We start from the raw sequence: 288358 nt of genomic DNA on the forward strand, positions 1-288358 counted from the left end.
TTAATTCAGGGATTTAAAGTAATTAAGGGTAATTAATAATCATCATTACGTATAAATTAGGTGGGGTGAATGCAGTTGTGAGGTCAGACTCTGGTTGATCCAATTTCTGTATGTAACAGAGGAGGTCTGAAGAAGTCCTCCAGCTTCCTTCCAAAGATCTCCTGTAACGTTCCTTGCTTAGCTACCAATGCCAAAACCCCTCGCATCCCTAATACAGGCTGTCAGTCCGGCATCTTTCCCAACAGCTAATCTCTTACTGGGGAGGTGGGGGGTTGGGTTTTGGGGTTTTTTTTCCTTCTTCAGACCTGCAATATACTTGATAGAACGGATGGAAGCACATGCACTGGCAAGCCTTCTGCGCTAATCCTCATGGGATGCCCAACTGCCTCGTTTGCTGAGTACACGGTGTTCATCAGCGTAGGTTGACTGTGATGTAACTCCAGCCAACACCCTGAGTGTTTCATAGTCTTGACATAACTTGATTCCAGGAATGACTAGAGCCAAATCTACTTTAACTTTTCGCCTTCCTCATTTGCACTTATTCACCTCAATTTTGTGCCCGCAATCCAAGTTTGCAAAGTCAAACCACAGCCCAAGAGAGGAAGGTGTGGCTTCCTCCTTTGTTCCTCCAGATAGACCTGAAATAGGAACAGGGAGAAGGCAAAATTTCTCTTACTTTAAAGAAGATACATCAATTCAAAGCAGTAGGTACTCAGTAATGTTTGTCAGCCTGTTCAAGCAAAGCTCCTACTGACTTTGAGTTCAGGTTCAGAACCTTGTTCATGGGCACTGATGGAGATTTCCAAGAGGGGGGAATCCTAATACCACATTTTTAAGCCTTCAGATAAGGCACTTAAATAAGTGGCCCTCCTTTCAAGGTAACAACACTCAGCTCCTTTCACTCAGGTTTCAATACAGACTTTTGAAACGGTTGGGAGTTGCTGTAGGTTCAGCATTGTTTCCACAAAAAAACAAAACCCAAGAACCACCAAAACAGCCCTTTTCTGAAACCCCGTTTTGCATTGGCAAGGCACAAAATGCTGATTTCTACTCACCTCCAAGCAAAGGGTAATAGCGGTTGTTACGTTACTCTAATCTCATTGATGACTATTTTTACAAAACAGACTACAGTACATTTAAAAGTACATGATGAAGGGGCATAAATAATTTAAACAACAGTTGTCAAAATAAATGAGCAAAGTGCATTTTGTGATAAATTACACTTGCTTTTTTGATGTGTTTCTCACTTAGTTGCAAAATTCAGTAATTTGCAGTGGATCTCCAATCATTAAAGTGAATTAGCAAGCCTCTACTCTCTTAGCCATAATTTTAATCTTAACTAGAAAGGAATTATTTAGTGTTATTTTAGCAAGGGTTCCTCCTTAATATTCTTTTACAGCCCCAGTCTTACCGTGTAATGTAAGTTATGTACGTATCCTGGTGACTTGGATTTTAGAGCTGAAAGCTGATTATGAACAGTAAAGAATTTCAGCTAGCATAAAGATATAATTGTTTTAAATAGAGTTTAACAACAATTTATATCACTGGTTGCTTCAGTCCTTCCACTGGCATGCAGGTGCCAACCAAATTTATAGTTGCTTAAGGAGTGCATAATGGGAAGTTATTTTTTAGAGATATAATACCAACATTAAGGTATACACAGAGCATACATCTGCTTAATTTGTCTGCTTGCTTGTATTTAGGTTATAACTTACACAATAGAACTCCGTTGTTGTCCGTCTTTTTTTTAATATATATACATCTATGCTTTTTCTCCTTAATAGTTACCCAGGATTGGTTTTCTCACTTCCTTTCTCCTGAAGCTAAAGGAGGCTGCCACAGCTGAGCATCTCTGCAAATCAGAAGTGAAGTCATTTTTCCTTACCACTCTGTGGGTGCCTATGATGGTTTTTTGTTTTGTTTTGAGCTGGGATTATTTAAAGAGAAAAAATGTGGCAGAAAACCCACAAAAATTGGCAGCAGTTTTCAGGTGCACTAGTAACAACTGAAGTATTTTTTTAAAGCATTTGGCTTTGCATGGACTAGTTATGGAGATGACAGTATGTTTTTAAATAAATCGTCCCTGATTAAGAATCGCTCTGCATCCATTTTGGTCTTACCTTGAAATCAAAGAGCAAATTTCCTGTAACTGTTACTCAGAATAAGGAAAAATGAAACAGAAACACCGAAATGCAGACACTTAGGGGTAAGTAAGTCTGACATGCATCATGACACACAAAGGATGAACTGGAATAGTGAAAAATATTTTTGTTTGGAGTTGCTGACAATGTGGGTGGATGCAGTAATCAGTGCGAACACAGAAAGACAAGACAAAATTCTGAGATCCAGATAGATAGACGTCAATAAGGGGTGGGTTTTTGCTTCAACTCCACGGGGCAGGTTTGACTCTCTGTACGAGTGACAGTGTTCATTCCATAGGTCCAGATGACATCTTCAGAAGGGCAGAGATATTTTTGTCTTGATTCTGGCCCTTTCATTTTGGCCATCAGTGACTCAAATTGGAGCAAATCATCAGCATTAAGAAGGACTTTGTTTTGGGCAATAAACCTCAAAAACAAGCCTTTCATTTAAAGGTACAAATGGGATCTTCCCCAATCTAAATATCCTACCTTGAAATTTAATTTGATATTTCTGCTGGATTGCGAGACTTGTTATTTGTATAATTTGATCTCACATTCAATATTAAAAGGCTGAAAGTTTGCAGACTGTTCCAAAAACGTAACAAAAGGAAAGGGTTTCTGACGACACTGGAAACCAGCTACTGGCTAACTCCTGATGCAGCAGGGTTATGAGTGATGCTTTCAGGTCCCCAAGAGGTGGAGAAGAAGATGCTAATTCCTCATTCATAGTGTATGTATATGCACACACACACATTTCTGTGCCTAAGTGTTGGCCCTTTCTTACACTAAACAACTGCTATGGGGTGTGGAGGAAACACCATAAAGTCCCAAAGACTAAAAGGATTGGGAGTTACTATCCATTTAGGATGGATGTTGCTTCTGGGTGATGAGAGCTCCATTAGTGCCAGTCAGAATTGACTAAGGTGGTTTGCTGTGCAGTCCCAGAAGGATCTTTAACAAGTGGCAGACAGCTGGTATCAAACCTTCACAGATTTTTATTTAGGGAAAGGAGAAGTCCAAGAATCACAGCACCTGTATGGAATTAACAGGGAAACTGGTCAACAGGGGACAGCTTTGATTCCAGTCTTCCAAATCCTTTGTCTGGTCCTTAAAATCTCAAAGTTTTTAACACAGTTTAGAGCCATCACTAGAATTAACAGTGATTTGTCATAACTTGGTATTAAGCAAAGAGTCTTGGTTGTTTCTGGCAAAGTTAATAATTCTGCTGCCATGCAGAGAAGTGAACACCACCCAAGCTACTATCAGTAACCTCCATAGAAATGACCCAGGGAGACTGTTGTTCACCTTGCTAGTGGTTGCCATGGTCTTCAAAAGGCAAATTTTCCAAATTAATTCTGTCTCTCACAATCAAATCCTATAAAACGTTTTTAGAGTGTGTTATTACTCATCAGTATGTAAAAATGGCACCACCTTACTCAAAAAATCTGTTCCCTGTGTGTATTCAGATCCATGCGTGCAGCCTTGGTTAACTGAAATAGTTTTGTTGCTTTTTTTCCCCCTTAGCTCTGTAGATGCAGCACAGCTCACAGTTCATTTTCTCACTTCTTTCCTGAGGTTAACAGCTGGACAGGTCAGGCAGTTGCACTAGATGGTTGTTGTAGGTCCCTTACAACTGAACTATTCTATCAATTAAAACCTTGCTCTTCTGCACTACTAAATCAAATTTTGAGGTCCCGTCTACCCGCAGGTACCTCCCAGGTTTCTCTGTGTTCCCACTGGAGCCAGTAGTAAGGATCTCCCAAGAGTGATCAGGTTTGGGGCTGGAGACAGGAGGCAGGTGACGGCGTAGGCAGCCTGCAGATGTAATATAGGTAACAGCAGTAGGCATCTAAAAATAGTTGGATGAATCTGGGCCACATTTTCATTTGCAAGACTTTTGCTGGTACAGCAGCCCAAAAATACCAAGCGTGGTAGGTAGACTTTGGATTGAATGTGTTGTATCACGTAAGTAGCTAACGCTGTGTGATGGGGCACAGATATTTTAAACAATTAGCTGTCACCTTCAGTGGTACTTCTGTCCTGGTCTTTGATAGATGACAGTGTGGTTTCAGAATGGATCCAGATCCTTATCACAGATTGTAAAGACCATTTAGAGAAATCCAATGAAGTTGTGGCTGTCAGGAGTGCAGAAGCCTGTGACTTAGCCTTGGCTTTCATGGAGAGGTTATCAAGCTTTCCAAAAATCTCTTAGAGGCTGCTACAAAGGTTTTGGAAGCAGAATCTCAAACACAGGGCAAAAACATCGTCTCAGAACTGTTTTCATGTTAGATCAGGTGAACTGGAGTTGTGTAAAGATATTAGCCACTCAATCATGAGCTCGTATCCTAGACACTTGTCCTGCAGGCAGTCTGCTCTCTGGGAATAGGGATCATTTTCTTTAAAGGTCATTGCAAATGATATCTCAGCATGGTGGTATGGATGAGTTGCTGGATCTGCAGAATATAGGTATTTAGTTATAATCACTTGTTATTATTTTATATATAGTCACGATAGATTTTGTGATATACATATGTATGTATGTTTCTCTTGACATTTTAGCTAGAGTTATCATAGACACATACCCTGTCTACATTCTAGACTGAGACCCTCTCTATATTTTGCATTTGTTGTGCAAAAAGTGTTTTAAAAGTGTTGCGCATGCTTATGAGCACCTCATGTTGTCACACCAGAGGTGATGGCTGTGATAGACACAGTGAACTCCTTTATTCATGGGCAAATGAGTATGCAATTGTGCAGTTGGTTTGTAAAGCACGCTTGGGTGAACAGCACTCGATAAAAGCAAGATAATCACCATTGATTAAAATTTGTTTTAAAAGATCATGTACATATATAGACTTTCATTTCTTTATCTTCTACTTTAACTCCAAATCAGTATCATTAATGAAACTGAGTAATTTGCTGTTAGCTGACAATGTGTTTATTGAGTATATAAATTTAAATATCAGGACTATAACTGCAGTGCATATTTTTCCCATGTAGTTTCTTTGCAAATGGCCTATGCCCCATTTGTCTAATCCCTACTTCTGTGATTACAAAATAGCCAGGTTACATAAAAACAACTAAATTATATATTTGCATACAATACTGCTGTGTCTCTGCAGAAGCCATTTTGGGCTGTTCAATGCTTGTAGTTTCTTTCATTGAAATGGTTTGTTATTTCACCAGCAGTACTGCAGAGTTGTTCCAGTCTTTTGCTTGGAAACATTTTTTTCATTATTCTACTCCAATTGCTGCAAAGGAAGTAAATAATATTTAGTAAAATAAGTAATAAAAGATAATAAAAGAAAGTACTGCTAAGGTAGTTCTTTCTGCCATTTAAACCTATGGGATTTTTGTAAGTTGGATTTCAAAGTCTTTGGGCAGAAACCAGCCTTTAGTTAAGTGTTTGAATAGCACAGTGGGACCCTGATTCATGGCTGGGCACTGACAAAGTAATGCTACTAAAAATAGTTTGCAGAGTTGGGCCCTCCAGTAGCAAAAGAAAAGTCAGAGAATGCATAATTTGAAGAAACGCTCTGGCCATTGCCAGTGGGTCTGCTGTCCCTATTGTTATTTAAAACCAGAATTAGCCGTGCCTGTTATCTACAGCACAGTCTATCCATTCGCAGGCTGCTGGCTTCATTCTTTATTACCTTTCTAAATCAAGTTAAACATCAATGTTCTTTGGGAGGCCATAGTCAGCATTTGGGGAGACACAAGATATGACTCCACGTTTTGAATACTTCAATTGCGGAGCTGGCGGAAGAGGCTTCTGCCGCTGCCTGCGGTCATTCCCCCCCACTCCCTGCCAGGACTGCTCTAGCTGTGATGGAGATCTAAAGCGGATCTGGGAAATGAATTTGTTTAAGGCTTTGATCTAGCTTTTCTCATGGGCTTATTTCACAGGCTCATTGTACTGTGCATCAGGGTTGGCCCAGCAGCAGGGCAGTGGAGGAAGGGAAGGAAAGATTGGAGGACCACCGCTGTCTCCACCATTGCGTGATTCATCACATGGAATCATTCTCCAAGTATTGTGTGCATGCTGAAAGGAGGGCCATGGTCTTCAGCTCATGGGCAGAATGGGAATCTCTTAGCATTGCATGAAGGTGCAAAGAGAAAGCCGGCTTAGCAGTGAACAGAATGAGTCCCATTAGGCATCCTGAAGGGACACAGTATGTGCATACTCCAATAGCAGGTACATATTCCCAAAATGCCATGTGGAGTTTGCATAGATAAGGATATTCCCAATCCCAGAGTTGCATAAACCATATACTTTAGCATAAGAAACTAGAACATAAAGAAAATCTTGCTTTCCAGGAGAGAAGGGCAAAATTGGATCACCTTTTTTATATACCAGATTCAGAAGTCTTACCTTTTTACCAGAGATATAACAGGTTATTTACTGGTTAAATTCTTGACACTTTGAATCAGAAGCAAAAGGGTTTTTTTAAAAGTTTGGGGGTTTTTTTGCTTTCTATATAAAGCCAGTAGTATCTGCAAGATGAACATCCAGAATGGATGGATTTCCTAACTTCTGACTGATGGTTGGGGTGGATTTATGGCAGTGGGTTTAGAAGTGCTTACTGGAGTGGCCTGGTCTGTGTAATAGCAATGAACAAGATCCATGTGCAATGAAGAAACACCTTTCAACTATATCAGAAGACGTAATTTCCTGAAACATTAAAATGAATTTCTGATCTGGAATCTGGGCCAAGAGGTTGGAGACGAAAGTTCTTGTTGGCAGGCTGTGCTCCGGTGATCACAGAGATGTCTCCAGGATGCTCCATTAGGGCCACAGATACCGTAATGTCATGGGAGCCTCTAACCAGAGAAAGCTGGAAAAAACGGGGAGGCCTGAGCTGTAGCAGCATGTTGTAGTTACGCCCTAGTAAGGTGAGATCATTTTTCTTTGTAATCTCAGAATTGAAAGTAGAAGCTGAATGACAGTGTCATTAAGAAGCTGATATTTAACATGTTTACAGCTCTCTTGGTTCCCACACCCTTTGGGACCAAACTCCAGAATCCTGGAATCTGGGACTCTTCCAGGGAAAACCTCTTTGTTAGTGGGGCGAACTAAGTGGCAGTTCCGGAACGTCTCACACTGCTTTTCTGACAAGGCTGCTGTTTAGTTTTGCTCTCTGCAATGTCATAGCTTTGCTTTTTTCCATTTAGACATTTTCTCAGTACAGTGTTTAAATACAGCCTCTCCAGGAACCCAGAGGTTCATCTTGACAAAATACCAGGGTACGGATCCTCCTAGCTGACCAGTGCCAGCATCCATTTCTTCATGATGCACCCAGCCTGGTGCAGCCTAAGCGGGGCTGAGCACTGAATACAAAATCCTTGAAGGGTGGGTTGGAGGTGGCAGTGAACAGGCTAAAAAATGGCTTAGCAAAAGACATTCTGCCTGTGCTTATTCCTGGCCAGTCTGTGATAGTGGCTGGGCTTGTAAAACAAAGCTGACAGCATGGCTACCCGAGCAAGTTACAGTGAGGCAACTGGAAGATCGGGTATAAATGGTGAGCATGTGTTGCATGCTCTTCTTCAATGACCATGCGCAGAGCTGCCTTGCGTTTACCACGGGGTAAGGGCATACGCATGGACAGTTACAGTAGAGCATCTGTAGAGCATCTGCAGTAAATCCAGACGTCGGTGACCTCGCAGTAATGTGTTCATGGAGGCATACCCTTAATTATCCTAAATAGACAAATGTATGATGCAGACTGAAGATTTCAGACATATGGACATGCCAGAAGTTTCGAATCTCTTATGGGTGAGGCTTTAGAAATGTCTTGAGGGGTTACCAGAATTTGTTGCAGCCCCGGATCTGCTTTTGAATGATGTGTCAGCACTTGTTTAGGATAAATATTAAAAGACTTGTAGGAATCATCAGAGAAAATTTTCTCAAGTAGCTTGGAAATCAAAGTCTTGTTGACTGCTAATGAGACTTTGGTGTGCAAATCACTCGGAGTTTTTTGAAAATCTTGTCCATCTTCTTTCTAGCCAAAATCTGTTTCATGCTCCAGTGGCAGAAATTCTTCCTTCCTTCCTTCCTTGAAGCAAAAATTTAATTGAGATCCGTACTTTTCTGGCACTGGAAGAGAAATACCACATCCCGTTAGATATTTCCCCCTGATTTTTGAAGCACAGAAGTTTGCGCATGAATTGCAATAAATTATTTGGCCTGAGATAAAATGGGAGAACTTCTCGAGCTGCAAATTCATACCAACCTAATTGCCTACCATAGCTAAAATATAAAAGGTGTTTAATAATAAACAAAGCATTATTTTTGTTTACTCTAATTTTACTTACCCATGTGAATTCCTTGACTGTGATGTCGATTTATTCATATATTACAAGTGGGAATGAAAAGCAAGTCAGTGGCAAATCGAAACAATTTGGCAACATGGACACAGTAAATCATCCAGCTGCAAAATAATACCAATAGTGCTGAGTAAATATTTCCTCTAAAAAACTTTAGTACTTTGTGGATTGTTTGCAGGAAGCATCTCATTATCTCAGTTGTGTGTATGAATTTCTAAGAAGATTATTTAGTATGTAATTTCCTTATCAAATTCCAATATCCAAGGCCTCAAAGGAATTTAGGGCTCTTATCCCGTACTGGAATCTGTATCATTCTTGATTTCAGTAGAAATGTTAAGCATTAAACATGCTAATCCTGAACATTGTGGTACCTACATTTCACATGCTAATTGGAATTTGTAACAATCAAATTAAGCACTAAGTTGCAATTCCTGTCACCTCTTGTTTGCCATTTAATTGCTGGATACCTACTCTGAGCTCAACGTTCAGCTTTCTTGATAGTCAGTGAAGAGAGGAACTGCCAAAGAATCGTTTATCCAATATGACAAGTAAGTAGGTGGGTCACTCTTCCAAGGGCGCTGTCTTTCTCCCCTGCTTGTTAAAGAAGCCTAGATAACTAGCTTGCCTGTCTAGGATGGGTGAGATGAGTTTGTCTGTGCAACCACCATGCAAACTTCAGAGCCAAGTGAGCTGGTGGTCTGCAGAGGGAGTTACTTCTCACAGCTCAGCACGAGGGGAGGTATTCTCCTATCCCACTTCTACCTGTGATTTGCATTTATCTGCAGTTGCAGTCTGCATTTATGTGTGGAAATGCCCAGATCAAGCCACCTGTAGTTCACTTGAATCATCTCAGAAGTCCATGCAAGCTTATTTACATCTCTAAAGACAAGCTTCCAGGTGGGAAGGAGATAGGCTATCTATCTTTTTTTGATGCTGTTCCACTTTGTGCAGGACAATTACGTATTTATTTAACTAGACAGCAAAGGGAAGTCTATAGGTGTATGATATGGCAGATAAGGCCTTCACTTTAACCACTGAGTCACTGCTCTGCTGCACATTTCACTATCTTGCATCCATCAGTCCATACCGGTATGTTCTGCAAGCAAAGAACGCGAATGATGAATGGAAGTCTTTTTCCCAATATGACATTTAGCCCAAAACCCCTCAGTTTAAAGTGTGGCAATGCCCTTCTGTCTGACTTTTAAAGGTCAATTTCTACCTGGTATTGAATTATTTTCTGCCACTAAGTACATTGGTCCTGTCCTTGATTTACACTGGGTTTGCCTCCAGTGCAGCACCTGAGAGCACGTCCCAGCCCCGAGCCCGGGATGCCCAGCCTGGCCGGTGATGACTGCGTGTGAGGGTGAGGACGGGGAGTGTGCGGTCTTCCCAGGCATGGGCTTCCCTTGGAAGGAAATCTGGGCTTGCAGGCAGCCAGGGCGATGTGGTCCAGCAGGTCCTGTAATCTGCCCCACAGGGCCCACCTGCAACACATTGCAGATGTGGTTCATATGACTTAGTTTGGGCAAAGGGGGACGTTACACAACATTATGCTTGGGATGGCAGCAACCAAATAACAGCGTCATCTCCACAGCATACTGAACAGCCACTGTGTTCTGAAACCATTTATATACGTTTCTGTGCAATTGTATTTTCAGGAACACGTGCGTGATGCAAAAGGAGACAGAAAAATATGCAGGTGCTTTGGATAGCCTCCAAACTAAAATAATAGGAAAGGGGCAAATCAGAGCAAAGCAGATTTTGCAAGTGATCAGAGATTTCCTGTGCAGAGCTAATTATTACTCCCTAAAAACTTGAATGACTGAACATCTAATGCTTCCTGAACACTGGCTAGATACTCATACCTGTTGTATTTTCATGAATGACTTTTTTGCTTGGCTCTGTGGTCAATATAGCTGACGTAATTTCAGGCCTTGAACTTCATGCCTGACTTAAGAACCTCTTTGATACAATCAGCCCATCCTTCATTTACCAAGCAGAGGCAGCATTACTGGATATCTAGGGTCTCTGGTGGGTGTACATCAAGATACAGTCTTAATAATCACCTAGGGAACTCTTTAAAGGTGGTAACTCATTTTGATCTCTGTAGTTCATTTTCCAGCTGCCCAGACAGAGACATAAAGCTCGACTTGCAGAGCAGCGAGCACTCTCAGCTGCCTGCTCTGTCACAGCACCAGTCCTAGGGTGGAAGGGGACCTCAGCCTCAGGCAGGACCTTCCCTCTCCCTGCGCTTGGTCCTGCAGCTGGGAGAATTAGACCAGGGGCCTTTGATTTGATCTGACTTTTAAAACAGTAGTGGTGTATGCACCGTGCTAATTTTTCTGTAGGCCTTTTTCAGGATGCCTAGGGAGAGTTCCTCGATATGGTCACAACCAGATTGATGAGGATAAAATGGTGACTGTGTTTTTCCTAGACAACCCAGTGGCCCTGGAGGGCCATGCTGGATTGTAACATCGGCGGTCCAGCGATTTCCCCTTCAGGTGGCAATCAGTAAGGGTCAGTTTCCAGATAAAATCAGACTTCGGGGCAGATTAGGATAAGGCATCATGTAAAAGCATATTGAGAAGTCTGCATAGATGGTCAATCCCAGACTTTGCCATCGTTAGGGTCCTGTTTGTACCTCTCCTTGAAGCTGCAGCTTCCAGACCCAGCCTACATATTACAGGAGCCTCCTCAAACCCCCTCTCCTCTGTAGGGTTTTCACCTAACTCAGGAGCTCCGCAGAGCTCTGATGGCCTGAAGCTGTTGGTGCTGGAGCCAGGAGCTGGACAGACAGCACCAGCGCAGCCTTGTAACTCTCTTTGTGCCTAACTAGGAACTGTAAAATAAGGCGATGTCTTCTCACTGACGTATTTTGAAATTGAAGCATTTTGTTTGTGAAATGGTTGGACACTGTCTCCGTGTCTTTTCTGGTTCGGGGTTGGAAGTTGTGCATTAAATGAGGTGGTGGGCCACACGCTGAACTGCAAGGATAAAGCAAAGTACCAAATGGTACTGAAACGCACTTTCTCTGTGTTTGGCGCTTGCACGGATTCTGGGAGAAACAGTGCTAATGGGATGAGATAATACAGGTAAAGGGTATATCATAATTCATTCTTCCAAAGGCCTATATAAAGTTGCCTGTTCAACTAATTGGGGGGTGGGGGGTGGGGCTGATCTTCTAGGCTTCATGATGTGTTTGCTTCATGTGTTTTGTTTTGTGGTAAATGTGTGTGTGCAGATGTGCAGTCTTTTAGGTGCTTTTAGTAGGTATAATTTCCCTTTTCACTTAGTTAATCACTTCACAGAACAGAAACTTTCATTTCAGGGAACCTCACAGTGAGTATCTCCCTAAAGGTGGATCGTTTGTTCCACCTATTAAAGCTGCATAAGCTCTGCATAAGCAGAGGGAGTTGTAGCTCCAGAAAGTTTCCAAACCCTTTTGCTATACTACTTTGATTTTTCTAGTGAAGTCTTTGGTTTCGTCTGATTATGTTTCTTAACTTAATGCATATTTCACCGAAGACCCCAAAGCAAGGAATAGAATGGTATAATGGACAGAACTAATTCCCAAATGCTGCTGCATGCTTCTGAACAGGATAGGCTTGAAAGTGTCCTGCAGAAGCTGCAGAAGAAATGCAAGGACTAGTTCTGGGTGATGATCAGAGCAGCCACCAAACCGCTGCAGGCCACCGGGGATTCTGTGGTTAAGCACCTTATGTGCATGCTGAAGATACCACTTAAGGCCATGTCTTTTTTAAGTTCACTCAATTTGCACAGTTCCTGGTGTTTCATATTAAAACCCAGCCTCTCGAGATGAAAGCAATAGATCTGCACAGGCTCACGATGTAGTGCAAGGGGCTATTTAGAGCCACAGAGTGTGGAAGACTGTTCATCTGTGATAATCTTTTTCACTTCCTGCAGAGCACCCCACAAGGACTTGTGAGATCAAGAACTGATTACATGCAGGCAGTGAGAGATATGCATGATAAGACATAAAGTCAGCAATCTCATACGCATTTTCAGTTTCAGACAGCACCAGCTGAGACTATCAGACTCCTTAGCATCACATTCCTTTAAATCTTTCTGTTGCTATAATTTGAGTCTCTGGAGAAGGATGCTGATGGACAGCCAGTTCACTGTTCACAGCGACGGGTGAGTGTGCAGCAGATCAAGAGAATTCTTTGAAAGAAGCTGTAAACACTAAGGAAGTGGTTGCATGCACTTTTTCAAAATATTTTAACTGCTTGTTAGTTCAAGGAAATCATTGTGATCTGTTGAATGCAAAAGCGCGTTTCTTTTTTCTTTGTATATTTGCAGCAGCGGGTAGGTGGTGGGATGTATGAAGCATCTTGAGCAGGCATGAATGAAGCACTTTGAAAGAAGAAAGGGTCTCTCCCAGGATTTTGCCTGGTTTTTGAACCAAACTTTTAAACTCGGGAAATTTTCACATGCTAGTTAGGCTCAAGCATAAAAAGGACATAATTTCTTGGGACAGATTTTTGTTCTGGGGTTTCCAGATTAGCACCATAAAATCAAGCTCAGAAGATGCTAAACGGCTTTTAAGATCATTTTCAGAACAAGGCTGGAGTGTGAGCTCAAGCCCTTTTGAGGGCTGTCCACCATGAATTCTAATTTTTGAAGGACGGGTCAAGGAACTGAAATTCCTGCATATATCACCTGTACACAGAATCGACGTGTGTCCTCGTTTTGTTTAACCTAGTAAAGTTGCTGAGAGATTTGCTTTGGTAGGGAAGCTGGAGTTCTGCGTGACTCATGAAGAGACTCTTGGCTAATCTGACTATTTGAGGGCATTGAATAGCTTAGTGAAACACATTTTGGACAACTACATTTTCAACCCGTTCTGTGTGAACCAACTGTGTTCCACAGAGCAGCTGCGATAACCTCTGACTAATTGGCTTTTCAGAAGGTTACCTGCTGAGAGCATCTGCCATGACATCCATTCTCCCAGAAATGTTTCATCTCAGAATTGCCTGATGCAGGCCATAGAGCCCAGCATCACAGGCAAGAAGTAAGTTTTCTCTTGAGTCAGAATATAGGGGAAAGGATTTGCCCGACCTTGTTGAATGTTCATCATCTGTCTTAAAGCACTGTCTAAACTGCCTTTTGAAGGCCACCCTGAAGCCTTCCTTGAGACGAGACTTGCCGTTGATCCAGACAGCGAATCTGCAAGCGAGCCAGGATCCCGCATACCCGCATACTTGCGATGACTTATTAGGGCTTTCACACAGCGTCAGGCAGCGTCACGCACAGTGCCGTGCCTGAGCAGGCTGTGCACAAGCTGTATGCCAGCTGCCGCCTCAAAGCCCTTGTGTGGACCTGGGACCGCTCGGAGTGAGCAGTGTAGCAATACATAAATAACGCCAAGGAGTTTATTGCATGTAAAGTCATTCTCTTCCATAGATCTCATACAGGAATATTTATTCAGTAGTGTATTTATGGTGATGATATCAACAGATACTAAAACTATATCTGGGAGGATTAAGAGTACCTGGTTATGGGAGCAAGTTTTCCAGAAGAAGAAGTGTCTTCAAAAAAAGAAGCCCTGAATTCATCCTTGCAGAAATAGCAATTCATGTGTTGGCTGCTGGTTTTTTTAAAGACTCTGCTCCTGGAGCCTTGTGATGATACATCAATGTCCCTGATCATTTGAACAAAAAATGTCTTGTTTCATGGTTGGGTTTCATAGTTTATGACAAATATGTTCTAACTGTGTCCCCAAAAAAGTAGGGGTGAAGGGAAAGTAACATTTATTTGTAATTCCATGTATTTTCAGCTTTTATAATGATTTGGCATGGCCTCATGAATGAATATTGAACACTTGGGTTTAGGATTACTGTGTTTGACGCTCTGGATGTTGCACTCATAGATCCACTTTTTCTGTCAAGCTACTCCAAAACTAAAATCTTGGTTTCCTGTTCGGCAAGCAAATTCAAAAATCAAAAGCAAGGAGAGACTTCCTTCCTTTCCCCCTTGGTATTTTTCTACCATATGGACACTGCATTTGACAAACAACATTAAATAACCTTCAAGACTGTATCAGCTACCAGGTCTTAGTAATGAGGGGAAAATCAGGCAAGCCGGCAAAACAAAATTGGCAGTCTTATCAAAAACCATCCACATCTCTGTTTTTCTCTCTCGGCTGCTGGGTGTTGCATTCAGTCCATTGATTAATGTGTCACTGCTTAACACAGGCTGCTGGGCTGTGACACCTGCAGCGAGGCAGCTTGCTGTCTTTGTGCAGCCCAGAGACTTGACTTGCTGCCTGTATGAGCTGGGGCTGCTCCGAGGAGAGGAGGCAGCTGGGAGGTGGATGGAGCAGGCTGGCGAGCGTTGCTCTGCCTCCTCCTCCGTGCTGTCTCCAGCTAGCTACGAGCGTGCAAACGTTTGAGGTAACCTCGGATCTCTGGCATTGTTGACTCTGCTTATCAGCGACCTTTTCGGTAATAAGGATGTGCAGCAATAGCTGCATTTACCTAGAGGTAAAAGAACTGGTGCTGTTCTCCACCCAGAACAGTAATGGGATGGTTTTGTGGTAGAGTGAAACCAAACTGTGGTACAACTTCGGTCTCCTCTGATCTGGGGCAAATGGTTCCCATCCCTGCCAAGGCTGCCCCGCAGCAGCATTTCTCAGCCCCTGCTAATCCTCCTTCCTCCTTCCACCATGGCGACTGACCGGGATCCGCAGCTCCCCAAGCAGATATGTTGTTTTTACACTAACTTCCATGAGCCTTGAAGAGACATTTCATGCTGTCATGCCTCAGTGGTAATAATTCAATGCACAATAAAGAAAAGGGTAAATCTAAGAATGGGCTGACGTTTCCTTTTTGCAGTGTACAAAATTCTTCAAAGGTAGCGATATCTCTAATCAGTAAGTAGCAAAATGCAACCAGTCTGCAATAACGTACAGCATATTATAATGTGACATGAGAAGAATGAAGTGAGATACCTGTGGCCTTTCTGACACAGGAAAAATACTAGAAAATGTAGCTGAATACAGTTTTTCACCAGACTCTAAGGAATAGTTGGTAGATGGATGTTGGAAATGGGCATTTTTCATAATAATCCTATGTTTGAAACATCCTGACCGTAGAAATATAGTATAAAATTAGTTCCAGGAGAATAAACCTAGCAAAGGTAACAGATGCTTGTTTCCTTTATCAGGATCCCTCAATTTTAAAAACTTGACCGCTAGGTTGAGCTGAATTAACATGTGTTTAAAATGAATGAAAAATATGTCCCTTTCCCAGTTAGAAAAAAATCACACAGTACAGGTATTCAAAAATGAAATGCATCTATGGCTTTGAAATGATTGTTTTCTTTCTACAACAGCTTCTTGAAAATGTCATGTGAGATTAGATCTGTATGCTGTTGTGTTGGTAAGCATACGAACCCCCTGCAAAGGGCGCTCTTCGTTCCGAGAGCTTACAGTCTCAGGCAAGGTTTTCAAAGACAGCTGCTCATTTGTGATACCATTAAAAAAGTTCTTACTTTCAGAAAGCATTGGGTACGTACTGTTAGAAAACCAGGGTCCTTAGAGGAGTCTCCAGCTGGGCATCAAAAATTATACAGGTAACGAGGAAGAGTAAGTGCTTCTAAAACCCTGTCTTCAAAAGACAAAGTGAGAAGAGAAGAAGAAGAAGAAATGGGCTAGATCACCACTAAATCCTCAGTTTGCTTGCTCTAAATGCAGAGCTTAAGAGAATTACAACTTTTCCCTTGGTCAGTGTCACCAGTTGTGTCCAGACTGGCTCTGCTAGGTGTCCTGCATGGCTCGAAGTGGTTGTGCTCACTCTGCGGTGTGGATGGAGCTCAGATTGGGACCAGTCCCTGTTTCTCCTCATTCACGGGTTTCTGTCTGAAGGGCCAGCTGGCTCATTTCAAACTTAAGCACGAGTACAAGCCAACAGCTTAGACAATGTGAATGATTGGGGAATTTCAGCACGAGTGCAATCCTGAGGCCTGACCTGATATAATTAGCCAGTTTACCCATTTTATTTTAGTCCTTCAACTCTGCCGCTAGGCAAGGTATTTTCCATTGCTTGGGAGAGCTTTTCAAATTTTTCCGTCTTTGCAGCAGACAAGCTATTTAACCTCAAAAAAAGTCCTTTTTCTCCTTTGTGAGACAGGCCCATCTGTTGATGCTACACAGATGGGAGATATCCTCCAGTTCACCTGGAGTCAAACACTTTTGAGGTGAGGTACCAGTTTGCTTCTCTCCAAGTTTAAAACCTCCCCCAGATTTGCCCTTTATCTTCATACCTGCTTAATGTCACCATTGCTCTCTTTTCTGTCCTGGGGGATGCAGTCAGTTATCTGTCTAGACCAGATGAAGGCTCAGAACCTTCCTGTCCATTCTTTCATGGAATAAAACTGTTGCTGGGTCCCAAATGTGCATCTTTCTCAGGCCACTACTGACGTGGGTATCTATCTCATGTAGTAGATGACGGTAAGTGGTGGTGGGATCATGGCACTAGAGAACCTTGAGAATAAAAGCAAGGCAGCTGTAAAAACAGGAATCAAAAGTAGCATCGTAATCAGGCGAATATGCCCACATAAGGAAGGAGATAGCTAAGGAGACTGTTTTTTATTGTTCCTCTATTACACAGACCATGTTTAGACTGAGGGATAAAGTGCTCATGGCAGTCTGTGGGGGTTTTTTTAAAATCTCATTCAGCATTCTTCCAGCACCTGCTGGTTTAACATCCCATCCTTTCCCTACTTGATCAGACCTTCACGTCTATTTCTGCAAGGGTTTGGGGTTGGGAGAGGCAAATACGGGCAAACCCACAGCTTGGCAGAGCCTGTCAGCCCTCACCCCGCAGAGATGAGCCCGGCGGGCATGATTTTGAAGGGGTGAGAAGCAGAAATCCGCTGCCAGCCCGAGTTTCAGCTGATGTGAATGATGCCTTGGCAGCATCAGTATCCCATTAGCTTCACAATTTGGAATCTGGCCCAAAAAACCCAATGATGTAGCTCTTCCCACACATACAGACACATACATTCATGCAAGAAGCAGGACATCAGCTGGAAAGGGTGCAAAGCCCACCCCGATGAGTCCCGTCTCAGCACTGCCCTGGTCAGAGATCTGGTCAGTAAAACTGGTGATGGGTGAGGGTTCCGTCAGAAACAAACCTGTGTCCAAACACACTGAAATAACATGGTGAACTTGCCTCTGTGTGGCTTCTTGGCGCCAGAGGCCAGCGTAAGCCTGTGACGGGTTTACATGCATTTTTGTGGCTACATACTGAATAAACGACTGAATGCGCTTCAGGGTGAGCAGTCCTGCACGGGCACTCATCTTCTGTTCAGAAAGGCAGAACAGGGAACACAGATCCCCATCAGGAAATGTATAATCATAACGTAACTTAGATTGGGAGGAACCTCTGGAGATGATTCCACTCAACCATGCTCAAAGCAGGGCCAAGTTAGGTTGTTGGGGCCTTGTCTGGTTGAGTTGAGGGTATCTCCATAGGTGGAGATCACACAAATGGGTCAGGTAACTTGTTCCAAAATTTGACCACCCTCACTAGGAAGAATTTTTTTCCTTGTATCTAACTGGAATGTCTCTTGTTGCATCTTGTGTCCATTACCTCTTGTCCTTTTGCTGTGCATCTCAAAGAAGAGTTTGGGTGGAGGGGAGGAGAAGTCACAAGTAACCTCCACACATTCCTCCTTTATAGTGTGATCCCCTTACAGCTTTGCAAGGGCTTTCAGGCAAGGAATAGCAGCCACCAAAATTGAGTGTGCTTTACTGCTTTTAGCAGGGAAAGAGAAACTCTCTGCAACCTCCTAATTATCTTACAGGGTCTGAAGCGGGGAAGGAAGTGGGTGAGCTGTTTTCACATCTCCTATGCAGCAATGGCCAACTCTTGCCATCTTGGCCAGCAGAAATGGTGAGGGAACATCAGCCCCTACTTCGGCATTTGGCAGAGCCTTTCCAGCGTTTGGCTATCAAGCCTTTAGGAATTAATGCAAGCCCAACCAAACCGAAAAGCCTGCTCTCTGGGACTCAGACTAGAGGAAGAGTAAGCAGTGCTTTCACATGAGGCAATAAAATTCAAGTAGGATTTGTTAAATCATACAAATGATTGCTGGTCTGCGCTTTATATTTATCTAAGGGATTGATTAAGCACTGAACTTTTTGGTTGATGAATAAAGCTGATTAAAAAAGTACCAGGATCATAATGGATATTCTAGGAGTAGTTTGTCTTTACAGCAGAAGTACATTTACCCAGCTCAAACATGACTTTTTTGATTTTAGTTGAAATACATGGTAATTCCATTGCTCTGTTCTGTACTCACTGTCCGGTTTTGGTTTTCTGTTTTGTTTCTTGCAGCCCCAGCAGAGAGCTCTCCATAAACATTTCCAGCCTCTAAAGCTGCTGTCCTGCCACTTGATATGAAAGTGAAATTTCCTTCATGAAAAAAAACCATAACAAATGGCACTGCCAGAAGGTGACCATGGAGGATTGAAGACAAACTTGAAGTAGTATCATCCCACTGAAGAGGATGCATTCTGGGAAGACCTGGTTTGCTGTGGAGTAAAAATGTGGTGCATAATACCCAGTGCTAATTTGTTGAAAATGGTCATTGACAGACCTTTAGCTGGAAAATTTCTTCCAGTTTTCATCACTGTGCATAACTTTTGGGTTCCCTTTAGGGGACTGTCTATGCCCTTCACTAGAAGTCCTGTTTTAGCATGGCAACTACTGGATTCTTTTATTATGTATGCAGATGGCATGATGTTTTAGGAAAAACTTACAGCAATTCTCTAATCTCAGTGGATATGTTCACAATATTACACCCCGATAGGAATGTAAACGTCTTGTATATGTTAGTTTTGCAGTCTAATGGTATTCTGTTAAACAATATCAGCACTTCATACGTGCTTTCCGCACAGAACTAGCACAGTCCATATATATAATGGTCTTTTTTAAAAACACTGAGGATACGTTTCAGTATTTGTGCTGAGACTGCATCCAAACTGAAGTCCACTACTAGCATACCTTCACCAATTCACAGTAGATTGTGTAGATAGATTTGCACGTGGCAGAGGTGTGACTTCTTTTATTGAGACTTAGAGAACAGCTGTCACAGAGGTAGCCAAGAACAGGGTAGTAGGTTGAATGAGCTGTAGGACACTGGGTCTGCTCTCCCTCTCATCCGCCAGATAGCAAAGGTTCTCATTTCTAGTGTGCCGATGTGTTTTCTTACTCAGCGAGGGAGAGGCAAGGGAGAGAGCCTTTCTCAGAAATGTGTGTGACCCTGGGTTTGATCTACGATAAAACCAGAATAAACTGGAAGAATTCAGGTTCTTTATGCTGCCCACCATTTATGTTTTGGGCAGGACTGGGGAATCGTAGTCCAAACCAAACTCTCTGAATAAGGTAAAGTATAAAACTATACTTCTAAGGAGCAAGACTCTCCCTTTGGAGAGGGCAGACTTCTTCATTAACTTTTTCCACTTTCTATCCAAAACAGTATTTTGGTAGGAACTGGGAATAAGCAAATGGTTCCAATAAGCCTTTCAATATACTGTAGCAGGCTCAAGACTGTTGCATTCAATCCGAACATTGTTTTTTGTTCAGTCTCTGAATGGCTGGCCTCATCACTGGTTGTATCACAGCTGGCTGTGGTACTGTTTTCTTCCATGGGGACTCAGTGGGATTAGTGTCTGTCCCTCACATCAGGACCTTCTTGACACACTCTTTATAATGAACTGATGCCATCAACATACTGAGAGAACTTATGTATTTGTTCCTTCTTTCTTTAAAATCAAAGGTAGCTTTTTTGTGTATTTAAAGACCTTCACTCTCTCCAGCCTGATAGACAGGTACTACTGAGTTGCTGTTAGCGTATACGCCAAACTGTGGGTGAGACACCATACTGGTGTGACGATGCAGCGATGGAGAGAACGTGCAACTACATCAAGTCAAAGGGACCATTTTAGAGGAATCTCCTGTGTTATAATTCTTAAAAACCGTTGTACAGTTCATTGCTAGAGAATGGAAGGTCAACCACTGAGGGTGCCCGTACAAACAGATAAATATCTTTAGGGCTTAATTTTTTTTCAGATGGGTATGGGCTTAGGTTTCAGCTCTCCACCCATCTCAAATTCAGCATATTGGATATTTCGATAGTACTCAGCCCAAAAGCAAATTATTTTTACTGATGACCAAGATTTTCAGAAGTCGCTAGTGATTTCTCATGATTTGGGTCTTTCCATGGGTTCTCAGATGGAGCTCCCAAGAATTACAAAGCAGTAAGCTTCTACATTCTCTTTCTGAAAATCCCGGTCCCTAATTTTAAATTAATTGGTGTAAAAATTCTCCTTAAGACATAAGAATCTTTGCCAATGGCAACATTTGCACTTTTTAGAGCTTTTCATAGGGTTGCAGGTTGGAATCTGATACCAAGAGACCCAGCCATGTGCATGGCACAGGTCCACTGTAAGCTTCAGCAAATTTTACAGCTCTTTCTGCTACGGGTTTTAAAAATGCGCTCTGGCAACTGACATCAATTTCATGTTGGTACAGCAATTATAAAACCCCATTTTGATATAAGTTATTTTAAAAAGAAGAAGAATGCTATACTTTACAGTAGGAATTCTCTTTTTTTACTACCCAGTGAAAAAATCCGGAATAATTTGAATGATAACAGAAGAGTTTATCAGAGAGTGTTATCTTAAAAGGGTGTACGAGAAGAAGTTGAGTTAGGCAGAGAGCCACTAGAAGCATTTTTTGTATCAATGTTAGTTTTGAACATCTTCCAGTACATGGGCATGAATTTAGATGTGTGCACTTCTCCTGTTAAAACAGTTTGTTTTAAAAGCTTCCCAGGATTTTAGCTATGGTGACCTAGAAAAGCAGTGTTATAGGCCCTGAGAAATGTGAAAATCAAGTCCAGACTCTTGCGTAGCCAGACTCGGTGAGAAGTCTGCTGTAGGTGCCTATCGGACAAATCTCCTTTGAAGCTGGTGTAGGTCTCCATCCTACAGCCAGCCTGTGCATGTGGGTAACTGCAAGCATAGTTCCCCCGAGCCCTGTGACACTTCTCACGTGCGTAACTGTCTGCCAGAGCCATAAGGAAATAACTGTACTTTTCGGCTTGTATTTAACTATTCATCATGTTTGGATTTTTTAATCACTGTTATTCTCCCAAAGTAGGCCATGCTTCCTCAGGGATATTTATGAAATTGTTCTACATCTCCTGAACAACTATCTGGATCCCAGCGTATTCTTCTGAAAACTTTTTAATATAAATAAACATGTGGGAGAGATTTTTGTTATTATGAATGGGGGCAGGTACTGTGTTCCCGGAAAGGCTATTGAGTGCAGACAATCAAGTCTATTGCATTTTTTATGCCGAACACCTTATTAATAGCAGACACATCCGCTTTTGCCTGGGTCGCAGGAACAGTTCAGGGGAAAGAATGCTTTATCTCTAGTCAATAAATCATTTATGTCGAGAGTGCCAAAGACCAAGTCAACATGAAAGGGAGCGAATAAGTTATTCCGGCAAAGGAAGTGAATTTAAATATGCTCAGAGCCATTAGTTCAGTGCAAAAGAGTGGGAGACTAATGCTATTTTCATAAAACAGCAATTATCAGCCCTGTGGAGATAGATAAATTTGCAAAGGCCAGTGCTGCCATTACATTGATCACTAGTTATTATCTCTGAAACAAAACGGTATTGCCATCAGGACACTGTTCCCCGTGTGCAGACCTGCAGCCTTCCTCCCATGCCTGGTGCCTCTCCCTGCTGCCGCGCTCGCCGCGTTTCTTTGTGTCAAGAAAGGTTGCAGCATCGGACCCCGCTAAGAAACACTGACAGAGACTCAGCCATCTCAAGCGCTTCAAACTGAGAAGTCCTGCACCAGAGACCTGAAGGAATTGCTCGGCCCAGAAAACACACTGCAGCTGAAAGCATCCTTTGCGCTGTTTTGTTCCTTGGTTTTTTCGCCTGCATGGCTTTCTGTGCCTGAACACCCACCATTTATTCTGTTAAGGGAAATAGAGCCTTCCAGGAGGGGAGTTAGAAAAAGCCCCATGAGCTCTTTGGTTTTGCCCGCCCAGCTGCATGGCCATGCTCTGCCGGTGGGTTCATCCCTCCTGTCTGTTCTTTAGGGTAAGTGTTGTCACTCGACAGCAGCTGCAGCGTCACTGAGGAAATCAAACCATTAAAAATTACAAAATCCTGGTTTTGTTTTGCCCTGAATTTTCAGAAAACCCCAGGCCAGACACCCGACAGACTGACATTGGCACTACTCCATCAAAGCCTCTGGAGATGTGTTGATTAGTGCCAGCCACGGAGCCAGGCCTGGGGTTGTTTTTTGTCATCACTAAAACTAACCTCCCTCCACCCGCCACAAAGCCACAAGATCTCAGTTATTCAAAATCATCTCAGGCAAGCAAAGTAAACTCCTGCATCTTTCACATCAGTCCCCTTTTAACAACTAACATCTCTGCCATCAGTCTCCTTGAATGGCCCCGTTGCAGGACTGTGCTGCAATTGACCCTGGTATATATAGACTGTGGTCAATAAGATTTTAATTTAAAAAGAAAAGGTCCTCTGGTATAATTAAAATTGATGGGTCGGGGGAAAGTACTACCAGCATTACCTGCAACCTCCTATAGTAAAATTCAGGAGAGTTATCTGGAGTGCAAAAAAACCCACCAACTCAACGTGTATGGGTGATTAGGCAGGCTCATGAGGATAAATCAGCAAGTAAGAAAAGTAGACGTTTCATGAGGGAAGCCAAAAAATGCATGGGAAGTCAGTAGCCAATAGGTTAGGGCTGGTTAGACCAAAGGCTTTATATATATATATCTTAATAAATACTGTCTTAGCAAAGCTAAGTGATGTTACACAGGCACAGCACAGTGATTACTCACAGTACATGCAAAAACCAACAAATATTCTTGTTTTGTACTTGAAAGCAGTAGAAGGAGGGAGTCAGATTGCACGTTAAAATGTAATTCCTCCTACTCCATCAGTAATTACGGGTAATATTAAGCAGCAACTATCCAAACATATTTTTAAATTTGGAGAACCATTAACTGAATCCAAAAGTGAAGGGAAACTTGCCGAGGACTCCTCAGAACCGAAAAGCATAAAAGCAGCTTCAAATGACACCAAAAACCCAGTAATTCAAAAGAATGAGTGATTTGACCCAGAAAACTGTACGTTCATTAGCTTCCTATCAGTCTTAGGCAAAATCATGGAAAGGTTGATATGGCACAATCGTTAAAGCAATTAAAAATTGATACAACCCTCCAAATGATTTTTATAGAAATGTATCATGCCAAATAAACTTGCTATCATTTTTTGTGATATCAAAGGCTTGTTGATAAAAACCTCTGCTGGCATACTATACTTAGCCTCCTATAGATCATTTGATTCTGATAACAAAATAGCACAATGCAAAATCAATATCACACATATTAAGTGGATTAAAACTGATTACAGGCTATATCACAAAAAATAGCTGTAAATATGAAATTATCAACAGCAAGTCTATTTCTAATAAGCTGCTCCCAAGGTATGCCCGATTTTCAATATTCCTCCCAGGGAAAGAGAAGACTACTGTTGGCAACAGCCAGAGATGACAAAAACAGGGGCACAGTAAATAATGATAATATGGAGCAGGTCAGTGGTAGAGAGTAACCTGGAGGATGGCAAAGTCGGAAATCCAGGAGAGATGACAGCAAGTCCAACTTAGAGGCATGGGGAGTATGTCTGGAATAATATAGTGGCTGTGAAGGTGTGATAAATAATCCCTTCAACGTCAGCCCCAGAGGTGCTCTTGCCAGCTGGGATGTAGCACCTGGCAATAGCGATGCCGTTCCAGTGTGTTTGGTTACTGCCTGTCTTTCAAAAAGGGTATTGACAACTTGGAAAGATTATTTTCAATAGCTCCCAGTGTCATTCAAGGGCAGGAAAACAGGTCTTATTACAGTGTCAGACTAATGAAGCTCAAGCTATTAATTTATCAGAGGCAATTTGAAGAGGTGACTTGATCTCCATCTGCAATCACAATCTTCTACCTGGGCAGGGAGTGCTGTCTGAAGGCAGGTAGCTCTTTTATTTAGAAGAAAAGGGAATGATGTGCTCTACTGGTTGGAAACTGATTTCAGGCTAGAAATTATGTGCAAATGCTCAACAGGGAGGATAATTACCCGTGGAGACAACTTACTTAGTTACCTGGCATGTTCTTCATCACATAAAGTCTTTAAATGTATGCAGAGTATTTTTCTAAGTCAATAAGCTCTACCTCAAACTGAAATCCAGGCTCGGTGCAGCAATTACTGGATGAGGTTATTAGGCGTGTGTTATGCAAGGATTAGACTAGAACATCAGATGTAAACTTCTAAATTAAAAATATCTTAAAGTTTCCAATATTACAGGAAGGCAGGGCAACCTATATCCATTTTTTCACACAAAATGGTCTTAATTTAAACAGCTTATATGAACAGAGCTGTGCTTGCCAGCATTTGGTCTGAACATCGGTAGGTCTGCTTGCAGTTGCAAGGTCCTTCTGCACATAATTAAAGGAAGAAAACCGAACAAGAAAGGACAACACTAACCCTTGGACACATAGAGAAAGTCTGTTGTCTTTCATTAATAACAGCCTGAGACAAAATGATGCACTCAAATGATGGGGCCAAGTGGAAGTGTAGTCTGAGCAAGGAATAACAACTGTGGGCTTGCCTCTTAATTAAGGAGGTAGCATCTTGCTGGCAAGAAACAGATTTTCCTGCCTTCAACAACTGTAGAGAAGCTGCAGTGCTGATTGAGAATTATATTGTATCGCTGTACAGCTGAACGCGGTACACAAGTTCCTTGCTTCAAAGACAGCAAACTGTTCCTGCTATCATGACGAGCCCCATCGGAGCCGGTTAATAAAGCCCTAGAAGTGAAATGGCTTCAGTGGGACTACCCAGAGTAATGAGAGCTGCTCCCAGCAGGGGGTTGGGCCCTATTACTGTTGGCTGGTTTGAATGTTGTACCTTAGAAATAAGCAAAGGAGCGCTTGGCGTCTGATTCAGGTTTCACAAAACTGCTGTCGATAGGTGCGAGGCAAGTACCAACCGTTAAACCCACCTTCTATCGGGCTTCATCAGGCGGTGGGGAACAGCGCAAAGTAGGATGTACATTTTAAAGAGTAAACAGTTCATGCAGGCGAGAGAAACTATAAAAGCAATACTTACGGCAAATTGGTATTGAATCTACATCAAGAAGCTGAAACAAGAAGGGAGCTAGCTACAGCCATAGCTAAGAAGATAAAGATCTTTGGGGATTCTTCTCTAATCCAGTGTGAAATCCTAAGAAAATGAGTTTGGTCTAGATTTATTGTTTAAAGAACATTGGTACATGCCGACCGTCTGTCAAATAAATTCTGCAGAGTCACTGGCTTCGGTGCGTGTTGGCTTACGAGTGTCCTCGTGCTGCTGAGACACCTTGCAGCTCTGGAGGAGAGCAGTCCTTAACAGGCACCTCTGGGGTCAGGCTGGACAGAGAAGAAGCTGAACTTGCAGATGACTCTGTAACGTCTGCCTCTGCCATAAAAGTAGGATTGCCAGCATCATTATAACACAGCCAGGCCGAGTCTGAGAATGTGACAAAAAGCTCCTTTCTGATTTTAATTCCAAATATATCTAAATACTTTTTCAGAAGAAAAAAAAAAATCCTCTGTAGCTGTTGTTACATCTCTAATCACATTACTTCTATTAAGCACTTGCCTTGAAGTCATCTATTTAATATCATAAGTCACCAAATTAAATAGCGATACACAGGGTTTTTTTAAAGCAGGGAGATCAATATTGCAGCAAAACTGCATGTAAGCAATAAGAAGCTGTGCAGAGGAAAAAAAAACCAAACGACAATCTGCCCCATCAGATGCACAGGTGACTTGGTTGGTTGGTTTTGTTTGTTGAGAGCATGGTTTTACATCTAGACAGAGGTTTTCACTACTGAGCCAGGCTTTGGTCTCAAGACTAGTCCAGATAAAGAAATGTTTGGAGTCCTCTTACCACTTTATCAGCATCCCTTATATGCAAGAGGCTCCTTCTCTGCTTTTCCTCTGAGAATAGCACAGAGGGACATGAGCTTCCAGCCTACGCAAAGCACCTCAGCATGAGACCCAGATCTCAGCCTTCTCCCCCTGAGTCCAACGCCACTGACGGAGGGGAGGAATGGGGCCGTGCTGGGCTAACCCGCGAGCGAAGCCCGGAGTCCTGTGCCGTGCTGAGCGCTCTCTTGAAGCCATTGCAGGAGACACATTACCTTGCAGAATCGGACCCTGCGTTTCAGGGCGCAGCTGGTGTTGCTGCTGTCTGCTGGGCTTCCCCCAAAATAGAGATGAACTGCACGGGGCAATGTCTGGCAATGGGAATGACCAGCATTTCCCCAAAGAGGCTGCGTGCTCTGAGGAGAAAACTCCTTTGCTTTGCACTAAGCTGCTGGGATACTTGGTGAGCGTAAGAGGCATATTTTTAACTTTCTTACAGTTATTGCAGAATCTGAAAGTGGCAGCGACATGCTTTGGGATGTGCTGGCTTTGTTTTCAGTTTCTTGTAGGGACTGTAGCTGTATGGACTTGCCTCACAAAATTATTTCTTTTTGACAAGTGGGGATAAGATGGGAGTAACGCCTGCCTGACTGCACAGCGTAAACCACCAAAGGGGGCTCTAAATTCGGGCTCCTCTATTTTGAGGAGCTAAATTTAAGGTTGATTGAACCTGACTTTGGGGAGAGCAGATAACTGACAGCTGGAATGATAGCCACACCTGAGATGTCTCCAAAGGTTGCCCCCAAATCAGTGGCCCATGTACAGAATCGGTTGTCAGGCTGCACTTGCGCATCAGTGCTGGCAGCTGATGATGGACATGAGCTGCAGGGAGTGAGAGGGAGGCTGGGATCAAGGTCCTGGGAATCTGGTGGCCTGATGCAGGAGAGCTGGATGCAGAAAGGCTGAGTGCAAGCCCATGGCCATGCTGTATGGTCAATACAGTTTCTTGTAGCCGGCAAGTTGTGTCTGGTCCAGCTGCCTTTGGTGTCGGTTCTGGTTTACATTCACTAAGGAAATATTCTAAGACAGTGATCTCCTTTTAATGTTAACTTGGTGGAAAATCTGGGAAAATGCCAGCACTCTAATGGTTAAAAAGCGACACACTGTTATGCCCAGTCCATCTATGGCTGAACTTTTTAAAGATGGAGCCAAATGAAGTGGCAGAAGACAAAAGTGTGCCTTTTTGTTTGATGTACACTGCATTTCCCCAGGCATAAAAGGTGTTCATCTGTACAGCAGTGCTTTTTTCCCAAAACAAAAATTATCATGCAATCTAATTTTTAGTATGCGAAGTGGCCATCACTGTTAATTCCACCCTACGGTTTTTATATTTACTCTTTAATTCCTTCTGTTTTCAAAAATGAACAAAAAATAAAACCTGTGTGGGAGGGAGGAATTCTTTTAAACGATGAAATTAAAATCAATTATCAAATTTTTGGTATCTTTGGGCATGATCTCTGGAAGCTTTGGATATCTGCTTTATCATTTTGTATATTTGACAATTTTGTACTCTGCATTGTTTGACTTCATTTGTGCATGGCGATGTATTAAAACATGGAATTTTTATTATACAGTAAAGTATTTTGTTTTATTTAAACAAGGTCAGGGCATGATCCATTGCATGAACAGAAGAAAAAAAAAAAAACCCAGAGGTTTTTGCCAGCAACCGCTCTCACTTGACACTCTGACTGGTCTCATACAGGGGGTTTCCAGCACCTGAAGGTGGGCAGAGCTTTTCACCCGCCCGCACGTCTCCTTCCCCAGCTGCGGTACTTCGGGTCTGTGCAGTGGTTTGCTGTACGGCGGTACAGCTGCGATGTAAATGCAATGTATTCGTAGATATAACAGAAGGTGCTAACCAAGCAAAGGGCTCTGTTCTGCTCAGCAAAGTTTGGGTGTAAATCCAGACCGACTGCGCTGACTCGGCTCGATCTACCCAGGATTTAGTACGGTGCGACTGCAAGCAGACACTGCACACTACGAGGAAGTATTCTGCTTTCATTGCCTTTATTTCTCAAGACTTGCAGGATGCCCTTGTAAGCAGTGAAGCATCCTCTAAGGGGACCGAAACACAAAAAGAGCAGGTACTAGACTGTTTATGGTGCATGGCATTTCACTCCCATCCCACCCCCCATTTATTCTCAGCATTTATGGCATGAGAGTAATTTAAAAGTCAGTGGGTAAGGTAGTTTTCAGATAAACTAATGCTGCAATTCCAGCATGATCTTATGTTCTCCCATACATGTTTTTTTTTCTTTTCACCCATAGTTCTGAATGTTCTCGCATTTGTAAGGTAGAGACTGATGACATGTTTTGGTCAAACACAAAATACTGGGCTTAATACAAAATAATAAAATGAAATTATATGGTGCGCAGTATAACTGACAAAGTCAAGATAAATTGTCATCTAAGAAAATCATAAATCATATTTTTTTATTGTAACATCTCGTGATTGGGCTGCAATTTACTAAATTCTGTTTTTATCTTTAAAAAGCTTTCTATTCCATAAACTTTGTCAGTGAGAAGAATATCTTAGCAGGGAAAGCTCCATTTTTGTACAAATCTGTGCATGTTTCGTGTCGGGCTGAAGGAAATTAGAGCAATCATAAAAACAGTTTCTATGTCACATGTCCTTTTCACCGTCGGGGTCTCCGTAGGGGTTGCAGTGGCACCATATTAATACTATTCTGGGTGCTGCACACTAAGATTATTTCCATTATAAACAATATGCCACCTAAAACAGATCTGCTTTATAATGAAACAGCAGCTACCATGATAATGAAATACTCCTCTCTGAAGACAGAGAAAATAGCTAGTGATGCTGTGGAAGAAGGATTTTCCATGTGTGCTCGTATGGGGTTTGCGTTATAAATCTCACCAGTGGTGTTGCAATTTCTTCATTCACAGTTTGTGACTCAGAAGTCATCGGTGGAGCAACTGGTTGTGCACTGTCATTTTTCAGTTGTTTTCCTTCCAGTGACAATTAGTCCTTGATAAAACTTGCATGATCTTACGTTACATCCATGTATGTCCCTTGGGTCCGTCAGAGCTTGCCTTACCCTGAGCAGCTATCGCAGGTTACAGGCCCAGGTCGTGCTGCTTGAAGCCTTGGGCTCCAATGCCATGTCCAAAAATTGGATTCCTGAACGGAGACCTTATTAGCTGAGCAGATCTGTGCTCTTTTGAGCAAAGCCTTGTGATGTGACCAAATGTCCTTAGTCCATAATGAAGTTTCATGAATGAAGTACAACCCCAGAACAACCCAAGTTGATGACCTGCTGTATGTGAAAGAACAAGTTCCCTCACATCATCTCTTCGTGTCCCACCTCCTTAACTGTAAAACGAGAACTGCATTTACCTGTCACTGTTAGACCTTGAAACTCAGCGGACAAATTGTAAGTCATCCAAGAAGATCGTTTTGCAGGTGGGATTGAGTGTAACAGACCAGGCATCTTGGTACACAAGAAACACACTTTATTTGGGAGACAAGAAGTTGCCATCTGCAGCTCATGCTTATCTGACATTCCGCTCTCACTGCACCCGAGCGCTGATCTGGCAGAGTCTCAGCCCATGGTGTGACACTTTCACGGGTGAGGTGTCGTATCAGCCTGGACTCTATTTGGCTGAGGTTTATTCCTCTTTTTTGCACTCCTTCATCTCATTCATGTCACTCCCTTGTCATTGCTTTCTCCTTACTTTTCTACACCTGATGCAATTTCTTCCCTTCTACTGTTACTAACATCAAGTGGGAAATACACAGAATTACTGCACATGAGAAACACACTGTCAAATGAAGCAGTTTTGCTTTAACTAAATGGCACCGAGGCACTGGCCTTAGGAGGAGATAAAGTGGAGGACAAATTGCTACAGGTTTGTTCTAGGGCAACACGGGGATTAACCGCTTCTTCATGTCCGTGTTGGAGCAACAGGCTGAAATGGCAGCAAGAAGGATTAACGCTGGACACTAGGAACAGCTTTCTAGGAACAGGGATGTTGAAGCAGTAGTGACTGCTTAAAAAGACGGAGAACAGCTTCAACAAGCAATCCTGACCCTGTGGCAGAGCAGGAGGATGGACCAAGTTGTCTACCAAAATCTCTTTCAGTCCAATTTTACTTCAGGTAAGACTTGAAGAGGAAGCCAAGAGTTAACTTTTTTAATTATCACTTTATGTTTCAACTGGACCTGAATTTAGCTCTTCTTTTTCTACCTCTTGGAGGTAAAAACCTACTACTATGTAGCTATGACTAATTCCAGACTCATTTAGGTCAATTTGTCAGGCTGTCAGCTGAGAAACTGGGACACATCCACTGCCGCGGCTAGTCCAGGGGTCACAGCAGGGACCGGGCCCACCTTCTCACCCAAAATCACTATGCTTATCGAGAGTCCAATGCCTGTGCTATACAGCGACAAATAGCAGCAATTAGTGAGACTAAGAACACAAAAAGGGTGGCACCCTTGAGGGTCACGGTGAGGATCAGGCTCCAACATCCAGGCTTTCATCTGCTCTTTAGTGGGCACGATCAGGGGATTAGGGCTAGGTGGGGGAGAGGCTTGGGATGAGGGGGTTAAAAAAAAAAAAAAGAAAAAAAATATTTTGAGCCCACTTATAAGCTGAAGAGAGGCAACATTTTATAGCCAGATGACCAAAGCCTTGAGAGCTTCAGCCATCCATTGCAGAGGGCAGGCTGAGAGGGTGTGCGTGGTCACCTCTGGCCTCCACCAAAAGCTGTAGGCTGATTAGGAAAAATGCTTTCCCTTCACTGGGGAGTTTTACTGCAGAGAAATGAAGCACTCTAGGGCACATCATAAGTCTCAGCTTGAACACTCTGCTCTGGCACTTTCCAGGGCGAGACAGGAGAGCGTGGTCCGTGCTGAGCGCCGGATGCTCAGCCCGAAGGGCGCTTTGGCTCTCCTTCGTGCTGCGAAATGGGATGGAGATGCAGACTACGTGGGAGGCAAGTTATGGAAAATATTGGGAACCATTGTACTAAGCTGATTAACTCATTTTAACAATTTTATTTAGCTGCAAAAGTTGCCACGCATGGAAATTGCAGCTGCAAGCGTTTGCGCAATGAAAATGCTCACACATGCAGGAAAGCCAGATAAGCCTCTGCCTGTCACATCAAGAAATTTTAGTACTTTGGGGAAAATGCATGGTTATTTCTGCCTTTGTTTAAGCTTTAACTTGGAGCATGAAGGATAGTGTTATGCTAACTGGTTTTGTACACGTCCCTTGTGTCCCAGACTCAGCCTGGTTTTGCAATTCTTGGGAGGTAAAACTTTGCCAGGAACATGAGGAATTGTGGGAGCCTGGGGCTCCCACTGCCTAATTCCACCTGGAGACAACAGCTGCTCGTTTTACCCCCGGGAAGTAGCTCTTCTACCCCCCCCACTTCCCTGAGTTGTACATTATAAGGTAAGGAAATTAGGCTTTCTTTATGCTTTCCCTCTTTCTCTGCATTATTAGTCCCATAACAGGCTGTCTCTTAATCCCAAAATATGGACCTTTTGGACAGCGTTCTGCTAATCCCATAAGGGACGTGGCAAACAACAGGAAACCCATGATTGTCTGGAATATTATCCAAACGCGTTGGACCGAGGACCACCCTCAGCCTTCAGCGTTTCTCTTGGGTCACCAGTCACACACCCCTCCCTGTTAAACTTAAATTAAAACCACTCTAAAAGCAGTGTGGTTCCAAGCACTAGCAGCAGGGCATTTATATGGGATTTTCAGACTGATACTTCTCCACGGGCCAGTTTGGGACCCCCTGAGTGTAGGATATTGTCTCAAAATATTCCCTGAAAGCCATCAAGAGGCATTGGTATCCAAGCACAAAAATAACAGCTCTACCATCTCTGAAAGCATTAGCTGTAAACCAGTTTTACCCTCTCTGGTTGTTTCGGAGCTCATGGCTGAAACTTTTGCTCCAATGTCCTTTGCTTCCCATTATAGACTTGGAGAAGCCACAGACCTTCATCAGAAACAGGAGTTGGGGTGGCTGCATGTTCACGTGCTCCCAGCCAAGGCGCAGAGCTGCCTGGGTTACGACTTGGTGAAGCACAAAATGTGGGCATGCATCTCCGCGGAAATATGTACTTGGGAAGCATCTGAGCGATTCTGGGGGTTACGTCCTGCCATTCGTTTCATTTTGAATGGTAGCACTGTGAAAAATCAATATGGCACATTTTAAATGGATTACGAGGCAGTTAAATGGCAGGTCTCCGAAGAGGAGTTGCAAATGAAAAGTGATCCCATGGGAGTTTTTATAGAGGGAATATTCAGGAAGCTGTTCTTGGCTGTTTACTTTAGAGGTCACGATGGTTAAACAATTGAATACGAGTTCCCCATGTGATGCTCTTGCTAAAGGGGCTAATATGACCCTAGGATGTATAAATGGGGATATTGAGTGGTAGGAGAAACGTATTAGCTCTACACCTGACATTAATGAGACAAAAGTAGTCCAGTTCAGCTGTCAACACTTAAAAATAGTGTTGAAAAACTGAGAAAGGTTGGGAGAAACGCTGTAAGACTGTTTGAAAGCGTATCTTACAATGACCCAAAGGAGCACAATCCATTTATATTACCAAAGAGGAGTACAAGAGATGAATTGATCAAGATCTGTAAGTATCTATACATGGAGGAGGAATGTAGTATCAGAGGATTACTTAATCTAGCAGGCAAAGGCATATAAGCCAGGAAGGCTGGAGCGAAAAAAAAAAGATCAAGTTGAAAATGAGGAACATTTTTCTCCTTAATGGCCTTGTAATTAACCACTGGAGGAACTGACATGGGATATGGTAGGTTCTCCATCACCCAAAAAGATCTTTAAATTAAGCATGGATGTCTTTCAACATGATGTAGCTCATGTATCGGTGTGAGAATTGCTGGGCGAAGCTCCACAGTCTGCATTATGCAGGAGGGCAGAGGAAACCACCATGGTGCTGCCTTCTGGCTGTGAAATCTATGAAACTATCAAGGCGATGGGGTCTGTATATCACATCCCAGCAGCATCTAGCATGTTTATGCAGCACATGTTATGAAAAGACTGTTTTAGGGATATTTAGAGAGCTTTAAATATTTTATTAGAATTTTTTTGATAGACTCTGCCTGTAAAACCAGGTAGATGAAATAAACCTTAAAAAAAAAAAGAAGATCTCCTGAAATAGATTTCCTATACCCCCAAATCCCAGTATTAAAGGCCAATTTCTCAGGATACTCAGGGCTTTCTATGTGATGCTCCAAGGACTCAGCCCTTCATCGTGGTTTAAAGCTCCTATTTCACAGATTTATAGATGCTAAACTCAGAAGGGACCACTGTGATCATCTAATCTGACCTTGTGCATAACGGAGGCCACAGGGCATTCCGCAATTATTTCCAGGCTACGCTGAAGCCTTCCAGACTCTTCCTTCATACCATAGCTGAGGCACAGCCTTTCCCCTCCGTTCATACAGCTAAACTTCACATTGTCTCATGTCTCACCACAACATCCTTCCTTCCACCCTGATGAATGAAATCTTTCCTGGCACATGTCCATTCAAATCACTGCTGCAAAGATCATTTGCCATTCCTATGTCTCCTTGCCTGCCTCGCTGGCTCTCCCTTCTGCCTTTCCATCAACACATCTCCTGCCCCTCACAGCCTGGTCCCTACCTCTGCCTCTTGGTTGCATTTGGTACCAGTTCACTCCTGCTTCTCACGGTCCACTTTCCTCATTTTTTTTTTTTAATCAACTTCTTTTTTTCTGAACAAGCCTCATGTGATGTAGCACTGGTCCCTGGGGAGGGCCCCTAAGACACATCTGTGCTGGTAAATGAAAAGATGCTGGGAGCATCTGAACTCATCAGACTAGGTTCAGCCACATGTGCTTCTAAGCTGTGACCGTTTCATGTCACTGGCTCTATGGCTTAAGGTTTACGGCAGGAAAAATGTGGCCAGAAAATCCACCTTTTGGGAGGAGAGAGAGGAATTGGGAGGGGAGACTGTAGCACATCATATCTTCCTAGAAGCTTGGTTTGGTCTTCAAGACTGTCGCAGGATTTATGAGTCCAAAGGTAAATCCTAGGGAGATGGAGCATTAAAAAGTCATAGAGCCATAGACATGTGAGACATTTATTTGTGCTTCTCCAATTTACTGCAGGGACATCACCTCCAGCCTTCAGCTGTTTGAGACCAATCCTTGACTGGTGCGTCAAAATGAAGGGAATGATGCCAAGATGTATGTGATGGGTTGACCCTGGCTGGATGCCAGGTGCCCACCAAAGCCGCTCTGTCACTCCCTTCCTCAACTGGACAGGGGAGAGAAAATATAACGAAAGGCTCGTGGGTCGAGATAAGGACAGGGAGATCACTCACCATTACTGTCACGGGCAAAACAGACTCGACTTGGGGAAAATTAATTTCATTTATTACCAATCAAAATCGGAGTAGGGTAATGAGAAATAAAACCAAATCCTAAAATACCTTCCCCCCACCACTCCCTTTTTCCCTGGCTCAACTTCACTCCTGATTTTCTGTACGTCTTCCCCCTCAGTGGCGCAGGGGGACGGGGAATGGGGGTTGCGGTCAGTTCATCACATGTCGTTTCTGCTGCTCCTTCCTTCTCAGGGAGAGGACTCCTCACACTCTTCCCCTGCTCCAGCGTGGGGTCCCTCCCATGGGAGACAGTCATCCATGAACTTCTCCAACATGAGTCCTTTCCATGGGCTGCATTTCTTCACGAAATGCTCCAGCGTTGGTCTCTTCCACGGGGTGCAGTCCTTCAGGAACAGACTGCTCCAGCGTGGGTCCACTGCGGGGTCACAAGTCCTGACAGCAAACCTGTTTCAGTGTGGACTTCCCACGGGGTCACAGCCTCCTTTAGACGCATTCACCTGCCCCTCCACAGGCTGCAGGTGGATATCTGCTCCACCGTGGACCTCCATGGGCTGCAGGGGCACAGCCTGCCTCACCATGGTCTTCACCAGGGGCTGCAGGGGAATCTCTGCTCCGGCACCTGGAGCACCTCCTCCCCTCCTTCTGCACTGACCTTGGTGTCTGCAGAGTTGGTTCTCTCACATGTTCTCACGCCTCTCTCCAGCTGCAATTGTGCAGGTTTTTTTCCCCCTTCTTAACTCTGTTATCCCAGAGGCACTACCACCAGAGCTGATGGGCTCGGCCTTGGCCAGCGGCGGGTCAGTCTTGGAGCCGGCTGGCATTGGCTCTGTCGGACACAGGGGAAACTTCTAGCAGCTTTTCACAGAAGCCACCGCTGTAGCCCCCCCACTACCAAAACTTTGCCACACAAACCCAATACAGTGTATCAATGACAGACCTAGATTCTGGTGCAGGGAGAAATCATTCATGTGAATTATTAAATGCCTGTATGTCATTCCACGACATACAACAGCACGGTACAGTTTGCATCTAGACAAAGCCTGTATTTTAAGGCTCTTCATCTTTCTAAAAGAACCCAACTTGATAAGCTTGAGTGCAGGAGACTGGTACCACAGGTCTCTCTTTGTAAATAAGGGTAAACTGAGGCAAGGAACAGGAGATCCCATACGGGGGAGTGGGCCATGCAGGAGGAAAAGTCAGAGCATCGAAAAGTCCATCCCAGACTTTGCTTTCTAGAGAAGAGCCCCTTGCCTTCTGTGTGCGAGCAGGGCTCTGTCTGGGGTAACAGGGCAGTGAGGAGAAAGGATGCACAGAAGCAATCTACTGTGACACTGTCTCCCACAGTATTCTCCTGGAGAAGCTGGCGACTCGTGGCTTAGACAGGTGCACTCTTCGCTGGGTAAAAAACTGGCTGGATGGCCGAGCCCAGAGAGTTGTGGTGAATGGAGAGAAATCCAGCTGGCGGCCGGTCACAAGCGGAGTCCCCCAGGGCTCAGTTTTGGGGCCGGTCTTGTTTAATATATTAATCGATGACCTGGATGAGGGGATCGAGTGCTCCCTCAGCAAGTTTGCAGATGACACCAAGTTGGGCGGGAGTGTTGATCTGCTTGAGGGTCGGAAGGCTCTGCAGAGGGATCTGGACTGGCTGGATCGATGGGCTGAGGCCAACCGGATGAAGTTCAATAAGGCCAAGTGCCGGGTTCTACACTTTGGCCACAACAACCCCATGCAACGCTACAGGCTTGGGGAAGAGCGGCTGGAGAGCTGCCTGTCGGAAAAGGCCCTGTGGGTGCTGATTGACAGCCACAAATATATGAAGATGAGCCAGCAGTGTGCCCAGGTGGCCAAGAAGGCCAATGGCATCCTGGCCTGTATCAGAAATAGTGTGGCCAGCAGGAGTAGGGAGGTGATCGTGCCCCTGTACTCAGCGCTGGCGAGGCCGCACCTCGAATCCTGTGTTCAGTTTTGGGCCCTTCACTACAAGAAGGACATTGAGGTGCTGGAGCACGTCCAGAGAAGGGCGACGAAGGTGGTGAGGGGTCTGGAGCACAAGGCTTATGAGGAGTGTCTGAGGGAACTGGGGTTGTTTAGTCTGGAGAAGAGGAGGCTGAGGGGAGACCTTATCGCTCTCTACAACTACCTGAAAGGGGGTTGTGGTGAGGTGGGTGTTGGTCTCTTCTCCCAAGTGATGAGCAACAGGACAAAAGGAAATGGCCTCAAGTTGTGCCAGGGGAGGTCCAGGCTGGATATCAGGAAAAAACGTCTTTACTGGGAGAGTGGTGAAACACTGGAACAGGCTGCCCAGGGAGGTGGTGGAGTCACCCTCACTGGAGGTGTTCAAGGAACATGTGAACGAGGCATTGTGGGACATGGTTTAATGGGCATGGTGGTGTTGGTTGATGGTGGGACTTGATGATCTTACAGGTCTTTTCCAAACATAGTGATTCTGTGATTCTGTGATACAGCCTTCACTGCTTCTGCTCTACAAAAAATGACAAATATCCTCTTTTACAAATCCTCGGTGCTCAGAATTTTTTAACCTAATACTGCTATACACAACTGCGCAACGGGTCTCCATCTGAATTCACAACAGTTACTGTACTTTGTCTTATGAGCAGAGCTTAATCCTTCTGGAGCCAAACTGCATAGAATTGCCAAAAGCTGACACACATCTCTGCTCAGTGTTGCCTATTGACAAGTAGGCACCCCTGGCCAAACCAAGAGGAAAACATCTGTCAGTAGGTATTAATGAGACCATAGCATGTGGCAGGCAAGACCCAACCAGCTCAGCAAGATCAGACAAAATTCATGTTCTCATCGGGTGATCACAGCTATCTATGGTTGCACTCAGCCGTCAGGGGATCACTCGCACACATCCTTCCTTACACAGGTATTTTATGAATTTTAGAGTTAGCAGGATGCAAATCCGCCCTTTCAAGTTCATCTGCCAAAGCAGAGCTTTGGCCGGCACCTTGCAAGGGCTTGTGCAGGAAAACAAAGTGGTATTAAAGAATGTCGCGAGTGTCCTTCTCTCTGAGCCAGCAGAGATGAAGCATGGGGCCAGAAGTAGTTTTTTTAGCAGTGATGTAAAATTAAATGCCACATTGCTTGTAACTAGTCCTGGTACCATGTTGTTTTTGCAGGAAGTCATGGGCAGCTTCAATCTTCATATCTGTCAACAGTCCTAAATGAAATGCTGCTGCTGCAATAGGTGTGTGGCATGATTTCACGTTGTCAGGTGACAGGATCATGCCTTTGAACAGTGGTGAATTAAAGCAGAAGGAAGGGAAGGGAAAGGGGAGAGAGAGGAGGCAGTAATTCACAGCAAAAATTTTCATTTAATTAACTGATTATTTACATTTCACTGTACAAATTGGAGCTAAGTATATTCATCCAAGCCAATGTATATGATTCACAGTTTGTCAAATAGATATTCTGGAAGTGAGAAGTTATAGAAATAAAAGTCATGAATCATCAGTTGTTCTTTTATGCTCATGGACAGCATCTTTTATTACACATAAATTCAATTTATAACCATCACAAACAGAAAAAATAGCTAAAGTCAAGTTTGCACGCGTAGAAAAGTGACACAGCTTTGAGAACAAGAAATTGTGAGTCTAAGGATGGATTCTGCCCTGTTGTTTTAGTGGGATCCACCTGACCAGCAGTAAAAATCTGCAATGTCTGTTTATGGGCTCTACTTGGGGATTCTCCATTCGAGTCTGCAGCTACATTCCAATCGGCAGCTAGAATGACAAAGCACACCCTAAAAGCTGCCGTTTCCCTCTGTTGACCATCAGAGGAAGCTCAGATAAAGACTGTGGCTTACTAAAGTTAGGTGAGATGAACCCTACTTGCTAATGCTCCTTGAAGCCAAATTCATAGACAAGTCCCTAATAATTTTGAGAAATTCAGATGAGTTACCTGGTTGGATGCATGAGCCCTTCTTTGCAGTATGCTGAGCTCCTGCGGTGCTACCTACGGAGATAAAAGCTGCAAATGCCTCTCCACACACAGTATTTAAAAAAAGTCATGTTGCAGAATCTGAGCTGAACAGCCAAAAAGAAATGGCTCTTTTTTAATGAGGTCTTTCCTGCACACATTTCACAGGACAGGCACCCACTACCATGTAAGGTTCACTGTGGGCATAACTCAGCCCTGTCCTCTTCTTGAGATTCGTCACGTGCTTTTGCCATGGCTTGCTGGGAGGACACACGTGGTTCAGTCTGAAGGGGTAGTAAGCACATTTCTTGGTGTCTCTTTGACATGTCAAGAAATGTCAAGGGTTTGCACAGTGGGAAGAAGAGCCCCATCCCATGCCCCGCCAAGGCAGCTCCTGTCCTGTGTCCCTCTCTTCTAAAGATGCTCCAAACAGGAGGACTACACTGTGTATTTTTGTTTCTCTGGAGCACATCTGTAGAGGCAACAAAGAGGTGGATATAAAGTTAGCTGTTTAATTGACTTCACTGTTTAGAAATTTAACAAACAAATTTAAATACCACTAGGTATCTGGAAACTAGTGTTTCTTTTCTGTCTGAGACAGCAAAATGAGCAGAGAGCAATATCCAAGCACTGAAAGTTAGCAGACTAGGGACAAAAATATACTAGTTGCTAGGAGATGGCATTTAATCTAGAATTTTAGGCAATAAATAAAAATGAAGTTATAAGAAGAAATATTGTTTAGGGCAGAAATCAACCCAAAGTAAGCCGTTGTTTATGGGACGGAACAAAGCTGTCGTGGCCGCTTCTGTGGATGCTAACCAACATCATGCCGCAGGGACAGAGGTGAACAAGAAGGTTATCGACTTGACCGTGGAAACAAAACCCCCGCCAGTAAAAGACATCGCGGACAAAACTCTTTCCTAGTTGAAGCTGCTGGGAAATGTGCCACTAAGGTAAATAAGGACTGTACTTCAACCTGCAAATATCACCTTTGTCTGTGATGGACGCCCAACCAGAACCTAAAATGTTGTGAAACTCAGCTTGCTCCCTCGGGTCATGAAAATTACAGAAAAGCACAGCAAAAGTGAACTGCTTGTGAAGTCAAATCCTGAATCCACCAGAATCTGCTGGTTTCTTTCCCCACTGAAAGCTCTACTTTCTTTAGAGAATTAAAATTGATGAATGCTGTTTTTTAAGACTCAAATGTCTTGTGAAACCAAACAGGCTTCAACAGCAAGGCCAGCAGGGAGTGGGCTTGGCTGCTCCTTATAGCATCCCAACCCTCGGTGGGATTTGCCTGAGTGGGACTTTAGTCCTGTTGAAATCAAGGGCAAAATTGCAATATATCTCCAAAGGTCATTTTCTCCCACACATACACAGGTAATGGTTTGTGTGTAATCTCATCCAGCACATGGTAATCACCTACATCTTCTGAGGACACAACCCTCTTCTGGTTCATATATAAAGTAACTATATGCAGGTCTTTGAAACAGTGTTTGCTTCACCATCGCCCCTGGCTAATTTCCATCTCAGACATCCCCTTGACTGAGGCTGGTAAGCACTTCTATAATATTTGTAGATTACATTCATTAGTAGGACTGAACCATAGGGGTCCCAAGGACAAGATGGAAATTCAGACCTTTCATAGCTTTGATATTACCTGAAATCCTGAACACTGGAGTACTGCTTGTTTAGACTTGCTTAGGATAGTGCTTGTCGGAGTGATTAATAATTTTCTCTGGGCAGCAGCCAAAGATCAGAGTCCATGCTGATGCCTGCAATGTGACAGAAGGCTTTGATATTGTCAACAGGGGTATGGTCAAGCCTAAATAACCACTGGTTGAGGGGATACGTACTCCTCGCTTAGAAGATCCAGAGGACTGTCCTCTCTGCTGGCCCAGCTTGTCTTCCGAAGGGTAACTGCTGATTGCAGACATTGCAGGCTTCTGCAATGGCCTCTGCAGAACTATAGATGCTGGCAGAAAGGCAGTAACGTACATGCTGTTACATTAATGCTGCTGGTGGCACTGGCATCTCCTCTTCATGCAATCTGGACAGCACAGATGGTACCATCACATCTGGATCTGCACACTTGCCAGGGTCCTCCACAGTGAGGAAGGGCTGGACAAGGACTGGTTGGCTGTCCTTTGATCCTTCTGACTGATCCCACTGGCTGGGTGGAAGAGTATCAGCCAGGGAGAGTTGGCTGGATTTTTGTCATTACATGGGGTTAAAAGCCCAACCACCAAAGGCACAGGCTGCATCTCTCTTATTTTATCATCTCTAGGTGACCCTGCCTGAGCAGGAGGGTTGGACCAGATGCCCTCCAGAGGTCCCTTCCCACCTCAAACATTCTCTGATTCTCTAATTTTTATGCCAGCAATGATTCCTGAATTTATGGAGCTGAATGTAAAGCCCAGTCTATGAGAGACCTCATCTTTGGCAACCTGCTCCTTCTACCTCTGTGAGAGGTCCAGACCACGCTGTAAGGCTTTCCAGTTGCACAGGCATCCTCCAGGAGGGATCTGGAGGATCCTCTGAGGAAGGATGATAACAGTGATGTACACCTAGTGCAGGAAACCATGGGCCCTTGCAGCAGAGTGGTGATGCACTCGGGTCACAACACCACCACACAATGCTACAGGCTTGGGGACGAGTGGCTGGAAAGCTCCCCCGCAGAAAAGGACCTGGGGGTGTTGATTGACAGCCGGCTGAATATGAGCCAGCAGTGTGCCCAGGTGGCCAAGAAGGCCAATGGCATCCTGGCCTGTATCAGAAATAGTGTGGCCAGCAGGAGCAGGGAGGTGATCGTGCCCCTGTACTCGGCGCTGGTGAGGCCACACCTCGAATCCTGTGTTCAGTTTTGGGCCCCTCACTACAAGAAAGACATTGAGGTGCTGGAGCACATCCAAAGAAGGGCTGGTGAAGGGTCTGGAGCACAAGTCTTGTGAGGATCGGCTGAGGGAACTGAGGTTGTTTAGTCTGGAGAAAAGGAGATTGAGGGAGACCTTATCATTCTCTACAATTACCTGAAAGGAGGTTGTAGGGAGGTGGGTGTCGGTCTCTTCTCCCAAGCGACAAGTGATAGGACGAAAGGAAATGGCCTCAAGTTGCACCAGGGGAGGTTTAGATTGGGTATTAGGAAAAAATTTCTTCACCAAAAGGGTTATCAAGCATTGGACCAGGCTGCCCAGGGAAGTGGTTGAGTCACCATCCCTGGAGGTATTTAAAAGACATGTAGATGTGGCACTTAGGGACATGGTTTAGTGGTGGACTTGGCAGTGCTAGGTTAATGGATGGACTTGATGAGCTTAAAGGTCTTTTCCAACCTAAATGATTCTATGATTCTATGATGGCATGGCCACTCTGGGCTGCAGCGGGCTTTTCTCCCAGCATGACTGGAACTACCTTTGCTTCTGCTGGCAGTGAGCACAGATTTATCAGCAGGCAACGGAGGCAGTGACCTCCATCTCTGCCATGGCAGGCGGGAAGGGTCAGCTGCCCACACTGTCCATCTGTCCACATGATGGCTGAGCCTGGGGCTCCCTTCAGCCCAACGTGGGGTTTGAATGAAGATCAGAAAGAAAGAGAAATGTAAAAGAGGCTTGTGGGAACTGTAAGATTTTTTTCAGTTTATTTTTAAAAGAGTGTGTTCCTGGGATTCCAAGGGCCAGCAAGAGGGTTATGTTCATATGAAGATGATCATAAATCAGGAGAGAGGAGCCCCGAGTATCCTTACTGTTCAGTTTGTAATAATGTGCAATGACAACAAGCTACCAAAGTGTGCCAAAGCCAATCGTATGCTGGGCTGCAGAAGAAGAAGCGTGGCCAGCAGCTGATGCAGAAGGTGATGCTCCCCCTCTACTCTGCTTTCATAAGACCCCACCTGGAGTACTGTGTCCAGCTCTGGGGCCTCCAGTACAGCAAAGACACGGATCTGTTGGAGTGGGTCCAGAGGAGGGTGACAAAAATGATCACAGGGCTGGAACACCTCTCCTATGAGGAAAGGCTGAGACATTTGGGGTTGTTCAGCCTGCAGAAGAGAAGGCTCTGGGGAGACCTTATTGCAGCCTTTCAATACTTAGAAGAAAGACATATGAGAAAGATTTTTTCACGATGAGGGTGGTGAAACACTGGAACAGGTTGCCCAGAGAAGTTGTGGATGCCCCATCATTGGAAGTGTTCAAGGTCAGGCTGGACGGGGCTTTGAGCTTTTGAGCAACCTGATCTAGTGCGAGATGTCCCTGCCCATGGCAGGGGGGTTGGACTAGATGATCTTTGAAGGTCCCTTCCAACCCAAACCATGCTGTGGTTCTATGATTTGACTTTTAAGCTCTATGTTCTGATTTGGGGGCACTCTGCAAACCTTTAAGAGGTCTGGGAAGAAACTTCTGCTTTTTTTCTGGTATCTAGGGCTGAAAATAAAGAATCGTTTGGTGAGATAAGTACCCTCCAAATCCAGGGACTGGTATATAGACCAGTCAGCCAAAACAGCAGCCACAGGGCTTCTCTGATGGAGCTCATGGCTGAGCAGCAGCTTTCAAACATTAACAGCGATGTTTATCTGCCTTCAGAGAAGCTTGCTTCCCGCTTGCATGGACTGTGTGTGAGTCAGGCCTGCTTATCTCTTGATACAATCAATATGCAAGGCCTTCTACAGTTTGGTGCCTTATGCAAGCTTAATAAAGCCAGAGTAAGTGCTGCTATTTCAGTATCAGCTGAAGAAGGAAGTAAAACCACAGGGCACTGCCGGGGGTCCAATGCCAACACTGTGTGAGTTGTAAGAAATATGAAAGGGGAATAGAGTCTGTTAACATTTTCTCTCAAGTTTCCTATTTCTCTTCTTTTAAGATTCAAGGTAGATGAAATACGTCCTGCTGTAACCTCAACTGTAACTCAACATGCGGGTCTGGGGGAGCGAAGGGAGAGGGGAAGAAGCTGGTCTGCTTTTCATGTGTGGAAAAGGAGGCAGGGAAGCCAGAGCAAAATACGTCTGAGGTCCACTCATGGCTCGATGGGGATCCCAAACACCATCTTTCTCAGTGGTTTAAAGACACAGAAGCTAGACGTGCACACCCTGAAGGGACCAAGGTCATGCCAATGAATAGAAGTGACTGCTAAAGGCTCCCTCTCCACAGTAGCATGGCTCACAAAATCTGGAGAGTCTGGAGAGCCGAGCCCAGCCCAGTCCAGGGATTCTCCACTTCCCTGACTGAGCTTAAAGATTCTTCTTATTTCCTCAGCAGTTGCTTTGGGTTTACACTCATCACCTACCTATGGAAACGGGAATGGGGACTCACACCCACTTACTCCATGCAGCAGAGCAGGCTGCATGGAGAAGATGGATTACTTTCATCTCTGTGATTGCATTTTACCTTTCGATGCCCTGGATGTTTATTCCTTTATCATGTATTAATTATTGGCATTCTCTAGGCTTCCTTCTGTCTTAATCTGATTTAAAACAGACATTTGCATTTGAAAAGTAGCTAGCATGTATAGTAAATCCTTTCCCTTGGTTTGCTGTTAATGCAGCCAGCTTTGATGTATTATATTAATGCTGTTTGCCAGGAGTGAAATTAGCACACCACCTATGGAGAGGCACTTCCTTGGTGAACCTACTGCTTTTACCCACAGGCAAAGCATCTACCTCCCCTGATGCAAAACCTGGATCCCGACTGCAGCAGCATGGTCACACAACTGCTCCTCTCCCCGCTGCCTTTGAGCTGTTTTTGGGAGCTCCAGAGGTTCTGCATCCTGCCCATGGCACAGAGCACTGCATGCAAACCCCAACCTGCTGACCGGTGAATTTATAGGAGAAGGATTAGACATCTGTCACAATGGATGAAGCAAGAGCTAAACACGCTACAATGCACCAAACCAGCAGTTGAGGGTTGTGCAGGGAATGAGGCAGGTGAATGCAGAGGAACGTGTGGTCAGAAGAGGACTGGGCGAGATCAGGATTTGCCTGATGGTCTTCATGAGGGTGTAAGCACAGAGGCTGAAACGCATCTGTGCTTCAAAATTATCCAGCCTTTCTGTTGCAGTATCTTGGCCAGTTGGGGAATAGAATAAATCAATCCTCTGGTGAATTCAGTACCAGTATTTCCTTTTTTTCCTTTTTTTTTTTTTTGATTGCACTGTATTGTTTACATAATTTAGGTCTTTTGGGAAGTTGCCCTGAGCCTGATCGATCTGTTTAAAGTGGTGCAAAGGGCGTATAGAGCCACTACTGTAACTCACTCAGGTTGGTTTAACTGCAACGATGAGTGGTGGGCACGGGACCGGCTGATCAAAGGTGCAGTGTCAGGCTTGCTGATGGGATGGTAGCTGAGCTGGCTCAAGTCACCAGCCTCAACCCACCGCAGCTGCTCGTGCAGGCTTTCCCTCCACTCTGCTGACGTCTGGCAGTCAAACTGCATGGAGCAGCCTCTCCTCGCCCCGCTCCAGCACAATATTCCAGATCAGCTGCGACTCCTTGAATGGGAGGGTTCGCTCACCTGGCTCCTGCTGTTGGGACTGGGTGAGGAGCAGTGTTTCTGTGTGGCAGAGCCGGGGAGGGGATGGCCTTTGGCAAGAAGTGCTGCCAAGCAGCAGGGGCTGGAAACCATGCTCTCTCAGAACAGCGTGTCTGATCATGGCACTAGTTGATGAGGAACAGGTCGAAGTGAACTTGTTTCTTCCTAAATGCCCACATAGAGTTTGCACCAGGTTGAGTTGGTTTTAAAAGCATTTAAGTTAAATTATTACAACTTCTGCCCATGGACAAGACTTAAAGCAGCTTCCAGAGCTCATTTACAAAACGGGTTGGAAAAGTTATTTCAAGTTAACAGCCTACATTACAGTAGTAGTTATTTGAACAGGTGGGGACCGGGGGAAGTAGGGACATTAGCCAAATCGTGAATCATAAGCTAATCAGATTGCCACCCATGTTTGCACCAAGAGAAAAAAAAGCAGTGCACGAAAATACCACACACTGCCAGCGACAGAACTGAATCAGCAAGGACCCAAACTTTTGTTGGGGTTTGCCGGGGTGAGTGGCTACACTTCCATTTGGTATGGGCAGGGCCTCTCTCTGGAAGCCACTGGAGAGGCTGGCTCTCCTCCGACTCCACCACCTCTGAAGGCCTGGGGTGTCTTTCTACTCTTTGCTCCCCACCACATTTCTGCTCCATCCAAGCGGGGATGAGTTTGGGGCCTTGCACTCTTTACATTCACCCTTCACTGGGACTGTTCTGCCAAAGTGATCAGCCCTCAGATTTGAGGCTCTTCCCACAGGTGAGCTGGCAAAGCAAAGAGCCCAATTTCGGATGTCCCAGGCGGGCACCCCAGGACACCTGCAGCCTCCGCCTCCTCCAGGATGCTGCAAGCTCCTCTCTCTGCTGCAGGAGGATGCGTTTGGCTGCCCGTGAAGAAGTGCGTCACAGAGCTGTTCCTTGACCCTTCCAAAACCCAGGCAAAGGGCTATGCAGAACCCTGCCATGGCCCAGCTATGCTGGGCAGCAAGGGCTGCAGTGGGTCTGCGCTGCCCATGCACCGCGGTGGGGGTTTGCCTCCTCCTGGAGCGCAGTCACTGGGGAGTCTGGGGTAAAAAAGATATGGAGATTTAACCGGATTAAAAATAAAATAAAATAAAAACTACACTGGTGAAACTCTGTTGATGTTAGCGGAATTCCTCGTGTCTTACACCAGCGAGCAGCAAATCAGATCTAAAGTGCTGAGGCTGCTGGCAGATGCTTGCCTGTTTGTGTGTGCAGTGGAGAAAAGTGCTTGTTTGGTGCTGATTGCAGACTATGGAATAAGAGCAATTTCTCATCACACCTCCACAGAAGCTATTTAAATAGTTCTACACCCACTTTGAAAGATGCTCAGTTAGAAAGGGAGTAAATCTGGAAGTTATTACTCCTCGAAGGAAGAAGCACCAATAAATAGGCTCTGCTAAGACTGCCGGCACTCTTGGGGAGAGCACCCGCCTAAGAGCTACGGCTCCCTCCGCCAGCCTGCCTTTGCTGTGAAACAGTTTTTATTAGGCAGCCTGCAGAGAAAGCACACGCTGCAGGAAAGAGCCCTGCAGCTCGTGTCTGAGGAGCCCTTCGAGCCGACTCTTTGTCCCAGTGAAGCTACGGGCCAAAGCCCAGCTGGCTACGTGCAGATGCCTCGCAGACTGCACAAGCCACCACGCGCTCCCCATCCGGCACCAGAGGGGAAGGAATGGCCAGCAAAACCCAAGGACATGCAAGGCAAAGCAATAGGCAGAGCTCTAATTAAAAAAGCCCTTATGAAATATTGGGGATAGGGTTGTGCCGCACGCAGTCGTTAAATGCCTCCCTTTTGCCTCCTTGGGGATTCCTGGCCACGAACTCACTCGCAAAGTGAGCAGCATTTGCCAGCTCTTTCCCAAAACTTGCAGTGGAGATTTAACCCATGGCACAGCACCTCTGCAGGACTTCTGATGGGATGCTGCCTGCCACCTGGCCGCTCTCTTGGCCGCCCGTGCCCCATGTCACGCTCCCTTTTTGCTAACCCTCCTGCTCAGTGTGCTGGTGCACACCAGTGAACGCCCTCCCCCAGAGCGGCCACTGGCCAAGTCTCTTCCTGGGGGTATCGAGGGAAAAGTTAAACCCAGGTGGGGAACCGGGCCACCAGCTCTGTGCATGGGGAGCCAGGTGTGAGCCAGGGACCTCGCCACTGGTGGCTCCCAAGCTCTCTGCAATGCTGGTCACGCCTGAGAGCAGACGTTCAGGCAGCCAGGGAGCTTTCCCAGTCCCACCACATTAGATGTTTGTGGATTTAAGGCGTTTCCAAATGAAGCTGCACCCAAAGAGAGACTTTTATGAATTTATGCACTAAAAATAGCTGCAGAGTGCCTAAGTCCTCTAATGAATCTCATACAATGCTACTGTCAGAGCCAGCTGCTTGTATTTATACCCTCTCAGCACAGTCATCCTGCTCCGTAACACAGCACACCGGGGCCCGACCCTACAGTGAGTTTCAGGCAAAGACACATTTGTCTCTGGCTTTCCCCCAGCAGAGCTCTACTGTGAGATTAAGATCTTAATATTTATAAGCCTCTGGTTTTACTATCTGTTTAACGTCATGGCAACTTAGGTGCCTACACTGCTATCCCTCCATCCCACCTGAAACCCTCACCTTCTTAGCAAAGGGTGGTTATGTTTTTCCTTACGTTTTTCCTTAAAAATAAACTAATTATAAAACCGCAGTGATTTTCTCACATTTAAATAGCCTCCGCAACAACCAATTATTTCCGAGGACATGAGAAACAGCTGTTGCAATGCCGAGGCTCAAACAGTTACATCTCAGCTATTTGAATGGATAAGAGTTGATATTTTTATTCCCATGTGGTATTACCAAGACGTGATAAACAACCATAGCGTTAGTATTAATTTGTGGAGTGAAGATCACTTTAATTTGCTGCAAGCTGAGGAATAATTTTAACAGAGTATTGCCATTCCACAAACAACTATTTGAAAGTCTGTTCTGTCTTTCCCTCCATTTTCCCTCTTCCTTTTGTTTTTGATAAAGCAACGCAATCCTGGGCAAGGGCTATTTGAAGGCAGAGCCAGTTTGTAAGCCAGCCTTAAATCTTTCCAGATTGGGGAGTGGACTTAAAAAAAAAAAGTTTTCCAAAGTTTAATCTGTTGACCACTGAATAAAAGGAGAGCACTGACACCCCAGAAGGTGGGCAAACATCACACAGGAGTCGGTTCCTCTCCTGTGGCCTTCAGGCGAGGACTTCTGCTAAAAACTTCGCTCTTCAATCTGCGTATAAGCACCCAAATCAAAGTGGGATCTGCCGGTACTTGGCAACTGCGGAAACCGGGCTCCCTTCATTTAGCCTTGTAAATATAGAGCCTTGCAGGTTCAGGCTTGAACCCTGTAGGCAAAGTAGATGGAGGAACATCTAATACCCAGTGGGTCAGTCAAGGACGTTATTCAACAGTATCAAAACTAAGGTGCATCCAAATGTGCAAAGCAGTAGGAAATTTTTCACATAAAAAAAGTGGAAGGTACCGTGGATGTCATGCTCCTCCAGAGTTAGGTGGCAGCTGAGCACGGAATGCTGAGGAATTAAATTTTGGAGGCATCTAAAACTACAGTTGGACACCAAGAGAAAGACCCAAAATGAGGAGTCCACAGTAATCCACCTCTTTAAGAATCTGGCCCCAAGTGACTGGCCACAGATTGGGCAGGTGTTAAGTTGCAAAGCCAGAAATAGAAAACCGATTCCCTCTCCCGGCCTTTCATTTGAAGGCTTGGACAGATTCCCAGACAACTGCCAGCCATATGAAGACATAAATTATTTGGAAGAGTGCAAAGGGTAATGGACCAGGGTCAAAAGCCACCTGCAAGCTTGCAGACCCTTAGCAGGCTCCAGTGGCCAGAGCAAACCTGGGGGTTGTGACTCGTGTATTTGCCACGTGGATATGTTGAAATACCCTTTCACGACCAATTCTTCCTCTTCTCCAGGCAGGATTTCTATTATACGCTGGTTTGTGCTCCACCATCCACCTGCCTGGTAGCAGATGCAGGCAGATTTATTACCGCAGAGAAAGGTAGGCTTCCATTTCTGGAGCGCTCTGCCTCCAGCACCTGCCTGGGCTGCAGATAACTTGCCGGCCGAAGAGCCGAAGGCAGGCTGCGTGATTCCTGTCGGCTGCTGCCTTGCCCGAGCGGCAGCGATGAAATGAGCTGGAGACAGGCTGGTTTCATTCTGCTACATAGGAAAATTGCAAACAGTGGGTGATAGCTGGTTTAGAAAGGCAGTCTTCAAAAAGGCAGCCGACCACCATAGCCCCTCTCCCCCCAGTTAGGGACACGCACACATCTCCCTAAGTAAGTCTTGCCCGGCACAACAGGATCCAGATCTGTCTGGAGCAACCATACCGCAACTCAGGAATCCTATGGATAAAGCCTAGTAGCAGTGACCTGCAGAGGTTTGTTCCTCTGTGCTCTAAAATGACACCGCAACTGCCTTTGTCCAGATCCAAATATTTTAAAGCTGAAGTATTTACTGCTGCTGTGAAGCGGGCAACAGCGTGGGTAGCTCAAGCGCAGGGCAGTTCAGCTGGAAACCCAACAGCTTTCACTTCCCTCCCACACTTCTCTATTGTGGCGAGCAGCACTTTTGTGCCACGGGCTCACCAGCACCCCATCCTCAAAATCTACTCGCAACAGCTACCATCCTTGGCACAGGCAGCAAAGCTCACAGGCTTCCTTTTCTGTTTGAAACCGGTCCCCAGAGGCTTAATTTGCAGACGGTAATGGGATTCCACCTTCCTGCGCCTGACAGAAGGTGCCTCTGTGAGCAGCCTTGGTTCACCTTTCAAGAAGCTGACCTCTTTTTTCTTGAGCAGCATCCCAGTTTTGGTATGTGGGCTGTGACAAATGCTTCAGGGAAGGATTACAGGGTTAATTAACACATAAATATTTAATCCCACTTCCCTATCGGGTCATTGGCCAAAATTTCTGCCCCCCAGACCCTAATCTACACTGGCCATAAATATGACTTTCTTCTCAGAATCTGACTTATTATTATTATTATTCTTCCCAACTCCTTTCTTCTGCCTCAAGCCCTGGCCTCCTTCATTCAACAGTCCTCCCTACAATCAAATTATTTTGGAACGGATTTGTCTTCTGGCTCTGGCTACAAGATCGAACCTCATTTACTGTCAATAACGTGCCCTTCCATGATAGGCTCTCACCTCTTTTGCTGAGGAGGCACGCTGTCTTCACACACGTTATCCTTACATTTCTCCTCCTCAACTCTGCAGAAGTGGAAGGAGAAGAGGAAAGGACGTGACAGGAGCCTCGGCTCACGCGTAGGATGGGCATGGAAAAGCACAGGGATGGGGAAGTTTTTGGCCAAGGCAGGGTGTCTGTCCCTCAGCTGGTGTGAGACACCTCTGGATCTGGCAACAGGAGGGTGGGAGGTGGGATCGCAGCCTGGGGAAGGCAAATCCATTGCAGCTTTAACACTGGATATGAGCGGCAGGGAAAGCACGTCGGCACAGGCTTTACCACAGGATACTTTCTTGACATCCAGGGTCTTGTGCAACCAGCTTGAAGCCCGCCCCATTCAATTTCCCCGCTAGTATTTGCTGAGCTAGCAGGACTGAAACACGTACACCCGTCCACGGTGCAATCACCCCTTCCAGTGCCACGTGTGCCGGAGCAAGCCAGGACTCCCAGCTGCGCTCCCGCCACCCCCTCCAGCCAGGCCCTGCCCCGGGGTTTGCCATACAGCCCAGCCTGCGCGAGAGAGGAGGCCTCTCCCCACTAACCCAGGCTGCCGGTGACGGAACTGAACGCCAAGGAGCAGATGAGATTAAGCACAAACGTGTAGCTGCAGGGAATTTTAGGTGCTCAGGCAGCTCCCTACAGCCTAGTCATTTAATCAGCATTTTTCTGGCGTCTGCCAGCCCAGAGTATCGACCTCCACGGCGCGCAGGGCCTGCTCCCAAGGGATGCCAACCACAGTGCACCCTGAGCGGAGCCGACGATGGTGGGGAGCGCGGGGTGCCCCTGGATTTAACAGCAGCCCCAGGGCTGGCAGCTGACCCCGTGCAGGCAGCACAGCCGTGCCCCCTCCTCTCTTCGCCTTCCGCACCGGCGAGACGGGAGGGCCGCAGGGGCAGCCACGGCCACAGCTCCCGGCCCTGCCCGCACCACGAAGGACGCTTGTTCCCAGGCTCCTCGTAACGGGGTTTTTCGGATCCCAGCCCCATTTTTGGGTAGCTGGGTCCGTTCCCCCGGGCGGCTCCAGCACGGCGGCGCCGCGCTCAGCAGGGGGCAGCAGCAGCGGCGGCGGCGCCCGCACCGCCGGCGGAAAGCCGGGCCGGGCCGAACCGGGCTGTCCCCGGCCGGGGGCTGCAGGCCGAACCGGGCGGGGGGCGGCGGGGCGGCGGACCCCAGGCGCTGGGCCGGGCCTCGCTGGATCTCAGCCCAGCGGGGAGGTGGGGGCGCGTTGGTGCCGGTGCCGCCGCTGCCCGACGGGACCCCCGCTGCCACCACCCCCCACCTCCCCGCCTGTCCCGGCGGCGACAGCAGCGGCGCCCCCCCCCGCCCCCGTCGGGTTATGAATGGGTGCAGCGGAAGCCCCGCCCCCCCGGACGTGACGCCCCGCCAATGGGGGCGCGTGGCTGCGTGGCTGGATGAGGTCAGCGCGGCGGTGCCGGGGAGGGGGCGGTGCGTGGGGGGCCGGGTGAGGCGGGGGTCGCAGCCCGCGGGCGGGCAGGGCAGGGCAGGGCGGGCAGTGCGCGGGGCTCTGCGGGTCGCCGCCCGCTGCTGCCGCGGCCCGGGGGAGGCGGGGAAGGGGGGAGGGGCGAGGAGGAGGAGGAGAAGAAGAAGAAGAAGAAGAAGAAGAGGGAGGAGGGTCCTCGCCGCCGCCGCTCCGTCCCGGGGGCCATTCAGCGGGAGTGCGGCGAGGAGCGAGCGGCGCCGGGGCCGGGCGGGGGGCGCCGGGCGATGCAGGGCTTCGTCAGGCTGCGGCGCGGCGGCCGCGGGCTGTGAGCCGGCGGGGCCGGGCTGGGCTGGGCTGGGCCGGGCCGGGCTGGGCTGGGCTGGGCTGGCGGCGCGGGGAGGGGAGGGGCGGGCGGGAGCGTGGCGGAGGAGAGGGCAGGCAGCGGCGGGAAGGCGGGAGCGGGGCTGCCCCGGTGCCCGCCCCGCGCGGGGGGCCGGCCCCTGAGTGCATGCGGGGCGCCCCGCCGGGCCGCCGCCGGCCCGCCGCCGCCCGCCGCCCCTGAGAGACCGGCGGGGAGAAAGTTGCGGCGGTCGCCCACATGCGCGGCCCCGGCCGGCGGCTTGGGGAACGGCGCCGAGCGGAGGTGGGCGAAGAGAGTTTGAAGCGCTCGCCGGCGGGAAGATGGCGGAGCGGAGCTGAGAGCGGCGCCCGGCGAGCTCGGGCCGCCCCCGCCTTCCTCCGCAGCCCCCCGGACCCCCGCCGGACACATGCAGGCCAAAAAACGCTACCTGACGCTGCTCTCCGCCGGCACCTGTCTCGCCCTGCTGCTCTACCTGGGAGGCGTGCGGCTGCGGGCGGCCCGGCACCCGCCGCCCGGTAGCCGGCATGGCCCGCCCCCGCGCCCCGGCGCCGAGCGGCCCTGGCCCCGCTTCCCCGACGCCCTGCGGCCCTTCGCGCCCGCCGAGCGGCCGGGCCCCGAGGGCGGCGGCGGGCGCGTCTCCCCCCGGCAGCGGCGGGACGCCAGCGCCGGCCTCTACCGCGGGCGCCGCTGCCGCATGGAGTCCTGCTTCGACTTCGCCCAGTGCCGGAGAAACGGCTTCAAGGTCTACGTCTACCCGCAGCAGAAGGGGGAGAAGATCGCCGAGAGCTACCAGAACGTCCTGGCCGCCATCGAGGGCTCCCGCTTCTACACCTCCGACCCCGGGCAGGCCTGCCTCTTCGTCCTCAGCCTGGACACGCTGGACCGGGACCAGCTCTCCCCCCAGTACGTGCACAACCTCCGCTCCAAGGTGCAGAGCCTCCACCTGTGGAACAACGGCAGAAACCACCTGATTTTTAATTTATACTCTGGCACCTGGCCCGACTACACCGAGGATGTGGGGTTCGACATCGGCCAGGCCATGCTGGCCAAAGCCAGCATCAGTACTGAAAACTTCAGACCCAACTTTGACGTTTCTATCCCGCTCTTTTCTAAGGATCATCCTAGGACAGGAGGGGAGAAGGGATTTTTGAGGTTTAACACCATCCCTCCTCTCAGGAAGTACATGTTGGTATTCAAGGGGAAAAGGTACCTGACGGGGATAGGGTCAGACACCAGGAATGCCTTATATCACGTCCATAATGGGGAGGATGTTGTCCTCTTGACCACCTGCAAGCATGGCAAAGACTGGCAAAAGCACAAGGATTCGCGCTGCGATCGAGACAACGCCGAATATGAAAAGTAAGTGAGCGGTGCCCCTTCCCTGCACACATCCCCAGAGGCGTGCCGGCATGCCCGACTGCAGGCGGCCCTGGTCCCCGGGCAGATGTGTGCCAAGGCGCTGGCAGTGGCCAGAGGAAAGTCACGATCTCTCCCTCGGGCGCGTCGGTCGCTCCTCCGGTCCCCCACGAGGCTGCCGGCTGGCTCGGTGCTGTCTTGGCTGGGGAAGCCGGCAGGCAAGCGTTGAAGGGCAGTGCAGCGTCCTGCAGCCGTGGCATTGCTCGCCCGGGGACTGATGACCTGCATCTGCAGCCCGTTGGCTTCGCAAACATGGCCAGCGGCGAAGGTGCTGCTGGAGGATGCTCTGGCATTTGGCACTGCCCTTCGTCCCCCCGGTGCCTCCTAGGGCAGATGCCCTGTGCCTTCCCTGGCCCGAGACAAAGTTTGTGAGAGTCCTCAGCCCTCTTCAGTACGTGCGTGAGCCGGGCTCCCACGGTGGGTTAGTTGCTGAGGGTGATTGCTGGGATATTCTCTCCAAAAAGCACTGCCTGGCGTCTGGCACCGGCCAGACTGTCTGTGTATCTCCACAGACGAGGCAGTAACTTCCCTTGCCGTCTTCTTCCTCTCTGTTCAAACCGGCACAGCATCAGTAAAGAAAGGAGGAAAAAGAAACGCTGGGTGTGTTCATGTCCTGTGTCTGAGTTTCTGATTTTTACATGTGAGAGGAGGATACATCAGCAGTGTGAGCACAGTGTGTGTTTTCTGTGAATGCTTGGTTTCTTGGCTTTCCCCAATTTTTATTTTTATTTGTTGGTAATGTCACTATGTAGCTAAATTTTGTGTCGCTGTGGTGCTACCCTTGTCTTCCAGTCTGCTTTTCAGGTTTGTATATATAGCTGCCGGGAAAATCGCTTCCTGGGAATTACCTCCAGGACTTCGATGCTGACTAAGCCGTTTGCAACTGATTAGTTCATTTAAATGCCAACCAACGCTATGTTTGCTACAGAGTAGGTGTCTATATATGAAGTTTTTTGCATGAGAATGTTTCCCGTGTAGTAGGAGTTAGACGCTGAATTAAAACAGACCAGCCATATAGCACTGGGTTAGTAGCGTGTGGTGGAGCTGCACTGAGAGCTGCCGACGGCTGGAGGGATTTGCGATGCATAGAGGAACGTGGGTGGAAAAATACTCCTGGAGAGCAGTCGGGAAGAAACTACGGTGGCATTAACGCTGATCAAAATTTCCAGATGGGTGCCTGTTTCTCCACCGAAACTAGCCACAGGGGGTTGGGAGAGACTGGGAAGGTCAGCGCTGCAACGCCGGGAAGCCTGCGTGTGCCTAGGCGAACTCTGCTCACCCTCCGGTTACTGTAAATCTGCCGCAGAGGGGGAGGAAACAGCAGTGCAAATACTTCATGGACTTTTAATCCCATTCACTTTCAGAAAACTGATGGGCGAGTGGTGAAATGATGCACGCGTGGAAACGATACGGCGGTGGTACCGAGGGATCAGTCAAAAGAGATACTCAGCTAAGCTCATGTTATTCGTGACTTGCGAGTCCCTTTGGCTTGTGATCTCCTTTAGAGAATGTTTTTTTGGGGAAAGAAGGGAGGCCTGACAACTGTAGCCTTGCAGGCTGTTCTGGTTTTTGGCTTAGATCTCAGCAACTGGAGCTAATTTACAGATAGGAAAAGTCTTCGTTGTTTGCTGCTTTCTACAGCATGTGTGCTGTTGAGTGGTCATAAAAGCAAGCATACCTGCCTGTGGTTTGATGTGAGTAGGGCCATATTCAAATTTTTTACAGCTATGCCATTTGGTCTAGTAAAAGATATACCTCTCCCCATAAGTTCTGCCCCTCCTACAGTGTGTTTGACACTTATTTTGTAGGGAGGGGTGTACATAACAACCCTTGGGGATACGGAAGCATGAACCCAACTGGTACGCTTTGCTATTCATACAAAAGCTATACTTGCTCCTAAGATGTGGCTATATCTGGGGTGGTGTATGGGGACTTCAACATTCGTCACAATGCTGCTGTTAAAGACAGGAAATAAAAAAAGATGATTCCAAGAAAATAAGATTGCTCCAAGAATTGAGGCAGGCTGAATCTGTGGTTGGGCCACTGAGATGAACGGGCTCGCTCTGGCGAACAACTGCAAATGCTGAGGCTCTTGAACCCGTCATCTTATCTGAGCGAGCGCACCTGCCAGAGCGTGCTGCTGCCCCTTTGCGCTCCTGCTTGGGTGCCGATTCACAGCAAAGGATGCCATCTGCTGATCTCCCAGCACGGCGTCCTGCGGTGGCCTGCGTTCTCTGTCTCTCCCCTGCAAATACAGACCATGCCTGGTGCTCCGCTCCCTTTATAAAATCCGACAAGGTCACATCCCCGGGGTAGCGTAACGGCAGTCAGCTGGTTGAAATGCTTCTGTGCGGATGTGTAACCCAGGTATGAAAGCTGTAGGAGGGACTCCGCAATTCACCCCACCTAAAGCAGCACCCGATCATGACCGAGGCTGTAGTGCTTGGGAAAGAAATGTCTCTAAATACATCTGAGCCTTGAAAACTGAAAGCAGAGCAGTCGGGCTTGGATTTAACAATGCATCCCCAAGGTTTTAATCAAAAAGAAGAAAAATGCGTTCTCCTAGATACGTATATTTGTGTATCCGTGTAGAGTTGGGGAAGTCACATATCGCACTCCTCTGTGCTGGTTTTCCTGTCCTCTGCTGTGACGCTTACACTATTTCACTTCACACAAAGGACAGGACCATGGGTGCCCTGGCTGTGGAGAGCTGGCCCAGAGATACTGGTCCTTGCCAGGGTGAAATGTGAATGATTGGCTCCAGGTAGAGGCCTTGCCAAGCCGGGTAAATTAGGTGACCAGATTTTAAAACATGGTAATCTCATGCCAACAGGGTGGTAGGATTATTTGTGTTATGCTTGGTGCCAGCGCACATTGGAAGTTACTTGTGATGGGGTTTCATCTACGGTGCGACATTCGGTGTTGGGTTCGAATGAGGTCTGCCTGTCTGCAGGATGCGTTATTTCCTCTGTAGGAGATTGAAAAAGCCAAGAAAGGGTGACTACTTGACCTGTAAAAAATGCATAGAGTGTCTTATTTCATTTGGAGGAAGGACGGACAGGCATGTGCATATTTGACTCTGTCTTCCTGAATTGTATTGAAAGATCCATCTGTATGTTACAGCTAATTAATTTGCATCCCAGTTATGCATCTCAGCAGATAAAGCTGATGCAGACTAAAAAGAATTGCATTATCATGATTAGACTACTAGCAAACAGGGTATAAAAAGGAAAACAAAGAAAAACTCTGGTTTCTTTACAGTGCCCTTGACTCTGTCAAAGTTGGCTGTTGTCACCCAGTGCTAGGACAGCTGGGCTGTCTGAATTCCTCCGCGATAGGATTTCAGCATCAAGCTTTCCGTTTCACAAAGGGTTAAGCGAATAAACAGTGCTGCTGCTGAAGTTTGAAGACAGCCTCTTAAATATTTAATGGCAGTCTAAATATATACATATGTACAATGTGTTTTAAACAAAGGCAGGATTCATATACAGGCTTAACTGGTTCGAAATAATTACTTTTTTGGAAGGTAATAATAAATGACTATGGATACCGAAAGAAATGGAGGAATGTGATGTTCCCGTAAGGCCAGATGCATAGAAGAGATTTGCACCAAAATGGGGATCTTTCTAGGAAAGTAAATAATGTTGTCTCGGAAGATTGAGTGAGTAGCAATAATGGTATCCAAAAACATCAGGTCTCATCAAAAGCTCATTTGAGGAGGCTTTTTCCTCATGTCTGTGCAGGATAGCTGAAGTTAATGATGGTACTGAAACAAAAGGGAAAAAACAAATAATGAACAGGGCTGAAGAGAGTAGGATGGAGAAGAGGAAGTGAGCAAAAAATGTGTTTTTGGAGAAATGTGAACTTATGGTGGAGGACAACTAGTGTAGTGAGGTGTTCTTTATAGACTTAATAAGTTTTTCGACTAGTCGGTGCTCAAAACGCCTGCATGATCAAGACTGAACTGGGAAAGGCAGGCAAAACATGCAGGACCCCATGAAGTGGGACTAGTTCTGCGAGAGGAGGTTGGAGGCATGTGGTTGAGGAGGAGCCTACGGAAGGACCTACCTGGGACTGCTGGGCGCTGGCAGAAGAGGGAGAGAGCAACAGCACACCACGTGCTTATGCCTGTGAGACATCTCTTCAGGGTGCACGACAGCATTGAACAGGGTTGTGTATGTACTTTTACAGGTGAAAATAACCAGCCGAACATTTTCATTCATCTCTGGTTGCCGGTAGGTTTACCTGGTGTGCACTCTACTGGTGGAACCTTTGTCAATCACAGCTGAACCTCCTACCCATGAAAATGCTGTCCTGAGCAAAGGTTACAGTCGTGCAATAAGCACAGAATGGGAGGAAAAGCAACTTTTTGTTTCGCTTCCCACCAGGAATAAAATACACATATGAAAAAAGAAGTGGTAGAATTAGACACGAGGGATGACTTTGCCACTCACAAGACTGGCCTGAATACGTGAAGTAAGGCTTAAGCAAGCCCCTCCAACATGTGATGATAATGTAGATGCTGCATATGCGTGTATATACATGTTTTGAACAAAGGCAAAATTCTTGTATTTTCAACATACTGAGCTTCAGTGCATTGTATTAAAATACAAATGCCACCCTTAACCACTTAGTGATTTATTTTTAGAATTATTTAAAAGCCTTCACAAGTCAGCTCCTTTGCAGCTATTTAGGACAGGACTGAGAAATCACCCAGGTTCAGGGTCGTTGTTGTCTGGGACATGTGAACTGAGATGGGAATCAGTCTGTGCATCTTGTATATCACCAGGCTGCTCTGGGAGCTTGGATGAAACTCAAGAACTACTGAGAGAGCTTGGGCATTTTCCCAGAGTATCTTGGCTCCTGCAGAGACTTATCCCCACCAGACTGCTTTTTTATTTTAATATCAATTTTCAAGAAACTGGAAATTTGCCTGTTTTACAGTGCATTTATTCCAAAAAGCAGTAAGCAGGTAAATAACAAAGCTTTAACGTACATGTGAGAAATACGGGATTTCCTCTATCGTGTTCCTCCTCCTGCTCTCTGTATGTATTGCAAAGTGTCCTTGCGTTCCTGTTGATGCTGATTTAATGGAAGTAGTGCCTTGAGGGGGTAGGAGCTTCCACCTGGGAGACTCCGGGCTGATGCCCTAGCAGGAGCTGGAAGCAGGGGCGACAGGAGCATCCCTGAGCTCATGGCTAGCGGTGCAATCCTCAGCCTGGCTGTTTGCATCAGGCTCTTCCTTCTTGGAAAAGGGGTGAAGGAGGGTGGATGCATGTGCATGAGCGTGTTTCCCAGTGTGAGCGGTGCCAAGCGCCGCAGCGTGTGTGGCCGGGTGTGTAGGGTCAGGCACCGGCAGAGGAGCCCACCCTGCCCGCGGGCCTTAAACCAGGCGCCCTCCTAACCTCAAGTAATTAAGTTTTCTTGTGGGGCGAGTTATTATTATAATTGCTTGCCCCAGGCTTTTCGGCGTCTTTCTGTGAAGCATCTCATGCGAGGCTCTGCGGTGACAAAGCATTACAGTAGATAGCTGATCTGGTCCGGAGCAGGCGGTTTCTGTATGCAGAAATGTAGGTGAACACTCCTTTCATGGCCAGAGGGGCTCTACTTTTATTTTTCCTGCCTAGGAAAATTTTTCTAGGATAATTTATTGATAAATAATTATCACTGAAGAGATGCTTGGCAATAGAACAGAGCTGAAACCAAAAAATTACCTGAGTCATCATTTTAATTTTAAGCAGAATTAATCCTGAAATGGGTAGTTTGAAGGGTTTGTTGAACCCAGATCAGAACTGAGCTAAAAGTAATGTTTCTAGCTACCTGTTTGGGCAAGATGAAGCCATGCCGTGCCCCCAGCGAGGTGCCTTCAGCAAGAAGGTGCTGCAGAGCATCCCGCGGTGCCCTCGCCTTCTCGCCCTCCCTGGCCAGGCATTTCACAGGGCAAACCCCAACTTGTGCAGGACTTTTTGTTCCTGCCTAAGGTGAGCTTCACTGAAACTGCTCCTGAGGGAGAAGGATTGCTGAATTTGGGGTTCTCCTGGAGGCTTGTGTGCTGCTGTGCTTGCTGCTCCTCGCTGCACTGAGGGTGTTCCCAGCCGTGGAACTCTTTGCATCCCTGCAGCTCTGAAGTGGTGCATCTCCCTGGGAGGATGGGATTGAACGAGAGGAGTTTCAGCGCAAGACAAATCTGAGCGAAAAAGGCTACTGGTTTGACTCTGCTGGAAATGATCCTTTTGCCCCACATACACACCTGGAACAGCCCACTGGAAAGTAAACCGGCAGCCGCTTGCGGGAGAGGGAGGTAGATGAAACTGGTCGGCATGAAGCATTTATTTACTCAACAGATGTGAGTCAAGAGAATGTGCTGTAATCTGATGATTTCTGGAGTATTATCTGTGATTGTTTTCCCTTTCTCTCTGCAGGGTTTCTTTCAGAAAATCCACAGAGTTTTGTGGTCTTGGGTAAACAAACCATTTTGCTAACCAGAGAAAAATAATCGTTAGGTACGTAGATAACTGTCTGGCCTGTGAAGGGAGTTAAATGCAGTGTTCCGTGTTGCTGAGGTGACTGACTTCTCAAGGACTTGGCTATATCTAGAAGATGATGCAACATATATACTCCTGTCCTATGTTGTACGGAAATTAGTTCAGCATGTGGGAATGTGTGAGTGTAACTTCAGGTTGTATTTAAGGTTCTGCAGCTTTCCACATTGCCAAGTATTTTGGGATGTATAGGTTTCAAAACCTTCTCATGGTTTACACTGAGCAGTAGATTTGTTCCTCCTCTTCTGTTCATCCAGCTATGCTGTGCTTTCACATAAGGTTTTGCCTTGCTCTTTTTTAATCCAAATTTCAGGAGGAAACAGGACATATATCATCATTGCCTTGCCCTTAATTTAAGACCCTCCTCAGTTAAGTAGAGGGAGCATCAATGCTACGTAATGCTGATACAACTCATCCCCACATCTCTGGAGCAGGCAGGGAGGGAGCTGGTGCAGGAGGGGCCTGTGGCACTGGGCATGCACAGGGGCGATTAAAGATCCAGGCCAGAGGATGGTGACAGTTATGATGTCTTCCAGTTACAGACCAAATTGCAACAGTTGACACCCATGCATTGGAAGAAACTGAAGAGCGTGCTTAGAGCAGTCCCTGTCCCGGTGTTGCAGCGCGGGCGCCTGGGAGGTGGTTTGGAAGCAGAGAGATGGGAGCTCAGCACGCTGCGGTGGTCCAGGAGAAACTAGTTTAAGGAATGAATTCCAAATGAGAACAAAAGAGAGGAGATTCGTTTCACATGAGAAGAGGGAAGTAATGCTTTAAGGAATAAAGGCCCTATCTCAGCAAAATGTTGCGCCTAACTGCTTTGCTGGGAAAGAACTGGTGTGAGTGCTGCCAGGCTGATGGCTTTCCAAATGCAATCTGACTTCCTAAAATGTTATCGTTTCTTAGAATAAGAAAACGTAACTTCAAGCCAGTCAGGAGGGTTAGGCCTCCTCAGTAACAAGAGAAAGAAGATGCCATTTTCTTTAGGTATCTTATGTTTTCCCTGCTCGTTTTTCCCACTGCCTCTCGCTGAGATTTAACCTCAGTTTTTCAGGTGGTGTAGTGCTGTCTCCTCAGCAAGGATGCAGATAGGGTGCTAAGCAGGTGTTCCCTGAAAGGTGGTAGAGTTGGGGGTCTTTATGTTGGCTAAATCAGGCTCCCGTTTCATATTCCTAAGACAGACTTCTCTGCGCTCCTGCAGTCCCTGGGTGAAGTGTGGCGGTGGCAGGGCTGTCGCAGGAGCTCCTGCCTTCCTCTGCCAGTAGCACACATCATCTCAGGAGTGCAGTCCGACGGCCAGGATTGCCACTGGCCACTGTGGTTACGTTTCCATATACCTTTAAAATGGGGAAGAACGCTTTGCTTTCCCTAAGCATTTTTGGGGGTTGCTTTAGTGCTTTATAATATTTTAGAGAAGTGCTATGTAAGACTGAAATATTATTCATTAATATTTTTTGTATCCCCTTCTCGGGAAACATCAGTGAGTGTAGGTCTAAATTGTGACTTTCCAATAAAAGGTCATAGTCATCAGAAGCAGCATAAAGCAGCTCTTCTCTGTGTGTATGGGGGGGAAATCCCCACAAAAGCTTTTTTGGGGTTTGACACTTGTCCTAGATTAGGATACGTGGTCACATTTGGTATATGAGCCTTTGAACTCTCCTTGCTTCACTCAGATGCCACCAAAGGCCACCATTTTTCCAGGTGCTGAAGCACTGCTGTTTCTGGTCACTCCTCCAAGGCTGTCACGGTGCAGTTAGCAAATTTGGTAAAGCCCTTCTGCCTTAAGTTGACTTTTTTCCCCATGATGGTTTCTAGTCCTGAAATACATGAAAACGAAATAATTCCTGCGTTCCTAAGTGAATTTCCCATTCATTCACTTTTTTCTCTCTAATATACTCTTTGTGTTTGTGAATGAAACAGAATTAGGGCTAATTTAGTTGATTGGCTGCAAAACAAAAGTATTCAATGCTAAGAATGGGAAGTGGGAAGGCCTTTCTGAAATGTTACTTCTTTGCATAATTGTAATAGATTATAATTATACAGTTGGGTGTTTAGCAGTGGATTTGCTGTAAACACGGTCATGGGAAATGTCTCGTCGCTTACTTGTGTCGGTTCGAGTCCCAGTGCGGTCTCATCGATGGCAGTACTGGCATCTCTAACAACATTTTCTCTTCGGGCAGGATGGCATGTTACAGAAAATGCCATCTCCAGTTCCCCTACCAGCTCCTCCCACAAAATTACCACTATTGATATGGCCATGTCAGGCTGTTGAGACAAATCAATAAGATCAATCATTCTTCAGCTCCTAAAAAAAATTGGGAGCGCGATGCTGACGGGCTGCGCGTAGCAATACTGGCAACGATTCCTAAATGGAAAGTGCATGCTGTAACATTTGCAAAGTGTATGTGGGGGACCCTGTCCCGTTACTAATTAGTTCTCCAAGGCTGTAAAAAGGAGCATGATATAAATTGTTTCCTGTAACTGCAGTATGCGTTATGACCCCTACAGCGTCAACTGCCCAACAGTGATGCCGGAGAAGGGCGAGCATGGCAGAGTTTGTTTAGGAATCCTGATTTTCTTTATTGTCCTAGAAGATCTTGACTCCTGATACGGTTTTTTGCCCCTTGAATAACTGCAGACATTTTATCGCAATACTGGAGTTCCTGGCGCAGTCAGGTAGTTCAGTGTGTAACTGCTAGAAAGCCCGTCAAAATTGTAGTTGCTGTAGCCTGCAAGAATAAAATCAGAGGCTGCTTCTAAAAATCAGAACCTTTATCTGAAGGGAAGGGCAAATCTTTGTTTATGATGTCTGAATTTATATCTCTGAAGGCTTGTTTGGGTGTGTCTGCTTATAGACTCAATCAGCTGCTTCAGGAATATAAACACATAAATGTTTCATCTCCTCGATTTGCCACCAACCATTGTGCTGGGTGCTAGCAGATTTTTCTTTTAATTAAATATAATTTATCTAATCCTAATGGGAAACATAATTACAGGATTTATTTTTTAATATTGTGATTTCGGAATTACTTTATAAATAAGAGTAACATTTCCCCCTTAAGGGCTGTTTAAAATAGAGCAAAGAAAATAAAGAAACAAAGTATACTTTGCTAAAAGTAATAAATCTCAGACAAGAAGCAAAAAAAAAAAAGCATCTGATATGTTGGAGCTGCAATAAAGCTGAAAATTAATGATCAGTAAGTTGGTGCTGCAAGAGACTGAATGCGTTATGGATTTGAGGAGATGCCTATAGCTTATTAAATATCAACAAATTTTAGCACAAGCAGTAGAAAACCCTGATCAGAAAATGTAAAACAGTGCAACCTGCAGTTGGAAGACCCAGTGCCACAAAGGATGTGGGAGCCATGTGTATGGTTGAAATGTAAGAAAGTGCTTTGCAAGATCAGGGTCTGAAATTGCATGCTAAACTCCTTTGGTTTCTCCTCAGAGGGATTTAAATGTTTCAGTAAGGCATGACTGTAGTCTCAGGGAGGGTTTTATTGTACTGTAAAACCTTTGCACGGGAAGGTATGTATGACTATTTAAAATAATTTAAAACAAATAACATCCCTTCACCCTCCCACTCTCTCACACTTTTTTTCCTAAAGCCAAAAAGTAAGGCTACTACTTGAGTTGTAATGGAATAATATATCAAGTGGGTGATCACATCAGGCATGGACACTTACCAAATCACAGCGAGATAACTGTGAATAACTCTCTAGTTTCAACAATTTGCATGGCCATTAACAATTGATGGGTTTCCCTTAGAACCGCATTATCTATGGCAGCGGGATCTATTCCCGCACACCGCTCCTGCATACTAAGTGCCAGAGAAATTCTCAAAAGTGAAGGGTACTAAAAAATCTTTTAGCAGCAAGGTGAATGAAGCAGGTAGGAATTTCAAGGTGACATTTTTTGAAGGTGGGGAAATATTTCAGGCGATCGTGCATTTTTCATATCTGCTCTCACCCCGTTCCCTGCCTATTTCTTTTAACTACAGTTCTGCAAGTTTTAATTCAAGCTGGTGTTAGGTTTCCCTTCACTGCTTGGCGTCGTCTCAGGCTTGATGGTGGCCTCTGGCATATGGATCAGTTTAAGCAAGATTTTAAAATACGTTTTGCTTTAGTTTTGGATTGGACACATGTCTTATGGAGCTTTTATGCATATTTGACAAAAGATAAAACTGTGCTAAATTTAGCAGTCCTAGATTGCTGGGTGGCTCTTCTACGGGAGTGATTTCGAGGAGATGTCAAAGGTGTGCTTTCTGTATGAGAATCATGCCACCATTTTAATAAACACGTGACACATCCTTATTTCTAGTGCTTTCATCTCTGGCTGATGGCACGTCAGAGCTTTCCAGATTCCTCCTTCAAGTTGACTTTTCTGGCCCCAAATCTCTTCTCTCTCTCTCTTTTTATTTCTCTTTTCTCTCTCTTTCTTTCTATTTCTCTTTTCTCTCTCTCTCTTTTTATTTATTTCTCTTTCTCTCCCTCTTCCCTCTCCCCCTTTCTTTTCACGTTGCTGTTGTTGTGGCGAGATTAAAGCAACTGAGTGAAGCGGTGGCGGGGAAGGCACGGATAATCAAAGTGAGCGAGCGGCTGGAGCTGTGTGAAGGCAGGTGGGTGACACATCAAAGCTGGTGGGTACGGGCGCTCGCTGCTCTCGCCTCTCCTCGTAAATGACCCTCCTGCTGTAAACAGAGTTCCTGTGGTTAATTTGTGAGCTCACACGTACACAAATGCGATTGTTTTTCTATGCCCTTCCGAAAATTTAATTGCAGAGAAGGGTAATAAAGTCTTAGCTTTGTTCCTTGGATGACAGCTTCTGTAGACGTGGCGTGTTAGGAAATAAGTGCCAAGTTGATAGCGGGAGGTGGTCGTTCACCTTCAGCTAAGAACAACCCAGCACCTTATTGTCCCGTCTGCCTGTAAATGCCATTTCTGGGTTGCTGTAGGTAGGGTGTGGAGAATTGGAAGATCTGAACAGCGCCTGGTTGCCCCTGGCTGGGCCTCGCATGGGCAGAGACCCAGTGTGACCGACCTGTCTTGGCTAGAGCACCCATGGCCTGGGCAGGCAGCCACCCATCGCCTGGCCACACAGGCGCTGCTCCCCGAGCTCTGCATCCAGTGCAAGGGCTTCAGGTGCGCGCAGCTCAGGGGAAGCTCCGAATCGCCACTCATCTCTAAACTCTCTGTGCACGTCTTTTGATGTGGAGCTAACCATGGGGCTGGCTGTTTCTCAGCTGCCCCCTCTGCCTGTGTTGCCCTCTCCCCAAACCCTGCTTTGTCTTTGCTGTGGAGCTTGGAGGTGCTCAACGCACCCAACGGTCTGGACAGACTCTTGCTCTATGTTTGTGCAAGGGGATCCTGGTCCTCCTTGTCTTAACCGTTTGCTCTGAAGGTGTCAAAAAATCTTTGCACTTTGCACCTGCCATCTTTCACAGGACTCTTCTTCGCTGCCCCCAGCCTGCTGGTGTTCGTTTTCGTTACTGCTGCCGACATCCAGAATGGTGGAGCCATTAGGACACTTGTCCCTTGGCTTTGTGCATCGAAACGCCACTGTTAGCTATTTCTGTCGGCCTGTAATAATAGTCCTTTCTAGCAAAACGTTTTTTTACTCTTTCATTTTTAATGAAAAATCCTTCTGACACAGGTCATAGTAAAATAATTAACGGTGAGATTGTGTTGTTTGGGTATAAAACTGGAGATCTAAGGATTTAGAGATACCGGTGTGATCCCAGGTTGCCCTGTTGGTGTGGTTACCACTTATAGCAATAGTTCTTACTTACTGTAACTTTAGTCTCATGTTTCACAATAATCAATGCCCTGATTACTATAATTGCATTTTGTGGTACCGTGGTCTTATAATTAACTGGCTGGGCTAATAAAGCATGGAATCTAATGAATATTTGTAAACAAACTTCATTAGGAAGTAGGTTGAGAATATGCTCTGGTGGAGCATAATAGAGGAGACCTGTCCTCAATTTTGGTAATTACAACAGATGGAAACCTGGAAATGAACAGCAAAGCATGGAAACATTCCCACTGCTACTTACCTTGCGTTAACTACTGCACCATGTCTTTCAAATCTCTGTTTTAAAAAAATCTTTCTAGAAGGCGGCTCCCCACTGCAATGAGATCCTGCGTACACAATTTCAGTCTCTTTTGCAGAATATTAAAGCATTATCAGGCATGATGTTGAAAACCGGATTTACAATGTAGGGCTGGTATCAGCCTTGAGTAAGAAGTGTCTATTGTCACCCCGTGATTGGATCTTAATGCAATTAAAATGAAAAAGAAAGCCACCATTGAAAATAGGAAATAGATTTCTTAGTGTGCCTCTGGAGGGGTGGATGGCTGACATCTGGCTGTTGCTGGAAAGTTGGCTGTGTTTTACTGTCCTTGAGGAACTGTGTTCCATTTTTGCTGTTGTACTGGGTGCGCTTTGCGTGTCTCCCTCCAGTTGTGTCCCCATGTTTCAGATGTGTGTTCCTTGTTGCGGGATGGGGTCTAGTCCTGCACACTCTGTCAGGCCATTTGGGAGCATGTTGTATGAGTCTGGCAAGTTAACAGTTGGAGGATCCGGCCCAATGCTTTATCTTAAGGTCGCCAGAAATCCCTTTGCACCTCCTTGCCTTCTCTCCCCTCTTCCCCCATCTTTAAGCTACTTGACTCATAATTACAGGTTTTCCTGGCTGACTTTGTGTGTGTCTTTAACAGAAGTAGCATTAAATCCTGCTGCCTCCCCCCCTTTTTTTAAGCTTTTGGTTATCTGTAAATTTTGGTATTAATTTTTCAGGGAAATGCATATGTAAGGAGCCTTGCTCAGAGAGCGCCAGCCCTGAGCAATAGGCTCATGAGTGGCTGCTCTTGCAGCAGGAGCTTGGAGGGGAGAGAGTCTTTCAGCAGCTACAGTTCATGCATTTGCTTCCTACCTGCTGGTTTCAAACAGTATTAATTTTTATGCATTTATTGTGTTTAATTAAAAGCAGGGCTGCTTACAGCAGTGCTCGCAGAGATTCCTCCTTCTCCCCGCCCCCCCACCCCAAACGCAACAAATAGGCATCTGGTATTTGTTTTGTATAACACAATCCTCATAAAATGGAGAGTAATAAAACATAATTATCTGTAAAGGCTTGTTTTATAAGCCTAAGAATGAGCTCGTTTCTGCCTTGTTTTGGTTTATTTGTAAGATAAAGGATGCCTTTGTATGGTTTTAGCCCCTCTCCAAATTAGCAGAGAATCGGTTATTACAGTGTTTTAAACCCTGGTGTGTCAGGGTGTAAGGTAGTGTAAGTGCATGCACAGGACAGCACTGGTGGATCTCCAGGAGTGAGGAAGAGGCTTTTTCTGTTCCTTCTGGAAAATTTTCCCTTCCAAACAATGGGTTTTATTTGAAAGCTTTGGTAAAGTAAGAGGGAGGAAATTCTGCGGGCTACAGGAACACGGTCAGCGTTCTGAGCTGTGGGCCTTAAAGTTGGGTTTGAGCCCTTCCTGCACGCCGCTTATCCTTGGCAGCGTGAAGGACGGTGACGTACCTCCATGTTCGTGCTTGGATGTGTGTGAGGGCTCTTTGATTTGGCCCATGTTGCTTTTTTGACAGACCTTAACTGCTACTGTATCTTCATCTATTTGGCGCATTGCTTGCTTGGTCCACCTCCAGTCCGGTCATCAGGACGCCCAGCGCAGGATTCGGCAGTTTTGCAGAACTAATTATACTCATTTCACCTTAGATTTGCCGTTTACTATTTGTTTGTAGGGCAGTATGCCTTTTTGCTTCCCTTTGGCTTGTTGTAACCCTGAAAAAGCCCTTCCCGTCACCACATGCTAGTGGGGTTTTTTTCTGGGAAAAAGTGAAACTAGATCATTTAAACCAATTAGATATTAAAGTGAGACGTGCGAGTGGCTTATGGCTGTTCTAAAGGTAAAGTGTGAAAACCGAATCCTTTTAGAAAACTCAGAGTCTAAGCCTATTGTTTGTTTATTTTTCTTTAAAATAGTAATAAGCAAAAATCCACTTTTTCATAATGAAAACAAAAAGCTGTGGGGCTGCAAGGCAGCTTCAACTCCAGTGTGCTCTGGAATACGTTTGCTTCAATGCTGTTCTTCTTTGCACAATTAATTAAGGTGATAGAAGAGGAAATACAACTTCGCTCAGCTTTTATGTGAATTGTAGCCTTCTCAAAAGCAGATATGACTTAGGTATTACTTTCTCTCTGCAAGGCGAGCCTTGTAATTTTGAATCTTGATTAGCAGCTGCTTTTGTTCTTCCGCAAGTCTTGGAAACAATGGGGTTGGGAGCACGTAACAAATTGCTAAATGATACCCTCACAGAGAGAGAAATCTCTCCCTCTTGAAGTGCCTCACTCCCTGCATCTTTCGTTCTGCAAAACGATGCAGCCCTGGGCGAAGCAACCCACTGCTGGGGCTGGGAGATGCTCCCCCAGCAAGCCCTGCCTCCCGGGCAGCAGTGGTGCCCAGGCGTGGCCACATGCTGAGCTGCCGCTGCCCTGTGTTGGAGTAATTTCCTCGAAATACGTTTTCCTTGAAATATGCTTTTCTTGTCATCTTATCTGGGGGTATTAGTGTAATATGCAGGTTGCTGGCTTTAGCTGTTTAACAACACTGTCGTGGCTGCTCTGGGTCTTTAGGCAGCGGATGGCTGGCAGCAGCAGGTAAGGTGTTATGAGCATGCAGCTGCCTTACGTGAGCTTACATTATTTTCCATGGCCAAAAGTCTTTGATCTAGTCAAATAGAAGCCTGCCCTCCTCCAGAGAAGCAGAGGATGGGTGCCAGACTGCAGGCTGATGTGTGTGTCCTTTTGCAGCAAAGTCTCGTGTCACATGTGAACTCAATGTGCCATGCATGTCAGAGGCTGCAGAGTCCAGCTACAAGTCAAATGGTCTGAGATGTTTGACACCCCCACGCACTATATAATACTCCACTTAGTTTTTCATGCAAGGTCTGGAATGCATCTTTTTTGTTCTTTTTTTTCTGGGGCATTGCTTCTTTCATGTGTAGAGTTGGGAGATACCTCCCTGGAAAGTCTACTGGTCCTTAATTAAGTAATGTCTGCAGAATGTTCCAAGACCAGTGATGCTTTGCATTCACAACAACAGAATTGTTTTTAAAAGTTTGGGCAGCTTTTGATTCAGCCCCTCATGTCTCCAGAGTAAATGGGTTTCCCTTTACCAGTGTAAATGGCGGCAGGGGGAACACCTTCCCACCCCCCCCGCCCCCAAGCTATTAGCTTCAGTCATGCTATCAGTATGACATGGACTCGTTATTTGTTCTCTTTCCCATTGTGTGCAGAGTGGTAGCATTGGGTGCATTTTCTTTTAAATGTGACATAAAGTGAAATCCTGTTATTTGCACACATTCTGTGGCGCTTGTCTTCAAAGTATCTAGGCAACCTTTATGTAGATGACACTTTTAACTCAAACTCTTCCATCATTGTGAGTGTGGTCCTGTGAAGAGAAGTAGAGTGAAAAAGGGAGGGAAGAAAGAGCTGGCTTGAACTCATGTTGGGCAGCGTGAGTCACTTGTGAGACTCTTTGTAGGAAGTACAATACACTGAAGATCTCTGCTCCCATACACTTAAACCCTCTACTTCAAACTAGTCTATGTTTTTCCTTTGAGTTTGGGCAGGTGGGGGGATCTCCTGGCTCTGCTGGAGCTGATGGTAGAGCTGCCAGGAACGGGGGATTTCGGGGCTTCTACAATCCGGCGCAAAGTGACGGGCTTCCTTGTGTGGTTCTCCACTCCAGGCTCAGGAGGATAAGTGCTCCAAAACGTCTGCAGCTGCAGCCCTGGGAGGTATGTGTGTTTAGAAAGCTTTTGAATTCAGCTGTGCGTCCCAGAAAACAAGAGCTGAATGGGAGGCTCGAAAGACCTGAAGAGGAAGCCACCATTGCTCTGTTAGTTTGCTTTCAACCCCCACAAGGAAGAAGTAAAGATTACTCAGAGGAGATTTTTTTGAATAAATGTGTGTCCGTGGGGTTAGGTGTGACCATGACCCATCAACAGTTCAGATGGAGCCGGCATCGCTACTGCAGTGGTGTGATCTGCAGTTGGGAGTTTGTCTCTGAAGCCAAAGCCACTCAGATATGCTGCACAGGGAGCAATGTGGCCCCAGACTTCGTGGCAAGCTGGGTGTCATCTCTTAGAGCAGTTCTGGCTTCATTAGACCAAGCAGGCATCCTCCAGGCAGTAGGCAATGCCAGTGTAAACGCCACACCACATGCTATGGCTGGTTTGGCAGAAATGTGATTTGTGTCCTTCTGCTTAATACTAATCGAATTGGGGCTGCTGGGTGATCAGCAGTGTGCACGTTTGGTATTAAGGAGCATGTTGGTGGTGTAGGTCAGTGTAGCTGGTCTGTGGTTTGATCAGAAGACTCATACTTTTTTTGCATAACCCTGTTGAGCAGTGGGGCTTGGTTATCTCATTATCATCCCTTGAGGATGGGGCAAGCCTCACGTCCCTGGCCCGTGGTGCGGGGTGCACGGTTACCGCCCCTCTTGCATTGGCACTGACATTACGCTGATCCCACTGCTGGGATCTTGTGCCAGCTCCACAAGCTCAGCTGGCTCCCTGGCATGGGGTACTGTGTCTGGATGAACACCAATGAGTGCAAGGAAGAAGGTGGGAATGCTTGGATGGGGCAGTTGTGGAAGACAGGGGGTATTACCTGGGTATCCCCAACAGAGACCAGTTAAGGCTGTTGTAGGTCTGTCATCCAGGTGTAGCAGAGCTGAACCTTGGTCTCCAGCAGTAGAGGGGAAAGTTTTAGGATAAGTCCTTAGTGTTGATGAGCAGGTGTAGCCAGGATCAACTGCCTGCATACCTTATGATCAATTAATTGCAATTAATTTAGCTTCACTTATAGCTTTTTACTGTAAATCTTTGGGCCAAACCCATTGTAAGGGAATGAAAAGCTTTTTTTTTTCTTTTTTTTTTTTTTTTGCTATCGCTTTTAGATGGAGAAGCCTCTGCCTATTACTGGAGTCCTCTTTTAATGGCAGAGTTCAACATATGACCAGACATTCCCTGCTGCCTCGCAACACCCCACCTTGGTTGTGTGATCTGCATGGACCATGATTGATACTTGTGTAACACAGAACATCAAGCCCTGCATTTTCTTTAATTAGCCCATGGCTTTCTTATGAAAAGGCAATAAAACAACCACCCCAGCCCCTCAACACGCAGCATACACAAATCTTGCTTGGGCCCCCTTGTCCTGGCCTGGTGCTTTTCACTACATGATGTGTTCCCCATCCAACTCTAAAAGGACAGGGCATTCAGAGGACCGATGCCAGAAGGCTGGGACTGTGGTTTGAGGAGATAAAATGTTGGTGTCGGTGATTCACGTTTGCTGGGAGGCGATTCCCTTGGGCCCTTATTGCATTCACGACATCAGCCCAAATATCTGTGACTGCAACAGCATCTTCCCATACGTAATTAGGCTGGCCCAAATGAGGAGGCCGAGCTGGTGGTGGGAGGGACGGGAGGCACCATGTGCCATTGTCACCCCGAGCACTGGGTTTTGGGAAGTGGCGGCCCCGGGTTTCTCAGACTCCCGTTGCCGGATCCCCTTCCCCATTCTTGTGTCGTCCCTCTGGTCTTTCTCAATAGCTGAGCCTGAGTGTCCAGCGATAGCAGGACAGTGAGTGTAGCTGTTCCTTAGGGAATGCTGAAAGGGAAAAGTTGGGAATGGCCTAGACAAATATTTAAAGTGTGGGGAGGAAGAAACCGGATTTCTGTGTTTTTGAGTGCTTTGGGCAGTAAACAAAAGCTTCCTGTCGCAGGGCAAGACAACTATGTTTGTAGCCAGAGGTTGGCTTGGTGTTTTTTTTCTGCTGTGCCGAACAGTGTGCTTCCTTGTGAGGCTCATAGAGACAGTGGGGAGGAATCGCCTGCACTAAACTGAAAATCATACTGTAATTGGATACAGTGCATGGTGTTGCTAGTAATGTATACATAAATAGAGACTCCAGCACTCAGCTCTTCGGTAGAAGACAGGTCTTCTATATTTATCAGGTTTTGCTATTTTTGTAACGTGCCATGTTACACTGTTGTTAAAAAAAAAAATCCATATTGGTTCCTAAGTATTATTGTTGCCTCATTCTGAGATCAATTGTACCAGACCTTTCTCATTGACCTCACCGCTTTTAAATAGCTGGAAATTACAAGTGTTTCTTGTCTGCAGCATAGAAACAGTGACATCTGAGTTTCTGTTGATGGTCTCCTTTTCTATAGGATTGTTTTCCTCTGCTTGGAGGAGGTTCTCCACTTCCTACTGAAGCCACCGGGAGGGAGCAGCTTCCACTATGGATTCCCTATAGGACCAGGACAAGAGTCTGCAAGGCGGACTTGCTAGCAGAGGCAGTGGGCTGCTTCTCGGCTCACCGTGCAGCTTGACTGATTGCGGTGAAGCTGGCAGGGTCAATTAGCAGAATAGTAAGCCTTCAGAGCCTAAAGAAATAGAATGTATACTTTCAAAAATGCACAAAAATAGTACCTACCTTGTAAAAGGGTGAAAATATTTTTACTGTCTTAGACATAGCACCAAAGTAAAAAAAGAAAAACCAGTCTGCTATGCCATGCAGTGTAGTAAGCAGAGCTGAGGGTTTTGTTTTCTCCAACTCCGTTTCAGTTGAGCAATTTTGCTGTACATTAGCTTCTTTGTCTGTAAGATGGGATTACTGAATTTTTAGAAGTGCTTTGTGATCCTCAGATTAAAGGTATCACATAAAGCTACTTCTGTTCCTAAATGGGGGGTTTGGGTTAGCTTTTGGTAATATTTTACGTGTATATAAAGCTGTGCTTCTGTGTGCGGAAAAAATAGCATGGGATATTTCCGATTTCTTTTTTCAAATGAGACTTTGTCTTTCTGAGGCCGTCTCTAGAGCCATTCACAAGTAGCCTTCATGGCTACTTAGGAAATGGTGAAAGTCTAGATTTTTTTATGGGCTTTACACTTCCAGGCACACTGGTTATTTAAAGTTAAGGGACTTAGTTAACAGTAGGACAGGGTTGGTGAGACAGGAAGGGAGTGCTTGGTAAGTCTTGTTATTGGCAGTCCAGCTGTATATATAATCTTGACTTCATTCCTCTACTACAAAAAGCTAAAACCACCATCTTGGACCTCATGATTAATGACAGATTTGCTTGTAATGAGGATGCTGCTGGTAAGTATCCATGTGTAGTGATATTTCTTTATTTGACCTCATGTCCATGGGTTGGTCATGAAAGCTGAGATGGATATTGACTGCTCTAACCTTGAATATATGTTTAATTACAGGGCAGTAAGAGTCAAGCGGATAGCATTTCAGGTAGTTGGTGTGGAGAATAAAGTGACATGGTAAACTGAGCCCCGGTAGTTCACTTGGGACAGTGTGGTGGGTTGTTATTACATTATGATGGGAGAAGCTGCCAAGCGAATACTACTGTACAATTAAGTGGGGCTGTTAACGGCATGACTGAGCCAATTCATTAATGACAATGGTGTATTCTTGTATCTGCTTTCCCTTACAACTGCTGGGTGAACATACTCAGGGGAAACAAGACCAGTGGGAAGAAGGGAGGAGGAAAGGAGACTCTGAAGATCTGGTGCAGATGCAGTGACTTTCTTTAAGCCTTTGTTCCCTGAGTCATCTAAAACACAGCCGTTTCCCAGACAGGTTTTGTGGAAACCTGGCAGTTCACTGTCAGAGCAATGTACTCCTGACGAAACATCTTCATGTAGATGCTGTTTCTGTGCATCTGCTTGTGTGGTGGTTTGGAAAGAAGTGGAGGAAAGGATAGAGTTACTTCTGTCAGGTGGAGGCTTCTGTGCAAAGGGACTGAATCAAGGCAACGGGTGTCCTTTGGCATAGGATATTCTCAGTTACTGGTGTTTTCACAGGCAAATAGCAGTAAAGCGCAGGGGCGTTTGAGATAGAAAAATGCATAGACAAAGGTGCCATCTTTGCGGTTTCAAAGGAAGGCCAAAGTGAAGAGCTGGAGGCTGCAGGCACTGCAATATTTCCTTAAGTATAGACAAAGCTGTTGTCTGACCCATTTCTGTTTATGGTTATCAGTGTCTTTGTTAGGAATTAGTCTGTTGCTGGACCTTGTAATTTTTGGAGTTAGGGGAAGATAATAAAGAAGGACCCTAAAGCAACCTGCTGTTAGAAATTAGTAGCAGGAGTGGCTTAGACAAAAAACAACACACATTTTGTTTTAAACAGTAAAATACACCCCTATGGTAGGGGGTATATTCACGACCAAGGGCATGAAGGTCTATGCTTCCTACTGTAAAGAAAAAAAACAAGGGTCTCTGGTTGAGCTGTGCCAGGGTGTGTGAGATGGCCTCTGCCCTGCCAGCGTGGCTCAGCTCCAGGGCTGGATGCGTAGTGGGTGGGATGTCTCCTGGGCATCAAGAGAAGTAGGGTGAGCGTCAAGGAGCTATCAAGGAGATAAATATGTGTGAAAGCCCAAGGATGGAAGGAGGGGAAGAATTAAGGATTTGCAAAGCAGCACTACATCTTTCAGTGCAACAGCTTTTTCTTCCCTCTCAGCTCTGTTTCTTCCCCTATTTGCTAGAAGTAGGGTTACACTGTTTTGGTGTGGGTTGCGAGAAGGTGAGAAGGTTACTCTCAATTTTTAATGTGAGATATAAACTGTAAACCACATGGGCAACCACATAGTTGAAACAAACACACCTGCAGCAGAGATGCTCACCACGGCTTGAAACACATCCATGTTGACCTGGAGGGCTTCTGGTGTGAGGGCATTTGTGTCTGGCACCTTGATTCAAAACCAAACCAAATCTGAGAGCTGCCAGTGCAGGATGGTGCACCACAGGCACGTGATTTCAAAGCACAAACCTGGTGTGAACTTACTCCACTGGTCCAAATTTCCTTAGAAACCAAAACACCAAAGTGTGATGATTTGAGGTAGATCTGGCAGGGTTTGTGCTGAGCCAGCTATCCACTGGGGCATCCCAACCGAGATCAGGTGCCGTCTCACCTGGAACTAGCATGAAACCAGGATGGAGGCAGGGGGGACGCAGCCGGCGGGGAGATGCCTTCCTCACCACAGGCTCCTCGGGCACTGCAGCTGGGCCTCGGGAAAAGCCCAGGGCTGACGGGGCTCTGAACTTTAGCAAATGACTCTGGTTTAAAGAGCATGATTTTCTTTTAAACGTGGTAAAAGTGGTGTGCGAGATGTGTTTTTAAATAAAGTATGTTTGCCTTGTGTCCCTTTGGCAGACGATTTATGTCTGTGTAATCACTTCAGTTAAATTGTCTTATTTTCTGTCTCCCTCCCATTATGCAAATTTTATATTATGTTCTTGTGTTTTAGAGGGTTTTTTATACAAAGAATCAGGCATGACTGCATTGGGAAGCATGTGTTGCGGTGGTATTTGAGACACTTTGCTGCTACACGGGATGGGAGGTGCAGGCAGGGGAGTGGAGGCAGAGCTGGTGCAGGCAGGGAAGAAGTGCCCAGGATGGGCATTGCTGCCGCTGGTGGCTTTTGTAGCCCGTCTGGAGGAGGTCCTCAGTGTGCTGCTCAGTGCTGCTCCACCAAGAGTTTAACAGTGGTTGAAGCTTTGCCATAAATGATATCTTGGAGGGAAGATGTAAAAGATGAGGCATTGCCTGCTTTTGGTCCCTGTGCCAATGGTTCAAGTCAGGCAGCAGGCCGAGCCTCAGCTTCTGGAGGCTGAAACATCCAAAGGATGTCATCTTCTGTGGTATTAAAATGCGATGCTTGAAAGTGTCTCACAACACCAAGGTTTGTTAAACGCCGCAGTTGAAGGATGCTGCAAAGTGCTGAGGTGACTCTGTGTGCGTGTTTGGGTAACGGAGCACAAACAGGATGCTTTGTAAATGATCCCCACCCCCCCACCCCCCCTTTCCTTTATGAGGCCAGTGTGTGTGTGTGTGTGTGTAAGTACTTGCTATTGAAATAAACTCTGAAGCATGTTTGGATGCCATGTCTAACAAACAGTAACTTTTTTCTTCCTAATCACAAATGCTGTCTGCATTTTTATTCCTCTTTTTTTGTAATATCACAAAGGCTGATCCTACATGCAGTGCACGTTTTCCCTGTTAAATTATGCCCTGGAAGTTTTGACCTCTAGCATTTCATAGTAGTTTGTAAATTATGTATGGAAATGTTCTGTATTGTTACCATATGAACTCCAAGGAGATGGGGTGTCTGAGTTGCTTGATTTGGTACCGAGCTTGGGAATGTTTCCCTGTTCCTCCCAAAACTCGCAGCATCACGCTATTTTACGCTCACTTACTGTATTGAAGATAACTTTTGTCTGTGCATGCAGAAAACCTGGAGTTGCTCTTAGCCAGATTAAAATAATGGATCACTTGAAAGAATATTGCCTAGTATTTATTGCTGCTCACCAGAGGATAATTTCAATAAGAATTTATCATATTTATTCAGCAGCAGACTAATAAATTCAGATTTGTTTAAACAAAGACTTGAGGAAGAACCTGCTAAATACTTACGGTTATGTTCACTGCAGGCATATGCTGCTCCATTTCACTCAAGGTACTTGTACCTGCTTATGTCACCAATTAACATGGCTCTTAATATCTTATTTTCAGCGCTTTACTTTCTTTCCTCTGGGTACTGCAAGTCATGTTCATCCCTGATGTAAGTCTGTTTAGGATAATGGCATCTCTGATGCTCTCTAGCTTTGGATGGGTTTGATTTGCTGTTGTGCCAAACTCTAGATAAGGAAAAACACTGTTGCAGGAAAGAGTGATCTAATATGCTGAACTCGAATCTGGGAAGGTCTTGAATATGAATTCTCCTGTGCTGTGTTTGTGGCTTTGAATAGTCCATCCAGTCTGTCTTTTTTCCTTTATTTAAAACCAGACTCAATGCTTACAATGTGAAAGGTTCTGCTACTTAGTACCTATTTAGTAAGGAAAGCGTGTGCAAGTCCATTAGTAGTTTGAGTTTTTTGCTGGGAGATGTTCTAAAAGCGAAGAAACCAGAAGGGAAATTGGTGGCCAAATGGTGACCAGGAGCACACGTGGAATGGGTGAGGGGTACGTATTACGAACGGAAAGCTATGTGATCTTCTGGTATGCCTTGCTCTACTTGTGTTTGGCATCATTTCAGAAAGCCAAATGGATGCTCTTAGAAATAAATGTTCTTAAAAATAAAAGCTTTCACCCAAACTGAAATTTCTTGCACCGAAATTAAATTTGCAAAGCTTTGTCCTCTGCAGGAATGGGGATTCTCTGAGGTTGTCAAATATGTTATGCCTGGTGGTGTCCAAATTTTTCATCTTGGGGGCATGATTTGTGTGTCTCTGTGCATGTTCAGAACTAATGTATAGACCATGTTTTTCATGTATGCGCACGCACACATTTTTAATGGAATTGAACACACTGTGACTTTCTCTGTTTTACTGATTGGCATCCCACCAACTCACCCTCCTTTCTCTGCATTTAATCATCTTTACAATTAGGCCACTGCAAACTCTCTGAAATAACATGCACCTCGTATCTTAGCTGTGAAAACCAACCAAACACACACAAGATGGAAGAGTTGGTCTTACGGAGCACAGGTGCCACAAACAGAAAATTCATCACATGAAACACTTTGGATTTTGCAGGTTTCAATCATGACCGTTTCATAAATCCATTTGTCAGACCTAACCATAGCAGTGAGAAGATCAGCACAATGGAACGCAAGAGCCCTGCTTCCTTTTTTGTGCTGGGTAGGGTTTAACCGGTGCTTGTGCTCACAGGAGAGTTCAGGGTTCACAAAAGACCGCGACGACTTGGAAAGCTCTGCCATGGTGAAAGTCTGGTGTTTGGACCTGCAAAATATGGGGAGTTAATAATGTTCAGGAGGGAAATGCGATGGTGATGGTGAGGCGTTTTCTATGTAAAATAAAGCTGAGGAATGCCATGGGTATTAACCTCAAAAGGCCCACTAGAAGTTGTTGGCTTTCTAGGAAATGTTTGCATGTGTTAGTTGTTTCTTTTCCATCACAAATGGATTTTTCTGTGTCCTGGGAGTGAATCACAATGGGTTTTTTTGCACTCTGTGTTTTAATTAAAAAGCAGAAGTGAGAAGACCTTTTTATACAAGTGGTTGGGAAGGTGAGCAAGCCATAGGAGATAAATAAACGTGGACAAAGCAATGGAAGTGACAGATTCCTGTGCCTTCAAATCCTTGACAAATTTATTAATATTACTAATATGTTGGTTTCTTAATATGATCAACGCTTGCATTGCAAATGATTTTACGTGGGCGCTACGCTTTCCAAAATCCAGAGTAAAACAAAGCAACTGGTGCCTTGATCTTTGCCATTAGAAGTGGCATTAGAAATGCAGTGCTGATGCAGCAGGAGGTGCATATGGATTCAGATTATTGGCCAACAGGGAGCAAGAGAGATCTGGGCAATTTTTTATACCTTGAAGTCTTTCTATATACATTTAAAACAGCTGGGCAAGCCTGTCTGTGTGATCTTTGGGCTACAAGTGGTTATGTGTCTGGTGACCTTCTGCAGGCGGCACTTACCTGGCAGCCTCAAAGTTGCTGTTGTGGTTAGTATTCATCACATAGATGTTACAGATTTTTAATTGCTTTTGTGTCTGGATTGCTGGCAGGGCTCTGTGATTTATCATGCTTATTATTTGCATGGCATTAATGCTGGAAGACTGGTGTCAGAACTGAAACGCTGTTGTGCTGAGGCTTGTAGATGTATAGATGGTACAAGATGGGGCTCCTAACTGAAAGCTGCTATTGTTGGCTGCATCCTTGGGTCTGCTTGAAACAAAGAGAGGCAAGAGTCAACATGCGGTGTTCAAAACTGGTGCTTTTTATTCTGGCTGATGTGATCCTGCAGGACTTTAGGCAGTGTTCTCTGTTAAAATAGCTGCCATGGTCTTAAATGTTGCTCTCCTGCATTGTCAACACGGAGCGAACCATGACACCAAGATCAGTCATCTGGAAATACCCACTCCCTCCATCTGAGCTGCAGGTGGAGAGATGTGTGCCTGGTGGGAGAAGCTGGAGCTTGGCTTGGCACTGCTGCAACTCCTGCTCCGCCATGGAAACCCAGATGTTCCTCTGCATGGCCTGGGGTGGGGTGGGATGGGAAGTTGAACTTCTTTGTTGTTCAGAATAAAATAGTGATGGGAACTGCAAAAATCAGAGAGTTTGAGTCTATTGATTTGGGGTAACTGATTTATTCTGAGCAAGGAATAGAACTGAGCACTTTGGCAAAGTATGATTTTGCTTATCTGGCTTTGGAGCATCAGATATTTTGCTCTCTCTCCTAAAAGCACAGGGGTATCGAGGTCTGCATGTGGCTTTGTTATAAAATTGAGATGGCAGAGATGAGCAGGCTGCATGGTGTTTCTGTAGACATGTTTTTTTGTTCACATCTGACCCTCACTGCAGGGTGGAGATTACTGGAGTATGTGGATTTTGGCCATGAGTGGCACTGAGTGTGCACCACTGTCCTTGGGTCTGGCAGCCTCCTTTCTGCCAACAACCAAATCTGGTGTCAGGATCATAAGGGAAGGTTTTAATGGCTGTGCAGCTGACTGGCCAGCTACCACGAATAGTGTTAATGAGTGTTTATGACCCTTCCTGGTGCCTTCAGTGGTTTTGGTGCAATAAATGGACACCTTTTTAGTGCTGGTTTGAAAAGGGACAAACTATTTTTGTTTGATGGCTCCCAATTTGCTCGCAAGTGTGCCATGACCTCTGCCGGTCTTCGTGCATTAACAAACTTCTTAAAGGTTTTATGGACACTTTCCATTAGCCACGCCGTAGCTGTTGCTATGAATATTTAATGTCAAGAGCAGTACTTATTATTATTCTTTTTTCAGTTGCTCTGCTTCGACACAAGTGGATATTAACCCTCAGACCAGGCAGCGGCCGGCGTGCCCTGCATACCCCACTTGCACCTTCCTTTTCGTCCCCTCCCCTTTTCAGCTGTAGCTGTGAGAAAGTTTACCCTAATGCTGTTGTGGTCTTGATTTTTTTTTTTTCTTTTATTATTTTCCCCCCTCTTTATTTCTGCAGTCTGGCAAGGGTCTAAACTGCTCCTCCTCCTCCTTGCCTTCCTCTGTAGCTGCTGGGGAGTGGTGCTGTTTCCAATGGGATTTGTGGTTGAACTTCACTTGAGCACAATGGCTGTCCCATGGCCTTGCTTGGGTGCTGGGGGATGAATTCCCCATGCTTCATGGGTCGCTGGCTGCTCTTTATCTGCAGCAGAAACGGAGGAATGCCTGCAAGGCAGAGCCACTTCTGAAGGGCACATGGGTATCTTACCATGTCTGGGGCACCCCCCGAGCATTTCATTTCTTTGCTGAAGAAAATGCATTTTTCCGATTTGTAGCCCAAGTCCTCTTCGTTGGGAATTTATTTGATTAATATTTTTTTCCTTTGTCATCTTTTGGTGTCTGTGTTGCCTCCTGTCTTCTACTTGTTGTGTGTATCCACAGTCTGTGTTCCACCTTTTGCTCTTGAGGAACGCTCTTACTTCTTCCAGGAGGAAGAGGAAGGCATGCCCAAGATACCCAGCTGCACCAGGCAAAGGTGGGGGTGTTTTGGCATTAGAATAAGTTTTGCTAAAAGGCATGTCGTGTCTTCTTGGGTACATTTGAACATTTCCTACTCACTAATGCAGAACAGCTCTGCCGTTGCTGTAGGGTAAGGATTTACTTTCCCAGCTGGCCCGGTGGAGTTGCAGGATGGATGATGGAATTTGTCCAAACTATGCAGCATCTCCATGTCACAGCCGAGGGCAGGTTGCGGGGCTCTTCGGCCACCATCCGACATGGGTGCTTTTGCCAGGCGTTGCTTGTGCTCTGAATGAGGCTTGTGGCCAGTGGCAGGATGAGCTACGGACCAGGGATTTCTGCTGGTGGTACCCAGTCATGCCAAAAAGTCATCAACTGGTTTTGGGAGTTTTCCACACTTCTGTGCTGAGTGCTTCAGAAAGTCACTGCTGTGTCCTCCTCTGGAGGGAGGAGCAGTAGCAGTCTGTACATGTCGGAGGAGACCTACTTGTTTCTATTTGATGACATTCCTACCTGAAGAACAAAACCATACCAAAACAAACATAAGCCCAATTAAAGTCAATGCCTGTTGTACCCAAAACTATGAATGTTTCCTTTGCAGTGGCAGGATCATTGATCGTCTGTTCCCCTTTTTAGTTTTCCCTGAATGGATCCACTTTCAGGTTTTTAGTTGCTCCCAGTACCACTCATGGAGTTTTTCCTGGTTTTAAGTTGCCATCAGCCAACAGGAAGAGTGTGCCCCCAGAGTTAAAATTATTTTAGGAGGGCTTTTTAGGTGGTACCTCTAAAAATAGTAAAGTGGAAGCATCAACACATTATCTGTGGTGAACACACCTCTCAGTTGTATCTCGTAATGTTTGAGCTTGTTGTGATTTGTACGCCGAGGTACACCCCCCCTAAATCAGTCGGCCTCATTGTTTAGCATCTCTGCTGTCTTGAACGTGAGAAGCCTGTAACAGAAAGCCCTGGAAACACATTAAAGCCGTGAACTGCTATGTACGAAGGGCAAAACTGCTACCATTGGTTTTTGGCTCCTGGTGCATATCTCCTTTAATGCAAGTTTGGGGGTGAAGCCCTTGAGTTCATTTTACTTGAACCGTGGTCACTGATTAATTGGTTTCCATGTGTTCATGTGCTGGTGCTGGTTAATGTGTAGGTGGCCAAATCCGTCTGAAAGCCCCAGGGAGCCCTTTTTGCAGAAGGAGGTTCCCACCGCCGCTGTGCTATGTTGGTGCGCTTTAGGAGCCTGTGTCACGCGTTTGCATTTCTGAGGTTTGAGAGAAACCGAACTGCATGCTGTAACCGATGAGTACGTAGTTATCTCAACTGTGGTCCAACCTGGTGAGAACGCAGGTAGAATGCTGCACACGTCTGTTTGGAGCAGTCTCATGCAGGTTGAAGGCATCTTCCTGCTGGGGATTGTATCAGTAGGTATCTTTCTAATTGTTAATCTAGGTGTAACTTGGCCTCCTGTCAGCCAAGTTATAACCAGACATCACAGATTGGTTTGTACGTCAGCTCTTGGTGTTAGGGTGGGATCGAGTGACTGAAGAATATTTGTCTGATGGTAGGAGGAGGGCTTGGAGGCAAGAGGCTTTTCCTTCGCCGTCACCCCTGTGACTGGAGCAGCCGCAATGCTTTGTTCTCCAAAGGCTCCTGCAAATCCTCTTCCCTTGGTCCCTGTACTTCTGAAGCTGAGCTCAACCTGATCCATGGAGAGTTTGAAAACTCTTGCTTTGCAAATTGGTTCCTGAAGCTTGCGATCGCAGTCATGACATTACAGGTATTGTAACTGCGGGGGCCCCATCTGCCCAACGTCTCTCCCGGGCCACTTTTCTGGGATGTGAAAATTGAAATGTTCAGTTCTGGATGCAGGTGCCAAGCGGGGGTTGGGGATGGAGGGCTGGGGCTTGAGCGGCCAAAGATCTTCTCACCGCAGCCTCCCAGCCTGGGGTGATGTTGGATCGTGATGGGGGTGAGACTGGGCTCTGCAAAACCTACTTAAAATTTCACAGTTTGCTCCACAGGTAAGTAATAGCTACGAGGCAGCAAATGCATTTGCTCTAACTCCCTGGGATCCAAATTAGCTCCTGTCCATGCAGACCTACCAGGCCAGCAGCTGCTTATCACAGCAGTTGCAGATGTGCATGCATACGGGTGAGGGAATGGGGCTGCTGGTGTGCCTCTCTGCCCGGCCCCATGCGCCTTTTGCTGGGGAGGGAGGGAGAGACATGTCCGCAAGACCCTTTAGGGAGGGCAGGGAAATGCCGCTGGTGTCCTGCAGGCATGGAGAAGTACACAGAAGGCAGGAGGAGTGTAAGCTGTATTGTTGGTGAATATTTAACCATGGCTTCAGGTTTTTCTTTCTAAGAATAAAGAAGAAAATGTTTCTTGGGTGGAGAATGTTTTAAGAAGTGTAAAGCATTACTGGAAAGCAAGTGGTGGTTGTATCGCAGAGCTAAAGCTTGCTTTCTTTCCCATGCAAAAAGCCTTTGTCTCCTCACAGGTACCCCCCATCACCCATAGTATGCTTCTGTGCCAGATTAAACTGATGTAAGTCATCTTATTTCCCTTGGATTTAGGGAGTGGGAACCTGTGATTGATCTCTTTGTGTCCCTCTCTGTTCTGAAGAATGGAGTGGAGCTGGGGTGCGGTTTTCCTGGAGGTGAGCCAGGCTGCCGCCTTGCTGGCATAGGGCTGTTAACCTGCAGGCTCTGAATTGGATGTGCATAACAAAAATGCACTAACAACGTCCTCTCTTTTTAGTTACCTTGATACCATGTGCATTGGAAATATCGAGGCTTCCCCACTCTTCCCTGTCCTGTCCCTGGAGGAAAAACATCTCTGACTGCTTAAACTTGATTTTCCCTAAATGAGAGTTTACAGGCAATTGGGACACTTCTGTCATTGCTCTAGCCTTTTATTCAAGATAATATTAAGAGACATCATAACATCACAGTGTCAGAGCAAACAAAGAGCTATGTAATTTTATCCCATATTAATGCAGAGTGTCGCAGATGGTGCTATCATTAGACAGCAATCTATAAAAATGGCCCATGAGACAAAGCCCTGGCACAATTATTTATTCTTCAATTATTTATTCAGCCCTTTAGGATGTGTAATACTGACAGACAGCACAGAATGTACTGCCTACCAATTTGCAGATCTTGACTGACTGAGGCCTCCATCATCGATGGAATAAAACATGTATGGGGGGGAGGGTGATGTAGCATGGCTTCGGATTTTATTTTTTGCCTGTTCTCCTGGTTACTGCGTGGCTTTAAGGCTGCCTTTTTTAAGCAACCTTCTCCACCCTGATGTTCATCTTTTTATTTCAGTTAATTGCAAGGAAGACCTAGTGATCCCAGCCCGAGGTTTTTAATCCCTTGTGTGTTTGGAACCAGGGGTTGCTTTCCCCATGGGGCTAACATCAGCTGGCCAGCCTTGCAGGGCAGACTAATTGGGCGGGCGCCTGCTCTCCTGCCAGCCCCGTCAATCCGGGGAGCTCTGCTCTCCTTGCCAATCGATGGTGCTGCGGATTCTGCACAGACCCCGTGGGAAGCAGGATGGGACCCGCTGGTTTCCAGTTGGATTAATGGGCAAAGATGCAGGCTTGTTCGGTTAAGACATTCCAACCCACGACATTGCCTGCCCCTGACAGCTATTACTGTTGCAGCAGCATTTTCAGAGAGGAATTTATCACCTGCCAAATTTTTACTGTTGCCTTGCTGTCAAAATGATGTCACTGCCATCAAAAGGAGCACATCTGCCTCTTGACTGTACCTTTGACTCCCCTGTAATAAGACAAATGTTTCTGTGGTTGCCCAGTGAACCAGAACTGGGAACTGATCAGGTTTAAAGCTAAGGACTGGCTTAGGTTTAGGCTTTGAGTGACTACGAAACTGCTTAAGTGTTATTGTCCAAAATGGCTCACATTCATCTGGAAAAATCCTCCTAAGTAGCTATATTATATTAACAGTAACTTTAATTCTGTAGGCTTTTAGAGTCCCAATAAAATGCAAATATATCTGTCACCAGTGTATGTTGATTAGTTTCATCCCTTTGGCATCCATATTGTCAAAGCTCCTGCCCCTATACTGAAGCACACCTGGAACTGCTGCCCCAAAGGTATCCTTCTGTATTGTTGGGTTGTTTTTTTTATAAAATAAATGTGTAACGTTCCTTTGGAAAGCCTCCCTTGCCTTCCCCATAGCACTTCTCTTCATACCCATGATAAAAATGAGCATTGTCCCTTTCACTCTGAAACACAATTTCAGTTATTTATAGATTATATTAACTACATGTCTTTAAAACTGTAAAATCCAGCCCTGCCCTTTTATTTGATGTAGAGTCATTCTGGCAAATCCTTTGTATAAAGCTGGTAAATTGTGGGCCAGTGTAAGTAACCAACTGTTTTTTAATTTACTGGTAAATCTATAACAAGTGGCTTGCAACTGACAAGATAAACTCTCTAATTAGATTAGTTTGTAATTTCTGAAGTGCCTGTTTAGAGAGCCAAGTTAGCTAGTTTTGTTCCTGATGAGATAGGATCTTTTGGTCATTCCCTGTCACTTAAGTAATTTCTTAAATTTGCAAGCAGCCTTGGTCTGGATTTTAAAAGTAGATGGAGAAAATGTGGGTGTGGGCTGTACCATACTCCTGCGATCTCAGCCCTAAGGGCAGCTACAGTAGCTGCCGTTGCTTGACGGGACATTTAAATCATGTGGAAAGGAGCAGGTTTTGGTTCAGAGTTGAGGGCTGCTGTGCTGTGTCACCTGTTTAACCCAGGCAGCCTCCTCCAGCTCCCTGCTGCTCCATCCACCCGGGTCCTCTTTTCCTTTTCCAGCTGGCGTGACCGAGACTTCGCCAGCTTCAGCATTCTCGAGACAGCAGGTCCTGATCCAAACCGTGCATATGTGGTGCTGGTGTCCCTTGCGTGGGAGGTTTTGTGTGTGCTGGACCCCGGGGACCACAGGGGCTGTAATCGCCAGCGCCGGGCACACGCTGTCTGCGGTGGGAGACACAGCGAAGCCAGCGAGGGGAAGAGTCCAGCGCCCTCCCCTCACCCCAGCAGCCTGTGCCCAGGCAAGCCATCCTGCAGCAGTGGCTGCGTTGGTTTCACAATTTAACCCAATTTAAGCTGTGCCCAGATTGTGTAGGCGCTAGCCACACAAACAGAAATGGGTGAAAATTGCACCTCCTTATTGCTCAGGTTTTTTTTCCTCCTGCCCTGCGGTAGTTTTTGGTTAGAGAAGCCCCTTGACAGGGCTGGAACAGCAGCTGTTAGCTATGCCCACCCGCAGCCAGCCCAGGCCCACTGCTGCCATCTGGATGGAGATTTTCCCCTTTCTGGGAAGTCACTTTCCAATAAATTCCCCCAAAGCTTCCTATCCTCACCCTCCTGTTCAAAGAGCAACTAAATTAATTCAGTGGGGGTGGGTGAAAGAGCCAAGACTCAGTTCACCCTGGCTCCATTTCTGGCATCTCTCACCCCAAGGAGAGCTATGCCATGGCTAATCCCCAGGGTTCTCCTCCCACCCACCTTCCTGGGTTCAGAGGTGGGGGGGAAGCCAAAGCCGGATCCTTGGGATGTGACACGGCTCTGAAATACCGATTGCTACGGTTACCCAGGTCTGTTTGTCAGTGCCATTCAGTGCTGCCTAATCCCCCTTTGTGTCCACTTTGGAATGACGGCTGGGATTTTGCAAGTTGGTTCATGCCTCGCTCACAGCCCTTGGGGAGAACGACGGTGAAACCACACATGGAAAGGCATGGTGGGGTGTGTGCATATGTGTTTCATCTTCATAAGGTGTTCATATAATGTGAAGAAGAATATATCCAAGTGATGCTAGCAGCTTGACTTAAGCAAAGAAATTCATGGCGAAACCTAAAAAATCTCTGCTGACATGCAGGCTTTAACCCAAGCAGTTGTGCCAAAAGATCCAGAAAAGGCTTAATGGCAGGAGATAATGCTGCTGTGTCAGCACACATTTTCAGCCCTAGCTGTGAATTTCCTGGCTTTTGTGTACTTGAGTTAAACCCTGATGTTAGTAGCCCATCACCCCCTCCAAATAAGTACCCTCACACAAAGAGAGAATCAAATCCCAGCAGTTTGCTACTTAGTGGGGGAGACTGGTGGGTAATAATGTGTTTGGAGGCATGAACCTCATGAACATGGAGAGCGAGGTTACAGTCTGCGAGTGACCTATTAAACCTGCAGTAGTTTGGGTCAGTGTGGACATTCCTGGCCAGACATTCCCGGCCCAGAAAAATATATTTAGTTTGTGGATCAATAGCTATAGCTAACAAGTCCTTGGGACTCAGAGGTGCAATCACTGGTAATCTTTGCGCTATTGCCGATAGCAAAACATATGTGCGTGCTAAAAAAAATCTTTCCTAAACAATTGTTCAGTTGTATTTCTTTTAATGAATGCAGGCTGCAACCAAACACTTTCATATTCATGACGACTGTATAATCTAATTACTGTAGCCATTTACGTATTGATTTTTTATATTTTGCTGTTTAGTCCTTGCACCCTGCAAGTTCCCAGGCAGGAGCGTGTGCTGCAATAATCCCTGTTATGTTCTAGGCGCTGGAAATGCCATATGAGCTCCTGGAGTATGGTAACAGTGGCACCTGGGGCATTCGCATGCTAAGGAAACACGATCATTCTGACAGCACCAAGACAGAGATTGGAAAGGGTAACAAAGATACCTAGCAACATTTCAGCAACAGCAGGATTTGGTTTTGAGACTCTGATTCTGTGCTGGAATCCATTAGGTCTGATCCCCAGGTGTCCCACTCCCTCAATCTCCTCTAACAAGAAACATTCAAGAGAAAGGAAAGGGAAATCTCTTTCTTGAACTTGAAGCTGTAACTGGTGTGTGAGTGAATCTATCTAATCCAGCAAAGCGGGGGCAGAGGGAAGGGTTTAGCTTCTGCCCCAACCAAGCCCGTCTCAGTGTCTACAGTGAGGAAATGTGCAGAAGTGTAATGTTCTTGGTAATCCATCCCATGTGCGTGCCTTGAGGTAGCCCTGGGACAGCTGTGCGTTGAGTGTGGTGTATTCACACCGTTTGCAGCCTGTCTGAGCTCAGCCATCCTGCCGGCCCCTTCCCTGAACAGCGGGAGAGGGGCACAGGACTGACGTGTCTGAGGGACTAACGCCAAACAGGGGATGATGCCAGTATCTACCAGTCATACCCCAGGCCGATACTTACTGTGAACAGCGACAAGGCTTAGCGTGGTCAGAAGTACGGGCTTGAATATCAGTTCTGCAGACTAAGTAAGCTGGACACATGAAATGAAATGCAGACATGTTTTGTGCAGGGTGGGTTGTCTGGATTTGTGTGATAGTTGCTGGAGAGAAATGCCCACTCCAGGGTGCAATTCTTCTCCTGCTGACATGGCACTAAAAAATAGGTCAGATGGCTCAGGCCCTGAAGTTTGACCATGAACTCTGCAGAGAGACTAGATGACTAGCTCAGACTGTAGTTACTTGATGAGGATGTGACTTGTACCTGGATTAGATGCATATGGGCTTGGGCTTGTGCTTAAAACCAGTCGAAGCAGAGGTGGTGCTTTCATGGAAGAAAAAATATTTCTACTTCCACTACCTGTGGAAAAGCTGAGTTTGTCTGGAAAATGAACAGCTTTCCCTGTTGCTTGTTTTGGATGTTGTACTGGGGCAAAGTTCAGAGGTATCATTCTACGTTCTTTTGGCATCAGAAATTTCCACCAGTGTTTTTGCCTTTGTCCGACCCTCGCAGGCAGGCAAGCACACCCGTGGGCACGTAGGACCCCCTGTTTGCCCTCTCCCTTGGAATTGTCATGGTGCCCTTGCTACTAAATGGTTTTGTGGCAAATGGTCTGTAGGAGTTAGAGTGGGGCCATCAACCTCTTGTAAGTCACAGGTTCTGTGAGCGTGTTGATTTGTAGAGATATCTCTAAGAATTCCTGATCACCGTGGTTGCATACTGCTTACCATTACAAGTGATGCTTGTGGTCCACAGTGAGGAATACAGTACAGGACCTGTGAAACTACAGCTTATGAAATGAATCTGCCTTTTTTTAGTAAGGTTTGAATGGCGTGTGGAAGATCTGTGCTATGGTGATTGGAGGTATGAGGAGGAAGTATTTTCAAAAGCCAGTTCTTCTTTTAAATCGTCTTTGCCCCCTGTATCCAGATTGCTGAGCGGAGCCTTTGGTCCCGCTTCCCTCCTTCATCTTCCCAAGAAGAGGAAAGAATTTCCTTCCACTGTTGTACATGGGTTCAGGTAACACCAAAGCATGCACCAGAGCTAATTAGGATAACTATAAAGTGACTGCCCCTGCTTTAATACTGAAAGTGCTTGTTAAAAGCCCCTTTTCCATGCAAGGCAGCGCCTGTGTGCTTTTGCATACATAGCTGGCTTTGGAAGCTGGTATTTTACAGGTGTCCATGCGCTCCTCATTCAGACGCGCAATTTTTAGAGGGACTGATGGGGCTGACCCAGCTGTTCAGAGGCTGCTGCAGCTGCGTGCACAGTTTTGGTCTGGAAAACTTCATCTGTGTTTCACCCGAGGAGTTCAAAAGTCCATAAACTACCAGCACTGTCAAGAGGGAAGAAGAAAGTGAAGCATCTTCCTTCCCCCCATTTTTTGTGAAACTGATGCAAACCCAAACCTCCTCTTTCACCTTTCAGACGGAAATGAGTTAAAATATAAACAAATAGTGCTGTTACTGAGTCAAACAATCACCATCTACTTATTTTTCTCCAGTAGGCCTCCACTTCTGAACTATATGGACAGTATAGATATTGCACGTAGCTGCCATGTAAACATACAGATCGTGTTTTCAGTAAAACCAGAATACACTAAATTCAAAAGTGAAGTTTATTCCACGTTACTCTGCTTATGCCAGTTTACTCTGAAAGCAGAATTTAGCCCATTCTTTCTTTGACTTTTTAAAGAAGTGGAATATCTATTACCCTTTTACTAGTACTTCAAATATTACAAATAGATATAATAGCTAAAATAAGGGGGAAGTTTTGTCAGTGATTGGTTGGCGTACAAGATTTATTTTTTACAGAAAAAGAATAGCAGACAAATTGGGTGAAAGTCTTGTCTTCAACGATTTTGCTACAGAGTTGTGATTTTCACTGTTGGCTTCTGTAGTGTATGGCTCATTCTTCTTCTCGAGGTGGTGGTGGACACAGGCTTTGCTGATTGCTCTGGGCCACGGCTGGTAGCCTGCCTTGGAGCCAGCTCCAAGTTACGCAGAGCAGGAAATGCATCATCTAAATATGTAACTAAATAAAAATAATTTAGAAAAAAGCAGGACAGCAAAATGAAATGAAATCTTAAAGAGGGCATGGGAGGAGGCAGGAATGAGGATGGTCTTTTCTCAGTTCTCCTTCTCTGCAAGGTTCCTTTGGATCGTGAAACCTGATGAAGAGGATGAATATGGGAACCTTGTAGTGGTCCCCAGTGCAGCTCTTCTGTATTGGGCTACAGGTTTTAGAAAGTATCTTGCTGACAGACCTGGAGAAAATAGTAGCTTCTCGTGACTGCATAGGCTGATTGGAAAGAAGTGCCGTTTAATGGATATAATATTACAGAGCCTTAAGGATGAACCACGGTTCATCAATAGCTGAGTTTTGTCAGACAGGTACAAGTCTTCATTTTGGAGAGCAATGCTTCCGGGGCATGCAGAGAAACATCCAATTAAGATTTTAATCTGTGGGAAGCTGTATTTCCCCCATGTTGCGTGAGACCTAGATGTCACTTAAATCCCATGTATCTGCCAAAATACTTCATAGGTGGATCGAAGTAGCATCTTGGCTTCGTGGTGACGCCCTGTGCTGGGGAGGATTTCCTCCCTGAGGACATCACAAGGAAAACCTGAGGGAGCAGAAGTGTTGAGTGTCTTCATTTCACTTGGTCAGTCACTTGCCTTTCAGTAGCATCTTTTTTTCCAGGCCTTTATGCTAAATCAGGAAAAAAAAAATCCATCTTCAGCTGGTGTCTCATGGGCTGGCCCATGCAGAGCCTGTGTGCTGTAGGAATCAGAGAATCATAGAATAGAATACCAGATTGGAAGGGACCTCAAGGATCATCTGGTCTGACCTTTCTTGGCAAAAGCATGGTCTAGATAAGGTGACCCAGCACCCTGTCCAGATGAATCTTAAAAGTGTCCAATGTTGGGGAATCCACCACTTCCCTGGAGAGATTATTCCAACCGCTGATTGTTCTCATTGTGAAAAATTTTCCTCTTGTGGCCAATTGGAATCCCCCCAGGAGTAACTTGTACCCGTTACCCTTCGTCTTTTCCATATGACAGGAGTTGAACCCTCTGGGGCAGGACCGTCTCAAGCAGGGTTGTCAGCGAAGTGACGCGGGGTTTGAGCAGTTAGGTATTGAACCAGGGTTTGCTCAGCAAATGTGGCTTGGAGCCTGCAGCATGCTGCATGCGCAGACCGCTGCCGGGGACGGGACGGCTTTCCTGGTCTTGGTGGCGTAGCTGGCGTGTGGGCATGTCGCAGCAACCCCAGGCACGTGTCTCCTCTTGCCTCCGTGTTGGGAAAAAGGTTCAAGTTGCCCATCCACTTGAAAGGGGTTTGCACAAATGGTCTGAAACCAGCCGCGAGAGTTTCATTTTGGGGAAGGTTGCGATATTGGAGAAGAGATGGCTGTGAACAGGGGGAATGGGGTGGGAGAGGGGGGCAGGCCAGCGTGTCTGTGTAGCTCCAGTTTGGGATTCAGTGGGCTAGAGTGATGTGATGATTGTGGGAAGATTAGAGCAGTAAGGGCTTCAGTATCTCCGAAACTAGGAAAGAAAGAGTCTGGTGTATTGTGTTCACATTCCTGAATGAAACTATTTTACAGTGGTTCTGCTAAAAGGTTTTAGCACCAGAGAGAAAATGGGAATGTTTCAACTTTCTTTACAAGGATACTCTATTTGCATTAATTCTTTTGTGTTACATTGAAGGGAATGTCCTGGCAAAATGTCATTTGAAAGGATTATTTCAGAGTTTAAATGTGTTTTGCCAATCCCTTCTTTCCTTTCTTCACCTCCAAGAAGAGCAGGGAAATGTATGCTAAAACAAATTCTGGCTTCCTAGCTATTTAGGGACATATGGGTAAAAATTAATTCCAAAGAACTTAAGGCTTGCAGAATGGAAAACATTCGCTCTTGCAGTTCATTGGAGCTGAAGAAATTTGTTATATTTACATCTTCACTTTTCAGTTTTGGTTTGAGGTGCTAGGACACAGGTTTACAGCCTGAAAAAGGTAGACACTTGGCTTGGATGGTCATGTTTATTATACAGTCTTGTCCAGGTCTTGCTTCTCTCCTTGTCTACAACCCTTGTGAAGCTGTTTTTATTGAGATTTCGATGTATGTAAATTCTGCAAAGCAGTGATGAATTGAAAGTGAATAATAATTTAGCACTTGATTTTGAGTAGTACTCTTGACACAGTGAAATTAGACTTCTATTGCATTCTATTTTAAATATATTTTAAAAAGAAAGGAAGATAATTGACTCTTTCTCACTGAATTTTATAAATGGGTTTATAACTGTTAGTGGTTCCAAAAGGAAATAATCTTGAGTGAGGCATAACAGGATCAGCTCTATGACTTCTGGCAGAAGATAAGCAGTACTGTAAGATGTACTTTCACAGATGCTGCAGTCTGAACAAAACTTTGTCATAGGCCATTCCTAATTTCTCATCTGCTTGTGACCATATTGTGTTCTTGTTGTAATTGCTTATGAAGAGATGGAACAGTCAAGAATATTAGTAATTTCTACTGTGACTTAGCACGTAAGCTTGGTGGGGATGGAATACCAACTAACCTGTTGGCTCTGTAAACCTAAAGCTATAGTTTGGGAGCTATATATTCACAGTCAACTGGGTTTCCATTTTCTCCTTGTACCCCTGCTGATCTTGCAAAGTTGGTTGTTGGTTTTGCCACTGGCCTCTTTTGCTGTATTCTATAATCAAGGATTGAGGGCATGCTTGTGTAGCACATTTGGTTCTTAAAAAATATTTTAAGCTTGTTTCTTTATTGATGTTCCCTTCTGATAACCTTTGACCTTACAGTGGAGATGCAGCAGGGCCCAACAGCAATTCTGCTGAGAGAAGCGATAGCAGAGAACCCTTGCACTAATAAGGTCACACTGATAAGGTCCTTCAAACAGAGGTGAAGCTCCTGTCCTACCAAAAACGGTCCCCTGGTGGGTAAGCGTGCTGTTCTCACCCAAACAGAACATACACTCTACTCTGTGTGTCCGTGTTCATAAGAGGTTTTCCTTGTGGGAAGCTGCCTGAGAATTTACATCTGGTCCTGTCATTCAGGTAGGGTGTCTCATGCAGCATGGCCAGGACTCTACATTGCCAAAATAGATTACTTTGGGACTTAAAGCCAGTTGACAGAACAGTTATTTTGGATATTTTCTTTAAAAAAAAAAAAGTGTTTTCTTCTGATGCAATATATCATAATTTCCTCCCGAAAATAAGGACATCAGCACAAATACAAAGATGCAGTCTTTACTGACACAGACATGGGACTATTGGGTAATGTCCAGGAGATAGCATGCTGTCCATTTTGCATGCGATGTTTAGGAAATATTTCCTCAGCACGAGGAAAGAGAGTGAAAATGTAGCTTGGAAAGCCTGAAAACCACCCCGACAGGCTGCCGGTCCAGCAGCCACCCTGCCTAAGCACAAGGCCAAGATTTCTCGGCTCCTGGGTCAGGTCTGTGCAGAGTGGTGCTGGGATCCATAAATCAAGGTTATTCAGTAACATGGTGGCTGTTAAACTGCGTTTGCCTTTCATTCTGTGTTTATCAGAAAGAGCCATATAGAACTGAATAAACAAAAAAAATTCCTTAATTTTAGGAGCAATTATTCTCAAAAAAAAAAAAAAGGCAAACCAAAGGAAACTGCAAAATACATTTTTGTTTCCAAGGGAAACAGTAATGAGAAAGAGTTAGGTCATTGTGGGGAAAAAAAAAAATCACATAGAAAACCTTTTTTAGCAAGGACGTGGAAACAGAGCTTATCTTTTTGGGCAGCTTTGCCTAATAGATAAGGCCCTGGAGTGAAAGCGGGTTCAAATCCCAGCTCTGCTGGAGATTTTTGTAAACTTAGACCTACCAGTTTGTGCCCTTGTAATTTCTTTTTGCAAAGATAATACAGTTTGTCCTCTTGAGAAGTGTTTAGAGTAAAGATGAGGTGTTTGTGTGGCCCCCTGGTATGGTACAGTGCTAGTACCCACCTATGGAGGTACAGGATTTGAGGGTTGCAGTTGTGCTTGACAGGTTGTCCTGCTCGCTTTTATGTCCTGACTGAGATATCAATTTATTTTTCACCCTCCCTTAAGGAGACTGTTGTTACCAATCAATGGCAGTGCTCTCAGAGACCCTGTATGGTGTAAAATGCCTCCCCTCCTTACCCCCAACTTCAGAGAAACAAAGTGGCTGTATTGGTCACTTCAGTACCTTTGAGCCAAGGCCTAGACGCTAATTTATTAAGCCTTGTAGCAGGTTTTTGGAGCGTCTAAGCATTATCCCAGCTTTTCAGGTAGTGAATGAAGCATGGGGAGGTTGACTGGCATGCTCAGGATTATACAGCCATGTGCACAGCTGACTGCAACCCCAAACCCAGTCTCTTTGGTATTCCTTCCTCTGTCTGATGACAAGATTTAACGTAGTTCATGCTACTGAACCCAGCCTATAAGGGCTGGGTCAGCATTAGAATAAGGATTATCAAGAGCTGGAGAATTGGAAGAGATACTGAGGCATTACTCTCTGAATCAGGTGTCTTCAAGACCACAGAAAATGAAATCCTGTGTGCTTGGTGTTAAAAAACCTAGACTCGCTAACCCAGTGCTGAGCCAAACCCAAAGTGATGACTAGCAACGCTTGCTTGTTTTTCAGTTTTCAATATAATGCTGCAGTCTTTGTTTCCTCTTTTTCTGTTATGCAGTGTTTTCTGTAAGCTGCAGAACAGCTATAGTGTTATGGCACTGCGATGGCAGAAATCTGCATGCTGACAGTGTCACGGGTACAAGTCCTTGAAGTCCATGGCAATGTTGGGAGATACAGTGGAGAACATCTGTTAGAAAAAGGCCAGGCACATGCTGGTGGACCTAACTTGTTACCACAACTGTAAACCATGGGAGGGTAAAAACAATTGAATGAGAATGTCTAAGCTTTTGTAAAGCCCATTTAAATTCAGCATCTAATGAATTTTCACAGGAGCGAGCCCAAAGAAATGCAACACCTCAAAGCCTTCAGTTAAAACGAAAGTGTCTTTAAGACTTATATTTCAATATCCCACTGGGGTAAACCAGATTTCTTGTATCTTAGAGCGCTAAGGTAAAAATTAACTGAGAAACCCAATGCTGCTCCCCTATCCCCAAAATCTTCTAGGCCTACTTTAAATCTCCTAAAAGAGCAGAGAAGTATAGGCAATCTATTGGAAAAAAAACCCAAACAGTTGCTAGAAAAATAAACTTCATTTCCAGGTATCTTTAAGGTGGTCATTGGGTCCACCAGTATTTGTAGTATCAGAAGCACCTGCCACAGGGTTATCACGGACCCTGCAGCCCCACATTCACTTCATGCATATCTGCTTAACAAGCTGGAAACCTTTAAAGGGTGCCCAGGTTTCTCCTGGAGTTTTAACTGTGGTAAATCAAAGCCAAGCAGAGGCTTTTTGAGCCTTCTGTTTCAGCATCTTTTAATTTTCAAATGGTGGTGCTAGATTGTTGATAGTTATTTTTTGCTGATAGAATATTTTTTTAAGTGTAATCATTGATAATTAGTTTCTAAGTGAGAGAAGTAGTTGAAATCTGCCTGTTCTGAAGAGAAGAGGGAAAGTATTGTGGGTTCATCTATCAGTGAAAACCATCGAAAATGGATGTAATTCCATTTAAGAGCCTGTTAACTCCTTGGTTAACCATCACAGTCCCAAACAAAACGTGACCACAACATGTGTGTTTATATTGGTCACAGCTTTTGATATCATCAGAGTATGGAAAAAATATTTCATATTGACCCTTGTGCAAAAGCCAGTGGTTAAGTTGCAGGCAACTTCAAAATGCAGTTACTCCCTACATAAAAAATGTACAGTGGAAAATAGCAGCTCAACCATGTGGAGAAATAAAGCCAGAAGAGACTATATTTTCAGTAGCAATTTAGTGCATGATTGATCTTACTGATAGCAGTGGTATAGTGTTCATAGCTGAGTAAGCCCACCAGCAACAACTTGCTTGTAGTGTGTGTGTTGGAAAAATGCAAAGAAAATAAATTAAGTTTTAAGTAAAATTTACATTTGTATTAGAAAATCAACACGTTAGAGTTTAGCATGCTTAACATTTTATGAAAGCTAACTCCCTTTCCAAAATTGCTCTGTTTATGTGTTTGCTTTGCTGTTTCCTTTGACTCTCTTCTGTGTCTGTTTGTCTTGATATCTCTTGTATATTGTTTTTTTAAGATTACCACCTGAAAGGCAAAACCAACGATTTCAGATGCAGTTAACTTTGCCCTTGTGTGTTTATTTTCTTACTAAATTCCTTATAATGCTTTCTCCCTTCCCACCAACCTCTCTGATAAGACAGCTGATAAACTCATGCATCATTTTTACCTGGGGGTGTCCCAAAGCAGTTGTCGCCTGCCTGGGTTATGCGGACAAGAAACCATTTACAGGAGCAAAGGCAGAGCATGAAGTGGTGTGAAAGACTGGTCACACCTACGAAAACATAGTGCCTCTGTGGTGGGGACAGCTCTGAAGGGGCATGGTTTTGCTCTAGTCATGCTTTGTGGTTGAGTTCTGACTTTGGTGTTTGAGAGCACAAGCTCGTTCTCCCTGATGATGTCTTTTACCCTGTGGAAATTAGAATACGAAAGCTGTCAAAACCACGTGGCAGTGGGTGAGAGAGATTTCCCTTCTCGCCCTGACCTCTCTTTTACAATAACTGCACTTTCACATATGCTTCTGGACAGCCACGGTAGTTGTAAGGATGGTATTCAGAAAAGGTCTGGCAGAGGTGGGCAGCCTCAATGGACGCCTTCACTTTTCCAGCTCTCCCTTGAGTGCTTCCCTTTGTAATGAGGGGGGCTCAGAGTAACAGGCATCCTTGAGCACTGTAAAATCAGCATCTTTGTATCGGTTTGCCCTTTTTCCAGTGCACAGCATTTTTGCCATCCAAAACAGAGCAGTGGCTCTTACCTTCCTTCCCATCCCCTGCAAAGAGGAGATTTGAGAACAGTTCTGGTAATAGCACTGAGCCCTGCACTGAGGTAGCAATGATCCACTGTCATGGCCAGCAGCGACCCTTTCCCTCAAGCTCCTCACACTGCTCTGGTGCTTCTGTGCTCCTTGTCTACAGACCTTCAGAAATGAGGCCACTGAGCTAAATTTCACGTCCTAGCTGTTGGCACCTGTTTGCAAACCTTAACATGGTCTGGCAGGTTGATGTCTGCAAAATCTGGCTTCTCTTTTGGTTTATCAGGGGTTCTGTTTGGCTGAAGGCATGCTGGCATCTCTTCCTCCCTGTTTGGGCTTTTGTGTGCCACTGAGACTTGGTACATGTTGCTGCAGCCTTTTAAGATGCTACTGCTGTCAGCTGTTTATAGCTCTGCTGGAAGATTGGCATGTAGCAGAGTTGGTGAACCCATTGTGTGCACCAGTATGTCAGCTGGGCTTCTGGGTTATTGTCCTAAATATTAGTGTAACCTGCTAGTAAAAATAAGTTTGGCCCCAAATCCAGACAGTAGGATGGAGAGGCTAAGGCGCAGCATGCCTTCCCTTCTGCTGGGAGTGTGTGCATGTTCAGGTGTGGAGTTTGGCTCAGCTCTGAAGCTCCTAGAAAAAGAGGTCCTGCTGCCTTGTAGGTCTTCATGGGATCTGGCAGAGGTGCGACTGAGCAAGCTGCAGCCTTCATGAGCAACTCAGATGGACTGAGCTCTTCCTAAGCAATGTGACTGGTACGACCCTGATCTGCAGCTGGGGTATGGCAGGCAACGAGGACAGAAAGTGTTCAGGTCGCTGGGTGGAGGATATACTTGAGCCTGATCCTTATTTGTAAGTACAACACAAATTCAAAGGCTGAAATAATAATGACAATATCTTGGAGCACAGAATGGACCCAGTGTTATTTAGATCCAGACAGCCTTAACGTTGAAACAACCTTCTGTATTTTCCCCATTTGGTTATATCCAGATACTGTTTATCTTACTAAACTTTAGTTTTGATGTGTTTTATGCCAGGGCTAGGGGTTTTTTTGAGTGTCTACAGTAGTTGTGCAGGGATCTCTAGATTAATAACACTGCTTCAGTATTTGCATAAGGGCCTTATATATTTCAGTTCCACTTGGGAGGACGTAGATATCTAGCTTTTGAGCATGTATTAAAATATCATTGTGGGTTATAAATTGATGTTATAGGCTGTTCACGTAGTGCCTTAAGAAGATTTGCATGCCCTAGACTGATAAATAAAATGAGTGATCATGTTTTGAGTAATTTCAGGCTCTCTATCTTACTGTTGTTCCTTTGCGGAAGGGCAGACCTGATGTTGCATGTTGGATTTTGCTTGCATGGTGTGTGCAGCTAATCTTGTTTCATAATAACTTACTTTAGAGCCATTTTATTATGAGGTGTTATCTTGTGGCCTGGAAACAGCAGGTTGTTGCAGCTTAGTTAGCTCAGTGGCAGTAGTTCTTCAAGACAGCGCTCTCAGGTTGAAAGTCCATGGTTTGCACAATGGGCTTTAGGTTGTGTTCAGTTCTTTTTGTGTTATTTCCTCTCCCTTTTACTCATTCATGACTGCCATATCATTTTTGCTCTGTGAAGAAGAAAGTGAGTTATTTCCTTTGGGAGGTATCCTCCTGTGCATAAAGAAGTGGCTTTGAGTATTTTTGTTTCCTGCTGCTACACTTCCATCACTAGATCACCTCCTGTTCTGATTATACAGTCTCTGTTTTCAAATGTGCCAAACAGGGCAGTGGTGAGTGGTACAGGATATTATAGGACATGCTCATATATGCCTGTTCTGGTGTATAAAGTAGACTTAAAGCTGCTGCATCTGGCTGACAGACCTGGGTGAGTGGTGGTTGTGTTCCACTGGCATGTCACAAAAGTAGGGTGCCCTGGTGTGTGCTACTTCCATCAGAAATTTCTTCCAGTATCCGTATACAAGATGTGCCAAGATCAGTACATGAAAGTCTGTAACATCTCTGTCTGAGATGTACGAAGCACCTGCTATTAAAGAGTAGTTTGTATTGCTCTGAATTAGTCTTCTGAAATGTGAACACCTCATCCAGGATGGATAACCAAGCTCCTCTTCTAGGCAGTGAAAAGAGAGAGCAGCTCCAGAGGGTGGTCGTGTGCTCCTCAGGTTGATATCCATATGGTTTACACCCATGTTGCTGTGGCCACGGATAGATGGAATAAACTGGGTTTTCGGGAAGCACATCCCTTTCTCACAGAATCACAGAATCACAGAGGTTGGAAAAGACCTGTAAAATCACCAAGTCCAACCATCAACTAACAGCACCATGCCCATTAAGCCATGTCCCACAATGCCTCATCCACACGTTCCTTGAATACCTCCAGGGAGGGTGACTCCACCACCTCCCTGGGCAGCTTATTCCAGTGTCTCACCACTCTCTCAGTAAAGAAATTTTTCCTAATATCCAGTCTAAACCTCCCCTGGTGCAACTTGAGGCCATTTCCTCTCGTTCTATCACTCGTAACTTGGGAGAAGAGACCAACACCCACCTCTCTGCAACCCCCTTTCAGGTAGTTGTAGGGAGCGATAAGGTCTCCCCTCAGCCTCCTCTTCTCCAGACTGAACAACCCCAGCTCCCTCAGCCGCTCCTCATAAGACTTGTGCTCCAGACCCCTCACCAGCTTCATCGCCCTTCTCTGGACACGCTCCAGCACCTCAATGTCTTTCTTGGAGTGAGGGGCCCAAAACTGAACACAGTATTCGAGGTGCGGCCTCACCAGAGCCGAGTACAGGGGCACAATCACCTCCCTACTCCTGCTGGCCACACCATTTCTGATACAGGCCAGGATGCCGTTGGCCTTCTTGGCCACCTGGGCACACTGCTGGCTCATCTTCAGCTGGCTGTCAGTCAAACCCAGGACCTCACACATTCTCGTGACTCTGAGAGCCTGTATAGCTGACTTATAGTGCCTGGCTTTCAGATGGCTGAAGTTTGGTGTCAGGAGACCCATCCTAAATGTCTCAGTCCAGCAGTGGATCCCTAATGAAGTTCCAGAACTTTACTTAACAGCTTTGTCTCTCATCATACTATTTTCAAGTATAAGCTGTGGATATTGTGGTTGTAATTGTGTTTTATTTTGAGCCAATTTTAAGTACTGTTCCTTTTGCCCAGCCTAGTTGCATTTGCCCTGTTCAGCGGAGCTTTTCTTAGAGAAGCACATCTAGAATGTGTGGAGCTTCTCAGCAAACGAACAGAAGGAGATTCCTGAAACGTCTGTTGTGACGGGAAAGAGGAGCATTTTCTGTGAAGAATGTAGCAAAAATTAACAGACCTAAAGCAAATTACCATCTGAAATATGCTGCTTTTGGGAGGTTTCAAAAGACCAAAAGAGATCATGGAAAACAAATCATTCTGCTAATGTAGGACACAGCTTAGTCCATGAAAGTTATTAGTTTTTGGAAACTTTTTGTAATCATGTCAAACTCCTTACTAAACCATCTGGACCTTTTTTCCTTTCTTGGCTTGGTTAGTATGTGTAGCCTCTTTTATTTGGCGTGAATAGCATGGGGGGCGAAAGAAAAGACTTACTCCAGAGAAGGCAAAGGAGACCTTTTCCAAAGATAAATTTCATGAAGAGATCATGGGAGACAGAGTTTTGCCCTACTTTGGGAAATTGCAGAATCTCAAGGAGCTGATGTGGCAAGTAGCAAAGGAGCAAGAAACAGTCACGCTAAATCTGATGCAGGTGCAAGGAGAAAGCTGAACTTTGCCCAGAGAGTCATTCCTATGAGTCATATGTATGTGCCTCCTAGCAGCCTGAACGAAAGAACTTTTAAAATTCTATTATCTAATTAAGATAACAAGGCATTTGAGGAAGGATATTTCCCATCTGGATGATTTTATTGGATCGGCTAAATTGTATGACTTTGTTAGCTCTAGTCTGCTTCGATGGAAAGCTACAGCTGGTGGAAGAAGATGGAAGAGGTGGCCTGGAATGAGCTCCAAATTGCAAAATTCAAATCCAGATCTCTTGCACCTCTGAAATTACAGGAGTCTGGGCACAAGTCTGATCAAGGTGTTTTGCTTATTTGAAAGTGTGTCTTTCTTTTTCCTCCAGTGTTGTTGACTTGTTTGAGATTCATCTCGCTTTGAAGTGGCCGGGCTCTCTTCTGCAGTTGTCGAATTTCAGGGTAAGAATAATGGAGGGGAAGTTACTGTGTCTTGAGCATATATGGATCAAAGACATATGTATGTGAGTGTATGTGTTCTTCATTTTTCCCTGAGGAGAAGTCAGATTTCATGTCACATGGCATGGGAGTGGGGAAGAGGTACTGCTCGGGGATGAGAGGCAGTGTGTATGTATCAATATGCCCATATATATAGTGACAAATGCATTCAATGTGCCTGTCAGAATAGACTCTTCTCCCTGAGATTAGAGGGCAGCTGCCTGCTGCTGACTTGAGAGGTGTTTATGAGCAAATAAATCTTTGTCGTCTTTCCATCTGCTAATGTGGATGTGCTAAATCAGTGGGAAGAAGTAGGAGGATGGAGCAGGAGCCTACCTGCCAATGACAGTGTTTCGCCCAGATCCTTTTCTCTTCAAAAAGCTACCATCACAACTGTTTTTCTTACCACTTCTAAAATGTTGTTAAAGTACCCGGAAAGGGAAGAGTTGTATTTTTAGATCCTGAGTCAAAGTATGATCTATGTAGAATATTTTAAAGTAATAAAAGTAGCATGGTCCTACACACCAATGGAAAGGCAAACACACTTGCCAAGGAGGCTTTTCCCTTATTTGTCCTGTGGTTTGTGGTCTGCTAACTAGGTCAGTTGGTTTATTTGAACTCTACACAGATTTGTTAAAGTGTATACTTACAAAAGAAGAAAGCATGGCCATCTCCCTGCAACAAGATGGCAGTTCTGAGTCAGATGTTGTTCTTTCCTGATTCCTGATTGTATTTTTACAAGGCGACGTGATGCATGGTGGTTCCCTTTATAGAAACGTGTGTTACTTTTGATAAATGCCAGAAATCAGGTGTAGAAGACTGGACATTAAAATTTTCACAAGTTTGCAACTGTTTGTGGATGGAATGCGTGTCGTTGCTTTCAGTCAGAGAGACAATGGATATTTAATTTATAAGACATTATTCCAATTAAAATGCTTCTTGTTTTGCTTTTCCTTTTATATTGGAAAATGCAAAGCCTGTTCTGTAAAAGTTCCCCACGGCTACTTCAGCACAAATACATCTATAGGTTTTCCTTCTTCATAGCTCCTCACCACTAATTATAAATCCCTGGATCACCAGTGTTTGACGCTAGCTGCAGTTAAGAGTTTATCTGCATTATTCTGAAACTTCTTTTTTTTCCCCAAGGTCTAAACTGGCCATGTCTTCATCAGTTTAGGTGCAAAAAGAAAACTTATAGTCACTAGCTAGGTCTCTTTTTAAGCTGAGGACCAGGGGCTGTGGTCTGACTACATTCTCTCACTCCTTTTTTACCACTACATCTAAACCAAAAATTGGTGCATTCTTGCCGACAGGCAAATTTAATTCCTTGGCGTTCCACAACGTTCCTTCCTCCCACTGCCGGCTGTTCAGAAAGTATCCTGCTATTCAGGATGTTCATGCTATAATGTTCGTGTTATATGGTCCTTAGCTGTGTTACTAATTTCCCACAATCTCTTAAGGACCAATATTGTCTGATTTGGGATGCATTGCTTTAAACATTAAGTAACCATTCACTCCAGGGCTGCACAAGAGGGAAAGTGCCATGCCCAGTGGTTAGGGTTTATAGGATTGATACTTTTCTGTCAGTGCAAAGGTTTGAAAGTTCCTTTTGTGCATTTATTGTGCTTCATATTTTACTATTTGAATCCCTCTGTTATTCTTAAAAACACATGAACAATTTCTCTTATGCTAATTAAAAACATATTACATGGTTTTAGACCAAGCCAACTGATGCAAGCTTTTTTAAATTGAATATTTTAAAAATTATTTTCAGCTGTTTGCAGGAAAGAAAATGGGTAAAAAGGAACTATTCTTGTTGCTTGTTTTCCCTCTCATAACTTTGACTACAGATTTTTAAGTTGGTTTTTTTTTAAGGAAAAAAATCTAGTTTTGTCTTGTTACAAAAGATTAGTCTGTTGTAATTACTAGCCAGAAGTTTGTACAGCAAAGATGTTAACCCATGAGATAATCTGTTTGGAGATGCTGGAAAGGAATTTGTCTTGTTCTACATCTTCTAGAAAGTAAAGACAGTAGTGAGCATTGTTTGGTGCCTCTTAATTTTTTTTCATGGTCATTAATTTAACCTTAATTCTTTTATCTTCTGTTGGTACCTTTAAGATGGATTTTAATGTACCATTTTGATACATTTTTTAAAAAAACACCAAATTTTGTAGTGTTGGTGGTAAATTGCAGATAGGCTGTTAAATAGAAACGCATAATCATTTTTTTGCTCTGTGGCTGGTTTGGTTTTCTGATTACGGTAGTGCCAAATGCCGAAGTTGATGGAAGTTTAAAGTTCTTGTCACCCCTCAGCCCTTGAGGAATGTGAATTTATACTCAAACTGTGCCATATATCCTTGTTTCAAATGAATTTCTGGAGTGCAAATTTTTCTAGGCTTGAGTCTCTTCTGGCTTTCTGAGGGTTCAGCCCTGAGTGAAGTGACGGTGACAAAATCCATCCTCTGGGGTTGGGGGTGGGAAGGAGCGTGGACTCCTTGTGCAATGAAAAGGAATTCAGTGAGAGGTTCCGATTTCTCTCCAAAGAGTTTGTTACATTTCCTAGCAAAGGCCAGATACTTGTTCCTAAAAACTGTTAATTGGATTGAATATGCTTGCAAACCGTCATGGGGATAGTAACAAAGAACTGGTGGAGCGGATGGACAATGCCTTGTTCTAAGCTTCAGGATAGATGACAGTCCCATGCTCATTATGAACTGATGGGGTGTTTCTCCACAGTTAAGGTTGCAACTAGTTTCCCATTGTATTTTGTTTTGTCAGGTTATTGGATTCGAAGATGTCTTTTGTCAGCTAACTTCATTTTTAACAAAGCTTTTCTTGTGTGTTTTCAGTGCTAATTGAGGTCCATCAGTGGCTATATGATTTAATGGTATTAATAGGAATCTATGAGCACAAACAAAACAGAATGCTATAAATCACAGCATGTGCAGAGAAATGTAATTCTCTTTCTGTGGAGAGGAGAAGAGGAAAATTACTGAGCTGTATTATATTGCATACCCTGCAGGTCATCCAAAGAACTGGGATTTCAGATTTATCCACTTTTGTAGAATAATGTCACATAAACAGAGTAAAGTATAAATATCAGCGACTTCTTTGTTTCCTTTGTGTGGCCATAACCAGTGCTGTTGTTGTCAGGGAGTTACAACTGCTTACCATGCTTCCGCATGCTCACACACAGGTATACTGACAGTAATTTAGTTGAGCACATTTGATGGCAAGTATTGTTGTAAAATAATTGAAGATAAGTTGTTTTTCAACTGTCCACCTGCCTGTGATTCTGGTAACCAAGGTAACTTGTCCATGATATTATATGGAGATGCCTTACTTTTATTGGGACAACCTACTTTTTATTTCATTGTCAAGTAGGTGGCAACTGTGCAGAAATTTTTACATGAAGATGGTGAGAAATGCTGTGCAATTACTGGTCTTGCTGGGGCTTATGGAATATTGTTCTGTAATCTGTTTTTCAACATGCTATATTTTAGTGTATGGACTATAAAATTGATCTTTTTCTTCTTTTGCTAGCAAGACAAGTTTTAAATTTAAAAAAGAAATGCAGCAAACATATTCACAGCCATATGCCAGTAATGATTGCAGTTGAATAGCTGTTATTTCCCATCTTTTCTCTTTTGACCTTGTTAGCTAGAAAATCTAGGATGTCATCTCAGACTAATTGTACTGCTGGAGTGTATGCATTTTACCTGGCTGAGGGATGTCTTTTGATCTACATAGAGATTTAATTATCAATATATCTCTTGACAGCATTTCAAGAATGGTAGAGAACAGAACAAGTGTGCTATTTTTCAAGCTGTCGTTGACATCTTCAAAGTCCATAGGATGTTGACAATGCATAATATTATATAAAATTCCATGGTGTGATATTGAGAGCTACTATCAAGACTCAGAATAAGAAAAAAAAAAATTTGCAGAAGGAAGGAAAGAAGCTGTGGTTGGCAGGTTATTTCTTCTTGGAATAATGTGTCAAGAAATGTGTATTTTATTGCTGCTCTTTGCATCCTCCTGTTACCTTGTATGCAGAACTACCTACTGTGTCATGTGTGTTACCCCTTCCCGAAGGGGTAAAACATGCCTTGTGCAAAGATCAGTTGCTGAGACTGGTAAGCCGCTAACCCATGTTAGTCCACGTGCTGTTTCGTGCTCTATGCTCGGGATTTATGGAAAAGGAAGGCAATTAGTTGCTCTAATGGGAAGCATGCAGAGAGTAGCCAGTGTGGGGTGGATGCAACCAAATGTCTACAGAACAGAGCAGTTCTGGCTGCTGACTGGGATCAGCTCCGAAGAGCATAGAGGAGGTGAGCAGGGCTTTCTTTTTCAAAAAAAAAACAACCAAAAACCAAAAACAAACAAAGAACACTTTACCTTCAAGTAGATTGCAAGTTGTTTCCTTGGGTAGGTATTTGTAGTAGGAAGAAGTGAAATTTCATATTAATGACATTATAAATTAAAATTTGGAATACTTGGGATGGGGGGGTGGGGAAGAAACAAGTTAAAAAAACACCAACAAAATAAACTAGGGCATTTCTAGTTACAAATGCAAAACCAGAACCTAACATTTGAAAACAAAAGAATCACAATTGCACTCGCTTAAGTGCTCTTATCCTTTGGTATGTTGTAATGCCACATGTACAGTCCTTTAAACAAAATACAATAAACCTTCTGCCTTGTTTCTTTTGTTCCAATAATGTTGTAAACTATTTAGGATTAACATTTCTAATCTGGTACTACTTCCTGGACTGAAGTGTAAAGTGTACATGTGTGTTTACTGTCATTCCTTGTTACTTAAATGCAAGCGGCAGTCGTGAGTTGTTGGCATGCAGCTCTGCCTTGCTCATGCTGCCTTGGTGCGGACAGGAACGTCCTCTGCTTCAGTTGCAAATATTTCAGTTTTACACCACAAAAGCATAACCCATTTTTTTCACTAAAATGCTTTGATATGGTAATGATCAAAATATGGTGTGATTTCAAATGAGGTATACAAACTTTCTTGTTCTTGGCATGAAAATATTACTCTCTGGAAACACCTTCTGTGTCAAATGATGGATATGTTCCTGTGATTTATGTAAGTGATTGTCAGGAGGTTTTGTGGCTCATCCAATTTTAGCAGTCAAGTACTCTTTCCTTGTCACTTATGGCATACTTGATGAATTTTCATGATTAGCTAACGTGCTTTGTAATTGTCAAAACTTTGCAATAGTATTCCTTAGAAATACTGAGAAGGGGGAAGTCAGCTCTACCTCCCAGTTTTTCTGTACAGCCACTCATTTTTTTCAGCTCTCTTTTATTTACCCTGCCTGGTAGCCTTTTGCAAACCTCTCAGTTTGCTTTGGTTAACTCTCTCTCAGATTCATGCTTTGTTTGTCTGTTCTCTAGTGAACAACTCTGCTACTCTTGACGCGGGTGCAGTAATACCTTAGTGCAGGAATACTCCAATTGTATTTAACGGGACTGTTTTGGTAGTAAGACACTGTGCTGCTGAGAATATGACACTGGTATTTTCCATCCCTTGTTTTATCACTTGGGTTTTCTAGAGAAATGCTGATAAAAGTATTTTTTCCCCCTACACACAACCTTTCCAGATGCCCTTGGCCTCCATTTTGAGTTGGCATGCACCTTGTTGCCTTGCTGTCCCCGTCATTAGTGCGGACGCTCCAGAGACCTGTCGAGTACGTCCTTCCTCTCACGAGAGAGATGGAGTTGTTTATGGTGCTTTTTATAAATCTTTAAATCTGCGATTCAGTAATTTCTGGCTTCGTGACTGGTGAGGCCCGTAATGGCCAACCTCTGCCCCGCGTGGCACGGTGCTGGGGAAGGACCCCACCATTACAGGCGGCGAGGCCAGCACCTCCTTGCTGCTCTCTTGCCCCCCCGTCACTTATCTGTCTGCCATGTCTGGCGGTAATTACAGTGCGGGAAACCAGGCAGGAAGGGAAAATCCGAAGGACCCTCCAGCGCTCTGGGGAAAGGCACAGAGGGCACAGCACGGTTCCTCTGGCTGGCTTCAGGGCCAGCACTGGCCCGGGGGCGGGCGGCCATGGCGGTGCATGATGTGCGCCTGTTGTTCCATGTCTCTGGGGAGAGGAGGGCCCCAGCTCATGCCAGCGGTGCGAGGGGTGCTCCTCCCTCTGAGGTGAAGAAACCTCTGTGCCTACTCCTTAAGCAAAGCCCCCTCCGAGAGTGCAGGATTACCCCTAGAAGGCAGAGTGATCCAGTTTATCTGTTGTGTCCCCCGGGCTGGCCAGGCGTGCCTGCCGCGTACCCTGGGCGTCCCTCCCCAGCACTGGGTGAGCGGGGGCCATCATCCCTCTGCCTGGCTCTGACGACTGCCGTGCGTTAACCAGGCTGTCACTCAGAGCGCCTGCAGGCAGATATTTAGAGATCCCTGTTTGATACATGACTCGCGTTTGAGGCGAGAATACATAAACGGCACTCTGTAAGGCTCTTGGGGTGTATTTTAGCAGTCGTTTTCCCTCCTACCTTCCATTTCAAACCTTTCTGTGAACTCGAATCCTCCCGTTAATTTGCCTGAAGGAAATGCGAGTCCACTATTCTTGTATCTCATTATTGACTCCTTGTTGCAGCAGGAGCGGTTTATCTTCTGGAGGCAGCGGCTCCGGGTGCCTGGGGGAGGATGTGGACGTGAGACCAAGCAGTGAACGCTGCCGTCATAAGGTGTTTGACGTGGGCCCTTGTATGTGGCAGGGACACCAAGAAGTTATCGACGGTAGCAATTGGTGCAGCGTTGCTTGTTGCTAAAATAAGTGTTACGGGGTTTTCATCTCTTTTGCTTTTTCTTTTTCTGGGTAAAGTTTTGGAATTGAAGCCTTTGTCCTTGAAAAGTCCCCACAAAAATAAAATCTCTCTGAGATGAGAAACCGGTGGATGTGCTTTCTGAATTGCTTACATAAATAACTAGAAAACTCATTTTCTTGTCTCCTCAAAGTATCATAGCTCAGTATATCAGATGTGGTGCAGTGTTCCAGGCTTTCCCCCGGGGCCGTGCAAAGGCCGGTGTGTAATTACGCCAGTCCGTGTGCAGGAAAGTTGTGATGGTGAGACCTATTAAAACTTTTTGTGAGTGAGAGAGAATATTTCTTCTACTGGGTTCTCCACTACTTCTCCCTCTCTGCAAAGTTTAGTCTGCTTCTCTGCAACTTCTTCCCCAAAAAACACTGGATGTCTTCACTGGGAAGCTGGCACCTTTGAAATCTAGAGCCACCAAAGCCCATGAATCTCATGGTGAAGTCGCTTGCTCTCTGGCAAAGGGGCCCTAAAATGTTTTTAAAACTTTGAAAATGAATATTCAGAATGAAATTTGAAAATGAATGTTCATAGTGGAAGTTTCTCAGCACTGCTATTACTAGATGACTGCTGATTAAATGCTTTGACATTTTTACTGGTGGTTTAAGCAGGGATGAATTTGTGCCAGAGCTGGCTCCTTCTGAAAATCCGACCCAGCTGTAGATATGACATTATAGGAGACATAATGTAAAAGTGAAGAGGCATGGGGAGTATTTTAAAGAATGCAAAGCAAATACTAGTGAACAAATTGTAAAAGCTTTCTAAAATCCCATAAACTGAACCTTGCTTTTGATGCACCTTACTGCAGATGTCATTTTAAAAGCTGTCATCTTAGCAAAGGAAGGAGCAAAGCCTCCTCCCTGTAGGTGAGTTCAGCATCTGAAGTGGTTTGAGAAGAACTTGAAATTAAAAAAATAAAAATTAAAGAGGATTTATCATTTTTCTATTTAAAGGCTTGGCTGCATTAATAAAGTGCTCTGACAGCTCTGTAGCACATAGTAGACACCCACTGACATGTGTACCCATGCACTGCATCAAAGCCTTTGTTTTTCCCTGCCCGTGAGCCCCTCCAAGGCTAGGAGGCGAGGACGGGCTCCCTGATGCAGGCATCCGTCACCTTGGCATTTAGGCAGGTCACTCGGTGTGGTGAGACTTCAGAGGGAGCTTTCTGGTTGCCTCTGCATTCCTGGATAATTCCTAAAAGGACCACTACCCCGAGCAATTGATCACAGAGCTGCCATCGAGCAAATTCCTGGATGACACCCGGTGTTGGGTTCCCCTCTGCGTTTCCTCTTTCTGCCCCAGCACGAAGGTGTCCGGGACTGCACCTGCGCGAGCAAGCTGAGCTCCGTCTGCAGCCGGTCCCTCCAGGCCAGGGGGCACGGGTGACCCGTGGCTGTCATGTGGCTCATTGCTATAACACAGAGCTGACAGTAATATTGACGAGCGGCGGTTGCGTCGAGCTGGAATAGCTGAGATGGGTAATATTTATGGCTGCGTTAAACCCCACAGCCTGAAGCAGCCTGGCCACTCTGCTCTCCGTGCTGCATTTCCACCTGCTTCGGGTGTGTTTCCAGCAGTGCATTTCCGATGCATTAGTGTGTGTGTGTACATGTGTGTGTGTGCACATATTAATCTCCAAAGTGGTCATTTCCAGTGGAGTCTTAATCTCCAGTTTCCTTTGTAAGGATCTGTCTGTCTGGAGAGTAAATTCGAGCCTTTCTTCTGGCGGGTCACATGCAGGGCAGCCAGCCAGTGTGGATTTTCCTAGTCCTGCTATGCAGGTGACCTAAATCTTTTTACCTGACTGGGTTTTCCTTCTCAGCAGTGACACATCTGTGATCCTTCCCTCCTCAAGCCTAGATTTCTCTCTTGAACAGACGTTACCAAATTTGTCTGTGTAGTAGCTTTTGCATTTTTATGCAGGACGTGTTCCGTGGCCCGGACCTTATAGCTCCTCAAGGACTGAGCTGAGATCAGCAGTTCTATGTTTATTTGTTGTCCTCCCTCCAGCTAAGCACTGCAAATGGTGTTTAATCTACAGCTGTTACTCCACTTGGCTGTCTCTGTTCTCATCCCATTCCTTACTGAGTTTGATCTTGTATTATATGAATTGCAGTGTATATTAAAATATCTTAAGTGCTTTACGCTGGCAAACACTGCATTATGGGCCGTGACCATACGGGAACTCGGAAGTTTCCCTGAATGTCCGTAATGGTGAAATTGGCCCTGGAGTATGGATTTGCCTGTCATGGCCACCACAGCAGCTGGTAAAACTCTTGTGTAAAATTTCTTGAAGATGATAGCATTGTGAAGGGTAGGGCTGTTACAAAATACTCTTTTTCTCAATTACATGATACAAAGTGAGATTAAAGCTAAGTGAAATTTCTGGCCAGTAAAAGAAAAATGTCGATCACGAAAAAATCAGTGAACAGCTTTTAAAAGCAAGGTTCATTGCTGGAAAATCTGGATAATCAAAGTCAGTTAGTGCTTATGAAAGAAATAAATTAGATTTTTGTAATGAAGATGAAATTAATTTGATTTTTCTAATGCTTACAAAGTCAGCTTCCTAAATGATACTAATCGACATTGCATAGGAAAATCACTCAGTTTTCCCAGTAACTAGAGCAGCTGTGACCTAGGCCATGGCACCAAGGTCTTGCAGTTAGGGGACCTGGTAAGAGATGGGATACAAAGAAAGATGAGGACAGTGCTGTGCTCTTCTAGATGAGATCTTAAGTGCTTTGTTGGGAGACGAGCTTGAAGGAGTGAGATACCTTCTTCTGAGAATACTTGTAAATAGTATCCGGGGTTTAACGATAATTATAGTTCCTCCCCTTCCCTCACTTTCTGTTATCTCTGAGTTATTTACCTGTGTGCAGGTGTAGAGGGCTGATGTAAAAGCTGTGATGCACACAACTCAGTGTCCATATTTTGAACAACTGTTGGGTTCAAAAAGTAGCATTTTTGTTTCCTGTTTATTGATTCAGCTGGCTTGAAGGAATCTTCTGGATTTCTTTTTCACTAAAGCATTTTTTTTTCTCCTGGATATGTTGATAAGGTCTGTTAAAGTGACATTGTCTTGTCTTCAGAAGAAGTTTTGAATTCTGTCCTTCCATGTGCTTTTCAACATCTGTCTTTTGATCCTCACTTACAAACTCCTCCTGGCTAACAGGATGGTGTCACCTGGATTCGGCCTGGGGATCCTTGCATATGAAAGGTTCCTTGATGGGTCCCTTGCTGGGCAGAGTCAATGTACCTTAGGACTTCTCCAGGTGGAGCAGCCAGGAAAGCTGGAGGCAAATCAGCATCCCTCAGTGAAGTCAAAGCACATGCATTAAAATGTGAATGGTTTCATCCAGGTGTGAAATGGCCTTAAGAAGTACTGGCAGAGAAGGAAGTGTTGGGAATTTGGTTTCACATTTTGGAGTGTTGTCAGCTTGTGACTTTTAGAAATCTCCCTTAGATCTTGTTTTACATGAAGACAGTCAAAATCTTGACAGGCAATCCTTAACATCTGTAATGATCTGGAAGAGGGGATCGAGTGCTCCCTCAGCAAGTTTGCAGACAACACCAAGTTGGACGGGTGTGTTGATCTGCTTGAGGGTAGGAAGGCTCTGCAGAAGGATCTGGACAGGCTGGCTGGATGGGCTGAGACCAGTTGTATGAAATTCGACAAGGCCAAATGCTGGGTCCTGCACTTGGGTCACAGCAACCCCATGAAACACTACAGTCTTGGGGACAAGTGGCTGGAAAACTGCCTGTCAGAAAAGGACCTGGGGGTGTTGATTGACAGCCGGCTGAATATGAGCCAGCAGTGTGCCCAGGTGGCCAAGAAGGCCAACGCCATCCTGGCCTGTATCAGAAATAGTGTGGCCAGCAGGAGTAGGGAGGTGATCGTGCCTCTGTACTCAGTGCTGGTGAGGCCGCACCTCGAATCCTGTGTTCAGTTTTGGGCCCCTCACTACAAGAAGGACATTGAGGTGCTGGAACGTGTCCAGAGAAGGGCGACGAAGCTGGTGAGGGGTCTGGAACACAAGTCTGATGAGGAGCGGCTGAGGGAACTGGGGTTGTTCAGTCTGGAGAAGAGGAGGCTGAGGGGAGACCTCATCGCTCTCTACAATTACCTGTAAGGGGGTTTGTGGTGAGGTGGGTGTTGGTCTCTTCTCCCAAGTGACGAGTGATAGAACGAGAGGAAATGGCCTCAAGTTGCACCAGGGGAGGTTTAGATTGGATATTAGGAAAAATTTCTTCACTGAAAGGGTTGTCGGACATTGGACCATGCTGCCCAGGGATGTGGTGGAGTCACCATCCCTGGAGGTATTTAAAAGTCATGTAGATGTGGCACTTAGGGACATGGTTTAGTGGTGGACTTGGCAGTGCTAGGTTAACGGTTGGACTTGATGATCTTAAAGGTCTTTTCCAACCTAAGTGATTCTATGATTCTAGAAGCTTAATAAATACCTATTTACATCCCCAAGCTAAACATATGAGCTGAAGAACATGCACTAGAGAAAGATCTGAGTAATAGCAAAAGAGATCTTGGGTCTCTCTGCTAATGTTTATTCAGTGGTTCAGCTTGGAGCCACTTAATCAGATGCGGAAATGTTGAATTTCAGGCTTGGAGCTACAGTGATGGGCTGGCTGCCCTGGGTGGTGAAGGTGGTCTCTGCTGCTGAATAGGCTACAGAAAGCTTTAGCTGGCTGTGGGGTCTCTGGCCCATCAGTGGGATCGCCGAGGCGGTACAGCAGAGCCAGATGATTTGGGCAGTCGGAGTGCCCATCCTGCCGCAAGTTAATGACCATCTGCTTCAAGAAGGGCTCAAGAGGTGGTATCCAGAGTGACAGTTTACATTCAGGAAGTTCTCACCAATTAAGGGCTTTCTTTTTAATGAAAGTTTGCTTTTGCAGTGAATGATTTATGGCAGGGTTTAAAATGTATTGCTTTGACTATGCCTACGCACTTTGAACACTCTAAATAAAATCAGAAACCTTTGAAACAAACTCATAAATATTGTCTGAGCATTCAGAATATATTGCCTTCTGGAGGATGTGTAATGTAGTTTATCACCAAGCAGTTACAGGAAGATATTTAAACTATGTAGACATTGTTGCTTAAACCCCTAGTAATATAATTATTCCGTTAGTTGCCGAATCCTGAAATAACCTCAAGCCCCTGAGACCTGAAGTAGTTAATGCCAGGGGGCATATATTGTATTTTAAACTAAGCAAGCTATTTTAAACAAGGATTAGTTACTTGTCTTTTGTCTAATGCTTTGCAGTTGTGTATTTGAAAAAAAGATTCACGTTTTCTGTCTGCTCAGATAATACAGTGAAATTTTCTTACTGGATTTTGGAACCGTAATATTTCCTAATGAAACACAGAAGAGGAGAAGCTTCCCCCCCCCCCAAGTCCTTTGAAGTCCTCAGCCCTTTTGTCACAGAGAGATATCTCACCCTAAAACAAATCTGGCACTCAGTAGAGCCATCGGCCAGTACTCTGGGGTAGAAAATCAGCACTGATTACCTAATTGCTGGACCAGTAGATAGCAAATGATCAGGAGCGTCCATACAAACAAACCAGATTTACGTATGTAATGGATTACTGGGTTGGAGGATATGTGCCTTGCAAAGCTGGGTTCTCAGGTTGTAAAGGTAATTTTATTTTTTTTTAAACAGATGGAGAAAGTCCAGTAAGGTTATCAGTATAGGAGGAGCGGGTGAATATTCTGTCGCTGTAACTGCTAGTGGGTGTCTATTCTGAGCTGTCACAAATGTTTCCTGTCTGTGTTGTACAGTATGGAACAGAGGTCCATAGCTGGGGAGCCTGTGCAGGTGTTTCTGTTCGTAGCATCAGTATTGCAGCACTACTAGCGAGTGTGACATCCAGGGACATCCACGTGAGTCCCCTGTGTGGTTTTGATAATTAAGCATTTAGGTACTTAAATCCTTGCTGTGTCCCCAGGAGAGTTTGGGCACGCAGCAGCCGTCTGGCTGGAACGCGTCGGACCAGCTGGTGGTCGCCGACCTGCTCTGGCCCCAGGGTGGTTGCGTGACCCCTGAATGATTCTTGATCCTCTTCGACTGTGTCTGTACATGCTGCAGAACTGGGGCCTCTGGACTTGGCTTCCTCTCTTTTGACTATGCAGGGGCATGCGATTGGGCCAGAAAACAGCCTGGAAATAGCAACTGGGTAATTTCCTTAGTTCCCCTTTGATTTGATCCCTCCATTTCCATGCTGGTCCTTTTTGAAATTTTTTAAGCCATGTAACAGCAGTGAGGGTATAAATATCCTAGAGGACTTGATCAAAAGCTTGGGGCGGAACTATTTTCAGGCTTGTATTTAATAGATACTCTTTATACTGGATAATGATGAAACAGTATCCCACATGAGAGTCCTTACATTGTTTTGTCCTCTAGCCCAAATTAATTATCAATGTGAAAGAAGGGGCAAGAGTAAGAAAGGGCTTATTTCATACAAGTTATCATCTTCTTAAATATTCTTGTTGTAGACTGTAATTTTCTTTACTTTGAGCACTGTCTAAGTAGCTTTATATCAAGCATTGATACTATTTTGTTGAAACATTTGCATGGTCCATTGCTTTTGATTTGTTAAATAGCATATTTGAAGTCCTGTGAAGCACACCCATTCAGGAAAGCTGTGCCAGCCAGCCATAATTTTACTTGATATTAAATTGTACACGTTGGCGTTGAAAAAAGCAGCTTGTAGGACTGTGTTCTATGTGCTTCTTTTGAGTCTCTTCCAGAACTACAGTTTAAGGGTATTTCTGGTTCTACCTGAAATTTTAACTCCATGACATTTGTGTTCAAAAGTCTTTTGGTGAGGAGAAGGGTCCATGTGCTACCGAACATCCTGAAACTAAAGAGTTAATAGTACAGCTCTGTTGCCCTTTAAACTTGTGTATCTTTGGGTATTTGGATACATTTTTTCTTAATCAGTTCTGACAAGAGATTGAAAACTTCCCAGTAGCCTAGGAGTTAGCTTCAGTAATTAAAATTTCTGTGTGACTAACTAAACTGATTTATTTTTTTTACTTTTAAAGGGAAACAATCTGATAAGCACAGTATAAACAAGTGCCCAGGTGGAAGACAGCTATTTTCTTGTGTTCTTGCACTCTTCTTGGGGATTGAGAGCAGAATTCACATGCCTCCAATGTCAGGTATTAGAACATGTATGTGCAAGATACTGTTGGAGGAGACAAAGCAAATCAAGACTGGGAACTGTTGCATTGCCAATTAATTCTTCCTTTGATTCTTTTCTGTCTCTCACTATGTAGACTGAGATATCATCGAATTAAGATCTTGGAGATAAATATTTCTTTGGCAAGTTTAGAGAAATTAATTTTAAACTTAGAACTGAAACATTCTTATTATACAAATTTCTCTTTATTCTTATTCCACGCTGTGGTCTGTGCCTGTCTTTTGAACAGCATGATTTTTGTTTTGGGGGTATTTTTATTTTTGCAGTTAGTGCAGCTACTGCAGCTGTGTAATACCAGTTTTGCATACAACCAGAATCTAGCCTTAGTTAGCAAGTGCTTCACACTCGGTGGTGATGATTTCCTTTCTACCAGCCCATACTCTTTGAGTGCACAATTGCCGCATTTTAGGTGCAATCGGAAACCTTTTCTAGACTGAAGTGCTTGTGGGTGGAGGTTATGTTTTATCCTGGACTTGTCTGGAGTTGTGGAGTTGTTGTTAAACACTTGCATTTCCTTTAGGTGTAGAGGACTAAACCATGACAGAACCACAGTCCTATTTGAATTAACAGATCTTTTCCCAACGTGCTTCTTTGTCTCAAAATTTAAAGCCTTTTTTTTTAGTGAGAGGAATCTTTCCTTCCTCCTCCACCCCGTTCTGGGCACTGTCCTTATTTTTTTGGTTAACCTTAGTAAACTGTAATTACAATTTACCCTCCTGTCCTTAATAATGCATTTTTTTTTCTTTCTGTGAAATATTTCTGCCTCTTGTAACGAAGCACACGGTGGCGTGATTTCTTTTTTTTTTAAGATGAGATGGCAATTCTGATTTCAAGGCTCAGAGCATCTGCCCATACAAGGGAGTGGGCATGGCTGCCCACACTGCCTGATTTCCCAGGGCTTAACATTTTGTGTGTGAATAATTAAGTATTTCACCAAATTCTGCTTTTGGGATTGTTGACTACCTGTACTGCTTTGCCTGTTGTGTTGCAATACGCAGTATATAGTCATAATCCTTGGTTTGAGAGGTAGTAATTATTGAGCAGATGTAGCATACAATGATAGTGAGGCTTTTAAGCAGCTTACTGATAGAGCAGTTTAAAGAATGTTTACCGGCTATAGTAACATTACTTCTGGTTGCCTGTCTTAATTCGTTTCAGATTAATCTGTCTTATAGTTGGAAGGAAAATGAATCGAGTCAGTAACTTCAAGAGTTATGTAAAATCTGTACGGTGCTAAATAATTGTGCAGTTTCATGTATGCTGCCGAAATTGGAATGTCAATTTGACACAAATTCACCAAAACAGAATGCTAGATGATCTGATCTCTTCCTCAAATAAAAGCCTTGAAACCTCTCTTTATATACTGCTCAGGAGTTTACCAGTCTCCTTGTCTTCTTTCACAGGATGTCTTGGGCATATTTGTTTTTCCATATAGCAATTAACTAAATCAGCCCTCATTTGTGTGTGGGAGTGTAGGGGAGTCCGTGCATGTGTGTGTTTGAGAGAATGACGGTCGGAGGTGTATGTGAATGTGCACACAAACAGCATACCCCATTCCCAAACACTCATGTTGAACAAATATCAAACTGAATCAGATAAGGATATGACAAACCAGAAACGTATAATTGTATCAAAAGCAAACAGACTAAAAGTGACTAAATATTTTGGCAGTAAGCCCTATTGAGGAAACTAGATTAAGTCTTTCTGTTACATTACGTGGGAAGGAAGAGAGGGTCTGGATTCTCCCCTGCTCCAAAACCCTTAAGCCCAAAATATGATTTGACTGTTTAGAGCTGTTGAAAAATCGGTAAAAGGCAAGCCAGAACAGGATGAAGGATGCCAGTGCCAGCTATTAGAATTTGTCGTCTGGAACTGCTGGCTAAATCCTTTTGCTTGTTGAACTTTCTGTAGTTTGTGACTGTTAGTTCGTTTTTCCTATTTATTTTAGAAAAGAGCCAGTGGGAAAAGTCTGTGCTCTCCGCCCTAAACAAAATAAATTGTGATTTCATCATGTTTTGGCCTTATCTCTGTTGTTCTTTATTCATCGCAGGCATTCAAATCTGTCCTGACTGTTGGTTCTGCTCTTTCACTGCATCCAACTGGAGCTTTGCAAATGTGGCTTAGGGCTTATTTCAATGTATATTATCAGCTGCTGTATATCAAAGTTCATCCAGTTTCCTTAGTTGCCTGGTTCCTCTTAAACCTCACAGAATCACAGAATGATAGGGGTTGGAAGGGACCTTTGGAGATCATCTAGTCCAACCCCCCCACCAGAGCAGGTTCACCTAGAGCAGGTTGCACAGGAATGCATCCAGGCGAGTTTTGAATATCTCCAGAGAAGGAGACTCCACAACCTCTCTGGGCAGCCTGTTCCAGTGCTCTACCACCCTCAAATAAAGAAGTTCCTCTTTGTGTTTAGATGGAACTTCCTATGACCAAGTTTGCGCCCATTACCTCTTGTCCTGTCACTGGGCACCACTGAAAAAAGACTGGCCCCATCCTCCTGGCGCCCACCCCTTAAGTACTTATGAGCACTAATAAGATCCCCCCTTAGTCTTCTCTTCTCCAGACTAAAAAGACCCCAGTTCCTCAGCCTTTCCTAATGAGAAAGATGTTCCAGTCCCCTAATCATCTTTGTAGCCCTTTGCTGTACCCTCTCCAGCAGTTCCCTGTCCTTCTTGAACCGGGGAGCCCAGAACTGGACACAGTACTCCAGATGCGGCCTCACCAGGGCAGAGTAGAGGGGGAGGATAACCTCCCTCAACCTGCTTGTCACACTCTTCTTGATACCCCCCAGGATGCCATTGGCCTTCTTGGCCATGAGGGCACATTGCTGGCTCATGGTCATCCTGGTGTCCCCCAGGACTCCCAGGTCCCTTTCCACAGAGCTGCTCTCCAGCAGGTCAGCCCCTAACCTGTACTGATGCCTGGGGTTATTCCTCCCCAGGTGCAGTACCCTACGCTTGCCTTTGTTGAATTTCCTAAGGTTCCTCTCTGCCCAACTCTCCAGCCTGTCCAGGTCACCCTGAATGGCAGTGCAGCCTTCCGGTGTGTCCATCACGCCTCCCAGTTTTGTGTCATCAGCAAACTTGCTGAGGGCACACTCTATCCCTTCATCCAGGTCATTGATGAATATATTGAACAGGACCAGACCCAGTACTGACCCCTGGGGAACACCACTTGTTACACACCTCCAACTACACTCTGCCACTAACTTTGTAGGTTACCTAGGCAAGAATCTCCTTTTTTTCATTTGATTTTTTCCCCCTTTGTGGTTAGTGTAAGATGCTAGGAACAATAAAATAGACAGTCTGAAATCAGAGGTATTGGTAGTCTTTTGAGTCCACTACAGACGTAGGGTTTTGTGTCCATCACCTCACTGCTGAGCGTGGCTTCAGCATGGACGATGGTTTGTGCCTGATTGCTGAATGAAAGACAAGTTACTTGATAAATTCATTTACGTTTCCGTATGCACAGAATTGTGTTGCACATAATTATGACTTCTGTTTTTTTAAGATCAGTTTCTTTGATTCTTTTTTGGGAGAGCATGCATTTGAAGTGTGTATCTATTAGTCTTCTTCACTGCCATTTCGATTAAACTAAAAGGCAAGCTTTGTGTTACGTAGTATCATCAACAAAGAGTAAATGACCGCTTTGTCATTTATGTCTTACCAGTGACAGTTCACAAGAAGAATTCCTTTGCCTCAAAGGCCAAATGTGTGACTTCATTCTGTGTGCCTTGGGACAACATTTTTCTGTGATAACTGGATACACAGACACTATTTCAGTCTTAAGAGCTGAATAATTTTGGTAAATGATGCTTATAATTGTTCTACTCCATTGTCTGGTGTGTAGCTTACTGCCTTGACCCTAGTTTCTAAAGTGAGATGAATGTCACAAAACATGTTGTTATCTTAGTCTCCCAGGTGTGAGTCCTGCACCTTCTGAGATGGAGCCCCGAGATGCTTTGTGTGTGGCAGTGCAGAGTGAACGGGTGTGGAAGACGCAGCCATCAGGTTTAGGTGTACTCTGAGAGTAAGGGGGGATGAAGCAGGGAAAAGAAGGAGCTGTCTGATTTTAATATTGACCGTGGGATAGAGGAGGCCAGAGAGCATAAAGAGGAAACCTGCTCCTTTGGGAATCTTGGCTCAATGCAAATGGCTGTTTCAGCATGAACCTGCCTCAAGACCCGACTCTGCCCCCTCCTTGGTTTCTGACAAAACTTGCCACTTGCACAGCTCCTTCTTCCGTGACCTTGACCTCTGCAAAGATCTTTGCAGAGGGAAAAGAAATAACCATCATGCTGACTCTTGCCAAAGTTGGATGTTTGCTTGCATGCAAAAGGGTTGAATAACATGTGCCACCTGGAAAAGAACAGATAGTTTTTTCTCTCTAAGTATGTGCTTGTGAACACAAATAACATATATTATGATAATAATACATCACCCAGAAAGCAACACTTCAGTGCTTCTCTATATCTGCTAGGACGTGAATTAAAGCGAAACAACAAAGATGGGGGGGAGCATCCTGTGGGAGGAAAATACAGTACTTTCTGCCTTTTCACAGGAGAATTGAGATTTACATTTGAAAACATTCGGTTCATCAGCTTTTGTGTCTTCATTTTGCCATTGAAAAAGTAGGTGAAATGGGATAGGTTGGCTGTGAAAAAGCAGAACTACAGAAACGGAGCACAGCCAGCGTTTGTTTCTGGTTTGTCAAAACAGGCCATGCAGATGTCTGTGCAAGAACGCCAAAAGACTAACTCTCAGCAAAGTTTAAAATTTCCAAACTTTCTGACAAACCCTAGCACTGATTTGATATTACCTTAAGAGGGAAAATTCACTTTAATGAAGCACCAGTGCCATTTCCTGCAGCACTTTGTAACTTTTGTAAAAGCTTCAGTCTGAAGGCTTGACCTATCCTGAACCTGCAGAGCTTGTGAGACCTAATGAGAATGGATGCACAGGGGATGTTTGCACGTGGGAGTAATCAGACAAGCACGGGTAGGGAGTAGGGGGGTGAGATTTGAGCTTCTCAAAGATACAATTTTTTTGTGTTTCTCGGGGATTAGGTCATGAAACCACCATTAGCGCTAATGGGAATTTGTGTGGCTTAATCTTCATAAACAGCATTAACATGCACCCCGTAATACTTAATGTGTTAACGTATATGAAAACTGGCTTTCAGCTAGCACATTTGAACAAGGCAAGATGGGGTTTTGGAGGTCATTATTACCACACATTAAAGTAAAATTTATGTTGCACAACTCAAAACTCTCAAACAGATGGAGCTGGAATTGCTCCCAGCATCTGGTCAGAACGCCAGAGCTTCCTCGGGAAGGGGGAGAAGCAGGATAAGAATTCAAACCATCCCTCCACTCCTTTTAAGTAAGCCCTAACCATGCAGAGTGAGGAAGCTGTGGTACAAAAAGCTTTCTTTGCTACCTGGCACATCCGATTTTGTCTTTCCTGGTGGATTTAAAATGAATGGGACGGTCTCCAGGCCGCGTGCTGCTGGGGTGAGGGTTTGCAGGAAAGCCGGCGTGCCGTCTTCTCTTGTGGGGAGGGGGAGATGAACCCTCCAGCCTTGCACTTGCTGTTTGCTGGCATCTCCTGCCTGCCAGAGGAGCAGTGCTGAACTGTAAGGAAATGCAAGGCTCGAGGTCTTTATTGAATAGCAGAAAAGCAGCATCTTGGGCCAAGTTAAAGGTGGATAGGCACGAAAGGAGTGTAGTTTCAGCTGTAAATCCAAAATGCTGTCATTCCTTGCCAGACCCCAAAGGAAAAGGGCTTTGAGGCAAGGCGCTTGCACAGGCGTTCTCCAGGCTTTTTTCCCTGACTTGAAAAATTTGCTGAGTACTGTAAGTGATGTGTAAAGTGCTGCTAACGCGGGAAGTTGTGAGTTTCTGCCATGGGTTGATACTGAAGGAGTGAGGCTGACCTTTCTTCCAACAAAGGACAGCAAGTCACCTTTCTATGCAAACTCTTGCTTCTGTACTGTCTCCCGCTTGATACCTATGTATAGCTTTCATGTGGTAAACTCTCAGTGTGAAAATAAAAACACTGGGAGAATTATGCCCATGGCATTTTTTAACTTAGAGGTGAGATTATCTTAGCCTTTGCCACATGTGATTTAAAATCTTGCTCTTTATGTCTTGATGTACATTTTAACACTGTTACATTCCTCTGCATGTAGACAGGATCCTCACGAGGGAGGGCCACAAACATTACCTTCTAAACCAGGAATTTTTGTAGTCTGTAAACCACACCGTAAATTTTAACCTGACCATTTAAATAGAAAAGGGCCCACTACCCATAATTAGCACTATATTCGGAGCCTGCGCTTCTTGCATATTGTTTGAAGAATTTAAGAGAAATGAATGTCATCTGTGAGGCTTTCTGTGTAAGTAAAGGGTAAACCCAAAGGAATTTCCTGGGATTGTTGCATGTATTAGATCTGAATAGCATTTGGGGTGGTGGTGTGTTTAAAATACTGTGAAAAGTGAACCTTAGGCACAAAAATTGAGGTCATTAGGATTTCTTTGTACTGAGAAATGATTGCATATGGACCAAAGCAAGGAATTTATCTGGGTATCTGCCGCTGCCTCCTACCTCACTCTTCATAGAAAGCATTTTCTTCCAAACATAGCAGAACGGGAACTCAGAGCTTAAAAGAGCTCGTGGTTTAGATGTCTTTACAATCACCATGCAGACAGGGGAAAAAAAAGTTTAAAATTCTTAGTTTTTGACCAAGATCCTGTTACGTAATTCAGGGGCTCCTATGTACAGAAAATGTAAAACAGAGTTTAACAAAAAAATCAGCTGCCAAAGCCTGTGTTGTAGTTTAGTCAGGAATGGTACTGTATTCACAAGGGTGAAGGCTAGGGAAGAAACTTGTGGATTAATACAGACTTAATTTGTGAAATTTTTTTTGGTAAAGGAAGTCTCTCAGACAAGTAGAAGAGGAGCCTGAACTAAGGCTGTACTGCTCTTTATATCAAGATGCAGGACTTACTGTAACAACAGAAATGATGGCTCTTTTTGTTGAAGTGGCCCGTTGCTCTTCCCACTCGTACAATTTTAATGGCCTGGGAGGAACTTTGTGTACTAGTAGCCTTGGGCTCTTGTTAATTCTGATCTTTGGTGTACTATAAAATATACGTCCACGGGTTATAATTAGGTCGTCGTTCCCGTCCCCATCCCGCCCCCCCCCCCAATAATTAAATGGCATCTGCTTTTCATCAGAATCGTGGCTTAGTTAACCCCAGAACCATCGTTTTCCACAGGCTCTCCATAGACTCCTAGGATGGTCGGACGTGACAGTTTAAATTGCTTGCTGCGGCCTGTCATTGCCCAAGAAGATTAACGGAAATAAAGAGTCCTGAGTTGTCTGGTTTGGCAGTCAAGATGTGGAAAGTGCCATCTGCATAGCAGCTGCTGTTTCTCTGGCCTCGATTAATTTATCTCATATTGTGTAATAGCCAACATTTTTTTCCTTTGTGCAGTACTTGACCTTCTGGGGCCATCATTTTCCGCTGGCGTGTGTGGGTGTTTTTTTTCCCTTATCTCTTCCTTAACAAGCCTCATTTCAGGCCATGCTTTTAGGTCCTTTTGCAACATTCTGCCACCTTGATCTGGTTTTGCACAATCTGTGTGAGTGTTGGCTCTCAGGGAGAGAGGGCTCGTGCAGTGCCCTCCTGCACGTGCGAGTGCGGGTCCCCAGTGTCCTGCTCCTCTTTTCTCACCTCCATCCCCAGGAGCTTGTTAGATCCCAACCCTCAGATGGATTAAGAGAGAAGGTCTGCCTGAGGCTTCTTTTGAGACACATCCTAGGGAGGGAAGTAGAAAGCAGCTGTTGATGAATTTATCTTGGAAGTGCAACTGGTCAGTCTTGTTGCTTTCAGGCAATCCTGCAAGTTAGTTAGAAACTCCTACAAATTTTGCCTGGCCCCAGTGGTTTTGCTCTTATCGGCTTTGTTCCCTAATCAAACAAAAAAAAACAAACCCCAAACCATCTCATTTGGACAGAATTACAATGCAACATCTGTCTGAAAAGCAAACAGTGTGAGTATTATGGTTATGAAATGGTTGCTCTGAAACAAAAACCAAACACAGAATGGAACAAAAACCAAACACAGAATAGAGCAAAACCCCCTACTTCTACAGTTTTGCCCCATAAGTATAGTGTATTTTGGGGAAGAGGAGAAGGGGGTAAATCCAGAGGGAAAGGAATTCAGCTTGAAAGTAGCCCACTGCTTCAGCTGAGTTTTTCTCATTACTGTTGCCTATCTGGAAATAGCTTTGATCTACATCAGGTTCATTCAAACTGCTTTTTCTAACCAGGTATTTCTTTTGCCTGGAAATGAAGTTTATGTTGCGGCTTTCTTGCAGCATGTGACCATTTTACACAGGGAATATTTGACTGCGATTTAATGAGGAATGCTTTTGGCTTTCTTCTCTTCCGATATGAATGTGGGTCTGTCCCATTCCCCCTCCATCTTCTTTGTTTTTTTCTCTTGGTGGGGGAGAATTACTTAAATGACTTAAATCTTTATTGTACCATGGAACAGATTCTCCTCCACAGCTCACTCCCAAGACTGCTCGGAAGGCAGAGCACCATACTCAGAGCACTAGAAACAGAAAGCAGATAAAAGCTCACTTTTTTGGATTCTCTTGTATTTGCTGAAGAATTGTCACAATTTTTGCCACAGTTGAAAACCTGTTCCAGCTCAAGAGCTCTCTGTCAGTCCTGATCTGTTGCATGAAGAAAATGAGTATATAGTTAGGGAGATATTACTTCTGTTTCCTAGGGTTTTTTTGCATTTATAGGTTATAGGTATTTGTAGCTTGCTTTGAGATGTAAAAATTGTTTGAGTGTAGCAGGGGAAAAAAGCACTACATCCAGGGTGTCTGTCTCATCCCCCAGCCTGTAGCAAAGCAATGGGGGGTGGTAGGATTAAACCCCCAGTGAAAACTGAAGGTCCTCCCACCTGCAGCCTTTGATTTAATCTCGATATTTTAAATCCACCTTTTGCTCTGTGGTTTTGAGCCTAGACCTTTTGATAGGAAGGCAAGGGCATAAAAATATCTTTGTGTGCAGGTTGTGTTTGCAAAATGAAACACTTCCTCTCCCACTCTCTCTTAAACCAAACAGATCCCTCCCACGAGAAAACTGGCAAATCCAAAGCTGATCCCAACCCTGTTAAAAGTGTCAGACCAAAATAAAGACTCCCAAAGCGAGTGATAGTGCGAAGAAGGGAGGGAGGAAGAAAACCCCCGACTTCCGTATGAAGCTCTGCTTGCTTGGAGGGAAATAGATGTCAGCTTTCACTGGAGACCCAGTTTCTTGCCCCAGCTCTGACCGTGAATGTCTGTGCCCTTGATCAAGTGACATAATTTTTGGCCTGTATGTTTTCTCATTTGCAATAATATATTTCTTACTATGAACTCCAATCCTTTGGTATTAACCACTGGTTTTAGTGCTATGGATAACTACAAATAATGAAGAATTAAGTGGGGGATGTTTATGTTGTTGTTGTTCTGTCTGCTATTCTAGGAGAAACAGGTCGAAGAGAAGGGAAGTACTACTTCATATAAACTAAGTCCAACCAGCCAATTGGTATCAAAGTCTGAGTATTTCTAAATCAGTGAATTATCCTGAAACTGTTATTTTCAGGTGTGGAGATCATCACCTCCTCTTTCCCTTTGATCAACAAGGATAATGGAGACAATTTCCCAAAGTGAAGGTAAAATATAATGTAATTGCTACTGCGTTACTTTTTCCCAAGGTTTTGTATTTGGGGGTCGGGGGAAGATCAAAGGGGAGAGAGAGAAAATGATGCCAGCAAGAATGAGTCAGAAATTAAGCATGATTGCTGGGAGTTTGGGCTTTCCACATTAGCAACCCATGCCTCTGTTCTGCTGGGAGAACAAGTCAGTTTTGGAGCCATCTCAGATACTGGTTAGTCATGTTTTCCAGCAACGGAGGAAAATTTTCCCAGTCTGCTCCCCATGACTCTATATGCAACTGTGTGGAGCAGTTTTCTATTCTGGAAAACTTGAAATCAGCATGGAGAGTGTTTGCGTAAAGAGGGAGGAGTGGGGTAAAATGGACAGGAGAATCGGGCACTCCATCATTTTGTAGGCGTCGTCGGCACCTCGGAAGACAATGCTTCCATCTGACCAAAGGGCTAGAAGGAAACCGCGTATTTACAAATGCGAAACAAAATTGGGGATTTGATCTAATGTGGGTCAGAAGGCTTAAATATGTTTCAGATTGTCAAACTTAATTATTTGTATTGGGCAGCTGTCAAGAAAAAACAAAACCCCAATCCTCTGTGAACTTTCAAAAAATAAACCAGCTTTCTGAGTATTTCAGTGGATGGGGGGAAAACCTGATTTGCAAGACGAAGAGATCTCTGCAGTGCTACTGGCACAGACTTGCGCTTCGTGTAGGTGCTTCTATTTATTTTTTCCTGTAAGTATCTTCTGTCATGTAGCATATTTCTAGACAGCCTCTTTCTGTCTCTGAGCTCTGTACAAAAACATTTAATTGAAAATGAATGTAGAAACATCTGATGTTCAGTGGTATTCAAATTTTGCATTCAGCTCGTCTGCTGAGCTCTGCGTTACACTAGTGGAAAAATGCTGGCTGTGTTTCATCACATCTGACCATTGACTAAGTTAGATGCATTTTAGCCATTGCCAGATGTACAAGATACAGTAAAATGAGCATTTCCTGTAGCAAATTAAGACTTGTTGGCTCTGTGAGGATATTGGCTAAAACTGCTTGTTTGCACTGGGGATTTGGCCAGATTGTGCCGGTCAATACAGACAATAAACTGAGTTAGCAGAGGAGATCTCCTGATCCAGCCTGAATTCGTCTTATTCTTCTAATTAGTTAAGTTTGGGAATTGCGGGCTTCTGTTGTCACTGCTGTCTGTGATACCAGTTCTAGATACATCCACCATTAAGTAAAGCCTAACGCCTTGTAGCGTTTCTTAGCCAGACTGAACCGGTGAAGATAAGCCTCTCTGGAAGTGGGGGATGCTGGGTCAAATGGCTGAATGACCCTGTTTCCTGGGCCAAATCCCGAGCTGTGATGAACTCTGAGAAGCTGTGGAGTCAGGAACACATCGTATGACTTTGGCAAAGGGTCTTGCTCATCACCTGAAGGCTTGCTGGTTTGCAGATAAACTGCCCACAGGTACTGGCAGGCAGGAGATCTGTGACTGACTGCCTCCTGCCCCTAAGCTGCTGAAGGCTGGGGTGCCTATTGGGCTGGATTTTAGGGTCATATAAAATTCTTCATAGTGCTCATTGATTCGCAGGAGTGGGAACTACGTGGACTGTGGGATGTTGTATTGCAGCTGCTGCTGTTGTGCATTAGCAGATTTGGGGTCTCACAGAGAGTTGGGGTTCACCCTTCTGCGCCCCTGCAAGTGCTTACCAAAGAGATGCTGCCTGTCCTAAGCAGCAGATGAGTGGCTGTGGGAGATAGAAGAAGGAAGCTGGGAAAATTGCTGTGTTAATATGAGGTTGCTGATGGGAAGAGTAGACAAGGATCACAGGGAGAGCAGAGGAGCTAGGTTAAGGCAATTCTGTCTCTTGTCCTATAGCTGTCTTGGAATTTACTGCTTAAAAAGCTTTTAAGTGCTGTTAGGGCATGCAAACAAACAAAATAAAAGCTTCTTGTGTACGAGCTCTGGTTATGGTTGAGTGTCTGTATCAGAGAGGCCTTAGAAACCTGAGAGAAGCAATGACACTGTAAATGCCTGACATTTGCTGAGCTTTAAAGGGGAAGGTTATCTGCCTCTGGAAAAAAACCTTCTCATGGAGCCACCCAGCTATGAGAGCTGGCTCAAAGGGAATTTTTTTGAGCTGGTGCAACATTTAGGACATTTAAAAATGTTGCCAACCTGGAAATGGTTTAAAAGAAATCCCACCTATTCTGTTGGATGCAGGAAGTTGACCTCAGTGGTGTCTGAGAGTGAATAAGGCCAGAAAGTGCCATACTCCTGGCCTGGTCTGAGGGACTGGGTGGGTCACAGCAAGACCGGGCTAATCTCGCCTGAGTTTAGATATCCAAGAGAGAAACATCCATATTAATATCCATGAAGCTGCTACAGTCAGTGCAGAAACACAGTGGTCTTTGAGGGAACAGTTTAATCCGTAACACCTGTTTTGAGACGGAAGAGCCCTAGAGCTGTGCTGGACCTGTGAGACGTCAGGCACTGGGAGACCCATCCAGGGATGAAAGATTTTGCCAGGAAGACAGCAAACGCACATATGTATGTATGTAAGAGAAAAGCAAGGATCCAACAAGCTGTGGTCCCCCCCCCAGCCAATGCAGCAGTTGCTGAAAGATGAAGCTGCTGTAGATGTGAAGTTTTGAGGTTCACGGCATGACAGGGGAGAGGCTGAATCCCCCTCGGCCTCTCTGCTGGCACCGGCACTGTCATGTAATGGGGGAATTTCTGAAAGTTCAAATTCAGAGACTGGAGGTCTACAGCTGTCTCTCCTCATGTCATCTTCAGTATTGTTGCGTTGAAGGTAGACTACCCTGTGCTAGAGCCACCTCAGCTGCTACGTGGAAGGAAGTTATTTGCCTCAGACTGATTATCTTGTCATAAGGCAAAGGGGCTATGAAGTAGGTGCATGTGAGGTGTCAACAGCAACTCTGCAGGGAGCTGAGAGCTTGGAAAGCCTGGGGAGAAAATGCTGCACTAATAATGTATGAGGCGTATAAGCTATGCCTTGTTTAAAAAAGATGCATGGGTCCCTGAGGAGTGGAGTAAACAGGGCAAAGGGAAGGTTTGGGCCAAGTTGTAGTATTGCTTTATCTGTCTCCTTCAAAAATGCAAACTGGTCTAAAGAAGGTAGTCCCTTTGGGAATACCTTAAAAAAAATATTCAAAATCTACAGTTATCTACTATTGCCAGATCCCTTGGCTATTCAAAGCAAAGCTTAAGATTTACAATAGTAAACCATCCCTGTTATTTAAAAAAAAAAAAAAAAAAGTTGTATTGTGTAGGGCTGGTGGAGGGAGGGTATCTCTCTATCACATTTGGTGACCTGTATTAACACAATGTAAAAGACATTCAAGATTCATCCAACTGGGGACTTCGTCAATATCTCACTCAAAAGCCCCAAATCCTTAGGGCCAGTCTAGATCCCGTTTACCCCTGTAAATAATCCCATGCAAATCAATTTACTTTCATGAGTAGACTAAACAGGATTTGTCTGTAATTAGCATGAAGTGGAACAGATTGCAGGCATGCTTATCTTTTAATATGGAGGTGCAGCCAGCGGAGGTTAGACACTGTGCCGCTTCATCTGCAGAGCAGGGATGGCAGGACTGGTGGCTACTGGGAAGCTTTGGCCCCTTATCATCATTCTCTAGTAAATGCTGTGAAAACAAGCAAACCTCAAAGTAAGTTTGCCAGATCAAAACAGTGCAAGATAAAACCTCATGTGGGATTAAAGTCCTTCCATTTTATTTTTCCCCATCACAGTGCTGAGCGCTGAATTCAGAGATTAATGCCATCTCAGTTGTTCTTAGTTATGTTGCATTTTTTCAGATTAAAGCCAGTGGTACTTCTGACTCAAACTGTAAAGCATGTTTCATCTTTAATTTATTATTTCTAATACATTATTATTATTTAATATTTGATCTCCCAATTGGCTTTAAGTAGCTTCTTTCTAGTACTTGAATCCCCCAAGTGGTAACAGTTTACTTACTGGATTATTCTTCATTTGTGTTTCTTATGCTGTCAAGATGAGGACAACTTTATTTCATTGTTTGTGACAACAGACCCTCTTTCAAAGGTTTCTTTAGATGGGGCTATTCTTCCGCCTGTTGGGTAAGTGTTAAGCAACGATGGCTCCACACAGGCATTATCACACCGAGTGGGTTATTTTTAACATGGTGTATGTCAGTTCTGGGTGATGCCCCCAGATGTGTCTGGATGGGTCTCTGTGCCTGTGGTGAAACTCATTTGTGTCCATAGGATCTGAGGAAAAATTTCTTTACTGAGAGAGTAGTCAAACATTGGAACAGGCTGCCTGGGGAGGTGGTGGAGTCACCCACCATCACTGGAGGTGTTCGAGTCACCCACCATCACTGGAGGTGTTCAAAAAACGTGTAGACGTGGCACTGAGGGACATGCTTTAGTGGGCATGGTGGTGTTGGGTTGATGGTTGGACTTGATGATCTTAAAGGTCTGTTCCAACCTTAATGAATCTGTGATTCTGTGATTCTGAGAAGACACGTGGGCACCTTGCGGCCATAGCTCACATGTGAATGCAGTCTTCGTCCTTTAAGTTGGCTTCCTAATGTGTGTTGCATCTGAAGTACGTTTGGTGATGCTCCCTCAAAATGAACGTTTCGTTTTCCTTTGTAGGTTAGATTAGATTGGTTCTGCTTCCTTAAGCATCTCTTTAGTTTCGTGCTTGCTTTGGCAGGGATGATAGCTCCCATGTACAGGGAGGGATTTCCCTCTCACCTGATACAGGTTGGAGGTGTGTTGTGGCCCTTTACACTGAAAGTAATAAAATGCTTTATTAATCTTTATTTTTTTATATTTATAATGCTTTAATCAAGCCTCTTACACGATGGATTGCAGCACCTACTCTGATAAGGCCAACGTTTGCAAAAAGTAAATCCTGTGTCTCTGAAGATACCGTGTTCTTGTCCACACGACTCAAACCTGCCTAAGCCAAGTTACAATAGAAAAATAGGAGTGAGGTCATTAGAACAGCATTAAATTTACTCATGCAAACCTAACAGGAAAAGTTGGCCTTTACAAAGGTTAGCTTTTGCTAGCAAATGCACAGGGACTAGATGGATAATGATAGCATTTTTATGGCACTTTTCACTTCCAATGTTTGGTGAAAACTGTAGTTTTAGTATTTAACCTGGGACATAGAAAGTCTTGGACTTTCTCTTACCCTAAATGAAATTAGTAACAAAATAACATTGAATTTAGCAGGAGTTAAATTTGTTCAGGGATGAGTAAACCTGTTTTTTCATTTCTGATTTGGGAGCTGCTAGCTCTAAAGCTGGGAGTTTAAACAAACAAAAATGGAATGGCAATATTATGAGATTTATTTACGCAGTATATGCAGTGAGCTGTTGACTGAGTTGGCTGAAGAAAATAAAATTGGCTATTTTTGATATATTGATATAAATGAATAAAACCAAATCTGTTTGATAAGTTGAGCACTGGTATTTACATTTACTGCATGCGTGTAAATAGGGGTCTGGCAGTCCATAAGCTGCACAGGGTTCCCTGAGGGGCAGAAGTCCACCTTGTGCTAACTGATGAAAGAAGCTCTCGAAAACCTCTGATACCGAAAGAAAAATCTAATTGATTTGATGTGATAGCAAATGTTTTGGGGAAAATCTGTCTTTCAAGCAGGAAATGACCCAGCACTTAATGTCCGGGTTTGACCTTGGGATTGGTTGTTGGTTTTTCAGTTTTAGTAATGATGAGCAGTTAATATTCGCAGTTAAACCTGCAAACAGCAGAAGGGAAATTACAGGCAGGTTTCAAATCCGTGTGCAGAACCGGGCAAAACAGAAATTTTTCATGCCTTGTACTGGATAACATAAATATTTTATTTAGCTTTAAGGAATAACCTTTGAAGTGAAAAGTGACAGCTAGCTGAAAAATGGCCTGGAGCATGGAACTGAAAGACTTCTACTTACAGTAGATTTTTAGGGATTTTTTTTATTTTTTTAAAGTTGGGTTACTTCATATTTTCCAAATACAAACCCTCCTGGTTATATCTGTAGGCTCCCAAATAGCTGTGTATCTGTATCATGCTGTGAGTAGTGCCTGCCGACAGTGCAGCCTTCGCCTCTTTTTAGCAGTTCGGAAGTAGCCAAGCGAGAGGGGGGCGTTGTTTGGCTGCGCCCTTCCCTCTCGGAACCCCAAAGCGCCCAGGAGAAACTTTTCCGGCTTGGGGCCGGCCGCCGCCTCCTGCTTCAGTTATTCCCTGGGCCGCTCAGCCTGGCAAAGGCAATTCGAAGAAAAGTCTGGTGCTACAATGGAGCTGTCTGAAATGAAGGCAGGACCGCGGCCTCCAGGCGAGGGGAAGGCCAGAAGGCCCCTTGCCGCGGGCGGGCGATGCCCCCAGCACCCATCCGGCCCTGCGCGCCGAGCCCAGCCCCGGAGGAGCCTGAACCGGGGGGCATCTCGGGTGTCCTTTGCCTGGCTCTCGTTTTTTACAGCTTCTTGTTGATAATCAATGACACAGATCTGTCACAGAGAGCTAGTAGAGTCAGCCATTTCCAGGGCAGAGACGCCGGCCCCGCCGAGGGCGAGCAGCTGGCTGCGGGGCCGAGCACGCAGCCCGGGGGACAGCCTGCAGACCCCTGCCCAAAGCGAGTGAGGAGCGGGCACAGGGCAGCAGCGGCTGTGAAGCAAGTCAGCATGTCTGCGTGCGTCTAAAGAAAGGGGAGAGAAAGGAAGGCTCTCTCTCCAGCCATCAGATGGGAAGAGCAGCCAGCAGGTAAGACTGGACAATCTGGAGGGTTGCTTTCAAAACATACTGGCTTTCACCAGTGGTCACCAGCTCACGTGTGGAGCGGTTTTCAGGGAAATGGCCCCTTGTGATGAGAGTTGCCATCTGAGAGGCACTGGGATGCTGCCTGCATCCATGGGGATAGCCTGCCTGCGTCTCTGCCCGTGTCCCTGCCTGCATCCCCGCCATAGGAGCGTGGGGGCCATCAGCAAAATTAGCAGCCATGCTGAGCACCTCCCTTGTCTTAGGTATTAGCAATCCACACTTTTATTCCAATTATTAATCTGTCTTCACGGCCACAAAAACATCAGGGCTGTCGCGCTCATCAGCGGCTGAATGACAGGCCTGCTGTAACATTTGATCCACGGATCAAGAAATTGTGCTTGTCCTGGTGCATGTTTTGGCATATCTGTCAGGTCTAGATTAATTTTATAATTGTTACAGCAGGGTTCAAAACTGCTTCTTCTTTTAGTTGTATTGAGACAGTTGTAAACTTCGTTAAGGCAGCTGTGAAAGTGTAGCTAAGGCTAGCACTGCTTGGGCTTCGCAAAGGGGTGGATTTATTTACCGATGTATCTGTTTCTGTTCACAGTGCTTGCCAAATTTGTCATGTTTTGCCCAAATCCAAAACTGAAGAGCAAATGAGAAAATTTACATTTCCACCGTTTCCTCTTGCCATGTTTCTTGTAGCACAGAGGCATGAACACCACAGTTTGCTGTTGCAGCGGGCAACCAAAAGTCAGTTTGCATGAGAGCGGAGACGAGAGGTTGGAGGGGATCGGGCTCAGGGAGCCAGCATCCTGGATCCGTAAGCATCCATCGATAGGGGACCACGTATTGCTGCATAAGGAGGGCTTGGCGTGTGGTGATTCAATCCATAACGAATTTTCCCATCCAGGTTTACAAACCCTTGGAACAAGGCTTAAAAATGGAATTTCTAAACAGCCCCAGCACTGTATGAACGGTGGCTCTGTTATAATAAGAAACTAGCAGACAAGTGCTCCTTCTGCTGTTGTGCGCCTCTCTGCATGGGGCCGCCCTCGCAGCAGGACCATGTGTCTGTGCAGGCTATAATGAGACGGAGCTCTGGCTGGTTTTGTTTATGAGTGAAGGGCAGGGCTTGGAAAAAAAAGTCCACTTGCTAGCAGTGAGTAAAGCTACGTTGTTTGACCAGAGAGGGAGATTAAAGCATAAATTCACCCTGCTTTTTTTTGTTTTAAGTTTTAATTAAAAAGAGGAAGGTCTGGCCTTTCTGTGCCAAGACAGCCTTTCAAATTAATTTAAAAGGCATTAGTGAGTTCTGCTGAGGTCTACAAGTAGGTGACTCTTCTGTCACCACTGCTACTCATTCCTTTCCCAAGAAGCAAGAAAGCTAAACTGATAAAACTCTGCCATCTGATATAGCTTTGAAACCTAGAATTGAACAGGACATTTATTGGGCAAGCAAAAAAAAAGAAAAAAAAGGAGGTCTTGTTAAAACAACAAGATAAACAGCAATTTGGAATGTGTGTAGGACCTGTGTGAAGGGTCAGAGGAATAGGAGCTAAGCTGGGTTTCCACAGTGGTCACCCAGAAGTTGCTCTAAAGAAGTAGTAGACCAGCAATGCAATTCTGGCCTTGATTTAAGTCTCATTTTTAAAAAGCGAATCTAGTTGAAGTGAATAAAGCAATTTCCATGCTATGGGAGTAGCTCCCAGATCTCTCTCTCTTCCCAGCAGCTAGATAAAGAGTCATTTTACAAAGACCTTTTCCCTAATAAACAGCAAAGCAATCTCATAAAGAAAGTAATGTGCTTTTTAGGCTCAGTAACCATATTGAATTAAATGTTATGCACACTGTAATTACATTTGCCTTTCAGTTGTATTAATGTGAATTTTCTTGATTAATTTCTCAAGTTAGTTGGTATTAAGTAGGTAGGAAGTTTAAGATCCCCCTAGACCTCTTCTGTCAGCCTGGCTTAGTTAGCAGAGGGAAGGTGAAGATCAGCACAATCATCAGTGTTATTTCATTAACTCAACCACTTTAATAAGGACCTTGGATCTTGGTCTTTCCAATCATTTGCAGTCACCCCATACAATACGGTAACAGCGTGAATCCCTGAGCTGCGAGGAGCGGTCCCATCAGGTGTGGGGCACAGCACTCAGAAGCAGCATGAATGCCTAAATCCGTGCGTGTTGTAGAGTTTTGACACCCCGATGCTGGCAGGGGGGTGAGTCTGTGGGGCGCAGCTTTGGCCACGCTGCCTGTGCCGTGTTCAGAGCGGCACAGTGAGTGTGCACCAGTTCAGTCACCTCCCTGAAATTGTGTGGACTATGTGATTCCAAAGGGTATGGAGCAGCAGTTTGAAAGCAGGGGTAACAGAAGACTTACCGAGGCGAGTTAACACCCTGCTCATATACACTTCCTAGTTTAAAGCTGTTCTCTCCCAGTTATCATCCTAAATGTCAGCTCACTGCCTTTACGAAAAGCTTTCAGTTCATTGTGCTGTGCAGACTCAGTTTATTTGTTGAGGAACTGAATTCTGGTCTTGGCCACGTGGAGAGTGTTTGTTCCTCAGACAGATACCTGGATAGCCAGTTACTGTACCCAGAGATCTCACAACATGCAGCACAGACTGTCTTGAAACCAGTGGATGTTGATATGTAAGTCTGACCTACTCTGAATTAATAAAATACTTGAAGTTATTTTAGAGAGGAAGCTGGAGTCATTTGCACAGTGGGGGTCTGTGCATTACAGCTGTGCTTCTTTTTGCTTGATGTCTGCAAACTTTATATTAAGTCTCTGTTCCCGATTCGTCTCTCAAACATCTGTGTTAACTCATGGGACTCGGGCAGTCCTGGTGTAAGTGTGAAGTAGGAATGAACTGAAACAAGCTCACTTAAACAGGGGCCCTTCTTGTGTAAATCAGTTCGGATTATAGTGATCCAAATAAACAATCATTTGGATGCATACATCCTGCAGCACTCTGTTTCTGTTACACAGCTCTCAGGAGATGAGAAAGTCTGTTTATTATCTACTCAGAAGGAAGAAATGGGAGCAGGGCTGTGGAAATATTTTTCAAGACTGGGATTCTGTTTCATATTACAGTGGCTTGCCAAATTTGATCCAAAATTTCTTAAATATTGGTGCCCGTACACAACTGATTAGCAGTTAGCAACTGTAAAGCCATGGGATGCGCTGTACTTTTATTTCCAATGCATGTAGCTTTTGCTTTTTATTCCTGTTCTTAAAGAACAGTATTGTAAAGCAGTTTGGAAAAACATTGAAAACCAAATACACATGATCAAGTAAGAAGAGATTTGGGACCAAGTGGAAGCACTGTATAGGAAGGTCCAACATATACAAGCTTATTGCCTTAGGAGTACCTTTTTTACTCTTACCTTCTCGTTCCCCTTCTGGTTTTAGTATGCTATGGAACAGATACTGTAGCAAACCATATGCTGCAGGCAAAGTTCGAAGTACCCTGCCAGGCTGCAAGGCAATATGGACAGGAACCGGTTCTCTGTCCTTTGCTTCCTTCTTGCTCTTCCGAGTAGTTGGCACATTCGCCAATTTTTAGTTTATTCTTAACTCAAAACAAAAAAAAAGGAGCCCCCAACTAACAGTAATTGGAAGATAAAAGATCACCAGTCAGGCTCTTGTCTTCCCTCTGCTTTTAGAGCAAGTGAGAAGAATACACGGCTTCAGCTGCATTTCAATTTCAGCTCCCTCCTAGCTGGCCTGAGTCCTTGCCATGCCGTGCACTAGCTGTTCGGTTTGTTGTGAGCAAGTGCTTCTTTTTCCCTGTGACCAGTGGCTCATCAAGTAAGAGAAAGTGAGATCCTGGCCTGATTAAATAATACTATGAAAGTTGCTGCTGAGTTCAGTGGAGCCATGTTTGTACCCGGGGTTAAAAAATACAGAGAATGAACACGGGTAAAGAAACCCGAATCATTGGACTTAGTTGTTGTATGCTGTTGACCTGTACCAAATGAAGCAGTATGCTTTGTCTTTCTACAGAAATCTTTTCTTCTGTAAAATAGGAGTGTTCATAAATGTTGCATGAGTACTGTGAGGACAAATTAATTCATTATTGCCTGAACATTGACCAAACTTGTATTTTCTTGGTGCAGTCATGTTGGTGCCTAACAATGTGAGTAAAAGTTTCAGTAACCTCAGTGTTGAATGTGACGCTAAGGAAAGGCATGGGCTAAGCCAGTGGATACATAGAAAGCCTGGATAATCACGGGAGCCGTTACGTATTTAAAGTTACAGCAGACTTACTTTCACGTTTCTAAATAGCCTGCATCTCTTCTGTTCTTTGGATCAGTTTCTGTCTTTTCTCTCTAGGGCAGAAAAGAAATTGGCTCTGTTCCACTTTGAAGGGGAAGAAACAGTTTTGAGGGGAAATCCACTTGCCTTAGGGATCTAATGAGTTGAAAATATTTTTAAACACTTGTGATTTAGATGATAATGAATAATACTAATGTTTCAAGTTAAAACTTCTTTTAACGCTTTAAGGAGGTAGGGGTATTGGTGTGTGTTGCAGGTAGTGGTAAGTCGTGTTTGGCAGTCTTCACAGATATTTTCGGTGTGCCTAGAGTGCCTAAATGCTCCTTAGTGAATGGTAGAGAATAGACTGGGATTGCTGCAAGCAACTGAAACCTCTGGCACTATCTCAGCAGTCACACAGGGCCGGGGCAGGGACCGAAGCAGTGCGGTGTGAAAGACCTCTCAGTTTTCTGTAGGCGTTGTCTGATAACCTTCTCCAGACCAGACCCAGACCATACCTCTTGTGTTCTCTTCATGTAAATAAAGGCTGTTAAAGCAGGCCCGCTGTAGGAAAACCTGAGTTATTCAGGCAGCAATGTGCCTTAGGAAAAGAGCTGCAGCATTTTCTTGGGGAAAGTCTGATTCATCACTTGTCTGCATGCCTGGACAAGAAAAGGGTCATATTTCTGCTAGACACCAAAGTGAGGGGGGGAGGGTGTTTCTGACTTCATTTATCAACTAGTAGAAATGAATTAGAACCCTCAGGGGAGGGAAAACTTCACAGAAACCAAAATATTTTTACGTTGCAGATGATTGTGGCCTCCAGACTTTTTCTTGTATGGCATTTATGCAAGCACACATTCCAAAACAAAATTAAACAAACAGTCCCTTGAAGACTCCTAATTAGCCACTTTGCTCAATACTCAATTAGAATAACTATGTAGGTAAAATATGACTGCAGTGCAGAGAATTTCATTTGAAGTTGCAGTCCGTAAGTAATGTTTAGGAACAAGCAATAGAGTTCATCAATGAATGCATTTTGCTTGGAGCAAATTCGGCACTGCAGATGATTGGTAGGAGGGGAGGGTGAGATGCTATAAACCTGATGAAGTCTTGTAATTTAAAGCAGAGGCCTAGAGTTCAGAAGATTTGGAAAGATCATGCCTCTGCCAGAAACCTTGATGTGACCTCAGGCAAGTCAGTTCACCTTTCTGTGCCTTATCTGAATAAATATCTCTGTTTCCTATCTGTAAAATGAAGGTAGTGCCTCATATGTGTTCTGAAACTCAAGTGTTAATAAAGTACACAGAAATCATCAGATAGGAAGTCCTCCAGAAGAATAAATGCTGAGTTGTATTCGTTGTTTGTACAGCACTCAATAGCTAAGTTTTTTTTTTTCTTAGGCCACTTGCAGATGCATACTCTATTGAGACTTATTTGGCTTATCTTCCTTGTGAGGAGGATAGACCTGAACAAGACATTTGGATTCAAACCCTCTGAATACGTGATTCAAACCCTCTGAATACGCTGGTTTCTCTATCCAAATTTAGATCTAAAGTGGAAGTTTGGATGTAGTTGTTAGCTGCACAGTGAGAAAACTTCGCTTTGGAGCCTGACACCAGAGCCCAGATAGAATGTGAGATTTTGTGACTAGAACCTGTTTCTGTCAAAGCATGGTAATTACCAAAGCATGATAAAGACCATTAAACAGATTCTACTACTTAGAAATTACTATCTCTGCATGTCTTTTAGGATTTTTTCTGCAAAAGGGCACAACTGTCACAACTAGTAAATTATATACTTTCTATTGATGCCGTCTATACTGTGCTAGTAGCTAGTGGTTTTAGCTACCTATTCTGGTTTCCATAGTACAGAGAGAACTACCTAGAAGTGCTAATACTGTAGGTTTGTCTTCTCCCCATCCCACATCTCCAGCCCCTCTTATGGTCACATTAAAGTGTCTGCTTTATACTTGCTCCCACTTCGGTAACTGTGAGGAAGGCTTAAGACCTTACCGAGGGATGCCTCCTCAGAAAGACATTTTGTCAAGAGGTAATCGTGCTTCTGAAATGTTATGTCCCAGGTGAGGTAAAATGCAGAACATTCAAGAAAAGATTAGAGAGGAAAGCCTGAACACTTTTGGAAAAAGGTAGGCAAAATTTGATGCAGTTTTAATGATACGTGTTAAAGTCGTAGGTTAGCTTTGGTATTGAAGTATTAATACTATAGTATTAGAAGAGCTATCATTTAAAGAAGTGCTTTACCTAAACCAAAAAAGTGATGTATTGATTTATTAAAATCCCAAAGGTTTGAAAAACCTTTTTTTAAAAGCCTGGGGAAATTTTAAATCTAGCTCAGGTGCTCACTTCAGTTAGTTAGGGGCAACAGCTTTTAGCTATATTCCCAGGCAACTGTAATTCACAGGACACGGTGAAGTCTAAGATCGTCTTCAAAATAACTTGCAGCCCAGCTCATGACTTGGATTATGCATTTCTGCATGCGAACTGACCAACTGAAATCAACAGCTGCAGAAGTAGCTCCAGGACTGAAGCCGCAAAGACTGGAAATGCGGGTTTGCATGGGAGGATGTCCACAGCAGCGCAGGCTGCATGAATGAACACTTCCAGATTTTTGTGTTGTACACAGTGGAAGAACATTTGATAGTTCTTAAAATCTTTTTGCTTAAATTCAAAAGCAGCGTTATTCTGGAAGACTACTTTGGGAAGTTTTAAAAGATTTCGCTTTTCCAAGGTTGTATGCCTAGGATTTGGGAAACTGAGTCGCTTTGTAGTTTCCTGGGATTGGGACAACCAAAACAAAAAAAAAAAGCAGTCATGGAGTATGTAAAAACATAGCCCTTTATCCATTGCTTATGGTAGATGGAAAGGAGAGGTCACAACAGGTAATAGTTTGAAGTAAAACTCTTTAAATATTTTGTATTTTTCCTACCTCTATTTGTAAAATTCAAATCAGGTATTCTACCTGCAGGGACCTTCAAACAGGTCATTAAAAAAAACCCAGCAGTTATGAATCAATTTATTCTAAATTTTAATTTAAAATTGCACTTGCATAATTTTCCAAAAGGGTTGGAGCCTTTGTAAAACTTACTTCAATCATCTTTATTTTTATTTTTCAAAAGAAGTCAGGTGATATATCTTTACTTATCTTCCTGATTAAATCTCTCCATACTGCAGACAATTATCATTTCCTTCCCAACCTTCCCTTGTCTTTTGAAAATACCAATAGATAATTTTACCAACTTAGATAAGGAATTCCATTATAACTGGGAAGCCAATTATCTGTCAAGACGTTATAGCAATATTATTAGAAAACTGGATACTTAAGCAGCAGGTAATTTTTTTTTTTATTTCCTGCATAACTATCATGCACTCTGTTTTGATTAGATCCTAATGATACCAAGAACTTTTTAAACAAATACTCAGCCCGTGCAAATGAAAAACATTTTGCTTCTTCAGTTGCACTTGTACGGCAATGGTAATTAATACATCTTGTGATATTCAAAATATATCTGATTAAATCACAGTGCACCGTAGAGGGCTTTATAAATAATCTTTCCATGAACCCTGCTGAGAGATCTGGGAGAGAAAAGGAAATGTGGTAGACAACATCATTGTGCCTAAAGGTGTCTACCAACAGCGGAGTCGCACCTACAGATTCCCTTGCCCATAACCCAGCTCCTGCCCTGGACCACCCATGGTGAATGGGACCAACTTGATTTTTAATAATTTTTATGATGATAGCAGGTTTTGCAGTCGTGGGCCCAGCAGATTGGCCAATTCCTGTTGAACATCATTAACTCTGTTAGTTGCTTTACCCTGCAGTTATGTACCTTGTCCTGGTAGAGGACAACCTCTCCAAACCAGCAGCAGTCCCAACTCCAAAGCACGTGCAGTCTAAGCCGTCTCTCCCCAGTATGACCCTCACCAGTTGATACTAGTCCTGGACTCAGGTACAAGTTTATTTTATAACAGTTGGCATAAAGGGTATGCCAAGCAGTATCTGCCTGGAATAAGCTACCATGATGAGTTGTCCCCGTGATGAGCACCATCGCCAAGCTTACACACAAGTAGCCTCCAGGATTAAAGAACCTTAAATGCACTAGGTAATTAATAGTATTGCCAATCCCTTACCTCAGTGATGTAATATTTACAAGCCAGAAAGAGAAGTTTGTTTTGGTTTTGAATTAAACATGTTTTAACTTCACCAGCGCCCTTTCTGAAGGCTGAGATTAAGGCCCCCAGCAAGGAAGGGATACATTTTTCAAGGAGCACTGCCAACCTAACAAGAGCAAAAGGAAGAGCCCTTGTATTATTTTGTGTGAGATCTGTTTTTCTCCGTTCCTTTTACAGGAATTTGTTGTAACTACATGAATTTAGAGGAAAGAGATTGCTGTTTTTCAGATTATTTATTTCACATTTGTTAGGCAACTTCACTCTTTCCTCTGTGTCGTCAGCTTCCCCTTGTTGTTTGTGTGGCTCTTTCCTAAAGCTACAGGAAGCAGGTTCATAAAAATAGGAAAATGTGATGTTAAAGCAGCAAAAAAATAGGCAGGATAGCTAATGGGCAGGGGACACTAGTCAGATTTTAAGGTTTCCAGTGTCTCTATTTGTATAAGCCATCCTCTGTTGCTCTCCATATTGGTTCTTGAGCGGATAGTAAGCAGGCACTAACCTTGAACGCTGTGTCATTTGCAAAACCTCATTTTCTGTGTGTGTTTGGGCATGTCAGCAGGCCTTTGAAGATTTATTAATAACAGATTATACTCTTTTTAAGAGGTGTTTTCAGTTCCTGACTTAGATGAGGGAGTGGCCCATTTACCTCTGCAACCACCCATATCTAACTGTCTAAACCAAATCATTCCAAACTCCTTTTGTAACATAACCGCCAAAAACTGGCACAAAATCCCTCCTCAGGGAAAGGTTGTGCGGAAGAGCATCCATCATGCTCCTCAGGATGGCTCAGTGGTCTCCGTGTCAGGTTGCACACGAGCTGATGCATGCAGTCTGGGAGGACCCGCCAACCCGCCTGTTCGGTGTTTGCTGCAGAGCTGAAGCTCAGCCATGTGAAAAAGCATTCGGGTTGGAGATCGTGGGAGGCAATGCCCTGGTGTTTTGGCTCTGCTAGACTTTTCTACCTGCCTGCCTGTAGCACCAGAATGAATGCCTTGTGTTTGTGCACTTTTTTTTCCCCTTTGAAAACTAGAAGGGCAAAGCATCACAGCAAGTCGACATGAGCTGCACCGGAAGGTCTCCCAATAGACAGGGAAAGGAAGAGACTTAGTTCAATTTAGTAGATTCATTTCAGAGGTAGTTTGCTAATTTATTGTTCAAGTTAACCACATAGAATCAGTACTCCTGAATACTCGTCCTTCATGAAAAACAGAGGAAAAAGGAGAAACAGTAAGAATGAGAGGTACTGAAAATCACAGAGGTACCAGGGAACCAGCCTTCATTTTGCTCTTCCCAAGCTGTACCTTCTCAGTGCAGGTGCCTGTGTTGATGTTTGACACAGAGCATACAAATCTTGGATCTCTCTGTGGATTTTCTGTGGGAAAGTACTTGGGACCTCAAACATTAACAATTTTTTTAATTATAGCCCATGGCAGTTCCAGCTTTATGGAAGGAATTTCACAAGGAGGTTTGGCTGGAAGTGGCATTTCTGTCCGTCAGTGTACTTCATCTACATTTTTTAAAATATTTTGGTTGTGGTTAAATAACTGGTAATCATGTGCAGGTGGTAGATTTTGAGTATGATCTTCATTACTTCTGGCAGGGAAGGAGAAAGCTATCTTTTTGAATAAATGCTTCTTTCCTGAACTTAAATACTGAGATTCCATCTTTGTGGGAAAGAGGGTTTCTTTTCTCAGCCCATGGTTCAGATCTATGACTTGCCCTTTTTGGGACACACATACTAAATACACTTTTAATCTCACAGTATGCCCAGGTGTTCATTTTCTTCTTTTTCTTTCAGCTCTGGAGCTATAAGTAATTCCGGACTCATTCCATCCACCTGGTAGAGTGCTTTTTTCTATTCCTGATTTCTATTTTTCTCCTTCTCTTTCCCCATCTCTCTCGTGTTTCATTTCCTAAGCTTTTCTGCCAGAACAGCTTTTTATTTCAATCACCTCTGGGAATGGAGTGGACATAATGAATTGGGTATTTTATACGGGCTCCATGGGGGAATCAGGTGTGGCAAGAAGTGATATTAGGCACCGCTGAAGCAGCGCTCCGAGCCCCTGGCAGTGTGTGCAGGGCAGCTGGCTGGCAGCACGGTGCAGCTAAGGGGTGGGAACCTGTGACTTTTTTGCAGTTGCTTCTGGTCCATAAAGCAAGCACGGGCCCATCACACAACTTCCCCGCAGTGTGGTTGGGGAATATTTTCGGGAACAGAAACGTAACTGCAGCAGAGATCCGCACTCTTCCATCCTTGCTAATCAACATTGCTGATGAAACATTTATTTCTCAGGGTTGGATGTTTAGCTAAATATAGGAATACATTTCTGCAGTGTGAAGATGAACATCAAGGATTTTGGCATGGAATAATGTCAGTGAAATGCAGATGCGATGAATGTCTCTTGTCACAGTATTATCCTCCCCATAATCTGAAGAGGTACTGGATGGGTGTGATTCACTTGTTTGTTTGTTTGTTTGTCTGTTTGTTCTGCCCAAGGTTGTTGCTACCTGTATTACTGTTCCATCCTCAGCCTCAGGCATGGAGCAGGACTCTATTTTCACAAGAATCGTGAAGCAACAACACACATTTGCAAGAAATGAGCCAGTTTCTGGCACTGGGACAAGAAAAAGTCTTGCCCTGATCTCATTTGTCTAAGCTGCTGTTGAAAACTTCCATGAAGTTAATATCACAGCAGGTTTAGGAAGCCCTTGTTCCAGTGTTTCACTGGAAATTATTTTTCCCTTGGTACCCAACTAAAATGCATTTTGTTGCAATTTGAGATTTTTTTGTCTGTCTGCCATAGGACATAGTACTCTTCAACTTTATTTTTTGTATTTTAAATTAAATCTCAATTCAGCTTTGCTATATATGTTTTTACTTTGTAATCCTCTTTTATTTTAGACTTTGTATGTCTAATTCTATTATCCTTTCTTTAGTCATTGGTTTAATTTCTTAAATCTCTTCTGACTTTTGTTCCTCTACGCAGGGGCTGGGCTGTTTTAAATTTGCCTGCTGCTGTATCTGCCTTAAAATGCATTGTCTGAGCCTGGACACAGGAATGTGGCTGAGGTCTCACAAGGGCTGAATAAACAGAGCAATTATCTCCCATTTCTTATGTATGCCACTCCTCTTCCTAAAAATCAAGATTTGGGGTTTTTTGTAACAGCATTACTTTGTTGACTCATGTTTATGTTGTGATTTGCCAGGACCCTCAGATTCTCATTCCTTGTTTTGCATTTGTGCGTCACTGTTTGCTTCAGTGTATTATTTAGTTTGTTAATTAGCTCTTCTGAGTGTACTAAGTTCTTTGGATTTGAGAGTAGCTCATATTTTCCCGTGTGAAGGGTTTTTTCCCCCCTTTATCCTAGCTCTTTCTTCTGTTGCTATGTGAAAGACAACACACAGAAAACAAAGAAACTGCCAGATACTCAGAAGAAACAGAGAAGCTGAGAATATACAAAATAAACAGGGTGTAAAAAGAGAAAATTATTTTTGTTTTTCAGTTGTGGTAATTTTAACTGCATTCTTAAGAGTAGAAGGGGAAACAGGTATCAAACATCCAATTTTAAAGAAATGAAGGGTAAATTGAGAGAGCACATTTAAAAAAAAAAGTAAAAAACAAGCCACCACAAGATGGAAGAACTATTAGATATATTGCTTAGAATTTTAGGGACGATGTTATGATTTAGCCAGCTAGAAATGGCCATAGCAGCTTTTGTTAATATGATGGATAGTGGAATAATTCATGGTTGACTTTCATTTTTCAATTCAAATATGTTTGCACATGAATTACCGTTTGTCCTGAGTATATTAAAACATCATCTTACTGGATAAATAGATAGATCAATGCATTCAATGTTAATCATGTCTTCAAATTTATTTTAACGGGGAATTATGAAGCTGAAGCCTTCTGAACATATGCATTTCTCAGTAATTTTGTTTTTTAATTTAGCCAGGAAATGGGGAGTTAAAGTGGACTGCTAATACCATTTTATTGGGAAGGGAAAAATCAGGGTGGGATGAGCTGATTTAAGTCCAAATGTTTTGAAATTCACCAAATGGACGGTGAGCCCTCAGTTAGCACTGTTTGATACCACAGTGTCAATGTTATTGTCCAATACAAAGGTCTTCAGACGTCCTGTAATGCAAATAAATTCCTTTTACTGGGAAGATTTTAGGAAAGAATACCTCAGGCTTTCATGCCAAGTTAAATGTTTCACTTTTATGCTAAATTTGTAATGAGAACATTTGTGCTGCTTGTAGGTGCTGCTCTCAAACCACTGAACTCTCCTCTCAAAATACAAAGCTCTTATGGCCATCAGGCGGGTGGAGCGCTTGCATTTTGGGAGCATTTATCTTTCAGAGGTCCCACCAGAAAGGATCCTGCTTTACAGAGCAGAATTCACCTGGTGCCTCCCCCCCGCCCTGGTCCGGGCAGGAGGAAGGCAGGAGATCTTGAGTTTGGCCTTTTGCTTATCTAGTCTTGATTCCTTTTTCTCTACTCGCGGGAGGCAGTGGGGTAAGCCCAAGGATTAGGAAGATGTAAGAGGATACACAGCGACACACAACTGTTGGCAGGTGGCGGAATCCTTCATGGGCTTCGCGGAGCCTTTGCCGGAGATGGGGTATGGTGTGAAAGGTTTGCCGGTCTTGGGGTGGAGGGGATGGGGCAGGAGCCTGCTGCTGGGTGTCTAGTACCTTAGTTCCTGTATCTTCAGCCCATCTTTCCCTTTTTATGCTGGTCGTGGAGGGCTACCACATGAAGCTTGTGTTTTGACCCTTAGCTGCCATTGCGATTCACCCTTTTGTTACCCTTCATCCTTTCTCTTTGCACCGAGGAAAGTATTTATGGGTGCTCATAGGCTGCAACAGAGAAGAGAGGTCATCCAAAGTTTGGAGGGTTGCTAATTAGCTTTTTTCATCATGAATTAGTCAAAGCTAATTAGTGTCTGCCTTTGCAGAGATTCTGATGCAAACACAAGAAGAGAGTAGTTAAGTCAGGAATTTTAAAGCACCCTTGTGTTATTAGCAGTGCCAGCAGACGTTTTCAGTTTTTCCGACTTTCCCATGGTGGGTAAGATTTACCTGTTGCCAGACAATGCCTTTGCAATGCTCTGAAGTCAAATAACGTGTCTAAATCACCAGCCAAGCCAGACATGATAGCAATTCCTTCTATTTACATTCTGGAGGCAACTTTGCATCTGGAGGAAGGAGTTTGAGGCTCACTGGGGGCTCGCTTTGAATGCTGCCCCTTCTCCCCCTGCCCTTTCGCCTCCTGGGCTGACCTAGCTGTAAAAGTGTCAGCCTGGCTGGAGAGCCACAACCAGCCAAACATGATGCATAGCTCCTTGGGCTCTCCGTTGTGTGCTGGTGGCCGTTGGGCTCAGGGAAGCTTTTCGCTGGATTGCTGATGCAGAAGAGAGGCGTTGCACTCCCACTGTCAGCCCCCGTGCTTATTTTGGGGGGACATGGACAGAAAATGAATTGATTTCCAGAACCTCTTGTTCCATAGAGCAAGGCTCTGTCATTGTTCATCAGTGTAAAAGGAAATGAGGATTTATAGCATTACCTGTTAAATTTACAGGGGAAAAAAGATTGCCGGAATTTAAATTACCCTGTTGGGAATATTTTTCCGGTTTTAATTATAAATCAGTATGCAAATAGTTCAAAGTCACTTTGGTGGCTGTTGTAAACTGCGATGCATGGAAAAAGCTCCCTACGATAGCTTAAGTGATGAAAGCAGCATGTAGAAAATGCTTGGTAACTGCTAAATGAGGAGGAGAAGGGGAAGAGGGCAAAGGATTGAGCTTGTTCACAACTCCGAGGTCTTACGACACAGCAGATGTCCTCTGTATTTGATTGTCTGCGCCCTTGGGGGAGTCTGCTGCTCGGCATGGTCGGCATCAGTTTGCTGTGCCGCTGCTGGTCTTGCCTGGGGAAATGTTGTGTGCAGCCGGAGTCTAGGCATGGTTCACTGGTGAGGACATCGGCATCCTTCCTGGGGGGGCAGTCGGAAATATTTCCATCCCCACACTGGTTAATGAACGTCCAGGTACCCAACAAGAGACGTGCCATCCGAAGCAGAAAACAACTCTGTGCTGCTCCATGAAGCAGGGGTGCAGTGAGATCTAATGTAGGAAATATCGGGGCCAGAAACTCCGGGTTCAGGATCCCTGTGCATCCCTGCACAGACCTCTGGGTGTGTTACCACATTTCTGCTGTGAACTGGGCCTCACTTGACCGAAATCTCCAGCAGTGATCTTGGTTTACCTCGGTGTAGCTGAGATCAGAGTCAGATCTCTGTCTGACCTGTTTGTTTAGCACGCGGATATAACAACCCACCCCTCTCTTCCAGGATTAATTACTGATCACAAAAAGCTTTTTATTACACAGAGAGCATTATATAATTCCTATATAATTACTATTACTTTTATATACTGCACTCCTCCATCTTGCTCTTGGCTTCTGGACTGTTGCTGTCACGGAGGCTGTCACATCAGGAAGGTGGCTGTCTACAGCTGTCAGCTGAGAGAGACCATTTTAATTAATTTTTTTTTTCGTGTCGAATTCAAATCACAGTTTTAGCCATGCTGAGATTGGCTTCTCAGCATGTGAACTTGGAGATGGCTTCTGCTGAGCCCAGTGGGGAGCCCCGTCCCTTCTGTGAAGGTCCCTCTTTGTTTCCCTCCCCACTAGTGCTGTGTAAGGAGCAGAATTATCCTTTTGATATACATGATACTAAAAATTATCTTTGAGTCTTCAATACCCAATACTCCTGAAACTTTCTAATGTACTCTTTACTGCCTGGCATTTGTGGTGTTTGAATTGTACCTATCTATAAAATCTATAAAAGGTCTTTTTGTTGGAAACAGCCAATTTTTAATGAACAAAAAGTTCGGGAACATTAACCTAAGTACCAGACGATCAGGAATATCAGCCTTTCAAGTTCCTCTGCTGCTCTGACTGAATATGCATGACAGTCTCTTAGAAACTTCCTTCAGATTATTTAATTAATTGAATGGTGTAGTTTCATGTTGGACATTTACTGACTGGGAGGAGGATTGGACTGGATCTGAAATGTTCGGTGTGCCATGCTTAAAATTTATCACATACGGGAGCTGATAATTCAGGTACAGCAGAGTACAGGCATCAGGAGAAAAGGCGGTGGTGGGGACCACAAGCTCGGCCATTTCAACACTGTGCTTGGCTCTGTGCTAGGTGTGCTGCTCCGTGTCCTGTCCGCCTACAGTCTCAGCACTGGCTTATGGCTCAGCGCCCCTGGGACTGGAGCTTCCCCCCTTTCTTCTTCACGTGTTTTGCTCTCATAACGGGCTGGAGGTAAAAGGGCAGGTGCTGATGTCTGGGCCCAGTGTAAATCTGTAGTAGTGTTCCCTTTGAAGTCAGCGGCGTTTCCTCCACATTTGCATCTGTGCAACTGAGATCCGGATCCGGTACAAGGTGATGGGAGTCTTTTTTGCCCTTTTTTGTGGTTTTTGTTACTGGAGTGCTGCTACTTAGAGAACACATTCAGTTTCACTGATACCTAAATCAACACAGATGTTTTCCTGAGCAGAAATTTCCATTATGGGCTGAAGCTAAAACAATTTCGTAAGTCAGATATCTCTGAATCATTCTGAGTTTTTCTGTTTACAAGGGATTCTTGTAAAATCATAAAAAATCCCCAGCCACCCCTCCAGGAGGCTTTAATACAGCTGCTTTGTGAAATGCTGCTGACTTTCCCCAACCCTCCTCCTTGCCCACTGCTTCCCAGATCTTAAAACAAGCTCAAGAGCTCTTGATACCTATTGAAAAAGTTACTGGTAAGACTTTACAGTAAGGCCTTTTCTTTACATGTGTGCTTTTCCTCTTTCTGCCCGATGAGCTCTCACCGCCGTCTGCCGTGCTGGAAAGGGACAAGCATCTGCAGGAAAATAGACATTTTGGGGCTGGTGCTGTGGATGGTGAGGTCCACTGAAGAGGCTGCTCTGCCCTGGGCTGGCCTGGCTGCTTTCTGGCCTTGCGTTTACTATTAGCTGTTGCTAATAGCTGGTTAAATGGATAAGATCACTTTGGTAATCTAATCCCAATAGCCTTATCTTACTGAGACCGGTTTGCAATTATAACGAAACACGTTTCAATGGAAATGTGGTTAAGCACGTTAAACCACTCAGATGCTTTTAGGCCCTGAGTGGGAATCCTCTGGGATCAACATGGAAATGGTCAGCATGTCCCTGCCCCTCGCCCTGCCCCTGGCACGTTGCCTTGCAGGTAGGTGAGACGCTTAACCTGGAGAAGAAGCCAACAGCTCGGAAGGTGACGTGGAAGCAGGGGGGAGACATTTGCCCTGATCAAGTGAGATGCACAGACCCTGCCAGGAGGGATGGCCGGCTTGCTTCTCTTGATGCCAGTTTTGACTTTTTCTGTACCAAAGTAGCACCGCTGTAGTTTCATCCCGAGGAAGGAGTTACAGTGGTGGTGAAGGAAGGCCTGCTGGGTGTCTGCTGAGAGCAGACGCGGAGCCGCACAGCACCACTCACTGTTTTAAACAGAGCTCTTGTCCCTGTGGGGACCATACAGCCACAGGCTTTGCATCTCCCTCCACCACCAGCATCGCTTGGCTGGCCGGGATGGTTCACAGCTTGGGCAAAAGGAGCTGATTAATCCCTTCAGCTGCCTAAGTCTAGACAGAAGCAGAAGCATTTTAGGCATGTTCTGTTTTGTTTTGGTTTGGGTTTTTTTTCCTGAGGAGTGTAAGATGAGGCTGCATTCTTTGGTATAAAATTATTGCTGGCTCGCTCTGTCCAAGCAGAGCAGGACGTGAATTCCTTCCTCCAGTTAGCTGTGAGGCCTGGGAGTCACTTTATAAGGCTTGCGGTTTCATACCCCTTTAGCCCCACGTGGCTTTCAGAAACATGCACCTGACACCATTTTTCAGATTGTTTTGTGGTTTGTTTTTTTTTTTTAATAGAACTTTTTGCATGTTCCAGAGTTTTGTTCTGTTTCGGGTTTTTTTACCTTTTTGTTTAATGCTTGCATGTCAGAATATAGTAGAGAAGACTTAAGAACACTTCACATCGAACCTTCCTGAGAAGTAGACGCTTCTGGGCTGGAACACCATAAACTAATAGGACAGAAGAAGGTAATCTTAGGCCAAAACCAAGGACCCAAAAATAAATGGCCACATTCACTGTCCCAGTATGGAAGCATGTCATGCTCTTAAACATTTGTTTAGCTGAGACTTCTGGAAGACATTTTTGAGCTTCAAAATAGACTAGAGGATAAACTGTTGGGAACGTCATTACCAAAATATCTAGAGAATCCAACATTTTCAACTACAAACTACGGGTTTCTATTTCTTGAGCTAAAGAGGAATCTCTGGGAGGTCCCCAGCAGTGGATCAGGCTCTGCTGCCAGAGGACAATGGTGCATGTAGGCATTAACCGTCATTTTGAATACAGGTTGCAATACTCACATCTGACAACTCTCAAGTGCTGTTTCAGCAGATGCAATGAAGGGCAACAGCAGCCGAGCTGGAGGGAGGCAGGACCAACAGCAATGGCTCTAAGGCACAAGTTCAGCTCCTGAATTTTCCTGGTTTCTTCCTCTCCCCATTGCTGTCCCCTTGGGTCTTGGGTGCATAAGTGGCCTTTGTGCTTTTGAAATTATCCCTCTTAATCTTTTCCAGTGCAGATCTCCTTATTTAAAGCGCCTTGCCTTCTTATTTGAAAAGCAAATAAGGACCAAATAATGGAGGGCCGTTTTTTTAAATTAAAAAAAGAAAGAAGCTGGGGCTTGTGTGCATGAAAGAGATCACAATGCAGCCTGCCTTGTGCTGCTTATACAACCTGGGTTTAGATCTAAATACTACCCAAGAAGTGTCAGTGACCATAAATGGGGAAGGCTAATGCACAGCTGGTTTATATGGGTAGGTTAAAGTAGAGATCACTGAAGCAAGTCTCATAATCCTCGAAGAATTGAATGACTAGCAGCTGCTTAAGGCGTTACTCCTATTCTTAACGCCTCTGCAAGTGCACTTGAAGTCGGTTACTCTTTTTGGAGACACGAGGCAGAAAATGCATAAACAACTGAGCCGGGGAGATAATCAGGGAGCTTGTTTCCAGTCTCTTGGTCTAAGTTCAAGTCTGATTGCTGCAAACCCGAGCAAATTAAAATCTAATTCATGGAGGGCACCTGCCCCTCGTGTGAAGCTGGCGTTGGGAGCCACGTGGCAGCACCACTCAGTAGCTGTCTTCTCAGAGGTCGGGTCAAATTTGTAGGAGAAATGAGCACCTGGTCTTCCGGAGACTGAATGCATGTTTTTCTGAATACTTCGCAGCCTTTAGTATTCTAATCCACCCCACGTAGGAAGAGCTGTGCTCTGGAGGGACTGGAGGCACCGAGTCCCTGCTGGGCCAGCTTCAGGTGTAGGTCATGCTGCTGGGACTGCAGAGCCTGCCGCTGGCAGGCCCCCGGCTCGGTGTGCACACGGCCGGCCCCTCTCCGGGGAAATCTGGGATGGGGAATTACACTTAGGGAAGTGTCCTGCCTGGCTAGGGAGGACGTTACCGCAGAGGGTGTGCAGAGATGGTGTGGAGTGGGCAGAGCATCTCTGTCTGCTAGTGCTGTTGTGGCATTCCTGCTGTTCTTCCCTATGCTGCGGGAAGGTCAATGCTTTCTTTTCAATTCTCTTTTTTTTTCAGTGTTTTTTTTAAAGAGCATTAAATACAAGAAGGAGAAAAGCAAATTTATGTGATCCCTGGGTTAAAAATAAAGGGGAACCGGATATTTAAGGTCACCTTGTACCATAAAAAGCACAGAAGAGTTTGAAATTGCACTGGTTCTTTAGGTGTGGAAATGCAGGGTTTTCTGCATGTATGTAGATAATTTCTCACATGGATTTGTTCATGTCTTTCTTGTGCACTGTTGGTAGTGTTCATATTGCAGAGAACATCCTATAAATGTCTTTAGTCAACCTGTGTCTTTCCCTATAATAAAAATCTTTGCATTAACTTTCCTTATGTCTAGGTTTCTAACAGAGAAACTGTGCTGAACACAATTTAGCCAAATTAAAAAATCAGCTTTGCTTAAGAGTGAGGAACTGATGGAGGGCTCAACTCTTTTCTTGCTGGGGGTGATGTAAATCATGAGTAAGTTTATTAGAGTTGATTAAATTATTGTGGTGTAAGGAAACAGTGTATAATGAGATGTGAGTCAGGCCCAGAAAGTCCCATGCAGAGATGCCAAATGGCAGCAAAGGATCATCAGAAAATCCCACAGAGCAACTTGAAAGTTAATTATTAGCGACATTTTCTCTTCTGGAGCAAAGTCTGTTGTTTAGTGAAGCAGGTTATGAACCTGCACAAATCCTGCTATGCTTATTTGGCCAAGATCACACCACACCATGGAAAAAGTGTGTTTTCTTTCTCCCATTTATTAGTCTTACGTGCTATCCTATTTTATGCCTTGTGTTTCCCTTGTGTTTTCACATTCGGCAGCTTTCACTCTGTATCTTTTCAAATAAAGAAGAGGGTGGAAAAGGAAGGTTCTCCCTGGGGATGTGGGGGGCAACGGGAACATCCCCCGAGTCCTTTCTGCTTGCAAGTAGATAAATAGTTTAGTCCGTAAGCATCTTCACTGAGCATCTTCAGAGTATGTAGTGTATTTGTGCTGCTGCGCATGGGAAAAGGCTCCCTTGGCTCACATCTTTACGTCAGTTCCTACCAGAGGAGCAGAAGAGAGTGATAAAATCTTATCTGTCTTCAGCAATAGCTTCAGCCATCAGCCAGGAGAGGATTTCCCATCACAGAGCAGGGGGGATGTTTCAGTTGAACCTCATTGGTGCTATTTCTAATCCTAAGCTAATTAATAAGCAAAGTTGTACCCCAGGGAGACATTCTGGTATGTTCTTTATAAATTCGCACTTCCTTGTGAGTAAGAAATCATTGTGGTTAAAATTGATACGAGGAAACTGTTACAAGGACTGCAGGATGCTCATGTTGTAGAGGTTGTAGGTATCCTTCGGCTTGCGTGTGAGTAATGCTAGAAGAGTGGGAAGGACAAAGAAAAGATCATTAAGGGCCAGTGCTATCCCAAGAAGGAAACAGTAAAATCTGGAGGAGAATCAGATGTGACTGCTGTATACAAGAGCCTATTTCAGGGCTTCCTGCAGAAGACTAAGTATTCAGGGGTTGGTGGGTGCAGGAGGGTCACTGTCACCAGAATAAATGTGTGTTGCTCTGAGGCTGGAAGCTCAGGTTGCAAGAGCATCGCCATGGAAGTGTTTTGGAACAGGGGAGAGAAAAAGTTTCTTCAGGGGGACAATGAACCAGTCCAGGATATCTCGCCAGCTAGTGTGTCTGGAGGGCTAAGGGGGTTTGGGTGAGGATGTGCACCCTGGACAGAAGGGAGTACTGTGATGCTGAGACTCAGACTCAAAGTACAGAGAAAAACTGATGGGGAAGGTTATGTCTGATAGACTGGACCTCCAAAAAGGGGTGAAACAGAGATACATAGACCATGGGAGACTGCTGGTGTGAGCTGCCCTCTCTTGTATGCATTGAGAAGATGTTACTCTGCCCCGTTTGCTCCCTTCCTCCGTGTTTGATGGTCAAAGAAGCGCATGCTGTTTCCTCCCCACAGCTGCTCCAGGGAATGGGAAATTTGGGAGTTTTCTTCTTGGCGTGATGGCTGACATCCTTTGTGGTCCAGATGGGACCTCCCTGGACCGTGTGAGCAGCTCTGCACTCCCAGCCAGATGCAATTTTGAACATGGGGCTGTGGCCCAAGGGAGAATGGGCGTCAGCCGAGTTCTTTGGCATGGGGGGGCGGGAAGCCGAGTCACCGGGCAAGCCTACCCTTGAGCTTTGCTCCTTTTTAATACTAAAAAGTGGGGAGAAGGTTCTCGCAAGCACAATGGTTGTACTCCCTGTGTCTGTACCATTGAAACCAGGCCGGAGGAGAGTTGTGAATTAATTGTGTGTTAGGGGAGGGTGGATAAAATAGGCTGTCGTAGGCAGTGGGTGAGACCAGTGCTGCCTGCACACGCAGCCTCCCAGGGCAAGCCCTGCCTGGGGGGTGAGGAGGAGCTGGGGGGACATTGGGGCTGGGGCTGGGGCGGGAACTGGGCTATCGGGTGCCTTGTCTTGTGCCAGGTTTACTGCTTGTGATATAAGGTAATACAGCTTTGGAGAGAAAACGTAATGGAGGGAAGAGGAAGAGGAATAGTTTTCTTCTGTTTAAAAATATCATTAATACCTAAAAAAAATTTGAAAGGTTTTATGAAATCCTTGCTTGGAAGAAAATACAAAATCTTTGTATTGTGTGAATGCAGTTACCAAGAAGAGCATTCACAGGGCCTGTAGCAACCAACCTCTGCATGGCATTGGGTGTACTGTCTTTGGAGCTGGCTCTGGAAGAGACGAGCATTTTTCAGAGGGGGTAGGCATGTTGCCGTCTGAGTTAGACTGAATGTTTTTTAAGTAATAAAAGTCACACAATTCCCATGAACTTGTAAACTAGCTGTTCATAGTTTTGGCATTACCTCTTTAGGAGCAATCTGAGCCATCTCTGGCTGTGGATACTGTAGTCATCACAGAGTGACTTCAGAAATGTGAGTCAGACCATGACACCGGCTTCCTGCTTGCTGACTAATCAGTCTGTATCCAACTTGTGGTATGTGCTGCTTTGCTAGCACACCCCAGCCTGTTCCCGCTTTGCCGCGCATTATATGCTTTTTTCTTCTTTAGCTTTTTTGTTGTATTTATTTATGGATTGGTTTGTTGACTGGTTGGCTCAGAGCAAATGCTGCACAGCACACAGAAGTGTACTGCATCCCGAGGTGGATTATTTTATTAATTTTTTTATTTTACAACTATTATTAGTGTTCACCAGTGCCCCGCAGGGGAAGGGTTTGAGAAGCCTCTGCTTTGTGCTCTGGTGCCTGGCAGTGCGCCAGGGTATCTGCTCGCTCAGGCTTTACACAGGCAGGCAGCCCTGAAAACCGAGGAGGGGTACGGCAGGGAACCACGGCAGTCAGACTCTTATAATAAATCAGGGAGATTCAGGGAGATGCCATTCGAATTGACTCCCCGCCAACTGAACACAATGCATCATGCATCTAGGCTGAGGCTGCTGTTTTAATGATTAGTTGAGGAAGAATACTTTTATTGTGTGTCTTCGATTGTATTAAGTACCGTGTGAAGTTGTTACATTGGGATGAGCTTATATTGCCTTCCTGTATACAGTACAGTCTTCACTGTCTATCCAGAATCCTACCAGTAAGCTGGTGGAATCCTCTTAAGTAAGGAGCTGTTAAATTAATAAAGCTGTTAATCACATGAAAAAAAAACCTAGAGAGATGGAGAGTAGGAGAAAATCTTATGTAGAAATGCCAAATTGTAGCTTGAAGGTTTGCAATTGGGATGGTCCTGCAGGGCCGGGTGGAACAGCTCCTCCGTTACAGAGCTGCTTTTCATATGGTGATTTTTATACACCCTCATTTTCTTAGATACTCTCCGTGTTAGAGCTTGAGCCTTGCTCTTAATCAAACGTAACACTTAGATCGCACTGTGCTTCTTAAATGTTAATCCCAACAGAACCCCTTTATACTTGATAAAACCCTGTTATTATTATCCTCTGCACACAGGCAAAAATTACAGGCAGAGAAGTGAAGTGAATTGCTAAAGCCCTTCTGCAAAGTTGCCACCAGGGTCAGTTCAGGACTGACAGCCTGTGTTCGGACCATAGGACTGTGCTTCCACTTTAAAGTACAGTTTTAGGAGTGCATAAAAGGTATTTTAGGTGTATTTAGATGTGATGGAATTGACTTAGGTGTTATTGAAGTCAATGGGATTGAGGTGGCTTGCCAGACATTTCAGTGCTTTCGAAATTTTGCTTTGCATCCATTACTTGTCAAAGTTGCATGGAAGAAAAGGAGCTGGAACAGAGCATGATAAATAATTTGCATGCAAAATAATTGAAAAGTGACTTTTTCTGTATGATTAGTTATATGCGGCCATTATCCATGCCAATAATGACCTGGTTTTGATTGCTCTTTATTCGCCAAGCGTGGCTGTAACATGGTTTGCAGCTGCAGTAGGCACAAATGCACGTGTGTCTGATTGTTCGTGTGTTGGAACAAACAGGGTCCTTGTTAGACAGTTTGGTGTCGGAGTGGTTTTAATCTTCGCTGCTTTTTTTCAGTGAGGAAGTGATTGCTATGCCTCAGCCTTTCAGCACAGGATGCCCTGCCTCAAGTGCATATTTTGTTTTAAATGAGCTTGTTCATGTCAGGAAGCAGGCGTGATGGTTCCTTCTTGGTCTAGAAAGGTTCTTGCATGTCAGATGTCCAGCATATGCCAGTAAATGAAAGCAATTAAATTAAAAAAAGAACACAGAGAAAAAAAAAAACCATCTTTATGGAGCGTTGGAAGAGTGGCACAAGGGAGCTGCAGAGCAGAGCTGCAATGCTGGCTCCTGTGCAGGGTCCAGGTCCACGCTGGGATGTAAGTGGTATGAGACACTGGGAAACCTATAGGCAATCTTAAGCCATAATCTGCCAGTGTTTTTGCATTTCTCTTTGAAGTCGGGGCAGTTGTGTTCTCGTAACATGACCTTTGTATCCTCCTTTGGATCTTATTGTATTGACTGGAGGCCAGCATGTCATTAACAAAGCGCCAGAAAAGCAGAGCTGTCTGGGGTTTTTTTGTTGTTTTAAGACCCTTTCTGTTACAAACAGGCATGCCTGTGCTTTGCCTGAACAGTTAGGGAGGGAAAGGGAAGTGACAGTGCTGGCGTACCACTGCCATCCCCCGTCAGGACCTGCATGTGGTGCCCCAGCTTTAGCCACGCTGCCCACCTCAGGTTTTGCTGTGGCTCTCCACGGGGCTGCTGCTGCCTGGTTTTGTGCCACCGAGCTGCTCCTAGCTGCCACGGCTGCATGTCCAGATCCACTCATCTGCGCTGATGAACCTCAGCTCTTGTCCTGTGAACGGCTGGCAATGGTGCCTAAGACCAGTAGCTGATGGTTTTTGGCATGAAGGCCAGGGTATTTGGCCTCATCTCCCCTGAATCCCTGCTCTTGGCCTTCTTTCAGAAAGAGGCACTCAGAGCAGAGCCAGTTGACTGAGAAAATCTCTTTTTTAGATGATGAGCTGTGTCAGAGGGATAAGGCTTTCGAGGAACAGGGACTCCCAAGCCTAACTTTAGCACTTTGGCTCAATCCGCTGTGGTGTGTATGAGATGCAGCAGGATTAGAAAGGTCAATCAATAGAAGCACTTTCCTGGCAGACATGGGGCTTGCCAGTGACCCAGAACTGGTGCCAGCTGTTGGCTACTGGATGGCTCCGGGCCATTTTGGGCTGTCTCACTCCATCGCCACCTACAGCAGCACTGGCACATGTGCTGGCAGCCTCTCAGCATTTTGCAGGCAGCCATGAGCAAGCACCATGTGTGCTCTTAGAGACAAGAGCCCCATCTGCAATGAGAGCATGAAGTCACGTTATGGAGGTACCAGGTCTGAAGAGCATCTCCCATTGCCCCTCAAGCACTGCTGACCGGTGCAGTCTCCCCTCACAGGCGCTGGGACGCACAGCCCTGCCCCAGGCTCCTCGGCATCTTCCTCCAGACCTTGCATTTTCCGGCAGGAGGGCACTTGAGCATCTCATCTCTGTCTGATATTTGGCTTGCATTGGATCCAAGCCAAAAGAAATCCAAATGCACCCACCATCAGACCAAGGGGCTGTGTTATCTCCTGCAACTGAAGTCGACCAAAAAGCCTTGGGAAGGCCCTTAGTGTACAGTCGAGAGAGATGCTTTTGCATCTCAGGAAGAGCAAGTGATGTTGACCTCAGACCCCAGGCAGAAGCAGTATCTTTAATCTTATGTTGTACTGGATTCTTAATCTCCCTTACATTGCTGTATCTCATTTGCACATACTTTCCTGTGTATGTAGAGATAGGGGCTTTATTCAAATATTAATCAGCCTGACTGATGGTGGAGATTTGTGCATCTGACAACTTGACATCAGTACTTTGCAAGCCCGGTTGGTTGCAGGGTATTACAGAGCACCTTCTTGAAACGAGTGTTTCACTGGACAAGTTTGGGGTTTTTAAATGTTAACTTTTCAACTTTTATTTACTTAAAGAAGAGACGAAGGGACATGATTCTTTGGCACATTAATGCCCTTATATGTTGCCATCTCAAATTTTGTTAGATGCTCGTTGAGGTTTTAAAATCCAGTTTGTATCAGATTGCCAAAAGCTGTTAAGATTGCCTTGGGGATAAGTGGTGGTGGTGTTGTCTTGCTTTCTCTCCCTCTCCTTCCCTCCTTCCCTCTTTCTCTTACACGGTACTTTATCTACATAAGTAAATTCATGAGCAGCCAAAATAGGGCTTGATTGATCATCGTGCAGGACCGGCGATAAATGACAGCCTGCGCTGTTGTTTGGGAGATGTGGAGCATGCAGCTGCCTTTCTGTTTCCGCCAGTGTATAGATAATCCGCCTTCGGTTACAGAGCGAGGAAGGCGAAATTGGGTTTTGTTTCTTGTTTGTTGAGAGATACTGCTTTTCTTTCTTTCTTTTTTTAATCCGAAGCAGTGGAGAGAAGCCGCTCGCTCCCACTGGCAGGGCTGGGCTGGGCTCCAGCAGGACCAGCGCAGGGCGGTGGGTCGGTGGCAGGATCCGGCCCCTGCCCGGGCTGTGTGCTGGATGGCGCAGAGGGGACTCTGGAGGTCCTGCTGGCGTGGGGACCGGCGAGGAGCCAGTGGGACGAGAGGGCGTGTGGCTCCCAGAGTCCTTCTTCACTTGTGAAGCAATCCCGGTTTAGCCAACAGCTCTGCAACAGCTCGCCATCTGGGATGGACAAAAACGTTCTTAAAATGACCTTTTTTCTTTCCTTTTTTTTCCTTCCAGCCCTTTCTCTGTGAAAGCTATCGCGTCCTGGCTGTTAATTTAAGAGTTTGTTAAACCATTCCAGACGTGTTGGTCTGGAATGTACCCGAGCGTAATCTGCCCCGAGTGTAATCTACACTGTGCTCCCTGGACCCCTCTGCTCTGTCACAGAAACATAAGCTTAATAGAGTTAAAAGCTAAAATACAATATCCACTGAACTATGAGAATTGACTGCATAAGCCTCCTATGTAAACAGAAAGCACCAATTTGTACAGCTCTGCGGTTAAATACTGCAGATTAATTTTTTCCAAATGTCAAATGTCTGTATTTAAATTTAATATACATGTTAAGCCTTTTCCCTCCTTCCTCAGCCTTTCATTTGTAACAGGAATCACTCCCATGGAGTCAGCTAGAATTACTCCTTTCCAAAAAAAAAAAGGGCCTAATTCCTGAGCTCCATGCTAGGCATGGAAAAGGTTGCTTCCCTCGACAGGATTTACCCACTCACCCACCCCAGGCCAGTGTATCCCAGGCTGCGCAGAGCCCTTGGCCCTGCGGGGCAGACAGCTGCCTGTATGCTGCCCATACGCTGCCTGCCTGTGCCGTGCCAGCGGGGCCTGCCGCCAGCACCGCTTCCTCCCTCCTCATTCTTGCAGTTCTTCAGCTCTTCACAGTATTTTGGGAGTGATGGGTGGGAGATGGAAAACCAGTCCCCCGTCTCTCTTTGCAGTGTCTCCTCGCATCCGTGCATGTTTTAAAAACACAATAAATATGTTTTCTGGCCCAAATTCTGTTGCTGCGCTCTAGGCACTGGGGAGTAATTGTTTGAAATGCTGGTGTGCCTCTCAAGCGACGTGGGTTGTGTGCTGACACAGGGCTCCAGTTATGTCTTGCTGGGGATTAGGCGTTTGGAGGGGAGCAGCGGTGGCCACCCCACCTCCTCGACCTCTACAGCATCCATGCTCCCATCCCGCATACACACGCTCAGCCTCTCCATCGCCTGGTCCTGGGTTTGCTTGTGTAGCACATTGCTTCCAGAATGAAATTACTCTTTCTCATGGGGAAAATAAGTCTCGTTGGCTTTATAGGCAAATTAGTCTTGAGGTGTTCGAGGAGGACTCACAAGGCGGTAGCTTTGTGGGTGAATTTGGAGGCAAAATATGAACACCAATACTCAGGTTTTTTAGCTTTTTTTTGTGTGCCACTCATTTATTTAATTAACTTATTCCCTTAATTAAGTCAGGTAAGTAACAGTAAACAATAAAACATGATGCAGCACCATGCTTCATTAATAATCTTCACGTTTCTGACACTGTATCTTTTATCATGTATTTATTTTTTAAAGAATATTGAACAGGATACATCTTCTGTTACTTGCTGTTATCCTGTTTGCTGTTACCATTCTGCTCGTCTTTATGTATTTGAATAATTCTCTTGAATCAACATGATTGGCACGCACAAGTATTTATGTGCATAACCATATGCAGATCAGGTAATGGGTGGGAATTAATGCTGAATTTCATGTCAACGTAGTTCAGGGGAAAGGTGGAGAAATAGGAATAACTCTTTCACAAAAGCCATAAAATGTAAAAATGGTCCATGTTTCAGCATCTGAATAACAGGATTGTACAAAAGAGAAATGGCAGTGACATTGAACCCAGCAGTAAATGCTTCACAGCTTTCCTTTGGCATCGCAAACCCTTTGAGCTCCGTTTTCCTAGTTTATGCGATGCCGGCTGGACCCCACAATGTGTTTTACAGTCTTGTAATTCTCCTCCCCAGCATATATTCCCTGTATACATCGGTGCGGCATGACCCTGCTCCGTGGCCTGCTGAAGACAAATGCCCAACCAAACTCAAACCCGTCGTCCGTGCCCTATCTGCGTAGCATTTAGTCTTGGGAAGGGTCCCCTCATAATTTTTCTTGTTGGTTGTATTGCTGTAATTCAGGAGAGCTGAGCCCTTCTGTAGAGGCAACGATGCTTTATCCTCGTGAATGAACGATCTGAATAAAAGGTAGCATCTCACCAGCTCTCATTATTTATTTATCTTTATGTTTGTCCCTGGCTCTTATAGAACAAATAAACGCGCACTGGACTGTGATGTGGACTGGCTGAGGAGTCTGGCTTGGTTTTCTCTGGGTGGTATCCACAGTGGCTTCAAAGCTTTGTTTCCCCTTCACTGAGTGCCAGGCATAACTGGCGGGAAGCGTGCGGGAGTGGTGACAGAGGCGGCAGCCAGCTCAGCTCCCCAGCTGAGACGGCTGGAGGTGTCCCCGGGTTTTGTTCCTCATGTTCATAGAAGATGACCCGGGGAGGTGCTGGTGCTGGTTGTGTCTGAGCGTATGCTAGGTTTGGTTAGCTACCAGTTACACCTTGGCTGCTCATCTCCAAACACAAGTGTACAACTGAGCACAGCAACTTTGTGCACCATCGACTTTTCAGGCAGTAGGGTCACAAACGGGGGCATGCAATTTTTAGTAGGTCGTGAGAGGTGGTTATTGTACTGTTGCTGAGTTATAACATCTTCATACAAGATATGCTTGTGGCAGTGGAGATTCAATTTAGGGGTGACTGATTTACGAGATGGCACCAGTGATGTATGCAGCAATCTATGCACAGGCTGCTCAAAATGGATGCATGGGGAGTACTTCTCTGGGTATAAATGCGCCATATATTATAAATACATAATGCTTATATAGACCAGTTTATGCCTTCCAGTAGTATGTGGAAGGAGTAGGGAATGGTGAGATACCTGCCTCCACTCAAACATGGAGCATATTACTGGAGGTGGCAATATCTCGAGGATCAGAAGGGGCTTCTTAAGTGCATCCATTATGCATAAATCTCGCATGTGTGTGCAAAGATATATATGTAAATGAGTACTGGGAGATTGAGTTTTGTATTCTGTCTGTGTATGTAAATGCCTACTCACGCACTTAAAAGTATAGTGTTAGCTGTAGGTTGCAAGTATAGCGAAACCATATGGCTTAAAAAATAACTTCAGCTCTGTGCTGTGAAATGGATGAGAAATGCAGTGTAATGTGCGGAGCTGCAGTCACTACTTTTACCTCTGGGATTTTGACACATCCATTAACAAGGAGACCTTGGTAGTGCAGTTGTTTTCAATCACTGTGAGTCTCATGGAAAATTCAGGGGAAAAAAATCCACAAATAACTGGTAATGTTGTTTAAGTGATAGCACTGAAACTCATTCATTTCATTTGAGATATATATGCCCATATAAATAATATATTTGTATATAAATGTATACGTATACATATTATTCTCATATGTATGAGTAAAATGTTCATATGGTACCTTCCATTCTAAAGCGTTAGGTTATGTAACCTAACATAAAGGACCTTAAAACTTGGGAAAAAATTAAACTTGTATACAAACATGGTTTATTTCTTTTTGCTCTTAGTAAAATGACACATCCTCTAAGAAACAGGATATCTGCTTCACAATGTATTGAAAGGCATCATTCAACTTAGAAAACCCAAGCGGAGTGTAATGCAGTATCCAACTTAACTGATGACTTGAAAACTGGGTAGGCATTATACCCAGAGCAGGACTGGAGGTGACTGGGGACAGCAATTTGATTTTAGATGGAAAAGGATTTTATTGGCTGCAAGATTATCTGGGAACCTGAGTATACCTGATGGTATATGCATAAGGAAAACTTAATAATAGATACGCAAAAATAATAAAGAAATTGAAATAAGTAAGATAGACATACATAAGTCTCAGCAGCAAAATCCAGATGTGGATTTCATAGCAGGTACTTTTTTAATGAAAAATTTTGGGAAATGTTTTCCCTTTTTCCTTCCAGCTGGCTCTTGCTTGGGCCCCCCTCTGATATAAGCCACATAAGAGAAATGCCAGTCATAATCTAATATTGCACTTGGTGAATATGAAGTATTAAGAAACAGTGGGGAAATGAGAAAAAGACACTGTAGGAGAACTAGTCTCCAGACCTGGCCTCTTTTTCATGAGTTTATCCATTCTAGGAAAGAGGATATATAATATTTTTCAGTAATGTTTTCCACAGTTATTCATTTGCAGGTTTGTTTTTAGCCTGGTCCTTGAGTCTCTGATTTTTTTCTTTCTTCGTATTTGCAATGTGAGTCTGATATCCACCATCATCACCAATAACCTGAAAACAAATTACTTTCATAAACTGGGTGAGTTAAATCTCTGACTGTCCCTAGCCTCCACTGCCATTAATAGCCTTTTTGTTCATGCCCCTAGACGCCGGTCTTAAAAAGCCCTTGTGCCTAGACATGACTCAGAGGATAGATGTTCAAGCATGAATGACAAATTGGTTTATTGCAAATATACGAAAAAGAAATGAGGTGCAACGATCTCAAAGCTAGATAGGCTTCTGAAAAGCCAGCGTGACCTTGTGCAACGTGTGTGCCGAGTCACTAAATTTAACTGGGCGCAGTCTTGCTAAGAAAGTGCTAATGCTTCTTGTCCGGGAGGAAAATGGGCTTTTTGGTTCCCTGGGCACCTGACCTCTTTCAGTGCAAATATTGAATAGCTTGCATGTCCTGACCCGCTTCTATTTACAACTCTTCCAGCTGAGCCCAAGGAAATACTGCCTGGAGCAGGGGAGTGAGTTGGAGAAGGGAGGAGGAGAGGGAACCACATCTTTTTTCGCTGCTTTATACAGCAGGTCTCCTAGAAGTGGAGGAAAGTGTTTTGACTGGGAGTGTTTTACCTGCAGAGCCTTAAAGGCCGCTCTGTTAACTTGCTGGAAATGGGATCCATGCTAAGGCCAAGTGGGAGATGTGGAGGGTAGGAGAGAGCTCATGGCCTTGCCTTTCATGGTTCCTTCTTTTTGGCATCGCAGCTGCTGCGGTGCCCAGCAGGAGTGTGCCATCCCCAGCACACAGCTTTATTTCCAGAGCCATGGGGCTGTCTTGGGTGGGCTGACACCTGTAGCTTCAGGCTGTTCACCACCAGGGTGGCCAAATGTCCTCCATATCAGTTGTGCAACAGTACTTGGCTGGCTAATCCCAACCGCGTCCTCTTGCCCACCTCAGTGGTACAACCCCCAGCCAGCCTGGCAGCGTGGAACAGCAGGGATGTCTGGGACTTTCCCCGTTCCCCTGGTGTACAACATGGCCTCACTTGGTCTTTCTCTACAAACTCAACTGCCCTACATATTTCTGGAGGCGCGTCACCTCTGCTCTGTCAGCTGGGGCCACGTGAGCTGTTGACAGCAGCGGAAAGATGACTTCATGCGTCTTGCAGCCTGTGCTCCTGTCTCTGCTTTCCAGGCTGGGCGGTGTTTGGGGGTTTTCTTCTTCTTGGTTTTTTTTTTTTTTCCAACAGGAGGATATATCCTGGCTTATGCTCCGTTTATGATTCACTGTAAACACCAGGTCCTTTTCTGAAAGGCTGTAATCTAATTAGTCGCTCCCCATCCCGCATGGAGTGTATTAATAACAACAAGAACAGTTCATTTCAGAAAATCCTTTGTAAACTATGTGTGTGTCACATATGCATGGCATAGTAAAAACCTTACAGAACACTTTTAGTCATAAATCTCAGAGTCTTACAAAGGAGATGGGTACTCCTGTTTCCATTTTATGGATGTGGAAGCTAGCCCGTGGAGAAGACAACTGATGGGCTTTTCACCACCCAAAGTGAGCTGGAAGGGCAGAGCTGGAAAGGAGCCAAGCAGTCTAGATCTCCTGCCCTGTCCTGTGCCTACCCTGCATATGTGAAATGTGTGCTGTGCTCTGCTTATTTCTTATCTGACCCACTTCTTTGCATTATTTCCCTGTTAATTCTTGTATCTCAAGCACTTCAGTGCTGTGGGATGGGGGGCCTCGTCTCTGCGGCCATATATGCATCAGAAAAAGAGAAGTGTTAAGTCCCAATATTCATGTAGGCTTCCCACCACGATTTTTGCTTTGGAGAGCCAGGTCTATCGAGAAGTCCCTGTCGTGATGGATTGTGAAGGGTGCAAATCAGCAGAATAGGAAGATGTGTGGTTTGCAGCTAGTCTACTGGCTAGAGGTGTTTGCTTCTTGAATCACTCATCGTCACTCTGCTTTGCGTACGAAATGCCACGTATCAAATTACCTCTGTGCATTTTTGTCCTCTTTTTCTATGCCTTCAAGGTACAGCGGTAACAATTACTCTGTTTTCATAAACCTGCTGGACAGCACTGCAGCCGCTTGGTCAGATCTACTATTTATTTGACTTGTTTAGGCTTGCGGTGATAATTACTTTTTCTCTGAAGCGTATGATATAACCCATGAGGCTAACGTGAGGTTGCCATGAGCCATGCAACGCAGCAATCGCTGGCAAATGCTGATTACTTTTGTGCTCAGATGATTTGAGAGGATGTTGCATGAAAGTGTAAATAGATAATTTTCTTTTAGCTTCTGTTAGCAATGCAACCAAAGGGATTCCCACTCATTTAGCATTATTCCAGTTCACTTTGCAGCAGGCTTGCCAGCCAAGAAATACCCCAGTGAGCTTTTGGTCAAGAGTGGCTTCCTAAGTACCACTAGACAAGCAGCCAGACCTCCCGGGGAAAATTATTCCTTTTTCTTGTCCACATTCGTTGCTAGTAGCTGGCCTTAGCATTTACATCTCCTGATCACAGTCTGAAGAAATAAAAAAGTCTAAAATAATTGGCCTGATTTCTTTTACACTCATTCACAGAAAATGAAAATTAATAGTTCTCTTCGAACTGAGGGGGGTTTGGTTTTGCTTTGCCATTTCTCTCTCCTTTTTCTTCATGTTAAAGCAAGACTCCTGGGTCCTGCAACAAAGATGAGGGGTAGCAGCCTTGTTGCTGAAACTTAGGAGTTTTGAGAATGAGGTGGAAGTCTCTCAAGGAGATTTCTGTTTTCACTCCAAGAACTGTTACAGTCGTTCCTAAACGGATTATCTTCTTCAGCAGGACAGACCCGCTGAGTGTGAGGAAGCATTTTCCTTTCTTACAGGGATTTAAGGGACCTTTTTAATTGCCAACGTTGCAGCAAACTATTTTTTGTATTAAATATGGGGAAGAGTTGGAAACTGAGGAGTTTATGTGGATGGTTAGGGAGGCTCTGTGGGCTTTATTTCCACAGATTAGAGAAAATTCTTCTTTTGGTTTTATCCTCTTTGTTTTGCTGGTGGATGGGTGGCCTTCGCTGGGCGGCGGCTGCTGGCCGAGCGGCATGGAGGCCATGGATGCCGCAACCTCCTCTCTCAAAAGGGCTGCTGCTGTCAGAGCTGGTCCCACGCTGTGGGATGGATCCGGGCTCCTCCCAGTCCGTGTCTCTCCGTGCTAAGTGGGGTGCATAGGGGCAGAGCGTCAGCAAAGGGGTGACCCAGGCTGGGCAGGTGTGAGGCTGGTCTTTAAATGCAAGTGCACAATTGGGTTATTGCAATCCTTCAGCCAAGTTTTGCTCTGTGTCAAGGTCCAGCTGGAGAAGACTCAGTGCTTCGACTAATTGCTGTTACTTGGTCCCAGTACTTCCCTGTCAGGTATTTTAATTAAGCAAGTTTGAGTTCCAGCTTAGTAAAAATGCAGACTTCACACCGACTGCTGTCATTCTGGCTGAGTTTGTACCCTTCACCAAGGGCCAGCACACTGCCACGCTGGAAATTTTAGGCTCATGCAGAACGACTGCTGCTTTGAAATTGAGATAAATATCTTTTTACCGCCTCATAAACAGGGAAAAAAAAGCAGAAGCACCAAGGTCGCATTCGTGCAGATTCCTGTCTGAGTGAGAGCTGGGTCTGGAGAGGAAAGCCAGAGAGTTTTTGCAGGGGTGAAAGGAAGAATGCCTACTGGAGAGCCCCTCTCACGCCTGGAGCTGTGGTTGCACCTCTGAGTCGTAGCCGAGCTGCACTGTGCACTGGAGACTTCTTCTCACCGTCCCTCCCCTTGCTTAGTTTGGGGGCTGCCGCCATGGGCAGCCCAGTGGTGGCCAGAGCAAACCTGGTGGGAGAGAGCCTGTGGGTCACAACCTATCTAGAGAGAAGATGAAAAAGCACCTTGTTTATTAAAGCAAATGCCCTAACAAGGCTAATTCTTCATGTGTTTGTTATGAAAGAATTCACTTCAGCTGCGTTTTAATTTTCCTGCTCAGCTTTCAGCTTTAAACCCAGTCTCCCTCATTTTAATTACTCGTCTATTGATGCCATTTCCTCCGAGCCGGTTGCTAGGCAAGGGCAGGCATCCTCGGGCTGTGACCGCCACAGCGGCCGGCAGGTCAGGGGCTGATGCAGGAGCGTGGGGCGGCCTCCCTGGGTTGGGGTGGCTGGTGGGACCCCCCTGACCTGCAAACGCGCCTGGGGTTCACCACCACCTCCGGCGGGGAAGCGTTTGCAGCGCGGGAATTACCGGTCCCATTACCACTCTGGTGTCAGGGAAATGAAGCTTTTCCATTACAAGATCACGGTAAATCACAGAGGGGGATGACAGCCTCGTTAGCATGGGCGAAGTTACTGTAATTTATGTATAAATAACTCCTTCGTGTCAAGATAATTCAGCTACCTTGAAATGCCTTCCTGCAGTCTATAGAGATACCTGTGATTTAGGCACCATATTTCACTGCATTTTCCTATTTATATATAGACATTTTAAAGGATTTTTTGGGCGTTCGTGCTTGCAGGTCAGCTCTTCGCGGTAATCCCCTTCTGCAGGAGGTCCCAGAGGACAAGGAGCAGGTTGGCTCCTTCCTCCCCTGCTTTCCAGGTTGGGCTGGGACGGCAGAGCTGGTGTATCCTCCACCGCAGGGCTTTGCTTGGCAAGTTCATTCAGGATCCAAGGGCCACCGGCCACAAACCATCCGAGGAGCAGAGGCACCAGGCAAAGCACACGATGTCCCCCACGGTGACAGGCCATGTCATTGATTTCCATCGGTTCTCAGTACCTTTCTTTGGGAAGGACTTTTGCTTACAATTAAGCTTGGCTTTACAAACAGGGGACTGTTTTCACCGCTTCCCTTTGGTCATATTGTTTGCTTGTCGAGGAGCAGTACGGCTGTCAGGTTTAATTTTGCGTCTACGTGAACTTGTTTAGATTTGCCTGCCTCCTGGTGGCTAACGCCAAATATCTGAAGGCACTTTTCCTTTTTTTATTGTGTTAGAGGGAGTATTTTTTAAGTAAGGGCTTAAAAGTGCTTCGTGTTACTGGACTTACAAACTCCATCCTCCTTCTCCATCAGAGCATTTCTTCAGCCTTAGTTGTTTTCCAGCACATCAACACACTATTGGCACGTTCAGTCGCATCAGTATTTTTTGTGTTAGCAATGTAGAGCTGCGCAACCTTTTAGCAACCATAGTCTTTAGCCAGGTGAAACACTCCATCCAGTCTTTGAGGTAAAACATGAGCTGCTCACATGGACTCCTCCATCCGGGAAACCTGTGTCCCTGCTGCCCCAGGGGGGTGCGCACGCAGCTCTGACGTTTCTTCCAGGTACTTTGCAGGGAAATAAGAGTGTCAGCCTTTTTGGATAGACCAGGCATGAAGCAGGCTAGAAGGCGGTGGCTGCAGGGTCAGAGGCGTCTCTCTCTCTGCATTTCTAGCTCTCTCTCCCTGCCATGCTGATTTTGTCCTGGCAACCTCGCCCAATGCCCGCTGGAAACACAGACTCAAAGAGCCAGAGCATGAGTCTCTATGTTACAATAGCTCCTGGTGTGGTTGATGATTTTACCTTTGTTATAGAGATTTCCACCCCACAGTAGAGCCAAGCAGGAGCACAGCTTTTGAGTCATTCAGCTTTCAGTTGCCGAGCGGTTAATGAAAGCGCTGCGTTCCTCCAGAAATTCATCGTGTGTTGCAAACAGCAGCTGAATTGCATCATGGCCCAGTAAGGTGTGGGCAGGGTCCTCCACCCATTTTAAAGACAGGAAAAAGAGATACCGTATGTGAACACTGAGGATGTAAAGAAAGGAGTTCAGACTTACTGTACACACATACACTAACAAGAATAACTCTGAAAGAGCTGAGACAGCAGCCTCGGCTGATCCGACGCCTTTGTCTTGACAAACAAAAGGCGTGTTTTTCATTTTTGTTAAGCTTAGTATGATTGAACTAACAAGATTGAAAATACTGCCTTCATTGCTTCTGAGACGTGCTCCCGTCTGTGGCTGCCGCCATAGTGTTGGAGCCTGTTGAGGACCATTGGCAGCGCGTCCTTCATCGCGCAATCTGAGACTGAGCTCACGGGTATGCTCTGCCATACCTGACAGAGCAGGTGTGACATTTCGATGATAGCACTGTATCGTGCAAGCAATATTTGGGCTGTTTTTTCAATTCGCCTCTGTCTAGCTCAGAACACAGCGGAAGGAAGAAAAAAAGAAAAAGCTAATGATGAGCTGCAGGCAGGCCAGGCTGGACGTGAAGCGCCCTACCAGTCTCCTTGGGGAAAAAACAAGGCCTTGAAAAACGTTGAACAACTTTGGAGACTTCACCCTTGGCTTATTTTATGGCAGGGAAACCCAGGCCTTGAAGCCTCAGGGGTGGAGCAGGACCTTTTGGTGGGTGCTCTGCAGTGGTGGCTGCAAGGAGAAAGGAGGGTTGGTGGGGCTGGCAGATGCTCCAGCAGGTTCTTACTTGATACCTGGGCTGCATGGTGTTCAATCCTAGATTCGGAGCGGTCCAGCACACCTTGAGCACCATCCTCTGATAGGGAGCTATTACAGAGAGGGACTTCAGGGTATGGGCCTAAGTATTTCGTGGTGTCTTTTCATGGCAGAGTAGTAGTATTACCCTCTGCTGTTGTATCTGCAAAGCCAGGCTCTCTGCAGTCGTCTTTTCCGATAAGGGATTTTTGCCTTAAATAGAGAACTTGATAAAAATAATGATTCATATGCTGTTCTCATGCTTAAAAACAGTTGTTCGCCAAATAGTTTAATGTCTGAGCCTTTAAAAAAAAAGGAATAACTTAGACACTTTATAGGGTTTTTTTAGCTTTAGCCTCAAAGATGTTGAGCAGGGGATTCAACTTGAAGAGAAAAACACATGTGCACTAAGGGAGTTGAGGAGTTTGGGGTTTTTTTCCAAGCCGTGCTTGGCTTTCGTGGGCTCCAGTCCCATGCTCCCACGGCCACACTTCCCAGGTGCATGTGTATGGCAGGGCTTGGGGGGAGTGAAGGTTGCGGTGTCCTTCAGAAAATCCAGCTTTCCAAAGGCTTGAAATAAAGACTTTGCAACAGGGCTACAGAGTTTTTAAGGGGAATTCTTTGGGGATGGAAACAAATAGCTCGTCATAGCATTTCACAGGATTTAGCAAAAGGCAGTGCTGCAGCAAGGGATGCTTTGGATACTTTTTTTTTTAGATAATGGCATGGGGGATTTCTTTTTCCTTTTGTCTCATAGTGAGTAGAGTGTGTATGACGGACTTCTGAACCGAATACATTCCTTTTAGAAATTGGAACTGGTGTTAAACTGTGATTTGACCCACTGATGAATTAATGAAATGCTGAAGCACTTGAAGTTCTAAATAACTCGCCCAGTCCCACAGGAAATGCAGAGCAGACCCAGGACCAAAGCCCACGTCTGTCGCTGCTGGAGCAGGCTTCTCCAGAGACTGATTAGAGCATGAAGTCCCTGGCAATTCCTCATCACCATCTATCTGGGAGAAGCTGCAGCTGAAGTGAGCCTTCCTGTAGGAAGGGAATCTGAATATTTTGGTTAATCACTTTTCTTTCCTCATGGTCCATTTTTTTTTTTTCTGTTTCCATTTTTTTTAAATTGTTTGGGTTTCCAGTGAGCTCAAAAGGCTCAGGATGCACATGCCTAGATGCTTCTCTAGGTCTTGCTGTACCTTCTCTGGAAGTGACAGAGCAAATTCCAAAATGTGGTGCCAAGAGGATCATTTGCAAGGGGATGAATTTTCTGTAAGCTGTAGCGTTGCCATGGGTAAGCAGGCACGCTTGTAGGGGTTTAAAATACTCAAAGGGTCTTGCACAGCTCCGGAGATACAGAGGAAAAATTAGTTTAAAATTGCAAGCTCACTGCCACGCTGGGGGAAGGCTGCTGCAGCAAGACATTGTTTAAGGGCTCTCTTTTCAGCACACTCCTGAAAATATTCTCTTGGAAACAGGGATTTGTGTCTAAATGGGAATCCAGACATACAAAACACTTCATTTATTCATGTAAATGTCTGCATAAAAATGCAAATGTGGTACCTATGGCTATTGCCTCCATATTGGGCTACAGTAGAGTATATAAAAGGCATACTAATGAGTTTTCAGCAAATTTTCTGAAAATACTTGAACAGTCATGGGCTCTGATGTATAAAGTTACCTTTCAAAGTCATTTAAAGAAATAGATACTTAGTTTTGCATCCCAATGGCTCAGCTTCTTCACAACTTACTTTGAAAGTACTTCCGATTTAAAAGAAATCTGAATCTGGAGATCAGCTTTATTTCTAATTCTGCTGCTTGTTCACTTCACTCTGGGGTATATGTCCTAGATATTTCCAAGCTCAGCTTATGCATTTATTTACTTCATTCAGCATTTTGTAATTTTTTTGAAAAGCATGTTTTGATCTTCAGGCAGATGCAATGCAGCTGAATCCAAAACATGGTATTTAAAAAAGATGGCTGAGGAATGAAGCCACCTGTACCTGGCAGAAATGGCAGTAGGCAGCAACATTGAGCTTACCAAGGAGTCAATTTAAAATTGGTGATTCATTTTAATTTTTAAACTTTGCTTAATTTGATGTGATGTGTTACCATGTTGCAAGTATCATTTGATATTCTCCTGTTAGGAACCGCAAACAAGAATGTATTGGCTGACACTTAAATGAAATACCAGGTGATTTGGAAAGATGGGGATATTGTCAGCAAGTTGTGCGTAACCTGTGCCAGCACTAATGCTATGCTGCCATTCTTTAGTCTGTTTTTAAGAGGAAGAGTTAAAATACAGCGCTGCCTGTGCTGCCATTCATCCGGCACCGCGTTTGACAAGAACAAGGAGGTTTATCTCTGGGTAAGGCCAGACACTGTCTGAGCTGTCTTCCCAGGAGAACAAGAAATGAAAAATGAGAAGAAGAAATGAAAAACGGAGAAACCCTGGCATGTGAGTGTGCACGTGGGGATGGACACACGCGTCCCCACAGCTTGTCCTGGGGGAAGCTGCCTTCCTTATCTGCAGCCTATCATAGGGAAAGGATACATAGCGATGTTTTTGCAGGCACTGTATGTTCTTCATCTTCTCAGTCACGTCTGGAGATGTTCAGCTGACTTCCCAGGATTTGGGGATGATCTAGAGGGGTTAAGTTTTCAAGCTGTGAGTCTGTCTTGCAATAAGGAAAAAAAAATAATCAAGTTTGGTGACTCCTGGTGCTATATATTTCAAGACATGCCTGCCCCATGAGGTTCATTTCCACAGTCTAAGATATTTTTAGTCTTCAAATTGAGACCCTGTGTGCTGGCATATCAGACATAGTAGGGTTATAGTTAAATATATGAATCTATAATATCCACTCTCACTCTCTTTTTTTCTCCCTCTGCTTGCTTTCCTGATGATTTTCCCTGCCTGCCTTCCCTGGTGCTGTCTCCCTCCCTGACTATTTAAAAAAAACAGCCTGGCTAAAATGGATGGGTTTTGTTGCTGCAAGCTCAGATTTCAGGAGCCTTGTCAGACAATCAAAGCCAGCAATGCACTGGAATCGCCTTTATCCAGCCTGGGAAACTGCTGGTGATCAAACTTGCTGTATCCTGGTTGAAGAAGCTTTCCTGGAGCGGGAGCGATCAGCTTTCTCCACAACAGCCTTGTTGCAGGGTGCCTGCCGCCTCTGCCGGCTCTCTGCTTAGCCAAGTCAAACTGCCTGGAGATGCCCTAATGAGGGACAAGCCAGGATGCTTTGTGCTCTAATTAATAAAAAATTAACCTCTGGTCGCTGGCTGTTTCCAGCATTCCCAGCAGCACTTGTTTGCAGGGAGGCAGCTATTATTGTCTGTCTCATTCTTTTGGACCAGCACAAATAAGAGACAAGGGAAGCACCCTTTGTCAGGAGTTTTTCTGAAGTTTTTTTTGGAAAGCATCATACATCCACACATATATGCTTTAAATCATTCCAGGATTAAGCGTACCAACCTTAATATTTAGTACTGATTTTGGAGAGGATTCCCCCCCCCCACCACCTTTTGCTCTTTTGCTGTCGTCACAGTGAGTTTGCAGAGAGGAGTTTGTCCTCATCAGAAATTGTCCAAAATATGTATTTTTTTGTTTTTCTCAGGGGACAATATGAGATGAGCCTTTCTAGCCCGGAGTAGGTGAACCCATCATTGACTCAGCAGGGCGAGGTTTGGCTTCCACCAGCCAGCTCCTGACCAGCTGCTGACCCTCCGCAACCTTGGAGGAGGTCAACTTTATTTTCTCCAGATATAAATCAACCATTATTTCCATAACAGAGAAGGAGTTTTTGTTTTGAATTGATTTTAGGGGTTTAGGGTCTGACTTCTCAGCTCCATGCAGCGTTGCAGACTGTAGAGCAGTTAAATTGGTTGGGCCCAATCTTTACATTTTTCCTGTTCCATAGTTATGAATGTTAATGGAGATAATTCTTCCTGGATTGACTAACTGTGTTTTCAGGCTCGTACAGGATGCTGGGAACCTTAATTTTGTGTTTTTATGCAGCAGCAAAATGATAGTAATACAGGATAGACTATACTCCAAGAGGGTCATGTGTGCAAGCCATTTTGGAGTGATGAGTGGGTCTGTGGTAGTCAGTGTTTGGCACCAAACATCATCTTGGTATGATTTTGAATCACTTCCACGGTGCATAATTGTAAGCCTGGAGGAAGGATACAGCACTGTCCCACAAGTGCTGCTTTTTTGCTCATTTGATTTTGTATGTGCTCACCAGATGAGCTACTTTTATGAAAATACCACTTCTGTTCTTCCTAATTTCCTTTCAATTTGGCTGCTGATAAAAGTTTTATTTGATGAATAGCAGAATAATCCTGAGCTGGTCAGTCTTGGTTTTCAAGGAGGGAGAAGGAAGGGGAGAGTGGAAGTCAAATTTAGCATCTTGAGGTGTCAGACCACCATGGAAAGAAGCAGATGTTATCGTCCTTTGCACAGAATTCTCCCGCCACATTTCAGCAAGACAATATATTAAAAAGCTGATAGCACCACAACAACGTGGTCTATCTTAAATACCTTCTTACCCGTGTTAGTGGCTGAGCAGTAGAAGTGCTCAGGAGATAGTTGTTGCAAGTTCATGGGCAGCCTATCTAAAAGGTGATGCTGCAGTGATACAGTCTCAGGGCTGTGGCAGCATCATGCACATTCCAACACATCACGCTTCCAGCCCTGGACTACTCTCACCAGGCACAGTAGGTTTCATCTTCTCCCTTAGTAATGCTCTCATTTCCTTTTTCATTGCTTTCAAGAGTTACAATCCACCAACTATTACTGGAGGTCAGTGTTGGTTCCTTGCTGAAGATGAAGGTACAGTTTCATGGGGGCTGGCAAGAGCTGCGTGCTGTTTGCAAGTAGGAAAGTTTGTAGGAGTGATTAGCTTTTATTGCTAGTCAGGAGGAGGCTATTCTCATTCTTTAATTACTTTGATTCTTTGCTGCCTTGAGAGGAAAGGAAAAAAAAAACCCCAACCCTTTATGGAATATTCATCAAGGTAAATCAAATTTGGCCAAGAAATAGTGTTTGGGGAATAATTTTTTAGAGCTGAAGGGAGCTATTTGATGAGAATGCTGTGCTGTATTCTTGCTTTATATATATACATACACACATACACATGCATATGCATAGAAACAAATATACTAGCATGGTCTTTTTGTTTATTACTGTTGGTTTTGGCACTGAAGTGATGTAGTTCTTAAAGTGACACAGGAGAATATCTTCAATGCACTCAGAAATCAGAGGAAAAAGGATAAGTGAACTAAGATGCTGGTGATCTAGCACAGTGATTTGTTACACTTTTTGAAATCATTTCTAGCCAAAAAATGTAGCCATTTAAAATGAAGCAGCTCTTTGCTTGCTGGGCCTCTGCAAATGTGATAGTAATCTCCCCAGATTACCTATTTCAAGTCTAAATGTTTAATGAGTAACTGCCTACAAGTGGCAAAAGTTAATCAAAATGAGAATACTTTCAAGTCATGTCTTTCAGCTTCTTCTTTTCAATAATAGATAATTATTGACATTTCTAGGAAGCAGATGTAGTCCCAGAACAGGTAGCAGTAATACATCAAACTCCTTCCGTCTTTCTTTCAACTTGAGTGTGGGGTTCCTCCTCTTGGATGAAGCAGAATCTTGGGTCTATCGATGGCAACAGCAATGCTCCCTGCGATTTGAAAATAGGCTGTTTCCAGCGTTTAGTCATTTCTGTTTTGAGGCATATTCAGTTTTTGACGTCTCTGCTGAGAATTGCCAGCGAGGGGAACAATAACCGAGGTTATAATTTTTGTGGTGCAGAAATATTAGCTCTCTGGCAACTGGACTAAACATACCAGACTCATTTCTCATAGGACACCGGAAGACGTTCAGCGCAGACTGTAACTCAGACAGATTGTTGATATTTCAGAGCACAGACCAGGAAGGATTAATTTGTCCAATAACTCTCTTCATGTGGTCAGGAATTTTGAGTTGCAACAACCCATTTGGCAAATGACTTTGCTAATGTCGTCTGCAAAATCCAACTTCACTCGCTAAACTTGAGAGTGTGGTTTTTTTGTTGATGAGTGCTGCTATAGGCATAAATTTCCCCTCTATCCAAAATGAGAACGTGACCCTCATCTCAGACGTGCGCGCTGAAGTAGAGAGGAGCAGAGCTGTTAATGCATTAGATCGTTTAGGGCTGTTGGTTTATCAGGCTTCGCAGGGTTTGGTTCTAGTTCAAAGTGCAGATTCTTCAAACAGCAGAGATGGCTGCTGAGCCTTACTTGGAATTGGTTTATTTTTTGGTCTTTTGTGTTAAGAGAAAACTGTGGTTCGTATAACTTGGGAACCCTTTTTCCAGCAATCTCAGGAATTTCTTGCATGTGTGTCCCCAGTGCATAACGTGCACGTATTTCTAATGTGAAAGTGCAAGCTCACATTTATGAAATGTATTTTTACTGGGTTGAGACCTACGTAAATACAGTAAAGGTGTTTCGTGCATGCTGATGTATATATACGTGCATATAAAGGTCCAGAGTCAGAGATGTAGCTAAATGTGCAGTTCAGTCTATGGACCTCTCTCTCATTTAAGTTATATTCTGAATTAATTTTGATATTATTTTTAATCTCGGCCCCATCAAGACATTTCTTTAAAAACACTACATCAGCCCCTTTGTGGATTTTCTAGCTCCGTCAAATTCAGGAGTAGTAAAGCCTATTTTGGAAAGTGCTTTTTGCAGCATTTCCAAATGTGAGCATGGATTCTGCAGTTGTTCTTCGTGAAAAGCACTTTTTGACAATCTCAGAAAATGTAAATTTAATCTTGATAAGTGCTTTCCCTGAATGCAACCTTTCCTCTGTAGTGGGAGAGTGCATATTACATCAGCATAAATGCATTCAGATAGCTCTATATACAGGCAAGTGACCTTTCATTCAAAAGATGTTTTAGGATCATTTTGAAGACCCTATTATCCATCATAAAGTTTTGTGTAGATTACGGAAAATGTAATAGAGTTTTAGGTTTTCGGTGGTTTTTTCCCCCATGTAACAAAGCGAATCAGGACTTTCCCTAGAAGTCATTTCCCACACTGTCTTCTGAGCTGATCACTGTCATTATCTTAGGTCTAGAAAGTGCTATTCATTCATTTTTTCTGCCCTGCGGTACAGCCAGAGTTAGCAGGTAATGCAGAGCTTTCTATTGTAAATAAATAGCACAGGTGAAATGGAAAAACTGGAGTCTTTATTTTTTACTCATTGTTGCTTCTTTTCAGTTTACAAATGAAATTTTAAGTTTTTGGAAAGCATTTTCAAGTAGCTTCACATCCTACCTTATCAGAAGAGTCACAGGGAAAAATACAGCGAGATTGTTTAAAAACAAACAGTAACTTTTGTGTGTAGGTAGTGTAAGTGTGAATGAACTACCTGGCTTGTAAACCCTGGGACAGCGTTGGGGTGTTGTGGCTTGAAAACGATCCCGAATTTGTATTTTCTTCAGGCATTCAGCGTCCCAACATCATTCTAGTTTCCACAAATATAATCGAAAGGAAAGATTTCTCAGAGCCCCCGTGCTGTTTTAATGAGGGTATCGTGTGTCAATCATGGCTTAGCCATTACCCTCCAGACAGCCAAAGCACAGCACCAGCTGGGTTTGAAGGTTCCCATGCAGTCTTGCTTCCTCATCAACACTGCGAGGACCCCAGGAGAGGGATCTGGGCATCCCAAGCATCTGAGATGCATCCAAGGCATCTGCCCAGGCCTGGCAGATGTAGTTCAGGACATGATGGACATCTGCACCCTTTTGGAGCGGCAGCTGGAAGCTGGGCAGAAGACCCTGGGACACCTGAAAAGCTAGCAGACATCTGCATTTGCTTTTCTGGGGTCAGTGCTAGTCAAATTTAGCCTATTAGAAATTCTTCGAGCAAATTTGAATGGGCACCAGGCGAGACCTTTGTGGTGCATGAACGCGGTGTGTGAGTTATGGTACTAGGAAAGCTTATGCCAAATTTTATCGTATAGTACGACTTTGTGTCTTGCACCTTGATTTTCCCATACATGCCAGTTGAAAGAGCTTTCTCTCAAATGGCTTGTGGTAGCCTAGAGCAGTATTCTTGGACTGGTTTAGGGCCCCTAAATCTCTTACTTACATATTATTATTCCAGTTGTTTTACATTCCTGTTGAGGCCTTGGAAAATATTTTGCTTCTTTGTTGTCAAGCTTTCTTAGCAGCTGTTTAGCTTGTCCAGGCAGTGCCTGTGCCTCAGCAGAAGGCACCCTTGGCTGCTAATCTTTTGACGTTCAAATAAGCTCAATTTCAAAGTTTGCGGAAACCAAGCTTTTTAATCTGATGATTGGATGGGAGCATAAAACTAAGAACTTGGCAGCAGAGAGAAAAACGAGAGGATTCATCTTCTTTAGCTTAACACTTAGGAGGCTTCAGCCTTTGCCATCGCATTGAATTCTGCAATGATGCATGCATGTGGATGTGCAGAGGAGTTCCTGGGTAAAGCATGTGTGGGCATATAGATGTGCTGTAGTGAATACTGCGGTTGACGGTGATTTGGTTGAATTGCAGGTTTCTATAGACAATAAGAACAAGAGGGTGAGCTATGGTAAACGCGAGCGTGATTAGCATTTCCACCGTGAAACCCTTCGGTCAGCAGGAAAGAGGAAAAGCAAAGCAGTTTGACACATGAGAACAAGAACATTTCTTATTGCCTAGGCTGCTCCCTGAGACTTTGAAATGCCCCTCTTTGTCGAGGAAGCATGCAAATGTTCTCATTATTTTCTGTAATTTGCATTATTAAAGAAAAGTTATTACCCAGGCTCAAACTTTCTTAGAGCACTGAGTCAAAGATACTGTTTTGCTTGCTGACACTGCATGCTCAAATGGACCTAATGGAATACTGTTCAGGAGTATTTTATTTTTAAGGACCCTTAATTGCTTTAACATGCTATGCTGTAAACAGACTGAATCACGGATAAACAGCAGTCCTTTCCAGGTCTGTCCTTAGGTAGGCTTAAAGGCGCTGGCTCAGATTAAGAGTTAATCCTTATTGTTAAATCAAGGGAACTAAGTCCTTAAAAGAAAAAGAAAAAAGCCCCTAATCCTGATTTTTAGCTCTGGGTGCTTCCAGAGCAATCCTGTCTCTGATTGTAGAATCCTATTTCTGGCTGTTTTTTTTCTGTCATCCAGATTTGTTTCTCTCCCTGTTGGTCATGGACCCGTGTTGCTGCTTTGAGGCTTGCCATGCTTTTTTCCTTTTTCTGAAAGTCCGTCCCTGTGCAGACCCTGCATCTTTCTCTCTTTGATGGGCTAGGGATGCCCTGATGGAGCAGGGCTCTCCTCTTCTCCAGCAGTGCTGGAAAACACACTCTATCTGAAGGACCTAGAGCAAACTGGATGCTCTCCATGCAAAAGCGATGCTCTTGGTTGCAGCGGGAGCCCTGTGGCTGCTGAGGGTAAGGGGTGGGAGGCAATGGGGGTCTGTGAGACTGATTCCCAAAACTGGCAGCAGTGCCTCAGATTTTAAAAACAAATCACTGTGAAATGACCGGAGAGTTTTCCATGGTGGTTTTCTTACCCGGGCTAAGGACGGTCAAAGCGACGTGGGTTCAGCGTGAAATGAAGCGGTGGCAGCGGCACCCTGCAGTGCTGCTCTGGCTGGCAGCCGGGGAGCCCTGCTGCGGGAAGCGCGGCAGAGTGGCCTTGCTGCTCCTTTTTATTCCCGATAAGGAAGAGGAGGAACAAGTTGTTGATGTCTGAGAAAGGCAAAGGGCAGGGGAAAAAGCAATAAAGCACTTGTCTGGGACACAGGCTGGAGCAGCGGGGAGGAAAGCCGTGGGAGCTGGAGGGCTGGCACTGATTCCAGCCTTCCCTCCTGCACCAAGCTGAGCTGAGGAGCACATCTGACTGCAGAAGTACAGATGCTAATCCACCCTGGAGGTCAGTTTGCTTATTCGTTTCTCATCACTGGCTTTCCATTTACACCAGGGAGCAGTTCAGCTCTCTGCAAGTCTTTGCTGGTGTGAGAGGTTGTTCTGGTACCCATGTGGCCATATCACATCAGCTTACCTTGCCACGGGGTTTTGTCTCTAAGGATTTGAGTGCTGGTGGAGATGCTTCCTGTGGTCCGGCCCTCTTGCCTGTCTACACACACATGGTAGGAGGTCTGTGTGTGAGCTTTGACTCCAGCCGTAGGACGACTATGGGATGGGTTGGAGTGCTGTAATAAGAAAAAGGCAATTTCTCTAATCCAGATTGGCCTCTGCTCTGCCTGGAAAATGCCTTGTTCACTCTTATCCCCTCAAATATTCTTCTGTAAACAGTACTGAAGAGTGGATCTTCCTAATCTGCCCCAGTCATCGATACACCATGTCCTAACTCACCAGGACCATTTCCACGTGGCGATGATCCACTTGCTGAAATTGGTATGAGGTTGCTCTCTGGTAGCCCTTGTGTGTGACAGGATAGCTGCTGGTGCTCTGGACCCACAGGCAGGTGAAGGTGGCCTCTGGGGGGTAAAGGCGCATTTTCCCAGGTTACGGCACAGCCGGACTGCACAAGCTCAGGGTCTCTCGCTGAGCTCTTCAGCCCAAGAGGGTGCTTCTTGCTGTGGCTTCACAGGCTTGTGCAGAGAAGGGCAGGGGGTGTTCTGGGGGCTCTCTGGAACAAGGGCATTGCTTGGACATTTGTCACCCTGCAGGACAGACCAGGATGGCAACACATTTTACACCGAGTAATCTGGGAATCCAGATGAGCATTTAAATATGTTGAATCAAGGGAGATGATTGTGATCAGGCCACTTTGTCTTCTTGACTTGGAGTATTTTCTCCTCAAGGGCATTTAAAACAACGGAGTCAAGCCTTCAGATTCATAGCTGCCACCTTATTATCCTATTAGTCAATTATGGCTGCTGAGGAGCAGAAGTAAGTGACAGTATGGCAGATTACAGCAATTTATTTGCAGTTCTCATAGTCTGGTACCGCATATCATCAGGCTGTTTAAATTTAATGATAGGGTTTTTGCATGTGTTTTAGTGCATTTAAAGTTGTAATCAAAATGTTTAGGAAAACCCCCACTGACCTGCATAAATACTCCCATCTTCAGCACTGCTTTCATGCCCTGTTGTAATCTTTATTAGCAGAGCTGACTCACTAATTAGGGGAAGCAACCTGCCTTGGAAAGAATAGATTATTTTTTTTCTTTTTTTACTGCTTTACAAAGCTTTGAGGAATAGAAGTTGCTGGTTACTCTGTGTCTTGGCTCTGCTTCTAAGCTGTTCTCTCACCGCCCACCCAATTGAAATTAAAACCTAGAAACAGGTACATGTTAGCTTATTTTCCATAAGCCTGTCACAGTATATTCCAAGGGAAAATAGTCGCCTGCTGGGCTTTAAGCATCAGGCAGTGATGTTGCTCTTGAGGTCAAACAGCACAGCCTCCAGCATGGCGCAGCTCCTATCGTATTTGGTCTTCAGACGTCACCACTGGAGAAGAACGGAGAAACTGCCAAGATTTTGTCTCACGTTTCATGGGTTCGTAGCTGATGAGATGACTTCCATGAGGTCTGAAAGCAGGCTGGGGGATCCTCAGCAGGATCCATGGCCTTTCAGGGGAGATTTCACAGGGCTTATGAGCTAGCTGATGGTGACTGCCTGCTCCCTGAGGACACTCAGCCTGTGGTGGGATGTGGACCGAGATGCCTTGCTGCCATCGGCCCTGGCCAGGGTCCATAAACACCTGGCTTCTGAAAAATGTACCAGATTTCTGTCAAGGATTTGGGGTCTAACTGGTATAGTCAGTCGCTTCATCCTGCACTAAAATAAAGGTGTAATCGGCAAACCCATGAGCGTGTTCAGCCAGCGTGCTCAGAGCCCAGGCGCGGGAGATAGATGAGGTTGCAGCTGCCTGCCACTGCATGCTTTGACGCAAAGCAGCAACCTAAATGAAATAGGGATATGCAGGATGAAATTTAGGGATAAAGCGTTTCATGACATATGGGGAGCTCTACAAATGGCTGCTAAGCACTGAGTCCATAAACCATGTTGCTTACACAGGGCAGAATGGGTGGCTGGGAGACAAATGGCTCTGGGAAAAATACATGAAGAATGTGTTTCTGCTATAATGCCCTGAAACAGAGTGGCGGATGGTCAGAAGGCCTGAACTGAGGTTGTAGCCACAAGTGGACAGACCTTTCTCCTTTTCCGCCCTTGAGAGGGGCTGGCAGGGTGGTATCTTCTTCAGTTTGGTTTTTCTCCTCTGCAGCTCAGGTTTTCGGTTGAGTTGGGGCAGGATTTTCTACTTGCCTATTCATTCATCAGCTGCATTTGTTTAGTTACTATGCATGAGATGCCGGGATCCCACTGCAGCCCTTCAGCAGCAGTGCTTTGGGTTTTCTGCCCTGTTTTACCAAACCACTATCAACTGCCCCCAAAGGGTGAACCTCACCACCCCCCTCCCACCTGCCTCTCTGCCCCATGCTGGAGCTTTCCCAGTGGGAAACTGGCCAAGACCCCACGACTCCCGTTCATGGGAGCCTCATGCACGTCGGTCGGTAATCCCGAGGCCGTGGGCACAGGGACTGCAAAGGGACTGCCTTCCCTGGGGACTTCTGTGGGGCTGGGATAATCCTGCCTTTGCTTTGGAGGGAAGAATAGTCTCTGAGTGGAGGAGTGGCATCACATTGGGGTTTAGAAGTTGCTAATTAGTGAGTAATGGTATGTAAGGCTGAACTGGGCTTCCAGAAATATACCAGTCATATGTACGAGTTAGGGAATGGTTTACAGATGATGGGTGTTACTTTCTGCAAGGGCAGGGACAATTAAATGGATTTTCTTTGAGCTGTTAACCAAGAGGCATAATATCATTTATTATATCTCTATTGGGAATATGTCACATAAAAATACAATTGATGAAAGTATTATCTTGCTTAATTGGGAAATCGAAAAAGCCACTTTCCCTTTATTTACAGATTATTAGCAGCAGTATCTCCTGTTTGGTCCATGATGGTTTGCACATAAGTCCCAGGCTTTGCACATTATATTCAGAATATAATTCTCTTAAAGGACTCTGGCTCCTCAGTTTCAGAAATGTCAACTTCTAGGGACATGCAGTTGAAGCCTCACGGTATTTTACAAAGGCGCAGTACAACCAACACCTAGGATAACTGAAAGCTTAGGAGGAAAAGCAGCAAAAATATTTTTTCTATTTTATCAAGTAGGTGAATTCCCTAAATCTTGTGTTGGACCTCTTCATGAGAAGGAGTTTCACCTTGACTCTGTGTGACAGTGCCTTCCATAGTTAGGATAATTATTTTTCCAGTAGTGTTTGGCAGTAAGTTGCTCTCTTGTGATTTTGAGGATGTTCTTCCAGTAACAAGAAATTTATTTTTAATGGGAAAATATGGTTATAAAATCATGAAAAATATGGGAGGAGTCTGAGGCAGAGATAAAATTCAAATGGAAAAAAACAGGAAATGAAAGAAGGAGAATTGGCCCCATTTGGATATTAATCTCTTGCTTTTCTTTTAAACTTAAATTTGTTTCTAAATCAAAAGCCTTTTTAAACAGAAATCCAGACTTTTTCCACCACTTAAAATATTAAAACCAAATATAATGACAATTTGATTTTGCATCAAAAAAAGTTAAATCAAATGTTTTCACTAGAAACGTTGATTTCAGTGAGTGGGCAGTGCCTGCTGAAAAGAAATTAATCAGTGAAAGGGTTGGGTTTTTTTCATAATCATCTTTAACGAAGATGTTCTCAATTTAAAGCACTTTTCCTTTCGACTGCGGAACACATTTTTAGTGAATGTAAGACAGATTTCCTTCTCGTCAGCCCAGGGACGTTCATCTCCATAACCACATCCAGAGCACAGCGGGAGAAGGTGGGTGGCCGTGCCAGGAGCAAGCGGCAGGGCTGGGACAAGGCGCTCGGAGTGCTCTGGTGGCCTTCTGCCGGGCACGGCACCGTGATGGAAGCGTGCCTGCTGCCCCGAGGGGTTCACCCAAAGTGAACCTGCGCCCGTGGTCGGTTTTGGGTGCTTATTTGGTGTCTGAGAGGTGTTGCCATGAAGGGGGACAGAATTTGAAAAACAGTTGGTTTTATTCTGTCAGTGTGAAAACAGATTTTAAAGAAACTTCCGAGCAGAAGCTCACTGTCTGAAACATATGGACGTTTTTCAAGCAGAGTAATTTATTAACCTCTGTTCGAATATGCAGAAGCCTACTGAGATGCTGTTTTCAAGCTTGATACAAAATGAGATAGAAGCGTATTTCTGAAAGAAAAATTACTCCTTTGAGGTCTCTGCTCCCCATGGCACATTTTTGCCCTCCCAAGCTGAGTGGTTCAGGTGCCACCATTGCAGAAGTGACGGAAAGGAAAGTGGTTTAGGCAGCAAGCCAAAACCTGCCCACGTGAAACCTGGGGAACATTTCTGGGCTGTAGCCCATCACCTAAAGCTGGGCAAAAGCTCTTGGTTTTCTTGGGGCTATGGTTGACTTGTGGTGCAGTTGACTTGTGTCTCAGGTTAATGCGTAGTCCCTAAAGGGACATGTCTTTAAACCTCCCTCATGTTCGGTCTCCACTCCCTACACTGCAGGAACCAAATCCTGCTCGGTCACCCCGATGCTTTGGATGAGCACTCATGGTTCAACTGTTCTACAAGGGGATGTTGCCGTCAGCGCGGGTCGTTGGCTAACGGGGTGCCAAACCAGGTACATATTCATCCAGCCCCTAACAGGGCTTAGCCGAGGAGTGCAGCTTCCGTTCGCTTGACCTTCCTTCCCCCTTGCTTTCTGTTTTCCAGCGACCTGCTTGAAATACAGGTTTATTTTCTGGCAGTATTTGAAAATCCGGAGCATTATGAGTGGTAATGGGCAATGGCTTAAAGCACAGAAAGTTCAAAAGCGGAGTTCATCAGCTTAGTAGAATGAAGCCCAGGTCTCTGAACACAGAGCAAACCCTGCCAAATAACCTTTCAAAAATTGGCTGGTTTAAAAACTAGCTTGGGCAAGGATTTGCTTTGGTCCATCAGACATTTGTTACTTCTGCTCTTGAGTCACACGATGTCCTCATCTTTATAGGGAAAACTGCTCGAATCGTTGGGAGCCACTTCAAATGATTGGTGACATGACAGAGGCTCTTATTTCCTCCTAGAATAACCATAAGCATTGCACGAATGCAACAACATGCCTCATGTCTGCTGCTGGTTATTGCCTGGAGCCTGGAGCCAGACAGTTGGCTGTCCCCTTGCGAGGCGGCTCCCTGGGGTTGCAGTGGGACTGGTTTTGCAGAGAGCTGCTGGCATACAGCAGTGACTGCATGCTCCGATGTTAATCTGAAAGCTCTGGAGCCTAGATAATTAGCAGTGCTCAATCTGAAATTGGATGCGAAGTCCTAACCAGATGATGTCAGAAATTTACTATTTGTATTTCTTTATTATAAGGAAATATGTTAAATATTTATTTAAAGGCTTTCAGGCTTTGTGTTTCCATTCTGAGAAGGGAGGGCAGTGTGGAAGCTCTGGCCAGGTTAGTGTCATGTCCTTCTCCAGTGCTGCCCCAGGTCAAAGGGCTGCAGGAGACGCAGGGACCACCTCTCACCCAGGCAGGCACTTGTCCAAAAGGTCTCCCTGGACCAGCTCAAGGTGATAATTTTGGCTGCTGTCTGTCCCATCTACTGTCCTAGTGACAGCAAGTGGCCATGGCTGGGGGCACATGAGACTCCTGTTTGTGCGGGACTGCCCCATACCACTGCTCATGGGCATCAGGCACCGTCAGATGGGCTAATTTGGGTGTGCCTGCCTGAAACAGGATGTGTTATCCACCTTCCGTGGCATCCTTGGTGTCCAATTTACTTATCTCCCGAAGTCCAAATAAATAAAAAGTTTCCCCATTACTCGCAGTGGACCATGTCAGCATGAAATAAATTGCTGCTTTAGTTCATTTCTCAGCACCATGTTCACGCACACCCTCTCTCCTGCACCTCTTTCTGTGGTAAAATACCTGAATTCTGGGTTCAAGGCAGATGTGGCACTGACATGAGTGACAGCAGCAGGGCGAGAGACGGCTCAGGGCCGCACAGCAAATGCTCATGATGGCTTTGTTCTCCCTGGGGATCTAAAGGGATCCAGCCCCTTTCCAGTGCTCTCGGTGGCCGTGTCCCAGAGCTGAGCAAACACTCCAGGCCAGATATGCAGGAGCGCATAGGCACTGTTCGCGTATTTATTTTAATGGGATTTAAGCGAATGTATAGCTTTTGACCTCGCTCACACTCTCCCTAATCTTGAAAGTAATTGCAAACACTGGCTTTGGTAAGTATTGCAAGTGGTGCTCAGGATTAGGCCTTTAAATCCCATTGTGTTAAGCAAATAGGTGAATATCAGATGATATTCTGGCATTCCCCGACTGGATGCATGGAAGCGATTCCCTCATGCCTGGATTTGCATGGCGTTGGAAGGCGTCGCGTCTCAGTAGTTGTCACAGGAGCTTGTCACCCCCTGACCTGGACAAAGGGATGCTGCATGGTTCAGTGCTGCTGCCTTGCTGCTCAGCGGCTTGCCAAGGAGGGAGGGGCCCGAGACAGCCTTTCCATCACTAAGATTTTCCTTCCCGGTATTCTTCATTCTTTTTAATTGGTGCCGAGCAAAAAGGCAAGAAGTTGTTGTTCAAGCAGCCTTTTTTGGGCAATTCTTTTCTCTCCAACAGCATGAAATGTCACATGTGTCTCCAGAGAGCCGTCCAGTCGCAGTGAAGCGCAGTTGGCTGGGCACTGAAGAGCACATCTTCGAGGGGGGGATTTTCTGCCTGTTGGTGTGGGGGAATGTGCAGGATGTGAATCTGAAGGGTTAAAGACATGTTTTTGGGTGGGTTGGAAGGAATTAGGATGAGATTTTCCCTCTGTGTGAAAGGGGAAACATGCAGCGGATGATGTAGAAGCTGCTTCTGGTGCGGCCAGATAATTTCCTCGCAGAGATGTGTGCAGTGGATGTGCAAGGCTGGACTCGGGGATTCACAAAACATACTTGTAAGAAACCAAAACCTTAGGGTTTTGGGCATCGGCCTGAGAACTGAATCCAGGGCGCTGAGGCTCTGCTGGAACGTGACCTTGCAGTCTGTTCAGAAGTGATTTAAAAAAAAAAATTACAAGCATCTGCTACCAAGGGACTGATGCAGAAAATCCTTCCGCTAGCTTCACAAAGCGGTGGAGCGGTTCCTGCCTTGTTTTTTACCTCAAAGGCAAAAAAAGCCCTCGTCATCCCTTCCTCCACTCAAGCCTCCTCACTCTCTGCAGGCTTGTCCTCTTCTCCTCACCCTCTGCTCTCCCCTCCTTGCAGTGCCAGAGGGATGCGAGCATCCTCTCCCGGGTGCGGGGACGTCCCCGACCCTGCTCTGAGCTTTGGCTGGAAAGTATGATGCTTGTCTCAACGAAGCTGGATCAAAGGGGTTGGTGCTGGGACTTACTCTGTGTGAATGAAACTGATAAGCAGTACTTTGGGTAGTTTATTATCCCAAAATACGTGAAATTATTTTGCAAGTAATCACGAGGCGCAAATGAGCTGTGGCTAATGAGGGCGCTCCTGGCTGCTGGAGCAACTGAGCCAAGCGTGTCCCTCACCACCCCTGCACTGGCTCCAGCCATACGCTTTTACTTCCACGGACGACGGTCTTCACTCATTCCCCTCTTCTGTCACTGTTATCCTAGTTCCAAGTATCTTTACTGTAAAATCTTCCCCCCAAGAAATTGAAACATGAAGACTTTTTCTGATCTCTTTAATATAAAATACCTAAAAATAGACCGTGTGGGAACAGTTTTCTACTTGAAGAGCAAAATCCTGCAAAAATATTTTAATGCAGATTTGGGACCTAATTATTTTTTCTCACTCACAGCCATAGTTTTGCCACAGTGTGAACAGCAAGTCCATAACACTCGGGCTTCATCCACTTAGAACCTGGCGTTTTCCTTCCCCTCCTTAGGTCTTTACTGAGCGAGCAGAGAATCGGACTAGTGAATGCCATCCCAAAAGTCCCAGAGTTGATCCCCCCATTAGTTCTACACCCTTCATGTCACCAGGAAATGTCAGCTGGTTCAGCTGGATGGCCCCGGGTTAGCACAGTGAGTCAAAATATCTATACTGGGCAAAGGTAAAGTGTCCTTAACTGAAAAAATGGCAAGAGAAATACTGTAGTTAAAATACAGTGCTTCAAAGCATTCGTTAGATCAGCACTGGGGAGTGTCCAGTATGTGATCAGATCGTTTTAGAGTTGGCTAAGGCGCACAGAAATGTACGGATAGTGTTGTCAAGGCTCTTAAAAGCTTGTTGTTAGTGACAGGGACTTATCCAGGCTATTCTGCCTAAACCACAGTGTCACTCCCATCTTCTTTCCTAGCGAACGGTGCAGTACACCTGCCATGCCGGGAGGAGATGGGGCTCCTCAGCCACGAACGGACCCAAGAGCAGTTTGAGTCGAAGGGAGTAGGTTGGATCTGACGGTGTTTGTGGGTGTGTGTGTATGTATGTCCATTCTCCCTACTTACTACTCTAGTTGGTAGGAGAGATCTTCTTGTCCCTCGATAACACCTGCATGCTGTTAGCTCACTGGTAAGGCAAACAGGGCAGACAACCAGGTGTCCTTAAAAGCCCACATGGCAAAGCATGTGAAAGCTATTCCAGTAGATTTGCAGAAGCATTTCTGTATGTCTGCTGTTTTACCTATGAGTATTGTAGAAATATCCAAAGTATCAGGCTGCATGCTCGCTGGGAAAAATGTGCAGTAACCATCGTGTTTCTTCTCATTCTGTGACTCCTGAGAAGCAGAGACCTTAGCTGGCAGGGGCTGATGATTAACACATTGTGGTGGTGCAGATTAACAGACCATGCTAGCTCTTCCGTGTTAAATGTGTTGGTGGCCTCAGACCTTTATTTCCTATTTTTCTATGGACAGATGTCCAAATTGTTCTTGATGGCCCTGACGGAGAGGCTGGGGTCAGGGCTGGAGCATCAGCTCCCTGCAGCGAAGGCGTTAGCAGTCCTTTGCTTCCACCACGTGCATTCATTCATCTGCTTGAGTTTGGAGGCTGTTGCAAACAGGACTGTATTGCTGGGAGCCTGGGCTGCTGTGAATGCCGCAGCCTTGTGCAGCCCTGTGCTGGGATAGCGGGATGGGTTCATCTGGATGCTTTATCACGCCTATTTGTTTTTAATCTGGCCATATGTCTAAATATGCTAAAGAAGAAGCTGTGCCTGCTTCAAAAAGGTCATCTCGAGACCCACACGAGACAGGCCCAGGAGAGAAGGAGGAGATGGAGGCGAGGGCTTGGGTAATGTCTGTGCCCTCTCAGACTGGTGAAGCCCTCGTCTACAGAGACTTAAGCAGTTTTCTGCAAGGAGTTGCGTCCCCTCCTCAGGTGGGAAGTCCCATGCTGATGGGCACATCTTCCCCTCCGCTCGACATGGTGATGTTTTGCTTCTGCTCCGCTGAAGCTGATGTAAAAACCACGACACATGTAGGGGATTCCTCAATACCAGAGGTACCTGGAGCACCAGGGCCCCCCTCCTGCTTTCCCTATGAATAAGTAAAGACCTGTGCTCTTTTGACACCTCCTCCCCCCTCCCCACCGCAATATGTCTGAATTCAGTAAATAAACCATAGGCAGCCACAGACAATTCAATTATAGAATGTCACTTGGCTTTAAATCACAGCTGTGTGATTATAGGCAATACCTTTTGGTAGTGTAACAATTTCAGACTTTTCCCCACCTTATTTTCCTCTCCCAACAGCTAAAATGAAAATATTGAGCGAGTCTTAAATAAAATAAAACTTGTCAGGAAGATCTGAGAGCATATACTGCCATTTCAGAGGCGAGCCAAAAGCAGTATGCATATGAAATATATTGTCAGTGGTAGACCCTGCTCGAGCGAGGTAAAAAGTGTCATCTGCTTTATATGAAAAATGTAGAAGAAATTGTGCTCTGCTCCTGCAATCCTCTGTATCGGGACAGTAATGTACTGTGGTTGACATTAAGGCAGATGATACTGAGTGTATTTTAATAGCTTAAGCTGTCGCTAAAACAGGAGCTGGTTTTAATCAACCTTTTTCATGTTTCACAACCTTTGCATCTTTGGTCAGTGGTGGATGCATCTGTAGTTTATTAATAACTAAACCAGAGAAGTGTTGTCTCATTGCAGTTTTGAAGTGGTACATTATAGCCACGTATGTAAATGTGTACAGCTTATAGGACAGGAAAGCTCTAAAGTGGGGGAAAGGAGGCAATCTCCTGCTGTTACTCGAGGGTTCGAAGGTCTTCAGCCACAGGCTGAGGATGGAAGAAGGGTCAGGAGCAAAACGAGCAGGAAAGATTCTCAGATATTTAATCAAATCAATTAAATCAATTAATCCATTTAATTAGTTTGATCAATTTTCTGTAAGGGAACAAGATTGCACCCATGTTCATTGACCACCACCTTGACCCACAAGGCAACCAACATGAACCCAGTGCTCCCCCCCACTCCTCAGGCCGCTCATGTGCGGCAGTCTGCACTTCATAGTTTGGTCAGCAGGAGCTCAAAGGGGCGGAGTTTCAAGTCAAAGGCTAGAAATAATTGAGAGCATTTATGAGGAGATTTTTGTGGTTCATCTGTGAAGTCGCAAGACCTTCATTTTCAGTCCTCCGTGGTTGTAGGTAGCTCTGTCAGTGACCACTGCAGCAAGCAAATAAATAGTTGCACTGCTTAATTCTTCAGTTTGGATATGAGCAAAAATAAATGAACTTGAAAGCTTTTTGGAGGAATAATTGGCCACGTCGAGCCATGTGGACAGGTCTTCCTGACGTAATGGGCCGTGATAGGAAACTCAAACAGTTCACCTCACTGCCAGAGCTGCCCCTTGTGCTCCTGGCCCTGTACCTGGGTGTCTGCTTTCTGCACGCTTCACCTACAGCTGTAACGGAAACAAAAGGAAAAAGGAGTTAAAACTATTTTCAGACTCCGTTTCTGCTCCTCAGTCCCCCAAACTTGTTTCCTGTCTGTTCTCCTCCATACCCCTCCTTCTCCTGCGGGCATGGGAGAGAGTCCCTCTGCTTCTCCTGAAGCTGTTCTGAAGGGGCTGTTCTCTTGCCAGCTGGGACCTGTGGGCAGTCTCCTCCAGCCTCTGGCTGTGGTCGGTACTGATGCATGAGGAAGATGTTGCAGTCCCTAAGGGATGATTATAAAATAACTCCCCCAAGGTTCGGCTTTTCCCTCACCTCCGGTCCAAGGTACACCACAGACATGGAGTTTTAGCAGCCCTCGCTCATTTTTTGTGGAATATAATGTAGCCGTGATAGTCACGTTATCTACTGCTCATCCTTTCTCTGATCTCCCAGAAGTTCCTGGCCTCAATTATATTTAGAGGCAATTAGTTCCATGTCTTAATTATAAATTGTGGCTTAAAAAAAATTAAAATCTTGTAGTGCTTTAAATCCATCTTCTTTTTATTGGCTGTTCTTACTGTTCGGCTAAAAACAAATGGGAGTGCCAAGTCTCCCTGCTTTGTATTGCTCGTTGTTTTGCATTCCCCATCGGACTGGCTCCGGTCTCCTCCCTGAACTTAAACACTTGCTTTCTTCTTGTGAAACTGTTTCAGCTCCCTCTCATTAGCCATCTTTGGACCCAGACCAGATTCTCTTGTGGAAGCATTCGAGGCTGCCTGAGTGGTGCCATTCATATCCTACCACTGAGCTCTAATGGTCCTTTCCTCCTCCTTCATCCCATTTTTCTTGCCCTTCTGACAGTTGCTATACATCTAGTCACCTGCAGAGCTGGTCGCTTTGCAGGTCATCCCCTCTTCCAGGTCAGTGCGTGCTCAAAGTAAACACTTTAAAAATTAAATATAAGGAGGTGCGGGCAGGTAGGGTACTTCTGCCTCCTTAGGTACTTGTCTTAAATATTGCTGCTAAAACTAAGTAAGTGGAGAAAAAAGTGAGAAGTGTAATTTTAAAATTGATAGTGTGCTCTGAGAGGTAGGGGTTTCACTCTCCCCCAGATTTACTGGTCTTCCAACCTAATTCACCCACCACCAGAATAGCTGGCTGGTCCTACTCCTTTTCTTTAATTAAGAAGAGTGCTGCCAGCACTCCCAATTCCTGCTGAGACCATCCCACTCGGCTGACAAACCCCACGGCAGATGCCATGCCCCCCACGGCCCCCAGCCCCTTTCCCGGGGGCTCGGCACTGCCGTTGATGGATTCCTGCTGCTCCAGAGCCCGCAGCCGTGAGCAGCTCTTGATTTATGGAGACTGCTGTGAGCACCCGGCCCTGGTGGCATGAAAACAGGCCTGGGTGCATCTCGACAGCCTGGGGTTTGCAGCGCCGAGAGATCTGGCTGCCGTTCCTGAGATCTGGCTGCCGTTCCTAGCTCAGGCACTGATCCATTGTGGGATGTGCGGGGAAGTCCCTTATTTTTTAATCCGTTACAGGTATAGTTAGAGCACCTTTCAGTATAGGAGCAGTCCCTTATGCATACATACACCTAGAAGAACTGTAACTTAGTCTTAATTGACTGGGGTGCAACTGGAGTGTAATGAACTGTAATAAAAATACTAAGTTGCTTGTCAAGCGAGGAAAACTGCTGTTTGATATTAATGTCTTCAAGAAGTAGTTCTGTGCCCAGTGTATACAGACAAAGTATTTTTGTTTGTGCTAAATGCTGTATAATAAAATGCTTGGAGAGTTAGTAAGTAGGGAAGGGGGTTTTTTGTGTTTGTTGTTGTTGCTGGGTGGTTTTTACTGAGCACAACAGCGCATCTCCTGTGCTTTCAAGAAGGTCGAGTGGAGCTGTGACTGATGCCACACAATGTGAATGATACAATCTCTCCAGTAGCTGGCAGAATTGAAACCAGCTGTCCTATTTTGTACCCACACAGCTATAGAGTTGGGGGCGTGGGCAGGAAAAGCAAGCAATTCAATGCAGCAATCAAGAGCAAGGCATCGGCTTTTTCCTTTAGACTCGCTTTGGACAAGTGCCGTCAATTAGAACTTGAGATTTCCCGGCCAACCGGTGCTACCTGTGGAGGGAGGCGGGAGGAACGGGGCTGGCTAGGGACATGGACGTAATTCTCAATAACAAATGAGCTGTGGCATCGCTTGGGCTGAGAGAAGAGTTTTACCAGCGCTGATGGTGGATTATTTGTATATTTAAACTCTGTTGCAAGTTAAACAGACGTGGAAACCTCTCAGGATATTCATGTTTCCACACTAGGTGTAGTAGTTTGGTGTTGCAAATGTATTAACTGCAGGTTTACACCAAACATGCAAAAACAAATTAGAAATAGGGAAATACAAACACATTTTCTCATTAGGGGATATAAGTATGTGCTGACTGTAGTACAAATATAATTTTTATTCCATTTGTGTAACCTTTGGTATTTTAATGAAGTCCTGTTCCTGTGTACAGCGTATGGTTCACTGTCAGATAATTTAGCACTAAGAAAATCTGCCTTGAATAAATTAGAATATATTTGCAAATTAATTGGTTAATTAGATTTTAGACATCTCTTGAGGACAGGAGAGAAACAGATGTGTGCAAAAGCCACACAGATAGTTTGGGGATGAGTGTTTCTTGTAGGGTTTTATCACTCATTTTTGTGAAAAACAGCCTTTCATGGGTGCCAAAGATTAAAAAACCCTCAGCTTTAAATGCAGAACATTAAACTCCAATTTCCGTGGTGCTGCTGATTTTTTTTCTGGGGGACGGGCAGAGCTATTGGACCTGTTAGCCGAATGACTGCACTCAGAATAGGCAAGGTACCTCTTGAGCTGCTTTTTTTTTCTGACAACTAAAAGTATCCGTGAAGCCGTCCGGAAATCCTCTGAGCTAAACACTGGCAGATCAGCAGAGAGATGCCAGCTGGCATCATGGTGAAGTCAGGCAGCTCGTAAGAAGCAGCAGATCTAAGGTGGAGCCCAAGATTTAGAAGAATGGTCACCGAAGAAGGAAAACAGACAGGGCAGGTTTTTTTCTCAGCTACGTCGGTGTAAATCCAGAGCAACTCCACTGAGATTCACACCAGAGTAACTGAGAGCAGAATCTGGCCAACATCATCCACCTGACCTCAGGAGAGGGCTCGGATGGGGAATAGTTCGCTTACCTTCCTCTTACAAGCCTTTTGCACCTAATTTTCAGAGGCATGAACACAGTTTTGCTTGGTTTGGGGGCATGGTACAATCGTACAGTAACCACCAATTTACTTTTACTGGTTGGTAAAAGTAATTAGAGATTCTGCTACCAAAACCCGCACTAGTGTATTTGTTATTAACTTAGACCCTTTCAGAAGCAAGCTCTGATTAACTCTTGTTTGGAAATTGAGGGAATTCAAATTTTAAGGACTAGAGTTGCTCCAGAAGCTGAGTGAGAAAGGATTTTCAGCTTAAAAGCAGTGCAACAGCTCCCTGCAATCCGGGCTGATCCTAAGAGCAGCGGAGGCGGGTAGGTGACATTACTTACATCTAGTTTTCACCTCTGCCGAAACAGTCCTGCAGGCTAAGCCCAAATCAGAAGACATTGATCAGTCCCTCTTGGAAGACAGCCGGTGATCACATTACTTTGCTTTTGCAGTTTTATCTCCAAGATCCCAATTTGGGTGTGTTCAGAACCATTTGGCAAAAACCTCATTGTTAAAAGCAATATTTGCAGTGTACAGTAAGACAAACAAGAGCCCATTTGCGTATGTCATCGATCCTTTTACAAACAGTCCTCGGGCTAAGCACGAAACTCACCCAGTACTGGCTGTTCGGGGTCACAATACAGACGTCAGAGGCAGAAGCGTTTTTCCTGCTGGCGTAACCTCTCTTAGGCACCAAGACCCTGATGCTGCTGGGAAGAGCCTTCAAGTCACGTTCTTTCTTTGAGCTTGGTGTGTTTTTTCTAAGCAGCGGACAGAGCAAAGTAAAAGCCTTGTTGCTGCCGATGTGTGAAAACTACAGCCAGATTTTTCAAACTCCAGAGGCTGAAGCTCGGGGGCTGAGGTTACAGAGGACGCCCGCTGCTGCACCACGTCCCCGGGCAGAGGGCACCGAGGCAGCCCACGGGGCCACCTGGGCACAGGCGCCGTGTGTCCTTGGCCCAGGACTGCTGTCAGCAGCCGCATGCCTTCGGGAAGGGAGCACAGCTTTTAGCGGGGCTGTTGCAGACCGGGACATGCAAAAACTGGGCTGCGGTGACCGCAATGCACTCATTTATGAGAGCATCTGGGCTGGCCCCTGAGGGCAGCGTGGCTCAACAGTATGCGGGTAAGAGCCTTGTGCGGCAGGATGGTGTCTGCAGGCTGCCGTCCTGTCCTTTGGGGACCCAGCCACTGCCAGGTCCCAGCCAGCCTGCGTGCAGGACTCTGCTGGGCGCTTGGCCTTTCAATCCTGGTTAACCCCGGAGCTCGGCTCTCCCTTCACAAGCAGGGAGCTCCTGTTCCCACGCAGCATCTGGCTGTCTCCTGAGCCTGCTCCCTTCTGACCTTGGCACTTCTCCCCTCTCATGTGCAGCAAGGGTTACCGAGTTCTCTGCTGCTTGGCAATTAAATTGGATGAGACAGGTACCAGCTTTTAGTGGGATCTGGTTTGTATTACTGGCGAAGCAGCACGGCACCACCACACCTGGAACGCTGTGAGCAGCGTATCCTCCAGTCCAGCTGAAGTTGCACTTCCCTCCACATTTAGCATGTGCAGATTAGTTATGTTTCTGCAAATGAGTAAGAGTGTAGGTACATTAAGACCCGAGGCTAAGAGACTGCTGATTTGCAGCTGTGATGAATATAAACAGCTACAGAGGATGTACACGGACATTTCCCTGCAGCATTCGTCTAAACGAACAGTGATTCAGTAACTGTGTGCTGGTGTCCTTGGGCAAAATGAATTTGCACATTTGTCAGGAGTCACGGGGTTGAGGAGAGACACAAAAATTACCAGCTACAATAAAATTCACAGAATAACGGGTTAACATCATCCGCCATAACTTCTCTATGGGGCTTTTGTCAAATCTCTCATTCAAGCAGTGTTTGCTGAGGTTTTTGACATTTGTGGCAGCTCTGGGACAGACAGTAAGGTCGTGTGTCACTTTAAAGGCTTAATTTTTTCCAAATTCCTCACAAAACTGGAGCTGAAAGCTCTCTCATGAATTTCTTGGGGAATCTGCTGAGGCAGCAATTACGTTATCCTTCAAAACTCCACGGAAAAGGTCGCCGCAGAACCACGCCAAACCTGTCAAGCCGAAAAGAGAGAAGGGGGTGATAGATGCTGTGAGCGAGGTGAGGTCCGAGGCTGCTCTCGGCGCCGACTGAGTGGAGCTGGGAGACACCTGTGGAAACCGCAGCCAGCTCGAGATGCTGAGGTGTGGGCAAGGCACAAACCACATGTCTCCTCGCCTGGTCGGGTTTCTGCAGAAGATGTATTTACTCAGCAGAGTGAGAAAACCCGAGGAAAGTGTAAACCAAGAAAACTGTATTTGTGAGGTGTGACTGCAGCGCTCAGGCCTTCCTCCCCTCTGAACGCAGACTAACCTGGGGGATGATAAAACAGGCAAGGAGCTGCCTTGAAATTTATTTCTCGTTCTTTCTCCGTTTCTGCAAACCTCTCATACCAGAATATTAATGCGTGATGAGAAACTAGTTTTAAACAGGACTGCTCACTGCAAAAGATAACAAACACCGATGGTCCCAACTAAATTACAGAGGACTTTATACATTTCGTAGAAAAACTGGCTGCATTACTAGACAGAGATCATAAACCTTTGAAAGGTGGAGGGAGGAGAAAGCAAAACATTCCACATAAGGAAAACACGATTGTGGTAATGACTGCTAATCCCTAGGCTTCCAGTTTTATCCATTCATGTTTCCAGTATCTGCAGATGAACTCGGGAGGGTTTTATGCTCCTTCTTCCCTGCTAATTTATGGATGCCTCTATTAAGTTTACCAAAATGATAATCAAAGAGTGAACCTTTTCACTTGGTACTTTGATCAGGATGATCATCCTTGTGGAAAAGTCTTATGAAGAGTTTTATAGGAATGAAACCAGTTGAGACCTATAGAAATATAATACTGATCTCTGTATAACAATAGATACTTTATAAACTGTCCCGTTCATCAGATAAATCGTTCTTGAGTAAGTTGAATGTGTTGGTCTGAAGTAGCAAAAATCCTGAAGGTTATTTGTCATCGAGTGTAGTCTGTGATTGTTTAGTCTTACAAAATTTATTGTAACTCTAGTAAAGCAATCTAAGTAGCGCCATGGGTTGCTTATCAGAAGATACTGTCCCTTTTCGTGTCCCCATGCATTTCAGTACTAACCTAATTGGATGAAGTTTGCATGATGGAATATTGGAGATAGAGGTTTTGTGCTCGGGACGATCAGAAAGCACCAGATACTAGTAGCTTTTACAGAAAATGGAAGGCCAGATGGACCAGGAGATTATTCTGTCTGATCTCCTGTGCACTGCAGCCCATTCTGTGTCACCCGCTTTACCCCTGTGCTGCATCCGGTAAATCAGGATGAGTTACAGCATGTCCTCCAGCAAAGCACTCACTTCTGATTTGAAAAGGTCAGTTAATGGAGGAACCACCATCTCTTGTGGCAGTTTAGTTCAGTGGTTAAAATACCTTCGGTGCTGGGGCATTAGTACAGATTTCTATTGATGTTTGTTTCACTTTTAACTTCCACCTCTTGATTCTTGTTGTGCCCTTTTTCAGCAGGTTGAAGAACAGTCGGTTCCTTTTCTTTTTCTCCCTGTAGAGCCACTTACGTGCTGTAATCAAGCCGCTGCTTCCTTTTCTCTCTGATAAGCTGAACAAGCTGAGGTCTTTAAGTCTCTCTCAGAAGGGTGTTTATTACAGTCCCTTAAATAACTTTTCTGTCCCTTTTCTCTGTCTTCAGTCATTCAGCATCTTTCTAAAACGTGGGGGTATTAGCACTGGATGTTTTCTGGTATCTGCCTCACTGACTTGGGGTACACAGGGACAATTTCTTCCATGTGTGTACAACATGGTTGATGTATCTAAGGATTCATTTGCTCTTCCCTAACAGCCTTGAGCTGCTTGTCTACGGTGACCCTCTAATCCTTTACAGAATTGCTCCTTTCTAAGGTAAAAAGTCTTGTTTCAGGTGCCAAGCATTACAGAGGATTTTGGTTTACTGCATTTTATAGTCTCTTAAACAGTATGTAAAAGACGTCTCCGCTGCATGAGGATGCTCCAAAAAACCTGCTCCAGGTCTGCACCTTCTTAGCCTCCAATGTTGGCAGAAATTGCTAACGCATCTTACACGTGATTTGAGGTGCTGCCGTAGGAAAATACCTGTATCACAGCCCATCTGGAGTCTGAGAGAGGGAGCTGCGGGGAGAACAGCTGCTCGGAAGTTTGCAGAGACAGCTCACGGTTTCATTTAATACCCCCTGGGGACACAGCACGCAAAACCCAGACTCAGCTGGGAGCTGTGCAGCCTGTTCTCCTGCCAACGCAGGGTGCCGCAGTTACGGTTTATAAGAGGTAGGAAGCTGAAGTTACCCAGATATGGAAGCCTCCTTTATGGATGTCTTTGTACCTGCTCTGTGCTTACCACTGGAAGGTTAAAAAAAATATTAAATACTTTCAAACTAATATCAAAATTAACATACCTGTGTAAAAAAGCATTCCAGTTGCATGTTGCACTGCATCATCTCATGGCCTCTCTTACAGTCAACATCATTCCCCTCCATCTGTTGGCTGTTAGCATTTGGCCGAAGAGCTGTTGTTCCTCCAACTAATATGATCACTGCTGACATTCCCACGTAAACCCTTTAGTCTGGACAGTCATGTTTTCCTTGGCAATCTGCAAAGTGCACCAGATCACAGGTCTCTCTGATCTGAGCACTTGCATGCCGATGCCTTTCCCTTTCCACTTGTCCTTGCGCCTGAATTGCTGGAGGAGGTATAAAAAGGCAGTGCAGGGCAGGGAACAGGTAGAGAGCAACGGGCTTTTTTGCCAGGCACTGCCAGACTGGCCCTGTACACTTCCCAGCAGGGCTGGGGAAGATGCTTGGCTGTTTCCCACCAGGGCTGAGGCTGGTAGAGCTGCTCCCAGACGTAAGCATGGTGTAGGTGTGCTCCAGCTACTGACAGCAGAGCAGAATTGCAGATGCACTTCCCTGGCCTGCCATCCCACAGTTCATTCGAGGTGTTTCAGTGTCTGGCAGATCACAGGAGAAGGTGCTACCATACACCTAACCTGACCTGTGCTTCTCATTAGGGTTCTGGCTACGAAACCTGTGAGCTTGAGATTTCCTTGCTGAGGTATAAAATTTCTCATGGTCAAAGCTTTATTTGGAGTGGAGACTCCTCCCTCCAAAAGAGAGAGTCCTTTCAAGCCTGCGCAGCCTAATAAATAATTCTGGGACAACTGAATTTGTTCGTTTCTTTAAAGAAACATAATTATTTTAAAATGACAAACTGGTCCCTTTGTTGATAAATGTTTTATATCCTTGCCGCTATGCCTGAATAGTTTGCGTAAATAATGTATTAGCTCGCAAACAGACGTAGCACATTCAGGCAGACACTGCCCAGCGGGGCAGGAATGCTAAAAAAGTGAAACAGATGATTCTGTGCGGTGTTGAGTGCTGGGAGTGGGCATGGGCGTCAATAGGGACCAAGAAACACCATCTGCATCTCTTAGGATTGGTCCCGACATAGCTCAGATGCCTGACACTGCAGTGATGCATTAGGGCTCCAGATGCGAGCAGTCAGGCATTCACCATCAGCAGGTATGTGGTTTCCCTGGGACTCTTAGGAGCAAAATGAAAAGCGGCACTCAGAATTGCGATACGGTCTGGTTTAGAGAGTGTTTGGCGCTTACATTTGCAGGCTGGTTTTCAAAAGACTTGCTTTGCATGCTTGAGAAGAGCTCTCCTTCAAAGTGAGGTTTTCAATTTGCTTTGGTTGGTTATTCCTCTAACTTTGTTCTCAAAATGGGCCTTGATTTTTGAAAAAGTAATTTTGCAGACTTTGTGTGTGAGGTTCTTTGTGTGTCAGGGCAGGGTCAGGCAAGAGAAGAAGGATATGCGCATGCATCAGTGGTTTCCAGATGAAAGTCCTTTGTAAATAGTGAGGAAGTGCATACATGTAAGTATGAATGGATGCAAACGTGCTTGTGGGGTTTTTTTAGACAGCAATTTTACATGCTCAAGCTGGGACCTAAAAGTCCCATGTGCCACCATGGGCAATTGTAGAACCATAGAATGGTTTGGGTTGGAATGGACCTTCAAAGATCATCTAGTCCAACCCCCCTGCTCTGGGCAGGGACATCTTGCACTAGACCAGGTTGCTCAAAGCCCCGACCAACTTGACCGTGAGCACTTCCAGGGATGGGGCATCCACAACTTCTCTGAGCAACCTGTTTCAGTGTCTCATCATTCTCAACGTAAAAGATTTCTTCCTTATATCCAATCTAAATGTACCCTCTTTCAGTTTGAAACCGTTCCCCCTTGTCCTGTTGAAAGTGGGTGAGACTCTCTCCAGCCCTACTGAATAGAATATAGTCACCCTGATCTGATGTAACATCAACTGAAGACCACTGCAGTTGCCTGAACAACCCTAATAAAAGGTAAAAACCGCCTAACAAAAGCCAGCTGCAATTCTATACTTATATGTAATGGTGTGCGGCTCGCGTTTTCCTCTGGCTCAGGAGGAGAGGAGCGTCTGGCTCTGAAGGGGACCTAGTGATGCAGAGCTGCAGAGGAGCCGTGCTCTTGTTCTAGCTGCCTTTTTTGCTGAGAAAAGCGAATAACAGAAAACTTTGATTTTACTGTAATCAGCAGAAGTGAGCGAGCACAGAGAAGGAGCAGGTCTGTGGAGGGACAGATCCCCTTTTACCTGGCCACTATGTGAAGCACAGTCCTAGTTCTCAGACTGCACATGGGGTGGCCTGATTTAACTTTCTGTTAGCAGAACTGAGGACGGGAATGGGAGGCATCACTGAAAAATAATTATCAGTGCGTTTTTGTATTTCTTCTTGCTATCTCCTCTTTTCTCTGTCTTAGAAAATGAAAATTATTTTAATACTCGCTGTTGACTGCAATAGGGAAAAAATTTGCGGAGTTTCCTGCCCTTTCACAGTTCACACTCCTGCATTGCTTTATTGCAGAAGTTAGTCCTCATTAAGTCCAGAAGATCAGCACCCGCTGTCAGTCAGTGGAAACCCGCCATGGACTGTAACAGTGCTGGGATTTCACCCTAAAGTTCAGTGCTACAAAATCAAAAGACATGGAATTAGAGTTCCCCCCCCCCGCCCCTGACTTTGTGTTCTACTCCTATTTTTGAGGTAGTTTTGTCTCATTTATAGAAAGGAGAAAGAAAATACTTTGAGATCCTGAGATGAAGTCATATATGAGAACTAATAAACAACCAAAATATTGAAGTATCTAGATATGTTGTGGTGTTACCACTCCTGGGGACTAAGCTGCAGCTGACTTCTTATGAGTAAAAATAAATCACTTCTCTATTATTTCATTCAAAGTTGTTCCATGGATTTGCTGAACTAATTTTTCCTCCAAGCATGGTCACATTTTGGGTCAGCATGCCTAGACAACATGGGGCTCTGCCAGCAGTTCCTGTGTAAAGTCCCTCAGTCCCTCTTTTTTTTTTTTTTTTTTTTTTTTGAAACAAATCCAGTCATTCATAGAAATGAACTCCTGCATAATTAGAGCCAGTATTGCACATCATCTTTGCTTTCCATTTTTAGATGTTGCGTCTGGAGGACTATAACTTTTAAAGATGCCAACAAGCCACTTAGGAGCTCGATAGCCGCAATGGGAAAATCTGTGGAGCTGAATAGAAAATGATAAGCTTCATAAGGACTATTCTAAATCGTTTGGTAAAGAGCTCAGCCAGACATTCAAAGCAAGAATAGAAATTATAACCCTTTCTAATTCAGTCTTCAGGGGTTTGTACTTTCTCTACTATCCTGCTGTCCTACAGGCAGCTTAATGGAGAGGACGGTGTTCTTTACGCCAGAGTCCTCTGGACTCTGCTAGGTCCAGTTATTGGCCTGTGGCATAAACCGGTGCAGAGCATTGATTTTATTCATATTTTACCATCCAGGGCTTATAATCAAACATTTCTCTGTCTAGGTTAGTTAAAACATTCAGTAGCCCCAGATACTGAAGCACGAAACTCTAGAAAACTGGTCCGCTTCAGCATTTTTTAATCTCAAGTTTTCAATGAAGGGCTATTTAAAAATAATTAAGAAAGATTTGGAGGCCTTTATTTTTCTGACAGGCAGGAGGGAATCATCGGCTTCAGAGCCAGCAGGTGTTGACAGGTGAGCGATCTCACAGTAAGTCTTTTATTTCTCCGTACTCTGAGGCTTTCAGGTATGTCCTGTAATCTCAAAATTAGAGTGGGTGGCAGATGAGCTAAAATTTGTTTCTTTGTTCAGAAAATGCACTATGGATTTTTCTTTGTTTGGGTCTTTAATCCAAACTGATCCTTTAATAACTGAAATTCCAGTAGTAGGCTGCTTTTTTTTTTTTTTTTTTGAAGTTAGAGAATAAATCAATAAGAAAACTCTTTGCAGTGGGAAATTACCCAAAAGATGTTCACAGCTGGACTGTCACAGCATGTGAGGTCAGTTAATGGGACCAGATGGGGCTATTTAGGATGAGTGTTTGACACTGCTTCACTGCTAGGAGAAGGCAAAAGTCCCAAAAAAGTCACTTTGTGAAGGACAGAGTATAATATTCCCAATTTTAAAAATAAGAATCATAGAATGAGAGAATGGTTTGGGTTGGGAGGGATCTTTAAAGATCATCTAGTCCAACCATCCTGCCATGGGCAGGGACATCTCGCACTAGATCAGATTGCTCAAAGCCTCATCCAACCTGGCCTTGAACACTTCCAGGGATGGGGCATCCACAGCTTCTCTGGGCAACCTGTTCCAGTGCCTCACCACCCTCACTGTAAAAAAATTCTTCCTTATGTCTGAGCTAAGTCTACCCTCTTTTAGTTTAAAAGCGTTACCCTTGTCCTGTTACTACAGGCCCGGGTAAAAAAATCTCTTTCCATCTTTCTTATAAGCCCCCTTTACATATTGAAAGGCCGCAGTAACGTCTCCCCAGAGCCATATCTTCTCCAGGCTGAACAACCCCAACTCTCTCAGCCTGTCTTCATAGGAGAGGTGTTCCAGCCCTCTGATCATTCTCATGGCCCTCCTCTGGACCCGATCCAACACGTCCATGTCTTTGCTGTACTGGAGGCCCCAGAGCTGGACCCAGTACTACAGGTGGGGTCTCACAAGAGCGGAGGAGAGGGGGAGCATCACCTGCCTCGACCTGCTGGTCACACTTCTTATGCAGCCCAGGATATTAGTTCTGTCTTGAAACGCCAAAGCACACTGTCAAGAGTTAGATACTACTTTCAACTTAGTCCTGCATTTTTCTATGCAGAGTACTGGGGAACAAGGCTGGGTAGATAAAGCCCAAGTTCAGACTGCGTGGCAGTTTTCCTATCAGTGAAATGGAGATGCTGCTTTGTTCTCCTGCCGACAGGCTGAGGTTCTTTATGTTAAAATATTCAAAAAGGAGTTTGTGATCTCCAGGAGATGGCAAGGTAGAGGTACCATAATGATGTAAAGTGTTGGCATAATTTATTGTTAGAAGGATCCTGTTAGAAAGAGCCTGCCTGAACCACTGGATCAACTTAACAGGTTGGTCTTATCTTTCCCTTGTAAGGGTCCAGCAGCTTGATGGGCAGTAAGTGCCAGACAGGCACGTTTCAGGCAAAGAGGATTCATATACGTTTATGTCTCTTCAGAGGGGGTGGCTAGGAAGGTGGGTCCACATAAAATCTTACCCTGTGGCTGTGTGCGTGTGTGTTCCTGCGCCTGCATCCCTGCGTGCAAGCATCAGCATCTTCGATGCTTTCTCACTGACCTAGAGTGTATTGAATTCACAATATGTGGTGCTGCATTTACATTCCTTGGAAGATACAAGCGAGCGGTGCATTTGCTTCCTTATGGACTGTTCCTATTCAGGCATGTTGTGAGTTTTCTTGCTGCCAGCACAGCAAGGTGCTGCTGTGAAACAGGCGCTCTTAGAGGACTTCAAAGCCTAGGAGCCAGCGTTTGGTTTTAGAAGAAGTGCTACACGATGCTATTAGCAGGTTGCCGGTAACTGGGGCGTAACGCCGCCTAGAGAGGCACCTCGGCAAGGTTTGCCTCTGACATGCTACTTATGAGCTCTCTCTGGCACACTTGTTAAATAAGCAGTTATCTTTAAACATCAAATGATGTTGGTGAGACCACATTTGCTACTGTATAAGACTACTTGTTCTAGGTGGTGTAACCGCCACACTGGGAGCCAGTTGCGTAGTAGTTGGCAGTCCAAATGTTGTGAGTGCTTTGCATGCACCATGTAGATTTACAGGGCATTCTGTGTAAATTTTTAGACAAAAAAATTGTTAGAGCATTTGTATTTGTTAGAATGTACATTGACTTTAATGGCTTGTGTATCCAAATGTTTCTGTGCATAATATTGAACTGAACTGAATCCAACTGTGATGTCACTGAAGACTTTAAAGATTATTTCAATTTCAATGGTTACTGTCCATCTTAACTGTAACAAAGTTCCTTTAGCAGTATATTAAAGTAAAAACTCTAATTCCCTGTTTTTCTTTGTTAATCCAACCTTCTGAAATAAAAGAAGATGCTGGCATGGAAAGGAGAAAACAGTTGTACCTTGACATCAGTTGCTGAATGTTTGCAGAGTTTCATTTCCATTGGCAGGCCTAGAAGAATCATGCAGGATTTTCATTAATTTAGCAGCATTTTCAGATTGGGCTCACGCTCATACCCGTACTCGGGTATTACCTGTGTGCTGAGATCACTGTTCACGCACACTGTGGCTGTACTTACACGGTAGCATCCCTTGGAGCCCTGCAGCCAGGGCAGCATGGCAGCAGCGGCTGCAGTAATGAACCAGGCTGAAAGAAATACTCCAATGGCTGCCTTTCAGCACTTGGCAAGAAAATCTTTTTTATGTTAGTTTCAAGGTCGTCAGATATCATTATAGCCAAGTATTAAAAATTTCAAAGAAAGGAGGCAGTGTGTTTGATTTATAGAATAATTATCTAGCTTTAGCTCTAACTTGGCTTTGGCAATGGTTTTGCAAGCACTCGAAAATTAAATCCATTTTTTATGGCACTACAAGGTATTATCTCACAGCAAATGATAATTAAACACCTGTGAAATCAATTAGCCCTTTAAGCAGGGAAAAAAAAAAAGTTTTCCAATTATGTTTTTGCACCTCCAAACTTTCTAATTCCAGAACCAGTGCTTGTGGAGAGGGAGATGAACTGCCAGCCAGTAGCCTGTTAACTGCCATTAAGATCACCCCAAAGCATTGCGCAGCTGTAAATCCAAAAGCAAGCAGTTTGCAGCGACGGCACCCTTCCAAGTAGGATGCGTTAGCCTTTCGAGCTCAGTCTTGGGCAGCTATCTATCTGACACACAGCTGAGCTGTCAGCTTTTCTACAAAGACAGTTACTCACTTGGTGTTTTCAGTGCCAAGTTTTACTTGACAGTTTATTTAAAAGCCAACATACCTTAATGGAAACCAAGCAATGAGACGCTCCATGTGACAGAGTGGGTTTCTTTTCAGGCTCTCTAGCCAGTAGTTCAGAGCCATCTGCATTAAGCATTCACACATGGAAAACTGGCCGACTGGTTAATAGCTGAAACTGAATATACTGGAAAACTGGGAAACACCCCGCCATTTAGCCTTGTGTTGTAGGTGTTTAATATCTGTCTTTGTTGTAGCACTTGAACTGATGCAGGGACTTTTGGAAGATGCAGCATGTGTTTGTGGGCTTGCAGATTCAAGGAGGGAGCCCTGGACGTAGTTGGTTAAGTGCCATCACAATTTTTGGCTCAGGAAAGAAAAAAACAGCTCTAGTCCCATCTGACATCTATGGCAGTATGTGCTGATACTCCCTGCCAAAGATGAGCTCCAGCATCTTCCAAAAGATGGATTATGTGTGACACTGTTAAAATATGTACTGCTGGGTTAAACCCTTTATATTTGTTTTGGATTCTGCTTCTGTATTTCCATCTGAATTTTGATAGCCATAACATATGGCTGGTGTTTGGTGAGTGCTGTATCACCAGAGAGGAGGGAGGCAGGTGAAGATGCTGGGGTTAGCATTTCCAAGGTCTGTCTAGCTGCTGGAGAAGCCACCAGTCATCTGTATCTCAGGTTTTCCTGAAATGGGAAGGATGATCGTATGCCGTACCAGTGTTCAGAAGATTAGATAAGAAAATATGTACACTGCTTTGTGATTCCTATGTGACAGGTGACATATAGCTGGATAAAGTATGATAATCATTATATCTGGGTAGCTGGACATATCTGCTGGTCTAAATAGCCAGCGTCTTTTTAGAACTCTCTTCAGTCAATGGTAATAATGATGTGGCTTTGGAAAAAAATAGTTTATATTAAAATTGGTAGTGAAAATGTTTCCCAGGCTAGTTTATAATCTCTTAAGTGTAGTGACGTGGGGAAAAGCTTAAGCTGTAAGAAGGAATGTATGGCATGGCTGATTAGTCACTGCAGAGCCTCTGCAGCCTGCCCGGGCTCCTTGGGATAATGGTGAACCAGGAATCCCAAGCAGTCCTCTAATCCACATGCTGATTGGCAAGGTCGGCACATCAGAAGAAAAAAGAAAAGGGGGGGGGATGGGGAAAGACAGAAGCAATGTGTTGGATCAAGAAGTTAAAATGGTAAGAGCATTTGGCTGAGCAGTGTTTCTCCTTCGGATGATTGCCCACACGGCGTTGCAGTGTTTACACCTGCGTGATAGATGGGGCCGAACATGTTTTCTCAGCTATGGGTGGTAGCAGGGAGGGGATATTTCAATTAAAGTGTGAATAAATTAGAACTGATTACAAATAGAGCTATTTGTTTATGCTTCCTAAAAAGGTACTAGCTGTGAACAAGGTGCACTTAATCATTACGGAAGGAAGCCTGAAAGTTAATAAAATAGTCTGCTGATCCTTACAGAGGGATGCCAGCTTTGGGTTACATCTGTAGCTATTTTAGTTTTAAAGCCCCAACTGTCATTTTAGAGGCATATGCATTTTGGATTTTAACATGTTTGAATGATGCAGCTGAGGCCCAGGCCAAGCCGACCCTAAAATTGGCAGTAAAATGTTACCTCCATGCAAGCATGCAGAATGAAGGAATACAGGAATATGAGCAATAAGCATGTGCCCCTTCTCCCTGGCAGTCTTCTAACATGGAAACCAGGAGCTTTCTGGAAATAAATACCCTCCAAGCAAAGCAGAGGACTCCTCTCAAAGCTTTCCTACAGTAAATAGTTGGGAAGATTAACTGCCGGCAGGAAAGGAAAGCACCAGAAGGAGCATGACACAGAAGCAGCACAAGTAAGGAAGAAGTGCCCGGCCAGCTGCCCGCGCGGTGCCCCACAGTGCCAGTCTTTGCTCTGATTCCTCAGCTGCAGTTGGAGCCTGAAAAACCTCTGTAGCCAGGTAAAACCAGAGCGTCTGGGTGGACAGGTAATGCAGAGCCGTCCCCACAAGCTGGCAGCTCTGGATTTGCAGAAACCACAGCGATGCAAGCTGGAAGACCATAACAAATCTCCTTGCCATCTTCAGACATTACCAGCTAATGGAAATAAGTAGTTCTGAAAGCAGATATAACCCCCATTGCCAGGGGAGAAGAAGAGGCAGCTCTGGAAGAACCTCTTCTAAACACTTGACTATTTTAAGACCCCTCCGCCAGTTGCGAGCAGGGTTATAATACTTCATTGCCTCCCTGAGATCTTGGTGAGATTAGTCAGTGAAGGTGGTGGGGAAATCGAGCCCATCGTTGATGCAATACTGGTATTTGCAATAGGTTCCAGATCAGTACTTAATGTACAAGTGTCCTGCTGTAGCTGATAGGGTGTTCCTGGATGTCTGCGCCAGCTCTGATTTCTCTCCTGGACAAGTGAAGGAGAAATTTCAAGACCAGCAAAGATTTAATTCAGATACCTACCTTTAATCATAGAGATTATCTCCCTGACTTCACTGAAAGCATTTCAAGTCAGAGTTAAGCAAAGTGCAGAGATGCTTTCAGGTGAGACGTGTATGCTTCCTATGTGGAAAAAAATGCCAATTGTACATAGGCAATTTTCCTTCCCCAACTAAACACTGGCAAAACTCAAACCTCTTGCTGCTGCATGCGTGGTTCCTACAGAGCTGGATGGGAAGGAGTCTAAAACTGAGGATTGCCCTGACGCTTTCTGTCCCCACCATGGCCTGTGGGCTGGAGCTTCATTCACCAGGTGATGGTTTTGCAGCCAAGGTCTCCTCCAAATGCTGCCTATCAGTCTGAGAAAAATATGGAATGGTCTCTGCTGCAAACTCCACTCTAAAGTACTATATGGTACATGTAAACTATTTCCTCCGCAAGTGATGCTTCAAATTACAAAGCTATGCTTGCAGCTTGACAGAGATGTTTATGTATTTGTGGCTGGCTACATGTGTTGTGTGAAAGGCGTTTCCAAATTTGTATTTAAACATACTGGGTTATCTTCTATCTTTCAGCTAAGGCAGGCTACCCCTGTTGCTTTGCGTGCTACCCATGAACTAGTAGAAGTAAAATTAGCATCTTGTGTTTAAGAATTTCAAATAGATGCTTGATCCTGGAGTGGTGTTAAGTCACCTTAAACCATTTGCATTGAAATTGCAGAGAAATTTGTTCATTAGAAGAATCTCTGGTGCAATTCATTCACCGCAGCATCTCTCGATGGATATTGCTTTACTCTGGGTCTGCTCCTGTTATATTTGCGGGTTCTCCCTAAAGTGAGTGGAAATTTTGTGCCCATACATCAAGGTTAGGATGCGGCTTTCTGTGTATGTATGATGTAGATAAATTGCTTGATGACCATGAACCGTGCTATTCCAGAGCTCAGCAATAAATCACGTTAGGCTTTAAAACACACAAATGAGAGCAAGATGCTAACTGGTTTCCAGGTGGGAAATGGTCAACAAAATCCATTTTCTTTTTTTTTTTTCTTTGTAAATCTATCCTAATATCAGCAAATTAGATATGAAAGAAAAGGTGCCCATTATAAGATGTTGCTGGCGTATGGAGGACTCACTTGTGCTGGCCTTGTTCTCTGCTTTTCTTTGTGTTCTGGTTCTGCCATCGACGTTTTGTGGATTATTGTTGAATTCTGGGGTTTAACAGGGTTTTACATTTTTAGCTAGCTAATGATGGGGGACTTCTGACTGGTATATTCTAGTCCTACAGGGTATTGTATTGTATTTTTGGTATTTATTAAAATTTTCTGTCATAACAATATACAGTGAAAGCGATGAGCCTCAGACCTCTTGGTATGTAAAAAAGGAATTCTTAAAAATGGCAACTTTTTTTCTTTTTCTGGTATTCCAGTTTCCTAATATTTTCCCCCATGAGCTGTGTCCCTGCTGGCTGGTGAGCTGGGACATGGCTGCCAATCAATATCCCACATGGAGGAAAAGAAATTGCTGCCACTTGGATGGAATATGTATATATATATTTTAACCAAAGTTGAGATACGATTTAAAAAAAAAAGTACTTTGAAGTCTGTTTTGTAGTTTTAATTAATGCAACGAGGGTTTTTATTTTACTCTCAGTGGAGATAATCTTAATCCATTCACAGTGACCTTTTCTTGTGCAAATTAGCTATACACGCTTGTTTAAGCAAATGGGCCTTTGCAAGATGTCTCTTCCTAAAGACAGAGCTTATAATTGAAAATTGGCTTACTCCCAGCTGTCTGGCCTGTGTGAGAATACAAACGTAGATCCGGACTTTTTTATATGTAAAATATGATCATATACATATGTGTATATATACACATATACATGTATACAAAAAAAATAGGTCTGCCTGCAGGCTATGGTTAAATTAGATTATTAGTGTTAGAAAATTTCAGTGCCACAAGTTACTGTCAAAATAACACCTGTCTGCAGAGGCCAGGACACTGGAGAATGGAGGGTGTTTAATCTGGATCCTTTTGTCTCAGACGAGGTCGGTGCCATTCACAGTTCCATGGGTTTGCCAGAAGTACAGAAGTACAGCTAATAACAGGCTGAAGGCTGGAAACTGTTAGGATTTGATGTGTGGTTTTGGTGAATGGTTTTGAGGTGATTGATGGAATCAGAAAAAAAGCCAGGAGTGTTTATAAACACTTAAAGTTTTAATTTGGAGGAGCAGTGGTCATTGCAGCTATGTGGTTAATTGCCCAAATTTGGCAGTTTATCCCTCTCACCACACTTGACAATAACCACCAAGTGAGTCATTATAACCCCCCGTCCCTTTTTTAGTGCCTGCTCGATAAGCAAAGATTTCTTTGGTATAGTTTGAATATTTTTTGCTTTGTACAAACCTCTTGCGCAGAAATGAACACAGTTGTGCATGACTTTGACTAAATCTGAATATAAATCAGGGTCACAGAAGTGCCACAATAATGCTTTGGGTGTCAAAATATTTATATAAGTTTGTTGTTAGAACTCATGCAGGCCTATTTATACAGAAATAGCTGATTATTGCAAAGGCAAAATTATTTCCTTTCTTCTCAGTTTCATCACCACTCTCCCCAGCTGTCTCCCATGGTGGTTGCTCCTAAGGATGAACAAAAAGGAGCCGGGGAGATGGCTGACACACGCGTGCACGGAGGGGGCTAGTTAACCTGGTGGTGAGCGGTCTTGGTCGGGGATGATTTTATCCAGATGTGTCCCAACAGCTGTTTGCATTTTCACGCCCAGTTACTCTAGGACTCACCGCTAATTGAATTTTCTCTTTTCTCCCCTGTTCTTGTTAGGTATGATTACCGTGAAATGCTGCACAATGCCACTTTCTGTCTGGTTCCCCGTGGCCGCAGGCTTGGCTCTTTCAGGTTTCTGGAAGCCTTGCAGGTAAGAGCTGCAGTTTAAGGCATTGGTTACACTGGCTGCAATTCAGTGTGCAATAGCAAGGAGGTGGGGAGGAGGGAAATGTGTTTCATTTCCCTAGTGGACAGTAATCCACTTTGCAAAAGCCTCTCTTCATACTTCTGGAGCAATTGGCAGCTTCTTCCCAGGAGGGGCTGAGCACCGAGCTCATCTGAAGGTTGAATTGCGTTACCTCCAGGAAAAGGGGTTCCCTGGATGTAGTGAGGCTGAGAGGTTGGACCGGTTTAGAGCAGTATTTTATCAAGCTGTGAGACTTCCCGTGGGAGACACTGGCCTCTACAAGTAAGCCCCGGGGCAGTAAAAATAGCTTTTTGTTTTCACTTAGCTAAAACAGACCTGTTTATGCATTGCCTGTCTTGAGATGGTGTTTGCTGAACATGCAGAAGGTGGCCTGGAGGTTGTAAAGCCCCAGTTGGAAGCTTCACATGAAGGTGGATATAGGCTGATCTCAGGGAGTTCACAGTGTGTCTGGGACAGCACCTGAATCCCCTTCACCTTTTAAAAACATCTTGGTAATGGTCTCCCTTTTTTGCTGTTGGCCAGCAGCAGAGGGCAATGCAAAGAGGCTCGTGAGTCACTTGGCAGCACAGTGATCAAGCCTGACACTGACCTACTCCAGCTGCAGCTGGCGTGACCTTTTTTTTTTTGGCAAGCATCAGCTCAGCCCTGGAGTCCTGGATCTTCAGTCAGCCACACAGAGCATCTTGGGAGATGCTGCAGCTCCCCTCTAGGACTGGCATCTGGATTTCCATGGGGGCTGGAGTGGAGGGAAGGGGAGGCTGAGGCGCTTCTTGGTGTCAGTGAGATGGCAAATGAGGACACGTTACAGGGTCTTGCCTCCGGATGTCCTTTTGCCATTTGGGAAGTGTCCCAGCATTGGCAGTAAAGCTATTAATGAATAGCATCACATCACTTTTCTTCATCAACCACAAAATGTCCCAGCCGCATTAAGGGGTGTCGTTTACCACAATGCAGTGCAGGATTCAGGTACCTAAGTGTAGGTGTATAACGTCATTTTAGAAGCCCAGGGGTACACTTCTGGCTTTCTGCTGCTTCTCCAGAAGGTCTCCAGTAGATCCTGTATCATGTCTGCCAGCCTTTGAGGGGTTTCTTGGATACCCTAGAGCATTCCAAATGCGCTGGACACTTAGGTTTAACCACTGAACCCTACACCTACTGTCACATTTGAGATCCAAGTTCTCGACTGCCACTTACCTCTTTGCTCCTACTCAGGAGAAAATTAATAGCCTGCAAGTGCTGTTCCCTCTCCAGCCTCTTTGGAGGAAGAAGTGGGATTGGCTTATTTGGGATGACAAGACACTTCAGTTCCTTCTGAAGAGCACTGCTCACCTCTTTTTTCTGGGCCACAAGTCATGCAGCTTCTGTTAGATACATCATCTCAGGAGAAGAAAGCAGGGAGCATACCTCACTGTACAGAACTTGGAGGCTCCAGGTCAATGATGATAAAGTGCAGGCACTGAGGATTTTCCTAACAGGCTAGCAGCAGTATTCACTGATTATGATGAATTCCCAATTTCTGTCTGGCTCCAGGGCATGTTGAAAGACGTAATCCACATTAGTGGAATGTTTTAAACAGAAAAATACATTGCTAAGTGTTTTCTGGTTGCCTTTTTTCATGCACTAATGTCATTTCCTTACAGAAGATCACAGTTCTTTACGCATTATAAGCACTGCTGTAATGCAGAGACTTGACCAGTCTAAGATCCTGTGTGTAATACATGTTACCAGGGAAGGTACAGCAGTCTGAAAGGTTCCCCTTTATAGCATCTTTTGTGAGGTATGGGAGGTCTGAACCCTAGTCTGGACCAAATTCAGAGCACTTAAGCTTGGCTTGATCCAAAAGAAACTGAACCAGAGTACAGGCTTGATGCAGATCCTTTGGTAATAGGTTCTTTCATCACATCAGGAGGTTTTTGGTTTGGATCTTATGTTGTGATCCGGCTGACCAGAATGTAGTGGCGATCATTTCTTTACAGAAATACTGCCCTATTTAGTGAATATTCGCAAACTTGCTGTCTGTGCAGAGGAACTTGCGCAACTCATAACAGATTAAATAATTTAGACAGATCATACTGGTATGAAATAGATACTAAATGTGTAGGCATTTTGTTTGTTTTAAGACAGAAAGCAATTCTTATTTTTGTAGACAGGTGATGACAGATGAGTTGTGTTTGTGCAGTTGCCTCTGTTTGGGGAGCTGATATCTAACAGGACAGGGAATTCACTCCTCCTTTGTGGAAAAAGTGCTCTGGAATTAAATATGATCTGTATTTTCTGTAGGGTTGTCTTGCAACATACTATAAAAATTGAGGGAGTTAGTTAGCTCCCTGCTGAATGGTTCACAAAGCAGCGAGGGAGGCCATCATTTTGTATCAAATTCTCTGGTGTTACATCTGCAGCATTTTAACAGTTCTGCCTTCGTCTGGCAGCATAAGCGCCAGATTTCAAATGCCACTCTCCATGTAAACCCCACCTTTCAGTGAATATGAATAAGCGCAAAATGAAAAATGATAAACATTTGGGCTGCCCTCCTGTGGCCTCTAGCTTGTGGTATTCTATGCCATGTTGCCTCTCCTTCTGAGCTGGTGCAGAAAACAATGGTCATGGTGTTGGTGCAAACCTCAAAGCTTGCCCTAATCATCAGGTACCCACTAATGACTGCAATGCCTCTGTCTGCATGCAGGCTGCCTGCGTCCCGGTTATGCTCAGCAATGGATGGGAGTTGCCGTTCTCGGAAGTGATTGACTGGAACCAAGCTGCCGTCATAGGCGATGAGAGATTGTTATTACAGGTAAGAAAAAGACCGCGGCCTTCAGTGGATCAGTTGATTATTGCTGCCGCCATCTAAATGGACCGGGAAGATGAATCCAAAAGGTCAGGGCTGTAAAAGAATTTTTCTCTTGAAGGGATTGTCTGTGTCACACCGGCTATGAACTCATTTAATATGACATCATTCATTTTTTGACCTGAAGGTCATTGCAGTCATCAGGCCACATTCTTAAATGCAGGAGACTCTTTTATTTTTCCTAAGAGCATGAAATCTCTTCTGGTGTGGAGCACCTGGATGCCTCTCTGAGGCAGAGCAGTCCTGGACCAGATGCTGTGATGAGAGAGAAAACATTTGAAGGCAGGTTCTGCTCTAGTCCTTCAGAAACAGGTTATCCTCAGGGGTTCCACCAGCGCTGTGTGTCTGGCTGGCAGGTACTGGAGGGACTCCTCAGGAAAGCAGATATTTTCTCAGGCAGGAGTTACCACCTAACAGTTTTGTGGGAAGTAGAATCTGTCCCTTTTCTGATGTCTGGACCATGTAACATTGCTTTCTGAAGCAGTGTTTATGCCACTTATTGTTGATCTCCTTGAGATCATGGAACAAAGGTGGGCTGAGAAGTTAGAAATTCCCTGCTACCGTCAGCATCTACTTTGGTTTTAAATTCACTAGATTTTTTTTTTCTGTTTCCCTAGTGGGTTTTATAGTCTAAATACATTTTGTAAAGTATGTGGAGAAGTTGACGTTAGGAAGAGTTCTTGAAAATTTGGTTTCCCCAAAGTAGCATTTGGTAAAATGCCATTGCCCAGCATGAAGCTGAGATCCACGAGATCTGGAGTAGCCACTAAGTAGCCATGAAAAGTTTTGGGGTTTTTTAATGGTTGAGTTTAACTCATTTCCAAAGTGGCAAGCTATTGTCATCCACGGAGAGAAGCCTTCAAAGGTACAGGTGTCTTGGCACACCAAAAATTAAGTACCTTTGAAAATCTCATTAGATGCCTATTTATTTGTCTGAAGAAGTAAATATTTGTGAAGAGCTGGCCTAGCAAGCCCTGCAAAGTGCTGCCTATTCTCCTTAATTTGATACAAGTTGCAAATATAAAAGGGTCATTTGATTTTTCCTTCTGTGGACAACACATTTTTCTGAGCAAAATTATTTCTCTCTTTAAATAATAATAATTTGCTGATCTTCATGCTTTCCGGTAACGTGCCATTCATTCTCTTCACAGCTGCTTCCATATTGAACAGCTACTGCACCGTTATTAACAGTGTTTTTAAAGAGCTGGCAGAGGGCCTGAATGTCTGCTCTGGGAAATGTTTTTGTTATGTTACAGTTTTTCATTTCCTGTTTGAGAGCAGCTCGGATGTTTTTATTTGCATATTCTCCCCATCATAGTGCTGGGAGAGCTTAATCCAGCCTTTCTGCATTTATTCGTGCAGGGTGGTTTTTCCCTTCCCCCTACTTATTACTGAAGTGACCTTTTATTAAGATGTCATCCCGTTCTAATAATTCCAGTGTAATCCTGCCAGATTAGTATTAATACATCATTTTCCTCACCTGTCTTTCTGGACAGGTAGATTAATAACTAATAGTCAAATGCAGTTAAAATGGGAGCTCTGAATTTTCTTTCTATGTGTTGTAACGGAGCAGGCACCAAGGCTTTTTTTTAACCTTGGCACTGTGTTTGCAGGCACTCGCAAGCATGGTGGGGTCTGTAAAATCATAACTTCTTGCAGTAACCTTCACAGTCGGAGCAGCCTTCCCTTTCGAAATGTGTAGCTGGGAATGAGTATTGATTTTATTTCTTGCTCACACACATATGCACACAAACGCAACGTTGCACATAATGCAATGAAATGAATGAATTTATAGACAAAATGCCATATCACCACTGTGAAGTGACTTTGTTCATGTGTTTGCTGATTAATACACATCCACGTACAGCCAGTACAGGTAATGTTCATTATCCCTCTACTTACTGGAACTTACTGGAAAAGGAATGAAAAGAAAGAATATTCACCTCAAAAGATGAAATTTGATGCAGTTATTTACCATTCTGGAATAGTGATGTGATCAGTTGCAAAAACATATACTGATACATGTTTTTAGCTTCTACCTTTCATACTAGTTTTGCAGGGAATATTTTACCTAAAGACCTATATTTTACCTAAAGGGCCTATAGCAAAGGAATGTAAAGTACCATCTTCGACAGTCTGACCATTTTCTTCTGTTCCACCTTGCTGTAGTGCTAACTCTCATAAGCTCAAATTCTGTATTATAGTTAGCAGTGTCTCTAAGATGAAGGTCTAAGAGAGGAAGGTCTTAGAGAGCAGAGATTGTCCCATCTGACACTGCACCCTGTGGAGCCGTGGTCTTATTGGACACAGTGTTCAGACCTGAATGCAAACAATGCAGTAAGGAATTTACTGATTCTTCTGGAAATTTTTTACATATAAATTCTTAAAATCTCAAATTTTCTTCGGGAAAATGTTTCATGTGAAATCATTTGATTCGGGAGCTTGTGAAAGCAAATAATCACCACTGACACTTCTCAATATTTTAGGAATAAGCAAAGTGTGTTATGGCCAGGAAAGGGTGGAATGTGGTAGGGTGCAGGTAAACTTCAGAATGAGCTGGGATGTGCAAAAAGCAACACACAGCCCAGGTGTATGCTTTTACAACTAATGACTTAGGTAAAAGATTTATGAGAAATGAGTGTCTGACAACAAAGTGACCTAATTTGAAATCACAAAAAAGTAGGTGCAAAAGCACAACTCTTCATTCCTAGAAAAAATGAGCACAAATGAGCAACGTATCCTAGATGCCTTTCTGATGCTGTGAGTAGCCCTTGTAATTGAAGCAAATTGCAGTTAAATTCCCTCGATAATGTCAATTTGCATTGTCAAAGTGGTGTACTGGAGGTGTTGGTCAAGTTAAAGAATGACACGTACGTACGTTAGTTTCCCTCCAGTGTGGAAGAGGGACTTGGGGATGGGGAAAGACATAGAAGTGAAGCCCTCCCCTTCTGATCCAGTGAGAAGTTGTGGTTTTTAATGGCAAAGCATAGCAGCAGGACAATTTGGGTTTTATTTGTAAGGCAACTTATACCAGAATTAACGTGTTGATTTAATGGAGAGAGGAAAAAAGAAGCAGTGTTTTCCCTCGTGAATAACAGGTGGCGTGGGAGACGTTATTCTTTCCACCCACAGTAATTAGTAAAATGCAATTGATCCACAGGCTCCCAAAAAGTGTAGTCTTACTTAAGATGTTGCTATGTTTTCCTTAGGGCACTTAGTGTTGCCATGCTGCGGTAAATATAATTCCAGATCCCTTTAATATACTTTGAGAGTGGGAATTATTGTTGGACTCTCCAGACCTGCAGGTACTAGTTTGTTAAAATACTAGTCCATGAAAAGCTTTGTGCATGAGGGATGTATGGAGGAACCCCTTACTGTGCCACACCACAGCGCTGGGGAGAGGGAGCTTTTGTTACCATAAAATAACCAAAAAATAAAAGAAAGCAGATGTTAAAAAAAAATTCGTATGTTCAGTACCAAAGGTTATAAAGGGTTGTGTCTCATTCATTTCTACATCAAGGCTTTAACTGTTGACACACGCATCTCTGTCGGACAGGAGCGCTGAAGCTGTGCAGCTTGCTAATAGAGGAAAGGACTTGTCAGCAGCATATTAATTTGATGAGTTTGCAGTGTTTTCTGAAGCTTCTGACTATATTATATCTTGTATTACAGATTCCTTCTACAATCAGGTCTATCCATCAGGATAAAATCCTAGCACTTAGACAGCAGACACAGTTCTTGTGGGAGGCTTATTTTTCTTCAGTTGAGAAGATTGTATTGACTACACTAGAGGTGAGTAAAAATTGCCTGGGACCTTGCCGAGCAGCGAGGTTTCCGTGCCTGTCCAGCTGCTCCTCTCCTCAGCCAGCATTGGACCTTGGTTTTCATGACATGCAATTGGTCACTGGGAAAAAAGCTTGGCATCTTGATAAGTTTTCTCCCCTAAGGAAATACTTTATTCATTATCAGAATCCACATTAGAAAACTGACACAGTGAAAAATGGGAGCTACCTGACACATGGAAAAGTTGTCATGTGTGATCTTGCCTTCACAAGGCTTTATGGCTTATGAATCACTATCCTTGTCATTGGTAGTGAATGTGTTTCTTTAAGAAACCTTTCTGGAATTAATTTTGGAAAAAATATTACTGTAAAGCTCTTCCTTGACCATTCCTTAACATTTTGATGCCTTGTGATAGGGCTATTGGTCTGGCTAAAGGAAAAGGGGGGGCTTGTAAATCAGTGTCTTATCTTCACACAGAGGATAAGGAAAAGGCCTGATCATCCTTATAAATTATTAATAAATAATCATAATTAGACTGCTCTTAAACAGGAAGACAGATGATCTCAAATGTGGAGAGAATCCTTTCTGAATTCAGAGACGGAGGAGAGATGAAAGGCTCTTTAGAAGTAGGGCCCAGGCTACAATTTCAAAAGCAGGTTTCTCTTCTAATTGTGTCGCAATTTTGCACATAAATTTTTGACACACTTTTACCACTGAAAGTGGCTCACTTTGTAGGTGCAAATGCATTTGTCTTATGCTAATGGTTTTGCAGTTGCATCTGTCTTTGTGCACAGTTGTAAAGCTCCACATTTCCCACTGTGCCTGCTTTCCCCTGAAAACTGCAAATGAGTGCTGCTGCCTGCAGTACTGGTTGCCCGTGGCTGATCTACCTCCAGCTGCTGCAAGACAGTCCCTTAGGTTTTTCTGTGCCAGTGAAGAAAACCAGCCAGGGAACATTTTCGGAGCCCCTGGCATAGCTATCCTCTCAACACTCTCCCCCCCCCACAAAAGCGTGTCTTCATCTGTGCTGCCTTTTGGGAACGGCTCTGCATCCTCAGACTCCCCATAAGCACTGATGAGATAGTGATAATTATCACAGCCCACACCAGGATTGGACTAACAAAGCTGGAAGACCACGTGCCAGTGCTTGCAGTCTAATTTACCCTTACAGAAGTACACTTAAGGACAATCAGGGTGCCTCAGGTATCATGTGCCCCTTCTCTACATGCACCTTGTTATCGTTAGGTATTTTTAGAAGGAGAGGGGTGCACAGTTCTCCTCGCTGCCCCTCTCCTGCCTGTGCTGGGGCTGGTCTCGAGGGGACGCAACCTGCAGCCCCCATGGCCTTGGTGTCCATCACATCAAGCTCCAGTGCTCACAGATGTGTCTGTATCGCTGCCCTGGGCCACGTTGGCCCATGTGGCCGCAGGTGCCCAGGGGACAGCAAAACCCATAATAAAGCTGAAGCAGCTGGGCAACCAGCAAGCTGGAGTTTCTGCTCGGAGGGGAAAAACTAAAGTGAAAACAAAAATCTTCCTGGAAGGTTTAATTTAATGAAACCAAGTAATGTATGCCTGGTGTTCAAGTTATGTTCTGGGTTTTTTCATTTGTTTGTGAGGGTGGTTTTGGTTTGAGGGGTTTTTTGTTTATTTTTTAATTCAGGACTCTGAGAAATTTTTGAGACAGCTAAAATGGATCCTGTTCTTATGAACAGATACTCGTTTCACATTTCAACTTGTGTAAGTAAAGTTGTGAGTTAACTTTCCTTAGGAAAGGAAAAAACCAGTTGAGAGTGATTTTTGATGTCTGAAATCTGCAAGCAGTATATCCTCTTCTTGAAATGTGATGCCTGGAAGTAAATTCCTAGCAGGATTATTTTTTTCTGGTGGATGTTATCCATCGTCTGTTGTAACACTGTTGTGTCAGGGTGCTGTGATGATGCTAGATACCATCAGAAAAATCACTTGCCTGCTAACTGCAGCGCTGGTACATGTCCACGTGTGAGGATATCAGTACAGAAAAAGTCTTCACTGACTCAGGTGTCTGCAAGGACATCACAGCTCTCTTCTGCCCTTTATCCTGGACACCTCTGCAAACATTAAGTCACATTTTAAGGTCCTTGATCTTCTCACAGCACTTGGTGGCCTAAGCCAAACAGCTCATAGCCCAAAATGAGGTGTTTGAATCATTTGGCCAGCAACCCCATATTGCAGGCACAGAGGAACTGCCCAGTGCCATGGCCGTGGTGTGGGTTAGGAAACAGTGTTCATGAGTGCCTGCTGCAGGCTGGTGAGTCGGAGCGCTGGCAGCGCAGCAGTGGACTGCTGCAAACACCAAGCACACACATGCTCCAGTGTATCTACAGTTTTTCAGCTTGGTCTTCTCTGAAAAACCCAAAACATCCCTAAATCCCTGTGCGGCGTGCTCAGTCCTCCGCTGGGGAAGAGGAGGGGAGAGGTACAGCACAAACTACAGACAAAACATGTTTGATGCTTGGCCGGGGCATGTTGAGAAGCAGCAATGATTAAGGCAATATGTGAACTTTTTGAAGCGTGAAGATGAGGGAGACAAAAATATTGGACTATTAATGAATTCCAAAAAGAAAAGAGAGATCTCACCAGAGATCCTAACCCCTTCCTCCTCTGATTAAACTTCCTGTCATGCCTCATCACTGGAGAGACCGTGTAGCTGCTGTCTCTGCAATATGTGCAATGCTATACACTCTGCATTTTAATTGATTGGTCCTCCATGTTATCTTCTTTTATACTTTTCTGTTCTCTTTCTGCCAAGTTTTCTTTTCTCCCCTCTATCATGACAGACAGCTAGGTTTCTTATGTAGACCAGGAGTGTGATAAATTAATCTTCCATTTGTTAACTGCGATAAATCGCCGAGGCCAGCTCCCCAGCCTGGTGCGGAACTGCGCTGGTGAGATTTGTGTGCCTGACATGCACCGAAGGCTGTGTGTGCTGCATGGCACCAGGGGCCTGCTCCATGTTAGAGCAACGTTTGCTCCAAGTGCGCTGAGGCAGCATTGAACGCGAGCCATGTGTTTCCCCTGCAGCCTTGTTGGCTACCAGCGTGGTGGAAAACTCCACCGTCTGTGGAAACCTCCTGACCATGTAAGTTTGCAAACTTCTCCTTATCTGATTATGCCCCAGTTCTGAGAAAGCAGGAGGAAGGAGCTGTAATATTTAGGCTTTGTGGTAAACACTCGAAAATATGTACTTTCTAGGTTCTGTCTTTGTTTAGTGGCATAACTTGCAGATGGAGAAACAGCAGTCATCATCTTTTTTTTCCTCTCTCCACTACCATGCAGGAGATCTGACAACTGATACACCTAACTTCCCAAACAGAAATATTCAGATACGCTCTTGTCAGTGATGGAAATACAGTCCTAAGTCTATTATTCCGAGACCAAAAAAAAAGGTTAAATTAACTTACGCATGTGAGCGAATTACTGCATATTAGCTATGGTCATTGGCTTTAGGCAAAATTCAGACAACCATGCTAACACCTAACATTTGCCCCAGTTTAGCAGTACGTATATCACCACCAGCAGTGGATTGCCTAGCACAATGTAACTGGTGTTTTGATTTTTTTTTTGTCATGGCAATCAAAAATTCCAGGAAAACCACTTCCTGTAGCAACACTTATTCATGTTCTATATTGACCAAATGTCCCTCAGCTCAGCTGCTTACAGAGATTTTAACTTGTTTAGACTCCCAGCAGCTGCTTTTGTTTGGCTTGTGTTGGGTCTTTTTGCTTGCTTTTGGGTTTCCTATGGTGTGCATATATACCTTCTTTAGTTCCATAGATTTTAAGGCCAGAATGAATGATGAGGGATCACATTTAGTCCAACTTCAGAGCCATAGAGTTTCACCCAGATATGCCTATGTTAAGGCAGGAGACGTTAGGTTAGGAGAACTAACATGTTGTTGGCACTTGAGACCTGTGCAATTCATAAACTGACAGTTACATGAAATCTCCTTCGGAGATCGCAGAAGATGAGCTGCAGAAGGTGGCAAGGCAATCCTGCTTAGCTAGCTTAGGGGAAAATTCTTCCTTCACCACCCCCTGGCCCTTTGCAATGTCCCATCTCCAGACCTGCCAACCTCTGATGCTCTGAGAAAAGGCAAATCTGCAAGAACATGTGGCCCAACAGCAGATTGCACATAGAAAGCTGCATCTTATTTGGAAGCTGAATTTGTCCAGTTACAGCTTCCCACCACTGAATCCCACCACTTTGCAGCAAGTTTGAAAAAGCTCCCATCGGTGTAAGAACCACTGTGGTTCTTGCATACAGGTATCTGATGTAATTAGTTTTATAAATGACTATTAATTGTACAGCCTTGTGTCTTTTTTTGTAGCTTGTGGTATTCTAGGCAATAAAGTAGATGACCTAGCAACCTGTTCTGACCTTAAAAGTCTAGGAATCTATGTTCGTGGCCCTCTGCAGAGACAGACAGTAGTTGCCAAAAGATCTTTTTCTGTTTCGTCCAACAAGGGACTGTTATAGTACTGAGACGTGGAATCAGTGATGTATCTGAATGCTAATATCCCTTTCTAATTAAGCAAAAATGAATAATTAGTGCAGCCTGATTTGCTGAAAGTCTTTGTGGTTTTGAATGCTCTCATTATCTCAAAGTAATACCTAGCTTTGTAATGCCATCCTCAAATAATTATCTTCTGTGAGTTCTGGATAGTAAAGCTGACAATGAACTAATCGGGCTTACAACTGCTAAGATACTCTAATAGACAAAATATTTGACTTGAAATACAAAATGCAATGCATTGCAAGGTCCCCATGTCCAGAGAGACTAATGAGGTGCTCTGAAACCTATTGCACAAAGCCTGAGCTGCTGAAGTGGTGTAAAAGTGTGCAGGTTCTGTGTCATTTTAAGAGAGATTAAGCAGGAATGTCTAGTAATTTGTGTGCCTCAGCTTTTTGCAAAATGGGTGATGATTCCAGTCAGCTGGAGTCCCTGAAGCTTCTACCAGTGACTATTACAGTCTATTTTAAAAATCATCACCTCTCCTGTTTTCCAGATTATTCAGGACAGAATATTTAAGCACATATCACGTAACAGCTTAATATGGAACAAACATCCTGGAGGGTTATTTGTACTGCCACAGTATTCCTCATATCTGGGAGATTTTCCTTACTACTATGCTAATCTCGGTGAGTGAATCCTTGCTCTAATTTGGAATTTGGAATGGTATTTGGAATTTCTAGTGGAAATTTGGAATTTGATCTTTGAGTAGCATGTGCCAAGTGACTTACTATTCATTTCGAGTTAATGATGTCTTTCGTTTATCCTGTCTCAATCTTCCCTGCCCACTGTAGACTGGAATGTCTCTGACTCATCAACATGCATCATGTGCCTCATACTTGCAAAGATTTTTTTTAAAAAAAAAGGTCCCTTCATACTTTTCAGTTGCCAGTAATTAATGCCTGAGTAGCTGACCCATTCATGGCCTGAGAGGATGTAAGAGAAATAGCTTTTTGCTTTCTTTGTTTATTTGTGCTTGGCAAATTGGAAAAGTGGTAATTTACCCATGACATTTGTTATTGGAGTGCATAGTTGGTATGGATTTATTCTCCATACCATGTGTCTTCATATGGATCCCACTAGAAGGAATGAATAGGGCTTAGGTTCGTGGCTTTTTCCTGAAGCAGAGCTTAAATGATGAGTTCTGCAGGGGAATGTGCCTGCAGGCTGAACGGATCCCGCTTACCAGACTGCTGCTACTTTTGGCTCAGCCTGTACCATCCGACTTGTGTGGATCTGTACTGCTCACCTGCTAAAAATTCACAGTTACTGTGTTAAAAAGGGAGAAGAAGGTTTCTGTGGAAATTTTGATGAAAAGTGACTATGACCCCACACAGATGAATTTAAATGAGATTGAGAGCAGTAATGAAGGGTAGATGCCAGTAAGATCTGTTATTTCAGGCAGAGAAGGAAATCATAGCGAGACAAAAATATGAGAATGGAAGGCAAGGATGCAAGCAGAATTATCAGCTCAGGAGGTAATTGAAGATGCATGTCGATGGGGATCAACCCAGAAAGAGCAAAAATCTGAGAGAGGCTGTAATGGAACTGAGGAAACTGAGCAAGCTTCTGGAAGTTGTGGAGATAGTCTGTTGAAAACATCAAGCATCCACAGCCAGACAGCAAAACAGAGCCCATGTCACGAAAGAGTTTTGGTTGAACAAACTAGATGTCAGTATTATCTGTGGGACAAACTGGATGAAAGAAAGAGATTACAGGACAGCTGTGGAAATAGTGAGTAAGAAAAGGCGGTAATTGTATTGGAGTCAGGGATTTCAGAGGGTGTGGGAGTTAAAGGGAAGTGGGATCTCCTCTGAAGCATCTGTTATCCTAGTATCCAAAATGAAAGGAGATGGCCTAAAAAAACGTGGCAAGGTTTGCATTAAGTGCAGCTTATTTTTCCAACTCCAGAGTCCTTTAATCTGTGCTAACCAGGGCAATTTTGTCTTTACTGAACATGTATCTCTTCATTTCAGGTCTGAAGCCTCTTTCCACATTCACTGCCGTTATCCATGCAGTAACTCCTCTGGTTTCCCAATCTCAGCCTGTGCTGAAACTCCTGGTTGCTGTAGCCAAGTCCCAGTACTGTGCACAGGTAAGCAGCACTGTTTGACTGTCAATCACAATGGAGACAAAACTACTATCCAAGGAGTGAAGAACCTACTGACTTCAGATCTTCTCAGTCCTGTTTCAACACCCTGTTTCAATTCTGATGTTTTTTTTGTCTGAGATTTCTACTGTCTGTGACTTGCATGCATGGGAAACAAAAATTCTGAGTATAATGGGAGTGGAATAGAGACTAATTAAATCCCTTTGTTTCATGAGGCAGGTAACATAATGACTGCACTTTAAAGATCTGGATTGTGTGTGCCGCAAACTGCAAAAGCATGTCTGTGCCTCAAGAGCCCCTGCGTGATCTTCCTTCCTCCCGCTGTGGCTCTTAGTCTCAGCAGTGCCAGGATTTCGGCTTCTCTAAAAGAAACCCTGGGGAGTTCAGTAGGAACACCCTCTTGCAGTGGAGTGTCACAAGTGGTTTAGCCGTTGTGAGAGACAAAGTATATCAGTGTCATCTGTATGACCTGGCCGAGATAGAGACTTCCTGAGTTCCTGTCCAGCCTATATTTTCCTGAGAGGACGTATATTGTAAATAGTCAAGATGGGTGAAATTACTGTAGGAAATGTTATTTTTATACAGATTTGTATCACTGTTGTTGATTTTGAAATTCCTAACTTGAATTTAACATTTCTGTCTGGAGATTTGAGTCCTGAGAGTTAGGACTGCATTGCAACAAAGGTCTCTGATCATGGTCCAATATTCTCTTTCAGATTATTGTTTTATGGAATTGTGATAAACCCCTCCCAGCCAAACACCGCTGGCCTGCCACTTCTGTGCCTGTCATAGTCATTGAAGGAGAGAGCAAGGTAGGTGGAGAGAAGCATGGTAAAAGATTGCCTATATCCTCCAGTGGGACCAGAATTTATTCTTCCAGCTATTTTGGTGAAAGCTTTGTAGTTCCCAACAGTTTGACAGCTCCTTTCTATTCCTTAGCCTTTTGTACCAGCTTGGTCACAGATTCGTGTTTCATGCGTGAGGCCTGTGTTCTCAGAAAACATCAGCATGGCAATTAATGCCATGAATCTGAGATTCACAGGTGGGACCCAGTTTTCAAATGTGGCCCCAAGAGTAGGTAATGCTGACCCCATCTTTGGAGATTTCGGTCTCTCTGCAGGTGCATGAAAGTAGTGATGCAGCTGGATTCATTGAGTCTGAGCAGTCAGGTGCAAGACTTGGGGGTCAGCTGCAGACTCAAAAGCAGAGAAAGAGATGAGAATGAATGGTGTTAACTTGCCTTTGAAAAGTACCTTCTCTCATGGCCTTGTAGGGTACTACCACCAGTGATGAGATCCCACCACCAAAAAAAAAAGGAAGGGACAAGGTACACTTGCATGGGAACAAAAGCACTATGTCGTATCTTGCTGTGCAACACACTTGTTTGTTTGCACTTCCACAAAGTCGAAACAGACACCATGCAGATGAGAAAAGAGGGGTTTTTTTAAATCCACACTGAAGTGGATGATTCCTTTCCAAATACAGGCCTGAGAGAAGCAAGACTTCTTGCTTCTAGACTCTGAGACAGATTTGGGCTGGTCCCCTCTGCAATCTCTGTCAGCTGGCTGTTGAGCTCTGCATTTGCAAAGGGAACTTTTAGTGGCTTTGGCTGTACAATCCTGTTTTGAATTTATAGTCCCGTCTTTGGTCTTTTCCCCCAGTCACCTTAACAAGGGAAAGCAAGAGCCCTGTGAGGTTGGCAGCTAATGGCTCTTGCCTTAGCTAGCCATGTAAACAGCACCAGGAGAGTTGCCGCAGGGCTGAGAAAGGCTGTAGTGAGCCTTTTGAACATTGTGGGGTTTTTTTCTTTCTTTTTGGAAAACTTGCAGAGGTGAGATAGAGGAGAAGATCTCTGACCAGTTCTACAGTGTTTGTAGAAATTGGCCCCAGGCACTGTTTGGATTACAAATGAGTCTCCTGAGCACACAAAGGTGTGTTTATAGTGGACAGTCTCTCCCCTCTAATATCCCAACGTATGCCAAATGGCTTCTTGCGAGGAAAAGCTGTTTGTTTGGACAAAGCTTGCAGAGCCAGAGCAGTTCAATTCAAAGGTTGCACAAAGGAACTGCTTTTCATCCTCAGACTTAACTGAAGTGCGCTGGCAGGCACAGTTACTCTGTGCAGGTGATCACAGAGGTCTGCCTTTACCGAACCTTCACTCTTCCCTATGAAATCAAGATATATTATCACACCCATTTTACAAAAGGGAACTTTAGCTACAAAAACAAATACATAGGTAGTCCCAACTATTGTACTATTCCACAATTTTACACAATCTGTAAAAGAGCTGGGGTGAGAACACGGGTCTCCTGCTGACTGCTTGCACTGCTTTGCCTTAGCATAAGCAAAGCAAAACTGTCAACCCCTGCCAGATCACCTCTTCCTCACAGCCACTGCCTCCCTGGACCAAGGCCATTGTAGCGATGAAGGGATGCTCTCCAGACACACCATGAACATCCTGATTATGGAGGCAGAGCTTTATCTGAACCGAGGCACAGATTGCAAAGACTTGCTTCCAAACAGGTTGCAGGGGATGCAGAACTGACCATGTCCATTATGAGGGGCATGTAAAACTTCTCCATGTCCCTGTTTCCATAGAGTGATTTCCTCTTACTGGGCCTCATTTTTGTAATGTTTTCTTGGCATAATAAATTGGAAAAGAAGTCCATTAACTAGCCAAGCTATTTTTCCTAGCAAATGAGGGAAACAAATAGTGTTGTGTCCTTGTTACTACTCATCAGTTCTCAAAAGGTGCTAATTAGTCTGCTAAGAAAACCGTATGGGTTCTTATTTCTTGCTGCTATCTTTTTGATCCTGCTTTCCCATCTATATCCTATGACTTTGAGAACTGTCCTGCCGTAGTTTTTAGAAGCTTATTCTGCATATAGATTTTATATATATAGTTATGTCACTTAAGAATGTGACTTTTTAAAATGCTACAATGCCAATATAATTCTTGATGCAGGTGAAGCTTGACTGATACACATGTTCTTTAGCATATACTCCTTTTCTGATGGAGAATGTTGCACCATTTGGCAGCAGCTCCCTGTGGATACAACAGCAATGCACAGAGATGGAGCTGTACCACTTTACAGGGAAACCATCCTGGTAGCATAATGTCCTTCACACACAGCCTGGACTGCTTGGCTTCCCAGCTGCGTAACCTTACGAATGCTGCAAAGTCCTTCTCAGCATTCGTTATCTTTGATCCTCACATCCCATAGGAGAGCAGAGGGACAGTCCTAGCTACCAGGGAAAGTGTCCTTCCTAAAGAAGCTGTAGGTACATCTAATTCTCAGTACGGACCATGGCAGTTTGTCCCAGAAGGAAAGCAGCGTGCTCCAAAGAGGGAGGTCTGTTCAGAAATTACTCCTCAGGTAGAAGGTGTAGGCTGACTGCTGGGGTGACAAAAATGACAGTCGTTCACTCTTGAGCTGAACAGTCCTTTCCATCAGACAGAGATAGGCAATGTGCCTCAGACAAGAGGAAATAAGAGTGAGCAATAAAATGGAGTATTTCCCTTGGAAATGAGTCCTTCAAGTGATTTTTTTCCTCCCCTTCCTGTCTTGGATACCCACAGGTTATGAGCAGTCGCTTCCTACCCTACGACAACATAGTGACAGATGCAGTGCTAAGCCTGGATGAGGACACCGTGCTTTCAACCACTGAGGTAAGGGTCTCTGTCGTCTTGGGAGTCTGCTTGGCTCCTCAGCTCAGCGTGAGCACAGCAGATAGGCTTTTCTCTTGGTTTTGCCAGTGAGCAAATGTTGTAAGATTTCCTGCTACACTACTCAGATTTAAAGTGTTGCACTTGTTTCAGCAACCCTGCCACTGCCTGCCATCAGAGGAGCTTTTCGCCCTGGTTAATTGGCTCATCATTAGCATATGGTTCTTCCGTTCTTTATTATTTTAGTAACATAGCTGCAGGCGGGTGTAGGCAGCCAAGAGCAGTCAGCTTTAATACTCTGTCCTCACTTTTCTGATTGGGGTAGCTCTTCTTCCCCCCACGTTATCAGTAGGGTGTAGGTGGGGAAGGAAGGGGTGTCAGCAGCAGGGGACTGCTGTTGGTCCAAAAGACAGCATTGCCACCCTAATGCAGGATTTCACTGAGGAATGCTCTCTCACCATTGTGTCGCCCCATAAAACTGGAGATTTTTGCTAGTTTAGGTGTTGGAGTGTTTGTGCCAAGAGCAAGATAGCGCTAAGAAAAGAAAAATACTGTAGAAAACCAATTTTTACAACTGGGATGAGTATTGATTTCTGGAACCTCTTCCTGAGAACCACAGGGGAAACTGGTGACAGTTTATATAGAGTGCAATATTTGGGAAATACATTATTAATGATGGCCAGGGAATAGCTTGAAAAACTCGATTTTCGTTTGTTTTTCCTTTTTTTCCCCATGTTGTGCTGTGGTGAGACTGCTCCAGAAGGAGCCACGGTAGCCCTCTTCTGCTGCACAGGTGGAAGAATACGGCATTGAACCTATTTAATACCAAGGTTACACCTTGGTAGCTTCTGCTAGATGAGGAAGAATACGACTGCTGCCAAAGCACTTGTGTGCAAAGCCCTGCACAGTCAAAAACCCCCAAAAGCAATAAAAGGCATTTATCCTAGGACTGGATTTCCTAAGCAGGTCGTTGCTCAGGATGAAGGGTCCTGTCTCAGCTGCCTCGGGGGCCGTGCTGAGACGTCTCAGGGACTTCATTGCACTGAGGTGGTATTTACAGCAATCCAGCCTGTGGATTCCATGAGGATTTGGGGCTTTGTTTTGTTTTGACTGGTATTTAGTCATCATCCAAACTTTGGAGTCATTCAAGCTTCTGGAACACATATAAAATAAATAGTGTTTCTCATTCAGCTTGGCCGTGTTTTACCCTAAACGTTCTGAAACGCAAATATTTGTTGTTGGGTGAGACAACATACACATTTTTTGTGGCTTCTTCCCTCCTGTGAGCAGCTTGCAGCTGATATTGCATGTTTGCACAGTGGGTATTGGCTCTATGAGCCCCGTGGCCCCTGTGCTGCAGAGAGAACGAGCTGGCCAGCTCTTGCTAGCACCCGCCTGGCAGCTTCGACGTGTCTCTGCCAGGACGCCAGGGTCAGCAGCTCTCTTTGGTGGCTCTCTGTGAAGAACTGGGGCCTTTCTATTGCTTCGCTCCCCCATCCTACAGCTTACACAAAGAAACAGCGTGTTGAAACACTGACATGAAATGTGTGGTGTGAAACCTCTCTTGAAACTGGTTGCTTAGGGGTGGTCGTTGTGGCAAAGCTTCAGGGCCTAGAAAAGGCAGTTTAGAAACGTGGTCAAACATGATCACATTCCTGTTGGGAGGAGCAGTCACCAGGCACATCCTCCGCTCTGTCCGGCTCTAGCATAGTAAAGGTTCTCCATTCACAACAGAATGGCAAGAGCTGTTTCACGTGCGCAGAGCGATGTTTGCGTGGGAAGTAATTAGAAATCAGCACGGGTCAGAAGTGATACGGGCGTTTAAGAGACTGGCAGCCTGGTTGGCTTTTCCTGCTGATCAGCTGAGTGGTAATGCTCCTGGAAATTATATAGGATGTCGGCTGGGTTTTTTTTAATAAAGAGAGTTTTCTCTTAGTGTGGTTGCTTTAGTGCGTCTCCCTGATACAGGGACAGATACTTGAAAGCACAAGTGAGGGCGCTGAGTGCAGTTGCTTTATTATTTATTTAGGTTTTGAGATTCTCAGACTTCTCTAAAGAAAACAGATGTCACGTTTTATGGGAAAGGCCTTTACAGGGGGAAAAAACCTTTAGTTCTTTCATGTGGTATTGATTTGGATGAGATCAGAACTATCACAACGGTAACTGGTTTGTGCACATTGTCTCTCTAGTTGGCCTCAGATTCCTTGAAACAACTTGAAAGAAAATAACCAGTCCCTAACTTTGTGTTCCAATACATGTGTGACTCTTCTGTTTCATAAAAACACTTGTAAATGAGAGAAGTCTGACAGTAATCACACAAAATGTGATTGTTCTCAGAGCAGCTATTCTTTATCTAACCTCTACCCTTGACTTTGGCTGGGTTCTTGGAAGGTTTTTCAAGCATTTTTGAGCAAAGTCTTAGGTCTCTCTGGTACTGGAGGGAACTTGGTGTGCAGTGCAGAAACAAATCCCTCGTTTTCTTGCATTTGACTGGGACAAGTAGAATTGTCTTTAACTCTTTTTAAAATTTCGGTCTAGCTTGAGCTTCAAAGTCTAAGTTGAGGTGGAGGGACTGCCAACCAACTTTACAGTGATAAACACCTTTCCATACGTATTTTTACCAAACTTCTTTCAAACCTAGTGCTGATGAGTCTTCTGCAAACTACCCCAATCATCCCTTTCCTAGTGGCACCAGGATTTGTTTGGTGGGATCCTGGGGTAGCAATGTCCTGTCACCTTTTCAATTCTTAGAGATTTGAGTTATTAAAATAGTTACAGCAAGGCAATAAAATAAAAAAAACACTATTGGCAACATTTGACATCTTCTTGTGGCTCATGCACTATCAAGCATTTTTCTTAAAGTATAGGCTCCTAAAGCCATTTAACTACATGGTAATCTTATCTTCCTCTTTATTAAGCTATATATTTAACCCTTTTGGTCATATAGAGAGTCTTAAAAGTATGACCTGCATGGTCCTCAAAGGCTCAAAACGGATGGAAAATACAAAAGGACTCCGCATTGATTGCCTGTTTTAATCTCACTGAACCACCCTTATAATTTAAGGTGTTTGACTCCGGTTTTCCTGAGCTTTGTGTTGACAGTACTGAAATGGTAGGTGAGATGCACAAAGATGTGCAAAATGTTCAGTTTACCACATAGCTATTACCACTCTATATTGCATCTAAGTACAAATACATGCACCTACACCCATTCTTTCTGTAACTTGAAAAGGTTTGATATGTAAAGGGCAAGCTTGAAAATGTTAATGTAATGCTGTGATGCTCTAGACTCCCTTTAACAGGAACCATTAAAATGTGCATAATTATAGGGCAAAATGTCAGGCAGTCAGTTTAATTTACTGATGAATACATAGAATTAATGTTTTGCAACAGTTCCAAGATTTTGAATTACGAATTAGTGGCAAAGTAATATTTTGTTTTGTTGACATTTGTTGAAACAATTTCGGTATTCATTTGGCCTGTGCCTTTGTCCGCAGGTGGATTTTGCCTTTACAGTTTGGCAGAGTTTTCCAGAGAGGATTGTAGGGTACCCTGCTCGCAGTCACTTCTGGGACAACACTAAGGAGAGGTGGGGGTATACCTCCAAATGGACTAATGACTATTCCATGGTATTGACAGGAGCTGCTATTTACCACAAGTAAGAACCCAGAGCATCTGCTGTCCTCCTTCTGTATGAAACAGAATAGTAAAGGGGGGTGGGTGTGTGTGTGAAGAACATTCTTCCGGGGAGGGGAAAAAATGAAAAGATAATAAATGGGTCTACTTTTTATGGGGTAATAATTTAAGTTCTTGGTTTAGCTCTGGGGATCTGGTAATCATTATTGCGCTTGTTGGGTCTCTTTGAAGTCACTTGTATTTTGAGGCAGTCGGACTGCTCTTTTTAACATCAGGAATTACACACTTCAAAGAGTTCCTGAATTCATTAAGCTGCTCAGCTGAATGGCCTGTAGCATAGCAGAAAGGAGGTTACTTCCAGACCAGCTCTGGGTATGTGTTGGCTGACAGCTGTAGACTGCAAAGTCTTCTGGCTACTCTAGAAATGTGGTACAGTGGACATGTCACAGATCAGCATATTGCAGCATGTTGGAGAAAACCCCTGTTGTTAGGACTTCAGCAGACCAAAGACCTCTCTAGATTTTAGGAGAAAGTCGGCAAATTCTGGAATAACTAATCCACATCCCCACAAAGGAGAAGACAGGCCATAGGGGATGATACAGGCCCAAAGGAGAATAATTCAGCAATAAAGACAGTAGTAGGCCAGTTTAATAGAGTTCTTTCCAACTGAACAGTTTTGAAAGAAGAGGTGGAGGATGAATTCATCAATCTTGTCTATCACATTATAGCAATGTGATGCTCTCTTTCCTACTCCTCCATTATCTTGATACTTGGGTCTGCATTACTTCTTTCAACCCAGTTACAGAAAAGGCATATGTTTTGTTTCTTCATTAGCACTATTTACTGTCTTGATGAGATACTGATTTGTTCTCCCTTCTTGTTGAAGGATGAGACCAAAGAAAGGAAGTGGTATATCCAGAATTGAGTACAAAACTTGTGTCTCAGCTGCGATAGAAATTCCTGGAGTTTTTAATCCCTGAAAGCCCAGTGACGTGTATTAATAATGCTGCTGTTGGTTTCCAGATATTATCACTACCTGTACACTCATTACCTGCCTGCCAGCCTAAAGAATATGGTGGACCAACTGGCCAATTGTGAGGACATTCTAATGAATTTTTTGGTGTCAGCTGTGACAAAATTGCCTCCAATCAAAGTAACACAGAAAAAACAGTATAAGGAGACCATGATGGGACAGGTATGTATCCACAGCATGTTTTAGCAATTGGAATGTATTGATCATGTAACGATTTGACTTTTAGGTTAGGCTTACAGAGTGATAGAATTCTGTCAATTTTTTTGCAGTTTTTAGTTTAGCAGAACAGTAAATAGACTTTAGATATGCTTATTATAATGAAGGAAAAGGAGAAGTGGCAAACATCTAATGTGAATGACAGCTTCTCTTCATAGTTTTCTGACACAGTGTTATTCACAGTGATCCCAAACTCATGGAACTGCTGATTGCGGTGACCAAATTTCAGTTAAACTCCAGTTTTCAAATTAAAAATTCTAGACTTAAGACCTAGTCATGGAATGCTAGAAGTGGAAGTAAACTCTAGAAAGGTTTTCTATTTTTAATTATTATTATTAAAATACCAGGCCATCCCTGTGCTATTTTAAAGTATATAGTGTGATTCAAGTACTGACATCGGACTGTCACAACAGAGGTAATTTGTCATATGCAAGTGATTTTTCCCACAAGGAACATTTTGTCCCATGGTGACGCCATCACTCACTAGCAGCCATGAAATGCTTGCTTTAGATCCTCTTCCAGCTACTGGATAAGCACTCTAGCATTGCAGAAATGAGTATACCTTCTAGTAACAGGGATACATGGTAACCTGTGGGCACTTTTCCTCCTGCCCTGTGTGAGCAAGCAGCGGGAGGAACAGCAAGTCCTAAACAACCTCCCATCTGTGCTGCCACGGCGTCTGTGATCCTCATTACAAACAGTACCGTGATTACTAGGGGGCAGGAGAAAGAAGGGACCCTCTGTGATTTTCCCCTCACGTTTTGTCCTATTAGTGTTACTGTCATCTTTGACTGGGGAGTGGCCATGACAGTTTGTAGACTCCCTTATCTGTATGCCACTGCACTTTCCTCTGAGGTATAGGTAGCATTCAGCAATTCTGATTCATCTGGGTGCCCAGGAGACCTTCTAGGAACAAGAAGGTGCCATCTAGAAAGTACCTATTGCTTCCAGTTTGAGCTTCACCTCTCCGCAGGGCCGTTCTTCACCTGTTTGGCAAAGTCTGAAGATTCATTTTTCTTTTTATGGTGTGGGTGACTTGAGTCACCCATGAACTATAACTCTCTCCTAAAGACAAGTTGTTCCTGCAGCTTTGGGAAATGTAATGGACCATGTTCATAATTCCTTGAAAGACAAATAAAAAATTAACATATCCTCAACGTTGTGACAGAGATTACTAGTCGTATGGAAGTTCACTGTTAATGGCCAGAATGTCTGCTATAATCCTCTAACAACAAGCTTTTGCCTGCTCTTTAGTGGCTTGGTATAATCAAGAGTCTGTAATCAATGTACGTTATAACCTACCACTTGAGCTAAACGGGACAGGCCTTGGACAAAGATCAAGTCTGATACCACAGTCATTTGGCAAGTCCCTGACTTTATCAGTTTCTTCACATTTTAATTAACACACTTTGAGTTTATGAATTTGTATTTGTTTTTAAAGTATAGTGGAAACATAAGTGCTGAGATGGATGAGAAGTGGCACAAACCAAAACTTAGGTTCCCAGCATTCATAGGTTATCTTAAATAATAGTATTATTATGTTCATACATGTAGTTTAGGTACAGGGGGAGAATAAAAACTGTTAGGGCCTTATTTTTTCAGAGTTCCTGAGTTTCATGGACTTTCATAGAAATCACAGCTGCCCTGAACTTTGGAAAATCAGGCCACAGTATTTTGCATGTATGCATGCAAAGACCGTGGTCTTTTCCTCAGGTCAGAGTTTAACGTGATGTAACATGGAACTTCAGTTAATTTTCTCTGTCCATAAGACAGTCTTATGCACTGGCCTCAGCCGGTGGGATTCCTGGAAGCACCCTGCTTTTCTCTGCAGGACGTCTACCCGCATGAATAATGCCAAGCACGTAAAGACTTCTTCTGAGCTCAGTTACAAGCTGGTTGAAACTACTCGTGTATAAATTTCTGCAGATCTGGACTGCAAAAGTGTGTTTTTGACCTGAGAAACCATAATAATTGCAGTGTGTTTTCCTTGTACGGCTGAAGGTCATGGGGAGCAGCTTGCTGTAGGATGTGCACTTCTTGTCTTTCCTGGTGGTTTTTAAGGACTTGTTCTATCTCTGAAATAGCTTGAGGGTTTGAAAAAAGGAGAGTGAGGGACGGGGTGAAGTAGTGTGCTGGCAGGCTTTGGGAGGCCTGCTTGTGGGTGTCATGCCCTGGGTCAGGCTGGCTCCTGGTCGAACTCGGGTCACGACGCTGCACTGCCCTCAGCGCTGTTTTGCCAGTCAGGGGTGGCCAGCTCGCCACGCCGGCTCATGCTGTGGGCAGGGTGTCCTCCCCTGGTTGGAACCCTCCCACCGAGCAGATTCCAGCTACCGCAGAGCCCGGCGCTCTCAAGGCCCTGGCGCCGCTCTGCAGCCTGGCCGCAGTGCCTGCCCTTTCCCGCCATTTTGTTGTGTCACCCACATCTGAGTCTGCTCTCCTCTCCACACAGACGTCCCGGGCCTCGCGCTGGGCCGACCCCGACCACTTCGCCCAGCGGCAGAGCTGCATGAACACTTTCGCCAGCTGGTTTGGCTATATGCCGCTGATCCACTCTCAGATGAGGCTCGACCCTGTCCTCTTTAAAGACCAGGTCTCCATCCTGAGGAAGAAGTACCGTGACATTGAACGACTCTGAGGAGCGCTGCTGCGGGGGCCGAGCCGCCCCGCGCGGCCGCCGGCGCGTGGAGCCAGACTGTGCCGCCGACAGCAAGCGCCCAACCCCGGCGAGCAGCGTCCCGGCGCTGGGGGTGCGCTGCTCCGGACTGCCTCGAACCGCCCGGCAGGCTTCTGTCACTCAAGACTAGGTCGTGTACAGTTTCATTATGGAACATTAAATAATTATTTTTGAAATGATTGCTATGCAGGTTTAAACTTTTTTAATGATCAAAAAAAAAACCCTATTAAAAACAGAGTTCTTTCTTTAATCAAAATTGTGTTGGTTGTGAATATTTCAAAGCTGCCGTTTCTTTCTTTCATGCATTTGATTGTCACTGCAATTTTCATTCATTTTCCCCTGCGAAGTTAAACGCTCGAATCTCACGGGGAGAAAATGCAGCGGGTTCAGAAACAAACTGAGCACGAGCAGGACAGAACTGAAGTATTAACGTTTCTCATTTACTGCTGACTTTTACATTTTTTTTCCTGTTTTCCCCAAGTCAGTAGCAGCCACTATGGCAAAACTCCTTTGGACAAATGGAAAACTGGAGAACCCCCAAGGAACCAGATGAGAGTTTAGATCCTCCTGGTTGGGATCCCGTTTTTAAAAGCAGTCAGCCTTGCCTTGAAGGGAGAGAGGAATGTTGCTGCCAAGGAGCCAACCGGTGACGTGGAGCACAGGGAGGGCTTCACGCACAGCAGAGGTGCGGTGCCGGTTGTGTGTTCTGGTAGGAGAGGCGCATCCCAAACGGCCCTGCCGTGGGGGAACACGCAGGGGGGTCAGCACGGCCAGCGTGGCGGCTGCGCGGGACTCGAGCAGCCTGCGTGAGTCCCTGCTGCCCGGGGGCAGTGGTGCCGCTTGGCCGCGGCAGCTAAATTTCTAGAAATAGCTTTGTTTGGAGGGCAAAAGGGGTGTTGGCGAAAAAAAGAAAGCATGTTAGTGCTTGCAACGCAGGAATTTGGCCTGTAACGAATTGGTTTATATGAAATCAAAGCATAGGCTTTTCTTCAACCCCCCCCCCCCCCCCCCCCTTTTTTTTTAAGTGCAAGTAGGTGGAGAAATTCCCTCCTGGACACCTGAAGTAAAGTGCATGGTCAGACACTGCGTACTGGCGGCAGCGGGTGTTCGCAGGCATACTTGGGGCAGGGTAACTCAGGCGAAAAAACTGCCCCTGAAATACCAGCGTTGCTCATGTTCCAAAATGGTTTTATCATTTCAAATTGAAGTATTATTAAATGGAAATATTCCAGTTGTTTATTTCTCTGTAGTGCTTTGCTTATTTATGTGTTTCTTTCAATTGAAGAATGAAAACAAAAGCAGTGATTTGGGTCAGGAAGATGCCATTCCGATTTGCTAAGAAAATAAGCACTTTAAAAATGTTTTGAACTCTCACGTTTTGATGAGGTGAGTTTGGGGTGCTCTGTAACGATCGCCACCCCCAAGACCTCTGTTAAAGTCACAGCAAGAGGGTTTAGTGCCAATGCCCAGAAGACCAGCAAGCCTTTCTATACCTCATTCCTTTGTAAACAGACGGTCTGGTAGCAGGGGTGAAGAGCAGCTGGAGTGATGGGAAGGGTGGACCAGGATAATCACCAGTTCCATTCAGGCTCAGGCACTGAGTTATTATGCAGCTTTAATTAAACTCCCATAACCAAGGCATGCCTCAGTTTCCTCATTTGAAAAAGTAATAGTTACTGGTTGTAGAGGGAATGCTGTGAAGCCTAAATAATTTCTCTTGCTGGGAATATCAGAATCCCTAAACAGAAAGATGCTTTAAAAGTGCAAAGTACATATTGCTAAATGTTTGTATGCAACCTGACATGTAAAGACTTGAGAAGAATGCTTTGCTTTGCGTATGTATTGCAATATTTGAACAGAGCACAGCTAGTTAGGGCAGGAACATCAGGTTCCTGACATTTTGTGTTAAATCTGAACCAAATCTTTAAAGGAATCTGCCAAAACATGTGTGAGACATCAGCTAGAGACTTACGCTGCTGAAAGGAAGAGGTGCCACTTTGCCCCCACACTCCTGTTGCTCTCCCAGCCCCTGGCCATGCAGTCTCGCCTCACACCTTCTGCCATGCTGGTGCCCACCAGATACTTCTGTGAGCCCATTCAGCTCTCTAAAATCGCGGAAAACTGTCCAGTAATTTAATGAATTTTTTTAATGCCATTTTAGAGAGTTAAATCAGCATGTGGAAAGATGTGTTAAGAGGAAAGAGTAGGCAGGCAGGGCCAGGGAGGGAGGGGGAGCAGGTTATGCTTCTGTCTTTGTAGGGTGAGCTGCTAATTCAGCTCCCCACATCCCATAAAAACCTGAACCTCACTTCCCTGCGCTCTCAGGTCTGCGTTTGCTGATCTGCGGGGGAAGGTGAAGTCCAGGGGTTTGATTTTCCAGGGTGAATGGCTCAGTGGCTCCCATGCCACTTTTTCCTCTTAGAGATCAGGCAGCTTTTTCAGGGACTGGAATAGACCTCCTTAGGCTCAGAGTTTGGAGAATGTGTCGAACACTGGATGAGGTTGGCAGGGCTCATGCTTTGCTCGTGTCCCGGTTTGCAGGTGGGCGTGCGGATGCATCCACAGGAGCATCTGCAGCTCTGGGAAGCAGTTAATGGTCTGTAGCCAGCAAGAGGGGCCAGGGAGAGGGAGAGGGAAAAAGGCGACCCTACAAAAACAAGAATTACAATTCTGCTTGGGTTTTAGTTAATGCCATTTTGGGGCACGTGGGTTGGGGTTTTAGTAAAAATGGGAGTAGCTAGCCATTTTTGGAGTGCAGCGATTCGGGCCAAGCTTTTAAGCTGTTTGACATTCTGTTATCGTCACTTTTGGGGATGGCTGAAAGAGGCTGAGCTAAAGCTCGCTGTCAATGTGGTTCGAGGCCCTTTCTGTTTACAGATCACTCATTAAACAAGTAACAATGAAAGGCTTAGCTCCAGAAAGGATGCGGATAGGTAGGAGCATTTCTCTTTGCAGCACGTTACCCGGGCATAGCCGTCTCTCTAGGAGGGAATGTGCCGCGCGGCCAGTCTCAAGAACGGCTGTCGGTCTCCGTGTCCACGGCCCGGGGACCCAGGGGAAGAGCTGGACACAGATCCAGCTTACAGACTCAGTGTGTTACGCTCAGTGCAGACATTATCAGCCAACATTCCTAAGGACACTAGGCATGCTTCTGAGCCTCCCATGTGTATCTGTGTTGGATAGAGCTGTGTTGTTTCCTTAGTGAATGAAATCACCCTTTTATCATGTCCTACGTGCGGGTTAATGGTTCTTTATTCTTTTTTTTCTCCCCTCCTTAATTCAGATGGTGCTGAAACAAGGTTCACTCCTTGTTACTCCTTTTGTAGTTTTTTTTTAATTGTTTTTCATTAACAGCAGGCTATGTTAGCCTTTACTTTACAGGTACTTGAATGCCTGATGACTTGACTGAGTGTTACGCATGTGGCCTTTCGTAAAGGTTACTGACCTTAATTTAATCAGGGGTGAGGTGGATGGATGAATGTGAATAGATCCATGCCGTTAATACAGAATAAAAGTAGGGATTAGAGTTTGGGAGAACTGATGAATTTTTAATTGAATTTATTAAAGAAAAAAAAAAAAAGAGAAACCAAACCCTTCCTAGTTATAATTTGAATGAGATCTATTGCTGGAGGAGGGTTTCATAATGAGAAAAATACGACACAAAAATAGGGGCAAACTTCCAAGATAGAAAGTGCCTGGCTTTCCTTACAGTCCCTTGGGCCTGTACAAGATTTTCTTTGCCCTCTTTCTATTTTGTGAAAAACTCTAATTATTACCATAACTTTTTCTAGATATGAATGTTTAAGCTTTGTAACAATTTCATAGTGAACACACTGATGTGCTAATGTATGGCTATCGAGCGCTTTGATCTTTTCCATTGGAAAACATCATGGATTTGATCAATTTCAGATTGCAATTTCTTTTTTAGAGCCAACTTTGACAAAGAAATTAATCTTTCACCAATGAGCGCCTTTTAAAATAGCTCATTTACCAAAAGATGTCATTTGGAGAATGGAAGTAATCATTTGACACTGAAGCAATGAAAGAAACAGCTAGAAGTGGACTAGGGATTTTTTTAAATCTTCAAGTTCTTTAAGTATCAAATGCAGTGTCCTCCTCTTTCTCTCTCCCCCCATATCAAAACTAAAAGTCTACTCAGTGTTTGTCGTAACAACTGCATTGATTGACAACAACAATTTTATTAATTCCTCCAGTTAAACATCCTCTTACAGCATGGGATTGGTGGCCTGCTCTTTTTTCCAGGCTGGCTCTGCTGTCTGTCGCAGAAATGTGGCCTTCAAGGGCGTCAGCCTGATGTAGAGCCATTTCCCTGGGCTTCAGCGGGGTTTCACGGGGATGGGGCTGGGCTCTTCCATGAAGGCACCTGCCCCACGCAGGTTCTTAGCTGGTGTCTGCTGGAAATAAAACCGCATCTTCCAAAATTTTGTACATCTCACCCTTGTTTAAAACTAAGTCAAGCTGGCCTTTATACCACTATTTTAACCGTCTTCACACGCATTTTTTAAGTTGGAGTTAAATTAGGGGGAGTTAAATTAGGGGAGGTTATGGGACTCATCAGATGCTTTTGGTTGCTCCCTCCCACCCTTCCATGACGTTTCTAGTGACTATTTCACAGTGGATTAGTGATGATCCAATGGGCCTTGCGACCTTGTACATAATCCTGTATATTTATTTTGAGAGAAAATATGTATAGTGTTTGGATTATGAGAATGGAAACCTGAAGTAGGAATTCTTAGGTGGGCAAATGTAAAGCAAAAAAGCAAACAAAAAATACAATCTTATTTTGTATAAAATGTACATTTTTGAGAAAAATTTTCTAATGCATTACCAATGTTTTCATAGTGCTGCCACATCTTTTTTAAAGTGTTTCTCCCTCTTTGTTTGACTATTGACAACATGGTGCAATTAAACCTAAAGCAAGTGTGTGAGTGAGAGAAAAAGAGAGAATGAGAAATTAAAAAGCCATATAATTTGGTTTACTTCATTAACCTGTATAACATCATAGGTTTACCATCTAAGATAGGTTGTTTTTATAGATAGTGTCACCAAAGACTTTTTTTCTTCAGATTTATTTTGAAAAGTTGTTAATAAAGGACGTACATTTCTGTTGCAGTGTGTTTTTATTTTTAAAGTAGAATAACAAATCTTGCTTGTGCTCTTGAGAATGCAAATTTGGGAGCATGATTGCCGTGCGTCTCAAGTTCAGGGTAGTTAAACGAATGGTTCTTTATCTGCTTTCTTCTCAGCTTGAACTGAGCAATGGCTATATGTATATCCTGTGTCTCTGTTACATAGACAATATACATGGTATAGCATCTATACATGGTGGTAACTAGTCCAGCAACATTGACAGGTGTTTACTGGCTTACCTGAGGGCAGAAGAACATTCAGTCTGTGTCACTTGTGCGTGGCAGGACAGTACCCCTGCGTTGTGACAGAGTCATTGGTAGGTAACGGTGACTTTTAGAGTCACTGTAAATGTGTGTGTGCAAAAAGGATTGCTCCACCAGCCTGGAGGCCTTTGAAGGCTGATCCCTGCAGGCTGAGAATATATTTCTTTATTGACTCATGTTTATTGTTAGGAGGGTACTGGAAGCCTGTCACAGTCACGGGGGGTCGCATTCATCCCACCTAACTCTAGATGCCTACAACGCACTCCTCTCTGTCAGAGCTGGACCTCACTGTCTCCCTGCATAGTCAATGGACAGAACAAAGTACTGCTCGGGATTATCCTCCTCACCTGTTTCAGACACGGGCTTTAGCGTGAGATAAGCTGCACCTCACATGTGGTGGTTTCTCTCTGCTGACAGTACAAGCACACTGTTTGCAGGTCCTGCAGCACAGATAGCAATATCTGGTCAGATGAATCCCACGCTGGGAAAGTTCCTGGTAAGAACAATGGGCTCGGGATCACGGCCTGTAAATCTGAGGGATTAGTCACTGGTTTATTTCCATCAGAGATGTCCAGGCTGGCCTCATCCCTTCTGGGCTTCAGGCTACCAGAGCATGGAGAGGTCCTTATATTGTCATCCCACCTGATCTGCCAGTCATAGAAGACTGATGTGTCTTGGGAAGATGCGGGTGAGTCTGCTCGGCTCCTGGTTTTCTGAGTCACTACGGGTTCCTCCAAAACAGAGCGTCCCAACAACGGTTGGTATTTGGTACTGGCCATGGGCTTCTCCCTGCCAGAAAATGAGTGAAAAATGTTACTCTGAAAATGGTCTGAGAACAGTGTTCCTACTCCTTCAACACTTGAAGTCTTGGATTGTGACCATGTTAGTTATACAAAAAAACTTGGGGTGGAATTCCTCTGATTAAATGCAGATAGCTACATCTGCAGGAACTACCAGAAGGCTGTTGTACGTGTTAGCAATTAGCACGGGCTAGCTGGTGTAGAGCTGTGGTCTGAAACCTGGCTTCCACGCTATACACATCTTGGAGGGGGTGATTGCGATGTGGAGGTGGAGTGCCCCAGATGTACTTCTGCATTTTCCAGCTTAGTTTCATCTCAAAAGGATCCAGTTTGTGTGCTCCAACGCTGCCTCATGATGTGAACCAAAATGAGGTGAGCAGGGAAAACGGGGATAGACATCTCAGAAGTACAATGCTGAGGTGAACCAAACGACTGCCATCGCTGTGCACCCCTCAGCCTGGTAGTCAGTGGAGATCAAATCCAAAATAAATCACATAAACACAGCCCTCAGAGACTTGTGCCTACTTCATCTCTGTTGTATAGAAAAGCAGCCTGTAAATGAAGAACAAGCTTCATTGGAGATCTCTGTGTTCTACTTCTTAGGCGAGAGGAATCCCATGTTGATTATCAGTTTTTCTTGCTAACCTGACACACTGGGAATAAAAACTGACTCTTAGCTGGAATAAATCAAAACCAGGTCTGTGAAGTCCCTGGGACCTTGCTTGCTTACATGAACTGAGGATCTGGCCAAAAATACTTAACGCATAATCAGTTCAACTTTAAATGCACTTTTGAGGGGTTTTTTGAACAATTTCACTGAAACTCAGTGTGCTGTCACTTGAATGGAGATAGATAAGAGAGTTGGCACTGATCAACGCCTTATTTTATTTTCTCTTTTAAATGATTAGCAGAGAGAAAAGAAACAAGTCTCTGCTTCTCCCTTCTAAAGCTATTAGGTAGTTGTATCCACAATGTTATCAGAGAGAAACAGATTTTGCTCAAGATTTTGAGCAGTGTGACAGTGACATTCTAGTAGCTGCATGATGTGCTTTATTCCACACCTCCGTCTCTCTACATGGCATTCAGGGCTGTATGCGGATTTTAGGAGCTGCCTGCTCCAGGTACTGCTAGTGCCGGGTGGCTGGTTTTGCACATTACCTGCATTTCTATTGCGCATTAAGGATGGGTGGGTGCTCCATGCTGCAGTGGCTTCTCTGTGCAGCTTGGGCTCCTCCCCGTTTCCCTTCTGTAATTAACTATTGTTTTGCTGGTGGTGGTGAAGGGAATTAAGGAACAGCTATTTTTCTTTCCAGAAAACATAAGATAAAGCTATTCCTGAGATTTCACAAGAAGAATGTAATGTTAACAACAACTGCTGAGGTAGTGACTGCAAAAAACTGACCCAACACTCTCTTGAAGTTGCAGCAGAAATGAGAATTCTGAGTCTGTAAAATATTTTCCCTCAAATTCCTCCCTTCCTCTCTATGTAGAAGCAGCTCCCATTCACAATCACAAAACAACCACACAGCAGACCAGTTGCTGGCAACTGAGGTATACATTTTGGGTTTTCTTTGTTTCTGAAAGGGATCCACATTCAGTTCCTGCTTGTATTAAGCATCCTGAGGTCTGTGGCAGCCCCAGTGTGGTTTTCATTTGGTGGCCCTGTAGAAGACTGAAAAGGTCCTAAATTTTTTAGGAAGAGTTTAGGACCTTTTATGGCACCTTGACTTGGAGATGGAGAAACAGAGACATCTGCAGCAACTGCTCTTTTGAAAATACAAGTCTGAATTAGACTAGTCAGATATTAAAAAATGTTCAGTTTTTAGTTCTACCGTGATTTGCTCTGTGGGTACTAGGGTTTTTCTGAAAATCTGCCCCATTTTACTGTCTTATCATCTAAAGCTGTTGCGGAGCTGTACGATGCAGTAGATAACGTACCAGTGGCCTGAATGCCATATACGCACTATTGCTACCACTCATGGAGCATCAGGGAGCTGGGAAGAAAATGTGAAAACGGGCAAGTTAAGAGTATCTGAAACGGGCTTCGAAAACCAAGACTTTAAAAGACAGTAATGAAGGGCTGATACAGCAAGAGGAAATGGATTGGTGTAAATCCCTCTTGTTTGTGTTGAAGACAATGGATCGTTTTGGGCCTGAAAAAGGGTGGAATTAGACTTTGAAAGGATGAAGTTACAATACCTTTTTATTCAGTGATGTCTTGATCCTGCTAGATAACCAAACACATTTACAATGTGAGCAGCACCTTGTGAGAGGCTGCCAAGAAAACACACAATCCTCTGCTTTCCCTGAAACAGGCAGTTAAAGCACTATGTTAATGCCAACCAGTGACTACATTAAGATTATTTTTAATATCCAGCAAATCCTCAAGAGAAGCTGAAATAAAACATTTGTCACTTTATAATTTTTAAGGAAAATGTATATCAGTTCATTGCAATTCCATTTCCCTCGCAGCAGTAATAGAATTGTTGCTATTAGGACTAAAACTGAGTCTAGCTCAGGAAGATCTAAAAATTGGGAATTGCTTCTGATAGCAAGCAATAATGTTGTTTTCAAAATCCACAGATGATTTAAATGCAATCCCCTTAAGTATTGAAATCTGTCTAGTTCACTCCAAAGGCAAATAAATCCGATGTATATTTTTCTCTCCCTCTCTTAGAGCAGGGCCAAATTCTGCTCTCAGCAATGCTGGAGTAAATCCAAAATTATCGTAGTTTTCCTCATGCTTCCCCTGAGCCCTGAGCTGTGGTCCCACAGGGGATCAGCAAGCTTCCTTAGCCGTGTGGCCTTGGGGTGATCATGGCTGGAGGTCACCTTGGGACTGAATCTTCCCTTCGCAGCCAGTTGAGAGGGTGCAGTGGCTTTGCTGTGCGGGTTGTGCTGCTGTGAAATACAGGTCCAAAAGTGGGACATGATGAACAGGGTGGGGATGGGGCTCAGACTCCCTGAATTGCATTTTCTGGCCCTAGTAACAGAAGTCAAGTCTGATACATTTGGAGGAATAATGTCAGTACTAAGTAAAGTGCCGAGGAAGACAGTACTCATGTAATGAGTAAACTCACGTAATGAGACCGAGGACTGGTTGATAGAATTCTTGGTCTTATTCCCAGTTCTTCTAGTGATTTATTCTGAGGTAAAAACCCATTCAACCTCTCTGCACCCAACTGTTCCTAACAGCAAGCGGATATTCATAAATATACTCATTTTGCAAGGAAAAATGTGAGCTTTAGGTGTTCATGCCAGCGTTTTCTGGTCCTCAGGTGAAGCACTTGGTTTAAGAGTAAATTTTTGTTACATCATGTGGAAGACACTCTGGAACTGGTAGGTGGGAGTGCTGGAGGTGGCGGCTTCTAATCCCCTGTCTTGTTGCATATGTAACGGGTTGCATTCTCCACTCATTTATTCTATTTAACCTCTAAATTAAGAAAAGGCCTGGAAAAGCATAATGATTTATGGTGACACACAGCAATAACAATATCACAGTCACAACCACTTGCAAAAATGGTTCAAAATCATTATCCCTCTGTAACAGAGGGGCAGACTTTTGAGATCTGGTCTTGTAAGGCATGGCCACCCCAGCCTGCTGAGTCCCAGTTCGTTACAATTATGGATATACAGTGTCTGCAGCTCCAGCTGTTCTGGAGTTTACATATGTCCTCAGCATTCATTTAGGAGATGTCTGGGTTCAGTGTGATATTTCTCCATCCACTTGCAGGCTCTCAGCATGCTGCCCCAAAGGAGAATCACTGTGGGGGTGGAAGTGGCAGCGGGCAAGTCCATGGCAGGTGCCCGTCACACACAGAGCTTGTGGATCCCTGTAGACCTCCTGACCAAAGCACCCATGGGGTTCTCCCCAGTCCAGCTCGTTCACAGTAAGCCAGGTTAGAGAAGCTCACAACTGCAGCTCTTGGGACAGTAGCAGAGAAACCTCCCTGCTGCCTGGTTCATGGGACAGGAATTTGCAGAGTTGGGCAGGGAGTAGCTGTTGGACTGCCCAATGTTGTCTCTCAAGGAGTTTCATAGGGTCTCAAAGGGTCTTCAGCATCTTCCCTGACTACAGTGTAAAGGGAAAAAAAGAAAAAGGCAAATCAATGCCAGAACATGGAGAAGAATCCAGCTTTCCCAACAATTAGCATCTTTCTAGGACTGTGTTGCCTTTCTTACTTCTCCACTGCTTTGGCATTGGATATTCCCCAGAGTGTCAGGTAAACGAAGAAATCTGAGCTTTCACGTAGCTGTTGGAGTTGAACTTTCTGAGGACAGCCTGCCTGGTTTGTGTGTATGGACCGATGCCATGCGAATGAGTGAAGTCCCACTGTATTCTGCAGCTGGCAAACTTGACTGCTTATTTAGTTTTCCAAGATTGTACCAAGTTTTCTTGGATTTTCGGTCTGAAAAAAAAAGAAGTAGCTGTGCTGTTTTGATCAAACCAAACCAAGGAAACTGTCAGAATTTATGCAGAGCTGGAGCCCTGACTGCTGATCCTAACAAGGCAAACTCAGTGGGAGTGTGAAGTCAGTGCCAAGGTGACCTCTGAAAAGTGCTATCAAATCCAGTGTGCCACGCAGGAAAGAGTGCGTGTGCGTGCATGTGTGCAGAAATGCTAAAAACCTGAGGTGCCCAGACAATTTGTTTTGCATCCTGAGATTTTCCAGCAATGGCCTCTAGTGCTTTTCATGTGTTATGCATCAAATGTAATCAGCCACAAAGCATAGTGTGATGAAGTAAATACACTGGGTCACTAAAGTGCATTAAGTGCCATTTACTGCATCGATTTAATTCTGTCCCTAGTCAAACTTATAATAACTGTCTCTGTCCCTTATTGCTGCTTCCCATTTCCTTTTACTGCCAGGCAGGAAATGGCATCCATTTTCTTACCCGACAGAGTAACTCTGTCTAGCTGATAACCCAAGCCCACGGTCATCAGTCCTGCCTTGCACAATGCCGTAGATCAGAGGGCTGTAGATATTCCAGGCTGGCAACCCGCACAGGCTCAGTGTGGGTTAGGTGAGCCTGCAAAGCCAAAGGCTTTTCTCACTGCCAAAGCATGGCAGCTCTGGTGCTTGAGAAATTTAAACCTGCCCGCATTGATTTTTTTTTCTCTTGTAAGCTACACTTTGTGCGGGAAGTTTTCCATTACCAGAGCAGGAGTTGTGTGCTGTGCAAGAGGCCAGTGTATTAGCACGGTGGGTTTCAGTCTGGAGGATGGATGTCTCCATCAGAAGAGTTTCCACCGCAGGAATTTGTTTATGCCATTTGCACTATGTCCGCATTTGTCCTTGTACTGCTGTGCAAGTGCCAGAGCAGGTTGAAGGTCAGTGCGCAGATTAATTCTCCACGTAGAAAAAAGCTTTTTCTTTCTTCCTTTTTTTCTTCATGAGTGCTTACACAACCTCCTTCTTTACTGAAGAGTGCTGAGTCTTTCTTTTTTTTACTTTAAATTTCAAAAACACTGGTTTAAATGTGCTCTATCTTGCACTCTTTTGTGATTACCCATTTTTATCTGGTTACAACTTTATAGTACTTCAAATTTAATTGACATCATATTGAAGGGGTTTGCAAACCGTGTGTGAACAATCAACTTTCCACATATACCTCCAGGCTAAAAGACTCTCCTGACTTTGTGGTAGAAAGTTAGTATGTGAATACTTAGAAGTAGACAACACGTCATTTTTTTTCATCCCACAGCACAATTAATTTCAACATTCAAACATGAGTTGGGCTGGGGAGAGAGGAAGATGTTGCTGGATAAGATCATTGCAGCACTGCTGCTCCTGGGAGCCTCAATTCTCTCCTCTGTGCTCCAAAGCAGCCGACTTCGAAGGGTTTCCCATAAAATACTTGCTATGCTGTAATTTTACACAGAAAGTGCATCATCGTCTTTAACTGATTTAATTGTATTTCCGTTCATGATCTACAGTTCCCACCCTTGCCATCTGAAGTGTGCTGATAAAATGAGGTCTGATGTGGCCCCAAGAACATTGTAGGGGCCAGTTCTACTGGTAAACTCCAGCTGCTTTGTGCCAGTTTACCAACACAAAGCAGCTGTAAACCCAGCTTAACTGGGTTTATGTTTACTCTGCTGCATCAGAGCGGCTCTTGGCAGCTGGAGCATAGCAGAAAACAGGGTCCTCAATGTTTAATATCTAGTATATGTCCTCCATCTGGGGTATACCTCTTGCCCTTGCAAGGAGATGTGTAGCACAAATCTTTCATCTATAGATGTTGTGATCATATATTCACTGAAGGCACCTGGAAACGTCCCATTAAGGACAGCAGTACGCTGTTGCTTTGCTGTTGACAGGAGTGCAGGGGTGGGATTTGCCTGCTCCTCACTAGGTGTCTAGTATATTTAAAAATACGTAAGGGAAAGAAAGGGACAACCTAATTGTGCTGAAGGTGCTAATAAAAACATAAAGCTGCCATTGGACCAGCTGAAGAGTGAGGAACACCCCAAAGCTGGCTGGGGAGGGAGTCTGGGACATGAGAAAAGCCCAATCTGGAGCGTGCCCTTGACAGTGGAGTATGACAGGGTAGTGGCACTCTCGCAGGGCTGATGTGCATTTTGGGAAGTCAGATCTGCTTCGGAGGGGCTTTCTGTGCAGCCATTTCCACAGAGGAGGCGAAAGGGGAGGGACAAAGGCTCTTCCCCTTCCAGGAAAGCTGTCAGTAGCTCACAGGCTTCAGGAGGTGAGAGCTAAGGGAAAGGAGGCTTCCAAGCTTTGGCCTCCCTCGACCACCCTCCCTGCTCTGCTGCAGAGCCTATTTCTTTGTCAGCTTCTTCCTCTTCACTCTTTTTTTTTTCTGTTTCTTTTGGAGAGGTTCACTTTTTATGACTAATTAACAATTAATTTGGCTAGAGAGCAAGTGAACAGAAAGATGTGGTAGAACATATGGAGAAACACACTGTGCTTGGTCCCTGCAGATCTGAACTAAGAAACAAGGTCCAGGAACGATCAGTTTATGAGCAGAATAGGCTGGGAATAAGCTTTGGAAGAGGAAGATAAGGGAAATGGAAGCAGAGATCCACATCATTTCTCCCTGCTAGTTGTAGAGAAGGTGAAGAAAAGCCCTGAGGAGTCATTAAAAAGATATGAGAGCAACCAGGGGAAGTGGCAAAGGTTTCCAGAGTGAGAAGGAAGGGGAAGACAAAAAAGGGGAAGACGAAAGAGCAAAAGCATCAAAATTGTGTTTGTATAGCCATGAGGGAACAGAGGGTGTTCTGTCCTGGGGGACTTGGGGGACTAGAGGGAGACAGTCCCCTGACCTGCTGGTGGAGGGGAGAGGGAGGTGAGAATGAAGTGAGCAGAGGGAGAAGGTCGCGTGTTATTTGCCTGGTTTCTTTTGCAAGAAATCCCTGGAGATAAAAGTTAGATGGGACAAGCTGAGGATTTGAAGAGTGGGAGAAAAATGTCTGGCTGGGAGTCTGGGTTGGCTTGTATCAGAAACTGGTTGTTTAGCAAAGAGAGCAGAAATAGAAGATGAGAGCTGTCTCGGAGCCACAGAAATTTGACCAGTTCATGTGATTTCCACTATCAATGTTCTGTAATGTGCTAATGAAGTCATCCAGTCCCACTGCTGGAGTAAGGCTTGCTAGACCCAGACCTGTGACTTTGGTGTTCGGTGCAAAGAAAGGGAACAGAGGGTACAGAGGAGAGCAGGGGAGAGCTTGCTGACACCCATGGGCTGGAAGTGGGGAAAGGCTGGAAAACGGCTTCAACCATGCAGCTAAAACAGTGCCGGGTCTGTGGTCCAGCCCTGTGGCTGAGTGTCATGGCCTGGCTTGCATCCACTCACCTCAAGTTTTTCCCTTCCCTCTCTTTCCACCCTCAAAACCAATATGAATATGGTCAGATGCTGGTAGGGACAGCCTTCAGCCTGTGCCATCCCCAAAATGGTGTGTGGGCAATGTCTGTGAGACAAGAAGCTGGCACAGACCGTAACTATGCCAGGAAGCATTTTGATGAGGAACAGTGTGATCAGCTGGGTGCTCTGGCCCTGCAGAAATACTGCCAAGCTGTTCATGGACCCAGAAGGGGGATCTACAACACAAAGCCAATGCTTGGCGATGCCTGGGGTGCTCCAACAGCCAGAAGAACCACCAGAGCAGAGTACATGTTGTACAGGCAGCTTAGTGCAGTTTTTCAATTTGGTAAATCCTGCTTTTGCTTTGTGTGTGTGTGTGTTGGCATTGGCCAAGGTCAAGCAGTGTCTCTGTGCCTGCAGGAGGAGAGGTGCTGCCGGGGAGACTGTGGCTGTTGGGTCCTTGCCCTTCCTTCTCCTCCTGCTCGTCTTTGGCTGCCCACATCGTCTCACCTCCTGGGCTGGGGAGTGCTCCACGAGATTAGGCTGCTGTCACTGCTCCTGCCTTGGTCCAGACTGGATCACATCCACGCTCTCCTGACAAGGGAATAGCTCCCTGCTATCCTCATTGCCACTTACTGGGCTATTCAGAGGCATGATTTTTCCCCAGGGCTCAGCTCCCACTTAAGCACCTGCAGATAAGGGTCAAATTTCCTGAAGTGCTCATCAGGCAGCTGCCTCCCCTGGGACACTTAATCATAGATTTAAAAAAAAAAAAAAAAAAAAAAAAAAGCCATGCTGAACTGTTCGGAAAGATCCAGCCATTTGTAAGCCCTTCGGAGCAATGACTGTTGTTTATTTTATGCCTTTGCCTGGTACCATGGGGCTTGGTGTTGGGCACAAGTCCTGATGCTTTATATAAAATTAACTCCTTAGTCCTCACCTTGGAGGAATTGATAGCAATTTGCTTAGTATTTTCTTCGGAAGCTGAAGATGCTGATGGAAAATGAAGGCTTCAGATTCCTGCTCTGTCCTGGTGCTCAAAGAGGCTATTTGCTCTATTGACACCATCAGGTAGAAATGAAATTCTCATTTTGCTCTGTGTAACAGATGGATGCTGGAGGAAGAAGTGTTAATTTTTAAACGTATCTGAAGAAGTCAGAAGTCCACCTAGGACAAACCCCACAAATGTTTTAAAGGCAGGTTAAAATTTTCTCCTGGGCAGTTTCCTATCAGGGTGAGAAAAGCAGCAGTTCCAAGAGCTGGCTGCTGAGAACAGATGCTCTGGTCCAGCTGGCTCATGGCCAGCCGGGAAAACCTTTGGAAGTGAAGGGCAGCCTTGCCACAGCCTCACCGTCTGCTCTGCCCTGAGACCTGCTTTGGCAACTGTCCTGGCTGTGCAGGGACAAGCTCAAAGTTGGACACCTGCAGGCAAGGGCCCATGGTTCCTCAGCAACCCGATGCTTTAAAACCCCTTCCTACTAATAGTTACGACACCAGTCCTGAAATCCTGGCTTGCAGTCTGAGAGTTTCTTTCTTTCCCTTTTTTGCTGGTCAGTGGAGAAATGTGGCTGCTGGAAGCAGTCTTCCCTCGGTCAGAGCAGGGTGGTGGGGAGGAGGCTGAGGTCTGGAAGCAGCCCTGGTGCCCTGCTCTCAGCCACAAAATGACAAGCCTTTCTGTCCTGGAAAGTAACATGCAATGACTAAAGCAATGACTAAATGGCCTAAAGCAGTTGTGTCCCGTCGTTCAACTGAGAGATCACATAGCCTAATATAGAGACACTTGAGCTCTGCATACCTTCCTATAGCACGATGACATGAGTCTACATTACATGACCAAAAATACTGATCTCCTTGATCAGATGACGGAGAAGGTTGTTGCAGCCTTCAGAGATGTAGGCAGGGAGTTGGCTGTGGTCAAAATGGACCATGCAGTCTGACTGTACCTGGTTTGCAGTGGTAGATTTAGGCTGGACTCTCAGGCCTTTTCTCCTGCTGGGCACAGCTTGAGAGAACACGGGGAAGGGATATGATGCAGTGGGGCCACATTCCCTTCTTTGATCTATTACTGGGATGTCACAAGAATTTGGCCAAATCACTTCTCAATTTCTGGGCATCAGTTTCTCTGCCAATAAAACAGGAACGATGCCATCAGCTTCCTTTGCAAAGTGCTCCAAGATGGAGGTTAGAAAGCACTAATGAAGAGCTGGCTATAATTACATCCAAATTTAGAAAGAAAAAGGGCTCTTGTTCCCTTGGACCTAATGTAATAAATAAATAAATGGAGCAGTCCCGGCTTTATTGCCAATTCCATCTGATTAGATGGAACTTAATTTCCGACATGTATTCTGCTGGTGGCCGTATTATAAAGGCACCCCACAGAACCAGCTTGACCTCTGGGTCCCTCATAATTTTCCTGGATATGAAGTTACTTTCTTACAGAATTAGTTTCCTCAGCATGCCTTTGTGGGGCTAGTGCTTTAAATCAGGCAGACCCAAGCAGCTGTAACCCTGACATGGTCATTTTACAGCTGGCTGCTGTTTGTCGCCTCTTCCTCTTTCCCAGCTGGTAAGTACTGTTTTACCTTTCTTATTGCTGTGGAGATGACATTATCTTACACAGGAGAATTTCCCTGCCATACAGTTGCTCTGGATAATGTTTGTGTACAGATGATGTTTATGAAAGCCAGGGGGCAATTTACTTACTGCAGTGGGCACCGTTGCAACATGTAAAATCATCGTACACAAATACCATTGACTAAATGGCTCCCTTCCTTCTCATAATTCATTATCGGAACAGGTTACCCGGGGATGGGAGGGAATCTCCATCACTTGGAGCCTGTAAATCAGGCCTGGCTGTCTTGCCAAGGAGCGTGCTGTCGCCAAACTGCACGGCGTTGGGCTGGATGAGGGCATCGCCAGGGAAAACTGACGGGCTCCCTTTTCGCAGGTGGGCAGATGAGACGACCATAACGATCCCGCTGGCCTTAAAGCCTGCAGATCTACTGCTGCAACTCTGGTTGTGCCAATGCAGAAATCAGAAGACTGATGGATAAAATATGTCCCTCCGCCTTCCTGAAATCTCTCCAAAGGCCAGGCCTGTGATGCGCATTGAGCACACCAGTCTGCTCCCGAAATGGCAGATCCAGCTTGCATGGAAAACTTAATTGCTTTCCCTGCCTGGGCCCCTTGACTTGTTGCCATCTGTGGAAACCTGAGTAAAGACTGCCTGGATCCATGACAGTCAATGGAGAAGGGCTCTCTTCTAGCCAAGAAGGAAAGGGAATGCTGAGCCAAAGCCTAGCTCTGGACGCAGTGCTGTTCCAAATTCAGCTGCTGGTGATGAACTGAAGAGCAGATGAAGTGCCTTACCACTTACTCCATGAAGCCTCTGATTTGAAATAGTTTCCCGAGCTCCTTTGCTGTGTTCATCATGGGGCTTATCTATCCCAGCAGCCAGCTCTGACCACGCCTCATCTGCTTGTCGGATGGGGAGCACGATCGGGAAGGCAGCATTAGCACCAGGGTGAATAGGTGGACTTTTCCATGCAGCCTGGTGCTGCACGCGGGATGGCAGGAGGCTTCTTAGACTCCAGTGCTTGTGGTGTGGCTATGAAGATCAAGACCAGAAAAGAACAATACTACTCAGCTTTTAAACATACAAACATACTGAAATTATTATGAGGGGTGTCCCCTTTTAGTTCATCTTGCACTTTAACTGGGACCATAAAAGTGCCAGCTTGTGAAGGAAGTTGCTTTTATTATTGATCAACTATTGATCTGTGCAAAAAGTAGGTTTATACTATTTTATTAATGTTGTGCAAAGAACAAGAATAAAGTTATTATTTATGGTCAGGAATACTTGTTTTATGCTCTCCGTGATGTCAGTAGCCACTCGCCCTCCTTCAGTGCTGCCTGGTCTGTAAATTCATCAGGGCAGGGGAATTCCTGGTTGGCACCTATCACAGCAAAACTCTGACCTCCTGGCTCCCAGTGATGGATACCCTCCTTATCTCAGGTATAAAGTTTCTTTACCTCTAGACTGTGATAAAGAGGGTGTGTAAGGACTGAGATAAACAGATTTCTGCTCAGTTTGGGTTCAGCTTGTGCTGACAGCGATTCCAGGTTGCTATTACATGTGGCGCAGGCAGTCAGCAGCTGTGGGTCTACTCCAGGCCTGCCTCAGCCCCAGTGCCTGGAGATGGCAGAAGCCGGTGCCTTGTCCCAACACTCCTGGCAGCATTCCTCACCGGTGGGTGTAAGGGACACTCCTGCTCATGCTGGTGCTTGCTCCTGTGAGATGAACCATCTGCAACCCTGATCTCCAGAGAGGTGAACAGAGAACCACTCCGCGTGCACCAGCTCACTCCAGGCTCTCTGAAATGTCCCTGTGTTCACTAGTTTCGAAAATACAGGCCAGTAGCAGCAAAAGAGCGTCCCCCACTATAACAGAAAAGTTCTATGTCTGTGGCTGCTAAAGACTCTGCAAGTATCAGCCCCTTGGTCCCCAGGAAGCTCCTGGGATGTGGGGAGAAATACTACCCCTATTTTACATCCAGGAGTGAGGAATTTGCCTGTGCCTGTGCACGACTGGGGACTGAAACCACATGTCCATAAGACCAGCTCCATCATATTTTGGGGTCTGCCAGTATTTTCCTGTGTTGGGTCTGTGTAGACCATTAATGGCTGTGTCATTGCCTTCCTGTGCAGCTAATGTAAAGCAGCATATTCCATTTTCACGTAATACTAAATAATCATCATGTAGTTGAATTTTGCTGTTTATGCTAAGGGTTGTTTACGCTCTGCATGAGATGAAGGTCATCATAGGGAGAGGTGGTTTTTTATCAGACCAATTAATGTATCTGGAAGAAAGCAGACAAGCTTTTGGGCATTTGAGCCCTCAGTCTGGTCTGAAACAGAAGCAACAACCTTCCCACTAAGCTTAGGCTGAGAAAGATTGCTCAGTGGCCATGGTGTGACATCCCTTTTCATCAGCATTACTCTCCCTCAAGCAGCCCTGCTGATCTCTGGCCCTGGTCATGCTGCTGCCCATGGCTGGCCTGGCTATTTGTATGTCCACAAAGGCAGACCAGAATGCTGGTGCAGCTGAAGAACATCCCTTTTCATGGGTGGCGTTGGCCATGTTCCCCACCAGCTCACCACGTGGTGTCAGGCACACTGGCACCGCCGAAGGCAGGCATGTGGGAGGGAATAAATAGCGGCAGGGCACTGGGGCTGGCGCTGGAGGGAATCCATCCCGTGCAAGCGGTGCTGCTGCTGTGTGGGAAAGTGTGATTGGACCTCAGTTGTATCAGCTGGCTGGGAAGTAACAAGGGGAGAGCCGTCCTAGGATGTTCCCAGGCTTCCTGTCAGTCTGCAATCAACAGTAACTTTGAAGGTTAACAATTAATTAAGTGCAATGTCAACACCACAGAAGCTATTTCAAGGAAGAAGATTCAAGTCTTTTCACCCTCACTGTAAGTCCCGCTTGTGCTGGACAGGGGTCTGGCCAGCGGTACGGACATGGTGTGCTCAATCACCAGGCACTGCTGAGCACAGTCCAGTAACGCTTACGCAGAAAATGTGATTTTTTGGCTGCAGTGACTAGGCGAGAGCTGCAGTGCTTTCAGCCTTAACACTGTCAAATCTGGGTTCACTGTCTTTTGTCCTCCTCTCCATTTAGTAAGAGTTTAGCACCCGAGTTCCCCTCTAAGCACTGAGAGCAAGAACTGAGTGGAAGTGCTTAATTTCTTCCACACAGGCCGTGGTAGGAACATGAAATCTTGGATTCCTTTCTGAAAAACAGCAGCTTTAAATGTCTAAAATGAAATTTTCTTTCACCTATATTTTTTGCCCTCAGAAGGCGGAGAGATTTCAGCAGTCATTTTTGTTATCCTCGCTCAGGCAAAAATGGTAAAATCAAGCTTGGAAAGGTCTGCTGAGATGAATCTTGTTGAAAAATCGCCCCTCTGGAGCTTGGTGTGGTGGTTACAACACAAAAATTGTCAGGTTGGGTCAGCTCCGTGCCCAGCTCTGGGAGGATCAGCTATTTTCTGGTAGCTGTCCTAGTTCATCCAACCCATGTGGTTAGGTCAGGCAACTATTAGTTTTCCTCTTGGAGGATGGGAACAAATAACCTCATACTTAGCCATTTCTGGCCTAGTTTGCACATCCCATATTTCAGCTGCTTCCTTTTCCTGCTCAACGTCGTCCATTCCAACATGCTGTTAGTTAAACGGCCTGTGGTGTCATATTGGTTTGCATGTGTTGAACAAACACTCCCTTCTCAACTGCTGATGAAGGCACGTCCCAAGTGACATTGGACCAAGACTGTGTAGCTCTTATGGTGACTGTCTCTATCTTATGAATTTGGCCATCTGCTTGCATGATACAATGTTTTTTTAATGTTCTTGACCATCTACCTCTGCACTCCTAACTTTCAGACCACCTGTGTGTATAGCAGTAACTTTCCCTCTGTGCTGCTGTGTATCAGCAAGAAATGAAGAAAATACAAAGCTTTCAGCAGTAACCCTGGGGTTAGAGGAAAAAGTTTCCTGATAACAAATAGTTCTATTAGCTCCATGCAGGACTTTGTCTTGGAATTAATAATAATAATGTCCCCCGTTTGTAGGACAGATTTTGGCTCCAAAGCACAGAACAAAGACTTGTGTAATTCTCCTTTCAACATCTATCCTGCAACATGTGTAGTTATCCCTCTTGTATGAATGGGAGAAAGAATATGCAAGAAAGAGGCCAGAGAGGCCACAGGTCTTGCTCAGGAACTCAGTGGTCCCGCAGCAGGTGTATGTGAGTCTCCACCTCCCTTTGCTTTTCTCTTTTATTCTGTCCTTAGGTGAAACAAGTGGAGTTGCTTTCCATAAGAAAATATGTGGGTTTGAATGGCTGTGTCTGGTCTCTCCCATGACCTACTGCAAACTTGTTCTTTTTGGAGTTTGTCATTCAAAAGCACCTCCCAAACTCGTCCCTCCTCTCTACCACAGAGCACTTAATGCCTTTTGTTCTCTAAGGATTTCCAAGGAGTTCCCAGCAAAAGCAACCTGCAAACCCCACTGCAATCAATTAGGGGAATCCAACTGACTTAGAGAGCATTTTGTCAGGCCTGACAGACGATGAGGGTCACATGCAGTAGGATTAGGAAGTTCAGACCAGGGGACTCCCCAACAAGTGTCTCCTGTTATGAGATGTGTCGCAGGATTTCTTCTGCCTAGGGACAGCTCTAGGGACCCCATTTTCCAGGGATATTTTGAAGAACAAGGTTGCAGGGTACTATGGAAAGGGGCTTTTGTTTGTTTGTTTGCTTGTTTTTAAACTATGGAAGGAAGCTGAGCCTTTCTGACCCTGCCAGGAGCTGAACACATGTTGCTGAGATAATTTTGCAATATTGATTGGGTGCTTGGAAGTACTAAATCATCTCCTGCTTGCACATAAACCTTCTCACCTTGTTTTTGTGTCTTCAGCTGAAACCCTCACTCTGCTCTAAGATTGCTAACTGTTTCCACCTAACTTGGTGTGGTCCAAACAGTAGTGGAGTCTGACAACACTTTATAAAACAAGCTTTACTGATGCAGTAGGAAAGATGAGAAACAACATGCCCATACAGTGACTCAACCAATCACTGACAGCAAACACAGGATCATAAGTGATGCTGTGACTCCTGTACACTTCCAGGGACACCTTGTGTCCCATCATCTGGCAGCAACATGGTGCAAATGCTTTCTGAATGTGGTAAGAGTTGTGCCATCCCTTGGCTCCACCAATGGTAGTGACACTTGAGAGAAGCATACCCTACATGAATAATGTCAGCGGCATCCTGCCTACACTATTGATGTCAAGCAGGGGGGGAGGGTGTTGGCAGTCTGTCTATATGGCCGATACTGGTCAAAGGCAGAGTGTCAGCAGTGTGCTTACACTGCCAGTGTCGGTCAAAGGGCAGGGTGTCAGGAGGCAGGGTGTCACTTGGCCACTGTTCTATGGCTACAAAGACATTGCAAAGTGGCCTGCTGCTATATTTTGGGTGGATGTGTATGTTTGAGTCCTTTGTTCTCAGCTCATCGGGCAGAATCATGAGCACTGATGATATCAACAGAAATAGCTCATCTCTACTCGAAAGCTTCCACCCTCCCCTTCCATCCCCTGTGCAAACAGAGGAAGAAAGGTCAAATGCTCTTTACTCCTAGTGACCTGGCTGTCATTTACATTTACTCAGTGCTTTACACTGCATCGTCTCAAAGCCTTTCATGTCATCATAGTAAGCAGGTTTTTTTCCTCCACTGTGCAGATGAGGAGAAAGGGGATGACAGGGACAGCCTCAGGCGGTAGTGGGGCCAGGTAGCTGAACATGGATCCTTTCTGAGCGTGCAGGAAGACAAAAGCATCAGGACACTGGTTGAGAGGGTCCCCTGGGAGACGGTCCTGAAGGGCAAAGGGGCCCAGGAAGGCTGGACGTTCTTCAAGAAAGAAATCTTGAAGGTGCAGGAGCAGGCAGTCCCCATGTGCCATAGGAAGAGCCAGCGGGGAAGACAACCGGCCTGGCTGAACAAGGAGCTTTTGCTGAGACTCGGGGAAAAAAAGAGAATTTATCACCTTTGGAAGAAGGGGCAGGCAACTGAAGAAGAGTACAAGGACCTCGTTAGGTCATGCAGAGAGGGACTTAGAAAGGCGAAAGCCCAGCTAGAGCTCAACCTGGCCATGGTCATAAGGGCTAACAAAAAATGCTTCTATAAATACATTAACAACAAAAAGAGAGACAAGGAGAATCTCCATCCTTTACTGGATGTGGGAGGGGAACATTGTCACGAAGGATGAGGAAAAGGCTGAGGTACTTAATGCCTTCTTTGCCTCAGTCTTTAACAGCCAGACCAGATGTCCTCAGGGTATTCAGCTCCCTGAACTGGAAGACAAGGATGGAGAGCAGAACAAACTCCCCGTGATCCAGGAGGAAGCCAGTTAACAATCTCCTATGCCACCTGGACACTCACAAGTCTATGGGGCCTGATGGCATCCACCCAAGGGTGCTGAGGGAGCTGGCGGAGGAGCTTGCCAAGCCATTCTCCATCGTTTATCAACAGTCCTGGTTAACGGGGGAGGTCCTGGATGACTGGAGGCTTGCCAACGTGACGCCCATCTACAAGAAGGGCTGGAAGGAGGATCTGGGGAACCACAGGCCTGTCAGCCTGACCTCGGTGCCGGGGAAGATTATGGAGAGGTTCATCTTGAGGGCGCTCACGGGGCACATGCAGGACAACCAAGGGATCAGGCCCAGCCAGCACGAGTTCATGAAAGGCAGGTCCTGCTTGACCAACCTGATCTCCTTCTATGACCAGGTGACCTGCCTAGTGGATGAGGGAAAAGCTGTCAGTGTTGTCTACCTGGACTTCAGTAAAGCCTCCGACACTGTCCCCCACGGCATTCTCCTGGAGAAGCTGGCGACTCGTGGCTTAGACAGGTGCACTCTTCGCTGGGTAAAAAACTGGCTGGATGGCCGAGCCCAGAGAGTTGTGGTGAATGAAGTGAAATCCAGTTGGCGGTCGGTCACAAGCGGAGTCCCCCAGGGCTCAGTTTTGGGACCGGTCTTGTTTAATATCTTTATCAATGATCTGGATGAGGGGATTGGGTGCACCCTCAGCAAGTTTGCAGACAACACCAAGTTGGGCGGGAGTGTTGATCTGCTTGAGGGTAGGGAGCCTCTGCAGAGGGATCTGGACAGGCTGGATCGATGGGCTGAGGCCAACTGTATGAGGTTCAACAAGGCCAAGTGCCGAGTTCTGCACTTGGGTCACAACAAGCCCAGGCAACGCTACAGGCTTGGGGACGAGTGGCTGGAAAGCTGCCTGTTGGAAAAGGCCCTGGGGGTGTTGATTGACAGCCGGCTGAAGATGAGCCAGCAGTGTGCCCAGGTGGCCAAGAAGGCCAACGGCATCCTGGCCTGTATCAGAAACAGCGTGGCCAGCAGGAGCAGGGAAGTGTACTCAGCGCTGGTGAGGCCGCACCTTGAATACTGTGTTCAGTGTTGGGCCCGTCCCTACAAGAAGGACATTGAGGTGCTGGAGCGTGTCCAGAGAAGGGCGACGAAGCTGGTGAGGGATCTGGAGCACAAGTCTTATGAGGAGAGGCTGAGGGAACTGGGGTTGTTTAGTCTGGAGAAGAGGAGGCTGAGGGGAGACCTTATTGCTCTCTACAACTACCTGAAAGGGGGTTGCAGAGAGGTGGGTGTTGGCCTCTTCTCCCAAGTGACTAGTGACAGGACTAGAGGAAATGGCCTCAAGTTGCGCCAGGGGAGATTCAGACTCGATATTAGGAAAAATTTCTTTACTGAGAGAGTGGTAACACACTGGAATAAGCTGCCCAGGGAGGTGGTGGAGTCACCTTCCCTGGAGGTATTCAAGGAGCGTGTGGACGTGGCATTGTGGGACGTAGCTTGATGGGCATGGTGCTGTGTGGTGTCTTTTTTTGTTTGTGTGGTGGTGGTTTTTTTGGGTTTTGGTTTTTTTTTTTTTTTTAGGTTGGACTTGATGATCTTACAGGTCTTTTCCAACCTTAGTAATTCTGTGATCCTGTGATTCTGTGAAGTGCGAATGGTCTACTTGGCCTCTGTGACATCTGCAGTGCAACATGCCACAGACAGGGGTGGGACTCCATTGCAATGTCTCCTCCGAAACCTCATCCAACCCCTTCCCCTGTGGTACTCTACAGTGCTGTGCACTCCCATACTTCCGTCACTCAGGATTTGGGGAAGGTGGTGGAATACGCCTTCAGGCAGCAAGTCAAGCATGGTTTGTAAACCACACTGTGTTTGTTGACATCTCTTGTGTCAGGCCGTGTAGCAGGAAACCTTTCCCAGCTGTTGGAAGTGCCCGCCCAATAGAAAATGCTTGTTCTTAGTCAGGGCCTCATTTTACTTCACCAACTCCTCTGTCATGAGCAATATTCTCTTAATATTTACAGTGTTTTTCTGGTGCTAGCATTCATATCCCCTCAGAAGAAGAGCTGTCTTTACCAATGTACTGTATTAACATTCCTATACTGAATCCTTCAAAAATATTGACTTTTCAGAATAAAGTGGAAGAGGTCCAGAATTGCATGAATCAATGATCTAGGCATATTTACTGAAATTCTCTTGGGCAAGGGCTGACACATCTAAAGATTCACTTAAAAAATCTCTCACTGTACAAGGCACATTATGATCTTATTGAATAAAAATGAGTCTATCCAGGAAAACAGTACAATTCTGTTAAGTACTTTCAGATCCTAGGGGACAAAGGTATTCTACAAACACGAGGTGATGTTTATCACGACTGAACTAGATAAGATCATGTAGTGTGAGCAGCTCACTGAATAGTTATATGTGTTAAGAAGAGACAGAGGAATAACAACCACAATTTATGCTCTACAATATCAACCAGTAAGAGGAAATACCTGTGCTGGGTTGATACTGCACTGAGAATAAACAGTCTTTTAGTAGAGACTAACTCGCTAAAAGCATGTGCGATGCACATGACAAACCGTGATTAAGAGTGATGCTTTGAAGGTATAGGACTGCAACTTTCAGATGCATTCAGTCCTTCCACCATTTCAGAGAACCCTTTGCTCATAGGTCAGCGGTGCTTAGCATATGCAAGGTACCCTGCACTAACTTTCAGTATTCTGAAAGTACCCAAGAAGTGTCCTATTGGTAGGACTATGGACCAATTTGATATAGGGGTGTGAAGGGGTAGGGGAGATGTTGGAGGCAACCCAAAGAGCTCATGTAACACGAGGGTGAGGAAGAAAGAGGAAAGCACTGGCAAGAGCAGGAAGGATCAGGACTATTCAGTACCTTGCCCGTGGCTGGAGGAAGATCCTCCAAGGAAGAGGCTGCTGCTGGCAAAGGGAGATAGCCCTGCTCTGTCTGTGCTGAGGCACTGTCCTCACAGCCGGGTGGATCACAGAAGTCCCAATCGCATGTTAGTGCCTGTGAAGCTTTTAGAGAACAGCCTGAGCGAAACCTTTTGGTGCAGAGGCCAGAAAACATTTTTCTTCTCCTTTCCATTCTGCTGGTTCTGGATCCAGCTGCTGGTCCACAAGCGTGTGGAGTGAGATGCCTGGATCCACACCACCCCCTGCCCTAAGCACAAAGGTGTGCCCAGGTTGATGGGAAGGCATTTGGCTGTCAGAACAGCAGGTGTAGTTTGAACAGCCGTTTTCTGTCTTCTCTGCCCTATGTACAATTCAGTTTATGAGCTTCCAGCCAGACCGTGCAGATGGATTAACATAGATGAATAAACACAAAGGCATTTACTCCTTAAAAACAATGTGATTCTCTTCTCACTTGAGGAAGGAAATTCTGCTGACTCCGTTGGTGTCCCTCCTGGCTTGTGCAGGTCTCTCTGAGCTGACACTCAGTCTCTACTTTCTTTTCATCCTTTAAGACCTTCACACTGCAATGATGTACTGTATTCCTGACTCAAAAGCAATATCCACTATGCAAATTATTGGCAGAAAGAGATCATTTTGTATCCAAGGTCAGCACACATTTACACTGAATTTATTATACTGCAATTGGCTTGGAAATGCTTTTGAATGCTAAGATTGTTCATACAGTTTTTATTTCTTTATCTTATGCAGAGTTGGTCTTACACCTAGAAAGATATTTTGATGTTTTAATGGAAAAGTCTAGTCATCTTGCACAGAGAATTGGAAAGAAATAGGAGTGCTGAAAAGCGCTCTCTGTCCCTTGCTATTGCTCTCTCTGAATCTGCAAACAAACCAAGAGCAGCTGGCTGCACATGCGACCGCAGCTTTTGGATATGTACAGTAGGTAGGTGTAAATGAAAGCCAGTGATTTACCAGCCCTAATACTATACTAATGGCTGCCAGTCACATGCCCTGGGTGACTGTGATTCACTGTGTCAGGCAGGATCTGTCATGGCAAATAATGTGAGTGATGCTGGGTAGCATGTTGTGTCATCCAAGGAAACTGGAAAATTAACAATGATGTGATAAAATTCCTTCTTTTTTATTAGCCTCTCTTTAAAGGAGATCTTCCTGATAGTCATGCCTCCTGAGCAGTTTAGTTGTTTGTTTGTTTCTTTCTTTCTTTCCTTCTTTCTTTCTTTCTTTCCTTTTTAGGGGAATTTCCATCTTATCAAAATAGAAAATCTCAATAGCATCCCACTGAAAATAAAACTAAAAAAAATAAAAAATCATTCCTGAAAACTATTCAGTTTGAATGTATTCAGCAATTCCTGCCAGAAAACTCTTCCGCTGTCAATTTTTTTACCAGCTCTGCATAAAACTTAGCTGAGCAAAAAGTGTCTTCAGACTGAATAATAACATATCAGACTATGTAAGAAAAATGACTTCCTGATCACACTTTTACACAATCATTTCATGGAGTTTGACTGCCCCGTAGCAGTCTATCTTTAGCAGGATCATTAGGAGCTATTGAATATTGAATTAACAAAATGCCAGCTGGATTCCAAGGGTAGAAGGGTGTAAATCAATAGTAGCTGGAAATAAAGAGTGTTGTCCAATAACTAGATGACGAAAATCAGAGCTCACATGTTTGTACGCTTCACTCAACCTGAGATACTGATTCCCGTTGTGACCTTGGGCAATCTTTTGACCTCCTTGTGTTTGGTACATTTTTTACTGCATAATTGAGAAGCGGCAAGACTTTACCAAACCCAGATTTATGCATCAAAATCTTGTGTATTTGGGGAAATTGATTTCCAGAAATATTTCTTACTTCTACAGTTGTCCTAAGCAACCAATTCTTTGGAGTGCTATTCAGTTTCTGAAATGGGAGTGGAGTGTAAAAGAAGGAAGTTATCAAGAACTAATGTGAGAGAAGAAGAGCATAAAAATACCAGGAACGGTAACCATAAGCTACCATACTAAAAGTGCATTCCTGTCCTGGGAGGATGTTTTCTTGACTGGGTGCAGCCGTGTAGAGTTGCATTAACTCCATCTGGTCTGGAATCTGCTTAGTAAGTCAGCCATTTATTGCCCATATTCTTTACATGAGTCCCTGAGGGATAAAATATATTAATAGAGGACCAGACGTGAGCAAAAGGGGCTTGACTTGCTTGTCCTGCTTGCACAGGCATACTCAGAGCAGCAGATTAATTTCTAGATGCTTCAGAGACGTAACATCCCCTTCTGATGTCCTCTTGCCAGGATGTTTCCTGCAGCAAGTTATAACTGAACAACCGCTGGAGCAGTGTAAATGTAGAACAGGACATTTTCCACTGAAAACCATCAGGGCAGAGCGGGGGAAAGTAACTGAAATGACATATTGTTTTTCCTGGCTATAATACACAGACATTATGAAAAAACAGCACCAGGAAACCTTAGGGTACGTGGTTTTAAGAGCTGGGTTTACACTTAAATTTTGTTTTTCTAGTTTCTGATAAGATTCTTGGACAATGCTGTATTACAGACTCCAGATCTCTTGCTCAATTGACTAACAAGGTTAATAATTTATTAATTTATTTCTTAGCTTCTTTTTAACCAAGAAGAGTGTTACAGCTAATACAAGGCAGCTGTTTAGGGGAGGCTTGGGACAAGACGTAACATTTTCAACAAGAAGATAAGATGGATGTTGTCAGTCCATAGCATCTAAAAGAGTTCAGTTACCTGAAACTTCTTTTGAAAAATAAGTGGGGGACCTGGGTGCTCTTTCTGGGACTGACTCACTTCTCTGAATGTGGAAGATGGCAAGTCAGCCATGACAATAGTTAATGACATGTGTTCAGTTGGGTAATGGACTCTTCACCAAAAAATACACCAGGTGCTGTTGTGCTGTGGTGCAAATCAGGCAACACATGCCTTCTTTTTCACACTGTAAAGTGGAGCTTTAGTGGCTGCGGTAAAGCCACTGAAAGAGGCTGTGGTAAAGCCACCCACTCCCGGAAAAAAACAAAAATACCAATTCTGTCTTAGGGCCTCAGGTGCATTGCATGGGGCCTGAAGGAGGTGTGGGTCCTGTTGGTGTGCAGCCGGTACGGAATGTGGATCTGGCTGGTGTGCTCCAGAGTGTGGATATAGTGAACTGTGGGTCTGCAATGGCGTTGCACTGCTGGATCTGGGAGTCAACAGCCATGTTGGAGGCTGCTAAAGCAGCACAGTATGTCCCAAATGTCCTACCCACCTTTGGTACTGTTGACTGCCCCGTTTCGGACTTCTGGACAATCTGAATGGAGGACTTAGAGGGATGGTACCAGTAGCAGTGAGGATAGTGCCTTCAGACAGCAGAGGTGGATGGTGGAGTTCTGCAGAAGGAAGCTTCTTGGCTTTTCTATGTTAAAGCAAACAATAAAGACAACAAATTTGACATCAACAACACAAGCAAAGCAACATCAGCAACACAAGCAAAGGACCTTTAGTTGCTCAACAAGTCAAACTGACTTGCTGGTGGTTGGAGACCATGACTGTTCAAGCACTTCTCCATCCTGTAACGCCTGGCTGTGGTGTCTTCTCAGGATAGCTGTATATGGAAAAAAAGGTTTAGAAATATTTTATGTTTATTACAGTCCAGATTCACTCTTGTCCCCAAAGTACCATCAGGACAGTGAACAAAAAGAACTTACCAGCTTGGGAATAATATAGATTTTATAGCTGGATGACGGTTTCAGGTTAAATTAATCTAGTCAACTGTATTATTATGAGACGTGCTAAGAGGAGGGAGCACTGAAATGGAAGCTATGACAGCACTGAAAGCAGGGAATAGGCTTTAAACATGGAAGCAGAGGGCCCTGTAGGGAGGACATGGTTCCCAGTCCAGTTTTCTGAAATTTCTGGATTTCTGCCACATGATATTTTACCACTTTTTTGTACAAATGGCAATCTGACTGTAGGAAAAGGGTCATGTGTGTCTTTCCTCAACTCTTGTCCCAGACAGTGAGCTCCATGGCTGTGACGAAGTTGACACTTTCTCTTTGATCAAATAGGATCTCCTCAAATTATTTTATGCCATTTTTAATTTTCAAAATCAGATTTTAAAGTTTCTTTTTTTTTTAAATGAGAGGAAAAAAAAATCTTATTTCACTTTCTACCCTCTCCCTTTTCTGCCTTTTGACAGGAAGGCATATGTAAGTAAACAATGTTGAGTGTTTACTTAAGAGAAGCACTTTTGATTTTTTTTGGTTTACTTTTTCACCTCTTTAAAAAAGAGAAGGTCAGCTCTGTGTTACACAAAGTCAAATTTAGACTGGAGTTTCTTTGTTTAAGAAGCCCCCCATCCCTTTGTTTCACTCGTTCAAAAGAGAGAATTTACTAAATAAAAACTGTGGGGTATTTTTGGATCCAGTTCTCAATTAAAAATAGTTTTTCGCTCAGGAAAGAGATTTTCCTTTTTATTTTTTTCAGTATTTTTTCAGTTATTAAAAGGTACAAAATAGATCTACCTTCAATATCTGATTTATTTTTCCTTTCAAAAGTTTGCCCATGCTGATCTTTTATCTAATTTAATTCCATGCAACCTTTTCAGATTGAAATTCCTTACTTAAAATGAAAAAAAATTGTTCCTGGCACATTTACATTTACTCTGCATGTAAGAATAAAATATATGTCCATGATACTAATGTCAAGCTTATATAGTGGACCCGAGTGTGTGCTTTGAGAGATTGGCAGTGAATACTTGACCTCGATGTTAGGATGTGTAGGGAAAGGGTGAGTGAGATGATTGCCTTAGGCTGAAGTTAAGCTCTCAGCATATTACAGCGCCAGTTCTCCTTCAGCTTCCCCTCTTGCATTGACTTTTGCACCCTTTCCTGGGGTTACAAACCAAAAGCTGAGCAGTGCCAATTCAACCTACTTATTCTTTCCTGATCAGTTCTGTTTCTGCTACATCTTTTTTGAAACGAGGTGACCCAAGTTAATGCCATTTTCAGGACAACTTTTTTTTCTTATTCACCTTTTTACTCTTTGTAGCTCACCTCTAACTGGAAACTTTCAGAGCACATTAATGGTGTTTCTCATAGTAAAACATTTCAGTGACTTTTCTGCAGTATAGTTTGTTGGTAGGTCACTGCAAAGCTGAGTTTGATTCCCCCATGTACTAATGCCTGACTCTACGACTTTGTGGATGCTCTTTAACTCCTCTCTTCTTATTTTCTTCATCTGTATGATGGAGATAGCGATTCCTTTCCACCTTTAAAAGTGTGAATGTGAACCACTTCAGTAGGATTCAGCATCATTACTTTGCCTTTGACTTCATTCATCTGAGGTTTAGCTACTTTTACCTAAATTTCTTAAAGCCTCCTTAATTCAGGCTTTCCATTAGTTTTACTGTTTGTAATCTCAGTAGCATCCTTGCATTCTTTTCCTCCTTTTCAATCTGCAAATCTACCCTATTACTATCGCTGTAAAACTGCATACATATGACATGGCCTTGACAGATCATATGTTCAGCTATCTTGCTCTGAGCCTGTCAGCATTGTTCTGCGTATTTGTTTCACAGTTAATACCCTGTGTTTTTCCCATTCTGCACAAACATACAGAAAACACAGAGAAATAGTTTATAACCTACAAAATATATATAGCCAAAGGGGAAAAATCAGGCAAAAACTGGGATGTGAAAAATGGGCACAGAAAGTTGAAACAGCTGACACTGAACCCTGGCTGCCTCACTTAAGGTCCACCCCTGCAACCGCTGAGCCAGTGACTATGATTTCCCTGGGGCTAACCTCTGATAATTCATTTTATATAGATTTTTTTTTGCTATGTATGGGAATGTCTACCCACAAACAAACCTAGACATCAACTCACACTGCTTCCCATTCAGCTGTCAAAGCAGGCCTTTATTTTTCATTGCTTTCTTGCTCTTCTGCTCCTCTGTCTCTGGTCTTCTCTAGGCAGAAATTCTCCATCAGTCATGAAGGACTGCAGCCCTCATCCAGACTTCCTTTCAATTCTTTGGTCTTTACTCAATTTGTGAACAGAGAATCAAATTTGTTGAGTATTTAATTGCTATTATTTAATTCTGCAATTAGGTTGCTTTGGTTTGCAAGGCACTTTGGGATGTGGATTTCAGGAGAGGTGGCATGCAAAATAAACGTCTATTGACTTGGCAAGGCTGCGGATGTCTCATTGATTCCAATGTTCTCTGTATTATTCTCTGTCTGTTCCATGCTCAATATCCCCTAGCTTTATATTAATTTTTTTTTGATTGCTGCTGTGCATTGAATACATGTCGTCATTGAGCTGTCCACAATAATGCCTTTATCTTTCTCCTTGGAGGTTACAACTAATTCAGAGCCGATAAATGTTTACAAGTAGTTTTAAACTGTTTCCCACAAACCACATGTCTAGGCTGAGTTTCATCTAGTATGCTACTGTCCAATCACCTAGTTTGGTTTAGTCTATCTGGAGCTCCTTACAATCTCCTGTCTTGGCTAGGCTGACTTATTTTTGTTTCATCAGTATGTTTTATCCCTTCCCGTTTCCTTTCTGCAGGTTAATGAATGTGTATTTTTTATTACACTTTTGTGATGAGTTGCAGTGTGATATATGGCTGTTTCTTTGAAAGGGAAATGAGACAGCTATCTATTGAGAATGACCCCAGTCTTGGGTTATAATCTTTAGACAATGCTATTTGCTGATCTCCTGGGAATGGGTTTATTGACTTCTTTTTATGGCATTTTAAATTGTAATTATTTACAAGCATAAGAACACATAGGTTTTCGTGATCTGCATTTATCTGAAGATCTAACAGCCCCTTATTATTGTGAATATAGTCTGACAAAGTCCCTGCATTATTGGAATAAAGGTTTTCTCCCCCATTTTATAGATCAAAATCAGAATCACTTGGGAAAAAAGATTACAGAAGATAACAGGAAAAAGGTCTACCCAGTCCAGTCCCTCATAGGAATAGGACAGAAAAGCGGTAATACTTTTAGGATACTTTTCCAGCCTTCAGCAGCTTGGGTTTCTCAGGCAGAGTCGCTATGGTTTGCATTTGCTAGCCCTCCATGGCAAACAGACATTTAACACAGGACAAAGAAAACTCTGGTAAAAATGGTTTCTGAGTGGTTCCTGCTCTGGTGGCTGCTTCTTCTGGTGAACTTCTATGGGTGGTTTCTCCACAGGTAGGAAAATTTCTGAGACAGAACAGGCCTGCACCATAGGTCTCTGCTGGAGAGAGAACATGCCTGTGGACCTATCTGTGTATCTTCAACACAGTCATCATCATCATGCCCTTGGCTCCAGGAAAGCTGCCTCTGCTTTGGTAGGCACTCCTGTGGCTGGGTTGTTGGTTGTCCATATTATTACATCAGCCAGGCAGGAAATAGCATGGCTTTAACCACTGGGCAGAACTTTCCCTGAGACTTCTCCAAATCTGCACAGCAAGCTAAGGACAGTGCTGGTGGAAGCAACTTTTCTGCCTTGAACTGTAGACTCTACCCTTGCTCCTACATGCTCCTTTTTTCCTCTCTTGCTGGTTAATCTCTGTTCCTAATCTTGGCTTTAATCAGCATTGCTACTATTTCTCTCACCAGAGACTCTCAAGGGGTTTATTCTTTAGCATGTCTAAGTTTTGAAGGTCTAATGGGGCCTTCCATTGCTCTCTTCTCATCTGGCTCCTCTTTGAACCCCACAGGTCATAAGACTGCGAGATAATTCAGGCTGAAAGGGACCTCAGGAGGTCTCCGGTCCAAACTCAGCTCAAAGAAAGGCCAGATGTGAGAACAAATCAGGTTGCTCAGGGCTTTACCCAGTTTAGTGTTGAAAATTTCCCAGGAGGGAGACTACACAAGTTCTCTGGGTAACCTGCTCCAATACCTGACTGTCCTCATGGAGAAAAAGTTTTTCTTGATACCCAGTTTGAACCTTTCTTGTTCCAGTTTATGCCCAGTGTCTCTCATCCTCTCACCATGCATCGCTGTGAAGAGCTTGGCCATCTTCTTGATGACCTCCTCATAGATCCTGGCAGGCTGCTATCAGGTCCACCTGAAGTCACCTCTTCTCCAGGCTGAACAAATCTAGTGCTCCAGCTCCTGACTTTTTTTTTTTCTCCAATTTTTCAATGCCTTTCCTGTACTGGGGGGCTCAAAAGGACACAGTGTCTAGATGTGGTCTAACAGGTGCTGAGCGGGAGGATAATCCCTTCCCTCAAGCTCCTGGCTGTGCTCCCTCTCACAGCCCAGGATGCTGTCAGCTGCCTTTGCTGCCAGGGCACACTCCTCATGCACGGCAGCGTGCTGTCTGCCAGGACTGCCCCGGGCCTCTCAGTAAAGCCAGTCAGCCCCAGCCTGACCCTGGGTAGGGTACAACCCTTTAACCACTCCCCTCTGAGCCCAGCCCTCCAACCAATTTTTACCCACCCGGTTGTCCACCCATCCAGAACGTAGTGTCCGAACTCAGATACAAGAATGTTGTTGGAGACACTGTCAAAAGCCTTGCTAAAGCTGACATGAGTGATGTCCACTGGTCCCCCCTTGCCCACAAACCCAGCTATTTTATCATGGAAAGCAATCGGTTTGATCAAGAGTGATTTACCTTCAGTAAATCCAAGCTGACCCGGTTTAAAGGGCTCCTTGCTGTGCTCTTCCCAATGAGTGGGATGGGACCTGTTCAGCCCCAGAGTCTCAGAAACATTCTCAGAATCTGATTGCGTTATCACTTTTTATTCTTCGACCTTGAGTTCTTTTTTTGTGTTCCATTTTTCTCACTCGGGAAAGTGCGTTTCTCTGTTTGGCAACGGTTCATCCTCCTCCCTCATGAACAGTGAAGCAAAAAGTTCATTTAATTTTTCTGTAATGCCTACCACTTCTGGCATCTGGTCTCCGCTCTTCTGCCTCTGGGAGACCCTAATGATTCCTTTGTTGACCTCTTCTTCTTTATATATTTGAAAAAAATTCTATTATTTACCTCAAGTTCTTGTGTAGTCTTTCCTTTGCTTTTCCTGTTGGTTTGGTGTGGGATTTTTTGTTACAGCCGTCACCCCATGCTGCAAGATTCTTCTATCTTCCCTAGTACAGTACTTGCTGGTTTTAATGACTTATATTCTTATCTTTGATTACTTTTTGTTAAATCCGAATTTGCTAGACTTCATCTAGCAGGAGCACAAAAACATTTGACTTTTTATTATTTTTGGTATCACTCTCATTTTTTCCTTTCCTAAGTTATTTTCTAATATTGCTGTTTTCTAAAATGCTGACTACTGGAAGTATCAGGAAACCTGCAAATACACAAGACTCTGTTTTCTTTTTAATCTTGCTTCTCTCTCCTGTCTGGGGATTATAGGAGCAATGGAGCAACCCAGGAGTCCTGCTGCCATGTGGGCTGCATTGACAACTTCCCCGCTGTGCAGCACTGCTCTCTATTTTACATGCATATGATATCTCAGTTACCAAAAGGCATGGGTGTGGCACTATCTGTTCAATGTCTTTCTCGCACAAAAGCTCTTTCAGGAGGATAGTGTAATTTCCTCTGTTTCTCAAGCAAAGGCCTGAGGAGGAGAAGGCTAAATAACATATCTAGGCCATGGGAGACACAGAATCCTAGAACTGTACTGACTGACTCCTTTGGGGGTTGCACAGTATCCCTGAACCCACGGGTTTGTTCCCATAACAAAATCTTAGATAATATGCAATGAAGTACCCAAATGTACTTGCCAGAATTGAGTGACTGGCAAAACAACAGCCAGGTGCCACTCCCGGATTACAGATGTCCAGAAGGGCTGGTGTGCATTTTTGGAAGGGTGGGAATCGTCTTGGTTTTTTGAGTTTTACTTGGGATTTACAAGTATAAAGTACAATCTCCTTCCTAGAGAAGAATCACAGATTTGCTCTTGGGTTTGTTTGTTGTTTAGGTTTTTTTTAAAGAAATCTCTGGTATGCTTTTCACTTCCTTAGTACTTGCACTTAGGTTATTTAGGGTCTCAGCTCTGTGTGATGTTTATTGCAGTCAGGACTTTCATTCTTAGAAGTTCTGGTTACAGTGTAGAAGGCTGCTCCTTTGCTTCAGCAGAGAATTTTTCCCTATCTGAGTATTTCAAAACATTTCATAAATGCCCCTGTAATTAATTCTTGGAATATTTTCCTGACTACCTGTGGGTTGGTAGGTCTTTTTTTAAAAGGATCAGGAGAATTGGGCAAAGAGCGTAAAAAAAAAAAGTAACAAGTCATAAATTAAAGACACGTCTGTAACATGCTCCCTCTCCTAGTCTAATCAGAAACTAATCCTGCTCTTGGATATCTAGTTTCCTCCTTGTTCTCTTTCAAGGACCTTTTTTTTTCCAGTTTGGTTTTTGCTAGGGAAGAAGAGTGATTAAAAAATAAGGCACAACAACTTTATGTATTGCCAACTGTTACTCTATTGTGCAACTTTATACTTCTTGCAAATAGATACATGCATGTAATACGTATAATATGTACATATAATATTTACAGAGATCCAGTTTTCTAAAAGCAGGCTGATGGCGTTACCCTCAGCTCCATATCCCTGTAGACAATTGCTTGACACGATTTCTGGACATATGAAGTGTCACTAGCTCCTTCTTCACTACTTGGAAGAGCTCACTGCTTGAAAGAAGCGCAGTTGCTACCCTTACCCACATGGCCCACTCTAACTAGGGAAGAAAACCCGAGGATTCAAGGAACTGCTGGAGGACCCCCTTGGAACCTCATAGCAAAATAGGAGATGGCACCTTGCCAGACTGGCAACCCCCTGGTCTAGCCATCTAGCTTTTGTTTAGGGATTGCTCATGCCTTTCTCATTTCATAAAGCAAGGTTTTAATAATTCCTGGCGGGGGACAAGTATTTCCCCTTCCAGCTCTTTACCACCCATGAAGATCACAGAATAAAGCCTCCAGTGAAGGACATTATTTGTCACTCAAACAGTGGAGATTTTTGTCTGTGGCTCTACAGCAGTCAATGGGCAGCTGTGAGAAGATGCCCGAGCCTGGCACTTCTCATGTTTGCCCATGCTGTGACTCTGGCTGCCTCACTGTGCGTTGTTTGCAGTATAACTTGGGTGGCAGTACGAGGTGACACAACAACCTTGTAGGTATCGGTGTCCACAGAATCACAGAATCACAGAATCAGTACGGTTGGAAAAGACCTGTAAGATCATCGAGTCCAACCTGGGGGGAAAAAAAAAAAAAAAAAAAAAAAAAAAGAAAAAAGAAAAAAAAAAACCACACAACATCAAAAAACCCACAAAAAAAAAAAAAAAAAAAAACACAAAACCCACGCCACACAACAACAATAACAAGCCACAACCCACCCAACACCACACAGCACCATGTCCATCAAGCTACATCCCACAATGCCACGTCCACACGCTCCTTGAATACCTCCAGGGAGGGTGACTCTACCACCTCCCTGGGCAGCCTATTCCAGTGTTTCACCACTCTCTCAGTGAAGAACTTTTTCCTAATGTCTAGCCTGAACCTCCCCTGTCGCAACTTGAGGCCATTTCCTCTAGTCCTGTCACTAGTCACTTGGGAGAAGAGACCAACACCCACCTCTCTGCAACCCCCTTTCAGGTAGTTGTAGAGAGCGATAAGGTCTCCCCTCAGCCTCCTCTTCTCCAGGCTAAACAACCCCAGCTCCCTCAGCCACTCCTCATAAGACTTGTGCTCCAGACCCCTCACCAACTTCATTGCCCTTCTCTGGACACGCTCCAGCACCTCAATGTCCTTCTTGTAGTGAGGGGCCCAAAACCGAACACAGGATTCGAGGTGCGGCCTCACCAGAGCCGAGTACAGGGGCACGATCACCTCCCTGCTCCTGCTGGCCACACCATTTCTGATACAAGCCAGGATGCCGTTGGCCTTCTTGGCCACCTGGGCACACTGCTGGCTCATATTCAGCCGGCTGTCGATCAACACCCCCAGGTCCTTTTCTGCAGGGGAACTTTCCAGCCACTCATCCCCAAGCCTGTAGCGTTGTCCACCCAGGGGCCGAAGAGCAGCACGTGCTGGTGATCCCTGCCAGCAGAGCGTCTGGCACACGGGCCCCACGGCCGATGAGCTCAGTCTCCCAGGTGGGTGGCCTCTCCAGCAGCATGTGGTAGGCAGGACGGATGTCCCCTTCCTCACCCCATCTGTAGGCATTTTTGCTTCCAAACTCATGCTATTGTGGGATTTTTGAGAGTAGCCCACCTCCTGCCTCTAACCAGGTGTACTGGTTTAGGCTGGGATGGCGTCTTTGCTTTTGCACTGAGCAAAGCAAATGGATGCTGGTGGCTTTCAGGGAGGGAGCTATCCTGTCCCCCCTAGACCTACACTGGGCAGAGACATCCCTTGCACATAACTAGCATACATGTTACAAGATGTGGAACAAAACTCAGAACTTACCCTTAACCTACCGCTGTAAATGCTGCCTCAGCGGCCCTTTGGCCAAAAGCTTTGGACGACCAGCTGTACTCCGTTGCTGCATTGTATCTGACATAAATGTTATTCCCTCCTGACATAACTGTTATTCTATCCTGTACTTCTTTACCTTATAACCCTTAACTCTTTTTCTATGAAGAATCATTGTGACTACCAACTCAGTAAACATTGTTTTAATTTCTGAAGCAGAAAAAAAAGGGTGAATAGTGAGCTTGAAATGATTCACTAACATTTCCAATGTGAATCAGAAATCCCAAGTGCTCATGGTGGTGAGGCTGCCTGTGGGGAAAGAAAAATAAAACGTGTTTTGCTGTTCATGGATTCAAAATAAAGATGTTGCTCACCAACACAATAGGAAAATCATCAGACAACTCTTTTGAAATTGTTTAGTGACCTTTCTAGCCTGTCAAAAGTTAGTGAAGACATTTTAAAACAAAACAAAAAAATTATCAAATGTTATGAGAATTGGTATGAAAACTAAAAGGACTTTTTTTTCATCATCAGGATGAATTTCTTGGCTTGAGAAAAGAGGAATTAAAAAGAATTTAGTCCACTCAAAAGGATGCATGCACTTAGACTGACATGACAGGGAAAGATAGACTCCCACCAGTCACGCTGTTTGCATCTTGCAGGAGATGTTTTATATATATAGATACCGGCTACACCACTTCTTTTCCGTTGGTCTATGCTCTATTCATGAAATTATATGTGTCATTTTGGTTTACATAAAAATATTTTATTGTAACAGAAACACAGACCCACTATGTAGCCTGTGGTTCTCTCTATGAAATTTTAGATCATTAGTTTCAATGTTTTAGAGCTTCAGGCACTGCTTTGCAGTGATGGTCTAGTGAGCTATGTTACCCATCGCAGTTAAAACATGTAAGACTGCTTTAAAAATGCAGTATTTGTGAGAAATAGAGCAGTCATTCAAATCTGTTGGGAAAATTTGCCAACATAGCTACAATATCTTCTCATCCGCTCTCTGCTTCCATTATTGATCGTAATGGGGAAAATGTATTCAATGGAAATTTCTCACACTGGGTTACTGTAATTTCGTAAGGGAAGGTCACAGAATAAATGAAAATTGGTTTTATATGATTTTGCTTTGTAATTTGAGACAGATCCTTAACAGGTGTAAAATGGCAAGTTTTGCTGAGATCAAGAGTGGTAAACAAATTTACTCTGGCTGAGCAGCTCTGGAGTATGAGACTCAATCAGAAATGTGACACTTTTAAGTCAATTGATCTGAAATTTCCTGTTTATCAGATTTATTCAGCTATCTTTAAAAATAATTTTTTTTTTCAAGATCAGTTAGGTTTCATAGAAGAAATCCCATCCTTACTGAAGTCAACGGAGAAAAAGACAACCTGCTGTCTTCACTGGAGCATATGCAGAGCTAGTGCCTTCCTATGCTGCTAACAAAAATGAAGGGAATGGAGGGAGAAGAGCAGTCGATGCTACACTACAGTTCTTAAGTCAGAAAATAACTCTGCTGCACTTAGTATTTGTGCTTGCATAACATGTAGGTGTCCTGATCTCATTCTCACTGAACACTTGATGTACACAGAATGTAAAGGGGAGGTTTAATAGTCTCAAAAGCCAAGGACTTACACTTTGGAAGTATATCATGAAACTACAGGGAAGAGCAAAGAACTACATCTTCTGAGGATGTGGTGTTTTTAAAAGAAGACTGGACAAGTGGGCAAAAAGATACAAAGAAATGCTGCATCCAAGTATGACTGCTGCATGCTCGGAGACTTGAATGAAAAGCAAAAAGCAGGGGAGAGATAATCAGTAGTCAAGTCTGCGTTTAGCACCAATGCATGAAGCCATTGCAAGGTCTCGTGCACTACGCAAGCTGTGCGAATGCTCATACAAACACTGTTACTCAAGCTCCTTGTGATGGAATGAATTTTAATCTTTTGAAAGAGTTTATGCTCTTTGAAAAATAGAAATTTTTTTTGCTAATATATACTAGATTGCTTTTTGGAGCCCTGACTTCTAGAATTACACAATCATTTTTCTAAGATGGCCTTGCAGATGGACTTGGCTATAAATCTGTGCATAGGATGTGCAAGGATGTCATGTAAACCTTGCAGCCTGGGAAGCTGTGGTTATTCTACTGAGGGGAACTGCAGCTGCTGATATCTGTGAGTCAAATAAACCTCTGCCTTATTATTGCATTGTTATTTAAAAATATGGAACAAACATCTCTCTTCAAATAATAACAGGAAAGTTGATTGTTCCATGTCTTGGGGGCACGAGTTTCTGAGGTCAGTAGGGACAGCAAAAAATATTGAAATAAAATGAAAATGTTGGAGGCTTGTGGATGTCTCTGAAAAATAATTCAGCTTCAGTTTCATTCCAGTGGGGCCTGGGGAGCTGGAAAATATTCTTGATCTACCAGACATTTGCAGAGTTAGCGCTCTTTAAAAAAAGAAATGTTTTCATATGATTCCTAATTATATTCTTTTCTAATGAATGGAGACGATTTCAGATGATGTGTGGCAGGAGATGATAGACAGAAATGATGAAAAATCAAATGGGAACAATGTACGCTGATGACTTTCCCTGAGTCTCTGTAGGGCGATTATTATTGCCTTTTACCAGACATAGTGAGGAAAGTGTATCAGTGAATTGGTAAAAGGTTGTTCTACATTTCTTTCTCATTTCCCTAAGAATACAGGGATTAATCTTTATTTAACTCCCTTCTCTCTAAGGTAGATCCATTAGCAAGTCAAGAATCAAGCTATCATGATAGACATCCTCAGTGCTGTCACACACTGATGCTTTCCTTCCCATCCAGCCACGGTCTATAGAGAGCTGGTGGCATCCAGCACTGGCTCCTCTCCTGCACATAAAGCCTTGTAGAACCCAGGACTAGTCCACACTGCCATTCCTATGTGGACTCAATTTTCCAGCTTTCCTTCCAGTATCTCATGGGACAAATGTCACTAATATTGAGGTATTAATGTTTAACCTGTCCCTGTGGTGAAGTACATGAGGCCATCAAATACATGTGACAGGAGGGACCAGCTACTCCAGCTTCCTGCTCAAAGCAGGGCTAACTTACTCCAGGTTGCTCAGAGCCTTGTCCAAGCTGCTTTTGAATACCTCCAAACAAGGAGGTGGCACTGCCTCTCTGGGCCCCTGCTCCCTCTGTGAAACCTTCTTTTCTTGTTCTGGATTGGAGTTTCCCTTGCTGTGACCATTGCCTCGTCCTTTCGCTATGACCCTGAGCAGAGGTACCCTGGGGAGCACCCTGGGGCTGCAGCTGCACGGGGCTGGCAATGGGCACAGGAGGCAGTACAGTGGGCCAGCTCTGACGATACATCTGGAAGTGTCCCATCCTTCTCCTTTTAAAGGAAGGTGCCAGAAGCCCTCCATTGATGAAAGCTACTGCTTTAAGCATGTTCTTCATGCTACTCATTACAGATTGGCTCCAGCAATGAAGTAAGACTTCAAAGTAAGCATAAGAAAGATTATTACTCTTTTTAGTAAGAGTCAAAATTGTAGTAATTTTCACTTCCACCACCTTTAGCAAAGCAGTAGTCACACCCAGTTCTTTCACCTTCTCACTTTCAATGGTGCCCTGCAGCATCAAGGTCCACAGCATAGGTCCACTAGTCAGGAAGGAATTTTCTCTTGTCTTTGAGTTGGTTCATTGTTTAATTTCATTGCTATTCCCTTCCTACCACCTCCATTCCTGCCTCCAGCTAGTGCCTTCAGACAGGAAGAACACAAATATCCCTTCTGCCTTCTCTAAGGTCTTTGTTTCACAGCCCAGAGGGGAGCTGGCCCTAGTGGTCCCACCTCCAGCTGACCTGCACCATCGGGCTCAGCAGTAGCTCTACAAACATCTCTGATAGCACTGCTGCACAAATGGGATCTTATAAGAGGGCAGAGACAACATCTGGAGGTCAGAAACCACTTCAGCCGTCCTAAGCTAACTGGTTCCTATTCATGAACTGGGACTTTCAGGTAAATAACTCCAATCATTGCAATTTCTTCTCCTAGGAGAATGTTTCCAAGACTTACATTGTGTCTATTGACCTGCCTTACTTTCTTGTAGCCCTGTGGCTCTGCAATATTCTCTCTGAAATAAGGGGACCTATAATTCACATATAGTAGTTTTTTGACAGCCTTTGTGTAGTCAGGGTAAGGGAAGACAATGCTGGGGAGCATGTTTTCCCCATTCCACTTGCTGTGATTCCAGTATGTTTTGTCTCTTCTGCCTGAGTTGAAGGGGTCATGTAGTCGGCACAGACTGAAAATGCCCTGTGGTTGTAATGTTCAGCATTTTAGCTTCTGACCATTTGCTGAGTCTGACTCACGAACAAGTTTAACAATCAAGGCACGGTGAATATTTTGTCAATGCGACATTTTTAGAACAATAAATAGACCAGTAATTTATTTAAAATATATTCTCATTTCATAAATATTTCCATAAAAGCTTGAGGAAGCTTAATTATATGACAATTCTTCACCCCATTGTGGAGGAGCAGAATTATAACTAGCTGCACTTTCCCTGCTCAGCAGCTCTGTGATTTCTGATCATACCTCTAATTGCTCAGAAGCAGAACCTGCTCTTCTTTAAATGATTGTTAAATGATTCAGGAATCATATTTATCTGGAGCAACTGTTCCCCTGATTTTCACAAAAAATGGGAAAAGCATCACTCATTTTGCAAATGACAGTTATTAAATCTCTTGTATTTCTTCCTTTTAACAAATGTGCATCTTCTACAATATAGCATTGGGTCATTTCTTTATTTTTCTCTAAAGAAAGCTATGCTAATTACAGCTTGATTAGATAAGTAGTTAGTGAGAGATGCCGTTGCCTGCATAGCCTGGAAGAGCTGTTAGAAAAGGTTTCAGCAATTGAAGCTCATGGGAATATACAGCTTAAACTTTTCAGAATGAGACCGGGCATCCAATCAATATTTAAGCCTATTTCACGACCTTTTCTCCCTGTGATTTTTACTTGCTGCTCAGGTAACCAAGAGCCTGTAATATCACCCTTTCTATTTTAGTATGTCTTTTTTTGCAAAGATTGATAGGGGAATTCTTCTTAATGCTGAAAATCATTAGAACTATTTCACCTGACAATTTCTTTGTTAGACTACAAACAGAATTATAGATGGATACAGGAATCTGGAGTCTGAATACTTCATATTGACAACGGGCCAGACTGAACTCTCAGCTACACCAGTGAAAATCAGGAGAATTTTTTTTTTTAATCAATGTAGTTACTTTAGTTTTTAGCTGCTATAACTCTTAAGAAGATTACTGTCAGGAAGAAAGTTCTTACAAAGTCAAAAATGGTACATACATAAATTGCTATTCTTTGTATTTATCAATTTACACTTTTGTTTTCCACTGAATAATCATTCGCTGGTGGAATTTAGGGATTCAGATAGACATTTGGTAGCTCAAAAAAGGGAAAACGTAGAATGCAATGAAGACTCCCTGTAATTTCCTTTAATCTCATGCTGAGTTACTATCAGCATGACCCTGAGAGAAGTATTACTTCCTGAATACATAGCCTTGATGAACAATAAATTTTTCTTTCATGACAGGTTTATTCCTTTGTTGAGGAATTGCTTGAGAGCTATTTCATTGTATATAGTGAAGGTGTAATTGGACTACAGCAGGCTTATTCCTTTAATAGGTTAGGCAATAATTTCACGTCACCTTTTAGTACACAGGGCTTTCATTCTGTTAAACTGATTGATTACTTTATCAGGATTCATTTGCCGGCATTTGTATAAAGCAGTGTCTTGCAGAGGGAAGCAGTATACAACTTTACTCCTTTGCCAAAAGGGCAGGTTCTGTATGAGAGGAGACGACAGCAAAGCAGTCTGTGCTGCACAGAGAGGTCTGCAGGGGGGTTCAGGCCGAGAAGTTGTCCAGTCTGTCTCTCCATCCAAGGCAGACCTGATTAAACCCACCATTTGCCTTCCCTGTCAGACATCTGTGTAAATTGTTCTTGAAGTCCTGCTCATCCTCTGTGGCCTTAATCTACAGCCATGCAAACCTCTCTCTTACACCTCTTTCCACTGACGTTGGGGAAACCAGTGTTGATGCCCACAGAGCCAAAGATGTACTTTTGGAAATTGCAGCCTGTCATGACCAAGTGGTGCCTCACCATCCGTGAAAAAGAAATTGTCCCTAAGTTCTGAAAAATATTTATCATTGGTTTTTCAAAAGCACCTGATATTGTTCTGACAATCGTCTAAACTGGATTGTGCTGAGGAAAAGCTGACCTCCTTTCTCCAGTAAGGTCTTTTATTGGAATTCGATACATAAAATCAGTCAAAACCCACTTAAAATTCCTCTTAGAATATTTCCCTAGATAGAAGCCAGAGTGAGGAATATTAGGCTAAATTCTCTCTTGACATAAATCCACTGAATCTAAATTAATCTACCTCTTGGAACAACCTGATTGTGGCATCAGGTGAGGTATCCTTTTGGCATGGCACCCAGGACCTAAACTAAGTTACATCAGCAGAGAATTTGTTCTGCTATCACTGCAGTCAGAGCGCCGGCTCTGATTTTAGTACCACACCAATAAATCTTCCTCGCAATGTTGCACGATGAAGATTCAGCAATAAAAACTTGCTTGGGTTTCCTCACAATTTGCATTTACAAAATTGATCCAGGCAGAAAACTGGAAGATTTTCTTTCAGAACCAAGAAAGATGTTTCTGTGAAGTTTTGAAGAAAATCTATTAAGCTATGTTTGAATCTCACTTCATTAAACATTTAGGCTGACTTGCTCTTTTGATATTTGTTAAAATGGCTTTTGTGTCTCGCTGAAAAACTTGTTGCACTGTTGCCCTCAGCACAGAATTTCCAGAGAGCTACAACTTTTGGGGAAGTAGAGTGCTAGTTATGTGTGAAGAAGCGGTCATCAAATGTAAACACTGAATAACATCTGCTTGGATATTTTTGCCTAATGTTGTTATGAGGAGCCCAAAGCACAGCCCGCGGTAGTGAGGGTTCCCAGCCATTATCAAACCTAAATTCCCCTGGATGAAGCAAGACAAGGCTCTTGCCTCTGTGTTGTCTCTCTCGTTTCTATATTTGTCTGTGTAAGGTCTTCTTATTGAGGTACAGTTTTCATGCACATTAGTCACCCTGAGCAGTCTGCCCAAAGCTGATCCTGATCTGCCCTGTGCCATTGCTTGCCAGCAGGTTTCGCTGCTAATCTGCCGTGAAGGATGCTTCATTTGCTGCCAGGTGGGTTGCACAGAGGGGCTGTGTTGTCCCACTTTTCTTGCTCCTGTCCAGAAAATTGCAATCATGCTTTAAAATGGGCAAGTGGAAAAAGGCAGCCTCACATACCATGCACACATTCTGCCTCATTTAGCACCTACATGCAAAAAAAAAAAAAAGTTAATAGCGCTGCCAAACCAATTACATTAGATTAAATTAGATTAGTGAGCCAAAAAATTAAGACATCATGGCAGACAGGTCTAGAATGCTGTGGCAAAAGGGAGTATGGGATACAGGGCTCTAGAAGAAATGAATTTACTCAGTGAGCTACCACTGAAATAAAAATATTTTTAAAATGTCAGATGGAACTAAAACATTTTAGACATATGGTGCATTAACCAAATGTTTAAACATTTGCCTTTAGCTGCATAAATGTAAAACTGATGGAATGTGTTTAGCAAGCGATACAGAGTATCTTTAACTGCATTAAACTGCACATGTTCATTGTAATGCAGGCCAGTTATAAATGCAATACAGACCACATCTCTCTAATCTCATCTATTGATGGTATCTACACTTTTCTATTGCTTTGAAAATTTTTGGTCGTATCTGTCTCAGGGTATTATTCCTGCTGACTGAAAAGATGAACATTGAACATTAGTAATAAACACTCCCCCAACACCCAAACCAAGAAATGCTTTGATTTCTCTAATTAGGGTACTGGGCTGGGCATCAGAAGGAGCTTTTGCTACACGTGCTATAAGTGATGTTGGGAAATCACTGTAATTCTCTGGGTTTAGGTAGCTTGCCAGATTGCAAATAGCCATCTGATATATCAGAAGAAGCCCCTCTGTCAGACCCTATCTGGTTTATACAAATGCACTGGGAGTTGTAGGGAGCTTGGACAATTCAAACAATAACTGCAGAAAATATACACTCAGCGGGTGATCTCAGATGGATAGCCATCCCTCCCACAATGTATAAAACTTCTGGGGTTTTCCTAAGTATCCACTGATTGTCTGAATAGGAAACAGTGTGACAGAAAACCAAGCTCCTAATTGTTATGAGTAACTCCATGAAGAAGAGAGTCAACTTTTTCTGTTGTACAACAGTTATAGTCTTTCTAAAAATTATATTCTTTAAAAAATGCCAAACCAAACAATTGTCTGGACTTTGAAAGTAGATGTCTTGACAATCCTTGCTTTAACTGACCATGAAAACTTCTCAGTGAAGCAACTGAGAGCTCTACAAATTGTATGGCTTGAGACGATGTTTAGGGCTGGTTAGGATTCCTACATCCTATTATTGAAACCTTCAGACAGGCACACAGATCTATTAGGTGGGAAAGGACAGGGGCTGATAAATCAAAGGGAGAAATATGTAAGTGCTGAGATACCGGTTAGAAAGCAAGTGAACTGACTGCAAAGAGGGAAGGAGAGCGTCTGAGTTAACCTGTGGCTAAATAGTGGCTGCAGTATATTGAAACCATCTGCAAACACTGCAGAAATGAGGAAGGCCACTGAGCAGAGCATGGTAGTAATTAATGGTCCGAGTCAGAAACGCTTTAAGTCTTGTTTTAAAATCAGGCGTCAGAAAGCTGGTGATACTGTGTGGCAGTGATGGATTAACCCTTTTGCTTGCCCCGTGATGAGACTGAATACAATGCTTCCTCCACCTCTTCACCCAGGGACAAGCAGTAGGAAGCTTGACACATTGGCATAGCTGTGCTGGGGGTGCAAGCTCTGAGCAGGGCTGGTGAGCACAGCACAGCCCCGGAGGGGTGGCAGGAGCTGCTGTGAGGCTTCAGGGCTCTTTGCTGCCTGTTCCAGCACAGCTCTCCTCCTCTGCCTTCTTCTCCTCTGCCCACTTCTCCTCATCCTCCCCATCCTCCTCCGCCTCTCTGCTCTCCTATAGTGTTTAAGTAAAAGTGTTTTTCTCTGTTGACAAGGGGGACATTTTGGATTTTATTGCTAGTTATCCTTTATCTTCTGGACTTGCTAGGAAACAGCAGAGCAGGAGCTTTTCCTTCCCATTTATCTCACACCATAACTTCTGACACCGTATGGGGTACCCACTTGCTCCAAAGAACATATGCAGGTACACTGTTTTGGCACATGTATGAGCTTCATGAAGGATAGTTTGATTCAACATGATTTCCAAACCAGAGGAGAACACAGCACGCTCAAGACAAGTTAAAAACCGTTGGCAGTTGTTCTGCTAGTTGTTGCTTTCCAGCTGCACTCCCTGAAGCGCATCGAAGCTGGGGAGCCAGCGGGCTTGCTGGCTAGCGGAGATGTCTGCTCTGCCTGCTAACGGCAGCCCCGTACGGCCTCGCAGCCAGCCCCGCTTCTCGTGCAGGCTGTGCATCTGCAAGCGCAGGCTGAGGCAGAGCTGCAGCCTCTCCCTGGGGCTCTTGGAGAGCCACCTTCCTCCAGATGCCCACGGTGGGGACGGGAAGGCTGGGGTGGGAGGCGGAGGCCAAGCCCAGCGAGCTCCCGGCTGCTCAGCACGCTGCTTTTTCCAAGTGACAGAAACATGCCCAAAGCAATTACTCACCTGCCTAAAGCAGAAGAGGCCCATATGTAACAGGACAATTTGGCCTCTAGTTGGGTCAGCAGGTTTCTGTATCACGCTACGAAGTGTTCAACAACATAAAACCTGACATTTTTCTACCTTTGTATCCAGTTCAGTCAAGGACAACCCAAAAAGTAAGTACAAAAGCAAGCTGGCAGTACCAGCTTGGGTTACCTTCAAGAGAGGTGGGAGAAAGGAATAGGCACGCAGGCAGAGGAGGGAAATGGGGGTCTCCAGAGTCAGTTTGTCATACTAAACTCTTGTCTTCTTCTCTAGGACAAGTACCTCCAGCAGCTGAGCCTGGGCTGCTCCTCTCCAGACAGGCTGTGAGTGATGATGACTCTGGACCCGCAGGACATGTCTGGTGGCACGTTGGGAGACAGTGGCCCACTGAGGAGAGTCACTAGCTAAATAGCTGCAATACTAAAAGAAAGATCATACTCTCATGAGCTTTTTCTTCAGACTTTTATCCCCTATTCCTCCTTCTCATGTAATTTTTGAGGCATTTGGACCAAAGCAGACATGGACCATACCCAAACAATGTGCAAGAGATTAGACTGTGCCAGGAGAGGCCACTGCCCAGAGGAATTTAGCAGCCCTGTTTACCATGATATTGAATTGATATTTTGGTTTTCTTCCATCTCTGATCAACAATTTGTATCCTGAGATCTCAAAGCAGGTGCAAAGACGGATAAATATTTGCTGATAAGGGCATGGCACAACAGTAGTGGTACAAAAGGGCAACAACCTGCTAAGTTTATGTGGCAACTGAACATTCCGTACAAGTAGGCATTTATTTAGCTCTCGAGAGTAAATCTCTCCAGCAAAATTCAGAATCTCCCAGACATAGGTATACTGAGCCTCAAGCATATTACTGTCTTAATACTGAGCTTCTGTGAGAAGTATTTCTGTGTGAGTTGGCCTTGTTATTCCAGATTATTATAGTGCCTTTCCCAAACAGCAAAACTGCGCTAAAGAATCCCATATAATTTAGAAAGAGACGACTAGAAGCCAGTTCTGTGAAAGGAATGAGTTTTATGTGAAGAGAATAAATTTGGGTGTGACAGACATACCGAAGAAAAACCGCTTTAAAATCATACATGTGTTCCTCAGAAGTTGTGGCTATCTGCCCATCCTTTCCTGCTCTCACTAACTTACCCAGATGTATGTGTGCCTCCTCGCCTGGAAAATACTTTCTAACTCTCCTGCCTTTACGACTGACTGGCCTAAGTCCAAAGTCTCAGTAGTATCATATTTCTGTCTGCATGCCTTAGTGTTCACAGCTAAACTAATCATGGCAACTAGAGTCAGTTAAGTACCTTAGTGTCTGGATGGATAGAAGAACACTGCTGGAGATTAATTTCTCTGCTTTAACACTGAAATCCGTGTAAGAAGACTGGGTCAATTCATCCTCACCTCTTACTATGAGGCTATGCCAACGGACATTATTGTGTCACTTGTACTGAGCATTGAGGGGGGTTAATTGGCACCCAGAAACCAATGACTGACCCTTTATTGGTCAACTTACGTGCATGGCAGCTGGTATATGATATTGGGCAATGGAGCAGATGGCACTTACTGGACACAAGCGGCTGCTGTCCAACAAATATTATTTTCCATGAAATATGGTAAAAAAACCATCTTCTTTTTTTATGAATGTGGACCTTGCTTTAATGGTCTTCTGGCTGCCTCACAGCTGTACCTCTCAGGTGGTTCCTTCACTTTACCCTCAACATGTGTCAGAAGTTGAAGCAAGTCCTTGGTGCAGAACAGCACTTGCTATGGTGATTGTTACACTTGCAGCACGGACAAAAGTTATGCTGCTTGCCCATGAGGTTGTAGACTGAATTCAAAAGCTTGGGTGACAGTACCAGAGAGATGACTTCTCTTCTTGAGACACAGTTGTCATTTTTTAATAATACTTAACCGAAAATATGGGGTCTTCTGTTTCACCCGTTAGCATCCACAAGCAGCTCCCAGCACAACAGTAGGTCTATAAATATCATTGATTTCTCATTCCAAACCTGAGGAAATCTGTGACGCCCAGTAGTCTTTGTGGCTGTTGCAGATGGATGCCATTTTACTAATCCCTGTTCAGGTTTTAAAGTGTACAGTGGTACAGTGATGAACAAACACATTCATCTTCCCCTTATTATAACTCCTTGTCTTTGATTGATCCCAGTCCTTCTTCAAAAACAGAAAACATTTTTGGAGGGTAACAAATCAGGAAGCATGTGTTTTGCTGCCATCTTTGATGTGACGCTAGTGTGTGATGGTAAAACAGCTAAATTAGACCAAAATGTGGAAATAGAAATAAAGAAGATAAATGAACTCATATCAGAGAGGGATGTGGACTAGCAGTGATCACTTTGAAAATATTGGTCTTGCCTCCGTGAAGGTGAAGGTGTGTCTCTTTCCACAACCGAAAAACCAAGGTAAAAGGGCCTGACTATCTTTACAGGGGTGGTGCTACATTTGTGCATAAAAAAAAAAATTATCTGCTTCCTCATTATGATAGAAATGACACTATGGCAAGCAAAACTAGGATAGGAATGGTATTTCTAAAGCAAAAAAATCCAATTGGAATTGGAACATGGAATACCTGTAAAACAGATACATCTCTTCATAAGGGAAGTCTTTATGAGAGAAGCCATCTCTTCAGAAGCTGTGTTTTTTGGAGACACTCTGACTACGTAATAAAAAGAATTTATTGAGATGGATCACAGCATCTTATTTGTATCATAGCACATCACTGTATTTCTTGCTTGGGTCTTTGGAGCTTTTGACACATCAGCCTTAATATGCATAAGTTTATTACTTCTTTTGTTACGTTGATGGTCATGAATTCCTAACTCCTTTGAACTAGATGTTTGAAAAGACCAAGTGGAAAAAAATGCTTTCAGTAAACATCTGTTAAGAGCCTGAGACATAAGAAAGGAAACTTCTGTTATGACCAAAGCCTTCTTTGTTCAGAGTAATCTAAGTAGTCATCTCCTGTACTTGGAGCTATCTTGTCAGCTAGGTATTGTTTCTCTTCTGCTGAGCAAAATCAGACTGCCTTTTGTGTTACTAATTCCCCGAAGAAACCAGAACCTTTACACTTCTGAACCATTTCTCAAAGTATTACCGTTTTGGGGTTTTATTTCACATTCCATGCCAGATTTGGGATTTCCATTTATTATCCGGCTCCTCAGTGTACGGCCCCCATCCCCTCTTTCCCACCTCCCTCCACGTGATGTGAACACCACTAGGATTTCCTCTCATGCACAGCACATACAACACGGGTTTTTCCTCCTCAGTGGCCTCTCCCCCAGCTCCCCAGCCAGCATTTGCGTGGAGGAAAGCCAGCTGCATCTGAAATCGCTGAGAGAAGAACAGCGGTATCAAAAGACACTGCCAAATAACGCAGGAGGGAGCTGAGAGAGATGCGCTGAGGGAGCTGAAAGAGATGGTCTGAGATAATATCTCAAGTCATCCCAAGCTTCTTGCAACATTTTCTTTCGGATCAGATTGTAAACCAGGTGAGGTTCAATCAGATTTCAGGTTGCAGACGCGTGTTTCTAAGGCTTTCTCCCTCCTCACCTTAACATTCCGTAGTCTTCAGGTGGCCATTCTCGACCTGGTCAAGAAATGTCTTTGAGGTCAGTAGCCAGCGCTCTGCAGATTGCTTCAGAAGTGAGGCAGATTGGTGCACTGTCTCCTTTTTCATTCTTTTCTGATAAAACCATTAATACTTTTCATGAGCAAGCAGTGGCAGCCTGTGAACCATTAACCTTAATCCCTTTGACATTCTCCTTTCCATGTTTTAATTATATTTACAGCTTTCCAGGAGGTTCTTAGCTTTTCTCTTTTTATCACGGGCTTTTCTCAACGGACCTCAGCTTCACTTCAGTTTCCCCTTCATGCACTTAGTAACCTATGCAATGTACCTTTCTCATGGCCATAAGATTTGGCTTTTAAGATGTGATTTGAAAAATAGGAACATAAGTATATTTTTATATTTGTATTTCCAGGGCACTTATCTACTAGTGATTTTCTGAGTCCTTTGCATAAAACCACAATAAATCAGGTAAAAATAGAAAAAAATCTAATCAATGCTAAAGGCCGTCCAACAGAAATGGCTCTTTCACTGTTTGCAGCTTGACATTGATTCTCCCTTGGTTCCTGGAACCTGCTCCTTCAAATGCGGCTGCATCTCATGGTTGCTGTAGCCCAAAGTAGAGCCATGTATATTGTGATTTTTTCATAGAGGCACCGGGCTTGAGATAAAAGGCATCTGGTTTACAGTGTAGAAAAGTAGCTCACAGCGTGGTTTTGAAAAGAAAAGATCATCAGCTCCGTGGGGCTGAAGGGCCTTGTCAGCGGGCAGTGATTCATAGCTCTCTGCTGTCACTGCAAAGGCTAAAGGTCCGATCCGTGCTGACTGGTGGGGCAGGCCTCTGCTGTCATTCTGGTCCTCAGGGGTCAAAAAGCAAAGCAGCTCAATCTAACTTGAATCACTATGTGGCTGTAAAAAACTGAGCGCACTTCATTGTGCCACCGCAGATGCCCTCGGTACCTCTTTCTCTGCGGCTGACCCTCCGAAAGTGGTGGGTGCCCTGAAAACTTGGAGTCTCATCTGGCAGCCTCACGTGGTTGTCCTGGGTACCCAAAAGCATCACAAAAGCTAGTAGGTGCCTATTTGCAGCTAAATTAATTGGGGCAGGTTTTGTCTACCTTATATTGCTGAAGAAAATTGTTTAACCCCTGCTAACAGAGATAGTCCTTAAACTAGAGCAGCGTTCACATGGATTCAGTTTCCCTGCAGATCTCTCTTAAATAACTTTTTAAAGGGCTCTAGCTTTTTTTCCTTCCGGGCTGCTAATGCTAGTAGTGGCATGATAGAAGCCATATCAAGTAATGACCGGGTTCCTCTGAGAGCCTAGAAATTGTAACCCAGGGCTTTCTTCCATTTTTTCACAGGAACACGGCTTACAGGGCTATGTCAGCAGAAGCACAGATGATCATATTAAAAGAAAGAGATTCATTGTCACTGTGTTATTGTGCACCACTATGCTTCCAGGTAGCATTTCTTTACCCTGCTCTCAACCTGGGAGTCATTAAGGCATTCTGCTGAAGTGAATTCTGTTCTTTATCTTTCCTAAAACCAAGGACAGACCATGTCTGTATTCCTACAATACATTTTTTCCTGCCCTCTCTGTAAATAGGGTGTCTACTGTCCCTCATTACTGCAAAGTCAAGGCATGCCTCAGTCTTTCACATCCCATCAGTGAGAAAAGGAAGTAGAGTGACTGCCTTTTAATGAGGAGGGACTAAAGTCCAGTGGGAAGAAAATTGAAAAAAGAGAGATTCAAACTCATTCCCAAACAAATTCCCAGCTTTGTTTCTTACTCTGATGATGATCCTTTATTGCTGATTAATGAAAGGTGATTAAATGATCAATAGCTGGATAAAATGGCAAACGGACAGATCAAAGGCTTATATAGTTTGGTATCCTTGTGTGTGTAGGGAAGAGTGAAGATGTTTGCATAATGAAGACTGTAAGAACAAGACGAACATACATGATTCTGGGAGCAGCTTTCAAATGCCTTCAGCTCAGAGGTTTTCTGTACAAGAAAAGGTTTCTGTACAAGGTTTTCTGTTACCTCCTCTCCCATTAACTTGTTGGGTGTTCTGTGAAACCATGCAAAAAAATTTCATGCACAAAACCCTTTGGCAAAGAAGAAGCCCTTATCGACTCAATCCCCTTTACCCACGT

At 44.5% G+C, this 288358-nt stretch overlaps 1 protein-coding gene across 1 annotated transcript; it reads left to right on the plus strand.

Moving 5' to 3' along the window:
- Window positions 1-52842: 52842 nt before the first annotated feature.
- On the plus strand, window positions 52843-234414 carry EXT1 (exostosin glycosyltransferase 1). Its single transcript, XM_059836358.1, has 11 exons — window positions 52843-53795; window positions 209766-209859; window positions 212600-212707; window positions 216434-216553; window positions 221592-221724; window positions 223072-223190; window positions 223922-224017; window positions 226786-226875; window positions 230370-230530; window positions 231532-231703; window positions 234207-234414. The coding sequence occupies exons 1-11, from the start codon at window positions 52843-52845 to the stop codon at window positions 234390-234392; spliced, it is 2232 nt and encodes a 743-aa protein (XP_059692341.1). The 3' UTR covers window positions 234393-234414.
- Window positions 234415-288358: the final 53944 nt, after the last annotated feature.

The sequence above is a fragment of the Gavia stellata genome, chromosome 3 (assembly GCF_030936135.1).
Source record: "Gavia stellata isolate bGavSte3 chromosome 3, bGavSte3.hap2, whole genome shotgun sequence".
Taxonomy (NCBI): domain Eukaryota; kingdom Metazoa; phylum Chordata; class Aves; order Gaviiformes; family Gaviidae; genus Gavia; species Gavia stellata.

Excerpts from the sequence above, each read along its gene's own strand:
- EXT1 (XM_059836358.1), top strand. The coding sequence starts at position 52,843 with ATGCAGGCCAAAAAACGCTACCTGACGCTGCTCTCCGCCGGCACCTGT. Across the intron at positions 223,191-223,921 it reads AGTCCCAGTACTGTGCACAG|ATTATTGTTTTATGGAATTG; the intron begins GTAAGCAGCACT and ends ATTCTCTTTCAG. Across the intron at positions 231,704-234,206 it reads AGGAGACCATGATGGGACAG|ACGTCCCGGGCCTCGCGCTG; the intron begins GTATGTATCCAC and ends CTCTCCACACAG.